The sequence below is a fragment of the Drosophila persimilis genome, unplaced genomic scaffold (genome assembly GCF_003286085.1).
Source record: "Drosophila persimilis strain 14011-0111.01,24,50 unplaced genomic scaffold, DperRS2 tig00000622-arrow-arrow-pilon, whole genome shotgun sequence".
In the NCBI taxonomy this organism is placed as follows: Eukaryota; Metazoa; Arthropoda; class Insecta; order Diptera; family Drosophilidae; genus Drosophila; species Drosophila persimilis.
This window is the reverse complement of record NW_020825326.1, coordinates 2,435,036-2,723,393: the sequence shown is the minus strand read 5'-3', so window position 1 is coordinate 2,723,393 and position 288,358 is coordinate 2,435,036. Positions and strand designations below refer to the sequence as shown.

Sequence of the window (288,358 nt, the reverse complement as noted above, 5' to 3'; positions counted from 1 at the left end):
TCAAAAATGGAATAATTGTTGTTAAAAATACAGGTATGTTGGATACACCTGTAGTCAAATTCCAAGCATACAGTGTAGATGCTAGGAACAAAAATAATTATCGATTATGGCATGAGAGGTTGGGGCATATAAGCAATGCAAAATTGCTTGAAATAAAGAATAATAATTTATTTAATGACAGTAATCTTCTTGTTAATTTAAAAATATCAGATGAAGTTTGTGAGTCATGTTTAAATGGGAAACAGGCTAGGTTGCCATTTAAGTAATCTAAAGATAAAAGTTATATAAAACGACCCTTGTTTGTAATACATTCAGATGTATGTGGCCCCATTAAACCAGTTACACTAGACGATAAAAATTATTTAAAGATTTTATAGCAAAGAGCGAGGCTCATTTTAATTTCAAGATTGTCAATTTGTACATTGACAACGGTAGAGAATACTTGTCGAATGAAATGCGTGAGTTCTGCGTTTATAAAGGAATAAGTTATCATTTGACAGTGCCACATACACCTCAGTTGAATGGTGTTTCGGAGCGAATGATAAGAACCATTACAGAGAAAGCTCGTGCTATGGTAAATGGTGCAAAATTAGACAAAAGTTTTTGGGGTGAAGCTGTGCTAACTGCAACATATCTAATCAACAGAATTCCAAGCAAAGCACTTGGTGATTGTAAAATGACCCCATATGAGCTGTGGCACAATAGAAAGCCCAATTTAAAATTTTTAAGAGTGTTCGGTTCAACCGTGTATGAGCACAACAAAAGTAAAAAAAGTAAATTTGATGAAAAATCATTCAAAGCTATCTTGATAGGGTATGAACAAAATGGACTCAAATTGTGGGATGTCATTAAAGGAAAAGTTATTGTTGCAAGAGATGTTGTCGTAGACGAGACTAATATACTTTATTCTAGAGAAGTAAAATTTGAAACAGATTTCCCGAAAGAGAGTAAGGAAAGAAGTCAACAAGAATTCCTGAATGAGAGTAAGGAATGTGATCAGTTTTATCTCCCGAATGATTGTACGGAATGTGGAATCCTGAATGAGAGTAAGGAATGTGATCAGTTTAATTTCCCGAATGAAAGTACGGAATGTGAAATCCTGAATGAAAGTAAGGAATGCGAAAAGCTGAATTTTCCGAATGAAAGTAGGAAAAGAAAAACTGATTTCCTGAATGATAGTAAGGAATTATATATCCCGAATGAGAGTAAGGATTGTGAAAAAGCTGATCAGCCAGATAATTGTCGTGAAGAAAATAAGGATACTAATATAATTAGTAGAAAAAGTGAGAGGTTAAAGTCTAAGCCGAAGGTGTCTTATAAAGAACATGATAAAAGCTTTATCAAATTTATATTAAATGCCCATATAATGTTTGATGAAGTTCCAAATTCTTTTGATGAAATAAATTTTAGGAATGATAAATCTGATTGGGAGGAGGCAATAAATACAGAGTTAAATGCCCATGAAATTAATAACACCTGGACAATTATAAAGAAGCCAGAAAACAAAAATATTGTAGACAGTAGATGGGTATTTTCCATTAAATATAATGAACTAGGAGTCCCAATAAAATACAAAGCTAGACTGGTTGCAAGAGGATTTACTCAAAAGTACCAAGTAGACTATGAAGAAACATTTGCTCCCGTTGCTAGAATTGCCAGTTTTAGGTTCGTACTATCATTGGCAGTCCAGTTTAATTTGAAAGTCCATCAGATGGAGGAGGAGGGACTGTAAAAAATTAATGAAATAATGTACAAAACTCGTTAAGAATAAATAGTCAACGGCGCGACTTATTTAGATGCTCTTTTCGTCTCCGAAAAGATTAATAGAATAAATAGATTATTACATTTACTGCCTTAAATGGATTCAATTTGTTTTCTTTATTATATTAATTTTTCGTTTGTTCTCCGGATACAGCAGGTCTGCAGTCCCAACTATCGTAAAGCCGATTGGAAGGTGGCTAAAGTGACGGATGTCACAGGCCTGAGGCGCCAAATTATCCTCATCTTAAATAGGGAGTCGCTAGAGTTTCTGTACAAAAAAAGTGACTATAGTTTCTGCCTGATCCTGCCTGAGTGACTATTTTCGTTTACGGATAAAAAAAAAATGATATTTCACTCGTTCCTTTCGAATCTATGCTTGTCATCTAAGGTTGGTAATGCTTTCTTCTGTAAGTTGAATCTACGAATCTGAAACTTGAACTTTAAAAGAATAAGACTTACCAAAGTTTCAAACATTCCAATTAACCTTTGCTTTTGAATTTGCGATTTCGTGTTAAGTGCTTGAATGATAAAGTAAAATTTATTTTCGCTTGATCGAATTTACACACATTAAAACTTACCAGATTCAAGATATGGGGAATTTTGTCGACCGTTTTCCAGTTGTGATGTTACTCGTTGTTGATCACTCACATCCGTATTTCCCGTGACTTGGTTGGCATGACCATAAGGATACTGGTGGGACTGCTGTTGACTTTTATGAAAGTCAAAAAACTTTGACATATTGCCGCCAAATGCATTGTTTGCCGAAAGCCCATTTTCACCGGTATTCTGTTGCAATTGATGCTGCAGGACTTGAATTCTATTCGCATCAATTGAGTTATTGCCACGAAAATGACTAAGGATATCTAAAACAAACAAAAAACATCATATAAGTTGAATATAACAAAACATTCTTTAAACTTGATTTTCGAACTTACCAGCTTTCCTCAATGGTAATTTAAGTGAGGAGATATATATGCGGCCTCCTCAGGGCGTATTATGCGGTGCTGGGCATGTATGCAAACTGAACAAAGCCATTTATGGGCTCAAACAAGCAGCTAGATGCCGGTTTCAAGTATTTGAGCAAGCATTGAAAGAATTCGATTTTGTAAACTCTCCCGTGGATCGTTGCATATATATTCTTGATAGAGGTGACATAAAGAAAAACATATATGTATTATTATATGTTGATGATGTAGTAATAGCGACAAGGGATATGGATAGAATGAATAATTTCAAAAAGTATTTAAGCGAAAGATTTAGATTTGACTGACTTAAACGAGATAAAACATTTTATCGGTATCAGAGTAGAAATGTTTAAAGACAAAATATATTTGAGTCAAGCTGCTATGTAAAAAGAATTTTAAATAAATTTAACATGGATAGTTGCAATTCAGTCAATACTCCATTACTAAATAAACTAAATTATGAGTTACTTAACTCAGATGAAGACTGCAATGCTCCATGTCGTAACCTTATTGGCTGTTTAATGTACATAATGCTGTGTACACGACCAGATTTAGCTACCGCTGTAAATATCTTGACTAGATATAGTAGCAAGAACAATGCTGAGTTATGGCAATGTTTAAAAAGGGTTATTAGATATTTAAAGGGAACTATTGATATGAAGCTTATATTTAAAAAGAATACATCATTTGAAAATACATTAGTTGGCTATGTAGACTCCGATTGGGGTAGTAATGAGATTGATAGAAAAAGTACAACGGGTTATTTGTTTAAAATGTTCGATTCCAATTTAATTTGTTGGAATACAAAAAGACAGAATTCAGTGGCAGCTTCATCAACTGAAGCTGAATATATGGCCCTATTTGAAGCTGTAAGAGAAGCTTTATGGCTAAAGTCTCTTCTAAATAGTATTAATCTTAAACTCGACAAGCCCATTAAAATTTATGAAGACAACCAAGGCTGTATTAGCATTGCAAATAATCCCTCATGTCATAAAAGAGCAAAGCATATTGATATAAAATATCATTTTTCAAGAGAACAGATAGAAACTAATGAGATTTCTCTTGAGTATATTAATACAGACAACCAACTTGCTGACATCTTCACGAAGCCACTACCTGCTGGAAGATTTGCGGAACTGCGGAACAAATTAGGACAACTACAAGAAGAATGATTCCAATTTAATGAAAACATGAACATGAAGCTTTATTAACGAATTTATTACATTAATTCATATTTAATTTTTTTTTTTTTTTGATTTGAACCAAAAGAACCAATGAATTGTTAAAGTAATTTAATTTTATGTTAATCTAATTTTAAAGTGATCTGATCGGGTTTTTCTGGGTTTTCCCCGTATCCTTAGAGCAAATGCTAGATCATATAACACTTCCCAGAATGCACACCAACCACATTAGAATAACAATTGAATTTTACCTTTTTGATTTAATGATGAAAACTTTTTTTATATTTTTTATTTTTATGATTTTGATAATTAATGTTATTTTTGAGGGGGGCGTGTTGGAATACGCCTATTCCCACATTCAAATAATAACATTAAATAATATTATCGATATGTTAGGTATTATTATTATGAGTTAGTCTGGTCACACTTGAAGTGTCGACGCTCTCTCTTCTTTTGTGATCTCAAGTGTGTGGACCGGTGTTGCAGCAAAAAGTAATCAAGAAATACATAAATAATCTTTAAAGAAAAACATAACTTGGTACTGTCTTCCGTTTACTAATTGTCATAGCCAGTCTACCAATAGGAAGGCTATTCACAACATTAAGAATAGTCATTTTCAGAAGACCTCAAGAGAAAAAAAAATACAAAGCAGACAATAATGAATAATAATAAATAAAAATAATTGGAAAAATAAACAATTACAATGTATTACTTTTTATATTAAATGCATGATTTTTCGTGAAAAATCATCACGTATTAAGTGCATGATTTTTCGGGAAAAATCATCACTTATGAAATGCATGGTTTTTCGGCTAAAATCATCACTTATAAAATGCATGATTTTTAGGTAAAAATCATCGCTTATTATGTGCATGATCTTTAGGTAAAAATCATGCATTTAATAAGCGATGATTTAAGCCAAAAAATCGCTTATTAAGTGCATGATTTTTCGGCAATGCTCGATGACAATGTCATCGATTATGCCCTAGGACATCTCCATGTTAATGTCAACAGCTCAGCGTATGGCCGGTCATCGACTATGTCATCGGGGGTAGTGACGCGGTCATCGACGTGTCACCAGCTGAGTCATTAATGACCCGTACTGCAGGGATGACTTAGAAAATCGTGAGTGTGTGTGAATAGCAACTCGGAGGGATACATGAAAGAATACGAAAAAAAAAGAAAAGACAGGGACAACAGTATTGTCGTCGTAGTTGCGTTGTGCATGAGACGATCGACAGTTACAAATTTTGCACTGTGGGACAATAAGTATCAAAAATGAGTGGAAATATGAATTTCAATATTGAGAAACTGGACGAAAACAATTATAGCACATGGGAAGTTTTGATGACAAGTGTTCTCATACAAAATGATTTTTGGCCAATCGTCAGTGGAAAAATTGAGCTTAGTGAAAGCGCAACAAATGAGCAACGTGAAGCTTTTGAACTAAAGGATCAAAAGGCGTTGGCGTCAATTTTACTTTGTGTTAAATCGACCCAACTGAACAATATAAAAAATTGTGAATCGTCGTCGCAGGCATGGCAAAAACTAGATAAAATGCACAGGCCAAGAGGACCAGCAAGGGTAGTGCTTTTAATTAAGCAATTGTTGACGTTAAAAATGTCGGATGGTATAAGTGCACAGGAATATTTTCAGAAATTTCAGGTGGTGCACGAGGCTTTAGCAGAGGTCAACATAAAGGTTGATGAAAAGATTTTATCTGTTGTGTTGCTAAATGGTTTGCCTAAGTCTTATGAAAGTTTTGTTGTTGCGATTGAGACGCGAGATGATTTTCCGAGCTTGAGTAAGCTAAAAATACAAATTTCTGAAGAAGCGAATAGGCAGGAAGATAGCATTAGCAAGGAAATTACAAGCAGCGCGGAACTACACGTCAGTTATGACAACAAAAATTGTAAGAAAAACTTTAAGAAGGGCAAAAAGTGTTTTAAGTGCGGAAAGGAAGGGCATTTTAAATCAGAATGCCGTGCTAAAAGCAAGCAGGAAGGAGCAAACAACAAGGGCGCAAACAGTAAAAGCGGGGAAAGATTGGGTACAATGCTTTGCGTAACCAGAGATGCCAAAGTGGAACCTGAAAAATATGTACCAATCCTAAATTTAGCTAAGCCAAATGACCAGATGTTAAATGCATGGTGCATAGACAGTGGCGCAACGTCGCATCTATTTTGTGACAAGCAACGCTTTGTGTCGTTCACGGAAGATAATCAAAAAGTATTTTTAACCGGCGGTAAATCACTTATTGCTGAAGGGCATGGAACTGTTCAAGTAAAGTTCGGTGATAGATCCGTTACGCTGGAAAATGTTATCTTGGTACCAGATTTGCAGTAAAATTTTATATCGGTCACAAAAGTATTAAAATATGGAAAAAAAGTTGTGTTTGAGAAAAATCAAGCGATGATTTTTGAAAACGGAAAAGTAGCTATAAAGGCACATCTGGAAAATGGATTGTTTATGGTTCAGGACAATCAGGAAAAGTGTATGAACATTGTAAATGTTGAGGCAGATGCATTCAAATGGCACAATAGGTTCGGCCATGTACTTTTTGACGCATTAAAGGAAATGGCTAATAAGGAGATGGTAATAGGTCTCAAGGGCATATACAAGCCAAAACAAGTGTGTGCAACATGCGCAAAAAGTAAAATTTGCGTGCAACCATTTCAATCGAGCACAAACAGGTCAAAGGGCGTACTAGACTTAATAAATACTGATCTATGCGGTCCAATGCAAAAGCAGTCAATGGGAGATAATCGATATTTCGCCACATTTATTGATGATTGTTCAAGATATGTATCAGTAAGTTTCCTAAAAACCAAAGATCAGGTTTTCGAGGCTTTTAAAGAATTTAAAAGTCAAGTTGACTGGGAGAAAAGTCAAGGTTTTACGAAGCGACAATGGCCGAGAATACATATCCAACGTTTTTGACAATTACCTAAACCAAAATGGAATAAAGCGAAACTTAACAGTGCCATATACGCCTCAACAAAACGGAGTTGCAGAAAGGGCCAACAGAACATTGGTAGAAATGGCAAGAAGTATGATATTGCATGCTGGGTTGTGTGAAAGCTATTGGGCAGCAGCGATTCGAACTGCCACGTATTTGCGAAATAGAGTAGCAAACAGCTCCTTGAGTGGGAGGACACCATTTGAAATATGGACAGGTAGAAAGCCAGTGGTATCGCATTTAAGAGTTTTTAGCTCAGTAGCGATTGCTCTAGATAAAACAAAGAAATCAAAGTTCGCACAGAAAGGCTTAGAGTATATAATAGTGGGCTACTCCGATACGACCAAAGCATACCGTCTGGTCAGTAAAGAAACCAGGAAACTCGTAGAGAGTAGGGATATCATTTTTGTAGAACCTGAAGGGGGCAAACTAGATGCATCAGGTTCCAATGACATGGCATCAAGTGAGGTTCAAAAAAACCAGGACTCTGAACCCGAAATGGATAGCGAGCAATTTAAAGATCCAGAAAATGAGCTAGAAAATCAGGAGGAGACTAGGTCTAGTAATGACATTCTTGTAATTCCAGAACCAATAAGAGGACCAGGACGCCCAACCATAGTACGGACGGGCAAACCAGGACGACCAAGGAAGCAGTATCATATGCTCAATGCGATACTGGCAGCAGACGTACAAGTTCCACAAAACTACGCACAAGCTGAACGGTCTACTGAAGGCGAGATATGGAAAGCATCAATGAAGGACGAGTACGAATCTCTCGTGAAGAACGGCACGTGGTCGCTTACTAAATTGCCTAGCGGGAAAAAGTCCATTGGATGCAGATGGGTTTACGCAGTCAAGTCCTATCCGGATGGAAGCGTGAACAGGCTCAAATCACATCTGGTGGCGAAAGGTTGTAGCCAACTCTACGGGATCGACTACAAGGAAACATTTGCACCAGTTGTACGCCACGCAACTATCAGGTTGATAATTGCACTTGCAGTCGAACATGGTCTCCACCTACATCAAATGGATGTTGTCACGGCGTATCTCAACGGCGAATTGGAAGATGAGGTTTTTATGAGACAACCTGAGGGCTTCATCAGCGAAGTTCACCCAAATCACGTTTTGAGGCTTCACAAAAGTATATATGGCCTAAAACAATCAGGAAGAGTGTGGAACTCTACGTTGGATGCAATGCTGAGACGCATTGGTTTTATACCGACTGTCAACGAACCCTGTCTGTATTTTAAGCCAGGTAAAAATATGTGTCTAATAGCTGTCTACGTTGATGACATTATTTTGGCGTGTAAGGACCTAGATGATATATCTGATATTAAGATAAAGATCGGTGCAGAATTTGATGTGGTTGACATCGGGCCTATGCAATACTTTTTAGGTATTGAGGTGAAACGTGAAGGCAGTACGGGTGCGATTTCAATCAGCCAACGGAAGTATATTAGAGAGTTGCTCGAATAGTACAATTTGAAAGATTTTCGACAGACGTCCACGCCTCTTGAAGCTGGTTACCAGGTGGCATGCAACAAAGAGGACTGCCGCAAGGTCGACATCACATCGTTCCAAAAGCTAATTGGAGAGTTATCTTATCTTGCTGTTATGACTCGTCCGAACATTGCGCATTCGGTGAACAAATTAGCACAACGTAACAAAGATCCTCATTCCGAGCATGAAGCGGCAGCCAAGCACATCCTTCGATATTTGGCAAAAACTATCGACTGGGAGATATACTACACAAAGCAAGGAAAGGCAATTGAGTGTTTTGTTGATGCAGATTGGGCAAGTGATATGTCATTCACTGGCTATGTATGCATGTTGGCAGGAGGAGCGGTTTCTTTCAAGAAAGCAATCGACGGTTGCCCTCAGTTCCACGGAGGCAGAGTACATAGCCTTATCATCTGCAGCAAATAAGGCGATATACTTTCGCAGCCTGCTGATTGACTTGAAGTTGATGTCCAAGGAGTCAGCTATTCAGATGTACGGCGACAACATTGGAGCACAGCATCTTGCTAGAAACCCCATGTTTCATGCACGTACAAAGCACATCGACGTCAAGATTCATCATATTCGAGAGGTTCTCAAGAGAGGTGAAGTCAACATTGCGTATCTGCCAACCGATGAGATGATAGCAGATGTCCTCACATAGAACTTAGCCAAGGTTAAGCACCATAAATTTGTATTCGCATTTGGTTTAAAAGATAGTTTATAAGTGCTTGACATGTTATCGAATATTAGTTAAGTATATTTAAAGTTTGTAAACATGCGTTGTGTTGAGGAGGAGTGTTCAAATTGACCGCCACGATAATTAGATATTGATCTCTAACAACACTGCGCATGTGCCCTGCTGCATATCGATGTTCTGCATATCGATGCTCCTCTTTCGGCGTCTGTCTCTTGCGTATGTTACTCGGAAGCACATATAATTCTGTATACTGATCTTCTGCTGTATTACAAATAAAATAACTTTAACATTGGCTGTTCAATATGCGGTGAAAGTTAGCCTCCGTCTAGGGAAAGACGCCATATGATGTCGGACAAACATAAGAATGCAAGAGCAGCTCAACTAGAGGAAAATGAAAACGTCATTTTCATTTCAACGGAGTCGCGTTAAAAACACTGATGATGAAAACTTAACAGAAACAATGAAGCATTTCATTACTCCATACAAACCAATATATGAAAACGAGCTGATTGATGATCATCTAAATGATACCATAGAAAATTTAATAACTCTCAGCAGTGAATTCCAGGAGAAGGATTCAGGTTGGGCAATAAAAAGTTTTAAATATCTTGAACTTACCATGATAAAATCGATCAAATAATATCGCTGCAAACAGGTTTATCCAAGCTCCCAACAAAATTAAGTCACGAAATGCACTCATAAATGTTAAAAATGACGATGATTTTTATTTCAAGTGGTGTGTTTTAGCATCATTAGCCTATGGAAAACACCTTACAACTATATATCAAACAGCAGCATTAAAAAAATTTCCCGACATAAGTTAACAATACCATCATCCTATCCGTGCGGAAACATACGGGATGACATCATTTATTATGAAGGAGTAAGATTAAATTTTTCCGGAATTGAGCTTCCAATAACAAGCAAAGGAATCAAGCGATTCGAATCAACAAGTGAGGATTTTAGCATCAATGTTTATGAAGTTGAAGAGAATGGAAAAAACGTTGTGGGACCCACACTAGGACTAGGAAAATTCGGACTCACCACATAAAGTTTCTTGGAACTAATACTGAAAATATGCAAATGATGCATTATGCATATATGAGGAAATTGCATGAGGAAATTATGTTATTCACAACATAGTAAATCCCATAATACTGCATATTTCTGCGAGAACTGTTTGCAATTTTATAGTACAACAAATACTACTCAGACACTAAAGAGTGTGTAAAAGTTGCTGCTTTGTATCCTGAACCTAATACCAAAACTGTCTTCAAAAGTTTTTCTTAAAAACTATCTCCACCAGTAGTAATTTATGCTGACATCGAAGCAGTTTTGGAAAATTACCATATAAATCTTAATGAACCATCAAAATCATCAACTACTATACAGAGGTACAGAGGCATACAGAATGTGCAGCATTTTATATTTTACATAAATACAATGGTCATCTTAATGAGATGTGGTAAATATTTTCACAATTCAGCAAAGGTAATAAACTCATAAACATTATGATTTTGTTATTTCAGGACCGGATTGTATCCAAAAATGTTGTCAAGCACTTAGGATGAAAGTCGATGGACTTTATGAGATGTACTGGAAGTCCTATAAAAAACCAATCTACCAGTTTAACATTTGGGATGAGGATTACCAGGAACATGGCGTTTGCTATGCCTGCGGGAAACAAATTTCTGATGATGATCGAGAAAAATTCTTTGATCAGTTTACAGGTCAATATGTAGGTCCTATTCATAAGTTGGGTAAACAGAAATTTAGATTAAGCGATCCCTTTTTCCCTGTAGTTTTTCATAACTTGTCTCGTTATGATTTACATTTATTTGTTACATCAATAAAAGGTGAACTAAGATCCATTCCTTGCAATAAAGAGTTATATATTGCGTTAACTTAAATTTGTAAGCTAGATGAATCTTATCTTCATCAATATAAAATCAGATATATAGATTCAAATATATTTTAATATTCAAGCTTAGAAAAACTCGCTGGTTATATGGACATAGGGAATTTTAAAATTTTGAAAACTAAATATAAAGGTGAAAAATTTGATATGCTACGACGAAAGGGAGTATTTTCCTATGACTATTTGGATAGTTTTAAAAAATTTGATAAATCCCTGCTTCCTTCGCGAGAATATTTTTATAATTCACTAAATGATGAGGAATGCAGTGTTGAAGACTACAACTTTGCTCAGAAGGTTTGGGGGCGCATTTAATTGCAAATGTATCAGAGATTATTTAAAATTATATTTGGAAAGCGATGTTTTAATTCTTGCTGATGTATTTGAGAATTTTAGGAGTCTTTGCTTCCCAGTGTACAGGCTAGACCCCATTAATTATGTTACTGCTCCTTCAGTTTCATGGGATGCAATGTTAAAATACACAAAGGCAAAAAGTAAAATTTGCGTGCAACCATTTCAATCGAGCACAAACAGGTCAAAGGGCGGTCTAGACTTAATAAATACTGATCTATGCGGTCCAATGCAAAAGCAGTCAATGGGAGATAATCGATATTTCGCCACATTTATTGATGATTGTTCAAGATATGTATCAGTAAGTTTCCTAAAAACCAAAGATCAGGTTTTCGAGGCTTTTAAAGAATTTAAAAGTCAAGTTGACTGGGAGAAAAGTCAAGGTTTTACGAAGCGACAATGGCCGAGAATACATATCCAACGTTTTTGACAATTACCTAAACCAAAATGGAATAAAGCGAAACTTAACAGTGCCATATACGCCTCAACAAAACGGAGTTGCAGAAAGGGCCAACAGAACATTGGTAGAAATGGCAAGAAGTATGATATTGCATGCTGGGTTGTGTGAAAGCTATTGGGCAGCAGCGATTCGAACTGCCACGTATTTGCGAAATAGAGTAGCAAACAGCTCCTTGAGTGGGAGGACACCATTTGAAATATGGACAGGTAGAAAGCCAGTGGTATCGCATTTAAGAGTTTTTAGCTCAGTAGCGATTGCTCTAGATAAAACAAAGAAATCAAAGTTCGCACAGAAAGGCTTAGAGTATATAATAGTGGGCTACTCCGATACGACCAAAGCATACCGTCTGGTCAGTAAAGAAACCAGGAAACTCGTAGAGAGTAGGGATATCATTTTTGTAGAACCTGAAGGGGGCAAACTAGATGCATCAGGTTCCAATGACATGGCATCAAGTGAGGTTCAAAAAAACCAGGACTCTGAACCCGAAATGGATAGCGAGCAATTTAAAGATCCAGAAAATGACAGAAAATCAGGAGGAGACTAGGTCTAGTAATGACATTCTTGTAATTCCAGAACCAATAAGAGGACCAGGACGCCCAACCATAGTACGGACGGGCAAACCAGGACGACCAAGGAAGCAGTATCATATGCTCAATGCGATACTGGCAGCAGACGTACAAGTTCCACAAAACTACGCACAAGCTGAACGGTCTACTGAAGGCGAGATATGGAAAGCATCAATGAAGGACGAGTACGAATCTCTCGTGAAGAACGGCACGTGGTCGCTTACTAAATTGCCTAGCGGGAAAAAGTCCATTGGATGCAGATGGGTTTACGCAGTCAAGTCCTATCCGGATGGAAGCGTGAACAGGCTCAAATCACATCTGGTGGCGAAAGGTTGTAGCCAACTCTACGGGATCGACTACAAGGAAACATTTGCACCAGTTGTACGCCACGCAACTATCAGGTTGATAATTGCACTTGCAGTCGAACATGGTCTCCACCTACATCAAATGGATGTTGTCACGGCGTATCTCAACGGCGAATTGGAAGATGAGGTTTTTATGAGACAACCTGAGGGCTTCATCAGCGAAGTTCACCCAAATCACGTTTTGAGGCTTCACAAAAGTATATATGGCCTAAAACAATCAGGAAGAGTGTGGAACTCTACGTTGGATGCAATGCTGAGACGCATTGGTTTTATACCGACTGTCAACGAACCCTGTCTGTATTTTAAGCCAGGTAAAAATATGTGTCTAATAGCTGTCTACGTTGATGACATTATTTTGGCGTGTAAGGACCTAGATGATATATCTGATATTAAGATAAAGATCGGTGCAGAATTTGATGTGGTTGACATCGGGCCTATGCAATACTTTTTAGGTATTGAGGTGAAACGTGAAGGCAGTACGGGTGCGATTTCAATCAGCCAACGGAAGTATATTAGAGAGTTGCTCGAATAGTACAATTTGAAAGATTTTCGACAGACGTCCACGCCTCTTGAAGCTGGTTACCAGGTGGCATGCAACAAAGAGGACTGCCGCAAGGTCGACATCACATCGTTCCAAAAGCTAATTGGAGAGTTATCTTATCTTGCTGTTATGACTCGTCCGAACATTGCGCATTCGGTGAACAAATTAGCACAACGTAACAAAGATCCTCATTCCGAGCATGAAGCGGCAGCCAAGCACATCCTTCGATATTTGGCAAAAACTATCGACTGGGAGATATACTACACAAAGCAAGGAAAGGCAATTGAGTGTTTTGTTGATGCAGATTGGGCAAGTGATATGTCATTCACTGGCTATGTATGCATGTTGGCAGGAGGAGCGGTTTTTTTCAAGAAAGCAATCGACGGTTGCCCTCAGTTCCACGGAGGCAGAGTACATAGCCTTATCATCTGCAGCAAATAAGGCGATATACTTTCGCAGCCTGCTGATTGACTTGAAGTTGATGTCCAAGGAGTCAGCTATTCAGATGTACGGCGACAACATTGGAGCACAGCATCTTGCTAGAAACCCCATGTTTCATGCACGTACAAAGCACATCGACGTCAAGATTCATCATATTCGAGAGGTTCTCAAGAGAGGTGAAGTCAACATTGCGTATCTGCCAACCGATGAGATGATAGCAGATGTCCTCACATAGAACTTAGCCAAGGTTAAGCACCATAAATTTGTATTCGCATTTGGTTTAAAAGATAGTTTATAAGTGCTTGACATGTTATCGAATATTAGTTAAGTATATTTAAAGTTTGTAAACATGCGTTGTGTTGAGGAGGAGTGTTCAAATTGACCGCCACGATAATTAGATATTGATCTCTAACAACACTGCGCATGTGCCCTGCTGCATATCGATGTTCTGCATATCGATGCTCCTCTTTCGGCGTCTGTCTCTTGCGTATGTTACTCGGAAGCACATATAATTCTGTATACTGATCTTCTGCTGTATTACAAATAAAATAACTTTAACATTGGCTGTTCAATATGCGGTGAAAGTTAGCCTCCGTCTAGGGAAAGACGCCATATGATGTCGGACAAACATAAGAATGCAAGAGCAGCTCAACTAGAGGAAAATGAAAACGTCATTTTCATTTCAACGGAGTCGCGTTAAAAACACTGATGATGAAAACTTAACAGAAACAATGAAGCATTTCATTACTCCATACAAACCAATATATGAAAACGAGCTGATTGATGATCATCTAAATGATACCATAGAAAATTTAATAACTCTCAGCAGTGAATTCCAGGAGAAGGATTCAGGTTGGGCAATAAAAAGTTTTAAATATCTTGAACTTACCATGATAAAATCGATCAAATAATATCGCTGCAAACAGGTTTATCCAAGCTCCCAACAAAATTAAGTCACGAAATGCACTCATAAATGTTAAAAATGACGATGATTTTTATTTCAAGTGGTGTGTTTTAGCATCATTAGCCTATGGAAAACACCTTACAACTATATATCAAACAGCAGCATTAAAAAAATTTCCCGACATAAGTTAACAATACCATCATCCTATCCGTGCGGAAACATACGGGATGACATCATTTATTATGAAGGAGTAAGATTAAATTTTTCCGGAATTGAGCTTCCAATAACAAGCAAAGGAATCAAGCGATTCGAATCAACAAGTGAGGATTTTAGCATCAATGTTTATGAAGTTGAAGAGAATGGAAAAAACGTTGTGGGACCCACACTAGGACTAGGAAAATTCGGACTCACCACATAAAGTTTCTTGGAACTAATACTGAAAATATGCAAATGATGCATTATGCATATATGAGGAAATTGCATGAGGAAATTATGTTATTCACAACATAGTAAATCCCATAATACTGCATATTTCTGCGAGAACTGTTTGCAATTTTATAGTACAACAAATACTACTCAGACACTAAAGAGTGTGTAAAAGTTGCTGCTTTGTATCCTGAACCTAATACCAAAACTGTCTTCAAAAGTTTTTCTTAAAAACTATCTCCACCAGTAGTAATTTATGCTGACATCGAAGCAGTTTTGGAAAATTACCATATAAATCTTAATGAACCATCAAAATCATCAACTACTATACAGAGGTACAGAGGCATACAGAATGTGCAGCATTTTATATTTTACATAAATACAATGGTCATCTTAATGAGATGTGGTAAATATTTTCACAATTCAGCAAAGGTAATAAACTCATAAACATTATGATTTTGTTATTTCAGGACCGGATTGTATCCAAAAATGTTGTCAAGCACTTAGGATGAAAGTCGATGGACTTTATGAGATGTACTGGAAGTCCTATAAAAAACCAATCTACCAGTTTAACATTTGGGATGAGGATTACCAGGAACATGGCGTTTGCTATGCCTGCGGGAAACAAATTTCTGATGATGATCGAGAAAAATTCTTTGATCAGTTTACAGGTCAATATGTAGGTCCTATTCATAAGTTGGGTAAACAGAAATTTAGATTAAGCGATCCCTTTTTCCCTGTAGTTTTTCATAACTTGTCTCGTTATGATTTACATTTATTTGTTACATCAATAAAAGGTGAACTAAGATCCATTCCTTGCAATAAAGAGTTATATATTGCGTTAACTTAAATTTGTAAGCTAGATGAATCTTATCTTCATCAATATAAAATCAGATATATAGATTCAAATATATTTTAATATTCAAGCTTAGAAAAACTCGCTGGTTATATGGACATAGGGAATTTTAAAATTTTGAAAACTAAATATAAAGGTGAAAAATTTGATATGCTACGACGAAAGGGAGTATTTTCCTATGACTATTTGGATAGTTTTAAAAAATTTGATAAATCCCTGCTTCCTTCGCGAGAATATTTTTATAATTCACTAAATGATGAGGAATGCAGTGTTGAAGACTACAACTTTGCTCAGAAGGTTTGGGGGCGCATTTAATTGCAAATGTATCAGAGATTATTTAAAATTATATTTGGAAAGCGATGTTTTAATTCTTGCTGATGTATTTGAGAATTTTAGGAGTCTTTGCTTCCCAGTGTACAGGCTAGACCCCATTAATTATGTTACTGCTCCTTCAGTTTCATGGGATGCAATGTTAAAATACACAAAGGCAAAAAGTAAAATTTGCGTGCAACCATTTCAATCGAGCACAAACAGGTCAAAGGGCGGTCTAGACTTAATAAATACTGATCTATGCGGTCCAATGCAAAAGCAGTCAATGGGAGATAATCGATATTTCGCCACATTTATTGATGATTGTTCAAGATATGTATCAGTAAGTTTCCTAAAAACCAAAGATCAGGTTTTCGAGGCTTTTAAAGAATTTAAAAGTCAAGTTGACTGGGAGAAAAGTCAAGGTTTTACGAAGCGACAATGGCCGAGAATACATATCCAACGTTTTTGACAATTACCTAAACCAAAATGGAATAAAGCGAAACTTAACAGTGCCATATACGCCTCAACAAAACGGAGTTGCAGAAAGGGCCAACAGAACATTGGTAGAAATGGCAAGAAGTATGATATTGCATGCTGGGTTGTGTGAAAGCTATTGGGCAGCAGCGATTCGAACTGCCACGTATTTGCGAAATAGAGTAGCAAACAGCTCCTTGAGTGGGAGGACACCATTTGAAATATGGACAGGTAGAAAGCCAGTGGTATCGCATTTAAGAGTTTTTAGCTCAGTAGCGATTGCTCTAGATAAAACAAAGAAATCAAAGTTCGCACAGAAAGGCTTAGAGTATATAATAGTGGGCTACTCCGATACGACCAAAGCATACCGTCTGGTCAGTAAAGAAACCAGGAAACTCGTAGAGAGTAGGGATATCATTTTTGTAGAACCTGAAGGGGGCAAACTAGATGCATCAGGTTCCAATGACATGGCATCAAGTGAGGTTCAAAAAAACCAGGACTCTGAACCCGAAATGGATAGCGAGCAATTTAAAGATCCAGAAAATGACAGAAAATCAGGAGGAGACTAGGTCTAGTAATGACATTCTTGTAATTCCAGAACCAATAAGAGGACCAGGACGCCCAACCATAGTACGGACGGGCAAACCAGGACGACCAAGGAAGCAGTATCATATGCTCAATGCGATACTGGCAGCAGACGTACAAGTTCCACAAAACTACGCACAAGCTGAACGGTCTACTGAAGGCGAGATATGGAAAGCATCAATGAAGGACGAGTACGAATCTCTCGTGAAGAACGGCACGTGGTCGCTTACTAAATTGCCTAGCGGGAAAAAGTCCATTGGATGCAGATGGGTTTACGCAGTCAAGTCCTATCCGGATGGAAGCGTGAACAGGCTCAAATCACATCTGGTGGCGAAAGGTTGTAGCCAACTCTACGGGATCGACTACAAGGAAACATTTGCACCAGTTGTACGCCACGCAACTATCAGGTTGATAATTGCACTTGCAGTCGAACATGGTCTCCACCTACATCAAATGGATGTTGTCACGGCGTATCTCAACGGCGAATTGGAAGATGAGGTTTTTATGAGACAACCTGAGGGCTTCATCAGCGAAGTTCACCCAAATCACGTTTTGAGGCTTCACAAAAGTATATATGGCCTAAAACAATCAGGAAGAGTGTGGAACTCTACGTTGGATGCAATGCTGAGACGCATTGGTTTTATACCGACTGTCAACGAACCCTGTCTGTATTTTAAGCCAGGTAAAAATATGTGTCTAATAGCTGTCTACGTTGATGACATTATTTTGGCGTGTAAGGACCTAGATGATATATCTGATATTAAGATAAAGATCGGTGCAGAATTTGATGTGGTTGACATCGGGCCTATGCAATACTTTTTAGGTATTGAGGTGAAACGTGAAGGCAGTACGGGTGCGATTTCAATCAGCCAACGGAAGTATATTAGAGAGTTGCTCGAATAGTACAATTTGAAAGATTTTCGACAGACGTCCACGCCTCTTGAAGCTGGTTACCAGGTGGCATGCAACAAAGAGGACTGCCGCAAGGTCGACATCACATCGTTCCAAAAGCTAATTGGAGAGTTATCTTATCTTGCTGTTATGACTCGTCCGAACATTGCGCATTCGGTGAACAAATTAGCACAACGTAACAAAGATCGTCATTCCGAGCATGAAGCGGCAGCCAAGCACATCCTTCGATATTTGGCAAAAACTATCGACTGGGAGATATACTACACAAAGCAAGGAAAGGCAATTGAGTGTTTTGTTGATGCAGATTGGGCAAGTGATATGTCATTCACTGGCTATGTATGCATGTTGGCAGGAGGAGCGGTTTTTTTCAAGAAAGCAATCGACGGTTGCCCTCAGTTCCACGGAGGCAGAGTACATAGCCTTATCATCTGCAGCAAATAAGGCGATATACTTTCGCAGCCTGCTGATTGACTTGAAGTTGATGTCCAAGGAGTCAGCTATTCAGATGTACGGCGACAACATTGGAGCACAGCATCTTGCTAGAAACCCCATGTTTCATGCACGTACAAAGCACATCGACGTCAAGATTCATCATATTCGAGAGGTTCTCAAGAGAGGTGAAGTCAACATTGCGTATCTGCCAACCGATGAGATGATAGCAGATGTCCTCACATAGAACTTAGCCAAGGTTAAGCACCATAAATTTGTATTCGCATTTGGTTTAAAAGATAGTTTATAAGTGCTTGACATGTTATCGAATATTAGTTAAGTATATTTAAAGTTTGTAAACATGCGTTGTGTTGAGGAGGAGTGTTCAAATTGACCGCCACGATAATTAGATATTGATCTCTAACAACACTGCGCATGTGCCCTGCTGCATATCGATGTTCTGCATATCGATGCTCCTCTTTCGGCGTCTGTCTCTTGCGTATGTTACTCGGAAGCACATATAATTCTGTATACTGATCTTCTGCTGTATTACAAATAAAATAACTTTAACATTGGCTGTTCAATATGCGGTGAAAGTTAGCCTCCGTCTAGGGAAAGACGCCATATGATGTCGGACAAACATAAGAATGCAAGAGCAGCTCAACTAGAGGAAAATGAAAACGTCATTTTCATTTCAACGGAGTCGCGTTAAAAACACTGATGATGAAAACTTAACAGAAACAATGAAGCATTTCATTACTCCATACAAACCAATATATGAAAACGAGCTGATTGATGATCATCTAAATGATACCATAGAAAATTTAATAACTCTCAGCAGTGAATTCCAGGAGAAGGATTCAGGTTGGGCAATAAAAAGTTTTAAATATCTTGAACTTACCATGATAAAATCGATCAAATAATATCGCTGCAAACAGGTTTATCCAAGCTCCCAACAAAATTAAGTCACGAAATGCACTCATAAATGTTAAAAATGACGATGATTTTTATTTCAAGTGGTGTGTTTTAGCATCATTAGCCTATGGAAAACACCTTACAACTATATATCAAACAGCAGCATTAAAAAAATTTCCCGACATAAGTTAACAATACCATCATCCTATCCGTGCGGAAACATACGGGATGACATCATTTATTATGAAGGAGTAAGATTAAATTTTTCCGGAATTGAGCTTCCAATAACAAGCAAAGGAATCAAGCGATTCGAATCAACAAGTGAGGATTTTAGCATCAATGTTTATGAAGTTGAAGAGAATGGAAAAAACGTTGTGGGACCCACACTAGGACTAGGAAAATTCGGACTCACCACATAAAGTTTCTTGGAACTAATACTGAAAATATGCAAATGATGCATTATGCATATATGAGGAAATTGCATGAGGAAATTATGTTATTCACAACATAGTAAATCCCATAATACTGCATATTTCTGCGAGAACTGTTTGCAATTTTATAGTACAACAAATACTACTCAGACACTAAAGAGTGTGTAAAAGTTGCTGCTTTGTATCCTGAACCTAATACCAAAACTGTCTTCAAAAGTTTTTCTTAAAAACTATCTCCACCAGTAGTAATTTATGCTGACATCGAAGCAGTTTTGGAAAATTACCATATAAATCTTAATGAACCATCAAAATCATCAACTACTATACAGAGGTACAGAGGCATACAGAATGTGCAGCATTTTATATTTTACATAAATACAATGGTCATCTTAATGAGATGTGGTAAATATTTTCACAATTCAGCAAAGGTAATAAACTCATAAACATTATGATTTTGTTATTTCAGGACCGGATTGTATCCAAAAATGTTGTCAAGCACTTAGGATGAAAGTCGATGGACTTTATGAGATGTACTGGAAGTCCTATAAAAAACCAATCTACCAGTTTAACATTTGGGATGAGGATTACCAGGAACATGGCGTTTGCTATGCCTGCGGGAAACAAATTTCTGATGATGATCGAGAAAAATTCTTTGATCAGTTTACAGGTCAATATGTAGGTCCTATTCATAAGTTGGGTAAACAGAAATTTAGATTAAGCGATCCCTTTTTCCCTGTAGTTTTTCATAACTTGTCTCGTTATGATTTACATTTATTTGTTACATCAATAAAAGGTGAACTAAGATCCATTCCTTGCAATAAAGAGTTATATATTGCGTTAACTTAAATTTGTAAGCTAGATGAATCTTATCTTCATCAATATAAAATCAGATATATAGATTCAAATATATTTTAATATTCAAGCTTAGAAAAACTCGCTGGTTATATGGACATAGGGAATTTTAAAATTTTGAAAACTAAATATAAAGGTGAAAAATTTGATATGCTACGACGAAAGGGAGTATTTTCCTATGACTATTTGGATAGTTTTAAAAAATTTGATAAATCCCTGCTTCCTTCGCGAGAATATTTTTATAATTCACTAAATGATGAGGAATGCAGTGTTGAAGACTACAACTTTGCTCAGAAGGTTTGGGGGCGCATTTAATTGCAAATGTATCAGAGATTATTTAAAATTATATTTGGAAAGCGATGTTTTAATTCTTGCTGATGTATTTGAGAATTTTAGGAGTCTTTGCTTCCCAGTGTACAGGCTAGACCCCATTAATTATGTTACTGCTCCTTCAGTTTCATGGGATGCAATGTTAAAATACACAAAGGTAGAATTAGAACTTGTTAGTGATCCTGACATTTCTAATTTGTTAAAAACTGCTGTTCGTGGAGGGTTGACCCAATGTACTCAACGGATTGCAACAGCAAATAACAAATATTTAAATAATAAATTTAAGCCTACCGAACCCATAAATTTCCTTTCATATATTGACGCCAACAACTTATATGGATGGGCTATGACTCATAGCCTATGAGTCAACCCCTTCCATTTTCTAATTTTAGATTTCTAAGTAACGATGAAATTTCATCTCTCATCGTTCTTAGCATATCGACATCTAGTGATGTTGGATATATTTTTGAAGTAGATTGCGATATCCTGATGATATTCATAATAAGCATAATAGTTTACCTTTTTGCCCCGAAAATATGATTCCACCAGGAGGAAAGCAGACATAACTAATAGCTGACTTAACTGATAAAAAGAACTATATATATATAGTTTTATCATTTAATCAGTCCTGTTGGCTGAAACCTTATATTGAGCTCAATTCATCTCTTAGAAAATTAGCTAGCAATGACTTTGAGATAAACTTTTACAAATTAATGGTTAATGCCGTTTACGGCAAAACAATGGAGAATGTAGAAAAACGTCGTGAGGTTTCATTAGTTAAACATTATGATTCAAGACAAAACTCAGCAGGGTTTAGACAACGCTCAGCAAGACATAATTTCCATAGTGTTGAAATCTTTGGAGATAATTTGGCTGCCATTGAATCAACTAAGTCCAGAATTTTTTCCCATGATAAGCCCATATACATTGGAGTTAGTGTATTAGAGCTTTCAAAATGGTTAATGTATGACTATTTCTATAATTTTCCCTTGTAAAATGTCCATCATCAAAAATACTCTATATGGATACAGATTCATTTATTATATCATCAGAAGAAGATTTTTATGATTTAATTAAAGATAATCCTAATCGCTTTGATACATCCAATTACCTAGCCTCAATCAGATTCGGTATAAATCTCGCCAATAACAAAGAGCTTGGATTAATGAAAGACGAAAATGCAGGGAAAATAATGACGTCGTTTGACGGAAGGTTAAAGGCGTAAAAAAGTCGATTAACTCAAAATCATTATATTGAATGAATTAGACATAAAAAATCCTATTATGGACAACAGAGAGTTATTAGAATTATTGGTCATAAAATGTATACTGATATTGTAAATAAGATAGATAAATAGATATGTAAATAGATAACATAAATAAATTATAAGGATGACAAAAAAAATATATTACCTGATAATATTTCAACATTAGCTCATAATCACTATGAAATTAAAAATATGTTAGATGCTAGTAATAATACACAAAATATGGTATAAGTAAATTTAACATTCTATTATTATTAGTTTTAATTTATATATAATTAAAACTATATTTCAATGTGAAAAATATACAAAATAAATAAATTGTGTGTTCTTTTTTCCTTCTGAGTATTTTTTCCACTTAGAAAGCATTTCATCTTTAACTTTTTGAGTTCTTGATCATAAAATGAGCCTTTGATAATTTTCTCCTTATAGTCCTCCAGTTCATATGTTACAGGATTAGTAGACTTTACTTTTGAAATTTTAAAAGCTTCGGTTTTACAGTTTGGATCATTTCCCTTCGTAAAAATACCTTTATATTTACTTATTCTAACAGGATCACCAATGGAAAACTTTTGCTTAGGAAATACCTTACAAGGTATAAGCTGTTTTCAAAATAAACTCTTCATTTTGTTTGTTTACATCAATAGGCTTCATTTTTATAGTACGGTGATAAGAATTATTGTAATCATTTAGTAAGTCATGCAAGGTATAAATCAACGTATGATTACCCTGCATACTAAACATTTTCCACATCTGCAACACAGTTGCAGATCGACGTGACTTTCTACAAGCCAAACTAATAAAAAACCATTATTTTCCAAACAACTCACCACTTCACAAAATCTCAAAGTCCCTCCAAAACAGAATCCACTTTAACAACAAAATACCTTCAGCAATAACTTACTCACTACAACATTGCAAAAAACAAAAAATAAGCCTTCTCATAAAACCCGAGATAAAAACCAAGCTAACTTTCTGGAAATTCCAACCAAATACCATAAATACCGAACTTGACAAACTAGACAAAAATAATACACACGACTCTATGTACCAACAACACTTTCTTCCTATCAAAAACCAATTTAATGAGCACACCGTTCTGTTTACGGATGAATCAAAAACCATAAGTACCACAACATGTGCAATCACAACAGAAAAAAACACCTTAAAAGTTTGCTTACTATAAAATTGTTCCTCAATTTACTCTGCCGAAATCATAGCTATATTCGAGGCAATACAAATTGTTAAATCTATGCGCGGGAAATATATGATATGTTCAGACTCTCTATCCTCTCTTCAAGCCATAGGCAACCCCGATAACTTCAACTATTATGAATCTAAAATTAGATATCTTCTAGTGCAACTACATCCAAAAATAAAACTTTTCTAGATCCCAGGTCATAAAAACATAAAAGTGTTAGGTTGTTTTAGTATTATAACTCTACATTTGTATTGTTAGGTTGTTTTAGTATTATAACTCTACATTTGTATTCACCTTGCTGCTAACTTATAATTATTAGTGTTAATCTACAATTGTACGTTGTACGAAATATCGTAAGTATCGATATGAATTATCATCCGATAGTTCTAGTTCTGCGAACTAGAACTATGCGAGAACTAGATCGGAAGAGAACTAGATATCGGAACAGGGTTGAATGAGCACTTTTGCTGCATCGAGAAGACGGAGAGGTTGGAGAGAATTAAGAATAATAACATCCTAAAAAATACTAAACATCCGTGGACTTTCTGCCTCAATAAAAGGAAATGAACTAGCAGACCAAAAAGCGAAATCAGCTTCAATAATGCCCCTTGCACACATACACAATAACAATATAGCAGACATTAATAAACACCTCAAGACAAAAATGCTTAAAAAAAAACTTATAAAACTAGAACAAACATCGAATTAATATAATAGGCATAATGTAACATAATAACAACATAGCCGAAGGTCATAGTAACCAGTGCTATCATTAAATAAGCTAGGTTAATAGTTTGAACTCTAACCTCGTTAGTAGTTATTATACAAGCACATTGCTATGGGACAGTGTTAGGTACACAAAGAAGGAATATAAATTATAGAGAACGTAGAAAGGTTCAAGAGCATCGAAACCGTATGTCCCGTAGCAATGTGCCTATATAATAGTAGCTCACAACTCACAGCTAACAGCTAGTACAGAAACTAGTAATCTTTTAACAACGATGGATGACCTCGAAATCATTTTTATCGGAATCAACCATAATTCTTGACTCTCAGCCGAGCTCCGAAGACCTATCCCTGATTTTTGTGATCAAGACCCAAACCTATCTGGAGAGCAATCTCGATAACTTCAACTGGTTAAGTGAAATTAAATGGGATGATGACGACGATGACCAAAGGAATGCAACGCCTAATAATGATAATCCATCATACATTTCCCGGATGATGACAGCATTTTCGATTTAGTAGATAACCGGGACCACGATAAAAGATCTCTAACTGAGGCTGATAACTGATATACATATGTATGTATATAATAAATATAACACATTTCACATGTGTGATAAGTCCGTTGACTTTATAGAGTTTCAATCTCATTATGAGAGATGCTCTGACTCTCGTAATAATGTGGTGTGTGACCTTTGCTCTAAGTCCATCGACTTAATAGAGTTTGATAGTCATTATGAAGCTTGCTTGGGACCTATGAATGCTTTTGAGATTCTTATGAGCAGAAGATCTAATTCAAGTGATCTCCAAGGTCCTTCAACGTCAGGAGCTTCAAAAAGGCCTTGATTGGATACTCCGATGGAACTAAGGATTATTGGCTTTCTAGGGAAAGACGCCATATGATGTCGGACAAACATAAGAATGCAAGAGCAGCTCAACTAGAGGAAAATGAAAACGTCATTTTCATTTCAACGGAGTCGCGTTAAAAACACTGATGATGAAAACTTAACAGAAACAATGAAGCATTTCATTACTCCATACAAACCAATATATGAAAACGAGCTGATTGATGATCATCTAAATGATACCATAGAAAATTTAATAACTCTCAGCAGTGAATTCCAGGAGAAGGATTCAGGTTGGGCAATAAAAAGTTTTAAATATCTTGAACTTACCATGATAAAATCGATCAAATAATATCGCTGCAAACAGGTTTATCCAAGCTCCCAACAAAATTAAGTCACGAAATGCACTCATAAATGTTAAAAATGACGATGATTTTTATTTCAAGTGGTGTGTTTTAGCATCATTAGCCTATGGAAAACACCTTACAACTATATATCAAACAGCAGCATTACAAAAATTTCCCGACATAAGTTAACAATACCATCATCCTATCCGTGCGGAAACATACGGGATGACATCATTTATTATGAAGGAGTAAGATTAAATTTTTCCGGAATTGAGCTTCCAATAACAAGCAAAGGAATCAAGCGATTCGAATCAACAAGTGAGGATTTTAGCATCAATGTTTATGAAGTTGAAGAGAATGGAAAAAACGTTGTGGGACCCACACTAGGACTAGGAAAATTCGGACTCACCACATAAAGTTTCTTGGAACTAATACTGAAAATATGCAAACGATGCATTATGCATATATGAGGAAATTGCATGAGGAAATTATGTTATTCACAACATAGTAAATCCCATAATACTGCATATTTCTGCGAGAACTGTTTGCAATTTTATAGTACAACAAATACTACTCAGACACTAAAGAGTGTGTAAAAGTTGCTGCTTTGTATCCTGAACCTAATACCAAAACTGTCTTCAAAAGTTTTTCTTAAAAACTATCTCCACCAGTAGTAATTTATGCTGACATCGAAGCAGTTTTGGAAAATTACCATATAAATCTTAATGAACCATCAAAATCATCAACTACTATACAGAGGTACAGAGGCATACAGAATGTGCAGCATTTTATATTTTACATAAATACAATGGTCATCTTAATGAGATGTGGTAAATATTTTCACAATTCAGCAAAGGTAATAAACTCATAAACATTATGATTTTGTTATTTCAGGACCGGATTGTATCCAAAAATGTTGTCAAGCACTTAGGATGAAAGTCGATGGACTTTATGAGATGTACTGGAAGTCCTATAAAAAACCAATCTACCAGTTTAACATTTGGGATGAGGATTACCAGGAACATGGCGTTTGCTATGCCTGCGGGAAACAAATTTCTGATGATGATCGAGAAAAATTCTTTGATCAGTTTACAGGTCAATATGTAGGTCCTATTCATAAGTTGGGTAAACAGAAATTTAGATTAAGCGATCCCTTTTTCCCTGTAGTTTTTCATAACTTGTCTCGTTATGATTTACATTTATTTGTTACATCAATAAAAGGTGAACTAAGATCCATTCCTTGCAATAAAGAGTTATATATTGCGTTAACTTAAATTTGTAAGCTAGATGAATCTTATCTTCATCAATATAAAATCAGATATATAGATTCAAATATATTTTAATATTCAAGCTTAGAAAAACTCGCTGGTTATATGGACATAGGGAATTTTAAAATTTTGAAAACTAAATATAAAGGTGAAAAATTTGATATGCTACGACGAAAGGGAGTATTTTCCTATGACTATTTGGATAGTTTTAAAAAATTTGATAAATCCCTGCTTCCTTCGCGAGAATATTTTTATAATTCACTAAATGATGAGGAATGCAGTGTTGAAGACTACAACTTTGCTCAGAAGGTTTGGGGGCGCATTTAATTGCAAATGTATCAGAGATTATTTAAAATTATATTTGGAAAGCGATGTTTTAATTCTTGCTGATGTATTTGAGAATTTTAGGAGTCTTTGCTTCCCAGTGTACAGGCTAGACCCCATTAATTATGTTACTGCTCCTTCAGTTTCATGGGATGCAATGTTAAAATACACAAAGGTAGAATTAGAACTTGTTAGTGATCCTGACATTTCTAATTTGTTAAAAACTACTGTTCGTGGAGGGTTGACCCAATGTACTCAACGGATTGCAACAGCAAATAACAAATATTTAAATAATAAATTTAAGCCTACCGAACCCATAAATTTCCTTTCATATATTGACGCCAACAACTTATATGGATGGGCTATGACTCATAGCCTATGAGTCAACCCCTTCCATTTTCTAATTTTAGATTTCTAAGTAACGATGAAATTTCATCTCTCATCGTTCTTAGCATATCGACATCTAGTGATGTTGGATATATTTTTGAAGTAGATTGCGATATCCTGATGATATTCATAATAAGCATAATAGTTTACCTTTTTGCCCCGAAAATATGATTCCACCAGGAGGAAAGCAGACATAACTAATAGCTGACTTAACTGATAAAAAGAACTATATATATATAGTTTTATCATTTAATCAGTCCTGTTGGCTGAAACCTTATATTGAGCTCAATTCATCTCTTAGAAAATTAGCTAGCAATGACTTTGAGATAAACTTTTACAAATTAATGGTTAATGCCGTTTACGGCAAAACAATGGAGAATGTAGAAAAACGTCGTGAGGTTTCATTAGTTAAACATTATGATTCAAGACAAAACTCAGCAGGGTTTAGACAACGCTCAGCAAGACATAATTTCCATAGTGTTGAAATCTTTGGAGATAATTTGGCTGCCATTGAATCAACTAAGTCCAGAATTTTTTCCCATGATAAGCCCATATACATTGGAGTTAGTGTATTAGAGCTTTCAAAATGGTTAATGTATGACTATTTCTATAATTTTCCCTTGTAAAATGTCCATCATCAAAAATACTCTATATGGATACAGATTCATTTATTATATCATCAGAAGAAGATTTTTATGATTTAATTAAAGATAATCCTAATCGCTTTGATACATCCAATTACCTAGCCTCAATCAGATTCGGTATAAATCTCGCCAATAACAAAGAGCTTGGATTAATGAAAGACGAAAATGCAGGGAAAATAATGACGTCGTTTGACGGAAGGTTAAAGGCGTAAAAAAGTCGATTAACTCAAAATCATTATATTGAATGAATTAGACATAAAAAATCCTATTATGGACAACAGAGAGTTATTAGAATTATTGGTCATAAAATGTATACTGATATTGTAAATAAGATAGATAAATAGATATGTAAATAGATAACATAAATAAATTATAAGGATGACAAAAAAAATATATTACCTGATAATATTTCAACATTAGCTCATAATCACTATGAAATTAAAAATATGTTAGATGCTAGTAATAATACACAAAATATGGTATAAGTAAATTTAACATTCTATTATTATTAGTTTTAATTTATATATAATTAGAACTATATTTCAATGTGAAAAATATACAAAATAAATAAATTGTGTGTTCTTTTTTCCTTCTGAGTATTTTTTCCACTTAGAAAGCATTTCATCTTTAACTTTTTGAGTTCTTGATCATAAAATGAGCCTTTGATAATTTTCTCCTTATAGTCCTCCAGTTCATATGTTACAGGATTAGTAGACTTTACTTTTGAAATTTTAAAAGCTTCGGTTTTACAGTTTGGATCATTTCCCTTCGTAAAAATACCTTTATATTTACTTATTCTAACAGGATCACCAATGGAAAACTTTTGCTTAGGAAATACCTTACAAGGTATAAGCTGTTTTCAAAATAAACTCTTCATTTTGTTTGTTTACATCAATAGGCTTCATTTTTATAGTACGGTGATAAGAATTATTGTAATCATTTAGTAAGTCATGCAAGGTATAAATCAACGTATGATTACCCTGCATACTAAACATTTTCCACATCTGCAACACAGTTGCAGATCGACGTGACTTTCTACAAGCCAAACTAATAAAAAACCATTATTTTCCAAACAACTCACCACTTCACAAAATCTCAAAGTCCCTCCAAAACAGAATCCACTTTAACAACAAAATACCTTCAGCAATAACTTACTCACTACAACATTGCAAAAAACAAAAAATAAGCCTTCTCATAAAACCCGAGATAAAAACCAAGCTAACTTTCTGGAAATTCCAACCAAATACCATAAATACCGAACTTGACAAACTAGACAAAAATAATACACACGACTCTATGTACCAACAACACTTTCTTCCTATCAAAAACCAATTTAATGAGCACACCGTTCTGTTTACGGATGAATCAAAAACCATAAGTACCACAACATGTGCAATCACAACAGAAAAAAACACCTTAAAAGTTTGCTTACTATAAAATTGTTCCTCAATTTACTCTGCCGAAATCATAGCTATATTCGAGGCAATACAAATTGTTAAATCTATGCGCGGGAAATATATGATATGTTCAGACTCTCTATCCTCTCTTCAAGCCATAGGCAACCCCGATAACTTCAACTATTATGAATCTAAAATTAGATCTCTTCTAATGCAACTACATCCAAAAATAAAACTACTCTAGATCCCAGGTCATAAAAACATAAAAGTGTTAGGTTGTTTTAGTATTATAACTCTACATTTGTATTCACCTTGCTGCTAGCTTGTAATTATTAGTGTTAATCTACAATTGTACGTTGTACGAAATATCGTAAGTATCGATATGAATTATCATCTGATAGTTCTAGTTCGCAGAACTATAACTATGCGAGAACTAGATCGGAAGAGAACTAGAGATCGGAACTGGGTTGAATGAGCACTTTTGCTGCATCGAGAAGACGGAGAGGTTGGAGATTAAGAATAATAAAATCCTGAAAAATACTAAACATCCGTGGACTTTATACCTCAATAAAAGGAAATGAACTAGCAGACCAAAAAGCGAAATCAGCTTCAATAATGCCCCTTGCACACATACACAATAACAATATAGCAGACATTAATAAACACCTCAAGACAAAAATGCTTAAAAAAAAACTTATAAAACTAGAACAAACATCGAATTAATATAATAGGCATAATGTAACATAATAACAACATAGCCGAAGGTCATAGTAACCAGTGCTATCATTAAATAAGCTAGGTTAATAGTTTGAACTCTAACCTCGTTAGTAGTTATTATACAAGCACATTGCTATGGGACAGTGTTAGGTACACAAAGAAGGAATATAAATTATAGAGAACGTAGAAAGGTTCAAGAGCATCGAAACCGTATGTCCCGTAGCAATGTGCCTATATAATAGTAGCTCACAACTCACAGCTAACAGCTAGTACAGAAACTAGTAATCTTTTAACAACGATGGATGACCTCGAAATCATTTTTATCGGAATCAACCATAATTCTTGACTCTCAGCCGAGCTCCGAAGACCTATCCCTGATTTTTGTGATCAAGACCCAAACCTATCTGGAGAGCAATCTCGATAACTTCAACTGGTTAAGTGAAATTAAATGGGATGATGACGACGATGACCAAAGGAATGCAACGCCTAATAATGATAATCCATCATACATTTCCCGGATGATGACAGCATTTTCGATTTAGTAGATAACCGGGACCACGATAAAAGATCTCTAACTGAGGCTGATAACTGATATACATATGTATGTATATAATAAATATAACACATTTCACATGTGTGATAAGTCCGTTGACTTTATAGAGTTTCAATCTCATTATGAGAGATGCTCTGACTCTCGTAATAATGTGGTGTGTGACCTTTGCTCTAAGTCCATCGACTTAATAGAGTTTGATAGTCATTATGAAGCTTGCTTGGGACCTATGAATGCTTTTGAGATTCTTATGAGCAGAAGATCTAATTCAAGTGATCTCCAAGGTCCTTCAACGTCAGGAGCTTCAAAAAGGCCTTGATTGGATACTCCGATGGAACTAAGGATTATTGGCTTTCTAGGGAAAGACGCCATATGATGTCGGACAAACATAAGAATGCAAGAGCAGCTCAACTAGAGGAAAATGAAAACGTCATTTTAATTTCAACGGAGTCGCGATTTCCTTTAAAAACATATCGTGTTCACTCAAATAAAAGTGAACAGATTGATTCAAAAGAGTTTTTTCATGATTGAAAAAATGATATTATCAATTTATTGCGTCACTGTATCAGTGAGTACATAAAATATCCATCCATAAAATACAATTTAGTATATGGATTATACGTTAAAAACACTGATGGTGAAAACTTAACAGAAACAATGAAGCATTTCATTACTCCATACAAACCAATATATGAAAACGAGCTGATTGATGATCATCTAAATGATACCATAGAAAATTTAATAACTCTCAGCAGTGAATTCTAGGAGAAGGATTCAGGTTGGGCAATAAAAAGTTTTAAATATCTTGAACTTACCATGATAAAATCGATAAAATAATATCGCTGCAAACAGGTTTATCCAAGCTCCCAACAAAATTAAGTCACGAAATGCACTCATAAATGTTAAAAATGACGATGATTTTTATTTCAAGTGGTGTGTTTTAGCATCATTAGCCTATGAAAAACACCTTAAAACTATATATCAAACAGCAGCATTAAACAAATTTCCCGACATAAGTTAACAATACCATCATCCTATCCGTGCGGAAAAATACGGCATGACATCATTTATTATGAAGGAGTAAGATTAAATTTTTCCGTAATTGAGCTTCCAATAACAAGCAAAGGAATCAAGCGATTCGAATCAGCAAGTGAGGATTTTAGCATACTACCGGTTCGCATTTAGCGCCTTGTCGACCGCACGCTCAAATCTTGGAATTTTTTCTTGTCACTAACGCTTTAGCGAAATAAAAGCGTGCCGCCACAGCTGTTCTCAGACCGCCCTATCCCCGTGTATGTTGCACGTTGCTCAATTCAAAGGCCATCGTTGAGAAGTACCCACTCACCAATGTCGGGTTCGAGGCGGCATGGAATGCCCTCCGTATCCGACAATGGAACAGTCGGCTCCTGGTGACCAACGAGATCAACATTCTCCTCTCTTTGTCTGGTTCCGAGTCAAGTCGTGCACTGAAGAAGCTTCAAAATACGATACAAGGGGTTCTTACCGCACCTGCTCACTCCAAGGTCTCCTCCGAATATTGGAACAGCTTGCTCGTTACCATTTGCGCCTCTAACTTTCCGAGAGTGACCCGTACTCCGTGGGAAGAATCCGTTACCGACAAGAAGGAAATGTTGTCCAGTAAAGAGAGAGACTCCTTTCTGGGTCCGAGGTACCTGACGCTTGAGACCATAGAGGGCAACCCTTCCACACCACACAATTCGAACGACGATCGATCGTTTCGGTCCCAAAGCAGTCCTTATCCTAGGAGGGTTCACCCGTTCGAGACCACAGTTAATCCAAAGAGAATTATTAAAAGAGAGTGCTAAATTCTTTTTATCTTGCTTTTTGTCTCTCGCTCCCAAAATTTCCGAGCAGTAGAGCTCTTTTATTGGATTTCCGCTCAGTTTTAATAGTTCTTCTTCAAGCGCTTGTCTGGCACATTGGTCTGCGAGTTATTTGTATCGAATTATTTTTTTTTCTTTATGGAATTTGCTGTTGTTTGCGCCTAAAAAAATCTGTAATAAGCAGATCACCGGACTATCCTGTAGTATGCGATGACCGATGGAGAGTTGAGGTGTTGCAATCCATCGTATATGGTGCGCAGGCCTCGGGTAAGGAAATTACTCTTTAGCGCTTGTCTACTTACCTTTTGGAAATTTTTCCTTCACAGAATGACCGCCCCATTCAAGCGAGACCTCCACGGAGACCTCGAAATGGAAGACAAGGTAGGAGACAGCAGTACGCCTTAACACAGCGTAACTGGGACAAGCACAAAGGTCGATGCATAAAAGCCATTTTGGATGGAACTGAGGCGACGGCAACTATGCCAAGCCAAAGTATCATGGGATCTTATTGGAGACAAGTCATGACACAAGCAAGCCCAACATACAGTGGTATGAACACCACGTCCCGGACGGAACACCCACTTGAAGGGGTTTGGTCTCCGATAACACTAGGAGACCTAAGGGTACACAAAGTGTCATTGACGAAGTCTCCGGGGCCTGATGGATTAACTCCAAAAACTTTCAGGAGTATTCCATCAGGAATTATGCTCCGCATAATGAACCAGATTCTGTCGTGCGGAAAGCTGCTTATCTCCATCCGACAGGCATGAACCATCTTCATCCCGAAGATGGCGAATGCTTCTCAGCCGCAAGACTTTCGTCCTATTACGGTGCAGTCTGTTATGGTATGGATTTTAAATGCCATTTTGGCGTCCCGGTTGACCTCATCAGTCGACTGGGATCCGCGTCAGCGAGGTTTCCTGCCAACCGACGGATGTGCTGACAATACGACGATAGTCGACTTAATCTTAAGGGATCACCATAAACGTTGTAAATCACTTTATATCGCACCTTTAGATATAAGCAAAGCATTTGACTCGGTGTCGCATGCTGCGGCTATCGCCACGCTAACTGCATTTGGTGCCCCTAAAGAATTCGTCGACTACGTACAAAATTCGTACGAGGTCTGTAGCACAACGCTCAATGGGGACGGATGGAGATTAGAGGGATTCATACCTGCTCGAGGTGCCAAGCAGGGTGACCCGCTGTCTCCCATAATATTCAACATGATCATTGATCAGTTGCTTAGGTCCTACCCCAATGAGATTGGTGTCACAATCGGAAATCACATAACAAAAGCGGCCGCGCTCGCGGATGATATTGTTTTACTTGCGGAAACCCAGCAGTCCTGGGTATGTCAACCTACGCATGACTTTGTTGACGGCTTGCTTGACCTGTGAACTGTGTGAAAAGACGCCTACCATCATACTTTCGAAGTAGAAAATAGAACCAACCTTAAGCTGAAAGGGTTATCGCTCAAAAACAAGGCACTACGAACTGCGTGAACAGGGCATGAGAGATACGAAAATTTTAAAATTCAGCTTGCAGCGATCATGCAGCAAGTGCTTCCGACGGTGGATCGGTGAGTGAGTTGAGTTTTTATCAAAGATTTTAGCTCAACACCATATAACCCATATTTATTCTTTTTGCTTTTATTTGATTATTGTGTCCAATTACTGGAAATGTCGTGTGTTAAAAGTGGAACGGGAAAGAAAGTGTGCTTTGCAAAATGGAAAAATTAGTTGTCTGCTAGAAGAATAATATAAGCATGAATTACATTATTCTCCTCTGTTTTTTAAACTCATATAATTTATGTTAAAAGCTCTTTTAATAGGTTAAATGATCGGTTCGTGCCTGTCGGATGGAGACATGCAACTTTCCGCACCAAAGAATCAGGTTCATTATGCGGAGCATAATTCCTGATGGAATACTCCTGAAAGTTTTTGGAGTTAATCCATCAGGCCCCGGAGACTTCGTCAATGACACTTTGTGTACCCTTAGGTCTCCTAGTGTTATCGGAGACCAAACCCCTTCAAGTGGGTGTTCCGTCCGGGACGTGGTGTTCATACCACTGTATGTTGGGCTTGCTTGTGTCATGACTTGTCTCCAATAAGATCCCATGATACTTTGGCTTGGCATAGTTGCCGTCGCCTCAGTTCCATCCAAAATTGCTTTTATGCATCGACCTTTGTGCTTGTCCCAGTTACGCTGTGTTAGGGCGTACTGCTGTCTCCTACCTTGTCTTCTATTTCGAGGTCTCCGTGGAGGTCTCGCTTGAATGGGGCGGTCATTCTGTGAAGGAAAAATATCCAAAAGGTAAGTAGACAAGCGTAGACAAGCCAAAGTCTCAAGCGTAGTAGACAATATAAAATCAGATATATAGATTCAAATATATTTTAAAATTCAAGCTTAGAAAAACTCGCTAGTTATATGGACAAGGGGAATTTTTAAATTTTGAAAACTAAATATCAAGGTGAAAAATTTGATATGCTACGACGAAAGGGAGTATTTCCCTATGACTATTTGGATAGTTTTAAAAAATTTGATGAATCCCTGCTTCCTTCGCGAGAATATTTTTAAAATTCACTAAATGATGAGGAACGTAGTGTTGAAGACTACAACTTTGCTCAGAAGGTTTGGAGCGCATTAAATTGCAAATGTATCAGAGATTATTTAAAACTATATTTGGAAAGCGATGTTTTAATTCTTGCTGATGTATTTGAGAATTTTAGAAGTCTTTGCTCCCCAGCGTACAGGTTAGACCCCATTAATTATGTTACTGCTCCTTCAGTTTCATGGGATGCAATGTCAAAATACACAAAGGTAGAATGTAGATGGGCTATGACTCATAGCCTATGAGTCAACCCCTTCCATTTTCTAATTTTAAATTTCTAAGTAACGATGAAATTTCATCTCTCAACGTTCTTAGCATTTTGGCATCTAGTGATGTTGGATATATTTTTGAAGTAGATTGCGATATCCTGATGATATTCATAATAAGCATAATAGTTTACCTTTTTGCCCCGAAAATATGATTCCACCAGGAGGAAAGCAGACATAACTAATAGCTGACTTAACTGATAAAAATAACTATATATATATAGTTTTATCATTTAATCAGTCCTGTTGGCTGAAACCTTTTATTGAGCTCAATACATCTCTTAGAAAATTAGCTAGCAATGACATTGAGATAAACTTTTACAAATTAATGGTTAATGCCGTTTACGGCAAAACAATGGAGAATGTAGAAAAACGTCGTGAGGTTGCATTAGTTAAACATTATGATTCAAGACAAAACTCAGCAGGGTTTAGACAACGCATAGCAAGACATAATTTCCACAGTGTTGAAATCTTTGGAGATTATTTGGCTGACATTGAATCAACTAAGTCCAGAATTTTTTCCCATGATAAGCCCATATACATTGGAGTTAGTGTATTAGAGCTTTCAAAATGGTTAATGTATGACTATTTCTATAATTTTCCCTTGTAAAATGTCCATCATCAAAAATACTCTATATGGATACAGATTCATTTATTATATCATCAGAAGAAGATTTTTATGATTTAATTAAAGACAATCCTAATCGCTTTGATACATCCAATTACCTAGCCTCAATCAGATTCGGTATAAATCTCGCCAATAACAAAAAGCTTGGATTAATGAAAGACGAAAATGCAGGGAAAATAATGACGTCGTTTGACGGAAGGTTAAAGGCGTAAAAAAGTCAGTAGTGAAACGATTAACTCATAGTCATTATATTGAATGAATTAGACATAAAAAATCCTATTATGGACAACAGAGAGTTATTAGAATTATTGGTCATAAAATGTATACTGATATTGTAAATAAGATAGATAAATAGATATGTAAATAGATAAGATAAATAAATTATAAGGATGACAAAAAAAATATATTACCTGATAATATTTCAACATTAGCTCATAATCACTATGAAATTAAAAATATGTTAGATGCTAGTAATAATACACAAAATATGGTATAAGTAAATTTAACATTCTATTATTATTAATTTTAATTTTTATATAATTAAAACTATATTTCAATGTGAAAAATATACAAAATAAATAAATTGTGTGTGTTCATCGAAACCTAACCATTTAACAAAACATTGTTCTTTTTTCCTTCTGAATATTTTTTCCACTTCGAAAGCATTTCATCTTTAACTTTTTGAGTTCTTGATCATAAAATGAGCCTTTGATAATTTCCTCCTATAGTCCTCCAGTTCATATGTTACAGGATTAGTAGACTTTACTTTTGAAATTTTAAAAGCTTCGGTTTTACAGTTTGGATCATTTCCCTTCGTAAAAATACCTTTATATTTACTTATTCTAACAGGATCACCAATGGAAAACTTGTGCTTAGGAAATACCTTACAAATATTATAAGCTGTTTTCAAAATAAACTCTTCATTTTGTTTGTTTACATCTATAGGCTTCATTTTTATAGTACGGTGATATGAATTATTGTAATCATTTAGTAAGTCATGCAAGGTATGAATCCACGTATGATTACCCTGCATACTAAACATTTTCCACATCTGCAACACAGTTGCAGATCGACGTGACTTTCTACAAGCCAAACTACTTCACAAAATCTCAAAGTCCCTCCAAAACAGAATCCACTTTAACAACAAAATACCTTCAGCAATAACTTACTCACTACAACATTGCAAAAAACAAAAAATAAGCCTTCTCATAAAACCCGAGGTAAAAACCAAGCTAACTTTCTGGAAATTCCAACCAAATACCATAAATACCGAACTTGACAAACTAGACAAAAATAATACACACGACTCTATGTACCAACAACACTTTCTTCCTATCAAAAACCAATTTAATGAGCACACCGTTCTGTTTACGGATGAATCAAAAACCATAAGTACCACAACATGTGCAATCACAACAGAAAAAAACACCTTAAAAGTTTGCTTACTATAAAATTGTTCCTCAATTTACTCTGCCGAAATCATAGCTATATTAGAGGCAATACAAATTGTTAAATCTATGCGCGGGAAATATATGATATGTTCAGACTCTCTATCCTCTCTTCAAGCCATAGGCAACCCCGATAACTTCAACTATTATGAATCTAAAATTAGATCTCTTCTAATGCAACTACATCCAAAAATAAAACTACTCTAGATCCCAGGTCATAAAAACATAAAAGTGTTAGGTTGTTTTAGTATTATAACTCTACATTTGTATTCACCTTGCTGCTAGCTTGTAATTATTAGTGTTAATCTACAATTGTACGTTGTACGAAATATCGTAAGTATCGATATGAATTATCATCTGATAGTTCTAGTTCGCAGAACTATAACTATGCGAGAACTAGATCGGAAGAGAACTAGAGATCGGAACTGGGTTGAATGAGCACTTTTGCTGCATCGAGAAGACGGAGAGGTTGGAGATTAAGAATAATAAAATCCTGAAAAATACTAAACATCCGTGGACTTTATACCTCAATAAAAGGAAATGAACTAGCAGACCAAAAAGCGAAATCAGCTTCAATAATGCCCCTTGCACACATACACAATAACAATATAGCAGACATTAATAAACACCTCAAGACAAAAATGCTTAAAAAAAAACTTATAAAACTAGAACAAACATCGAATTAATATAATAGGCATAATGTAACATAATAACAACATAGCCGAAGGTCATAGTAACCAGTGCTATCATTAAATAAGCTAGGTTAATAGTTTGAACTCTAACCTCGTTAGTAGTTATTATACAAGCACATTGCTATGGGACAGTGTTAGGTACACAAAGAAGGAATATAAATTATAGAGAACGTAGAAAGGTTCAAGAGCATCGAAACCGTATGTCCCGTAGCAATGTGCCTATATAATAGTAGCTCACAACTCACAGCTAACAGCTAGTACAGAAACTAGTAATCTTTTAACAACGATGGATGACCTCGAAATCATTTTTATCGGAATCAACCATAATTCTTGACTCTCAGCCGAGCTCCGAAGACCTATCCCTGATTTTTGTGATCAAGACCCAAACCTATCTGGAGAGCAATCTCGATAACTTCAACTGGTTAAGTGAAATTAAATGGGATGATGACGACGATGACCAAAGGAATGCAACGCCTAATAATGATAATCCATCATACATTTCCCGGATGATGACAGCATTTTCGATTTAGTAGATAACCGGGACCACGATAAAAGATCTCTAACTGAGGCTGATAACTGATATACATATGTATGTATATAATAAATATAACACATTTCACATGTGTGATAAGTCCGTTGACTTTATAGAGTTTCAATCTCATTATGAGAGATGCTCTGACTCTCGTAATAATGTGGTGTGTGACCTTTGCTCTAAGTCCATCGACTTAATAGAGTTTGATAGTCATTATGAAGCTTGCTTGGGACCTATGAATGCTTTTGAGATTCTTATGAGCAGAAGATCTAATTCAAGTGATCTCCAAGGTCCTTCAACGTCAGGAGCTTCAAAAAGGCCTTGATTGGATACTCCGATGGAACTAAGGATTATTGGCTTTCTAGGGAAAGACGCCATATGATGTCGGACAAACATAAGAATGCAAGAGCAGCTCAACTAGAGGAAAATGAAAACGTCATTTTAATTTCAACGGAGTCGCGATTTCCTTTAAAATCATATCGTGTTCACTCAAATAAAAGTGAACAGATTGATTCAAAAGAGTTTTTTCATGATTGAAAAAATGATATTATCAATTTATTGCGTCACTGTATCAGTGAGTACATAAAATATCCATCCATAAAATACAATTTAGTATATGGATTATACGTTAAAAACACTGATGGTGAAAACTTAACAGAAACAATGAAGCATTTCATTACTCCATACAAACCAATATATGAAAACGAGCTGATTGATGATCATCTAAATGATACCATAGAAAATTTAATAACTCTCAGCAGTGAATTCTAGGAGAAGGATTCAGGTTGGGCAATAAAAAGTTTTAAATATCTTGAACTTACCATGATAAAATCGATCAAATAATATCGCTGCAAACAGGTTTATCCAAGCTCCCAACAAAATTAAGTCACGAAATGCACTCATAAATGTTAAAAATGACGATGATTTTTATTTCAAGTGGTGTGTTTTAGCATCATTAGCCTATGGAAAACACCTTACAACTATATATCAAACAGCAGCATTACAAAAATTTCCCGACATAAGTTAACAATACCATCATCCTATCCGTGCGGAAACATACGGGATGACATCATTTATTATGAAGGAGTAAGATTAAATTTTTCCGTAATTGAGCTTCCAATAACAAGCAAAGGAATCAAGCGATTCGAATCAGCAAGTGAGGATTTTAGCATACTACCGGTTCGCATTTAGCGCCTTGTCGACCGCACGCTCAAATCTTGGAATTTTTTCTTGTCACTAACGCTTTAGCGAAATAAAAGCGTGCCGCCACAGCTGTTCTCAGACCGCCCTATCCCCGTGTATGTTGCACGTTGCTCAATTCAAAGGCCATCGTTGAGAAGTACCCACTCACCAATGTCGGGTTCGAGGCGGCATGGAATGCCCTCCGTATCCGACAATGGAACAGTCGGCTCCTGGTGACCAACGAGATCAACATTCTCCTCTCTTTGTCTGGTTCCGAGTCAAGTCGTGCACTGAAGAAGCTTCAAAATACGATACAAGGGGTTCTTACCGCACCTGCTCACTCCAAGGTCTCCTCCGAATATTGGAACAGCTTGCTCGTTACCATTTGCGCCTCTAACTTTCCGAGAGTGACCCGTACTCCGTGGGAAGAATCCGTTACCGACAAGAAGGAAATGTTGTCCAGTAAAGAGAGAGACTCCTTTCTGGGTCCGAGGTACCTGACGCTTGAGACCATAGAGGGCAACCCTTCCACACCACACAATTCGAACGACGATCGATCGTTTCGGTCCCAAAGCAGTCCTTATCCTAGGAGGGTTCACCCGTTCGAGACCACAGTTAATCCAAAGAGAATTATTAAAAGAGAGTGCTAAATTCTTTTTATCTTGCTTTTTGTCTCTCGCTCCCAAAATTTCCGAGCAGTAGAGCTCTTTTATTGGATTTCCGCTCAGTTTTAATAGTTCTTCTTCAAGCGCTTGTCTGGCACATTGGTCTGCGAGTTATTTGTATCGAATTATTTTTTTTTCTTTATGGAATTTGCTGTTGTTTGCGCCTAAAAAAATCTGTAATAAGCAGATCACCGGACTATCCTGTAGTATGCGATGACCGATGGAGAGTTGAGGTGTTGCAATCCATCGTATATGGTGCGCAGGCCTCGGGTAAGGAAATTACTCTTTAGCGCTTGTCTACTTACCTTTTGGAAATTTTTCCTTCACAGAATGACCGCCCCATTCAAGCGAGACCTCCACGGAGACCTCGAAATGGAAGACAAGGTAGGAGACAGCAGTACGCCTTAACACAGCGTAACTGGGACAAGCACAAAGGTCGATGCATAAAAGCCATTTTGGATGGAACTGAGGCGACGGCAACTATGCCAAGCCAAAGTATCATGGGATCTTATTGGAGACAAGTCATGACACAAGCAAGCCCAACATACAGTGGTATGAACACCACGTCCCGGACGGAACACCCACTTGAAGGGGTTTGGTCTCCGATAACACTAGGAGACCTAAGGGTACACAAAGTGTCATTGACGAAGTCTCCGGGGCCTGATGGATTAACTCCAAAAACTTTCAGGAGTATTCCATCAGGAATTATGCTCCGCATAATGAACCAGATTCTGTCGTGCGGAAAGCTGCTTATCTCCATCCGACAGGCATGAACCATCTTCATCCCGAAGATGGCGAATGCTTCTCAGCCGCAAGACTTTCGTCCTATTACGGTGCAGTCTGTTATGGTATGGATTTTAAATGCCATTTTGGCGTCCCGGTTGACCTCATCAGTCGACTGGGATCCGCGTCAGCGAGGTTTCCTGCCAACCGACGGATGTGCTGACAATACGACGATAGTCGACTTAATCTTAAGGGATCACCATAAACGTTGTAAATCACTTTATATCGCACCTTTAGATATAAGCAAAGCATTTGACTCGGTGTCGCATGCTGCGGCTATCGCCACGCTAACTGCATTTGGTGCCCCTAAAGAATTCGTCGACTACGTACAAAATTCGTACGAGGTCTGTAGCACAACGCTCAATGGGGACGGATGGAGATTAGAGGGATTCATACCTGCTCGAGGTGCCAAGCAGGGTGACCCGCTGTCTCCCATAATATTCAACATGATCATTGATCAGTTGCTTAGGTCCTACCCCAATGAGATTGGTGTCACAATCGGAAATCACATAACAAAAGCGGCCGCGCTCGCGGATACCCAGCAGTCCTGGGTATGTCAACCTACGCATGACTTTGTTGACGGCTTGCTTGACCTGTGAACTGTGTGAAAAGACGCCTACCATCATACTTTCGAAGTAGAAAATAGAACCAACCTTAAGCTGAAAGGGTTATCGCTCAAAAACAAGGCACTACGAACTGCGTGAACAGGGCATGAGAGATACGAAAATTTTAAAATTCAGCTTGCAGCGATCATGCAGCAAGTGCTTCCGACGGTGGATCGGTGAGTGAGTTGAGTTTTTATCAAAGATTTTAGCTCAACACCATATTACCCATAATTATTCTTTTTGCTTTTATTTGATTATTGTGTCCAATTACTGGAAATGTCGTGTGTTAAAAGTGGAACGGGAAAGAAAGTTAGCTTTGCAAAATGTAAAAATTAGTTGTCTGCTAGAAGAATAATATAAGCATGAATTACATTATTCTCCTCTGTTTTTTAAACTCATATCATTTATGTTAAAAGCTCTTTTAATAGGTTAAATAATCGGTTGAATCGTTACATAAAGATTCGAGAGGTTTTGACTAAATATATGAAAAATTTATTATATGATAGCGAAAGTACGCGGTTGTATGTTGGCTGTATGAGCGTTGTTATGTAGATTGAGCTACGACGATCAGCGCAAGACTGACTAAGGGCAGGCGGACCGACTTGCCCGTGCCCTAATGCAAGCGAGCGAACCAAAGAAAGCGATAGAAGGAGAGCGCTAAAGCTGCAGCTAATCGCGTGATGAAATTGCAGAAGGGACCACCTTTGGATTAACTCTCTTTCGGTTCTTGTTTTACACTCAACGAAGAGAACGAAGTTTGCAGTTGTACTGAGCAAACTAAGAAAATAGAGAACCTTGTATAATTTCATCATGAGCGAGAGCAGATCGGGCATAAGCTAAGCCGAGAACGAAACGGTAGATAGAGCGCGAGAGAGCAGCAGGAACGAAGAAGATGGATAGAGAGGCGAAAGAACGGCCGCTGCCGTGCGTAAGCATTGCGGCAGTCAATTATTTTGTACAGTGGGTAGTCAAAATATCGAACAGTAATAGTGATTTATGTATATGATCATATGTATACTATAGTTTACAGATTTGTCCCTTAAATATCGTGCTGGGAAACCCGACAACGTTTAGCCTAGCTTCAATATATACTTTTATATTGTTTGCTTAAATCGCTTAATCGTTCGTTCCCTTTCGTAGTGACCAGAAGTGTTTTTTTTTTGGGTTCCGAATTTACCTTTTATTCTGTAAGTAAGCTCCCATTGCATTAACCCACTTTCATCTCGTTGCTTTTGCTTTAGTAATCACTCTCTCCCTTAATAGCTGTTCTTTATCTCTCGCTCCCGAAATTTTCTGAGCAGTAGAGCTCTCTTTTATTGGATTTCCCCTCCGTTTTAATAATTCTTCTTCAAGCGCTTGTCTGGCAAATTGGCCTGAGAGCTACATATTTGTATCAAATAAAATTTTTTTTTGTTTATTGAATTGGCTGTTTTCTGCGCCAAAAAATTCTGTAATAAGCAGATCACCCGAGTATCCCTTTCTGGCTCTTTGGAAGGAAGATGTGGGTCTGAACAACAGCGTAGATGGGGATTAATTCCGTAGTTCGTAAAAATCAGATCAAGTTGATTCAAATCCTCCGCGTGGTATCTTCCAGATTTTATTAGTTAAATTTCATTTAGTCTAGTAGTAACTAACTTGAAATAGTCTTTAGAATTTTGCGATCATTTATAAGTTAACTAATTTCCGTTTCTTCTAATTCCGACCTTTCCGAGTTATCTGGATCAAAACTGTCGATCTCGGACTGCAGGGCCATTGCATTAGTAATGTATGAATCTAAGATTTCAAAACGGCATTGGATTTGTAGTGGATCTATCGAAATTGAACCCTCCTGCACCGCTGCGTATATAATTTGGTCAGCTTCGCGCTTACACCCATCCCGCCCGCGGTTGGCTTCTCTTCACCATCTTGAGCCATTTTTCTGATTATTAAATAATAATAAAACTGAAATCAAATGCAGTGCGTTTCAGGCGAACAATATCCGAGCCAAGCGCGCATAAGTTCGGTAAAATACCAACGCATAAACGTTGGGTTCGATTCGAAACGCTTGAACGAAAGCACTTCGAACCGTTCTAAACGCACGCTACAAACAGCCAAACTTTGGCTCGCCGTATCAAGATCGAACCAAGTTCGACACGAAACGAAGCGTGCGATGCGCGAAACGCTAAGAGCGCGCAGAAAAACGTTTGACCCGAAGACGAAGCGACAAACAATGTTTCACTTAATTCCACAAATTTAAGAGAATGACGGTGAAGAAGCCTTCCATACGAACGAACATGGAAAGCAAACAGACGAACGATGCTCCAATGTAATAGTTAACTCCCCAAGTGTAAGAGAAAGAAACGCAAGCTGAGCGAGGCCAGAAAAAGAGCCGATATGACAAACGAAGCTGCGAAAGCAAGCTCCGAAACGAAACGATAAGCTGTGCTCAGGGTACGGACCGAATGCGACAATAAAGAGACGCGTATGTGGTGCATTAAAGAGACGATCTTTTTAAGAGCACGGCAATGCACATTAGCTTACCGCTGCAAGGGTCAATGTTTTCCAGAAACGAAAGACGGACCCAAGAACCCAAGAACCAAAATAAGGTAAACTTTGGCGTTGGCTCGTTCGTATACTATTCCTCGTTTCAAAAGCGACACGATTATTCAACTACTGGTCAATGCCAAGCCGCTATTGCTTTGTCATTGTTACGTGATGGTCGGATGAATCCACTTCCCAGGTCGATGGCAGCTCAGTATTAATCCTTCTTTTGTTTTGGCTCTTCAATACGCTCTTCCATCTCCGATGGTCTTCTGCAAATGGCGTTTCTTCCTTTGTCATGAATTGTTTTTTACGAAGCCACCAACGGTTATTCGCGAACAGAGTTCTAGTCCAAACGAAAATTTGCGATCACGAAAGTCAATTCCAAGGTCCCTGCTCGGGCGCCATGTAGAATTTTGCGATAATTTATTTTAACAGCCTTTACTCAGGCTTCGGACACGGGTGACTAGACGGGTGAATCAGAGCTGTTGCTACGAAGAATTGAATCAAAAAACACGACCGTTTTCCATAAATTCGAGATTGCGACTCTCACTCGTTGCAACCCAAATCCATACGGTTTCTAGCCTAGAGGCCCGATCTGAACATAGTGCGCAGGTAAACCCGCTCAGTGGTTACCAATGCACGATATGTGAAGCGTCATGCCGTAGCAAAAGCGGACTTGGCGTTCATATGTCGCGTCACAATGGAGTGAGGAAGAGTTGAGTATGATGGTAAGAAAAGAGGTCCAACTCGTAGAAAAAGGCGAAAGATATCTAAATAAGAAGCTTCTCATAATGAAAAATCTCCATCCCGCAGGCATGAACCATCTTCATCCCGAAGATGGCGAATGCTTCTCAGCCGCCAGACTTTCGTCCTATTACGGTGCAGTCTGTTATGGTAAGGATTTTAAATGCCATTTTGGCGTCCCGGTTGACCTCATCAGTCGACTGGGATCCGTGGATCGTGGTTTTCTACCAACCGACGGATGTGCCGACAATACGACGATAGGCGACTTAATCTTAAGGGATAACCATAAACGTTGTAAATCACTTTATATCGCAACTTTAGATATAAGAAAAGCATTTGACTCGGTGTCTCATGGAGAGGTTAATGCCGCGCTAACTGCATTTGGTGCCCCTAAAGAATTCGTCGACTACGTACAAAATTCGTACGAGGTCTGTAGCACAACGCTCAATGGGGACGGATGGAGATCAGAGGAATTCATACCTGCTCGAGGTGTCAGGCAGGGTGACTCGATATCTCTTATAATATTCAACATGATCATCGATCGGTTCGTTATGTCCTACCTCAAATGAGATTGGTGCCACAATCGGAAATCACATAACAAAAGCGGCCGCGCTCGCGGATGATATTGTCTTATTTGCGAAAACTAGTTTGGGCCTTTAAACAATGCTAGACTTGACTGTCGACTTTCTGTCTTCAGTCGGGCTTACCCTTAACTCGGATAAAGGTTTTACAGTTGGAATAAAGGGGCAACCTATACAGAAGTATACTGTGGTCGTCTCAGAGACCTTCCGTATAGGTTCGCGCTCGGTTCCTGCATTAAAGCGTTCAGACGAATGGAAGTACTTAGGCTGTAGCATGTTACCTATATGAATAGAGCGGGAGGTGGTGGTATCCGACACGAAGCACGTGCTGGACTCGGCCTCAAAATTCACTAGAGTAGGGATAAGTTTACATTTAAACTGGCTCCGTGGCGTTCCGTGCTCGCAAACTATCCACAACATATAACACCTACAACATATAACAGCGAGAGACAGACAGGACGGAAGCGCACTAGGCCATAGTGGCGCCATTAATCGCGTATTAATGTTGAGCTTGCGCATCGCCAAACGGCAAAAAAACGAATAGTACCTCTAAGAGAGCACTATCATGTCCTCAAAGGGCGCAAAGGTCATCCGCACCATTTGGGAAATACGCATTTAGATCTGTCTCTTTGTCTGCTATTCTCACACCAACATCAGCCATTTTGTTTCGCCAGAGGGTGCACACAGTGCACGACGAATAGTGTGTAAGAGAGAGATAGAGAATGCGTAAGGGCCTGGAAGGCGTTGCGTAGCTACTGCAATTTCATTCGTGCCTTCTGGCTATAATAATGATCTGATCTTATTCAGATTTTAAAGTCTAGTAGCTATGGGCATTCTCTACGATTCCGCGATGTTAGTTTTCGCATGTCTTCAAAATTGTGGATGCCACAGATTTTCTTTCTATAAGTAGTCAGAAGTGTGTGATATTACAAGACTCTGGATACAAAATTCTGTTGCTCTAGCTTTTATAGCCTCTGAGATCTCAACGCTCATCGGGACGGACAGACGGACACACATACATAGATGGATATGTCGACTCGGCTATTACTGTTGATCAATAGACGTCGGATTTTGCATATTTGCATATTTTTAAAGGATTAAGATAGAAAAACTTTGATAATACCAAGGTTCGTTTCATGAAAAGTAGAGTTGAAAAAGATGTGCACATTATAATATTTTTTTCATATTTGCATATGCATAATATATGCGAAAATATGCAAATTATACAACAAAAATGCAAAATATGCAAAAATTTCCTATGTTAATCAAATCAAAAAATAATTTATAAGCGATTTAGAAGGTGGTATAGGAATTGCAATTTTATTAACTATTTTCTGCTTCTAAACTAGAGCAAACAATACTTGGAACATACGATATCAAAAAGGCTTATTCGAAATAATTGGTATTGCAATAAATAACTAAAATGTTCTCTAAATTTTGTAATTAAGAGACTCTGTCGTTTCTCTACAAAAATCATTTTGTACGTGGAAAAGCTTCTTTCAACGTCACAGGAAGTAATCGGAGCAAATTTATATTTATTTATATTAATTATATTTTCATTTGTGACGGGATCAATTCCTAAATCTTCAGCATTGAGATTTAATATATTATTTATTTTTTGAAATGATTCAAAAATCTAGATATCTTTTCAAAATTGATTACATTTTTTTGTTAAATCTATTCCAAAATCACAAATTATGTTATAGACAATTTTTTCAGCTTCCTGGAATAAGTCCATTGACTTTGCTATTCAAGGCTATTATTATTTCGACAACTCTCTTGAAATGGGATTTTATATATATTAAATCTCGATAGAGTGTGGATTTTCTACCAGCTCCTTCGCCAGCTTTATGGAAATAGCATCTTCTGAGTTCAGTGTTTCAGGAACCTAAAATGCAAATTTAGAATCTTTTAGACAAAAATATTTTTGTTAATAATTTGTTGCCCAGTGTATTTTTTCAGAAAATTATTAAATGTAGCATTGCTAACATTCCATTGTATATTTTCCGCAATCAACGCTGTACATAAATTCATTTTAAATTCATCGCTTGAAATTTCTGAAAAGCTGCTGGACGTGTTGCTGGAAATAGGCGAATTTTTGTTGGATGCTTTGGACCTCCTGTGAAGTTCAGTAGCAATATGCTGCTGCAATTGAAATTTTTTCGCAAGGAATCGAAAACATCAAAACCCTGTTTGTCACAAGAATCACAAATTACATCGTTTCCAATAATTTTAAAGGACTTTTTGAAAAGGCTCTTAAACCATTTTCCTAACAAAGTTTTTAAATAACCCTGATACAAATGTACATATCTACTTGCCATGAACACCCTGTGTTATGAAGACCTTTACAATAAAATGAATAATCTGTTCTGTTCTGTTGCAACCTTCTTAGAATGCACACGTGTTATTTTTCACCTATATCATAATTCCCAACAGGTTATGGGCCCAGAGTGATTGGCAGAAGGTTATGTTGAACAGCGGATCGGCTTAGCAGCTAGCTGTTATATTGTTAAGTGTGAAGCCCAGTGAAATCGGACATATTAAGAAAAATAAGACCGCGAGGAGCGCATGGAGAGCTTTGAAAGAAATTCATATATGCGTATGATAGACGACGAAGGCAGGCGACAATACATTCAAAACTTTACGAGTGTCGTGGAAAATTTAAGCCTACAAGAAAAACTGTTCGTGATAATTCTATTGGCAAGCCTGCCAAAATCTTTTGAAAATCTCGTTGAAGCATTAGAATCGCGTGATGAGCTGCCGTCTTTGTCAACATTGAAGATAAAATCTTTAGAAGAGAGTGAACGGCGGAATAACTGTGAACTTAGTGGTTCAAATGGTACTGTACAAGCTTTCGTAATAACCAAGTAATAACTCTCAGCAGAAAAATAACAGTTACGAATACAGGAATGAGCAAAACAAAGGGAATCGCGAAAAACGTTCAAAAGCAAACATAAAATGCTATAAGTGTGGTCGCAAAGGGCATTTTGTAAACGAGTGTCGGTAAAATAAGAACGAATACAAATATAAAGAAGAGAACGCAAAATCGTTATTTTCGGTGTATAGCGTGGCACAAATTGTTCTCCAAAGCATAAAGATTGGTGTTTGGATAGTGGAGCAACAGCTCATATGTGCGCGCAGCGAGAGCTCTTTGAAATTTTTGAACAATATAACACAAAAATAAGTATTGCTGGCGATAAGTTTGTACACGCATTTGGTCGATGTGACGTTAACTTAATACTGCTACATTTAGTATAACCCTCAAAGGTGTACCAAACATGCTGTTGGAATACGCCTAGTCCCACATTCAAATAATAACATTAAATAATATTATCGATATTTTAAGTATTATTATTATGAGTTAGTCTGGTCACACTTGAAGTGTGCACTCTCTCTCTTCTTTCGTGATCTCAAGTGTGTGGACCGGTGATGCAGCAAAAAGTAATCAAGAAATACATAAATAATCTTTAAAGAAAAATATAACTTGGTACTGTCATTCGTTTACTAATTGTCATAGCCAGTTATCCAATAGGCAGCAATCCAGTTTTTATTACTGCTGACTCGTTTGTAATAGAGTAGCTGGTAATGCCCCCGGCTTTGGAGCCGTCTGTGTAAAGGAAGTTGTGTGTGGGGAGAGCTGATTTTGATAGAGTGGAAAAGTTGGTGGAAGACTATTGTAGGGGTAGTGTTTTTGTTGTGATTGGAGAGGTTGATGTTTGTTGATTTGTGGATGGTAAGGATGTTGCATTTTTTGGATGTGGAGGCTCTGATTGGGGAAAAAGGGATGGGGTGTTTTTGGGATACTTGTGTGTTTTCTTTTATGGGGTTTGGTAAGGGTATTTAGGGGGGTGGAATTACCGTGGATGAGGTTTTTGGAGATTTTCCCGGTTATGTAGTCTCGTTTGCTTTCAATGGTGAATATGTTGGTTTCAGCTAGCATATTATTTATGGGGGTGGTACGGTGCTCCAAGGGCGGCTCTTATTGCTGCATTTAGGATGGTTTTTAGGTGGTTAAGTTGGAATTTGGGAGCAAATCCATATATGGGAAGGCAGAAATCTATTTTGGAAATGATTATGGATTTTATGATTTGCACTAATGATGAGGCTTGGCAGCTATATTTAAATGAAGACAGGTGTTTGATAATGCCTAGTGGCTTAGCAAGGTAAATTTTGAGTTTGTTGATGTGAGAGATCCAATTGTATTTGGTGTTGATTGTGAGCCCTAGGATTATGAGTGTGTCGGTAGCTTGGTTGGTTGTGCCACCGGTGAGTATCTGGGGCTTGCAGTTGTGTTTTCGGCATATATGAAGGAGTTGGGATTTTTCCTTGGAGAGGATTGAGCCTGAGTGATTGCACCATTTCGTTAATTTCGTTCGTCTATTTCGTTAAATATTGTTTGGATGTTAGTTGTGGGACTTTTTTGTTGGTTGTGATTGATGAGTAGGTGGAAGTCGTCGGCGTACGCTCAAAATTTGATTTGTTTGTGGAGGGAGATGATATCGGGAAGTGAGTTTAAAGCTATGAGGAATAGGATAACGGAAATTGGGGAGCCTTGGGGAATACCATTAGTGGGAAGATATTTGATAGGCTTCTGCCGGTTTTGACGAGGACTTTCCTGTTGGACATAAAGTTCTTAACATAATTAAGAATTCGTGGCCCTAATTTCCATTTTTTTAGTTGGTTTATTACGGTGTGAATACCAATTCTGTAGAAGGCTTTGGTGAAGTCCAGCGAGATGACTGTGAGGTGTTTTTCCAGGGCGATGGCTCTGGTAGCTAAGTGGTCTACATAAAGTAGACTGTCTAGTACAGATTTGCCTCTTTTGAACCCTAGTTGGTTGTTGTGGATCAGGTTGTTATTTAAAACAAACCACCACAACCTTTTTGCAACAATCTTGTCCAGAGTTTTGGCTAGGCATGAGTTTAGAGAGATGGGTCTGTATGATTTGATATCGGTTTGGGGTTTTTGTGGTTTTAAGATGGAAAGGACTAGGCTGAGTTTGAGGGATTGAGGGATGGAGGAGTCGAGTACCTTGTTGTAGAGGGTTAGGATTCTGGTTTTGAGGGGGTAGGGTGAGTTCTTTAGCATAGAGCAAGACCAGGAGTGTTTCCTTTCAAGGTGGAAAGTGCTGATGTGTATTCGCTTAGTGTTATGTCTTTCTCGATTTCTAGGGCTGCTGGTGTTGGGTTATAGTTAGAGGAGGCATTAATGAGGAGTTTGTTGGACAGCAATGTTGGGGAGAAGTTGGGGTCGTCTGCTTCTTCTGACCATGTCTGGGCAAAGGAGTTGGCTATTTCGGATTGGCAGGTTGTTTGTGATTGGGTCTAGGGTTTATGTATGGCATGGATATTTTTAGGGGGGTAAAGACTGCAGAGACGTTTGATGTTGGACCATGTTGTGGTTGGATCTGAGTTAGGGTGTATATGGGTTGTGAACTCAAGGATCGATTTTCGTTTGGCTTCTCTAATTGCTCTTTTAAAACTCGCTTTTGATTTTTTGTATTCTATGATGTTGTGGTTGCTTATGTTGTGTTTGAGACAGTTCCTTTTTGCGACTTTGTCTCTTCTGAGGAGTGAAAGTTGTTTGTTCCAGGGAACAGTGCGGGTGAGAGAGAAGTTGTGTTTTGTGGAATAGATAGGTGGGCACTTTGGATAGGTATTTTTTTTATTAGGGTGGCTTCTCTATTGATATTGTTATTTGATTGGGTTGTGGAGATGAAGCGGGCTGTATGTTTCCTGAAGAGATCCCAGTCAGCGTTTTTGAGATTAAAAGTCGGTTTAGTGGTGAAGGGGGAGGGGGGATAGGGAGTGTAGTGAAAAATGAAAGTAAGTCATCTATAACTTCCCAGAAGATCTCTGGAGCAATTCTGGATGTTGCAAGTGAGAGGTCGATGTGGGTAAATGTATTGTGTGTTGGGAAGTGGGTTGGAGTATTGTCATTTAGTAGGATGAAGTTCGAGCGGTCTAGGAATGAGGCTATTTTTTTTCCTCTGCAGTTGGCCTTAGGTGAGCCCCAGTAAGGGTGCGAGCTGTTGAAGTCTCCTAGGACAATGGTGTGGTCGTTTGCCGGGGTGAGGACGTTTTGGAGGTTAAGGGTGTTGAAGGATTTGTTAGGGGAGATGTAGGCGTATATGATATTGAGATTTGATTTGGACCTTATGGTGACGGCTACTGCGTCAAAGTCTGAGTTGAGTTGAGAGATGGAGTTGTGAATGAGGAGAGCTGTGCCACCGAAAGCATTTGTGGGGTTGTTGTTGCAGTATAGGCTAAAGTTAATTGGGATTGGCAATGAGATGGGGTTCGTTATGTGGGTTTCATGTAATGCAATAATTTGAGGGTTGTGGGATTTCATGAGTGATTGTAGTTCTGTTCTATATAATTATTCTTGTATCCGTAGATGTTCCATTGGATTATTTTGAGCATTATATGTATGTTAGTGGGAGTAGTGTTTTGTTTTCTTAGTGCTACGGCTTGGTGATAATTACTAGTTTGGGCTGATATTTAGAGATCGTCTTCGCTGTAAATTTGGTTTGCTAATGCATTATTAGATAAAAGGGCTAGGTTTGCGTTTGGGGTATTATTTTTTTCAGTTTTATCTTTGGCTTTGAGCTGTTTGGTAACTAGGTTAAGTTTGTCTTTTTCCTTAGTCTGGCTTCTGAGTTTACGGTCAGAATCTTGGATAGTTTTGGCGTGTTTGGTATTTTTAGCGGTTTCCGTAGTTTCGGCGTCCATATCCATTTCATGTTGTTGACTGGGGGGGTGTAGTTGGGATGAAGTTGTCTTAGGGTTGATTGGATGTGTGTTTGGGGTGATGTCTCCGTAGTCTTTAATTGGTCTTATTTGGTGTGATTGGTTATAGGTGGGCGATGATGAGGTAGATGTTTCAGTGTTATGAGGTTTTGGTTGTTGATGGCGGGCTACTTCAGCGTATGGTGTGGATTGATGGGGGTTCCGTTGGTGGTAAATTTTCTTTGCGGTAGTGAAATCTACTTTTTCGATTGTTTTGATTATTGTGATTTCTTTTTGTTTGATGAACTCTTGGCAATTTTTGTCTATGGGGCTGTGGTTATTCTGAATGTCGGTGTTGAATTTGCAGTTACTGCAAAACTTTGGCTTAGAGCATAATTCATCGACAGCAGGGTGTACTTCTGAGCAGTTAGTACAGATCTTTGGGGATCTGCAGTATTTAGAAGGGTGGCCGTATTTTTGGCAGTTGTGGCATTTAAGGGGGCGAGGCGTTTGAGGAGGTCCGTTCACTCGTTCGTAACCGATCATTAAATGTTGAGGTAGAGTTGGTGTGTCGAATATGACGATGATGAGTCCGGTTTCATGGAGTACGTTGTCTTTCTGTTTAAGTATTTTGTTTGCGTCAATGACTTTTTCAGGTTTGAGTCCTTTTTTTATTTCGTCTATATCAATGTTCCGCAAGTCGTTGGAGAAGTTTAGAGTTTTGTGTTCGGTTGCTATTACTTCGAAGTCATGGTGATGGAATTTGGTGATTTTCATAAGTCTAGTAGCCTGGGCTGTTCCTTTTGTTCTGACTAGAAGTGATCCGTCTCTGATTTTTTTAACCGAGTCTACTTCACCGCAACTCTGGTAGTCAATGACTTTTTTTATTATAAAAGGGGAGGTGTTTTCGAAAGATCTGTTATCTTTTCTGTTTATTGATATGTATTTTGGTTCTAAGAAAGCTGTTTTGTCCCACTGTGTGAGCAATTTTGGGTCTGGTGGTAGCGACATTGCGCTCGAGCTTGGACTGCTGCCCGCTTCACTTGGATTTGTAACTGTTCACTTGGAGTGTTTGTTATAGCCTTTTTTGGAATTTGCTTTGTGCACTTGAATGTTTTTCTGTGGGGATTTTGTTGTTAGATTGGCGTTTGCTGTTGCTTAGCTGCTGGCGCGTCTTTACTTGACGAAGTCTAGACTGGCACTGTAGCACTACTAAATGCTCCCCATTTCAGCTATTGTATGGCTACGAGCCACGAGATATCCTTAAAAACACATTGACGAGCGTGATCCAAGATGAGGATACCAGCAAACCTTCTGCAGGGGTGGCGCTGGGTCAGTCATTGACCTAACGTTCGAAGGTGGCGAATAGGAGACGTGTACACCGGAAGCGACCACGAAGCCATAGTATGCACCATTGGCGAACGCCCCAGACCTAGCAGGTCAAGCATGAGGAGCAAAGCCTGCAACGTGGACACGCTCAACACCAGCGCTCTCGCCAGAAGCCTCGAGACGTGGGAGGCCCTCGGCGACACAAGCGCCAACGAATCGGCCAACCAGCTCGCCTTGCGAATGGAGGAGGCCTGTAACAGGAGCATGAGACAGCGGAAGCCACGAGCCAATCGTCTGGTGGAACGCCGACATCGACAGACTCCGGACAACGTGTCTAAGGGCCAGACGAGCTATGCAGACAGCGCGACGCACGACCCGGTTCGACACATCGCATGAGAAGTATAGGACCGCCAGGATCTGCGACACAGCGGAACAAGACCCCTGGGGCAGGGCTTACAAAATCGTTATGAAGCGGCTAAGTGCCGGGAGAAAGGCGCCAACGGACCCCAGCACCCTCGAGGACATAGTGCACACCCTGTTCCCAAGCGCGCAACAGAGGCGTCCAGGCCCCTTATAAAGCGACGCACCGATCACGGGCACCGAAAGGATCACGGAAGCGGAGATCCTGGAAGCCGGTAGGAGCCTGCCCAGCAAAAAAGCCCCAGGCCCGTATGCAATCCCAAATAGGGCTTTAAAACTGGCATTGGCACTACAGCCATCCGCCTTCGCCGAGGTTTTCAATAAGTGTCTGCTAGAAGGTACCTTCCCCGATAGGTGGAAGATTCAAAAGCTACTGCTGCTCAACAAGTCAGGAAAACCACCAGGTGAGCCTTCCTCGTACAGACCAATTTGTCTCCTAGACAACGCGGGGAAGGTATGCGAAAAGCTCATTGCACGTAGGCTCAGCCGTGCCATTGAAGATGCCGGCGGCTTGTCGCCCAACCAGTATGGCTTCCGGAAAGGCAGATCAACCCTGGATGCCATTGGCATAGTCACCAACATAGCGGAGAATGCAATAAGTGGGACTCGCTGGAGAGCGGGCCAAAAGCAGTACTGCCTGTTGGTTACCCTAGATATAAAAAACGCGTTCAACTCTTCGGACTGGGGTAAAACGATAGAAGCCCTACGGAGGCTGTACGATTTCAACTAAAGTACAAAAACGTATGATTAGACCTAGACAAATAGCTAGCCATAAAAAGGTTAAGATTTCCCAGCCACCTAAAGAAATAAACGATAATATGCTCTAAATATAAATATGTGACATGCACTACTGACCTAAATAAATATACAACGGACAGCTGCATGCATTTGTGTACATACACTGTTAAGATATTTACAGCACTATCATTAAACACATTCTGGATGACCTGCATGTGGTCAAATCTCTCACCATCTGCATGATAACCATTGTGACCGTCATAAATCTGACCCTTGGAATATTCCACTGTTGGATTTGTAGTAATTGCTTAGTCCTAAATATAATTGCTTAGTCCTAATATATATTTCCCTAGCAATATTATACTCAGAACTAATTAAACATACCTAATATCCTAAGTAAACAATTATACTCATAGAAATTGTATATAAACCTTGCTTTTTACCAAATAAAATCAGTACGAAAGAAAACTCTGACGTATTCACATCTCCGAAGCCCAATTTGTTCAAGTACCGATTGCGGCGACCATTTGTTACTGGTACATGAACCGGTAGCATACAAATTTACATTTTCAGCATACGATTGTCATATTGACAATCACCAGAATCAAGTGAATCTACATCAACAGATTCATTTGATTTATTCATTTGGTGACCCCGACTTTTTGGACACTTAACCGTTCATCTGGATTGTTGTTCCCGATTTGGAACTTGGATTTAGTTGGAAAATCCTACATAATTGGTCAACTTGGCGACCAATTTACACACATACAACACTCAGAGTTGTGATTTCAAACCTTCGGTGAAGGAAAACGTAATTGGAGTTATTTGGATCTAACTCAACCATCACAGTCAACTTGGCGACTAAGGTTGAATTGGAAACAAGAATTCCAGTGTCATAAATATTTATTGAGATACTTTGACCATCTTCGTGGTTGTGAGTAGAGGCACAACCAGTCATAGTGACAAACAAATTACCTCCATCGGGTCAAAGTATTAAAATAAATAAAATAAAATGGCATCATCAAGCATTAATGTTATGCTAGACAGGCAGCTTGCCACAGGCGAAGAGATTCAGAGCCTGGTACGAAATTATAAAAAGGATTCTGCTGAAAGGAAGCAGAAACCAGAATATTTTAAATCCCGCATTGAGAACCTATCAAAGCTCTGGGACGCATTTTCAAAGGAGGAATGTAACATCAAAAAAATAACTCAAAACTCAAAAATTGAGCACAGTTATTTCTCTAACGAATATTTCATACACACAAAAGAGTTGGTCGTCAGATATAAAGACGAATTTACAAAGCAGTTAGCTGCACTAGAAATGGATATAGATACAGGATCAAAGGACTTCAAACCAATAATAATCAAATATTGGGATGAGATTAGAGCGATCCACGTTCAAATTTATAAAAAATGCATTGATCCTGTGAAAATGGGATATAACATTAACAGTTACATTGCAGCTGAAGATGCAGTATTAACAGTCCAAACAATGACTGAAGCAGACGCTGTTCAACAAATTATCGCTGCTCCACATATGCATAATGCCTTACCCCTGCCTAAGGTTGCTATCCCTAAATTTGATGGTGACTACTTAAAATGGCAACAATTTCATGACATTTTTAAACAAGTGATTCATGAAGCATCGGTACCCGTCATTCAGAAGATGTGGTATTTAAAAACCAATGTTACGGGAGAAGCGGAAAATTAAATACGCCACCTTTCGCTAACAGAAAATAATTACACAACGGCATGGAACATGCTTCAAGAGCGTTTCAGCAACAAAAGAGTGCTTAGTAACGCATTAATTCAAAAATTATTGGATCAACCAAGCACATCCAATGATGCAAAGTCCATTAAGGCTTTGCACGATAACGTAAAGGAAACATTATCAGCACTCAATAACATAAATATAGAGACAGCTGGATGGGATCCGATTCTTCTATGTGTTTTGACAAAAAAGTTAGATCGTCAGACTCACACTTTGTATGAACAATCCATACAAAGTACAAAGAAATTACAGCCTTTGAGCGAATTAATGAAATTTCTCGAACAAAGGTTCCTTACCTTGGAAGCCATTGGATGGGAAAAAACAAAGAAACCCATCACATGTGCCTCAGCAGGAACTGAAAGTCAGTATGTTTGCTATTTTTGTGAAAAGCCAAATCACGCTATTTACAAATGCACGCAGTTTTTAAAAAAAACTGTCGCAGAGAGGTTAAATTGGGTTCAAAAGAACCAACTTTGCGTCAAATGTTTCAAACGCGATCACACTGCAAAGAATTGCCAAAGAAGAGATTGTGTTAAGTGCAATAAAGGACACAACACTCTACTACATTTGGAAATCAAGTCTGAAGCCAAAACTGCAGCATCAGCAAATAGTAGTCAAAACACTTATGTATTACTAGCTACTGCTCTTGTTACAATAAAAGGCAACAATGGACAAATGGGTGAATTTAGAGCCCTACTTGATTCAGGCTCTCAAGTCAATGTGATTTCTGAAAGAGCATTGAAAATATTAGATCTGAAAGTCACAAAATCAGAACTACAAATAAATGGAATTGGCGGACGAACACAAACGTCAAAAGCAAGAGTCAATGTTATGCTTACTTCACAAGATAACAAGTTTAATACAAGACTAGAAGCAATAGTATTGACACACATAGTGGCAGATCAACCAGCACAGTCAATTGATACGTCTCGTTGGAAGCTTCCGAAAAATATCACTTTGGCGGATCCCAACTTTGACAAGACTGGAAGAATAGACATACTGTTGGGAGCAGAACATTACTTCGAAATCATGCAAGACAAGCATGTATCAATTGGAAAAGGATTGCCCAGGCTACAGGAAACGAAACTAGGCTGGATAGTGGCTGGCAAGTTAAGACAGGAGTCAAAGAGCCAAAGCACGTGTGCAGTTTTGACTGAGGAGGACAAGGTGGATCAGCAAATCTCCAAGTTTTGGGAATTGGATTCATTCCCGAGCAACACACCATGCTTATCTCCTCTAGAGAAGCGATGTGAGCAATATTTTGTTCAAAATATTCAAATGGCATGTGACAAGAAATTCATTGTCAGACTCCCATTTTTGGAAGATGCTTCTTCCCTAGGGGAGAGCCGTGATTTGGCTACACGTCGACTTTTTTGCCTGGAAAAACGACTGTCACGAGATCCGGAAACCAAGGCAAGCTATGTGCAATTCATGAAAGAATATGAGGCACTTGGGCATATGAAGGAAATGCACACTAAGGAAATAGCACGATCACGTTATTTTATTCCACATCACTGTGTGATGAAACCTGACAGCTCTACAACAAAATTGAGAGTTGTCTTTGATGCTTCTGCTGTTACGTCGTCCGGCAAATCACTCAACGATTTGATGCATAAAGGTCCGACTGTGCAAAGTTCGATATTTTCAATATTGCTTCGATTCCGGATGCACAAATATGTATTTACGGCAGACATCGAAAAAATGTATCGTCAGATCTGGGTCAATCCTGAGGACCAGTACTATCAAACAATTGTATGGAACTAAGGCAGCTCCATATTTAGCCAAGAGAGAATACCCGGCTGGAGCTGATGCACTAGAAAAGGATTTCTATGTGGATGATTGCTTAACAGGAGCAGATTCCATACCAGAGGCCCTCCAGAAACAGAAGGAACTTAACCAACTCCTACAAAATTCTGGATTTAAGCTGAGAAAATGGTGCATAAACAACGTGCACATACTACAGAACATTCCGAAGGAAGACATGATTCCAAATGTACAACTGGAGGATACCACTTATGAAGACTGCAGCGTGAAGACCCTGGGAATAACGTGGATGCCTATATCCGAACATTTCTGTGGAAAAACGGAGATTGCCACTAAGGAAACAATATCCAGAAGAGATGTCGTATCCGAAATTTTTAGGATCTTCGATCCGCTTGGATTGTTTTCACCTGTTGTTATGAAAGAAAAAATCTTTATGCAGCATCTCACAAAGGAAGGTTTTGACTACAAAGAAGCGCTTCCAGTTCATCTCCAGGAGGAATGGAAAAGGTACAGGGAGGAGTTAAAATTATTAAACTCCATACAGGTACCACGTCATATATTCCAGGGACAAATTCCGATATCGTCAGAGATACATACCTTTGTTGACGCATCGGAGAAAGCATTTGGAGCTGAAGTATATATCCGAGCAATACATAAGGATAAGCGGACAACGATTCAATTGCTATGTGCCAAATCACATTTAGCGCCCATCAATGCATTAACATTACCCCGTTTGGAACTAAAAGCGGCGGTGTTAGGTGCTCAATTGACAGCAAAACTAAAGGAAGAGTTATCAATGGAAGATGCATCAACCTTCTTTTGGTCTGATTCAAGGATCCTATTGTCATGGATTAACTGCTCGTCATCCATCCGAGACAAATTCGTAGCTACAAGAATAGCTACGATTCAAGAATTGACGATGCAAAGACAGTGGAGGCATGTTTCATCCGAAAATAATGCAGCAGATGTACTCTCCAGAGGAATGACGGCGACGAAGTTCATAAAACATAGCATGTGGTTTTATGGACCACTATTTTTACACGGCCCAACATCTACATGGTCACCATCATTTGTGGCTACAAAAGAGGAATTGATGAGTACAAATCCCCAAAAGATTGGTCAGGCATCAATTATGACTATCACTCAGGAGGATGACTTAATCTACAAAATAAAGCACAACAACTCATACAACAAGCTATTGAGAATAGTAGCGTACATGATGCGTTTTCGAGGAAGGAAATCCCACACAAGCAAGACTGTCCAATTCAATGAGGTGAAAGAAGCTCAGAAAATTGTCATTCGTTACATACAACAGAATGACTTCAAAGAAGACATACGTCACTTAACAAAACATAAGGAAACACAAAAGGGAAGTTCGATTAACTCTCTAACACCATTCATGGATCAGGAGGGAATCTTACGAGTAGGTGGTCGACTGGAAGCGGCAAATATTTCATTTGACGCCAAACACCCAATGCTCCTGCCCTACAACGATCCAATTGTGAAGTTGATCCTTGGTAAGATACACAAGGAAAACATGCATTGCGGCCCCCAGGCATTGCTGACAGCATCACGACAACAGTACTGGATACTCAAAGGAAAAAACATGGCCAGAAGTATTGTGCAGAACTGCGTGAAATGCACTAGAGCCAAGCCCAAACTACTAGAACAAGTAATGGGAAATCTGCCACCTCTTCGAGTCACCCAAGCACGGCCATTCCTCAATTCTGGTGTTGACTACTGTGGACCATTCAAAATCCACCATAAAATTCTAGGAAAGAAGCCTAGTACAGCGTACATAGGTATATTTTGTTGTTTCGCGACTAAAGCAGTACTTCTAGAGCTTGTCAGTGATCTCACCACAGAAGCATTTTTAGCGGCACTTCGGCGGTTCATTTCTCGTCGAGGAAAATGTCAAGTGCTCCATTGCGATAATGTTACGAATTTCGTAGGACCCAGGAACAAACTTCAAGAGTTAGAAGAAGCCATATTCTCGGAAAAGACAAAGGAACACATTGTAAAAGAGTGCAACAACAAAGGGGTTAAATTTAAATTTATACCTCCTCGCGCACCACACTTCGGCGGTTTATGGGAAGCTGCAGTAAAATCTGCCAAACATCTCTTATTAAAAAATGTGACAACGGCAAATTTAACGTATGAGGAGTTAGAAACGGTTATAGTCGAAATAGAGGCCATACTAAACTCTCGACCATTAACACCAATATCTGACAACCCAAACGACGTAACAGTACTAACGCCAGGGCATTTCCTGATAGGAGAGCCGTTAACCGCACAAGCTGACAGTGAGCCATCCCAGCAGCCAAAGACGCTAGGAAATCGATGGCAAGCAGTTTCAAAGTTGAAGCACTCATTCTGGACACAATGGTCTAATGAATATCTTCAGCAATTGCAACAGCGTCAAAAGTGAAGGAAGTCATCGGCTAACATTAAAGAAGGAACATTAGTAATACTAAAGGAAGACAATACACCAGTATTACAATGGCCACTAGGAAGAATCATTCGATTGTTTCATGGCAAGGACAATTTTGTACGATTTTCAAACGAGAGATCCAACATGTAGCTCCACTATTCAACGAAGAATAACCCACACATAAACATCCGATAGATGATCCATCAGAAAACGAAGAATCATCCGAGGACAGACAGCCTAGGAAAAGGACACAGCCGAATTAATTGTCGTTAACCATGACAATGCTTGTAATGTTATTGCTGTTACCGTAAGCAATAGCACAGTCAATCAACATAACCCAGTTTGGATCAAAACCGGGTATTTACTTTGAATGAGCAGGAACCAGCCAACTTGCGACAACTGACTGCACCATCATTGTCTACTACAATTTAAAGCCCTATTGGGAAGACATGAACACATTCACCATGGGGACCACATTATACTCATAGAACTTGTATATAAACCTCGAATTTTACAAAATAAAATCAGTACGAAAGAAAACTCTGACGTATTCACATCTCCGAAGCCCAATTTGTTCAAGTACCGATTGCGGCGACCATTTGTTACTGGTACATGAACCGGTAGCATACAAATTTACATTTTCAGCATACGATTGTCATATTGACAATCACCAGAATCAAGTGAATCTACATCAACAGATTCATTTGATTTATTCAATAGTCTTATTTTGACATTTAAATGATTCAGATGCTTATAAGCAAACATAAGTGAATATAATTTTTATATATAATCTAAGAATTTAATTTCGTTAAAATGGCTATGAAAAATACCAAGCTGTTCGAGATATTTAGAAATTCAAGCACCTCAAACGAATTTGTGGAATCTGTTCTTAATGAATTAAATTTAGTAGCGGACAGCCCAGAGGAGCATAAAAGTATAAGAAAGAAAGTTATGTGTATACATAGTAGTGTACGAAAGGCAGTAACGGGAGTACCATTAACATATAGAGAGGAAATAATCGAATAGAAACGAGGATCGAGTAATCGAAGAAGAGGAGTTTGAGCTACGAGAGAGAGAGGTTGTGTTCTGTGTGCGCGGCTTAAATGAAAGCGAGAGAAGAGAAAAATACTGTGTAAATTAAATATAAGACCAATGAACGAAATAAAGTTATGATTTCTTAATGAATCCGTCGACAACAATTATTGCGAGAAAGTAGACTCAAATTCGATGCAACCGGGAGGATTATACGCGCACATGTATAAGACCCCCCATTAATAGGGGCTCATCCAATAAAAAAAAATAAGCAATAGTGTACATCAATCATTAAATTGTCTATACATTTTTGCCACAAAACATAAAACACCCAGGAGAAGCAGAATGTCGAACGTCTAGAAATTTCTGCAAAGGAGAGAACGAGACAGCACATTGAGCAGCACATACACAGAAATGGCTATGTTTCACGAGAGCAAGGGAGACAGAGTATGACAATAAAGGCAAGCAGAAGAGCAGTTACGGCATTATCCGTTAAGTTCAGGCATGTCTGAGCGACGGTAAAACCACAGAGGACAACGAAAATTCGAGAAGAAGCACATAAATAGTGCACAAGAGACGAGAAAAACTATGATTTGAAACTGTGAGAGAGGCAGTGGAATAGATTGAAAAGAGGCACACAGAGAGTGCATAAAAGAGAGTTGAAAACTTCGATGTCGAACTGTTTGAGAGAGATACAGAGAAGCAAGGAGTAACAACAAAAACAGAATCCAGAGAGCGGCATTCACATACACAGGCGACGACAATATGTATTCATCAGATGTGTGTATGGGTGCAGAAAGAGCAGAGCACACCAGAATCCAGAGAGAGGGCTTCACACACAACGACGACGGCATCAACCAGCAGATGGGTACATAGCGTGACGAGACGATCGAGAGCAGAGGAAAAGAAGAAAATCAAGGTCCCGAGTGCGGCAGCCACATCCACAGACGACGGCGTTATCCATCAGACGCGTGGATGGGTGCAGAGCAAAGAAACGACGTAAGAAATAATTAGCGTAATAGCGAAAGATGTCAAGGAGAGACAGCAGAGTAAGAGTAACAGAGATAAAGTATAAAAATGTTAAAGAGTGAGATAAAACATATTATTTGTAAACATTAATCAAAATCCTTAAACATTATTTTATGTTTATATCATATTAATTACAATACTAATGTTGCACAACGAGATCACACAACTCACCGTACTCGAGCTAAAAGAAAGGTTAAAAGAATTGAAGTTGAAAACTAACGGGAACAAAGCAGAGTTACAAAAGAAACTAATATCATATTTTGAGTCGGAGGTTAATGAAGAGGAGGTTCAGTTGAGGAGGTTTAGTTGAGTTTGATGGCAGCCAGCATAAAGATATTAACGATTGGCTTACAGATTTTGACAGCATAGCAGAGACAGTACAGTGGAACGCGTTGCAAAAGTTCGTATACGGTAGGCAATTGCTAAAAGGTGCTGCGAAGTTGTTTGTAAACAGTCAAGATGGTCTTGCCAATTGGGATACACTTAAAGAAGCTTTAGAGGAGGAGTTTACAGAGAAATTGTCGGCTAAGCAAGTACACAAGCAACTCGAGAATAGGAAGAAGAAGCCGAATGAAAATTTGGTAGAATAATTTTATCAAATGAAGAGTCTAGCCAAAAAGAGTAATTTAGATGAAGATAGCGTCATAGAATACATAATAGAAGGTATACCTGATACAAATCAGAACAAGAGCGTGTTATATCAGGCCTAGGATTTTAAAGAGTTAAGAGACAAAATTAAAATATACGAGAAAACATCGTCGAATCTGGAGTCAAGATCAAAGACGAAGTTCGAGAAGAAGGAACAGAATATCAGGGCTGTTGAACCTAGATGTTTCAAGTGTGGAGGAAAAAATCATCTGGCTAAAGATTGTGTGGAGAAGGGTATAAAATGTTTCAAATGCGAACAGTGGGGACATAAAGCAAATCAATGTGAAGTCCAAAAGAAAGATATAAAGGAGGCATCAAATCCACAACAGCTAGTCCAGAGAAGGTATAATCGGGTTTTTAAGGATATTCGGTTCGGTAATGAAGTGATATCATCGCTTTTTGATTCCGGTAGTGACATATGCACTATAAGTGAGAGCGTACCCGGTTCCATTAAGGGCGCAAGTGAAAGAATTAGTTGGAATCGGAGGGAAAAGAATTAGTACCCTCGGATTTTTGTTTGTTGATACTGAGCTAGATGGCATTCCGATTGAGATGTGTTTTCATGTGGTCAAAGATAGAGACACTTTGTACAGCGCGGTAATCGGTAGTGACGTATTAGAGGGAGTAAGCGTTACTCTTGGGAAAAATGGAGTAGTTTTTCATAAGGTAGAAGAGGTGAGGGAAAACGAAAAGAGATCCGAGATAGAGGATAGCGTTCAAACCAGTATTGCTCATTATAGTGATATTAAGAGCTCTATCAATGTTTGACCGGCGAATCGCGTAGCAGAGTTAAAAGAAGCATTCGAGCAGATAATGACGATAAAAGAGATAGAAGATTTTTCGTCAGAAGTCGACCTTTCGTATTTGATTGTTATGGCGAAAGGGGTAGTGAAGGATATGATTACTCAGTGTTCAAACATGAACATATTATCGTCAATACAATGCCACTTTCGGCCCCTTGCAGAATGTTTAAACATTAATAGATTATTGTACACATTCACTCATGTAACAACACCGATCTCTAAACAAATCACATAAAGTAGACAAGTTATGACTGCACGGGTGTAAACAGAGATCTGTAACCCATTAATACGACAACAAAACACAAGTGGAGAAAACACTTAACAAATGCGGTCCTAAAATAAAACTAATGTAAGTATGTACTCAAATAGACACCCTCAGTAAAGTGTATCCTCTGCGTAGGTCTAACGATAATTATAGACTACCAAATTGTACCTCCACCTCATTGTCAAATCACATATAAGGCTCTGATTTTAAGAATAAAATTTAGTTTGAATTTACAACTCAACTCGCAAATGTCTAGACTTTTCTTTTAAGGTCTTATCATTTTGGTCCTTCAAGACTCTCCGTTGTTTCCCCCCTGTGGTAAGAGCACGGAGTTAAACCAGCTTCCTTGAGACTGAACAAGTGTCTAGTTCACTGACAGCTAAAGGTAGCAAAATAAAAAACTTTGATTTCCCTCCTATAGGAAGGAACAGAGTATAAAATAAATTAATGAAACGAAAGTTTCAATTAATAATTTGGAAAAATACGAGCTAAACAGGCTGTATTTTTAATAGATAACTGGGTATATCTATTGTGATCGAAGAATAAAAAAAAAAATAAATAAAAATTAATGAAACGGAAGTTTCAATTAATAATTTTGAAAAATTCGAGCTGGACAGGCTGTATTTTAATAGATAACGAAATATGTATATCTATTGTAATTGAAAAATAAAAATTTTTCGCGACGGTGGCGTTTTCGAGGCCGGAACATCGAAAGAGAAAAAGTAATAATCCGAAACATCAAAAGTGCTTAATGGCTAGAATTGAAAAAAAAGTGGCAAATAACTGTGACTGTGAAAAATAAATATATAAATGGGTTTGTGTGTGCCCACTGTGCCAGCAACAATAACTGCAGCGACAGGAAGATCAGCGACAGCGACTTAAGCAGAAGCACAATTCATCAGCTAAGTCTCATATTTCAAATTGTTTTTAAGCCTAATTAAGTAAAAAAAAAAAATTAAACTAAGATGTTGTCGGAACAAATAATTAAGCTATTCGAGGCTCAAGCAGCGATAGCAAGGGAGATTAAAAAGATTGAAGCTGGTCATTTGACCAGCGATGTAATCCAAAGGTTAGGAGACCTTAAAAACAAAGTAACAGGCAATAATTCTGCACTGTTAACATACGGAGTAGTCGATCATGACTACTATAAGAGACAGCAGTACGAAAAAATGATTAAAAATATAGAGGACATACATAAAAAGTATGTAGAGTCAAAAAATAATGAAACATTAACGAAAGAGAAGGTAGAAAAAACAAACTTACAGCCAGTGGAGACTGGAACTTTGAAGAAAAATGTTGAGCCCAAAATTGACAATAGCTTAGAAAAAGTATTGGAGGAAATCGACAGAATAGTGGAAAATCTGAAGTCGTATTTAGAGGAAACCATGCAGAGGTTTGATCAGGCTACACTGGGAGAGTGTAGAATGAGAAAAGGAAAAATTTAGTTCCTCAGTAAAAGACAGCTCAAAAATTGAGGAGTATTATCATAGCTATGAGACAAACGACAGCTTCGACAACCAGATCGGAGATTTGGAATTTGATATTCAAAGCATGTTGAGCAACCTAGAAGTTAGGATGCAAACCATAGCTGAAGAAAACAGCATGGATACTAAAGGGGCAACGGTAAAAAAAGAAGATATCGATTGGCCTGATCTTCCGAAAGTGGAAGTACCCACATTCTCGGGCGAAGAAAAAGAGTGGGACGGCTTTTCACAAATATTTTGTGAATTAATTCATAACAGAGATAGTCTGAGTACATCTCTAAAATTCAATTTAATTAAAATTTAACTGGGCCGCTGGAGAATTATAATGCCGCTTGGGAATTGCTGACCAAGCGGTATGAAAATAAGCGAAAAATTTTTTCGGAGCAGCTGAATCGTTCACTAGACTTACCAATGCTAGATCACGATTCAGCGAAACATATTAAATGGTTTTCTGATTCTATAAATGAGTCAATACATTTAATTAAATTAAAGTCACATTTAACAGAAGAAGTTGATGTGATTTTCGCGCACATTGTGTTGAAAAAATTCAACAAAGATACCTTACAATTATATGAAAGTCATATAAAAAGGACAAAAGAGATCCAAGCATTTTTAGAACAACGGTTCACTTCTCTTTACACGTCGCAGGATAAAGAGTGGAAACCGTTGAAGAAAGTAGTGCAATATGGTAAAATAAAAGAAAATTGTCCGTTATGTAAAATGGCAGGACATACCATAATTCACTGCTATAAGTTTAAGGGAATGAGTCCGATAGATAGAGGCCAGTTTATTAAAAAACAGCGCCTTTGCACAAAATGCTGTAGGCATGATATGTATAAGAAATGCTTTTCTGAAATTTTACAGATGTGGGATTTGTAAAAAACCTCATCATACGATGCTCCATATTCCCTACGAAAAGAGGGAAAATGTTAACACTTTCTTGACAAAAGAACAAGCGTTCTTAGCCACAGCACTTATAAAAGTAAGGGCAAGGAATGGTGGCTATCAGAACCTTAGAGCTCTCATTGATTGTGGGTCGCAATGTACCATAATTTCAGAAGAAGCTGCGCAAATATTAAACTTAGTACGAAAAAGAGCGAACACCGAGGTAAGTGGAGTGTCAGCTACAGACTCTTGCACTTCAAAGTACAAAGTTACTTTTTCGTTAAAAACTTAAATATATATATATATAGTGACATATCCATAATTCCCCACATCGCATACACATTATGTTTATGTACAATTCATCCACCCCATCCACACAAGTAACAGGACCCCACTCAAGAATCAATAACTGTTTCTTCCCATACTCCAAGCTAGGGCCCCCCATAATATAAACAATGGACCACATTGTTTCATCCACATTAGAATCACGCCACTCTCGAGAAATCGATTCTTTAGAATCACGCCACTCATGAGGACCAATCAAAGCTAGACATAAAACCAAGGAGTATCACATTCCTAGCTCCGTCATGTAATGCAACACCGATCGCCAGCAGTGGATGCCTTTCATCAAAGCCGACGCATCCCCAAATATCGATCCAGGCACGTACGCCACCGACACGAAGATGCAGCCGAGGAAAGCAACGCCCGAAGCCAGAGTCGGGAGTTCCAAGAGAATGGCTCATGGAAACTAGCCAGCAGCAGAGAGATCAGTTCCGTTTGAGACAAGCAGACCGAAAGTCAAGTCGGGGAATTCATTTAAATCTTGTGACATAAAGATATTTAAGTTGTAAAATAAAAGTCTTTGTTAAAAAACTTAAAATCGAGTTGCGGATATTTAACTGGCGCAGTCGGTAGGATTTCGTTTAAAATTAACACCTATATTTCGGTAATGGTCAGCTTGTGTAATTTATAATTACTGTGATCACGTAATCCCGGAATTGTTAATAAAATTGTGAAATCCGCCAAAGAACCTATGTGCTGCAAGCACATACGATTTGCAAAACTAATTTAAGTGAACTGAAGTAAGCGGAGATAGTGAATCACCAAGGACAGTGAAACACTTAATACAAAATCAAAAAAAACTTACAAGTGAACCAAAATAAAGTTAAAAACTACAACAAAACAAAACCCAATCAACACCAACAACATGGCGTTACCACCACTATCATTGAGCGAAATCCACTTGAACCAGGCACTGCTGTCGATCCGACAAATACCTGCCTATGACGGTTCATCTGGACAGCTAAGCTCAAACGAATCGAATATGTATGCGGATTATATCCAACTGAAGATCTTCGCCAACAAAGGATCCTATTTGGAGCGACCGAGATCCAACTGTCAGGAGAGGCACAACGCATATCGCAAATGATACAACCCAACACGTGGCTCGAACTGAAGACGGCGCTGATCAACGAGTTCAAAAATCACACACCATATGAAGAACTCTTACGACAACTATACACCACCAGATTCAACGGCAGTCTTCGTAAGTTTATAGAAGAATTAGAGATAAAAGCATTATTAATAAACAATAAGCTAAACTTAGAAAACATACCAGAAAATAATGTCATTTATAAACACGCTTTGAACAACACAATTAAAGATGTCATTACTCGAAAACTTCCTGACAGAATGTTCATGACCTTAGCAAGAAAAGATATTACCACATTGTCTAATCTTAAGAAGGCAGCACAAGAAGAAGGATTGTACGAAGCTAGTACAACAGATTCAGGTACAAATAAAGATCAATCGAAATCGTCTCAATCAAATCGAAAGAATGTTGGAAACTATTATCCAAATTATAATACTACTAACTATCACAATCAAACTCAGAGTTCATCTGGAACAGGTCAGACTAATCGAACAAATCAAAATCAAAATTCCCAAAATCCTGGATTATACAATGAGTTCAAAAATTCCTTGAATCAAGGTAGGGCTCAGAATCCATTCAATCAGCAAATATCTCAAAACCAAGCTAGTGGGAGTGGACCAAACCAACCTACTAAAAGAGGGAGGGAGAGCCAGAGTGGCCAAACGAAGATGGACGTAAATTTTCATCAAGCCGCCTCGGAAGAAACCGAGGAGGACCCTATATAAACATTACCATTAATAAAAGAATATTAAGGTGTATCGCTGACTCGGGATCATCGCTCAACATCATGAAAGAAAATTACACAGATTCCGAGATAAAAGACGATAACCTTACGGTCCATACCATCAATGGACCTGTCCGTTTAACTAAGAGTATAATGAGGAATGCGAACAAAACATGTCCGTCCGAACAAAAGTTCTACATACATAACTTTTCCGAAAATTATGATATTTTATTAGGAAGAGAATACTTGATGGCAAGTAAAGCCGTCATCGATTACAGAAATGACACTGTAACACTAGGAGCTAGGTCGTACCCAATCATTCAGAGTGGAGAAGCTATTGAAGCCGGCAAGACCGCACAGAAGTGCACTGATCCCTCTACAAAAGAAGAGAAGATCGCACCTAAGTGCCTTGACCCATCTCCAGAGGGAGATCAATACTTCGCTTCCGCTCTAGACAGTGAATTAAGGGAATGTAATCAATTAAGATTGGAACACTTAAACGACGAAGAGAGGGAAGAGTTAAAGAAGGTCTTATATGAGTTTAAGGATGTGCAGTACAGAGAAGGTGACAATTTGACTTTCACAAGTACAATCAAGCACGAGATCAAAACTCAACATGAAGACGCGGTCTACAGACGACCATACAAATATGCCCAGATACATGATCAGGAGGTAAACCAGCAAATCAAAGATATGATCAGGCAGGGAATAATTCGAAAGTCGAATTCTCCTTACTGCTCGCCCATATCTATGATTTCGAAGAAGATAGATGCTTCAGGAAAGCAAAAATATCGAATGGTAGTAGACTATAGAAGTCTAAATGAAATAACAGTTAAGGACAAATTCCCAACTCCAAGAATGGATGAAATCCTAGACAAACTAGGTAAATGTCAGTATTTTACGACAATCGATTTAGCAAAAGGTTTCCATCAAATACCCATGGAACCTAGCTCAATCCCCAAAACTGCGTTCTCCACTAAGCATGGACATTACGAGTTCACTCGTATGCCCTTTGGGCTAACCACTGCCCCAGCTACCTTCCAAAGATGTATGAACAATCTGCTAGAAGAGTTAATCTTCAAAGATTGCTTTGTATACTTAGATGACATAATTATATTTTCCACTTCATTGGAAGAACACTTGTTGTCACTAAGGAGAGTATTTGGAAAGTTGAGAGACGCCAACTTGAAGCTACAAATGGATAAATGTGAATTCATGAAAAAGGAAACTGAATTCCTAGGTCATGTAGTCACTACTGAAGGAATAGTACCAAATCCAGGCAAAATCTCTGCCATTGTCAAATTTCCAATACCAGAAACGACTAAACAAATAAAGTCATTCTTAGGTCTGTGCGGGTTCTACAGGAAATTCATTCCTAATTTTGCAAACATAGCAAAACCCATGACACTCAAACTAAAGAAAGGAGCTGTCATAGACCCCAAGGAAGAAAAGTACGTCGAGGCATTTGAGAGACTAAAAGTACTCATCACCTCAGACCCTATCTTGCGTTCCCAGACTTTGACAAAATGTTCACGGTAACAACCGACGCTAGTAACATAGCAATGGGAGCGGTTTTGTCACAAGAACACAAACCGATCTGCTACGCTAGCAGAACCCTAAATGAACATGAAATAAACTATTCCCCCTACAACCAGTGGAGACTGGAACTTTGAAGAAAAATGTTGAGCCCAAAATTGACAATTGCTTAGAAAAAGTATTGGAGGAAATCGACAGAATAGTGGAAAATCTGAAGTCGTATTGTGAGGAAACCATGCAGAGGTTTGATCAGGCTACACTGGGAGAGTGTAGAATGAGAAAAGGAAAAATTGAGTTCCTCAGTAAAAGACAGCTCAAAAATTGAGGAGTATTATCATAGCTATGAAACAAACGACAGCTTCGACAACCAGATCGGAGATTTGGAATTTGATATTCAAAGCATGTTGAGCAGCCTAGAAGTTAGGATGCAAACCATAGCTGAAGAAAACAGCATGGATACTAAAGGGGCAACGGTAAAAAAAGAAGATATCGATTGGCCTGATCTTCCGAAAGTGGAAGTACTAGATCACGATTCAGCGAAACATATTAAATGGTTTTCCGATTCTATAAATGAGTCAATACATTTAATTAAATTAAAGTCACATTTAACAGAAGAAGTTGATGTGATTTTCGCGCACATTGTGTTGAAAAAATTCAACAAAGATACCTTACAATTATATGAAAGTCATACAAAAAGGACAAACGAGATCCAAGCATTGCCAGATGTAATGGAATTTTTAGAACAACGGTACACTTCTCTTTACACGTCGCAGGATAAAGAGTGGAAACCGTTGAAAAATTTAGTGCAATATGGTAAAATAAAAGAAAATTGTCCGTTATGTAAAATGGCAGGACATACCATAATTCACTGCTATAAGTTTAAGGAAATGAGTCCGATAGATAGAGGCCAGTTTATTAAAAAACAGCGCCTTTGCACAAAATGCTATAGGCATGATATGTATAAGAAATGCTTTTCTGAAATTTTATGTGGGATTTGTAAAAAACCTCATCATACGATGCTCCATATTCCCTACGAAAAGAGGGAAAATGTTAACACTTTCTTGACAAAAGAACAAGCGTTCTTAGCCACAGCACTTATAAAAGTAAGGGCAAGGAATGGTGGCTATCAAAACCTTAGAGCTCTCATTGATTGTGGGTCGCAGTGTACCACAATTTCAGAAGAAGCTGCGCAAATATTAGACTCAATGCGTAACAGCCTTCTGCTGGTTTCACACGGGCCACTTGACGGTGCAGTAACTGCATCGCCTCTTGAAAGTGGCAGTCATTGCATGTCATACATACCTTTGTTGACGCATCGGAGAAAGCATTTGGAGCTGAAGTATATATCCGAGCAATACATAAGGATAAGCGGACAACGATTCAATTGCTATGTGCCAAATCACATTTAGCGCCCATCAATGCAATAACATTACCCCGTTTGGAATTAAAAGCGGCGGTGCTAGGTGCTCAATTGACAGCAAAACTAAAGGAAGAGTTATCAATGGAAGATGCATCAACCTTCTTTTGGTCTGATTCAAGGATCGTATTGTCATGGATTAACTGCTCGTCATCCATCCGAGACAAATTCGTAGCTACAAGAATAGCTACGATTTAAGAATTGACGATGCAAAGACAGTGGAGGCATGTTTCATCCGAAAATAATGCAGCAGATGTACTCTCCAGAGGAATGACGGCGACGAAGTTCATAAAACATAGCATGTGGTTTTATGGACCACTATTTTTACACGGCCCAACATCTACATGGTCAGCATCATTTGTGGCTACAAAAGAGGATTTGATCAGTGCAAATCCCCAAAAGATTGGTCAGTCATCAATTATGACTATCACTCAGGAGGATGACTTAATCTACAAAATAAAGCACAACAACTCATACAACAAGCTATTGAGAATAGTAGCTTACATGATGCGTTTTCGAGGAAAGAAAACGCACACAAGCAAGACTGTCCAATTCAATGAGATGAAAGAAGCTCAGAAAATTGTCATTCGTTACAAACAACAGAATGACTTCAAAGAAGACATACGTCACTTAACAAAACATAAGGAAACACGTACGTTTGATAAGCCTCCCGTGTTCAATAGGCCTCCCGTGGTTTTGTTCTTCAAATCGGTTTTATTCATTTGGGTGTTTCATTCATTTATTCATTTACAATGTCGGGCGGGTGTTAAACTACGGGAGCTAGAGCTAAAAAACTTGTACCGCTTCAGTGCTTTTTCTGCTGCCTTTCTTTTTTTTCTTCCTTTTCCTTGCCTATAGCTGCCGTTCGCCCTGATTAACCCTTTGCTCGGCGCTGTTAATGTCTGTACTGTTGAGCGCAGTGATATTCAGGGCTGTTAGGCGCAGTGATATTTAGAGCTGCCTCTGAGGTTTCTGCCGTAACAGGGAAGTTCGATTAACTCTCTAACACCATTCATGGATCAGGAGGGAATCTTACGAGTAGGTGGTCGACTGGAAGCGGCAAATATAATCATTTGACGCCAAACACCCAATGCTCCTGCCCTACAACGATCCAATTGTGAAGTTGATCCTTGGTAAGATACACAAGGAAAACATGCATTGCGGCCCCCAGGCATTGCTGACAGCATCACGACAACAGTACTGGATACTCAAAGGAAAAAACATGGCCAGAAGTATTGTGCAGACCTGCGTGAAATGCACTAGAGCCAAGCCCAAACTACTAGAACAAATCATGGGAAATCTGCCACCTCTTCGAGTCACCCAAGCACGGCCATTCCTCAATTCTGGTGTTGACTACTGTGGACCATTCAAAATCCACCATAAAATTCTAGGAAAGAAGCCTAGTACAGCGTACATAGGTATATTTTGTTGTTTCGCGACTAAAGCAGTACTTCTAGAGCTTGTCAGTGATCTCACCACAGAAGCATTTTTAGCGGCACTTCGGCGGTTCATTTCTCGTCGAGGAAAATGTCAAGTGCTCCATTGCGATAATGTTACGAATTTCGTAGGACCCAGGAACAAACTTCAAGAGTTAGAAGAAGCCATATTCTCGGAAAAGACAAAGGAACACATTGTAAAAGAGTGCAACAACAAAGGGGTTAAATTTAAATTTATACCTCCTCGCGCACCACACTTCGGCGGTTTATGGGAAGCTGCAGTAAAATCGGCCAAACATCTCTTATTAAAAAATGTGACGACGGCAAATTTAACGTATGAGGAGTTAGAAACGGTTATAGTCGAAATAGAGGCCATACTAAACTCTCGACCATTGACACCAATAACTGACAACCCAAACGACGTAACAGCATTAAAACCAGGGCATTTCCTGATAGGAGAGCCGTTAACCGCACAAGCTGATAGTGAGCCATCCCAGCAGCCAAAGACGCTAGGAAATCGATGGCAAGCAGTTTCAAAGTTGAAGCACTCATTCTGGACACAATGGTCTAATGAATATCTTCAGCAATTGCAACAGCGTCAAAAGTGAAGGAAGTCATCGGCTAACATTAAAGAAGGAACATTAGTAATACTAAAGGAAGACAATACACCAGTATTAAAATGGCCATTAGGAAGAATCATTCGATTTTTTAATGGCAAGGACAATTTCGTACGAGTAAGTACGAAGTAAAAACTGCAAAAGGAATTTTCAAACGAGAGATCCAACATGTAACTCCACTATTTAACGAAGAGGAACCCACACATAAACATCCGATAGATGATCCATCAGAAAACGAAGAATCATCCGAGGACAGACAACCTAGGAAAAGGACACAGCACAATAAGTTGTCGTTAACCATGACAATGATTGTAATGCTGTTGCTGTTACCGTTAGCAATGGCACAGTCAATCAACATAACCCAGTTTGGATCAAAACCGGGTATATGTATATAGTGACATATCTATAGTCCATGCTCCGCATACCCTTGTCTATGTCTATTACCCTGCACCCACAATACTATAAACAATCCGACACTACTATAAACAATCCGACACTCTCAGCTTCGAAACCCCACAAACAATCTCACGCTCGAAAAGGACCACGCTTAGCCGATTGCAGGCAATGTAAACAAACACCCTAAGCTAGAAGTGGAACATAAAACAACAGATGCCGCACTAGAATCCAGCCGCACTAAAATCCAGCCGCACTAGAATCACGCCACTCTTCAGAGATCAATTACTAATCGATTCTCAAGAACCACGCCATCGTAGCTGACCAATCAGAGGCCCTATTCTCAGCCACCCCCAAGTAATGCAACACCGATCATACGCAGCGGAAGCCTTTCATCAAAAAGCCGCCTTTCCCACATATCGATCGAGTCACGTACTCCATCTCCGAAGCCAACGCCTCCGAATCCAAATCCGAATCCCAAGCCGAGCATCATGATATAAATAGTCTACATTTGGGAAGGCAAATCAGTTCTGTTCAAGACAAACGTCAATCGCGACACCGTCGGAGAATTCAACAAAAGTTAATTCCATTCAAGACATCGGACATCAGTCATCGTCGGGTAAATAACTAATCAATGTGCACTAAGTTTAAGTGAAAGAATAAAATCTTTTTTTAAAACGTAAACTGCAGTGTCGCATATTTAACTATATATACTTTGAATGAGCAGGAACCAGCCAACTTGCGACAACTGACTGGACCATCATTGTCTACTACAATTTAAGGCCCTATTGGGAAGACATAAACACATTCACCATGGGGACCACATTATACTCATAGAACTTGTATATAAACCTCGAATTTTACCAAATAAAATCAGTACGAAAGAAAACTCTGACGTATTCACATCTCCGAAGCCCAATTTGTTCAAGTACCGATTGCGGCGACGATTTGTTACTGGTACATGAACCGGTGGCATACCCATTCTTATTTCAGCATACGATTGTCATATTGACAATCACCAGAATCAAGCGAATCTACATCAACAGATTCATTTGATTTATTCAGCGTTGTTTTTAGACTTGGGATTGTCTAAGGAGAAGTATTAAATACTGCGGTATTCCTTACAGCAGCATCAAGCGTATGTTCTTCCTGAATACAAACATATTACAGAAGCCAAATTGATGGCAAGGCCGGAAGCAAACTTAGTGACGGTTGAATCAGCAGTAGTAAAACTTTAAGACCTGGTGCAACATACTACCAAACGGCTCATTAAAAGCTTACCTCACCATCAAATTGAGAGTCTGCCACAAAATCAGCAAATGGGACTGTGATGGATCTTCTGTGCAAAGTGAATATAAGCAAGCAATATCCACAGACGATAAAACTATTACAGATTCTAACATGTTTATGGCTTCGCTTGTACCACTGCGTTTTAAGTCGGGTACATAGGAATATTGGAAAAATCCTCGACATTCGTCTGCTCATTATTGCCGTCCTATATTATTGAAATACGCCAAGGAATCTTCGGAACTTCAAATAGAAGACCGTTTGTACATAAAGTCAACGAAGAAAGAACCATTACTGTCAATTATGCCTATTTCCTTACTATGATTGATGGAAAAAAACTCAGGATTATAGAATTTTACCTTAAAATGAGCATTTTGCAAAAAATGCTTCCATAATTGAAGAGGAAAACTTAGAGTCTGGCATTTCCACCTTGGAAAAAGAAAAGACTAGGAAAAAAATAATTTAAGAAAATTTCTTAGACAAACTATCACTGAAGGTGGACTGCCCCAATCAAGGCTTTGAGAAAAACTAAATTACAGCAGAAATAAGTGGGGTTGATATTGACATTATGAAATGTTTAGAAACTTATACATTTTTAATTCTCTTCATAAAATTCAAATTTTAATTGATCATCAGAGCCTGCCAATTGGAGAGATGTCAGCGGGGGCCCAGAAAGCGAGAATCAAAGATTACAAAAAGTAGTAAAAGATATCACAATCTACATCTACTTTCAGGATAAACAACAACAAAATGTATATATATACAATATACTCAATACATTGCGGACTCACCGATACCACGCCATGCAATATGCACCAAAATAGTAAGTTAATCGTTATATTCTACTGTATTACTGTACTCTCGTGGAATGCAAGACACTTTTCAAGTAAATGATGAGCAAAAAGCCTTTGCCTAGAATTCGAAAGAGTGAATGGAAAGAATCGTTCGTTCTCTTTCGTAGATCAGACGCGTTTTTGTTTGCGCTCCGCATATTTTCCCTTTGTTTCACATAAACAACCGGTGTTTTCTTAAATAAACATTAAATACCTTCCTAATCCACCTACTATCTGGAAACTATTCCGCGAGTGCATGCCTTTTTTATTTGTGGTGAACTATTATTTATTGAACTTAAAATTGTTCGGCGTCGGGTTGTTGTGTTTGTGTTGTTGACGTGAGTAAATTGCATTGCATTACAGCTCTCGTTTCTCGTCTTGTGGCTTTTGTTGTTTTATCACTCTCTCGCTATCACTTCAACTTCAATAACTGTTCTTTCTCTTTCGCTTTAAACTTTCTGAGCAATAGCGCTCTCTACTCAGTACCGCTCGCTATAACCGCTCTCCACTCTGCTCTCATTTTTTACCAATTCCGCTTTGAGCGTTGTCTGGCACATTGGTCTGATACCAATTTGTTTTGGAAATTTTCTTTTTTTTCGTAAATTTTCTTAAGAAAATATTTAAATAATAAAAATGGAATTCGCTGTGGTCTGCGCCAAAAAAACCTGTAAGAAGCGGATTACTCACGATCAGCCGAATGTCCCCTGCTGGCTCTGCGACAGCGTAGAGCACGCAAAATGCGCTGGATTTTCTGGCCTCGTGAGTGATGCTATAACCAAACGTAATGGCTTGCATTACAGTTGCGAGGCATGCCGTGCGGTGGAGAAAGACATGGTAGCTTTTATGAGGCAGACGCGGATTGGCTTTAAGGAGCTGACCGTTGGTTTCAAAAACCAATACGATCGGCTCCTAGCCATGGAGGCTCAGTTTAGCGGTTTAAAACTGCTGAATGAGTCTCCGAGGCGCAAAAAGGTCACTCCGCGGGATCTGCAAGTGCCAACCGTCACTCAGCCGTGCGCCGCCGAAAAATTGACTCCGACCACTCCAAGTGTGCAGCAGTTGATCTCGTTTGCCACTCCAAAGGCAACGACAGCTGCTGGCGATGCAGATTCGGTAGCCGAATTCATCGCCTCGGAGAATGTGCAGCCAAGTACGTCTGCAGCGTCCGTGTCCGTGGTGTCCGCAAGTTCGCTGGTTGTCCCGTCTATCCCGATCCCACCAGTAAATAGACGTTCCGGACCTCCGGATATTGACACCACAGGTACTAGGCCTGTGGTGACTAAGCCACTGGTGGGAGTCCCACCAAAACGACAAGTTTTTGTTTCACGGCTGCCCCCTGACCTCATCTAATGATGTAATTGCTTTTATTCAAAGCAAAATAAAGGCCGTGGGTTTAAAGCTGGAGAAATTTAACTTCTCTTATGCCAGGGAGATAGCCTCGTTTAAGATAAGCATCTCCCCAACTCAATTTGACACCATTTGCTCCGCCAAATTTTGGCCGGAGCATTTGGTGGTGAAGGAGTTTAAGGCTAAGAAGAAGAATAGGCCCCCCATATCCCTTCCAAATCTTTCCAGTGTGCCACCCTCAACCTCAACCTCAACTTCCTCTTCTTCAACTTCCCGTCTTGCTTCCACCTTTCCAAAAAACTAACTTCTCTTTTAGTAACCTATCAGAATGTAAGAGGCTTGCGTAGTAAGCTCAGCATTCTTTTCCGGGATAGTGTTGCATTTGTCTCCCACGTTATTGTGTTTACTGAAACCTGGTTAAAGCCGGACATTCTTAGTTCCGAGGTTTTGGCAGGTCGGTACACAACTTTTAGGAAAGACCGTTCGTCTCGACGTGCAGGAGGGGTTCTGATTGCAGTGAACTCTAATTTCGCGTCGGGACGTTTCACAGTCCAAGTCCAATGGGAACTGGAATTCCTGTGTGTAAAACTGATTCTTCCCGCTTTCGCTATATTCATTACTTGCTCATATATTCCACCTTCTTCGGAAGATCATATGATAGTTCTTGGTGACTTAAACTTGCCAAGAACTGTTTGGTCTTCGGTAAACGAGTCTAGTATCCTAGTGCCCATGTCACGACATGACTTTGTTGACGGCTTGCTTGACCTGTCCCTGTCTCAAGTCAATCATGTGAAAAATTCCTTGGGTCGATTGCTTGATCTATGCTTTGTATCGGATCCGACCATAGTGTTGTTAACCCGAGCCCTTCCGCTCACTATACCTGAAGACGCCTCCCACCCTACTTTCGAGGTGTCGCTAGATATAGGACCAACTGTATTGGATCGGTCGAGTAGACTACCTGAACGTGTCCGCTGCTTTCGTAAAGCCGAGTTTGCGAAGCTTAATAACCTCATTAGGGATTTTGATTGGTCCGCTTTGTACTTGTGCACTGATGTCACAAAAGGCACAAACATTTTTTACAATCCTCTTGGCACATTTTTTGATTCTTGTGTCCCGCTTTCTTGTCCGATTAGATCTGGAAAACCCCACTTGGTTTACCAAAGAGTTATCCAGTCTAAAAAACTTAAAATCAAGACTTTATAAAAAATTTCAAGAAGTGGGCTCTCCTACTTCTCACCCTCGTTATGTAATAGCTCGGTCAAACTTTTCAGTTCTTAATGCTCAATGCTATAAGAATTACCTATCTCGTTGCAGGATACGTTTTTCTCAGGACCCTAAACAGTTTTACTGCTTCGTAAACACCCATCCTCGCTATCATTTTGTAATAAGTCGGCAAATAATGATCAGGCAATTGCCGATCTTTTTGCCCAATTTTTCCAAACCACATATTCTGAGGAAAGCTACTCTGGTCATCCGTACCCATACGGTATACCGAGGTCGAACGGCATTTTCAGTCCCTTGTTTAATGAATATTCCCTACTTCATGATCTTCGACTAGTTAAGCCGGTGTTTTCACCGGGTCCAGACGGGGTTCCAGGTTGTGTACTCAGGTACTGCGACGAGGCTCTCTGTGGACGTTTGCTTAAACTATTCACCCTGTCGATTGATTCTTCTTGCTTCCCCCGATCTGGACGGAATCGTTTATAATTCCTCTCCATAAAAAAGGTAGCAAGTCTGATGCAAAAAATTATAGAGGTATAGCAAAGTTATCCGCTATTATGAAAGTTAACTTACAGACGGATGTTATTTACACCGACTTTAGCAAAGCATTCGACTCTGTAAACCATTCCCTTTTAGCACATAAACTTGACCTTTTAGGGTTTCCGCCCAACCTCCTGAGATGGATTTCTAGCTATCTTTGTTCTAGGTCTCAAAGAGTCCTCTTCAAAAACTCCCTCTCTTTACCAGTAAAGGTTTCTTCGGGAGTACCACAGGGCAGCCATCTAGGCCCCTTACTCTTCACACTCTTTATTAATGACTTGCCTTCAGTATTAACATACTCTCGAGTACTTATGTATGCGGATGATGTTATTCTCTGTGTCCAGTACAAGGACATTTCATTTCATTCTCGCTTGCAATCCGATCTCAATAGCTTTCAGTCATGGTGTTGTGCAAAATTGTTACACCTTAATGCCTCGAAATGCAAAGTAATGACATTTCATCGTTCTAGCCCATTGTTGGCTACATATACCCTATGTTGCGGTTCTCTTGAGAGAATTACCCTAGTGAATGATCTTGGGGTCTTATAAGACGCAAGTTAAAGTTTTCCGAACACAGTTCTACTATGGTAAATAAGGCCATGGGCGTGCTTGGGTTTATAAAGAGGTGGTCAAAGGAATTTGACGACCCCTATATAACAAAGACTCTATACTACGCTAGTTTGTCCGATTTTAGAATACGGCTCCTGTGTATGGTGCCCTCAGTACAAAGTACACCAGGACGGTATAGAATCAGTACAGAACAACTTTTTACTCTTTGCTCTTCGGGGCCTTAACTGGGATGCGGGTGTAAGACTCCTCTTACTCTAGTAGACTACTATTAGTAAACATTCCATCCTTAGTTAACCGTAGAAAAATGCTTGGTGTGATATTTTTGCACAACTTGATCAGGGGTGACATGGACAGCCCTGATCTGTTGAGCCACATAAACTTCACGATTCCTATTAGACTGACTAGAAATTTGATACCGTTGTTCCTTCCACTTTGTATATCGAATTATTCCTTGCATGAACCATTTAGGGTCTTATGCTCGGACTATAATTCCCCCTACCATATTATATCCAACACTAATTCTCTTCCTCTTAATTAATTACTAATCCTCACACACCTTTCTAGTAATTAGTAGTTGCAGTGGTATTTGTATTTTGATTGCATGCTTAGTTTCTTAGTAAGTTTAGTGCTAATTTTCCTCGCATTTTAGTCTTTTTTCAAGGCAAGTGCAAGTGCACGCCTACGTTGCGCACACTCGCCCGCCAGTTTTACTACTGGCGGAATTTTATTTTCAGCTTTTCTTATTACCTAGGACATGGCAATTTACATTTAAGCTTGACTTACAACAATAATGTGATTTTAAAATTGGCGGGCTGTTAACATTAACATTAACATCTAGAAACATGTTTACATTCTATCAGTCAGGCAGCCCTATTTTGACATTCGCAACAATTGGCGTACATTTATGCAAACAGGTGGTAAGTACAAAGAAACTTGGTTACACAAAGATAAGTATTAGACAAAAATGGTCAATTATTAATAGTTTAATCTAATTTAATTATATTTTCAGGTACTGGTGCAGCATAATTCGTCATCTTCGTCGGGAGCAGCGTATTAGGCATTTTGCGCAGCTAATTGACGCTGGATGTGCGCGTGTGAAGGTATGTTGCAGCAGACACGTGGATAGGGCACATAGCCGTGTGGAGTAGATGAGGCCGCCGTCGTGGGACCCCAGACGGCCCAGGATTTGGCCGGGAGTGTGCGAGGACGATAGCTGGTGGCCATGAAGTGCTGCAAAAACATTTTTGCCCGGATTTGGATGCGCTTTGTGTGCAGCGCAAACATTTCCGAATTTGTACTCATGGCCAACCAGGAGCCGTGATGACTCTCGTCCGCGGATGCCGTGGTGACGCCCATGAGGAAGGATCGGAGGAGCAACTAGGGGTGTCGCCCGGTGTCGCAATCGTGTTTGCCGACGCTTCAGGTGAGTTTTGTGCCGTTTTATATTGCTCTGTGGAGGGGATAATTTTGCAAATTTTAATGTCATTTTTACATTTACCAGGTACAACGACAATGTCCACCACAGCAACATTGGACTTGCTGCGGCCGGATTGCGGCGTCCCAATAATCGGCGCCTTGCTGCACCAAAGTGCGGAGTGACTGCAGTGGTGCGTGTATTGCGCTGGCCGGCATCTTCGTCATCGTCGTCGTCCACAATTTGGATGTCGTCGTCGCTGTCCGCCACGCGTTCGAGGCGCCGTCGGACTAGGTCCAGTCCGTGGTCGAGCAGTGCCTCCTGCGGATTGGGTTGATGGATGGCGTCTGGGATGCGTGGGCTGCTGTTTGCAGCCCGTGTCTGGCAGCTCTGGTGTGAAGTCGGCCGGTCGCAAATTTGACGCACATGTTGAGGCTGCTGCGCGGATGCTGGCTGCGGTTGCGTTGGTGTCCCTGGACCCCCCTCGTAATCCGGCAGGATTATCTTCTGTATGGATAGTGGCTGGCCGAATATGAGGGCCACTACCCTTTCCCGCGGAGTTTGTCCAGTGAGGTAACGTTTGCGTAGGCAATTTATCATCAATTCGTTGAACCTTTCGGGGTTCGGATTGATGATATTTTGCAGCTGTATGTTCCTCAACTGCCTGGCGTCTGATTCCTCCTGTCTCTTTCTTTTCAGCTCCTCCTCTTCGAGACGGACCAGCGTTGGAAGCGATTCCTCGGAGATGGCCGGATCTGGATGTTGTTGTTGATGGCTGCTCCGATCCTGATTTTGAGGCTGCAGCGGGCGGAAGTGTTGGAGCAGCTGTTGCAGATATCGTGGCCTCTGCAATCGCTGTGGCTCATACGGCTGCAGTAATAGTTTCCGAGCCTCCGGATTGACATGGCAGGCCAAGGAGTTGGCGAAGCGCCCACTTGCCGCATGGAACACTTCTTCATTTGTGTCTAGATTGTGAGTCAGCCTTATGGCATCGTTCCTGGTGAACCTTGTCGCCTTCATTGCCCGTCTAATGATTTTATTTTGTAGGCTTTGCACCCGCCGCAGCTGGGAATCGGATGTAAGTGCGCCCCAAACCGGAAGACCATATTGCCAAATGGGCATGATGAGCTGCTTGATGACGATAGCCTTGATTGCGTTAGGCAGCCGGCTTCTGGGTCCAGCAAGCCACTCCAGTTTTTTCGCTCTTGCTCTCAATTTGTTGCATAGTCCAGTTATGTGAGAGTTAAAGGTAAGTTTTCTGTCCAGTTTTATGCCTAAATAGTCATGCTTGTTGACAGATGGAATTACTTGACCATTTATAGCCGGCGGTTGCCTTATGTCCATAGCTCGTAATGTCCTTAGTGTATACATAACGTGTCCGGTTTTTTTTGCGTTGACACTGATGCACCACTTCTTGGCCCAGGTAGAGAAGTGTTGTAGGTATCGCTGGCTATTTTTGACTGCCACAATTGGGATTGCAGATGCGCTCATTATCACCGTGTCGTCGGCATACGTGGACAGCAGCATTGATTCCCGTTCTGGATGGAAGCCAGTGCTGTCAGGGATGAGGTGGGGCATGGGCATGTCCGAGGCATAGATCGTGTATAGTACCAAGTACACTACCCTGCGGGACTCCAGCTGATATTTTTCCGATTCTTGACAAATCGTCGTCTCCGCAGCTCACACAAAAAGTGCGTTCAGCCAGGTAGCTCTCCAGAATGCAGTACAAATTTAGAGGCAGCAGCTTCATCAACTTGTACAGCAGCCCTTCATGCCATACTCGGTCAAAAGCCTCGGATATGTCCAGAAAAATTGCCGAGCAACTTGTTTTTTCCAGCCAGCTGCTGCTCAGTGCCATGCTCCCGCCGAAATCCAAATTGGTAATTGGGTACGGCCTTGGCAAAATTCTCCACCTCAAACAATCTCGCCATCAGCAATTTTTCAAAGATTTTTGAAAGGCCAGATAATAAACTGATTGGCCGGTAGGAACACATGTCTGCTGTGTTTTTGCCGGCTTTAAAATCATTTTTATCTGGGCATGTTTCCACTGACTTGGAAAGTGGCCCAGTCTGAAAATGGAGTTATATATTAATATTAAATATAGTAGCGCTTTTTTTGGCAAATTTTTAATCAGTTTATTATTGATTTTATCGCCCCCAGGTGGTTTAGATAGCTCCAATGCATCAACAATCTGCATCAGCTCAGGCAGTGTGACTGGCCTGAAGGGAATCCTGATTTCCTGGTCCGGTTGTAGCTGCTTCTGCCGTTTTGACTGCTCCCGCTCTCTGTTGATTGAGGCCCGCTCTTCATCTGAATTGGATAGTATCGGGCTGAATCTCTCCTCCAGGCGAGTAGCAAAGGCATCGGCTGTCTCGGCTGTTGTCTTTGTCCACGAGACACTTGCCTTGCCTCCAGTCATAGTTGGCAGCCTCAGTGGCCAGTTTGGCTGCGGCTGTCTTTTGATTGTGCTGGTCAGTTTCCAAAGTTTCTGCATTTGATAGCGGTCTTTGTTGTCAATCCCTATGAACAGTTTGTTGATATTATTGTTTTTCAGGATTGTGAGCCCCTTATTAAGACGATTTTGCGGCGCCCTGTAGTTTCGTCTGGCTTCGATGGTGCGGGTCGCCAGCCAGATCCTCTTGCACTGCTGTTTGTTGGAAAGCAGCTCGCTAGTAGCCTCGTCCAGCTTAAGGTGATGGTGCCGGTGTTGTTGCTGTGACCGCTGCTGATGTTGATGCTGTCGCTGCTGTGGCCATCTTCGATGTGAGTTTGGATGCTGCTGTTGTTTCTGTGTTGTTGCTGCTGCTGCTGCTACCCGTATATTGTCCAAAAACAAGTCAACGACGTCATCAATGTCCTGCGCTATTCTAATCTCGGTGTTGAGATTGATCAACCGTTCCAGCGACTTTTGGAACAGGCTGATATTGGCACGTGCTGGGAGCAGATGTTTCCTGACTGTGGGCGTAGGAGGTCTACGTCCACCGCTGCCGATCGTCAACTCCACTCTGAGCAGCAAGTGATCAGAGTCCAAATCCGAGCTTGAACGGATAGTCAGGTGAGTGTCGTGAATTCCTTTGTAGATTCCAAAATCAATCGCTGATGGTCTCTTTTTTTTGTCGTAGGGATAGTGTGTGGCACCACCGGTGGCCAGCAAATTGCAGCCGTTGTTGGTGTGTACAGCCTCCATCAGCGCTTTCCCTCTGGCGCATCCACGGACATTTCCCCACCACATATGCTTCGCGTTCCAGTCACCGCATACAAGGAAGCCGGATGCAGTTTCTTCGAAGCAGAGTTAAAAGAGTTGCCGTTCTGGCTGACACTGTGGGTGGAAATATTCTGGACTGGATTGACGTTTGGGTTTAAAAGGCTATTCGGGACTGGACTAGACATAGAAAGCGTCATTGGCGGAAGACAGGACCATATCCAAGAGTTTGGTGACGTACTATTTGTTGTTTTGCTTGTTTTATTTGAATTGATATTTATTAATTTGACAATTGCAGAAAATAGATTATCAATTTTGGCCTCAAGTCTTGAGAAAAACTCTGCATTTTCCTTTTGGGCATGGGACTGAAAATTGACGGGGAGAGTTGTTTGCTGTTCTTGTTGCTGGTGGTGGTGCTGCTGCTGCTGCTCATCCCTCAACTTCTGCTGGACCTTGGCCAAATGGTTTTCGGCCGGATTGGCTTGAGCACCTCGGCTATACAAGGGCCTGCGTGTGTTGGGCGTTGCTGCTGCTATTGTTGTTGGTACTGGCGCTGCTTTGGCCCCTTGAGCAACGCTTGCGCGCTGCTGCCGCTGATGCTGCTGCTGCTGCTGTGGCCGCTTCCTTTGCGATGGCTGTTGCTGCTCAACAGTGCGGCCATATGGCTGCTGCTGTTGCTGTTGCTGTTTCTGTGGTCGACGATGCTGCTGTTGATGATTGTCCGCTCGTGGCTGTTGCTGCTGCTGCTGCTCCTGCTCAGCAGTTCCGCTGCGTACTACCCGGCTGTACGACGGCCTGCCGCTGCCGCTGTTTGTTGCTAGCTGCTGTTGTTGTTGTTGGTAACCTTGTCGTTGCGTCTGCTGTGGCTGCTGCTAATGCTGCTGCTGCTGCGTACGCTGATGTTTGTAGCGTTGCTGTTGTGGGCGTTGCTGCTCGGTTTGCTGCTGTTGGTGATGAAGCCGTTGGTGTTGATTCTGCTGCCTCTGCTGCTCACCGATGAGCCTATTTGCCCTTAGCAGACTGCGAGCCTTTTTGTAGGCGGCACATCCCTTATAGCAGCTCACGTGCTTGCCGCTACAATTGGCGCATTTAGGGTCTTCCTGCCTGGGTTTCCTGCAGGCTGTTGAGGGGTGCTCTCCTGCGCATTTCATGCACTTAAATGGCCGTCTACAATAGTTTTTTGTATGGCCAAATTCCTGGCACCGAAGACACTGAGCTGGGTCGCGTGGCTTGGCTTGTCTCTCGACCGAGACGCATTGGTTGGCCAGTTGTTTTATGGCAAGTATTGCCTCATGGCCGCCATCCGCCTTGGGCTGTATTTCCACCTCAAATATGTTCAGTGGCCTCCCATTGAAACGATGCTTTAGTCCTCGGATAAACTGGGCAGTATATCCGAGCCGTTCCAGCTCATCAGTTATCCAGCTGCTTGGCGTAGTATGGTGTAGATGTCGAGCTATGACACGGTAGCCCTTGGCGCTGCGCGGCTGGTGTGTGTGAAGTTGGATGTTATCTTCGGCAAGGGCATTCTGAATGGCGTTATATGTAGCCATGTCATCACACTGGACTCTGAGTCCACTGTCGGCCATGGACTTGGTTGTAAATTTTCCTATGTTCGGATTGCTGGTTAGTTTATTAATAAGGGGTACAATTGCAGGCAACAGGGGCAGGAAGAGTGTAGGGACCTTGGTACTACGTATTGGCGGTTGGACGGGCGTTAAATTTATATTAATGGCTGGCTGATGTTGACGTTTTGACTCCATCATTTGTGGCTCCCTATGTTGTTGAACCTCACTCGGTTTATTTGGCGGTGTGCATATTTGACCAACAGTCGGCGACTCTTGCTCTGACTCCATCTGTCGGGTCTCCTGGTGTAGTCTTTTGGCAAATTGACTCTTAAACAAAGGCGTATTTAATGGCAGGCAGGTAAAATCGTCATCATCCGAATCCGTCTCGATCGCCGCGCATCTTCGTTTGAGCGGCGAGCGAAACGAATTTGTAGTCCAGTTGGCCTTTGCTATAGGGGTAAGGGGCAGGGGCGTGGGCATCTCATTATCCAATAGCGGGGGCACACTATTTAGCCATTCTTTTACCAATTTTATTTTGGTATTAAAGGTTCGGCATAAGTCAATGTGTTTGTTTTGGTGTTGGCGTAGGTCAGGGTAGCTTCGTTTGGTTTACTGTTCGTGTTTGTGTTTCGTTTTGTGTTTTGTTTCGGTGTTGTCGGCTTTGTCGGTGGGAGAGAGCAAGCATCTCTCTTTTTGTCATATGTGCTTGTGTGCAAGTTAACGTACCCAATTCCATTGAGCTCTTATACGAGTTGTAAACAATCTTTGGCTTTCCAAAACGAAAACAATTTCAATCTTGGGCCTCCGCCTAATTGATTTCTAAGATGTACAATCTCAAGCGCCCCCGCCGCAATCCCAATCTTTGACACTCGCCTAAATGGAAAACCAATGTTTGCCCACACCCGGCTTCTCATAAACAATCTCACTCCCGGCTTTCTGCAGATCCTGCACTTTAGGCCTTTTACAGTTCTCTCTTTGGATGACGAAATCTAATACTCGGGATGGCGAAATCAATTGAAATGTTTATAGAAAAACGATTCCCGAAAGGGATCAACGATGCAAAGATCAGAAAGTTCAAATCAGTCTTGATCCAGCAGCGACACCGCAAAGTCTAGCTAAATATTAAGATCGCGCAATCCCTTGCCCGGAATTCCTTTGTGACCCTCTACTTAAATCTATATCAGTGAAGTTCGAAGTAAAATAAAAACTTTTTAAAAACACAATCCGCTACCGCAGTTATTTAATTGGCGCCCAACGTGGGGCGACGTTGTATAAAAAGCACCGAATGATAAAAGTGTTGCGTCGTGCCGAAACCCGAAGGACAATTAATTAATGGAATAAATCCTTCAAATTTAAAAACGCGGAGTGACTGTGTGATATAAGATAAAAAAAAGTGAGATAAAAAGGAAACAAACCGGAGCTTAGGGTGTGCAAAAATAAATACAAATACAAATACAAATACAATGCAAAATACAAATAAATAAAAAGCTAATCAAGTCAATTCATAAATACAAAAAAACCAAAAAAACCCAAAGTTTTTAAACAAAACCAACAAAACCAAAACACAAAGAAAGTGAAACGAACAGCGAAGCCAAAGAAGGAAGACCCCCAGAAGACCCAGTTAAACAAAGAAATTTAAGAAGGAAGACCCGTTCAAAGACCTGTCAGCCAAATCAAGAAGGAAGACCCGTGCGAAGATCAGTCAGCCAAACTAAGAAGGACGACCCCTACCGGATAGCTCGTGAGCAAAAGTTGTATTAATAAATATTTAAGTTCAATTAGGTTATATAAGATTATAAAAACTAACATATAAGAAAAATTAAAGGTGGATCAACTAACTTTAGATTTTGAAAAACTAAAAATGATTAACTCACAGACAAGGACCGATCTCACTGCAGATCTGGTCAAACAATTGATAGCACTTCAAATTTCACAAGTACAAGAGCAAATTGTAAATTTAAAACAACAAATAGAAACTAAATCCGATCAGGTATCAGATTATCAGGCAGAAACAATAGACGAGACAATAAGAGATGACACCACATTAAAGGTAATAGAATCCCTACCAATTTTCAATGGTGGATTAAACCAATATGTAGGATGGAGGGAAGCTGCAGAAACTGCAGTGAAGTTATATAAGAAAGGAAGTAAGCAATATTATATTGCATTAACAATTTTGAGAAACAAAATAACAGGACCAGCACATGACGCACTGACCAATCACGGGACAGTTTTAAATTTTGATGCCATACTTTCACGACTTGACTTTGTTTACAGTGACAAGAGACCAATTTACATAATAGAACAGGAGTTAAGCGTTCTCCGACAAGGGAACCTTTCAATTATAGATTTCTATAACGAGGTTAACAAGAAAATGACCTTGTTAATAAATAAGACAATAATGACTCACGGAAAGGACAGTGAAATCACCAAAGAATCAAATAAAAAAATTAGAGACAATGCCTTACGCATTTTTGTCACTGGCCTAAACGGCGGCATTGCTGAAATCCTATTTTCATTGAATCCCCCAGATTTACCGAATGCCTAGGCAAAGGTACAGGAATTGCAATCTAATAACATTCGGGCCCAATTTGCCTACCAATTCAGCGGTCCCAGAAATTCAGGGAATAATAATTTCAATACCTTAAGATTCAACCAACGACAACCTAGGACTAACAGTTCACCATTCGACCAAAAAAGGGATTTGCAGAGGAATAACATGTCTTGGGGACAACCCTATTTCTTGGGTAATAGACAACAAAATCAGGCCCCAGAACCAATGGAGGTAGACGAATCGATACAAATCCGGAACCGACAGAAAAGCAATAAATTCAGGGGAAATAATAACAATAGAAATTATCGGGAGAATACTAACGGTTACTATAGGAGAAATAATAACAATTATAGCCAAGCCCAGCATTTCAGGGCAAACGTAGTACCGAATAATCAGTCTCACGACAATCAAGCGCAGAAAAGAAAGCTAAACGAAATGTCGGAACAACCGGCTAATAAAGCAATGAGGATAAATAACATTGAGGAGAATCATTTTTTAGATCAGCCCCCGAAGTAGGTCTGCCCTACCTAAAAAGAGTAGACAGAAAAATAAACAGAGAATTAAAAGTTTTGATAGATACGGGAGCAACTTCCTGTTATATAAAAAAAGGAATTTACGAAAATAAAAAAGAATTACCAATTTATAAGAAAGTTGCTACAGTGAATGGGTTTTCAATAATTAAATATTTCCATAATATAACTATTTTCAACACAAAGCAAGTGTTTTATGAAATAGATGGAATGGAGGCAGATTTACTAATAGGATTTAACCTATTAAAGAAAATCGGAGCGGTTATTGATACAGGAAAGGGGACTTTAAGTTATAAAGACAATGAGGAGAAACTAATATATGACGAGGTCCTTTCTTTAAACAAATTAACCTTTATAGAAGGAAAAACCATCCTTCCGTTGAAGGAATATATAATTAAAAAATATTTTGAAGAAGAAAAAGTAAAGGTAGAAGGAAGTTTATATAGCTTGGGATCAAAAAATCCTGAGCACGCCGACGAAGAATTATCCGTCAATAGTTTGGGATTAAAATATCCTGAACCCGCCGTCGTTGAATTATCCGACATTAAAAGTTCGAATAGTTTGGGATTAAAGAATCCTGAACACGCCGTCGTTGAATTATCCGACATTCAAAATTATGCAAATTCTGAATTGAAAAAAATGAAATTGTATAACACAATAACCTACAAAGAGGACAATTTAGAAAATCTCAGAGAGAAAATGGTATCTATCATCGAAGAAGACCATGCCAATATAAATTTACAGTTACCGTTCAGAACGGATATAAAAGGAGAGATTAACACTAAACACGATAGACCGGTATATGGCAAGCAGTATCCATACGCTTATTCGGTTAACGATTTCGTTAATAACGAAATAAGTAAAATGTTAGATGAAGGTATAATCAGACCTAGTAAAAGCCCATATAATTCACCGGTAATAGTAGTGCCAAAGAAGGGAGTAAATGAGGACGGAACTCCTAAGCATAGATTAGTAATAGACTTTAAGAAACTTAATGAAAACACCATACCGGATAGATACCCTATGCAAGATCCTTCAGTAATCCTTGCCAATTTAGGTAAAGCGAAATATTTCTCGGCCATTGATTTTGAGTCAGGTTTCTATCAGATTTTAATGAGGGAATCAGATATTGAAAAAACATCTTTTTCCATAAATAACGGCAAATATGAATTTCTAAGAATGCCTATGGGATTGACGAACGCTCCCAGAATTTTCCAAAGGGCAATGGACGATATACTTAGAGAACAAGTTGGGAAAACTTGTCACGTTTATATGGACGATATAATAATATTTTCAAAAACTATAGAACAACATTATAAAGATCTAATTCATATAATACAGATATTGCAAAACGCTAACATGAAAATTTCACTAGAAAAGTCTAAATTCTTTCAATTGGAAACCAAATTTCTGGGATACATTGTTTCCCAAAATATCATTAAAACAGATCCAGACAAAATCTCCACAATACAAAACTATCCAATTCCTAAAAATATCAGAGAGCTACGTAGCTTCTTAGGACTAACAGGGTATTACAGAAAATTTGTCCGAAATTATGCCACAATTGCCAAACCTTTAACAAAATATCTGAGCGGAGTAAATGGGAAAGTTTCACGAAGGGCATCCAAGAAAGCATTAATACAGCTGGATGAACCAGCAATTGGAGCATTTAATAATTTAAAGGACAGTTTAATAGCACATATTGAATTAGTACAACCAGATTACAATAAAAAATTCACATTAACCACAGATGCATCGGACATAGCAATAGGTGCAGTTTTGTCGCAAGATGGGAATCCCATAACATTTATTTCTAAAACTTTAAGTAAAACCGAGCAATTATATGCTACTAATATAAAGGAAATATTAGCTATTGTATGGGCATTAAAAAATTTGCGAAATTATTTATACGGAGTGAGTGGAATTGAAATACATACAGATCACCAACCTTTGTCCTTTGCAATGTCGCAAAAAAATCCAAATGTTGAAATGAAACGTTGGTATTACTTCATAGAAAGTTTCACACCAAAAATCATTTATAAGCCAGCCTCAACTAACGTAGTAGCGGACGCTTTATCTCGGATTAAAATAAATCACATGACAGATAGTGATGTCGACCAGACAGAATCAGAATCAGACATAAATACTCAGCATTCAGCAGAGAGTAGTTTTGACAACGTCATTCAAGAGACTAGCAAGCCTCTAAACCAATTTAAACAACAGATACTATTAGCGCAAGGGAGATTCACAGTTCATGAGTTAGTAAGAGTTTATGAAAATACCCGACATATTATTGAATTTGATACGGTTGACAATCTGCTAATCATTTTAAAAGAATTTATTCAGCCTCACTTAACCACAGGAATACACTGCACTTTAGAAGATTTATACCTTATCCAAAATAAGATAAAGGAAAACTTCATAAATAAATTTCTCTTCACGAGAAAGTTCCTCCAAGATGTAGTAAATTCAGAAGATAAAGCTATAATTATAGAAGAAACACATTGCAGAGCCCATAGAGGACTAGATGAAAATTACAAACAAATAACTAAGCTGTATTATTGGCCAAACCTGCACAAAAAATTAAAAGAATATATAAAAAATTGTGAGATCTGTAACAAAAACAAATATCACAGACACCCGGTAAAAATTCCAATTGGGGAAGCTCCCATTCCAGCAAAACAAGGAGATCAATTACACTTAGACATATACTATGCCCAAAACCTAACATTCGTAACTTGTATAGATTCTTATTCCAAATACTTGGTGGTCAAGGAAATTAAAAGTAAATTAAACATTGAAAATAAGGTAATGGAAATTTTGCAACACTTTCCGTTAGCAACATCATTAATGACTGACAACGAACCAAGCTTTACTTCAGCACAATTTAGATCATTCATACAAAGAAGTAACTTAACTATTTATTATGCTGATCCCAGACACAGCACCTCAAATGGTCAGGTAGAAAGGGTACATTCCACACTAACAGAAATAGCGCGGTGCATCAAGGATGAACTAAATCTAACAGATTATTCAGAAATAATAATAAGGGCGGCACTGAAATATAACCTGACGATACATTTAACAGCCAATCAAATGCCATATGACATATTGTATAACAAAATAGAACACAAACATAATCCAATATTACTTAAGGAAGCTCAGACCAAAATGCTTAAGCTACATAACAAAGATAGAAGAGAAAAAGATTATAAAATAGGAGAAGTAGTTTATGAAAAGAAATTCGGGGAAAGAAATAAACTTCAATCCCGATACAAAAAGCAGGTAGTTAAGGAAAATCGACCGAATAAAATTATAATCAACAGTAGAAACAGAATTATACATAAAGATAACATCAAATATTATATATTTTTTCCAAAAAATGTATGCGAATATACTTATACTGACTTTTGTTATATTGACGACTTCGGAAGTAATTGACTATACGCATAGTGACTATCTATTGCTCAAAGACGACAGAGACGTTTACACTTATGAAACATACGCTGAACTTTTCCATATTACTAATTTGAGTTTTTATAGAGAGATAATTGATAAAGAATCCAAATATGTCAACAAATCAATTAATTCAGACGATGAGTGGGAAATATCAATGGACTTAAGTCTATTAAAATTAATGATTTCAGAATTAGTTCCAAAACGGAATGAAAGGGGAATAAATGAATTAGGTACCATTTGGAAATGGATAGCAGGCAGCCCTGATCATGACGACTTTTTGAAAATACAAAATAAAGTAAATGAATTAACTGAAAATAATGATAAACAATTTGTAATAAATTCCAAATTTTTCAAAGAAATTGAATTGCTATCAAATTCATTAAAAAATGTCATCTTCAATGAAGAAACGATACTGAGAAAGCATCGTTTAAAATTAATAACTTTTGACCTACTAAATTTAGTTGATACCATAACCCTCTTAAAAGTAAACATTTTCAATACAAAAATTTTAAATAAAAACGAAATAGAGGACATTTATAAGCATGAAAAACATAATGTTGAACTGTCTGATCTGCTGGACATTGCAACGGTTAAAATAATTCGAAATGCAGATTTAATAATCATTTACATAAAATATCCTCAAATTAAAGATATTTGCAAGTTTTACCATGCAAGAGCCATCTCACAAAATGATGGAATGTTAGTTATAAGTGAAAAAGTTTGTGAATGTAAGGAGAAATACTATTTAATGATTAATTTTAAAAGTGAAACTTTTAACAATTACGCACAAATAAATTTAAAGAAGACCTGTTTTACCAATTTACTTAATGGCTTCAAAGCCAACTGCACTAAAAAAAGGGAAAAAAATAAAGAAATAGACATCATTCAGGATGGTGCCATATTAGTTTCAGGCAAAAATATCGTAGACAATACTACTTTGTTAGGATCGTATCTCCTTATATTCAACAACACAATTGTAATAAATAATATAACCCACATAAATGATAAGGGTAAAATTCTAAGATATATATCGCATCATAGATATAGCGATTTTGAATTAGTTGATTATATACAATCGAATGATAAGCAATTTTCTTTTGATAATGTTAATATTTTAAATCCCCTTATAACATTAGGTAATACGGCCTTACCATTAACAACATTATTTTTAATCATTTGGATATTGTTAATGTTATTCTACTTGGGCTATAAATTAACCAAATTTGTACTTATTAAATCAATAAGAATACCGTCAGAAGAAATAGTGGAAAGCAACATTCAAATACTGTCAGAAGAAATTAGAGCTCTATCAGAACTTCAAAATGTATCGGGACGAAACATTTAAGAATGGGGGGAGTTAACGTACCCAATTCCATTGAGCTCTTATACGAGTTGTAAACAATCTTTGGCTTTCCAAAACGAAAACAATTTCAATCTTGGGCCTCCGCCTAATTGATTTCTAAGATGTACAATCTCAAGCGCCCCCGCCGCAATCCCAATCTTTGACACTCGCCTAAATGGAAAACCAATGTTTGCCCACACCCGGCTTCTCATAAACAATCTCGCTCCCGGCTTTCTGCAGATCCTGCACTTTAGGCCTTTTACAGTTCTCTCTTTGGATGACGAAATCTAATACTCGGGATGGCGAAATCAATTGAAATATTTATAGAAAAACGATTCCCGAAAGGGATCAACGATGCAAAGATCAGAAAGTTCAAATCAGTCTTGATCCAGCAGCGACACCGCAAAGTCTAGCTAAATATTAAGATCGCGCAATCCCTTGCCCGGAATTCCTTTGTGACCCTCTACTTAAATCTATATCAGTGAAGTTCGAAGTAAAATAAATACTTTTTAAAAACACAATCCGCTACCGCAGTTATTTAATTTGCATGTTTGGCGGCAAACGTTTTGGGGCTTGAAGAGACGCGCTTTCGTTTTGTTTTTGCGCCGACTGTTCGGATGCTGAGAGAGCGCAAGCTTCGCTCTCTATGATGCTTGAGTGAATAGTTTGGATTTCGTTTTCGCTGTTGGTTTGGCGCGAAAACATATGGGCATAGTTTTTGTTTTTGTTTTGGTTGTGTGCAGTTAGATGCTCTTTAGTTAGAGCGAATGCGCCGCTATCTTTGACACCCGTTGCGCTTTCGCTTCTGTGAGCAATTTTTGTCGGCGTCTTTGTCGGTGTCTTTGATGACGGTTGTTGTTTTTGTATGCTAGCGTCAGTTTTTAGTGGGATTGGCGGGAATTTTTTTAAGTACTAACTCCTGTCCAGGAAACGACGCTCAAACTTCAGAGCCGTCGCTCCCAAGGAACTCTGAGAACTCTCTGGCGAGTCCATCTCCAACTCTGCCAAATCCGCATCCCCTCTGAGTCAAACATTGGCTCAAAAAGGGAAACATTTGCGGAAGCGTTCCCTCCAAGGGGCCTGGTCGATATGCCTGGTCAATATACTCAATACATTGCGGACTCACCGATACCACGCCATGCAATATGCACCAAAATAGTAAGTTAATCGTTATATTCTACTGTACTACTGTACTCTCGTGGAATGCAAGACACTTTTCAAGTAAATGATGAGCAAAAAGCCTTTGCCTAGAAATCGAAAGAGTGAATGGAAAGAATCGTTCGTTCTCTTTCGTAGATCAGACGCGTTTTTGTTTGCGCTCCGCATATTTTCCCTTTGTTTCACATAAACAACCGGTGTTTTCTTAAATAAACATTAAATACCTTCCTAATCCACCTACTATCTGGAAACCTATTCTATTCCGCGAGTGCATGCCTTTTTTATTTGTGGTTAATTATTATTTATTGAACTTAAAATTGTTCGGCGTCGGGTTGTTGTGTTTGTTTGACGTGAGTAAATTGCATTGCATTACAGCTCTCGTCTCTCGTCTTGTGGCTTTTATTGTTTTATCACTCTCTCGCTATCACTTCAACTTCAATAACTGTTCTTTCTCTTTCTCTTTAAACTTTCTGAGCAATAGCGCTCTCTGTTTAGTAGCCCTCGCTTTAACCGCTCTCCACTCTGCTCTCTTTTTTTACCAATTCCGCTTTGAGCGTTGTCTGGCACATTGGACTGCTACCAATTTGTTTTGCAAATAATAGTAAATAAATAAATAATAAAATGGAATACGCTGTGGTCTGTGCCAAAAAAACCTGTAAGAAGCGGATTACTCACGATCAGCCGAATGTCCCTTGCTGGCTCTGCGACAGCGTAGAGCACGCAAAATGCGCAGGATTTTCTGGCCTCGTGAGTGATGCTATAGCCAAACGTAATGGCTTGCATTACAGTGGCGAGGCATGCCGTGCGGTGGAGAAAGACATGGTAGCTTTTATGAGGCAGACGCGGATTGGCTTTAAGGAGCTGACCGTTGGTTTCAAAAACCAATACGATCGGCTCCTAGCCATGGAGGCTCAGTTTAGCGGTTTAAAACTGCTGAATGAGTCTCCGAGGCGCAAAAAGGTCACTCCGCGGGATCTGCAAGTGCCAACCGTCACACAGCCGTGCGCCGCCGAAAAATTGACTCCGACCACTCCAAGTGTGCAGCAGTTGATCTCGTTTGCCACTCCAAAGGCAACGACAGCTGCTGGCGATGCAGATTCGGTAGCCGAATTCATCGCCTCGGAGAATGTGCAGCCGAGTACGTCTGCAGCGTCCGTGTCCGTGGTGTCCGCAAGTTCGCTGGTTGTCCCGTCTATCCCGATCCCACCAGTAAATAGACGTTCCGGACCTCCGGATATTGCCACCAAAGGTACTAGGCCTGTGGTGACTAAACCACTGGTGGGAGTCCCACCAAAACGACAAGTTTTTTTTTCACGGCTGGCCCCTGACCTCATCTAATGATGTAATTGCTTTTATTCAAAGCAAAATAAAAGCCGTGGGTTTAAAGCTGGAGAAATTTAACTTCTCTTATGCCAGGGAGATAGCCTCGTTTAAGATAAGCATCTCCCCAACACAATTTGACACCATTTGCTCCGCCAAATTTTGGCCGGAGCATTTGGTGGTGAAGGAGTTTAAGGCTAAGAAGAAGAATAGGCCCCCCATATCCCTTCCAAATCTTTCCATTGTGCCACCCTCAACCTCAACCTCAACTTCCTCTTCCAAAAAACTAACATCTCTTTTAGTAACCTATCAGAATGTAAGAGGCTTGCGTAGTAAGCTCAGCATTCTTTTCCGGGATAGTGTTGCATTTGCTTCCCACGTTATTGTGTTTACTGAAACCTGGTTAAAGCCGGACATTCTTAGTTCCGAGGTTTTGGCAGGTCGGTACACAACTTTTAGGAAAGACCGTTCGTCTCGACGTGCAGGAGGGGTTCTGATTGCAGTGAACTCTAATTTCGCGTCGGGACGTTTCACAGTCCAAGTCCAATGGGAACTGGAATTCCTGTGTGTAAAACTGATTCTTCCCGCTTTCGCTATATTCATTACTTGCTCATATATTCCACCTTATTCGGAAGATCATATGATAGTTCTTGGTGACTTCAACTTGCCAAGAACTGTTTGGTCTTCGGTAAACGAGTCTAGTATCCTAGTGCCCATGTCACGACATGACTTTGTTGACGGCTTGCTTGACCTGTCCCTGTCTCAAGTCAATCATGTGAAAAATTCCTTGGGTCGATTGCTTGATCTATGCTTTGTATCGGATCCGACCATAGTGTTGTTAACCCGAGCCCTTCCGCTCACTATACCTGAAGACGCCTACCACCCTACTTTCGAGGTGTCGCTAGATATAGGACCAACTGTATTGGATCGGTCGAGTAGACTACCTGAACGTGTCCGCTGCTTTCGTAAAGCCGAGTTTGCGAAGCTTAATAACCTCATTAGGGATTTTGATTGGTCCGCTTTGTACTTGTGCACTGATGTCACAAAAGGCACAAACATTTTTTACAATCCTCTTGGCACATTTTTTGATTCTTGTGTCCCGCTTTCTTGTCCGATTAGATCTGGAAAACCCCACTTGGTTTACCAAAGAGTTATCCAGTCTAAAAAACTTAAAATCAAGACTTTATAAAAAATTTCAAGAAGTGGGCTCTCCTACTTCTCACTCTCGTTATGTAATAGCTCGGTCAAACTTTTCAGTTCTTAATGCTCAATGCTATAAGAACTACCTATCTCGTTGCAGGATACGTTTTTCTCAGGACCCTAAACAGTTTTACTGCTTCGTAAACAGTAAGCGTAGAACGTCCGCACACCCATCCTCGCTATCATTTTGTAATACGTCGGCAAATAATGATCAGGTAATTGCCGATCTTTTTGCCCAGTTTTTCCAAACCACATATTCTGAGGAAAGCTACTCTGGTCATCCGTACCCATACGGTATACCGAGGTCGAACGGCATATTCAGTCCCTTGTTAAATGAATGTTCCCTACTTCATGATCTTCGACTAGTTAAGCCGGTGTTTTCACCGGGTCCAGACGGGGTTCCAGGTTGTGTACTCAGGTACTACGCCGAGGCTCTGTGTGGACGTTTGCTTAAACTATTCCTCTTGTTTCCCCCCAATCTGGAAGGAATCGTTTATAATTCCTCTCCATAAAAAAGGTAGCAAGTCTGATGCAAAAAATTATAGAGGTATAGCAAAGTTATCCGCTATTCCAAAAATGTTTGAGAAGGTTTTAACTCCGCACTTGCAACATCTCTGCAAGTCACTTATATCTCCAACTCAGCATGGATTTATAAGGCGGCGATCAACCACCATGAACTTGTTAGAGTTTACCTCTTTCATTATTAAAGGCTTTCAAGGTAACTTACAGACGGATGTTATTTACATCGACTTTAGCAAAGCATTCGACTCTGTAAACCATTCCCTTCTAGCACATAAACTTGACCTTTTAGGGTTTCCGCCCAACCTCCTGAGATGGATTTCTAGCTATCTTTGTTCTAGGTCTCAAAGAGTCCTCTTCAAAAACTCCCTCTCTTTACCAGTAAAGGTTTCTTCGGGAGTACCACAGGGCAGCCATCTAGGCCCCTTACTCTTCACACTCTTTATTAATGACTTGCCTTCAGTATTAACATACTCTCGAGTACTTATGAATGCGGATGATGTTAAACACTGTGTCCCGTACAAGGACATTTCATTTCGTTCTCGCTTGCAATCCGATCTCAATAGCTTTCAGTCATGGTGTTGTGCACACTTGTTACACCTTAATGCCTCGAAATGCAAAGTAATGACATTTCATCGTTCTAGCCCCTTGTTGGCTACCTACACCCTATTTGGTGGTTCTCTTGAGAGAATTACCCTGGTGGATGATCTGGGTGTTATGTTAGACCCCAAGTTAAAGTTTTCCGAACACAGTTCTACTATGGTAAATAAGGCCATGGGCGCGTTTGGGTTTATAAAGAGGTGGTCAAAGAAATTTGACGACCCCTATATAACAAAGACTCTCTATACTACGCTAGTTTGTCCGATTTTAGAATACGGCTCCTGTGTATGGTGCCCTCAGTACAAAGTACACCAGGACCGTATAGAATCAGTACAGAACAACTTTTTACTCTTTGCTCTGCGGGGCCTTAACTGAGATGCGGGTGTAAGACTCCCATCTTACTCTAGTAGACTACTATTAGTAAACCTCCCATCCTTAGTTAACCGTAGAAAAATGCTTGGTGTGATATTTGTGCACAACTTGATCAGGGGTGACATAGACAGCCCTGATCTGTTGAGCCGCATAAACTTCACGATTCCTATTAGACTTGCTAGAAATTTTATACCGTTGTTCCTTCCACTTTGTAGATCGAATTATTCCTTGCATGAACCATTTAGGGTCTTATGCTCGGACTATAATTCCCTCTACCATATTATATCCACCACTTATTCTCTCCCTCTTATTAAATTACTAATCCTTACACACCTTTCTAGTAATTAGTAATTGTAGTGGTATTTGTATTTTGATTGCATGCTTAGTTTCTTAGTAAGTTTAGTACTAATTTTCCTCGAATCTTAGTCTAATAGCTATCTTTCTTGCATGCTCGTGTTCGGTTCGGCTACGCACCGCGCGTCATGCGGCAGCGCCCCTCGGTCGGTTGGGCGGGAGGAGGGCTGCGTTTTGCCTGGGATCCGCGCGTAACAGCCTTCTGCTGGTGTCACACGGGCCACTTGACGGTGCAGTAACTGCATCGCCCCTTTTAAGATGCAGTCAACGTCCAAGTAATGGGAAAAACGTTGTAGGACCCACAGTGAGGACTAGGAAAATTCGGACTCAACACATAAATTTGCTTATAATTAATAGTGATAATATGCAAATGATGCATTATGCATATATAACGTGCATGAGGAAATTATGTTATTGGCAACATAGTAGATCCCATAGTGCTGCATAATTTTACGAGAACTGTTTGCAATTTTATAGTACAACAAATACGTTTCATGACACTGAAGAGTGTGTAAAAGTATCCTGAACCTAATACCAAAACTGTCTTCAAAAGTTTTTCTTAAAAACTATCTCCACCAGTAGTAATTTATGCTGACATCGAAGCAGTTTTGGAAAATTACCATATAAATCTTAATGAACCATCAAAATCATCAACTACTATACAGAGGTACAGAGGCATACAGAATGTGCAGCATTTTATATTTTACATAAATACAATGCTCACCTTAATGAGATGTGGTAAATATTTTCACAATCCAGCAAAGGTAATAAACTCATAAACATTATGATTTTGTTATTTCAGGACCGGATTGTTTCCAAAAATTTTGTCAAGCACTTAGGATGAAAGTCGATGGACTTTATGAGATGTACTGGAAGTCCTATAAAAAACCAATCTACCAGTTTAACATTTGGGATGAGGATTACCAGGAACATGGCGTTTGCTATGCCTGCGGGAAACAAATTTCTGATGATGATCGAGAAAAATTCTTTGATCAGTTTACAGGTCAATATGTAGGTCCTATTCATAAGTTGGGTAAACAGAAATTTAGATTAAGCGATCCCTTTTTCCCTGTAGTTTTTCATAACTTGTCTCGTTATGATATACATTTATTTGTTACATCAATAAAAGGTGAACTAAGATCCATTCCTTGCAATAAAGAGTTATATATTGCGTTAACTCAAATTTGTAAGCTAGATGAATCTTATCTTCATCAATATAAAATCAGATATATAGATTCAAATATATTTTAAAATTCAAGCTTAGAAAAACTCGCTGGTTATATGGACATAGGGAATTTTATTTTCATTTTGAAAACTAAATATCAAGGTGAAAAATTTGATATGCTACGACGAAAGGGAGTATTTCCCTATGATTATTTGGATAGTTTTAAAAAATTTGATGAATCCCTGCTTCCTTCGCGAGAATATTTTTATAATTCCCTAAATGATGAGGAATTCAGTGTTGAAGACTACAACTTTGCTCAGAAGGTTTGGGGGCGCATTTAATTGCAAATGTATCAGAGATTATTTAAAATTATATTTGGAAAGCGATGTTTTAATTCTTGCTGATGTATTTGAGAATTTTAGGAGTCTTTGCTCCCCAGTGTACAGGTTAGACCCCATTAATTAAGCTACTGCTCCTTCAGTTTCATGGGATGCAATGTTAAAATACACAAAGGTAGAATTAGAACTTGTTAGTGATCCTGACATTTCTAATTTGTTAAAAACTGCTGTTCGTGGAGGGTTGACCCACTGTACTCAACGGATTGCAACAGCAAATAACAAATATTTAAATAATAAATTTAAGCCTACTGAACCCATAAATTTCCTTTCATATATTGACGCCAACAACTTATATGGATGGGCTATGACTCATAGCCTATGAGTCAACCCCTTCCATTTTCTAATTTTAAATTTCTAAGTATCGATGAAATTTCATCTCTCATCGTTCTTAGCATATTAGCATCTAGTGATGTTGGATATATTTTTGAAGTAGATTGCGATATCCTGATGATATTCATAATAAGCATAATAGTTTACCTTTTTGCCCCGAAAATACGATTCCACCAGGAGGAAAGCAGACATAACTAATAGCTGACTTAACTGATATAAAGAACTATATAATCCATTTGAAGCAGCTACAGTTATGTTTAGAGCAGGGTATGACTTTAGAAAAAATATCTCGAGTTTTATCATTTAATCAGTCCTGTTGGCTGAAACCTTATATTGAGCTCAATACATCACTTAGAAAATTAGCTAGCAATGACTTTGAGATAAACTTTTACAAATTAATGGTTAATGCCGTTCACGGCAAAACAATGAGGAATGTAGAAAAACGTCGTGAGGTTGCATTAGTTAAACATTATGATTCAAGACAAAACTCTGCAGGGTTTAGACAACGCATAGCAAGACATAATTTCCACAGTGTTGAAATCTTTGGAGATAATTTGGCTGCCATTAAATCAACTAAGTCCAGAATTTTTTATGATAAGGCCATATACATTGAAGTTAGTGTATTAGAGCTTTCAAAATTGTTAATGTATGACTATGTCTATAATTTTCCTTCTGTAAAATGTCCATCATCAAAAATACTCTATATGGATACAGATTCATTTATTATATCATCAGAAGAAGATTTTTATGATTTAATTAAGACAATCCTAATCGCTTTGATACATCCAATTACCTAGCCTCAATCAGATTCGGTATAAATCTCGCCAATAACAAAGAGCTTGGATTAATGAAAGACGAAAATGCAGGGAAAATAATGACGTCGTTTGACGGAAGGTTAAAGGCGTAAAAAAGTCAGTAGTGAAACGATTAACTCATACTCAATATATTGAATGAATTGGACATAAAAAAAACCTATTATGGACAACAGAGAGTTATTAGAAGTATTGGTCATAAAATTTATACTGAAATTGTAAATAAGATAAGTCTAAATTATAAGGATGACAAACGATCATAATCACTATGAAATTAAAAATATTTTAGATGCTAGTAATAATACACAAAATATGGTATAAGTATAGTTCGTTCTCTTTCGTAGTGACCAGACGCGTTTTTGTTTTGCGCTCCGCATTGTTTCCTTTTGTTTTGAATAAACAGCCGGTGTTTTCCTAAATAAACTTTAATTAACTTCCTAGCCAGCCAACAATCTGGAAACCTATTCTATTCCGCGAGTGCATGCCTTTTGATTTGTGTTAAAACATTATTTAACTTTTTATTTTTCGGCGTCGGCTTGTCGTGTTTGTGTTGTTGTGTTGCATTACAGTCCGCTCTCGTCTTGTAGCTTTTGTTGTTTTATCACTCTCTCGCTATCACCTTAACTTCAATAACTGTTCTTTCTCTTTCGCTCTTTAATCTTTCTGAGCAATAGCGCTCTCTGCTTAGTAGCTCTCGCTATAACCGCTCTCCACTCTGCTCTCTTTTTTTACCAATTCCGCTTTGAGCGTTGTCTGGCACATTGGACTGCTACCAATTTGTTTTGCAAATAATAGTAAATAAATAAATAATAAAATGTAATACGCTGTGGTCTGTGCCAAAAAAACCTGTAAGAAGCGGATTACTCACGATCAGCCGAATGTCCCCTGCTGGCTCTGCGACAGCGTAGAGCACGCAAAATGCGCTGGATTTTCTGGCCTCGTGAGTGATGCTATAACCAAACGTAATGGCTTGCATTACAGTTGCGAGGCATGCCGTGCGGTGGAGAAGGAAATGGTATCTTTCATGAGGCAGACGCGGATTGGCGTTAAGGAGCTGACCGTTGGTTTTAAAAACCAATACGATCGGCTCCTAGCCATGGAGGCTTAGTTTAGCGGTTTAAAACTGCTGAATGAGTCTCCGAGGCGCAAAAAGGTCACTCCGCGGGATCTGCAAGTGCCAATAGTCGCTCAGCCGCTCATTGCCGAAAATCGGACTCCGACCACTCAAAGTGTACAGCAGCTGATTTTGTTTGCCACCCCAAGGGCAACGACAGCTGCTGGCGATGCAGATTCGGTTGCCGAATTCATCGCCTCGGAGAATGTGCAGCCAAGTACGTCTGCAGCGTCCGTGTCCGTGGTGTCCGCAAGTTCGCTGGTTGTCCCGTCTATCCCGATCCCACCAGTAAATAGACGTTCCGGACCTCCGGATATTGCCACCAAAGGTACTAGGCCTGTGGTGACTAAACCACTGGTGGGAGTCCCACCAAAACGACAAGTTTTTGTTTCACGGCTGGCCCCTGACCTCATCTAATGATGTAATTGCTTTTATTCAAAGCAAAATAAAAGCCGTGGGTTTAAAGGTGGAGAAATTTAACTTCTCTTATGCCAGGGAGATAGCCTCGTTTAAGATAAGCATCTCCCCAACACAATTTGACACCATTTGCTCCGCCAAATTTTGGCCGGAGCATTTGGTGGTGAAGGAGTTTAAGGCTAAGAAGAAGAATAGGCCCCCCATATCCCTTCCAAATCTTTCCATTGTGCCACCCTCAACCTCAACCTCAACTTCCTCTTCCAAAAAACTAACATCTCTTTTAGTAACCTATCAGAATGTAAGAGGCTTGCGTAGTAAGCTCAGCATTCTTTTCCGGGATAGTGTTGCATTTGCTTCCCACGTTATTGTGTTTACTGAAACCTGGTTAAAGCCGGACATTCTTAGTTCCGAGGTTTTGGCAGGTCGGTACACAACTTTTAGGAAAGACCGTTCGTCTCGAAGTGCAGGAGGGGTTCTGATTGCAGTGAACTCTAATTTCGCGTCGGGACGTTTCACAGTCCAAGTCCAATGGGAACTGGAATTCCTGTGTGTAAAACTGATTCTTCCCGCTTTCGCTATATTCATTACTTGCTCATATATTCCACCTTATTCGGAAGATCATATGATAGTTCTTGGTGACTTCAACTTGCCAAGAACTGTTTGGTCTTCGGTAAACGAGTCTAGTATCCTAGTGCCCATGTCACGACATGACTTTGTTGACGGCTTGCTTGACCTGTCCCTGTCTCAAGTCAATCATGTGAAAAATTCCTTGGGTCGATTGCTTGATCTATGCTTTGTATCGGATCCGACCATAGTGTTGTTAACCCGAGCCCTTCCGCTCACTATACCTGAAGACGCCTACCACCCTACTTTCGAGGTGTCGCTAGATATAGGACCAACTGTATTGGATCGGTCGAGTAGACTACCTGAACGTGTCCGCTGCTTTCGTAAAGCCGAGTTTGCGAAGCTTAATAACCTCATTAGGGATTTTGATTGGTCCGCTTTGTACTTGTGCACTGATGTCACAAAAGGCACAAACATTTTTTACAATCCTCTTGGCACATTTTTTGATTCTTGTGTCCCGCTTTCTTGTCCGATTAGATCTGGAAAACCCCACTTGGTTTACCAAAGAGTTATCCAGTCTAAAAAACTTAAAATCAAGACTTTATAAAAAATTTCAAGAAGTGGGCTCTCCTACTTCTCACTCTCGTTATGTAATAGCTCGGTCAAACTTTTCAGTTCTTAATGCTCAATGCTATAAGAACTACCTATCTCGTTGCAGGATACGTTTTTCTCAGGACCCTAAACAGTTTTACTGCTTCGTAAACAGTAAGCGTAGAACGTCCGCACACCCATCCTCGCTATCATTTTGTAATACGTCGGCAAATAATGATCAGGTAATTGCCGATCTTTTTGCCCAGTTTTTCCAAACCACATATTCTGAGGAAAGCTACTCTGGTCATCCGTACCCATACGGTATACCGAGGTCGAACGGCATATTCAGTCCCTTGTTAAATGAATGTTCCCTACTTCATGATCTTCGACTAGTTAAGCCGGTGTTTTCACCGGGTCCAGACGGGGTTCCAGGTTGTGTACTCAGGTACTACGCCGAGGCTCTGTGTGGACGTTTGCTTAAACTATTCCTCTTGTTTCCCCCCAATCTGGAAGGAATCGTTTATAATTCCTCTCCATAAAAAAGGTAGCAAGTCTGATGCAAAAAATTATAGAGGTATAGCAAAGTTATCCGCTATTCCAAAAATGTTTGAGAAGGTTTTAACTCCGCACTTGCAACATCTCTGCAAGTCACTTATATCTCCAACTCAGCATGGATTTATAAGGCGGCGATCAACCACCATGAACTTGTTAGAGTTTACCTCTTTCATTATTAAAGGCTTTCAAGGTAACTTACAGACGGATGTTATTTACATCGACTTTAGCAAAGCATTCGACTCTGTAAACCATTCCCTTCTAGCACATAAACTTGACCTTTTAGGGTTTCCGCCCAACCTCCTGAGATGGATTTCTAGCTATCTTTGTTCTAGGTCTCAAAGAGTCCTCTTCAAAAACTCCCTCTCTTTACCAGTAAAGGTTTCTTCGGGAGTACCACAGGGCAGCCATCTAGGCCCCTTACTCTTCACACTCTTTATTAATGACTTGCCTTCAGTATTAACATACTCTCGAGTACTTATGAATGCGGATGATGTTAAACACTGTGTCCAGTACAAGGACATTTCATTTCGTTCTCGCTTGCAATCCGATCTCAATAGCTTTCAGTCATGGTGTTGTGCACACTTGTTACACCTTAATGCCTCGAAATGCAAAGTAATGACATTTCATCGTTCTAGCCCCTTGTTGGCTACCTACACCCTATTTGGTGGTTCTCTTGAGAGAATTACCCTGGTGGATGATCTGGGTGTTATGTTAGACCCCAAGTTAAAGTTTTCCGAACACAGTTCTACTATGGTAAATAAGGCCATGGGCGCGTTTGGGTTTATAAAGAGGTGGTCAAAGAAATTTGACGACCCCTATATAACAAAGACTCTCTATACTACGCTAGTTTGTCCGATTTTAGAATACGGCTCCTGTGTATGGTGCCCTCAGTACAAAGTACACCAGGACCGTATAGAATCAGTACAGAACAACTTTTTACTCTTTGCTCTGCGGGGCCTTAACTGAGATGCGGGTGTAAGACTCCCATCTTACTCTAGTAGACTACTATTAGTAAACCTCCCATCCTTAGTTAACCGTAGAAAAATGCTTGGTGTGATATTTGTGCACAACTTGATCAGGGGTGACATAGACAGCCCTGATCTGTTGAGCCGCATAAACTTCACGATTCCTATTAGACTTGCTAGAAATTTTATACCGTTGTTCCTTCCACTTTGTAGATCGAATTATTCCTTGCATGAACCATTTAGGGTCTTATGCTCGGACTATAATTCCCTCTACCATATTATATCCACCACTTATTCTCTCCCTCTTATTAAATTACTAATCCTTACACACCTTTCTAGTAATTAGTAATTGTAGTGGTATTTGTATTTTGATTGCATGCTTAGTTTCTTAGTAAGTTTAGTACTAATTTTCCTCGAATCTTAGTCTAATAGCTATCTTTCTTGCATGCTCGTGTTCGGTTCGGCTACGCACCGCGCGTCATGCGGCAGCGCCCCTCGGTCGGTTGGGCGGGAGGAGGGCTGCGTTTTGCCTGGGATCCGCGCGTAACAGCCTTCTGCTGGTGTCACACGGGCCACTTGACGGTGCAGTAACTGCATCGCCCCTTTTAAGATGCAGTCAACGTCCAAGTAATGGGAAAAACGTTGTAGGACCCACAGTGAGGACTAGGAAAATTCGGACTCAACACATAAATTTGCTTATAATTAATAGTGATAATATGCAAATGATGCATTATGCATATATAACGTGCATGAGGAAATTATGTTATTGGCAACATAGTAGATCCCATAGTGCTGCATAATTTTACGAGAACTGTTTGCAATTTTATAGTACAACAAATACGTTTCATGACACTGAAGAGTGTGTAAAAGTATCCTGAACCTAATACCAAAACTGTCTTCAAAAGTTTTTCTTAAAAACTATCTCCACCAGTAGTAATTTATGCTGACATCGAAGCAGTTTTGGAAAATTACCATATAAATCTTAATGAACCATCAAAATCATCAACTACTATACAGAGGTACAGAGGCATACAGAATGTGCAGCATTTTATATTTTACATAAATACAATGCTCACCTTAATGAGATGTGGTAAATATTTTCACAATCCAGCAAAGGTAATAAACTCATAAACATTATGATTTTGTTATTTCAGGACCGGATTGTTTCCAAAAATTTTGTCAAGCACTTAGGATGAAAGTCGATGGACTTTATGAGATGTACTGGAAGTCCTATAAAAAACCAATCTACCAGTTTAACATTTGGGATGAGGATTACCAGGAACATGGCGTTTGCTATGCCTGCGGGAAACAAATTTCTGATGATGATCGAGAAAAATTCTTTGATCAGTTTACAGGTCAATATGTAGGTCCTATTCATAAGTTGGGTAAACAGAAATTTAGATTAAGCGATCCCTTTTTCCCTGTAGTTTTTCATAACTTGTCTCGTTATGATATACATTTATTTGTTACATCAATAAAAGGTGAACTAAGATCCATTCCTTGCAATAAAGAGTTATATATTGCGTTAACTCAAATTTGTAAGCTAGATGAATCTTATCTTCATCAATATAAAATCAGATATATAGATTCAAATATATTTTAAAATTCAAGCTTAGAAAAACTCGCTGGTTATATGGACATAGGGAATTTTATTTTCATTTTGAAAACTAAATATCAAGGTGAAAAATTTGATATGCTACGACGAAAGGGAGTATTTCCCTATGATTATTTGGATAGTTTTAAAAAATTTGATGAATCCCTGCTTCCTTCGCGAGAATATTTTTATAATTCCCTAAATGATGAGGAATTCAGTGTTGAAGACTACAACTTTGCTCAGAAGGTTTGGGGGCGCATTTAATTGCAAATGTATCAGAGATTATTTAAAATTATATTTGGAAAGCGATGTTTTAATTCTTGCTGATGTATTTGAGAATTTTAGGAGTCTTTGCTCCCCAGTGTACAGGTTAGACCCCATTAATTAAGCTACTGCTCCTTCAGTTTCATGGGATGCAATGTTAAAATACACAAAGGTAGAATTAGAACTTGTTAGTGATCCTGACATTTCTAATTTGTTAAAAACTGCTGTTCGTGGAGGGTTGACCCACTGTACTCAACGGATTGCAACAGCAAATAACAAATATTTAAATAATAAATTTAAGCCTACTGAACCCATAAATTTCCTTTCATATATTGACGCCAACAACTTATATGGATGGGCTATGACTCATAGCCTATGAGTCAACCCCTTCCATTTTCTAATTTTAAATTTCTAAGTATCGATGAAATTTCATCTCTCATCGTTCTTAGCATATTAGCATCTAGTGATGTTGGATATATTTTTGAAGTAGATTGCGATATCCTGATGATATTCATAATAAGCATAATAGTTTACCTTTTTGCCCCGAAAATACGATTCCACCAGGAGGAAAGCAGACATAACTAATAGCTGACTTAACTGATATAAAGAACTATATAATCCATTTGAAGCAGCTACAGTTATGTTTAGAGCAGGGTATGACTTTAGAAAAAATATCTCGAGTTTTATCATTTAATCAGTCCTGTTGGCTGAAACCTTATATTGAGCTCAATACATCACTTAGAAAATTAGCTAGCAATGACTTTGAGATAAACTTTTACAAATTAATGGTTAATGCCGTTCACGGCAAAACAATGAGGAATGTAGAAAAACGTCGTGAGGTTGCATTAGTTAAACATTATGATTCAAGACAAAACTCTGCAGGGTTTAGACAACGCATAGCAAGACATAATTTCCACAGTGTTGAAATCTTTGGAGATAATTTGGCTGCCATTAAATCAACTAAGTCCAGAATTTTTTATGATAAGGCCATATACATTGAAGTTAGTGTATTAGAGCTTTCAAAATTGTTAATGTATGACTATGTCTATAATTTTCCTTCTGTAAAATGTCCATCATCAAAAATACTCTATATGGATACAGATTCATTTATTATATCATCAGAAGAAGATTTTTATGATTTAATTAAAGACAATCCTAATCGCTTTGATACATCCAATTACCTAGCCTCAATCAGATTCGGTATAAATCTCGCCAATAACAAAGAGCTTGGATTAATGAAAGACGAAAATGTAGGGAAAATAATGACGTCGTTTGACGGAAGGTTAAAGGCGTAAAAAAGTCAGTAGTGAAACGATTAACTCATACTCAATATATTGAATGAATTGGACATAAAAAAAACCTATTATGGACAACAGAGAGTTATTAGAATTATTGGTCATAAAATTTATACTGAAATTGTAAATAAGATAAGTCTAAATTATAAGGATGACAAACGATCATAATCACTATGAAATTAAAAATATTTTAGATGCTAGTAATAATACACAAAATATGGTATAAGTATAGTTCGTTCTCTTTCGTAGTGACCAGACGCGTTTTTGTTTTGCGCTCCGCATTGTTTCCTTTTGTTTTGAATAAACAGCCGGTGTTTTCCTAAATAAACTTTAATTAACTTCCTAGCCAGCCAACAATCTGGAAACCTATTCTATTCCGCGAGTGCATGCCTTTTGATTTGTGTTAAAACATTATTTAACTTTTTATTTTTCGGCGTCGGCTTGTCGTGTTTGTGTTGTTGTGTTGCATTACAGTCCGCTCTCGTCTTGTAGCTTTTGTTGTTTTATCACTCTCTCGCTATCACCTTAACTTCAATAACTGTTCTTTCTCTTTCGCTCTTTAATCTTTCTGAGCAATAGCGCTCTCTGCTTAGTAGCTCTCGCTATAACCGCTCTCCACTCTGCTCTCTTTTTTTACCAATTCCGCTTTGAGCGTTGTCTGGCACATTGGACTGCTACCAATTTGTTTTGCAAATAATAGTAAATAAATAAATAATAAAATGTAATACGCTGTGGTCTGTGCCAAAAAAACCTGTAAGAAGCGGATTACTCACGATCAGCCGAATGTCCCCTGCTGGCTCTGCGACAGCGTAGAGCACGCAAAATGCGCTGGATTTTCTGGCCTCGTGAGTGATGCTATAACCAAACGTAATGGCTTGCATTACAGTTGCGAGGCATGCCGTGCGGTGGAGAAGGAAATGGTATCTTTCATGAGGCAGACGCGGATTGGCGTTAAGGAGCTGACCGTTGGTTTTAAAAACCAATACGATCGGCTCCTAGCCATGGAGGCTTAGTTTAGCGGTTTAAAACTGCTGAATGAGTCTCCGAGGCGCAAAAAGGTCACTCCGCGGGATCTGCAAGTGCCAATAGTCGCTCAGCCGCTCATTGCCGAAAATCGGACTCCGACCACTCAAAGTGTACAGCAGCTGATTTTGTTTGCCACCCCAAGGGCAACGACAGCTGCTGGCGATGCAGATTCGGTTGCCGAATTCATCGCCTCGGAGAATGTGCAGCCAAGTACGTCTGCAGCGTCCGTGTCCGTGGTGTCCGCAAGTTCGCTGGTTGTCCCGTCTATCCCGATCCCACCAGTAAATAGACGTTCCGGACCTCCGGATATTGCCACCAAAGGTACTAGGCCTGTGGTGACTAAACCACTGGTGGGAGTCCCACCAAAACGACAAGTTTTTGTTTCACGGCTGGCCCCTGACCTCATCTAATGATGTAATTGCTTTTATTCAAAGCAAAATAAAAGCCGTGGGTTTAAAGGTGGAGAAATTTAACTTCTCTTATGCCAGGCAGATAGCCTCGTTTAAGATAATCATCTCCCCAACTCAATTTGACACCATTTGCTCCGCCAAATTTTGGCCGGAGCATTTGGTGGTGAAGGAGTTTAAGGCTAAGAAGAAGAATAGGCCCCCCATATCCCTTCCAAATCTTTCCAGTGTGCCACCCTCAACCTCAACCTCAACTTCCTCTTCTTCAACTTCCCGTCTTGCTTCCACCTTTCCAAAAAACTAACTTTTCTTTTAGTAACCTATCAGATTGTGAGAGGCTTGCGTAGTAAGCTCAGCATTCTTTTCCGGGATAGTGTTGCATTTTCTTCCCACGTTATTGTGTTTACTGAAACCTGGTTAAAGCCGGACATTCTTAGTTCCGAGGTTTTGGCAGGTCGGTACACAACTTTTAGGAAAGACCGTTCGTCTCGAAGTGCAGGAGGGGTTCTGATTGCAGTGAACTCTAATTTCGCGTCGGGACGTTTCACAGTCCAAGTCCAATGGGAACTGGAATTCCTGTGTGTAAAACTGATTCTTCCCGCTTTCGCTATATTCATTACTTGCTCATATATTCCACCTTATTCGGAAGATCATATGATAGTTCTTGGTGACTTCAACTTGCCAAGAACTGTTTGGTCTTCGGTAAACGAGTCTAGTATCCTAGTGCCCATGTCACGACATGACTTTGTTGACGGCTTGCTTGACCTGTCCCTGTCTCAAGTCAATCATGTGAAAAATTCCTTGGGTCGATTGCTTGATCTATGCTTTGTATCGGATCCGACCATAGTGTTGTTAACCCGAGCCCTTCCGCTCACTATACCTGAAGACGCCTACCACCCTACTTTCGAGGTGTCGCTAGATATAGGACCAACTGTATTGGATCGGTCGAGTAGACTACCTGAACGTGTCCGCTGCTTTCGTAAAGCCGAGTTTGCGAAGCTTAATAACCTCATTAGGGATTTTGATTGGTCCGCTTTGTACTTGTGCACTGATGTCACAAAAGGCACAAACATTTTTTACAATCCTCTTGGCACATTTTTTGATTCTTGTGTCCCGCTTTCTTGTCCGATTAGATCTGGAAAACCCCACTTGGTTTACCAAAGAGTTATCCAGTCTAAAAAACTTAAAATCAAGACTTTATAAAAAATTTCAAGAAGTGGGCTCTCCTACTTCTCACTCTCGTTATGTAATAGCTCGGTCAAACTTTTCAGTTCTTAATGCTCAATGCTATAAGAACTACCAATCTCGTTGCAGGATACGTTTTTCTCAGGACCCTAAACAGTTTTACTGCTTCGTAAACAGTAAGCGTAGAACGTCCGCACACCCATCCTCGCTATCATTTTGTAATACGTCGGAAAATAATGATCAGGTAATTGCCGATCTTTTTGCCCAGTTTTTCCAAACCACATATTCTGAGGAAAGCTACTCTGGTCATCCGTACCCATACGGTATACCGAGGTCGAACGGCATATTCAGTCCCTTGTTAAATGAATGTTCCCTACTTCATGATCTTCGACTAGTTAAGCCGGTGTTTTCACCGGGTCCAGACGGGGTTCCAGGTTGTGTACTCAGGTACTACGCCGAGGCTCTGTGTGGACGTTTGCTTAAACTATTCACCCTGTCCATTGATTCCTCTTGTTTCCCCCCAATCTGGAAGGAATCGTTTATAATTCCTCTCCATAAAAAAGGTAGCAAGTCTGATGCAAAAAATTATAGAGGTATAGCAAAGTTATCCGCTATTCCAAAAATGTTTGAGAAGGTTTTAACTCCGCACTTGCAACATCTCTGCAAGTCACTTATATCTCCAACTCAGCATGGATTTATAAGGCGGCGATCAACCACCATGAACTTGTTAGAGTTTACCTCTTTCATTATTAAAGGCTTTCAAGGTAACTTACAGACGGATGTTATTTACATCGACTTTAGCAAAGCATTCGACTCTGTAAACCATTCCCTTCTAGCACATAAACTTGACCTTTTAGGGTTTCCGCCCAACCTCCTGAGATGGATTTCTAGCTATCTTTGTCCTAGGTCTCAAAGAGTCCTCTTCAAAAACTCCCTCTCTTTACCAGTAAAGGTTTCTTCGGGAGTACCACAGGGCAGCCATCTAGGCCCCTTACTCTTCACACTCTTTATTAATGACTTGCCTTCAGTATTAACATACTCTCGAGTACTTATGAATGCGGATGATGTTAAACTCTGTGTCCAGTACAAGGACATTTCATTTCGTTCTCGCTTGCAATCCGATCTCAATAGCTTTCAGTCATGGTGTTGTGCACACTTGTTACACCTTAATGCCTCGAAATGCAAAGTAATGACATTTCATCGTTCTAGCCCCTTGTTGGCTACCTACACCCTATTTGGTGGTTCTCTTGAGAGAATTACCCTGGTGGATGATCTGGGTGTTATGTTAGACCCCAAGTTAAAGTTTTCCGAACACATTTCTACCATGGTAAATAAGGCCATGGGCGTGCTTGGGTTTATAAAGAGGTGGTCAAAGAAATTTGACGACCCCTATATAACAAAAACTCTCTATACTACGCTAGTTTGTCCGATTTTAGAATACGGCTCCTGTGTATGGTGCCCTCAGTACAAAGTACACCAGGACCGTATAGAATCAGTACAGAACATCTTTTTACTCTTTGCTCTGCGGGGCCTTAACTGGGATGCGGGTGTAAGACTCCCATCTTACTCTAGTAGACTACTATTAGTAAACCTCCCATCCTTAGTTAACCGTAGAAAAATGCTTGGTGTGATATTTGTGCACAACTTGATCAGGGGTGACATAGACAGCCCTGATCTGTTGAGCCGCATAAACTTCACGATTCCTATTAGACTTGCTAGATATTTTATACCGTTGTTCCTTCCACTTTGTAGATCGAATTATTCCTTGCATGAACCATTTAGGGTCTTATGCTCGGATTATAATTCCCTCTACCATATTATATCCACCACTTATTCTCTCCCTCTTATTAAATTACTAATCCTTACACACCTTTCTAGTAATTAGTAATTGTAGTGGTATTTGTATTTTGATTGCATGCTTAGTTTCTTAGTAAGTTTAGTACTAATTTTCCTCGAATCTTAGTCTAATAGCTATCTTTCTTGCATGCTCGTGTTCGGTTCGGCTACGCACCGCGCGTCATGCGGCAGCGCCCCTCGGTCGGTTGGGCGAGAGGAGGGCTGCGTTTTGCCTGGGATCCGCGCGTAACAGCCTTCTGCTGGTGTCACACGGGCCACTTGACGGTGCAGTAACTGCATCGCCCCTTTTAAGATGCAGTCAACGTCCAAGTAATGGGAAAAACGTTGTAGGACCCACAGTGAGGACTAGGAAAATTCGGACTCAACACATAAATTTGCTTATAATTAATAGTGATAATATGCAAATGATGCATTATGCATATATAACGTGCATGAGGAAATTATGTTATTGGCAACATAGTAGATCCCATAGTGCTGCATAATTTTACGAGAACTGTTTGCAATTTTATAGTACAACAAATACGTTTCATGACACTGAAGAGTGTGTAAAAGTATCCTGAACCTAATACCAAAACTGTCTTCAAAAGTTTTTCTTAAAAACTATCTACACCAGTAGTAATTTATGCTGACATCGAAGCAGTTTTGGAAAATTACCATATAAATCTTAATGAACCATCAAAATCATCAACTACTATACAGAGGTACAGAGGCATACAGAATGTGCAGCATTTTATATTTTACATAAATACAATGCTCACCTTAATGAGATGTGGTAAATATTTTCACAATCCAGCAAAGGTAATAAACTCATAAACATTATGATTTTGTTATTTCAGGACCGGATTGTTTCCAAAAATTTTGTCAAGCACTTAGGATGAAAGTCGATGGACTTTATGAGATGTACTGGAAGTCCTATAAAAAACCAATCTACCAGTTTAACATTTGGGATGAGGATTACCAGGAACATGGCGTTTGCTATGCCTGCGGGAAACAAATTTCTGATGATGATCGAGAAAAATTCTTTGATCAGTTTACAGGTCAATATGTAGGTCCTATTCATAAGTTGGGTAAACAGAAATTTAGATTAAGCGATCCCTTTTTCCCTGTAGTTTTTCATAACTTGTCTCGTTATGATATACATTTATTTGTTACATCAATAAAAGGTGAACTAAGATCCATTCCTTGCAAATAACGCAATATATGTTAACTCAAATTTGTAAGCTAGATGAATCTTATCTTCATCAATATAAAATCAGATATATAGATTCAAATATATTTTAAAATTCAAGCTTAGAAAAACTCGCTGGTTATATGGACATAGGGAATTTTATTTTAATTTTGAAAACTAAATATCAAGGTGAAAAATTTGATATGCTACGACGAAAGGGAGTATTTCCCTATGATTATTTGGATAGTTTTAAAAAATTTGATGAATCCCTGCTTCCTTCGCGAGAATATTTTTATAATTCCCAAAATGATGAGGAATGCAGTGTTGAAGACTACAACTTTGCTCAGAAGGTTTGGGGGCGCATTTAATTGCAAATGTATCAGAGATTATTTAAAATTATATTTGGAAAGCGATGTTTTAATTCTTGCTGATGTATTTGAGAATTTTAGGAGTCTTTGCTCCCCAGTGTACAGGTTAGACCCCATTAATTATGCTACTGCTCCTTCAGTTTCATGGGATGCAATGTTAAAATACACAAAGGTAGAATTAGAACTTGTTAGTGATCCTGACATTTCTAATTTGTTAAAAACTGCTGTTCGTGAAGGGTTGACCCACTGTACTCAACGGATTGCAACAGCAAATAACAAATATTTAAATAATAAATTTAAGCCTACTGAACCCATAAATTTCCTTTCATATATTGACGCCAACAACTTATATGGATGGGCTATGACTCATAGCCTATGAGTCAACCCCTTCCATTTTCTAATTTTAAATTTCTAAGTAACGATGAAATTTCATCTCTCATCGTTCTTAGCATATTAGCATCTAGTGATGTTGGATATATTTTTGAAGTAGATTGCGATATCCTGATGATATTCATAATAAGCATAATAGTTTACCTTTTTGCCCCGAAAATACGATTCCACCAGGAGGAAAGCAGACATAACTAATAGCTGACTTAACTGATATAAAGAACTATATAATCCATTTGAAGCAGCTACAGTTATGTTTAGAGCAGGGTATGATTTTAGAAAAAATATCTCGATTTTTATCATTTAATCAGTCCTGTTGGCTGAAACCTTATATTGAGCTCAATACATCTCTTAGAAAATTAGCTAGCAATGACTTTGAAATAAACTTTTAAAAATTAATGGTTAATGCCGTTCACGGCAAAACAATGAGGAATGTAGAAAAACGTCGTGAGGTTGCATTAGTTAAACATTATGATTCAAGACAAAACTCTGCAGGGTTTAGACAACGCATAGCAAGACATAATTTCCACAGTGTTGAAATCTTTGGAGATAATTTGGCTGCCATTGAATCAACTAAGTCCAGAATTTTTTATGATAAGGCCATATACATTGAAGTTAGTGTATTAGAGCTTTCAAAATTGTTAATGTATGACTATGTCTATAATTTTCCTTCTGTAAAATGTCCATCATCAAAAATACTCTATATGGATACAGATTCATTTATTATATCATCAGAAGAAGATTTTTATGATTTAATTAAAGACAATCCTAATCGCTTTGATACATCCAATTACCTAGCCTCAATCAGATTCGGTATAAATCTCGCCAATAACAAAGAGCTTGGATTAATGAAAGACGAAAATGTAGGGAAAATAATGACGTCGTTTGACGGAAGGTTAAAGGCGTAAAAAAGTCAGTAGTGAAACGATTAACTCATACTCAATATATTGAATGAATTGGACATAAAAAAAACCTATTATGGACAACAGAGAGTTATTAGAATTATTGGTCATAAAATTTATACTGAAATTGTAAATAAGATAAGTCTAAATTATAAGGATGACAAACGATCATAATCACTATGAAATTAAAAATATTTTAGATGCTAGTAATAATACACAAAATATGGTATAAGTATAGTTCGTTCTCTTTCGTAGTGACCAGACGCGTTTTTGTTTTGCGCTCCGCATTGTTTCCTTTTGTTTTGAATAAACAGCCGGTGTTTTCCTAAATAAACTTTAATTAACTTCCTAGCCAGCCAACAATCTGGAAACCTATTCTATTCCGCGAGTGCATGCCTTTTGATTTGTGTTAAAACATTATTTAACTTTTTATTTTTCGGCGTCGGCTTGTCGTGTTTGTGTTGTTGTGTTGCATTACAGTCCGCTCTCGTCTTGTAGCTTTTGTTGTTTTATCACTCTCTCGCTATCACCTTAACTTCAATAACTGTTCTTTCTCTTTCGCTCTTTAATCTTTCTGAGCAATAGCGCTCTCTGCTTAGTAGCTCTCGCTATAACCGCTCTCCACTCTGCTCTCTTTTTTTACCAATTCCGCTTTGAGCGTTGTCTGGCACATTGGACTGCTACCAATTTGTTTTGCAAATAATAGTAAATAAATAAATAATAAAATGTAATACGCTGTGGTCTGTGCCAAAAAAACCTGTAAGAAGCGGATTACTCACGATCAGCCGAATGTCCCCTGCTGGCTCTGCGACAGCGTAGAGCACGCAAAATGCGCTGGATTTTCTGGCCTCGTGAGTGATGCTATAACCAAACGTTATGGCTTGCATTACAGTTGCGAGGCATGCCGTGCGGTGGAGAAGGAAATGGTATCTTTCATGAGGCAGACGCGGATTGGCGTTAAGGAGCTGACCGTTGGTTTTAAAAACCAATACGATCGGCTCCTAGCCATGGAGGCTCAGTTTAGCGGTTTAAAACTGCTGAATGAGTCTCCGAGGCGCAAAAAGGTCACTCCGCGGGATCTGCAAGTGCCAATAGTCGCTCAGCCGCTCATTGCCGAAAATCGGACTCCGACCACTCAAAGTGTACAGCAGCTGATTTTGTTTGCCACCCCAAGGGCAACGACAGCTGCTGGCGATGCAGATTCGGTTGCCGAATTCATCGCCTCGGAGAATGTGCAGCCAAGTACGTCTGCAGCGTCCGTGTCCGTGGTGTCCGCAAGTTCGCTGGTTGTCCCGTCTATCCCGATCCCACCAGTAAATAGACGTTCCGGACCTCCGGATATTGCCACCAAAGGTACTAGGCCTGTGGTGACTAAACCACTGGTGGGAGTCCCACCAAAACGACAAGTTTTTGTTTCACGGCTGGCCCCTGTCCTCATCTAATGATGTAATTGCTTTTATTCAAAGCAAAATAAAAGCCGTGGGTTTAAAGGTGGAGAAATTTAACTTCTCTTATGCCAGGCAGATAGCCTCGTTTAAGATAATCATCTTTCCAACTCAATTTGACACCATTTGCTCCGCCAAATTTTGGCCGGAGCATTTGGTGGTGAAGGAGTTTAAGGCTAAGAAGAAGAATAGGCCCCCCATATCCCTTCCAAATCTTTCCAGTGTGCCACCCTCAACCTCAACCTCAACTTCCTCTTCTTCAACTTCCCGTCTTGCTTCCACCTTTCCAAAAAACTAACTTTTCTTTTAGTAACCTATCAGATTGTGAGAGGCTTGCGTAGTAAGCTCAGCATTCTTTTCCGGGATAGTGTTGCATTTGCTTCCCACGTTATTGTGTTTACTGAAACCTGGTTAAAGCCGGACATTCTTAGTTCCGAGGTTTTGGCAGGTCGGTACACAACTTTTAGGAAAGACCGTTCGTCTCGAAGTGCAGGAGGGGTTCTGATTGCAGTGAACTCTAATTTCGCGTCGGGACGTTTCACAGTCCAAGTCCAATGGGAACTGGAATTCCTGTGTGTAAAACTGATTCTTCCCGCTTTCGCTATATTCATTACTTGCTCATATATTCCACCTTATTCGGAAGATCATATGATAGTTCTTGGTGACTTCAACTTGCCAAGAACTGTTTGGTCTTCGGTAAACGAGTCTAGTATCCTAGTGCCCATGTCACGACATGACTTTGTTGACGGCTTGCTTGACCTGTCCCTGTCTCAAGTCAATCATGTGAAAAATTCCTTGGGTCGATTGCTTGATCTATGCTTTGTATCGGATCCGACCATAGTGTTGTTAACCCGAGCCCTTCCGCTCACTATACCTGAAGACGCCTACCACCCTACTTTCGAGGTGTCGCTAGATATAGGACCAACTGTATTGGATCGGTCGAGTAGACTACCTGAACGTGTCCGCTGCTTTCGTAAAGCCGAGTTTGCGAAGCTTAATAACCTCATTAGGGATTTTGATTGGTCCGCTTTGTACTTGTGCACTGATGTCACAAAAGGCACAAACATTTTTTACAATCCTCTTGGCACATTTTTTGATTCTTGTGTCCCGCTTTCTTGTCCGATTAGATCTGGAAAACCCCACTTGGTTTACCAAAGAGTTATCCAGTCTAAAAAACTTAAAATCAAGACTTTATAAAAAATTTCAAGAAGTGGGCTCTCCTACTTCTCACTCTCGTTATGTAATAGCTCGGTCAAACTTTTCAGTTCTTAATGCTCAATGCTATAAGAACTACCTATCTCGTTGCAGGATACGTTTTTCTCAGGACCCTAAACAGTTTTACTGCTTCGTAAACAGTAAGCGTAGAACGTCCGCACACCCATCCTCGCTATCATTTTGTAATACGTCGGCAAATAATGATCAGGTAATTGCCGATCTTTTTGCCCAGTTTTTCCAAACCACATATTCTGAGGAAAGCTACTCTGGTCATCCGTACCCATACGGTATACCGAGGTCGAACGGCATATTCAGTCCCTTGTTAAATGAATGTTCCCTACTTCATGATCTTCGACTAGTTAAGCCGGTGTTTTCACCGGGTCCAGACGGGGTTCCAGGTTGTGTACTCAGGTACTACGCCGAGGCTCTGTGTGGACGTTTGCTTAAACTATTCACCCTGTCCATTGATTCCTCTTGTTTCCCCCCAATCTGGAAGGAATCGTTTATAATTCCTCTCCATAAAAAAGGTAGCAAGTCTGATGCAAAAAATTATAGAGGTATAGCAAAGTTATCCGCTATTCCAAAAATGTTTGAGAAGGTTTTAACTCCGCACTTGCAACATCTCTGCAAGTCACTTATATCTCCAACTCAGCATGGATTTATAAGGCGGCGATCAACCACCATGAACTTGTTAGAGTTTACCTCTTTCATTATTAAAGGCTTTCAAGGTAACTTACAGACGGATGTTATTTACATCGACTTTAGCAAAGCATTCGACTCTGTAAACCATTCCCTTCTAGCACATAAACTTGACCTTTTAGGGTTTCCGCCCAACCTCCTGAGATGGATTTCTAGCTATCTTTGTTCTAGGTCTCAAAGAGTCCTCTTCAAAAACTCCCTCTCTTTACCAGTAAAGGTTTCTTCGGGAGTACCACAGGGCAGCCATCTAGGCCCCTTACTCTTCACACTCTTTATTAATGACTTGCCTTCAGTATTAACATACTCTCGAGTACTTATGTATGCGGATGATGTTAAACTCTGTGTCCAGTACAAGGACATTTCATTTCATTCTCGCTTGCAATCCGATCTCAATAGCTTTCAGTCATGGTGTTGTGCAAAATTGTTACACGTCCACAATTTGGATGTCGTCGTCGCTGTCCGCCACGCGTTCGAGGCGCCGTCGGACTAGGTCCAGTCCGTGGTCGAGCAGTGCCTCCTGCGGATTGGGTTGATGGATGGCGTCTGGGATGCGTGGGCTGCTGTTTGCAGCCCGTGTCTGGCAGCTCTGGTGTGAAGTCGGCCGGTCGCAAATTTGACGCACATGTTGAGGCTGCTGCGCGGATGCTGGCTGCGGTTGCGTTGGTGTCCCTGGACCCCCCTCGTAATCCGGCAGGATTATCTTCTGTATGGATAGTGGCTGGCCGAATATGAGGGCCACTACCCTTTCCCGCGGAGTTTGTCCAGTGAGGTAACGTTTGCGTAGGCAATTTATCATCAATTCGTTGAACCTTTCGGGGTTCGGATTGATGATATTTTGCAGCTGTATGTTCTCAACTGCCTGGCGTCTGATTCCTCCTGTCTCTTTCTTTTCAGCTCCTCCTCTTCGAGACGGACCAGCGTTGGAAGCGATTCCTCGGAGATGGCCGGATCTGGATGTTGTTGTTGATGGCTGCTCCGATCCTGATTTTGAGGCTGCAGCGGGCGGAAGTGTTGGAGCAGCTGTTGCAGATATCGTGGCCTCTGCAATCGCTGTGGCTCATACGGCTGCAGTAATAGTTTCCGAGCCTCCGGATTGACATGGCAGGCCAAGGAGTTGGCGAAGCGCCCACTTGCCGCATGGAACACTTCTTCATTTGTGTCTAGATTGTGAGTCAGCCTTATGGCATCGTTCCTGGTGAACCTTGTCGCCTTCATTGCCCGTCTAATGATTTTATTTTGTAGGCTTTGCACCCGCCGCAGCTGGGAATCGGATGTAAGTGCGCCCCAAACCGGAAGACCATATTGCCAAATGGGCATGATGAGCTGCTTGATGACGATAGCCTTGATTGCGTTAGGCAGCCGGCTTCTGGGTCCAGCAAGCCACTCCAGTTTTTTCGCTCTTGCTCTCAATTTGTTGCATAGTCCAGTTATGTGAGAGTTAAAGGTAAGTTTTCTGTCCAGTTTTATGCCTAAATAGTCATGCTTGTTGACAGATGGAATTACTTGACCATTTATAGCCGGCGGTTGCCTTATGTCCATAGCTCGTAATGTCCTTAGTGTATACATAACGTGTCCGGTTTTTTTTGCGTTGACACTGATGCACCACTTCTTGGCCCAGGTAGAGAAGTGTTGTAGGTATCGCTGGCTATTTTTGACTGCCACAATTGGGATTGCAGATGCGCTCATTATCACCGTGTCGTCGGCATACGTGGACAGCAGCATTGATTCCCGTTCTGGATGGAAGCCAGTGCTGTCAGGGATGAGGTGGGGCATGGGCATGTCCGAGGCATAGATCGTGTATAGTATTGGCCCAAGTACACTACCCTGCGGGACTCCAGCTGATATTTTTCCGATTCTTGACAAATCCTCGTCTCCGCAGCTCACACAAAAAGTGCGTTCAGCCAGGTATCTCTCCAGAATGCAGTACAAATTTAGAGGCAGCAGCTTCATCAACTTGTACAGCAGCCCTTCATGCCATACTCGGTCAAAAGCCTCGGATATGTCCAGAAAAATTGCCGAGCAACTTGTTTTTTCCAGCCAGCTGCTGCTCAGTGCCATGCTCCCGCCGAAATCCAAATTGGTAATTGGGTACGGCCTTGGCAAAATTCTCCACCTCAAACAATCTCGCCATCAGCAATTTTTCAAAGATTTTTGAAAGGCCAGATAATAAACTGATTGGCCGGTAGGAACACATGTCTGCTGTGTTTTTGCCGGCTTTAAAATCATTTTTATCTGGGCATGTTTCCACTGACTTGGAAAGTGGCCCAGTCTGAAAATGGAGTTATATATTAATATTAAATATAGTAGCGCTTTTTTTGGCAAATTTTTAATCAGTTTATTATTGATTTTATCGCCCCCAGGTGGTTTAGATAGCTCCAATGCATCAACAATCTGCATCAGCTCAGGCAGTGTGACTGGCCTGAAGGGAATCCTGATTTCCTGGTCCGGTTGTAGCTGCTTCTGCCGTTTTGACTGCTCCCGCTCTCTGTTGATTGAGGCCCGCTCTTCATCTGAATTGGATAGTATCGGGCTGAATCTCTCCTCCAGGCGAGTAGCAAAGGCATCGGCTGTCTCGGCTGTTGTCTTTGTCCACGAGACACTTGCCTTGCCTCCAGTCATAGTTGGCAGCCTCAGTGGCCAGTTTGGCTGCGGCTGTCTTTTGATTGTGCTGGTCAGTTTCCAAAGTTTCTGCATTCGATAGCGGTCTTTTTTGTCAATCCCTATGAAAAGTTTGTTGATATTATTGTTTTTCAGGATTGTGAGCCCCTTATTAAGACGATTTCGCGCCGCCCTGTAGTTTCGTCTGGCTTCGATGGTGCGGGTCGCCAGCCAGATCCTCTTGCACTGCTGTTTGTTGGAAAGCAGCTCGCTAGTAGCCTCGTCCAGCTTAAGGTGATGGTGCCGGTGTTGTTGCTGTGACCGCTGCTGATGTTGATGCTGTCGCTGCTGTGGCCATCTTCGATGTGAGTTTGGATGCTGCTGTTGTTGCTGTGTTGTTGCTGCTGCTGCTGCTACCCGTATATTGTCCAAAAACAGGTCAACGACGTCATCAATGTCCTGCGCTATTCTAATCTCGGTGTTGAGATTGATCAACCGTTCCAGCGACTTTTGGAACAGGCTGATATTGGCACGTGCTGGGAGCAGATGTTTCCTGACTGTGGGCGTAGGAGGTCTACGTCCACCGCTGCCGATCGTCAACTCCACTCTGAGCAGCAAGTGATCAGAGTCCAAATCCGAGCTTGAACGGATAGTCAGGTGAGTGTCGTGAATTCCTTTGTAGATTCCAAAATCAATCGCTGATGGTCTCTTTTTTTTGTCGTAGGGATAGTGTGTGGCACCACCGGTGGCCAGCAAATTGCAGCCGTTGTTGGTGTGTACAGCCTCCATCAGCGCTTTCCCTCTGGCGCATCCACGGACATTTCCCCACCACATATGCTTCGCGTTCCAGTCACCGCAAACAAGGAAGCCGGATGCAGTTTCTTCGAAGCAGAGTTAGAAGAGTTGCCGTTCTGGCTGACACTGTGGGTGGAAATATTCTGGACTGGATTGACGTTTGGGTTTAAAAGGCTATTCGGGACTGGACTAGACATAGAAAGCGTCATTGGCGGAAGACAGGACCATATCCAAGAGTTTGGTGACGAACTATTTGTTGTTTTGCTTGTTTTATTTGAATTGATATTTATTAATTTGACAATTGCAGAAAATAGATTATCAATTTTGGCCTCAAGTCTTGAGAAAAACTCTGCATTTTCCTTTTGGGCATGGGACTGAAAATTGACGGGGAGAGTTGTTTGCTGTTCTTGTTGCTGGTGGTGGTGCTGCTGCTGCTGCTCATCCCTCAACTTCTGCTGGACCTTGGCCAAATGGTTTTCGGCCGGATTGGCTTGAGCACCTCGGCTATACAAGGGCCTGCGTGTGTTGGGCGTTGCTGCTGCTATTGGTGTTGGTACTGGCGCTGCTTTGGCCCCTTGAGCAACGCTTGCGCGCTGCTGCCGCTGATGCTGCTGCTGCTGCTGTGGCCGCTTCCTTTGCGATGGCTGTTGCTGCTCAACAGTGCGGACATATGGCTGCTGCTCTTGTTGTTCTAGCTATCTTTGTTCTAGGTCTCAAAGAGTCCTCTTCAAAAACTCCCTCTCTTTACCAGTAAAGGTTTCTTCGGGAGTACCACAGGGCAGCCATCTAGGCCCCTTACTCTTCACACTCTTTATTAATGACTTGCCTTCAGTATTAACATACTCTCGAGTACTTATGTATGCGGATGATGTTAAACTCTGTGTCCAGTACAAGGACATTTCATTTCATTCTCGCTTGCAATCCGATCTCAATAGCTTTCAGTCATGGTGTTGTGCAAAATTGTTACACCTTAATGCCTCGAAATGCAAAGTAATGACATTTCATCGTTCTAGCCCCTTGTTGGCTACCTACACCCTATTTGGTGGTTCTCTTGAGAGAATTACCCTGGTGGATGATCTGGGTGTTATGTTAGACCCCAAGTTAAAGTTTTCCGAACACATTTCTACCATGGTAAATAAGGCCATGGGCGTGCTTGGGTTTATAAAGAGGTGGTCAAAGAAATTTGACGACCCCTATATAACAAAGACTCTCTATACTACGCTAGTTTGTCCGATTTTAGAATACGGCTCCTGTGTATGGTGCCCTCAGTACAAAGTACACCAGGACCGTATAGAATCAGTACAGAACAACTTTTTACTCTTTGCTCTGCGGGGCCTTAACTGGGATGCGGGTGTAAGACTCCCATCTTACTCTAGTAGACTACTATTAGTAAACCTCCCATCCTTAGTTAACCGTAGAAAAATGCTTGGTGTGATATTTGTGCACAACTTGATCAGGGGTGACATAGACAGCCCTGATCTGTTGAGCCGCATAAACTTCACGATTCCTATTAGACTTGCTAGAAATTTTATACCGTTGTTCCTTCCACTTTGTAGATCGAATTATTCTTTGCATGAACCATTTAGGGTCTTATGCTCGGATTATAATTCCCTCTACCATATTATATCCACCACTTATTCTCTCCCTCTTATTAAATTACTAATCCTTACACACCTTTCTAGTAATTAGTAATTGTAGTGGTATTTGTATTTTGATTGCATGCTTAGTTTCTTAGTAAGTTTAGTACTAATTTTCCTCGAATCTTAGTCTAATAGCTATCTTTCTTGCATGCTCGTGTTCGGTTCGGCTACGCACCGCGCGTCATGCGGCAGCGCCCCTCGGTCGGTTGGGCGGGAGGAGGGCTGCGTTTTGCCTGGGATCCGCGCGTAACAGCCTTCTGCTGGTGTCACACGGGCCACTTGACGGTGCAGTAACTGCATCGCCCCTTTTAAGATGCAGTCAACGTCCAAGTAATGGGAAAAACGTTGTAGGACCCACAGTGAGGACTAGGAAAATTCGGACTCAACACATAAATTTGCTTATAATTAATAGTGATAATATGCAAATGATGCATTATGCATATATAACGTGCATGAGGAAATTATGTTATTGGCAACATAGTAGATCCCATAGTGCTGCATAATTTTACGAGAACTGTTTGCAATTTTATAGTACAACAAATACGTTTCATGACACTGAAGAGTGTGTAAAAGTATCCTGAACCTAATACCAAAACTGTCTTCAAAAGTTTTTCTTAAAAACTATCTCCACCAGTAGTAATTTATGCTGACATCGAAGCAGTTTTGGAAAATTACCATATAAATCTTAATGAACCATCAAAATCATCAACTACTATACAGGTACAGAGGCATACAGAATGTGCAGCATTTTATATTTTACATAAATACAATGCTCACCTTAATGAGATGTGGTAAATATTTTCACAATCCAGCAAAGGTAATAAACTCATAAACATTATGATTTTGTTATTTCAGGACCGGATTGTTTCCAAAAATTTTGTCGATGGACTTTATGAGATGTACTGGAAGTCCTATAAAAAACCAATCTACCAGTTTAACATTTGGGATGAGGATTACCAGGAACATGGCGTTTGCTATGCCTGCGGGAAACAAATTTCTGATGATGATCGAGAAAAATTCTTTGATCAGTTTACAGGTCAATATGTAGGTCCTATTCATAAGTTGGGTAAACAGAAATTTAGATTAAGCGATCCCTTTTTCCCTGTAGTTTTTCATAACTTGTCTCGTTATGATATACATTTATTTGTTACATCAATAAAAGGTGAACTAAGATCCATTCCTTGCAATAAAGAGTTATATATTGCGTTAACTCAAATTTGTAAGCTAGATGAATCTTATCTTCATCAATATAAAATCAGATATATAGATTCAAATATATTTTAAAATTCAAGCTTAGAAAAACTCGCTGGTTATATGGACATAGGGAATTTTATTTTAATTTTGAAAACTAAATATCAAGGTGAAAAATTTGATATGCTACGACGAAAGGGAGTATTTCCCTATGATTATTTGGATAGTTTTAAAAAATTTGATGAATCCCTGCTTCCTTCGCGAGAATATTTTTATAATTCCCTAAATGATGAGGAATGCAGTGTTGAAGACTACAACTTTGCTCAGAAGGTTTGGGGGCGCATTTAATTGCAAATGTATCAGAGATTATTTAAAATTATATTTGGAAAGCGATGTTTTAATTCTTGCTGATGGAGAATTCTTGAGAATTTTAGGAGTCTTTGCTCCCCAGTGTACAGGTTAGACCCCATTAATTATGCTACTGCTCCTTCAGTTTCATGGGATGCAATGTTAAAATACACAAAGGTAGAATTAGAACTTGTTAGTGATCCTGACATTTCTAATTTGTTAAAAACTGCTGTTCGTGGAGGGTTGACCCACTGTACTCAACGGATTGCAACAGCAAATAACAAATATTTAAATAATAAATTTAAGCCTACTGAACCCATAAATTTCCTTTCATATATTGGCGCCAACAACTTATATGGATGGGCTATGACTCATAGCCTATGAGTCAACCCCTTCCATTTTCTAATTTTAAATTTCTAAGTAACGATGAAATTTCATCTCTCATCGTTCTTAGCATATTAGCATCTAGTGATGTTGGATATATTTTTGAAGTAGATTGCGATATCCTGATGATATTCATAATAAGCATAATAGTTTACCTTTTTGCCCCGAAAATACGATTCCACCAGGAGGAAAGCAGACATAACTAATAGCTGACTTAACTGATATAAAGAGCTATATAATCCATTTGAAGCAGCTACAGTTATGTTTAGAGCAGGGTATGACTTTAGAAAAAATATCTCGAGTTTTATCATTTAATCAGTCCTGTTGGCTGAAACCTTATATTGAGCTCAATACATCACTTAGAAAATTAGCTAGCAATGACTTTGAGATAAACTTTTACAAATTAATGGTTAATGCCGTTCACGGCAAAACAATGAGGAATGTAGAAAAACGTCGTGAGGTTGCATTAGTTAAACATTATGATTCAAGACAAAACTCTGCAGGGTTTAGACAACGCATAGCAAGACATAATTTCCACAGTGTTGAAATCTTTGGAGATAATTTGGCTGCCATTGAATCAACTAAGTCCAGAATTATGATAAGCCCATATACATTGGAGTTAGTGTATTAGAGCTTTCAAAATGGTTAATGTATGACTATTTCTATAATTTTCCTTCTGTAAAATGTCCATCATCAAAAATACTCTATATGGATACAGATTCATTTATTATATAATCAGAAGAAGATTTTTATGATTTAATTAAGACAATCCTAATCGCTTTGATACATCCAATTACCTAGCCTCAATCAGATTCGGTATAAATCTCGCCAATAACAAAGAGCTTGGATTAATGAAAGACGAAAATGCAGGGAAAATAATGACGTCGTTTGACGGAAGGTTAAAGGCGTAAAAAAGTCAGTAGTGAAACGATTAACTCATACTCAATATATTGAATGAATTGGACATAAAAAAAACCTATTATGGACAACAGAGAGTTATTAGAAGTATTGGTCATAAAATTTATACTGAAATTGTAAATAAGATAAGTCTAAATTATAAGGATGACAAACGATCATAATCACTATGAAATTAAAAATATTTTAGATGCTAGTAATAATACACAAAATATGGTATAAGTATAGTTCGTTCTCTTTCGTAGTGACCAGACGCGTTTTTGTTTTGCGCTCCGCATTGTTTCCTTTTGTTTTGAATAAACAGCCGGTGTTTTCCTAAATAAACTTTAATTAACTTCCTAGCCAGCCAACAATCTGGAAACCTATTCTATTCCGCGAGTGCATGCCTTTTGATTTGTGTTAAAACATTATTTAACTTTTTATTTTTCGGCGTCGGCTTGTCGTGTTTGTGTTGTTGTGTTGCATTACAGTCCGCTCTCGTCTTGTAGCTTTTGTTGTTTTATCACTCTCTCGCTATCACCTTAACTTCAATAACTGTTCTTTCTCTTTCGCTCTTTAATCTTTCTGAGCAATAGCGCTCTCTGCTTAGTAGCTCTCGCTATAACCGCTCTCCACTCTGCTCTCTTTTTTTTTTTTACCAATTCCGCTTTGAGCGTTGTCTGGCACATTGGACTGCTACCAATTTGTTTTGCAAATAATAGTAAATAAATAAATAATAAAATGTAATACGCTGTGGTCTGTGCCAAAAAAACCTGTAAGAAGCGGATTACTCACGATCAGCCGAATGTCCCCTGCTGGCTCTGCGACAGCGTAGAGCACGCAAAATGCGCTGGATTTTCTGGCCTCGTGAGTGATGCTATAACCAAACGTAATGGCTTGCATTACAGTTGCGAGGCATGCCGTGCGGTGGAGAAGGAAATGGTATCTTTCATGAGGCAGACGCGGATTGGCGTTAAGGAGCTGACCGTTGGTTTTAAAAACCAATACGATCGGCTCCTAGCCATGGAGGCTCAGTTTAGCGGTTTAAAACTGCTGAATGAGTCTCCGAGGCGCAAAAAGGTCACTCCGCGGGATCTGCAAGTGCCAACCGTCACTCAGCCGTGTGCCGCCGAAAAACTGACTCCGACCACTCCATGTGTGCAGCAGTTGATCTCGTTTGCCACTCCAAAGGCAACGACAGCTGCTGGCGATGCAGATTCGGTAGCCGAATTCATCGCCTCGGAGAATGTGCAGCCAAGTACGTCTGCAGCGTCCGTGTCCGTGGTGTCCGCAAGTTCGCTGGTTGTCCCGTCTATCCCGATCCCACCAGTAAATAGACGTTCCGGACCTCCGGATATTGCCACCAAAGGTACTAGGCCTGTGGTGACTAAACCACTGGTGCGAGTCCCACCAAAACGACAAGTTTTTGTTTCACGGCTGGCCCCTGACCTCATCTAATGATGTAATTGCTTTTATTCAAAGCAAAATAAAAGCCGTGGGTTTAAAGGTGGAGAAATTTAACTTCTCTTATGCCAGGCAGATAGCCTCGTTTAAGATAATCATCTCCCCAACTCAATTTGACACCATTTGCTCCGCCAAATTTTGGCCGGAGCATTTGGTGGTGAAGGAGTTTAAGGCTAAGAAGAAGAATAGGCCCCCCATATCCCTTCCAAATCTTTCCAGTGTGCCACCCTCAACCTCAACCTCAACTTCATCTTCTTCAACTTCCCGTCTTGCTTCCACCTTTCCAAAAAACTAACTTCTCTTTTAGTAACCTATCAGAATGTGAGAGGCTTGCGTAGTAAGCTCAGCATTCTTTTCCGGGATAGTGTTGCATTTGCTTCCCACGTTATTGTGTTTACTGAAACCTGGTTAAAGCCGGACATTCTTAGTTCCGAGGTTTTGGCAGGTCGGTACACAACTTTTAGGAAAGACCGTTCGTCTCGACGTGCAGGAGGGGTTCTGATTGCAGTGAACTCTAATTTCGCGTCGGGACGTTTCACAGTCCAAGTCCAATGGGAACTGGAATTCCTGTGTGTAAAACTGATTCTTCCCGCTTTCGCTATATTCATTACTTGCTCATATATTCCACCTTATTCGGAAGATCATATGATAGTTCTTGGTGACTTCAACTTGCCAAGAACTGTTTGGTCTTCGGTAAACGAGTCTAGTATCCTAGTGCCCATGTCACGACATGACTTTGTTGACGGCTTGTCACTGTCTCAAGTCAATCATGTGAAAAATTCCTTGGGTCGATTGCGTGATCTATGCTTTGTATCGGATCCGACCATAGTGTTGTTAACCCGAGCACTTCCGCTCACTATACCTGAAGACGCCTACCACCCTACTTTCGAGGTGTCGCTAGATATAGGACCAACTGTATTGGATCGGTCGAGTAGACTACCTGAACGTGTCCGCTGCTTTCGTAAAGCCGAGTTTGCGAAGCTTAATAACCTCATTAGGGATTTTGATTGGTCCGCTTTGTACTTGTGCACTGATGTTACAAAAGGCACAAACATTTTTTACAATGCTCTTGGCACATTTTTTGATTCTTGTGTCCCGCTTTCTTGTCCGATTAGATCTGGAAAACCCCACTTGGTTTACCAAAGAGTTATCCAGTCTAAAAAACTTAAAATCAAGACTTTATAAAAAATTTCAAGAAGTGGGCTCTCCTACTTCTCACTCTCGTTATGTAATAGCTCGGTCAAACTTTTCAGTTCTTAATGCTCAATGCTATAAGAACTACCTATCTCGTTGCAGGATACGTTTTTCTCAGGACCCTAAACAGTTTTACTGCTTCGTAAGCAGTAAGCGTAGAACGTCCGCACACCCATCCTCGCTATCATTTTGTAATACGTCGGCAAATAATGATCAGGTAATTGCCGATCTTTTTGCCCAGTTTTTCCAAACCACATATTCTGAGGAAAGCTACTCTGGTCATCCGTACCCATACGGTATACCGAGGTCGAACGGCATATTCAGTCCCTTGTTAAATGAATGTTCCCTACTTCATGATCTTCGACTAGTTAAGCCGGTGTTTTCACCGGGTCCAGACGGGGTTCCAGGTTGTGTACTCAGGTACTACGCCGAGGCTCTGTGTGGACGTTTGCTTAAACTATTCACCCTGTCCATTGATTCCTCTTGTTTCCCCCCAATCTGGAAGGAATCGTTTATAATTCCTCTCCATAAAAAAGGTAGCAAGTCTGATGCAAAAAATTATAGAGGTATAGCAAAGTTATCCGCTATTCCAAAAATGTTTGAGAAGGTTTTAACTCCGCACTTGCAACATCTCTGCAAGTCACTTATACCTCCAACTCAGCATGGATTTATAAGGCGGCGATCAACCACCATGAACTTGTTAGAGTTTACCTCTTTCATTATTAAAGGCTTTCAAGGTAACTTACAGACGGATGTTATTTACATCAACTTTAGCAAAGCTTTCGACTCTGTAAACCATTCCCTTCTAGCACATAAACTTGACCTTTTAGGGTTTCCGCCCAACCTCCTGAGATGGATTTCTAGCTATCTTTGTTCTAGGTCTCAAAGAGTCCTCTTCAAAAACTCCCTCTCTTTACCAGTAAAGGTTTCTTCGGGAGTACCACAGGGCAGCCATCTAGGCCCCTTACTCTTCACACTCTTTATTAATGACTTGCCTTCAGTATTAACATACTCTCGAGTACTTATGTATGCGGATGATGTTAAACTCTGTGTCCAGTACAAGGACATTTCATTTCATTCTCGCTTGCAATCCGATCTCAATAGCTTTCAGTCATGGTGTTGTGCAAAATTGTTACACCTTAATGCCTCGAAATGCAAAGTAATGACATTTCATCGTTCTAGCCCCTTGTTGGCTACCTACACCCTATTTGGTGGTTCTCTTGAGAGAATTACCCTGGTGGATGATCTGGGTGTTATGTTAGACCCCAAGTTAAAGTTTTCCGAACACATTTCTACCATGGTAAATAAGGCCATGGGCGTGCTTGGGTTTATAAAGAGGTGGTCAAAGAAATTTGACGACCCCTATATAACAAAGACTCTCTATACTACGCTAGTTTGTCCGATTTTAGAATACGGCTCCTGTGTATGGTGCCCTCAGTACAAAGTACACCAGGACCGTATAGAATCAGTACAGAACAACTTTTTACTCTTTGCTCTGCGGGGCCTTAACTGGGATGCGGGTGTAAGACTCCCATCTTACTCTAGTAGACTACTATTAGTAAACCTCCCATCCTTAGTTAACCGTAGAAAAATGCTTGGTGTGATATTTGTGCACAACTTGATCAGGGGTGACATAGACAGCCCTGATCTGTTGAGCCGCATAAACTTCACGATTCCTATTAGACTTGCTAGAAATTTTATACCGTTGTTCCTTCCACTTTGTAGATCGAATTATTCCTTGCATGAACCATTTAGGGTCTTATGCTCGGATTATAATTCCCTTTACCATATTATATCCACCACTTATTCTCTCCCTCTTATTAAATTACTAATCCTTACACACCTTTCTAGTAATTAGTAATTGTAGTGGTATTTGTATTTTGATTGCATGCTTAGTTTCTTAGTAAGTTTAGTACTAATTTTCCTCGAATCTTAGTCTAATAGCTATCTTTCTTGCATGCTCGTGTTCGGTTCGGCTACGCACCGCGCGTCATGCGGCAGCGCCCCTCGGTCGGTTGGGCGGGAGGAGGGCTGCGTTTTGCCTGGGATCCGCGCGTAACAGCCTTCTGCTGGTGTCACACGGGCCACTTGACGGTGCAGTAACTGCATCGCCCCTTTTAAGATGCAGTCAACGTCCAAGTAATGGGAAAAACGTTGTAGGACCCACAGTGAGGACTAGGAAAATTCGGACTCAACACATAAATTTGCTTATAATTAATAGTGATAATATGCAAATGATGCATTATGCATATATAACGTGCATGAGGAAATTATGTTATTGGCAACATAGTAGATCCCATAGTGCTGCATAATTTTACGAGAACTGTTTGCAATTTTATAGTACAACAAATACGTTTCATGACACTGAAGAGTGTGTAAAAGTATCCTGAACCTAATACCAAAACTGTCTTCAAAAGTTTTTCTTAAAAACTATCTCCACCAGTAGTAATTTATGCTGACATCGAAGCAGTTTTGGAAAATTACCATATAAATCTTAATGAACCATCAAAATCATCAACTACTATACAGAGGTACAGAGGCATACAGAATGTGCAGCATTTTATATTTTACATAAATACAATGCTCACCTTAATGAGATGTGGTAAATATTTTCACAATCCAGCAAAGGTAATAAACTCATAAACATTATGATTTTGTTATTTCAGGACCGGATTGTTTCCAAAAATTTTGTCGATGGACTTTATGAGATGTACTGGAAGTCCTATAAAAAACCAATCTACCAGTTTAACATTTGGGATGAGGATTACCAGGAACATGGCGTTTGCTATGCCTGCGGGAAACAAATTTCTGATGATGATCGAGAAAAATTATTTGATCAGTTTACAGGTCAATATGTAGGTCCTATTCATAAGTTGGGTAAACAGAAATTTAGATTAAGCGATCCCTTTTTCCCTGTAGTTTTTCATAACTTGTCTCGTTATGATATACATTTATTTGTTACATCAATAAAAGGTGAACTAAGATCCATTCCTTGCAAATAACGCAATATATGTTAACTCAAATTTGTAAGCTAGATGAATCTTATCTTCATCAATATAAAATCAGATATATAGATTCAAATATATTTTAAAATTCAAGCTTAGAAAAACTCGCTGGTTATATGGACATAGGGAATTTTATTTTAATTTTGAAAACTAAATATCAAGGTGAAAAATTTGATATGCTACGACGAAAGGGAGTATTTCCCTATGATTATTTGGATAGTTTTAAAAAATTTGATGAATCCCTGCTTCCTTCGCGAGAATATTTTTATAATTCCCTAAATGATGAGGAATGCAGTGTTGAAGACTACAACTTTGCTCAGAAGGTTTGGGGGCGCATTTAATTGCAAATGTATCAGAGATTATTTAAAATTATATTTGGAAAGCGATGTTTTAATTCTTGCTGATGTATTTGAGAATTTTAGGAGTCTTTGCTCCCCAGTGTACAGGTTAGACCCCATTTATTATGCTACTGCTCCTTCAGTTTCATGGGATGCAATGTTAAAATACACAAAGGTAGAATTAGAACTTGTTAGTGATCCTGACATTTCTAATTTGTTAAAAACTGCTGTTCGTGGAGGGTTGACCCACTGTACTCAACGGATTGCAACAGCAAATAACAAATATTTAAATAATAAATTTAAGCCTACTGAACCCATAAATTTCCTTTCATATATTGACGCCAACAACTTATATGGATGGGCTATGACTCATAGCCTATGAGTCAACCCCTTCCATTTTCTAATTTTAAATTTCTAAGTAACGATGAAATTTCATCTCTCATCGTTCTTAGCATATTAGCATCTAGTGATGTTGGATATATTTTTGAAGTAGATTGCGATATCCTGATGATATTCATAATAAGCATAATAGTTTACCTTTTTGCCCCGAAAATACGATTCCACCAGGAGGAAAGCAGACATAACTAATAGCTGACTTAACTGATATAAAGAACTATATAATCCATTTGAAGCAGCTACAGTTATGTTTAGAGCAGGGTATGATTTTAGAAAAAATATCTCGAGTTTTATCATTTAATCAGTCCTGTTGGCTGAAACCTTATATTGAGCTCAATACATCACTTAGAAAATTAGCTAGCAATGACTTTGAGATAAACTTTTACAAATTAATGGTTAATGCCGTTCACGGCAAAACAATGAGGAATGTAGAAAAACATCGTGAGGTTGCATTAGTTAAACATTATGATTCAAGACAAAACTCTGCAGGGTTTAGACAACGCATAGCAAGACATAATTTCCACAGTGTTGAAATCTTTGGAGATAATTTGGCTGCCATTAAATCAACTAAGTCCAGAATTTTTTATGATAAGGCCATATACATTGAAGTTAGTGTATTAGAGCTTTCAGAATGGTTAATGTATGACTATTTCTATAATTTTCCTTCTGTAAAATGTCCATCATCAAAAATACTCTATATGGATACAGATTCATTTATTATATCATCAGAAGAAGTTTTTTATGATTTAATTAAGACAATCCTAATCGCTTTGATACATCCAATTACCTAGCCTCAATCAGATTCGGTATAAATCTCGCCAATAACAAAGAGCTTGGATTAATGAAAGACGAAAATGCAGGGAAAATAATGACGTCGTTTGACGGAAGGTTAAAGGCGTAAAAAAGTCAGTAGTGAAACGATTAACTCATACTCAATATATTGAATGAATTGGACATAAAAAAAACCTATTATGGACAACAGAGAGTTATTAGAAGTATTGGTCATAAAATTTATACTGAAATTGTAAATAAGATAAGTCTAAATTATAAGGATGACAAACGATCATAATCACTATGAAATTAAAAATATTTTAGATGCTAGTAATAATACACAAAATATGGTATAAGTATAGTTCGTTCTCTTTCGTAGTGACCAGACGCGTTTTTGTTTTGCGCTCCGCATTGTTTCCTTTTGTTTTGAATAAACAGCCGGTGTTTTCCTAAATAAACTTTAATTAACTTCCTAGCCAGCCAACAATCTGGAAACCTATTCTATTCCGCGAGTGCATGCCTTTTGATTTGTGTTAAAACATTATTTAACTTTTTATTTTTCGGCGTCGGCTTGTCGTGTTTGTGTTGTTGTGTTGCATTACAGTCCGCTCTCGTCTTGTAGCTTTTGTTGTTTTATCACTCTCTCGCTATCACCTTAACTTCAATAACTGTTCTTTCTCTTTCGCTCTTTAATCTTTCTGAGCAATAGCGCTCTCTGCTTAGTAGCTCTCGCTATAACCGCTCTCCACTCTGCTCTCTTTTTTTACCAATTCCGCTTTGAGCGTTGTCTGGCACATTGGACTGCTACCAATTTGTTTTGCAAATAATAGTAAATAAATAAATAATAAAATGTAATACGCTGTGGTCTGTGCCAAAAAAACCTGTAAGAAGCGGATTACTCACGATCAGCCGAATGTCCCCTGCTGGCTCTGCGACAGCGTAGAGCACGCAAAATGCGCTGGATTTTCTGGCCTCGTGAGTGATGCTATAACCAAACGTAATGGCTTGCATTACAGTTGCGAGGCATGCCGTGCGGTGGAGAAGGAAATGGTATCTTTCATGAGGCAGACGCGGATTGGCGTTAAGGAGCTGACCGTTGGTTTTAAAAACCAATACGATCGGCTCCTAGCCATGGAGGCTCAGTTTAGCGGTTTAAAACTGCTGAATGAGTCTCCGAGGCGCAAAAAGGTCACTCCGCGGGATCTGCAAGTGCCAACCGTCACTCAGCCGTGTGCCGCCGAAAAACTGACTCCGACCACTCCATGTGTGCAGCAGTTGATCTCGTTTGCCACTCCAAAGGCAACGACAGCTGCTGGCGATGCAGATTCGGTAGCCGAATTCATCGCCTCGGAGAATGTGCAGCCAAGTACGTCTGCAGCGTCCGTGTCCGTGGTGTCCGCAAGTTCGCTGGTTGTCCCGTCTATCCCGATCCCACCAGTAAATAGACGTTCCGGACCTCCGGATATTGCCACCAAAGGTACTAGGCCTGTGGTGACTAAACCACTGGTGGGAGTCCCACCAAAATGACAAGTTTTTGTTTCACGGCTGGCCCCTGACCTCATCTAATGATGTAATTGCTTTTATTCAAAGCAAAATAAAAGCCGTGGGTTTAAAGGTGGAGAAATTTAACTTCTCTTATGCCAGGCAGATAGCCTCGTTTAAGATAATCATCTCCCCAACTCAATTTGACACCATTTGCTCCGCCAAATTTTGGCCGGAGCATTTGGTGGTGAAGGAGTTTAAGGCTAAGAAGAAGAATAGGCCCCCCATATCCCTTCCAAATCTTTCCAGTGTGCCACCCTCAACCTCAACTTCCTCTTCCAAAAAACTAACTTCTCTTTTAGTAACCTATCAGAATGTAAGAGGCTTGCGTAGTAAGCGCAGCATTCTTTTCCGGGATAGTGTTGCATTTGCTTCCCACGTTATTGTGTTTACTGAAACCTGGTTAAAGCCGGACATTCTTAGTTCCGAGGTTTTGGCAGGTCGGTACACAACTTTTGGAAAGGACCGTTCGTCTCGACGTGCAGGAGGGGTTATAATTGCAGTGGACTCTTACTTCACGTCAGAACACTTCACAGTCCAAGTTCAACAGGAACTGGAATTCCTGTGTGTAAAACTGATTCTTCCCGCTTTCGCTATATTCATTACTTGCTCATATATTCCACCTTATTCGGAAGATCATATGATAGTTCTTGGTGACTTCAACTTGCCAAGAAATGTTTGGTCTTCGGTAAACGAGTCTAGTATCCTAGTGCCCATGTCACGACATGACTTTGTTGACGGCTTGTCACTGTCTCAAGTCAATCATGTGAAAAATTCCTTGGGTCGATTGCTTGATCTATGCTTTGTATCGGATCCGACCATAGTGTTGTTAACCCGAGCACTTCCGCTCACTATACCTGAAGACGCCTACCACCCTACTTTCGAGGTGTCGCTAGATATAGGACCAACTGTATTGGATCGGTCGAGTAGACTACCTGAACGTGTCCGCTGCTTTCGTAAAGCCGAGTTTGCGAAGCTTAATAACCTCATTAGGGATTTTGATTGGTCCGCTTTGTACTTGTGCACTGATGTCACAAAAGGCACAAACATTTTTTACAATGCTCTTGGCACATTTTTTGATTCTTGTGTCCCGCTTTCTTGTCCGATTAGATCTGGAAAACCCCACTTGGTTTACCAAAGAGTTATCCAGTCTAAAAAACTTAAAATCAAGACTTTATAAAAAATTTCAAGAAGTGGGCTCTCCTACTTCTCACCCTCGTTATGTAATAGCTCGGTCAAACTTTTCAGTGCTTAATGCTCAATGCTATAAGAACTACCAATCTCGATGCAGGATACGTTTTCTCAGGAGCCTAAACAGTTTTACTGCTTCGTAAACAGTAAGTGTAGAACGTCCGCACACCCATCGTCGCTATCATTTCGTGACACGTCGGCAAATAATGATCAGGCAATTGCCGATCTTTTTGCCCAATTTTTCCAAACGACCTGTTCTGAGGAAAGCTACTCTGGTCATCCGTACCAATACGGTTTACCGAGGTCGAACGGCTTTTTCAGTCCCGTGTTAAATGAATGTTCTTTACTTCATGATCTTCGCCTAGTTAAGCCGGTGTTTTCATCGAGGCCTGTGTGGACCTTTGCTTAAACTATTCACCCTGTCATTGATTCTTCTTGCTTCCCCCGATCTGGAAGGAATCGTTTATAATTCCTCTCCATAAAAAGGGTAGCAAGTCTGACGCAAATAATTATAGAGCGAAATTATATATAACTCCGCTCTTGCGACATCTCTGCAAGTCACTTATATTTCCAACTCAGAACGGATTTATAAGGCGGCGATCAAACACCAGGAATTTGGTAGAGGCGGCAGGAAAAACTCCAGAAAATCTGTTCGGAAATCTGTCCACTTCTGGCCCCGCATGTGAGCAGTCCTCAACCATATTTCTGCCTTGTCCGTCAATACTACGGAGGGTCCGTGTGACCATTGAAAGTGAGTCCCTACTTCTCGAGCTTGTCTGCCAGCAATAAATGGAATGAATCCAGCTCGTGGATACCATGCTGGTCCGAGGACAGTATCACTCTGCTAGTTTCCCCCAATTAGGAAGGTACTTCAGAAGAGGGACGCGAATTAGTTTTGGGAAAGGTCTATAAACTCGCCGCGTTTCTGTTAAAATATCCCGAGAAAGTTGTGCAAACAAATAAGTGCTTTTCTGTCTATCAAGTTTTATTCTGTTATTTCACTAACTGTGGCCGTTTTCCGTGCACACGTCTGGCCCGGTGAGCGCTAAATTTTCAATGAGCCCGGCTCGAGCTGGCACGCTTCAACCATTTCTCGGGCTCCTAGCCTCTGCTCGGGCTCTGCCGGGCGATCGGCTCGCTCTCTTGTCGTTGCTTGCCTTGGTTGCGTGGGTGTGGGAGAGATCTTACTCATATTTCCGTCATCTTTGGCTCTCTTTCGTCGGCTTCTGGACGTTGCTGCTTTAGTGTAGCGGCGACGCATCCCGTTATTTCCCGCTTGCTATGTTCGTTTTCGGCGCTCTCTCTCTCGGCTGCAGGTACTCTTGGATGCTTCCCCTTGTACTGGCGCTGGGATCTCTCTATATGCTAGTGCTGAAATTCTCTTAAATGCTGTAAGTGATGCCCGCTGCCGTCACGGTGACCCCCTTTTGGTCATGGTATACTAATTACTCAACCAAGCCTAATGTATTTTTTTCTTAATATGGGTCTTTAAAATTGATTAATAATAAATTTTCATTTAAAAGTTCGTTTTTCTTAAATACCTTTTTTTAAATTTGGTATTTATTTATCTGGTTTTTTTCAGATGCAGTGCTTCAATTTCTCCGAATTGGACCGGGTCCGAAGGTTTAAGGTTTAAAAAGGTCAGAAGCGCTCGCACGTTATTAAAAAGTAAAAATCAACGCGCAGTCTACGTCCGCCCATCTTCAGCAGCTGGATGCAGGCCATGGCAGCGCTGGCCCCATCAGCGCTTGTCTAAGCAGCCTCAGCGCTAGCTTTAGCAACTCAGCCCTACTATGGCCCCAACAACAGCGATAGCCTTAGCAGCGCAGCCCAACTAAAGCAGCAACAGGGCTACAACTACTGAACGACCGTTTACATGTAGTGTAGGCGCACTCAGCGAAAATATTAAAATTTATCTTAAGAGAGGAGAACGAAAACCGGGAAAGGGGATAGGAAGAAACCATAAGCACTGCAGGCGAGAACGTTTCATGGCTGTATACCCCCTCATTCCCACTTTTATCTCTCTCCTTCATTCCTTCTTCCCTTTACTGCCGCAAACCCCTACCTACAAGCTCAATCGTCGTTCCAGCGATCTGGGAAGGAAAGCGCTAGAACGAGAGAGGTAATAGCCGGCTTAGACGAGCGTAGTGGCTTCGAGAGCATGTTAGTGTTCTCTTAGAGCTATTCGTTTTTTGTCCCGTTTCAACGAGAGGAACGAAGAGCGCATGTTACTGCCACTTACAGCTTCGTTAAATTAACTCTCTCGCGCACTCTTTATCCGGCCTATGCCATGTATCGTCTCAAAACTCCCTCACTCCCCCTTCTTCCAATAACCGGGCATAGCTCTTCAGCAGCTTGTACTTGCTTAGGAGAGCGATTAACATTCTAGCTTGTAATATCGTAACGTAAAATTAACATTACCCTGTTAAATTTATTGAATATGACTAACTAGACAGTGACGATACCCGCTCTAGCACATATGTAATAAAAATTACAAATTTATATAACATAAAAGACCTAACATACATACATCGATCATCGAAACTGGGAGGTGGGTAGAATGTTGTCAAGTTGCTGTGTTATTAGGGCTGCCTTGTACCGACCACATTTAATTTCTTTTGCTATCGTCTATTATATCTGCATGCATCTTATAGATTTAAAATTTATAAGACAATTTCTACTAAGATTAGTAAATAATAAAATAATTTTTTGTTAAAGTTATTTTATTTGATAATTCAACAGAATTATACATACACATGTGCTTTCGAGTAATGTACGAAAGAGACTTAGACTGAGACAGAAAGAAGAACCTTCGATATGCAGCAGGGCACATGCGCAGTGTTGCAAGGGATCGATAACTAATTATCGTAGCGGTCAATTTAAACATTTTTAAATTTAACGAGGGGGAACGTTGTGAGTTGCTGCGGACACCGCAACTCTACATCTATACCCGATACTAAGTCAGTATGGCTCTCCTCCGGCAGACGCCGCTAATATTTAACGACACGACAAAGAGTGCGTGCGAGAGAGACAGAACATCAGTCTGAGCGTGACGTCGGGCGCTGCGTAGCCACTGAAAATTGTTTTTTTTCTTTTCGGCTATAAAAATTATCCGATCTGATCCAAATTCAGCAACTGGATAGATATGGTTATTCTCTGTGATTCTGCGTTTTTAGTTTTCTGGAATCTGCAATATTGTGGATGCAACAGATTTTCGTTCTTTGTGGGGGCGGAAGGAGGTGGGTCAAAATTCTGAAATATACGTTTTATAGTGAGATCTAACAGAAGTTCGGATACTAAATTTGGTTACTCTAGCGTTAATAGTCTCTGAGATTTGTGGATGCCCCAGATTTTCGTTCTTTGCGGGGGCGGAAGGGGGTGTGGCGAAATTTTGACACAAAACGGTCAAGGTCCGATATCACAGGAGTGTGGATACCAAATTTGGTTGCTCTAGCTCTTATGGGTTCTGAGATCCTTGAACTCATATTTTGCAATTGGCAAAACCAACCATGAAACCTGTGTGTTAGAGAGAGACAAAGCGAGAAAGAATGAAATTGTTTTCTTGATTCTGGCTATGATAATTATACGATCTGGTTCAGATTTTGCACTTTACGATTCTGCGTTTTTAGTTTTCTCGTATCGTCGAAATTGTGGATGCCACAGATTTTCGTCCTTTGTGGGGGAGGAAGTGGGCAAGGCGAAGTTTTGAAGTATTTTTGTAGCAGTAACATATCACAGAAGTCTGGATCCGAAACATCGTTGCTCTAGCTGTTATGGTCTTTGAGCACTAGGCGCTGCAGGGGACGGACAGACGGACGGACGGACAGGGCTCAATCGACTCGGCTATTGATGCTGATCAAGAATATATGTACTTTATACGGTCGGAAACGATCCCTTCTGGACGTTACACACATCCACTTTTACCACAAACCTGATATACCCCAATACTCATTTTGAGTATCGGGTATAAAAAAGAGTACGTTCAATCTGGAACTGGTTGCGAATAAACTGCGAGCAAACACTCGAAGGTATCTACAAATAATCCCGTGCCAATAGGTTTGGGGTTTCTAGGTTTTATTTCTTACTAAATTGACGATCAAACTAAGAGAACTAAACTGTTCCCTCAAGCGCACGTTCCCTCCACGATACCGATAGATGTCGACAATCGATTTGGAATGGAAATCCAAAGATTTGACATCTTTTGCATATAAATTAATGACTGATTTAATATCGAAAACCGGATGGAGTATAGACAGGAAATAGGAAATAGTCCAATATTATAGCGAAGGCTGTGCAATACCAGAACTATACCATAACTATCCGTAACTGTCCGTAACTGTTCGTAACTCTCTCACTTCCAACACCTGTTGGAACAGCGAAAACAGATTTGAGTTCTTATCCCCTCGAAAGTTATAGCCGTAGAACGGGAAATGGCGAAGCACTTGGGTTATTCTGCGCGTTGATAGATTACAGATAGATACAGCTCTTACAGACCCTCTGGGGTGGCTTCATAGCTGCCTCCCGGCACTCCTGCTTGTTGTACACCTGTAGGCACGAAGGATCATGTATGTCGGGGATCATACCTGCCTGGCCCCATGCCGATTGGGTTGACAATTTGGAGCTGGCAGATGGCAGATGGCAGGTTATCCTCTTCTCGGCCCGTGATCGTTGGAGGACCCGCTTTGGGTGCCAGCCAGTCGGGTGCCGGCAGGACAACCCCAAAGTCTTCAGAGATTGCACATGCAAAAGATACACAGGTATTCCGCAAGGGATTCATTCCTTATCTTGAACGTGGAGAGAAGGATCTTCTACGCGCATGTTTCCTGGATAGGCTACACAGTACCAGGTACCAGGTACCAGGTACCAGGTACCAGGATGTTCCATAAAGCGTGGTCAGCCCCGCCCAGGACTGGGTCCCAGAATCCTGCGAGGCCGAGGCCGAGTCCTACGCCTGCGGGGCATATACACTTGGTTTTAGTGCCAGTCTCTAATTGTAGCAAAGCCCAACCTGAGCTTCAACCTGCAGGACCCCACAGTGCGCTCCTCGGTGCGTTCGGCAGGAGCCCCCACAGAGGATACAGTGGATAACTCTTCATCCGGTGGCACGATCGCCCTGCCCCAGAGCGGCGCCACGGCAACGGCAACGGCCACGAGTGCTCCCTCAACCCTCGCCAAACACAGTCCCGAGGCCAAGACAGGAGAGGTCTATGTCTGAGCGGAGGAACAGGACACCTATTCCGACCCATCCACTGGATTATAGCTTTCGTCGTAGGTTTAAGCACCCCCTTCCAAAACCACTGATACGATATTATCATCTAGGAAAGAGAACAGAACAAGAGTAATCCTCTTTTCGGATTGTACATACATATGCACACATCAATATACATACATATATAGACCACAGACGGATCGTATCGTAATGGATCGTAATATCGTACGGCACACGCGAGTCTTTCTCGATAGTTGGGCGAATAAATTACGAATAAAATCTTTACCAAGAGAATCTCCATTATATTACCCGTGCAAACATTGCACCGTGTAAATACTTTGGAAAGAGTGCGTGCGAGAGAGACTGAAAATCAGTCTGAGCGTGACGTCGGGCGCTGCGTAGCCACTGCAAATTGATTTGTTCCTTTTGGCTATAAAAATTATCTGATCTGATCCAGATTCCTCAGCAAGATAGATATGGTCATTCTCTATGATTCTGCGTTTTTAGTTTTCTGGAATCTGCAATATTGTGGATGCAACAGATTTTCGTTTGTGGGGGCTGAAGGGGGTGGGTCAAAATTCTGAGATATACGTTTTATAGTGAGATCTAACAGAAGTGCGGATACTAAATTTGGTTACTCTAGCCTTAATAGTCTCTGAGATTTGTGAATATCCCCAAATTTGCATCCTTTGCGGGGGCGGAAGGGGGTGTGGCGAAATTTTGAAATAAACTCGTCTCGGTCCGATATATTAGGAGTGTGGATACCAAATTTGGTTGCTCTAGCTTTTATAGTCTCTGAGATCTAGGCGCTAATGTTTTACTCTAAGCAAAGCCGCCTATTCTACGTGTATGTTAGAGAGAGACAGGGCGAGAAAAAATGAAATTGTTTTCTTGATGCTGGCTATAATAATAATACGATCCAATTCAAAATCTGCAGTCTAAAAGATATGGTCATTCTCTACGATTCTGCGTTTTGGGTTTTCTCATATCTTTAAAATTGTGGATGCCACAGATTTTCGTCCTTTGTGGCGGCGGAAGTGGGCAGGGCGAAGTTTTGAAATATTTTTGTAGCAGTGACATATCACAGAAGTCTGGATCCAAAACATCGTTGCTCTAGCTGTTATAGTCTTTGAGCACAAGGCGCTAATAGGGACGGACAGACTGACGGACGGACAGACGGACAGACAGACAGGGCTCAATCGACTCGGCTATTGATACTGATCAAGAAAATATATACTTTATGGGGTCGGAAACATTCCTTCTGGACGTTACACACATCCATTTTCACCACAAATCGAATATACCCCAATACTCATTTTGAGTATCGGGTATAAAAAGTCTTACAAAATCGTATAGCTTAGATATATGGAATAGGAACAGTCTGCCCCAGTTTGCATAGTCATGAAACAGTCTTAATAGTCGAATCATGGACCAGTCCGTATAGACTTTTCATGGACTAGTAAAAGTGGATGCAGAGTGGAATCGTCCACGGCAATGACATGCCCTAGTAAAATGGAATAGCGAAACTACCTTAAAGTGGGTGGCTCATGGGCTAGGGGGTCCATATGAACTATTCAGATAGCTAGGCCTGGACTGATTTTTAGTACCACCGGGTAAAGTATTATGTACCTATGTATATGTGTGGACACAGACGGGTGGCAGCCCTCTCTCGTGTTGTTCGACCTGGAACCAGTCTCTGCGCAGAGCTTAAACAACACGCATAGTTCTGGACAGCTCACGCTTTACAGATACACAAGCTCAATCCATATAATCATAATAAAGGACAGTAATTAATAGCTCGTGCGTACCAAAAAAAATAATTAAAGAAGAGAGACACCGGCGGCATAGCCTTCTGATGTGCAGGAGCATATGTATATGTACATATATATACATATATAGATATATATACATACAGATAACAATGTGGTCCCACTGTGTGGCCACTGTGGGCAGTGCAAACAACAAACAATACTAGGGTTTTACTCTACTGCTGCACCACTGATTATGCTTATAACTTATAAGTTATAAGTATCGGGCTGAGTACCCCAGCATACTCCCCCCGTTGAAGTCCTAACTTTCAACAGCATGCAACAGCACACAGGATTCAGCGGACATATATAAGTAATGGCACGGCTGGCTAAGTATTGTTGGCAAGGCAACATCGGTAGGAAAAGGCATCGGGTTTAGAGCACTATACTGCGCTCTGGGCTCAGCTCGCCGGATGGGGTCGGGGTCTTTCCTATCCCTATACTTCCTTGCGCTCGCCATATTATAAAAATTAAGTGCACTCACAACACAATATAGCTAGGCTGATCTTGCTTTTAGTCGATTGTTCGCCGACTTGCAGTTATGTACTCGGGTATGTATTATGTAAGACAGGGACACGTGGACTCTTCACTAGAATTTGGCACTATTTGCACAGGCACAACCGAAATGTTTCGGGAGAAAAATGGAATTGATCCGCGAGGCCACCGCATTCACGGGACCCTTCCATGGAATTCGGTCTCGAGAGACGAAAGAGTACGTTTGAGCAATTAAAGCTCCATATTCGAAGTAGCTGTTTCTAAAGCCATGGTGTTCGAACTAATCAAGTTGGCGCGTATTTTGAATCTGCTTTATATCTGGGCAATTATTAGGGAATTTAATCGGGCTTTGCTTCACTGGCCACTACACTCTCTACCACCAGATTATGTCCCGGAGTAATCGAAAGGGATCGTAATCGAAGTTTGGTTCGAATTGGTTTTCCCAATGATGGTCGTAACACTATATTTGGACTTTTCCTTTGTTTACAAATGACACAATTATTCACATACTCTAGGATTTGAAACCACATCTTAGGCCAGAACAGGTGTCTCTTAAGTTTTTCCACGGTTTTGCCCATTCCGCCATGTGATGCGCTAGGACAATCATGGGCTTGCCCAGAGGGAACCCATAGTTTCAATCACTGGTGGTCAGATTCAGGATCTCCAAAAGAAGCTTCGGTGCGTTTGTAAATTTAAACTCGGTTATTTTCAAATCTGGGAGTTTATCTTGGTTCTGCTGAATGCGTTCAATTAAATCAAGATATTCCAACGAACTGAAATGCTCGGACTCTAAATCGATGATCGGACCTAGGTCTACAAACTCATCGACTGACGCCTCATTTTGCCTTGACAGAGTGTCAGCAATAACATTTTGCGAACCCTTCCGGTGCTCTATGCGAAAATCAAAGCCCCGTAACTGTATAGCCCATCGCGCTAGCCTTCCTGACAAATCCTTTTGTCGCATCAACCACTGCAATGCTGCATGGTCGGTTATTACTAAGAATTTCTGGCCTTCTATGTAAGCTCGAAATTTCTTAATTCCCTTAATAACTGCTACACATTCTAGTTCCGTAACGGAATAATTCCGTTGAGCTTTGGATAACTCAACCGACATGTATCCGATTGGCATTTCGAAGCCTTCTTCATTATCTTGAGCTAAGACGCACCCAAGTGTACCGCTTGGATCAGCCGAGAGATCTAGCTCGCAGCGCCATCTAGTGGTCGGCACCATAATGGCCGTGGCAGAGCAAACACCCTCTATGGGCTAGGTCTGGGTGGTCACGAAAAGGGGGCATGGGAAAGGGTGATAGAGTTAACAGCTTAGATTGTCAACTTCCTCTGGCATTTCACCTTGTTCTTTGAGACGGCCCGAGGGTTCCAGCTTGTTGAGGGGCTTGGCTTCGGTCTTTTCCCGTTTTGGCGCTCGACCCGAGCATTCGTTTTCTTCATCAGCAGAAAAAACAAATTTTTTTTTTCTAAGTGCTTCAAAAACGAGTAATCGCGGCGGGAGGAGAAAAGCTTGAGTCATTCCGGCATTAGTTTTTCCAAGCTAGGTAAGATTGAGAAGGGGAAAGAGTAATTTGACAAACTAGTTAGATAATTTCATCCGTATAGGACCGGATATTGGAGCAGTGGATACTGCAAAAGAGGAACGCCGCGTCGCCGTATTTTCGTTTCAAAACCGGCCCGGATCAGCTTCCCAGAGGAACAGCCGAAGCAGCAGTGAAAAGTTTACAGGCCCAAGTACACGGGCACCAACGACACACTAGCGGGAGTTGAGTGGTTTTTGGGGAAAAAAAAACTCAATCATCTAGTTGGAGAGCGAGCCTAGGAAGGGCTATGTAGCGTAGCCAGAGCACAATCAAGAACAGTCCGAGATTGGGCGGGTTCTTCCGAGTGGCATCGCGAGTGATTTCATCGTCGGAAACAGTCCGATTGCGGAAGGGAAAGACCATAGAGATCGGGAAGGCAGAAATCTGCAAAAATAATATGTGGTGTTGTTAAGTGTTCAATGTTAATTTAAATAACCTTTTTTTTTGTTAGAATAACGGGAATAACTGCGTGCCCCCTTCTCCCACTCCCCAAGACCTGCCTAGCTCGTTACAGCTATAAGTAATTATTAATTTCATTATTATAAAGTTAGTGGCGCCCAACAATGGGACCCAAAATAATTGGTCGAACCGCATCTCGATGTGGTCAACAATATCGCAGAAACACACACATTAAAAACACATTTGATTTTTCCGGCAAACTAGATAGAAAATATTGAATTTACTTTCATCGGAAAATAGCACCTGTTGCCAGAAATCGTTGGGCTTAGTTATAAACTCCTTGGCGTAGTTCAGACGTTTTTTTTTATTAGTCTCCGAGATCAAAGGATTTCGTCGAGCCACACGCGCATGGTAGTTGGCCTACTCGTAGTACTGTAGTACTCGGCGTACCGTAATCGGGTGAACATCCGTCCCAATGTCTTTTTTTAGATCAGCAGCGATCTGTGTGGAGGATATGGTGGGGTTCAATTTCACTTTGCGAATGATTTGGCTGCATTCGCGGTTGCTTAAAACTTTTGGGCGACCTGTGTGTTTAGAGCTCTCCAAGTTTGAGCTCCCTTAAAGCGTTGAACGATGCTCCTAATTGTGAAGCGGCTTCTTTCCATAATTTCGCCTATTTCCGCATACGATTTGCCTTGATTATGCAAGTGCAGGATTATTTTCCTCTGCGCTACGGTGGTTTCCTTTTGTTCCGGAGGCATATTGACAGCAAAAATCAAAACAAGCCCAATTTAAGCGCAACTTTAAATTTCCAAATGCTAATTTGCAAAATTTTAAATAACGGGATAACCAGGCTGACATATTTCCAAAAAAAAGAGCTGCCCAATCGGACATAATACTGAAAAATTAATGTATAAAGCCTAGTCTGCCAATAATTTTGTTCAACGAAATATACACTTTTTAAAGTTTTTTATTTAATACTAATGCTTAGTTTGAATTTTTGTAAACAAATTTAATATATATATATACTAAATACTATGATCTGGTTGGCTAAATTTATTTTTACCATATATCGTTATCGAAAGGGTCACACGGTGGCCAGAAAGTTTAAAAAGCTTACTGTGCCAAAAATTTAGTTCGTCACTGTGTGTACTATGCAGTGAGCTTGAGAAGAGAAGCATATGTGTACATATTCTCTCTCTATTTATTCTCAAACTACGTTTGCTGCAGCATCTGGGCCAGAATAACGATCTTCACAGTCAGCTAAATTTTGCAAATCAGTCGCATAGGATTTATTGTTGAGAAGTTGCTAGCAGCGATCGACAAGCCACGGCTGAGGACGTAGAGCTTAGTGGGCGATTAAATACCCTACAGTAATGGAGTCCGTAGCCCAACTAGTTAGACGTTTGGAAAAGCAGGGAAGAAGTCTTTAGATAAGTCTACCCTGACCACGCATAACAAGTTTTGGCAAAGACCCATCCATATTTACCAATAGTTATGCGGCAGAGCTAGCCATCAAAGGCTTGGAAACACAGAACAATCTCTTTATAAAGAGTTTGCCTGGCCACGGGTGATGGAAAACCAGCATACCTGTCCGCAGAAGCAAGAGTGCGAAGGGAAGTAAAAAAGACAAAACTGATCGCACTTAAGCTTGCGGATCGGCGTGCCAAAGCAATAAAACGTTGGGTTTTTGCGAGGGCTGATTAGCACGGCACAAGCAGCGGTAAATTATGTTTGTTCTTTCTTCTAACACCAGTTCCAAAAGGATTTTTTTCAGGGGAACTGAGCTCTGATTGAAGGCAAATAAATGTTTTTGCAATTCTTTATTTATTGCGGTTTTCACAAAATATTATTATTTTTTATTTATAAATTGTTTTATGTTTTTTTATTTTTAACTATAACCGCGTCTCAATCCCTCAAGCTGCAAGCAAAAAAGCTTTTAATTTTGAGTGTCACAAACGAAGGTATCAGCAGAGAACAAGAGTGATAAAACGCGAAACAGCTGGTTCAGTTGAGATAGGTCATCGACCGGCAGAGAGTTGTGAGCGCTGAAGAAGAAAAGGCTAGTTGAAATACCGAAGGGAATTGAGCGGGTCAGCTGTTTTGAATCTCGAAGTTTAAGACGAATACTTTGGTGCTCGCGGATAGTGAGTGAAATTATCAGTTGAAAAGTAAATAAAGGGAGCGTATTAATAATGGAGGGAGAACCTGTAGATCCGTCCGTCTGCAATCTGTGTGGAGAAAAGTTTGGATCCCTGCAGTTATACAAGACCAGGTGTGGCCACGAATTTCATAAAGCTTGCATTGTGCCATATTCGAGGGAAAATGCCAAATGTCCTAGGTGCGGAAGAGTCAGTATTGACTTGCAGGGCGGCGCATCGGGTTCGGGCACGCAAACCGCCAAACAGTAGGCAGGATGCAAAGAAAAAGCTTCAGGCACCCCAGCGGCGGGAGCAGCCGTTAATAACCCAGGGTCGGCTCCAGTTGATAGCGGGAATTTGGGGATCATGATTACCCAAGCAGTGCGGGCCATGCAAAACGACCTTTTAACCCAGTTGTCGGAGCAGATGGCGCAAATAATACAAACCAATGTCGCTGCTCATCTTCAACTGACTGGCCGAGATCATCATACTCGAAACTTAGCTCAGGACCATAGTTCGCAGGGTCAGGAAGCAGGCGGAGGCCGAGAATCGGCAGGATTTTACAATGAGGGCAGAGACACTCCTAGAAGTTTAGCTTCCGACCTGTCCCAAAGGCCGGACAAGGTCGTACACATTATGAATGGTTGGAAGCTACGATTTAGCGGGAATGCGGAAGGAATTGATAAGCGTTGATAATTTTATCTATGGAAAGCAACTTTGCGGTGCTATATAGCAACGCTAGCATCCTCTTTGACGGAAAGGCTCTTGAATTCTTTTGGAGGTTTCATAAGTCAGTGATAGTTGTACGATGGGATTTGCTGTGTCAGGCATTAAGGAGACAGTTCTGAGACACGCGCACGGATGTGGACATTCGAGAGGCGATCAGGGACCGGAAGAAAAAAGAAAAGGAAGGGTTCGATGCCTTTTATGACGCCATAGTTCACCTAATGGATAGTTTAGAGTCTCCCTTGTCAGAAAAGTCTGTGGTAGACATACTGCGAAGTAATTTGAGGCCCGAAGTAAGGCACGAGTTGCTCCATATAAACATAACTTCGGGTGGGGGAGCTCGGGGAAATATGCAGACGAAGAGAGTTTCCTGGATTCGAGCCAGTAGAAAAGCAACACCAGGCAGTTATAGATACTAACATTCCAGTCCAGCCCGTTAGTAGTGTAAAAAAAAATTTATGGCATTATTTCATTAATTCTAATTCAGATGCAGAGGCTGCAGAAACACTGTTCCGTCGTAGATCCAATTTAAGACACTCCAAACGGATGAGATCATTTTGGAAGGCAGCTAAATCAATAAATGCGATTAGGTACAAAGAGCTCGATAAACGTCCGTACGCAGAGGTAAACATTTTTGAGCGGCCAGTGCTTAGGTTGTTAGATACGGGGGCAGCGATGAGTGTAGTTGGTGGGAATTTGGCCAAACAAATAATCACCAGCAGGATTCCTTTTAAACGGGGCATCTCAGTTGCTCATACTGCAGATGGCAAGCGGCAGGAGGTTCTGGGTCAATTGAGAACTCCAGTCACCTATTATAAGGTTGTGAAGGACTTGGAACTACATATCATTCCGTCGCTTAGCCAGGACTTATATCTAGGAATCGATTTTTGGTCCACGTTCAATTTATTACCTCCGGAGATGCAGGTAGCAGAAATTTGTCAGGAATCGCACGAAATAATTCCAAGCCAGAAAGAGGAGTTGCAGAAGGTTTTGTCGGGATTTCCATCCTTTGCAGTCTCTGGTTTGGGTAGAACATCGGTTTTGTCGCACTCGATCGATGCAGGAGATGCCAAGCCTGTAAAACAACGGCATTTTCCCGTGTCACCAGCAGTGGAGAAACTGCTGTATGCAGAAGTGGATAGGATGCTCAAATTAGGAGTTATTGAGGAATCTGATAGCGCCTAGTCCTCTCCAGTTGTGCTAGTCCAGAAACCGAGAAAGGTTTGAAACTTTGCCTAGATAGCCGCAAAGTCAATGTTACACGAAAAGATGCCTATCCGTTGCCGCAAATAGACGGTATACTATACTCACACGTTGTGTGAGGATTGAGAGGCGGACTCGAGCATACAGCCAAGAGCCAAAGGTCCCGATCCCATGAACCAACGGTGCCACGCTTGGAGTGCATCCCACAGGGAGTGAGACACCTTCGGGCCGAAAAGCCAAGTGAGTCGAGTGAGAGCGAACGCGTCAGGCGCCGACTGAGAGGCGGATTTGGGCTTCGTGCCAAGAATCGCTGGGGCGTTAGAGCGGCGGTGCCACGCTTGGAGACGCCTTGGAGGTCCAAAGTGGGTCACGCTCACCAAAAGCGCAGAGGAGAACTAACGGTAGAACCAGCACCGGAGTCGGAATAGCGTAAGATAGCTCTAAGATACCAATAAAGCGTAATTGTCATATCAGTACAAAACCCAACCCGTGCCTTCTTACTTGTCGTCGGGGCAACATATAAATATTGTTGCAGCGAGCCTACCGACCGCTGAGCCAGCCCAGCTGAATCAGACGGAATAGAACGGTTCGTTATACAATACTAAGTCGCCTCCCATGTTCATCTCGAGTCTGGATCTCAAGGATGCCTATTGGCAGATACCCTTGGATCCGGAGTCGCGGGACAAAACTGCTTTCACAATTCCGGGTAAACCTCTATAACAGTTCAAGGTCATGCCGTTCGGTCTCACCAACGCGTCGCAAACCATGACCAGATTAATGGACAAGGTGATCCCGGCGTCGATAGCTTCCCCACTCGCTGACTTGCTGAAACCTAAGTGCAGATTTGACATGACACCAGAAGGAAGTACAGCGTTCGAGGAACTTCGCAGTCCGGATTTTAACCAGCCGTTCTTTGTGCATTGCGATTCCAGCAAATCAGGAGTTGGAGGCGTGTTGGTTCAAAAGACTCCAGAGGGAGACGAATTTCCAATAGCTTTTGTGTCGAAAAAACTTAATAAGGCGCAAAGAAATTATTCTGTGACCGATCAACACTGTCTGGCGGAAATCGTTTGCATCAACCGTTTCAGAGCGTACATTGAAGGACATGATTTTACGGTTATTACCGATCATGCATCTCTGAAATGGCTCATGACTCAGACGGATCTACATTCGCGGCTAGCTCGATGGGCATTGAAAATACAGAGCTTTAACTTCAAAATTGAACATCGGAGTGGTCGTTTAAATGTTGTGCCCGATGGCTTGTCCAGAGTTAATGAAGAAAATTTGGCGGCCGTGGATGTTGGTTATGGTCAAGCATTTGATCTCGAGTCCCCAGCTTTTAAGTCCGCCGAGTATGTGGAAGTGGCAAGCAGAATACTAGCCAATGCTCACGACCGTCCATTAGCGTCGCATGGAGGAGCTCATAAGACGTTAGAGCGAGTGCGACAGTTTCTATATTGGCCAAGTTTAGTTAAAGATTTAAAAGCATATGTACTCGCATGCGTCGACTTTCTAGTTCTTTATCCACGTTCAAAAAGCAGGAATATTGCTATATGTATTTATAGTTCTAGACTATTCGTCTTTCTGAAGGCTGTAAAAAACCGAACGGCTGATCTCGTGATCAAGTATCTACAGCAAGATCTGTTTCACACTTTTGGCTTTCCTGAGACCATCAATTTACCACTCTCAATTTAAGTCGGAAGTCTTCCAGAAGTTTCTCAAGGCGCACAAGATTCACACACGGCCACAGCAGTATAGTCTCCGCAGTCGAATGCGTCAGAGCGAGTAAACCGGTCTGTAATTGCCGCCATTCGATCCTACATGAGGTCAGATCAGAAAAATTGGGACGAGGAGCTGAGCAGTATTTGTTGCGCCTTGCGAACCGCGGTCCATTCTAGCCTCGGAACTTCGCCCTATTATATGGTATTTCTCCCAGGCTGGCTATAGTGCCAAACTGGGTCCAACCTATGTGAAAGCCAGAATATGCAAGAAGATAGGTAATGCTTATTATGACTTGGAGGATCTACAAGGACGGTCTATTGGGCGATGCCACGCGAAAGACTTAAAACAATAGCTGATCCGCGCAGTTTGGATCTGACTTGTGGGATACCACTAAGTCAGATCTTCGGCGGGGGGTATTTGTAACTCTTGGATCAGCCGAGAGATCTAACTCTCAACAGCTTCACTAGATCGCATTCTTGTAGGATCTATCCCTAAATGCCAGACAAAAGTATCTTCATGTTTACGATGGAATTGCCAGAACAAATCGCCTGCTTTTGCGGATAACAATAAGTGAAAATGATCGCAAACTAGCTGGAAATTGCTGGAAATTCCCAGGGTCTGTGCCGTCATGGAAAGTACCCGGTAAATAAATTCTGTGGCCAATAGACCGTCCTTACTACCGTCAAACTTTACCTTCCAGTTCTGAATAACATGTAATACATTCTCTTGTGAAATTGAAACTGAAAAACGATTGTTAGTATTCCTTAAGACTCCGGGGCCGACACCGAAGCGCTCCAGAGTGCTGCCTAACACATCATTCGCGCAGATTGCCAGAGAAAGGACGCTGATTGGCGTCCTGGACAAAGGCAGCGCGGACTCCCGGATACCTAGAAACCAGTGGAAGTGGGTGGAAGCGGCACTGGCCGACCGCTGCTTCGAGCTGCTGGAAAAGCAGCCTGGACCCCAGCCAAAGACTCGCTGGCCCCGATTGAGGCTGCCAAAGGCGAGCTCAATTTTGGGTTCAGCTCTGTGACCGTAAAGGTCTACAAGTCGGATGCGGCGGCCGGGGCACGTCCTGTCGACAAGCCAGTCGAGCACGACGCTGCCTCGGAGATCGAAGCACCCGACGATCACACAGAGATAGACCCAGAGGGCTACTCCACCGATGGCACGCTGAGATGCGACTTCGAGGCGATGTGTTGCCACGAGGAAGTCGAGGACGATCCGGATGCCGACATTACAGTGGTGGAGAGCACTAAGGATGTCCTTGAGGTTCCTTCAGATCAATCTCCACCACTGTAAAGCAGCATCCGCTGCTCTTATACTCCGCCTCGAAGAGAGCGGAGCAGAAGTAGCCCTGATCCAGGAACCTTGGATAGTGGGAGACAAGGTTTGTGGACTAGGGTCGAAGGAGTACAAGATAATTGTAGCTCAACATGAAGGTAAAACCCTCACCTGCATTCTCGCCAGAAAGCACCTTAATATCTTTCTGCTCCATAATTATAGCGATAGCGACAACACGGCGGCAAGCCTAGAGCTGAAAGGGACACATCTAAGGCTGATGTCGTCCTACATTTCCCATGAGGGAAACGATCCCCCCAACGACCTTGTTCGCAAACTAGCCAGCGACAGCGAGAGGTCGGACATAGACCTATTAATAGGTTGCGATGCCAACGCTCACCACACTCAATGGGGGAGCTCGAACACAAATGTAAGGGGGGAGTCACTTTTCAGCTTCATCGTTAACTCAAATCTATTTATTGATAATCGGGGCAACGACCCCACCCTGTTAGACCACCTGTTAGACATAGTCAAGTGTTGGCAAGTCCTTGATGACCACTCTTTCTCTGACCACAGATACATCGAGACCATACTATCCCTCGAGTGTCCGAAACCTAAGGACTATATTAATCCCAGGAAAGCCAACTGGGAAAAATATAGCTCAGCCCTGGAGGACTTACTCCCCTCCATGCCCACCGTCATGCCCGGACACAAAAGACGACCTAGATCGCCTAGTGAACAGGTTCACAGAAGCATGCAACAAAGCCTTCGCGGCAGCATGCCCCTCTAGCAAACCTAGGGGGAAAAAGAAACCCCCCTGGTGGTCAAAACAAATAGACATCCTACGTAAAAGCTGCAGGACCCTCTTCAACAGGGCCAAAAGCGCGAACGAGGAGAGCCACTGGGCAGACTACAAAATCAGTCTGTCACTATATAAAAAGGAAACAAGAAAAGCAAAAAGGGCAAGAAAAGGTCAGAGGCCGCAAGGCTTCGCAAGATTCTCTCAAAAACTAACCCCTCGGTAGGGTAGCTTAAAAGGAATGACGGCACGTGGACTAACTCCAGTGAGGAGTCCCTGCACATTCTACTAGACACGCATTTTCCAGGGTTCACAACCATCGAGACGGTACATCTTCCAGGAGAGGGACCGGTAACCTCGATGGATCACATCCTCACAAAACGTAACATCAGCTGGGCAATAAACAGCTTCAACCCGTTCAAATCGCCAGGCCCAGACCAGGTAATCCCGGCCCAACTTCAGAAGGCCGGGGATACGGCCATCAACTGGCTACAAGGTATTTTCAGGAAGATACTGGCTGTGGGTACAATCCCGCGAACATGGCTTATGGCAAAGATAGTCCTCATTCCCAAAGCTGGGAAAGCCTCGCACTCTGCTGCAAAAGACATTAGACCAATCAGCCTATCGTCCTTCCTCCTCAAAACCTTTGAGAGACTCGCCGGGCTGCAACTGAGGACAACTATACACCCTCAGTTGCTGTCAGGCGCACAGCATGCCTACCGAAAAGGAAAATCCACGGAAACGGCTCTTCATGAAGTGATCTCAGCGGTAGAGAAATCTCTGCATCACAAAGAGTACTCACTCATAGCCTTTCTCGATATTGAGGGAGCTTTCAACAACGTTGTACCGGTCGCCATTACAGAAGCCCTGACTGACCTGGGGGTGGACCGTCACTTGGTGATGCTCATTGATCAATTGCTCACAGGCAGGACGGTGACATCATCGATGGGATCGTCCGCCCAGTCAAGGTATGTCAACAGAGGCACCCCGCAAGGTGGTGTCCTGTCTCCTCTTCTGTGGAACATAGCAGTCAACAAGATTCTATGTGACCTAGAAAGGGGGGGCTGCAAAGTCGTGGCCTATGCGGACGACGTTGCGATTATCCAATGTCCAATGGATATATCAAGCTATAGTTAGACCAATACTACTTTACGGAGTTACGGTGTAGTGGCCGGCCCTATCAAAAAGGGCGATCACCAAGCAACTGGGCAAAGTCCAGTGGACTGCCGCCCTATGTATCAGCGGAGCTCTTCGCACCACCCCAAATGATGCGCTAAATGCCATCCTATGCCCACAGAGCCTTGACCTCGCAGGAAAGGAACGGGCAGAAGCAGCAGCAATACGTCTAAGAGACTCAGATCAATGGGTGACACAGTGCATAGGTCACTCAGCCATATTAAATAATAGCAGTACCGTCCCCTCAAAAACAGACTACCAAGTTCCAAGAGAGTACACAGTCACTCCCTTCGACACAATCATCCCTCACAGAGACGAATGGCTCGAGGGACTCCCAGGCCCAGATGGGGCCATAAACATCTTCACAGATGGATCAAAGCTGGAAGACAGATTCGGAAGGGGAATCTACTCTGAACAGCTAAACATAAGGCATTCCTTCAGACTCCAAGATCATTGCAGTGTCTTTCAAGCGGAAGTCATAGCAATCAGGGAGGCTCTAGACTGCCTACAAGCGGCTGCCGTTACGGCAACCAAGCTAAACATTTATAGCGACAGCCAGGCTGCGATCAAATCGCTAAGTACGATTTCCTCGAACTCGGCCACCGTGGCAGATTGCCGCAAATCTCTGCACGAGATGGCTCAGCAATTTGCTATTAGCCTGATTTGGGTCCCGGGCCACCGGGACATCGAGGGCAACTGTATAGCGGACGAGCTGGCCAGATCTGGCACTACAATCCCCCTTCTCCAAGACAAGGAGGATATCTGTATGCCAATGGCCACCTGTAAGCTCATTATAAGGGAGCAATACAAGCGACTAACAAACGATATGTGGCAAACAGTGCCACGATGTCGCACAACTCGGCAAACATGGCTGACCATGGACACGAATCGCACCTCCGAGCTCCTCAAGTTAAGCAGGAAAAGGTGCAGCGTAGTCACACGTTCCCTCACGGGACACTGGCTAATAGGCACCCACGCTAACAGGCTGGGGGCCCCACATAACGATTTTTGTCGCAGCTGTAGAGACGAGGAAGAGGAGGAGACAGTGGAACATCTGTTCTGCTCCTGCCCAGCTCTCAGCAGAAGAAGGCTACAGCACCTGGGCTCAGCCTTTCTACACGACATCTCAGAGATGTCCAAACTATGTCCCAGGAGGATAGCGAACTTTGTGAGAGCATCTGGATGGGATAATTGCTGACAGGAAGTCTCACAACGCAGGAAGGAAATGATCCTATGCGGTATCACAACGGGCCGAAACCGGCCTAAGTGTGACGGGTTCCGAGCGAGCCCGGCAGCCGCCTGAACCTAACCTAACCTAACCATTCCTTAAGTCTGCGTCTTGGCTTGCTCTACTCCTAACGTCTGCTGGTATATGCTGATAAGCCTGCTCCGCATTTCCCGATCTCATTTGAAACGATCTCAGCTGAAGGCTCAATGCTGTCTGTATATGGACTGTAAGCTTCTCCAACAACGTCTTGTGTTGACAAACAATTGTTAACAGTTTCACTTTTATCGTTAGATGAATTCAGTGATTGGGTAGTTAGGTCTGTAGGGCTTGGATTTCCCTCCCTTTGCTTAGATCTCGTTAATATATTTGACTTTGGAATAGCGTCTCTGCCTCTACCTCGAAATCTACTTCCACTTGGCCCTGGCACATCGAGGGGAATTCTTTCAGTCGCCAAATCAACATTTCCCCGAACTAACAATTCTGCATAGTCCGCGACAGGTTTTACAACTCGGCGAACTCTTAAGCCAATCAGTCAAACAGGAATGGTGAAATTTTCTACAATTTTCACGATTATAGCACGTCCTTTCGTCGTCGGGCGCCACGCTGGGCGCCATTTCATAATAAAATGGCACGGCTGGCTAAGTATTGTTGGCATTGCAGCCTCGGCAGGAAAGGGAATCGGGCTTAGTGCAATATACTGCGCTCTGAGCTCAGCTCGCCGGATGGGGTCGGGGTCTTTCCTATCCCTATACTTCCTTGTGCTCGCCATATTATAAAAATTAAGTGCACTCACCACACAATATATTAACCTAACCTAACCACACAATATAGCTTGGTTGATCTTGTTTTTAGTCGATTCTTCGCCGACTTGCAGTTATGTACTCGGGCCACCGCTTTAACGGGACTCTTCCATGGAATTCGGTCTCGAGAGACGAAAGAGAACATTCGAGCAATTAAAGGTCCATATTCGAAGTAGCTGTTTCCAAAGGCATGTACGGTGAGGCTTGTAGCTGCTGTGAGGAGGCCTAGGGTTTTTGGGGTCCGCCGAAAACTAGGCACGGTCTAACGAGCAGCAAGAGAAATTCTCTTTAACAGTCGGCAAAGAGGGCCTGGGATCAGAGAGTGGGTCAGAGCCAGGTCAGTCTTCCTCGTCGAAAGGAGAGCGGGTTCGAAGTCGAAGTTCGACAAGATGAAAGGCTACAAATAGATGTCATTGGACGCCATTGCAGCATTCCAAGCCTGGTCGATAGTATTAAATGGTGTCCACCAAGTACCCTCTAAAGTGGCAGCCGGATTATAATATTCAAAAAGAGAGAGAAACCCATTCAAATCAATAACAACAAGTGAAATGTATCCCAGTCAGTGAGGCAGTGGATAGTGATACCCTTTCGATACACCCTTTCGACGGGGCACCCGTCTGGGTAAGTTGAGAAAAAAACAGCCGAGCGAAAGTGTATAAAGGAGGAGGCTCGTTTTCCACGACAACCAGCTGAAGTTAATAGAAGTTCGCCGGAGCTTTGGGACGTCGCTTTGGAGCACTTCGGCGAGCAAGAGAGGAGAGGCCAACTAGTGCCCGGCAGACGGCAGCCGCGTCGGCTTGACACATCGCTCCTCGTATGCGTCCATACCCCGTGCGTAGGGGAGGAGGCAGAGGGAAAAAGTGTTCTGCAAATAGTGGCAATAAGTGGCAGATCGAAAGAGAAATTTGCTACCGAAATCCAGCCTATTCCAAAAGAAAAGATGAAAAAATAACGTAACACAGTTACGTTCTGGTCTGAGCATTTTTACCGGTGTATTTTATGTCCCTCTTCATTTAGGCTTCTCTATCTCTCTATCTCTTTCTTTCTTTCTCCACCTAACTTTTGCCGCTGAGGCACCCACATACCGGTGCTCGATAAGCGCCGGTGATCCGCAAAGAGGAATGCGAAACTGAGCGCAGACGAATGTGAAGGGGTCGTGAGGGACGGGAAGAAAAGAGATAGAAAATCACAGTTAAACTTAGCTCGACCTGCCTGAGCCACTCGGTTGTCGTTCAATGCAATTTCGTCACGGGCGCACACCCAATTAGTGGGATGAAAAGAGAGGGCATCAAAAAGTCATAGATGATTGCTCTGGTCAGGATTCTTTTCCCGCCGTGTCTCGTTCATCACACCTCTTTTGGTGGATCGCTATGCCCAGCGGAAGTTCATATTAAATTTTCTTACATTTTTTTTTGTTTTCATTCTTATTGAAATCATCTGTTCTTACACACATCTAACCTAAGCCTCTTACCTATTTACATTACTTTACTCTACTTATTTAAAATTAAGCGTGGTCAACACTCGGGGAAGGTTGAAACTCATGAATATTCTAAATTACAGGGGACCTAAAATTTTAGTCGTAAGCAATGAGTAAACGTTTCTAATGTGTGAATAGAAGCTGTAGTGTTTGATCTCCTGCAGCAAGCCCCTGTAGGTCCCTCATAATATAAGGGGTCTTGTAGCAAATCATGTGTTATCGGGCAGAACAAGACCAAGGTAGGGTGGACGAACATCATTCCTCATGAACAGCTGAGGAATTCTTTTCGTTGTCCGTTCACCAGTGCAGTTATTGTCTTTCGTTTTAGGTGTTGTGCTTTCCGTCCGGAAACGCATTAAATGTAAGATAATAATAGTGTAGGCCTCAGCTTAGGAGCAAAAATATAAGAACACCACACTCGTGGCCGAAGAGCCAGTAGACGAAAAATTGACAGACTGCCGCTCCAAGCTGAGAGGACCATCTCGCCTACATCGTGGTTGAACGTTACAGCCATGGTGTCCAAACTAATCAAGTTGGCGCATGTTTTGAATCTGCTTTATGTCTGGGGAACTATTAGGGAATTTAATCGGGTTCTGCTTCACTGGCCACTACACATATGTTGCTTGTTGGGGACATTCATCTGTAGACCTGTAGATTCGTTGCAAGTAAGTAACGCGTTGTGCGACACCGAATCGGTTGCCGTTGAGCCATGTCATAAGAGGCTCAGCGAAAGAAGAAGAAGAGGCGGAGAAGAATAGCGCACTCAAACCATGCGTTGGAATTGATATGTCCAAATCAGCAGGGCTTTCTGAAATTGAGATAAAGTGAAATGATCCGACGTAATTCCTAGTTTTTTGATGCCATCGAAGTCACTTTCCAAAGTCGAATAGGATTCCTTGTCCTCAGCTTCATTAGGCACAGCCGGTACTACATTCGAACAACTAATAAAGACATAGACTTCTGATGTAGGAATCATCCTGAGAGCTGACAGGTGTGATTCCCGCAACAAACGTAGAATGCGGAGTCAGAAACGGGGAAAGCGTAGTTAAGTCACACAGAACTATCACTTCCAGTGTCACAAAAAAAACTGTTCAAGGTCATCGCACAGTTCACTGACAATCTCGTTGTATTATAGCTTTAGGAGCTCGCTGTGCACGCTTTTAGTAATGCCGTGCAGCTCCTCGATCTGCTTGAGCATTCCAACGAGAATCCTTGCCAATAGTGCCAGCACTTTCCGATACAAGACACCCTGTTTCCAGCAGCGGCCACCGCACAGTCGTTTTTCGCACCAAAAACGCAGCACTAACGGTGGGCAGAACGCAAGGCAGACGACGCGAGAACCGCTTTTGAAACGAGAATGTTTTTGTTTTTTGTGATTTAACTGTTTATGTTTAAATGTTGAGCTACTGAGCTTTTTCATCAGCATAATTCGATGAGTATTATTATATTTATCGCAAGCTACGCTGCTGAACAACGGCAATCTTAAAGTTATTAATACAATTTAGCTAAAAACAACATCAGTAGTAACGGAAGACTCGAATAGGTTATCTTCAATGGGGACTGGAGGAGGCATTAAAGCAGCACCGGCAGCATTCGCTATCGCTCTATGAAAGAGGTACACACCGATTGAGAGAAGCAACCGGATTTTTTAAATGCTGTATATCTTACATTTTCATTGTCGCTCTCCGGATGACGCTGCTCGTGGGCTATGCCCAGAAGCTAGAGAAGCTGAATGGGGACTGGAAGAGGCATTAAGGCAGCACCGGCAGCATTCGCTATCGCTCTATGGAGGAGGTACACCTCGAATTGAGTGAAGCACCTTATTTTCGACCTGCTCTATGTCCTATATTTTCACTGTCGCTCTCTGAATGACGCTGCTTAAGGGTTTTGCCCAGAAGCTGGGTTTCCAGTGAAAGGCTGTTCGTGTCCCAAATGTTCCGGTGATAGGCATTCGGTAGGAGCTTTATGATTGCGCAAAAGTCTTTCCGCAGCTTTCGGTTTTCGTCTAGCGTCTGCTGTTGCTCCCCACTGACCGACTGAACGCAGGCCATGATCTTTCCGTACGCCTCGTTTTCAATTGCCGACAAGTTGGCGAACATGACGTTGTTGTCGTTCAGTCAACGACGAAAACCGAAGGCTGCGCAAGGACCTTTGCGCAATTATAAAGTTCATCCAGAATGCGTTCCACCGGAATATTTGGGATACGGACAGCCTTTCGTTAGAAACCCAGCTTCTGGGCATAACCCATAGGCAGCGTCATCTGAAGAACGACAGCGAAAATGTAAGATATGGAGCAGGTCGAAAATCAGGTTGTTTCACTCTTGGAAAGTGATGAGACGCAGCTGGAGTGGGAGGCAATGCAAGGAAGATTGCGGTTAGGCATTGAGTGGTAGCCTGTGGGGTGGATTGTGTAGGCACTCACCTTCGAATCTCCGCTCGGAAAATTTAGGCCGTCGATCTCGTCATCTGAGCGGCCATGTCGTGTGCCTCAGGCAGTTGGTCCACCAAGCAGTGAAAGTACTCCGTGGCTATGGGCTCAGTGCTAGCATTGCACCTGGAGTGGTCTTGCTGAGACGCCTGCTGTCCCGAGTTCGTGGGCGTCTCCGGATTGGACAGCCCCATAGAGGCCAAGACGAATCCTTATCTGTCGCTCATGTTTTTGACGATTATTGTTCCGATTATCCCGTCCGTTTCGAGTAGCATTCAATATTACGTGTGCTAGGTTTTACAGTTTCGAGATCAGACGCTCACTTCGTAAAGCCAATCTCAAGGCACTGCTGATGGGCGAGATTCAGTAGCAGTTTTCAGGTCTACGAGCAGTCGACTCAACGCGAAACAAAACAAAAGCTCTGCTCTGAAACAAATACTATTCACATGTTTGTAACGTGCAACGAGTCTTTTTTTCGAAAGCGGTGTTGTGATTTGAGAGAGCTGGGCACGTTAATATTTTCCGGCTCTAGCTCGTCGGCTTTGCGGGTGGAGTTGTTGCCCTCCCAGATCAACCCTGACTCGATGCTGCAATTACCAATAATATTATCAGAATTTAGCGTACTGCGACTTTGCTAGAAGGTAGATTTGATGAAAAGAAGGAAGAAAGCGAAAGAGAAGGAGGAGATGGAGAACTAGAAGAGAGATGGTAGCGAAAGGACAGAAGGATAAAGAGGAAAGAGAAATAGAAACCAAGGAAAATGGAGAGAGACATCGGTGTATATGTCCGCGGCTGTTACGCGGAGTCTGAACCCCCCTACCTTTGGTCATCATCACGGTATCGCCCGTTTCGATGACCCCTTTTTGACCTTCTACGTAAATGTGCGAGCTGGCATTGAGTTCATTATTTTCTTTATCTAAACTTCAACATTATTCCTTAAAACAAACTTAAGTCATATATGGCAACATAGAAAATGATCTTAACAACTAATAGTGATAGGTGATTTATAATGGTGGTATATATATAGTGATATTTGATTACGTAACGAGGGTATATACTAAGACGGTAATTCAAGTTAAATTCGAATTAAATTCATAAATTTTGCTTTTCGCACAAGTGTTGAAATAAAATCATTAAATACTTTATATTCATTACTTTCGCTTGCAGCTTGATTATGAAAAAATCGTTAAATCCGTTTAATTCGTTAAGAATCAAAATCAACAAGTCGATCTGGCTGACAAAACGCAATCTACTATGCGGAGCTCAGCCGATGACCGAAGCAGGTGGCATTTCTGGCTAGCTACTGAGCAGATCGCTTATGGCAACGCACACACGCGCAGCCTCGACAGGCAGGGGTCAGAGGTCTCAAATTTGCGAGGTTGGCAAGGATTGGTTAGCTTTCAACTTTACGTACATTTCAAATTTCGGTGTGTTTGTTTACTCTCTCACTGTACAAAGATCGATCTTCCGGTGTAGGCTGAATAATAGTGAAAATAAGAGTTAATTCAGGAAGGTGGTTCCCAGTATGGAGACCCTATCTCTTGCTGCACTCAGAATTCCCACCCCGACCTTTACTCTCGGTATCGAGCCACAGAACATTTGGGGACTTTTCTCCCGAACAATTCAATCTGAATTTCACTGACAAAGATGGCTTATGAATACTTATAAAGATTGATTAAGCATGATAAGACTTTAACGAATAAAAGTTAAATTAAACTAGCGATTTTGTTAATAATACTTATAACTGTGAATACTAAACAACATTCCCCTGAAATCCCAGTGGGAACTGGTACCTCTCTGGACGATTCTTTAATCTTTAGGGTGGCAAAAGGCGAGGCCAGCATCCGCTGCACCTACGATTCGGTACGGTGTTCCCTGAAGCAGCCGTACTCGGAATTCTAGACGGAGTCTGGGCGAATGGGATAGCCGAAGGTGGTTATGACAACCATGAAGACGATGGCCGCAGGTGGCTTTGGCGCGGCAGCATGGTTGGCGTTTGAACAACCAGTAACGATGGCCGCAGGTGGCTTTAGCCCTGTAGCATGGTCTGTGATCCTCTTAAGCTTTTTATTCCCGCGCCTTGGCGCGCGCTAGAGGTCGACCCTGAAGGGTGTTCCTTGCAGGCGACGGCTTTAAGCGGAAGGCGGTTGTCTACTCCAGCTTTCGGCTTGCTGCGCTCTGCGGCTTTAGCCGCGACTGGAAGATGGGGTGCGTTTATACAGCGTAGCTCGCTGCCCCGCGCGAATAGCGAAAGACCGTCCGGTCTTTGAAGCTATTTCGCCTTTCCTCCGAGCGGGATCTCTTGCGGGACTCCCGTGGCCCGCCACTCCACTTGTACAAGCAAGGGAATCAACGAGTGCGTAAGCTGCACAAAATTTGATGAAAACCCGTTCTGCGGACTTTTTTTTCTTCGCACTCACCCAAAATACAGCGATCGAGCACAAGGTAAGGCTTTTCCTGGTGGTGTTTAGTTGTTTTACGACAGAATTTTCTGCGGATGGCACTTTTCTTAAAAAAATCGTTCACGCGCACAACTGGTCTCATCAAGATTTTCACAGGAAAAGATATTTGACAAGGCCTGTCAGCCAGACATTGCCCCTACCTGTTGGAAACCCAAAGCATCCCTGCCTGTTAACAGTCAAAGTAACCCTGCGCATGTTAAAGGTCAAAGTAACCCTGCGCCTGTCAAAAGGTGGTAGTTTGTATCCCTGGATCTGGAATCTTAACCGATTAATTCTTCCCGCCAAACTTTCAAACTACGTTCTCCGTCGCTTCAGGCCCGTTACATGTTTTGAGTGCGTTTGTGTGCTTAGACATAATATAAAAGCTTGGTTCATATCGTCAATTCGACACTAGTGCTGTTCCATTGTGAGTGTGCTTGCATTTAGAACGAGAGTGAGGTTACAGCTTCGAAGTGACGCCTTAAAACGTAAAAACCAATTAAAATCTTTTTCCATCATGTGGCTTGCTAGGATGTTCGGCAGTCTGTTCTCTTCGTACTCATATAGAAATCGCGATACATATTTTAGAAGATAAAAGCTGTATATGTGTCCCTTATCCAGCCCTGCATCGATCGACAAAATGTTGTTGTAATGTTAATTTCAGGAAATATAAGTATTGTTTTTGTGAAACATCTTCAACTCCCCACACTTATGCACCGTAACAAAGAATAGCTCGGTGGGCGTACAGAGAACTCCAAGGTATATGAATCCCGTGGTGACCCTCACAGCCTCTCTTTCGAGGAAGAAATATTTTTCACATGCTGCCAATCGTCCTACACCCCGGACTTGGCACTTACGATTGTACCACTTGTTCTGGCCCTGAGTTGCTGGCCTGCCTTTCGATTCGTATGGAGAAGATTTTATTATTTCAGTGGCATCTTCAATAGCAATCCTATTTTTTTGCTTAGCAAATCACTTATGCTTCTCTTTACACTTTGTTGGTATTCCTCATTGTTTTGGGCCTTCCACTAAAGTGGAAGTGGAAGAACCTGCTGCCGTTTAGTATTTTTGGGAGCTTCCATCTACTTTTAAACTTTAAGGAATTGGCAAATGATCTGACCATACTTGTGCTTCGACCTCAAACGAAGCAGTATTTCGTTGTCGATTGCACATTTGTCAACGACTGAGCTACCATTTTTTTCACAAGCGGGAAATTTCCAGTTGGATAACCTTGGGGATGTGTGGGCTTTGCATGGTATAAAATACCAGGTGGACGTCAGGATGGTAATTACTATTATGATGACAGCAATCCTGGGACCACTTCCAAACAATTCGAAACGGGATGAGCATACTTTTTTTATTGTGAGATGTAAAAAGTACAGAAACTAAACCCGTCCTTGATACCTTGCATGTAGCCAGCTATTTGGGAAAAGTATTGTAAATGGAATAATGTAAAGCATATACTTAATGCTTTAAGGACATCAAGAGCTAACGGTCATGCAAAACGAAGGAAGCGGATTATTTTGTCAATGCTTTTGCCTTCAAATGAAAATGAAAAACGATGGGACGACCAAAAACGACCAATCCAGTGGAGCATCAACACCATGGTAAATAGTACCACTAAATGCTCCCCATTTCAGCTTTTGTATGGTTATGAGCCAGGAGATATCCGGAAATATCAGGATCCGAAAATCGTGACAGAGGCCGATTTAGAGAAGCTACGAGCAGATGTTGCGAATACAGTCAACGATCATAGGGCTGCTGATAAGAAACGTTACGATGCCAGACTTCCTAAGCTAACCACATATAGCCTGGGTGATGTCTTATTCAAGAATGAGCCGTATATCACGGGCACATCACGCAAATTAGAGCCTCGCTAGGTTAGGTTGAGGCGGCTGTCGGGCGGTTTCGGCCCGTTGTGATACCGCATAGGATCATTCCTTCCTTTGTTGTGAGACTTCCTGTCAGCAATTATCCCATCCAGATGCTCTCACAAAGTTCGCTATCTTCCTGGAACATAGTTTGGACACCTCCAAAATGTCGTGTAGAAAGGCTGAGCCCAAGTGCTGTAGCCTTCTTCTGCTGAGAGCTGGGCAGGAGCAGAACACTGTCTCCTCCTCTTCCTCTTCCTGCAGCTGCGGCAGAAATCATTATGTGGGGTCTCCAGCCTGTTAGCGTGGGTGCCTATTAGGCAGTGTCCCGTGAAGGTTCGTATGACTACGCTGCACCTTTTCCTGCCTAGCTTGCAGAGCTCGGAGGTGCGCGTCTTGTCCGTGGTCGGCCATGTTTGCCGAGTTATGCGACATTGTGGCACTTTTATTGCTCTTTTATAATAAGCTTACAAGTAGCCATTGTCATACAGATATCCTCCTTGTCTTGGAGACGGGGGATTGTAGTGCCAGATCTGGCCAGCTCGTCCGCTATACAGTTGCCCTCGATATCCCGGTGGCCCGGGAAATTGGGCTGTCGCTATAAATGTTTAGCTTGGTTGCCGTAACAGCAACCGCTTGTAGTCAGTCTAGAGCCTCCCTGAAAGCTATGACTTCCGCTTGAAAGACGCTGCAGTGATCTGGGAGCCTGAAAGAATTTAGGTTAGCTGTTCAGAGTAGATTCCCCCTCCGACTCTGTCTTCCAGCTTTGATCCATCCGTGAAGATGTTTATGGCCCCATCTGGGCCTAAGAGTGCCTCGAGCCATTCGTCTCTGTGAGGGATGATTGTGTTGAAGGGAGTGACTGTGTACTCTCTTGGAACTTGGTAGTCTGTTTTTGAGGGGACGGTACTGCTTTTATTTAATATGGCTGAGTTACCTATGCACTGTGTCACCCATTGATCTGAGTCTCTTAGACGTATTTCTGCTGCTTCTGCCCATTCCTTTCCTGCGAGGTCAAGGCTCGGGAGTTCGCTGAACTTTGCCCAGTTGCTTGGTGATCGCCCTTTTTGATAGGGCCGGCCACCACACCGTAACTCCGTAGAGTAGTATTGGTCTAACTATAGCTAGATATATCCATTGGACTATGCTTGGGTTCATACCCCATCTTAGCCCAATAGCTTTTTTGCATGTGTAGAGTGCAGTCGTTGCCTTCTTCACTCTGTCTTTGACTTTCAGGTTCCAGTTAAGTTTCTTGTCAATTACCAACCCTAAGTAACTGGCACTGTCGCTAAAGGAAAGTCGCAACGTCGTCCGCATAGGCGATTCGGGGAGTGCCAGACTCATTTTGGTTTTTGGTTTTATTGTTATATTTGTAACGAACCTTGTTTTTGGGCCGCTTGAGTTAGCTGGGCTCGCTCGGCGGTTAGCAGGCTCGGTGCAACGAATTTGTATTGTTGCCCCAACGACAAATAACAACAAATCCCTTTTTCGGTATTATAATTGCCCTTTATTTATAAGGCGTTATATTAAGGCTTAGGTCTAGATATAACAATTGATCTTAACTATGTGTTTCCAACACACACGGGGCTCTCGTCGAGTGTGACAGCGCTGATGCTATTGTTAGGGGCAAATCTACCTCAGCGTCCGCTTTGGCCTGCCACTCTAATCCGCACTCTACGCCTCGCAATTCCCTCCTAGATTGTGCCGGTGGATGTGGATCACCATTTAATTTAGACTCACTCTGATGGGCAGGCCTGTTTCTCTGCTTTCCGTTATGCGCTTCACTTCACTCGCTGAACCGTACCGAGTTAATACTTCTGCGTTAAGCGGGTTTTAATATGCGCCCGCGACAACTCATCTACGAAAGATCACGCTCCGTCGCCGCAGCCTCCTTTTATAATCCCGCCTTAACGGGACCTCGACTCGGCGTAGGTAATTTTCCATTGTCGTCTCCTGGCTTCCCCAGCATTCGCAACGGGACCAGGCCAGTGGCGTGATCCCATGACCTTATTTGGTCAAGCGTCGGGCCACTGCCGGCCCGATCCCACCGTCTCCTCTGCCTCTCGCACGTCCTCCTATCCGAAAGCGGGGCACTTCTCCTCTCTGGCAGCCCTTGGCCCCTTCGCCGCATCCGTTGCGCTCTTTATCGTTCCTACGATCGGGGCACTAACCATACAGTATACTGTATAGCGTAGGGACGTCTGCGCGATCCACTCGATATTCCGGGCCGTTTTGTGCGTATTTTACTTCCGCATCACGTTTCCATGAATGGCCGCTGTTGAGTATCTTTTTATTAATCTTATTATTATATTATATTATTATCTTATTATTAATCGGTTAATCTTCCCCTAGGCGATCCTCTTTGCCCCCCTCCTCGAGCGCCGGCCTCTGACTTGTCCTCGACAAGTATCGATATGCCAACACACATTAATTCGCGCCGCAGCGTCGCCTTGTCCGTGCGCGGTACGTACCTAAGCAGATAGTACACGCACAGACACGTTGTGTGAAAAAAGAACAAAGAAAAGACACGCACACAGCCACCAGTCGAGAAGCGTACAAAACGGAAATTCTACATTTTTAATATTTTGTGGGATATCCTTTTCGTGTTAAAACATCTGCCAGACGTCTGGGCATTGAGTCAACCAGATTCCTGGTGTCTTCGGCAGGTATTTTGCCCCATTCCTCCAGGATAGTGTGCTTACGAATCCTGCGCTCGTGTAAATCCCATAGATGTTCTATGGGATTCTGGTCTGGGGACTGAGGAGGCGATCGAAGCTGATTTTTGTACATTTTAAAGCAGCCAGAGCTTAACATTTTGGGCAGTATGCTTTTGGAAGCAAAAGTCGTCTTCAAGCTGTAATTTTCGGGCACTCTGCTGAGGGTTTTTATTCAGAATTCGAATATTGACTTCTCCGAACAGCCGTAGATAAGGAAAATTTACTACCGACTGTCAAACATGGAGGTTGTGGTGTAATGGTGTGGGGTTGAATGGCGGCCAATGGTGTTGGAAATCTTATTTTAATAGTATCCACAATGGACCATAAAGCCTATATTCGAATACTGAATGAAAACCTGTACTTTCTTTACTAGACACTCAGAAATTTATATGCGCGCATTCACTTCAAGCTTCTCTTTTATTCTATGTCATTCGAGGTGTGACCGTATATACATATTAATATAATACTTACAACTTTTTATCATTTCCATTTTTACCTGCAATGTCCTAGGACGAAATCACATCGTTTACCCCCGAACTAGTGATATGGGTCCCCGTCTATTAGCTAGAGAAATGGGTACCCATCTAGTAGGTTATCAATCTGCAGTTCATTTCATATGTACATACATATATACAATTTTTTTTTATGTAGATTTTATTTACATTTGATTTTAATTTTTAAGTGTACTTAATTTAGTTTTGCTGTTCGCGTTGGTACTATTTTTTTCAAAACATTTTTTGTAGCTGAATGGCCTTCCCAAGCTGGGCTTCCGCTGATTCAGTAAGTGTATTTACAGTTATGACATCTATAAATATAAAATACAGATATAATAGGTATACAAAAAACCCAAAAAACAAAAAAGCCAATTAATCAAAACTCCATAAAAGTTATTTCAAAATTTCAATGTTATTTTCCATTTCTTCATTTTCTTCGATTGTCTCTCCTATTTCGCCGCACTCAACTTTTTCTATTTCACTGTACGACACTGTTTCTCCGCTAGCACGATTAAGTTTGGCTGCATATTTGTCTTTTATATTTTTTATTGAGCCTACGCAAATGCCGTTTACTATACATTTTTAATTTAATTGCTTTGCTTTGCTTTACTGTTTAATTTTGAATAGTTTTAATCACTTGGTCAGCCGCACTGATTTGCAGAAACGCCAAACGTAAAAGAGCATTCCAGCAATGCAATAACCGAAATCAGAAAAGGGAAAGGAAAAGGAAAAGAGCAGGACAGCATAATTTTTAGCTACCTGATCTCTTCATTTTCCTCTCATGCTTTTTCGTTTCTTCGTCTACTGGAGAGACGTTGCATCCCAACCGAACTATGTAGTTCGGTGGCTGGTGCGCGTTGGGTTGTAAAGTATACAGAGCAACATTTTTTGTGTCTTCTTTGAGTGGTTCGGCGTTCTTTCACCATAGGGTTAGTTCGGGAAGTACCCATGTAGGAACCAGTCAAATCAGTAGCTCGGGCATGGTCAATCGCCACCGCCAGTACTAGAGGGTTGGGACCAATGGATGCGATAGCCAAGCAATAAAAATAAATTTTTGCTGTGGTAGATGCGCTCTCCAAGATTGTATGATTGTTAAGAGGCTGAGCGATTGGTCATTTGTGTTTGGGTTTCCCAAGCGCATAGTCAGTGACAGAGGAGCAGCGTTTACATCCAACGCATTCAGCGAGTTTCTCAACGAGAACAAAGTCGAACATATGTATGTGTACAACGACAGGTATAGAGAAACCAGTCAGATTGAGCGGGGGAACCGTTCCATTTTGGATATCATGGCAAAGCTCTCAGCTCAGGATTAAGCGAAGGGTAGACGCATGTGCCACACGTCCAGATGCAGATTAATTCGCATTCTACGTTGCAGTCGTCGCCATTCGAGGTTATATTTGGGAGAAAGATGCACAGACAAGCCGAAAGTCAACTATTGGAGGTGCTCAACGAGGAGTGGATTACGCAGTTTAACAACGAGCTCCAAAAACTGCGTGACCAAGCGAAACCTAACATTGAGAAGCCGCAAGAGGTATATAAGCGCAATTATGATAAAAAAAAGGACGAGCTAAGCACGGCTACAGACTAGGAGTCATGGTAGCAGTTCGCCGCAGGACGCCAGTTGGCCTAGACCAGTAGACCTAGACGAGTATCTAGACCCATATGAAGTCACCAAGGTTAAGCGGAACGGTCGCTATGACGTCAGAAAGGTGGCTCTAGTCGAGGGGCCAAGCATCACCGCAACGAGCATATGAAGATATGCCATTTTGTCTCAGAGAACGATGATATATTATCATCTAAGAAAGACGATGATGAGCAGGAGGGCCGAATGTAAAGGAGAGGGTATCAAGTAGTTAATACTATTCAACCTAAATTAACATTAGCCGATATAACTAAACTTAACCAATATTTAAAAGGACTAACCGATATGTGCTAGCTTAGTGTAAATTACTCTGTTTACATTCTACAAGCTACAATAGATCAATTGGTTATAATTTTGATGGGTTTAGCATTAACAAGTCTACCATTCAACGAATTCGCACAAAAACGTATTCGAAAGAAACGGGCGATAGCGATAAAAGAGGATTTAAACAATAATATCCCAGAACTTGTCAGTCTGTAAAGCTTTTACCAGCTCTAGATGGTCAACCGTTTTCCATCGGAAAAATTTTCCTCTACAAAAAATAGATGGTATCATGCGAAAAAAGGACTACTTAAACATTTTGCAAACCCATCTTCCCAATTTTCTGGAGAAATGTGCTTATCCCGAACCACAAATAACATTTCAACAAGATGGGGATCCGAAGCACACTGCGAAAATTGTTAGAGATAGAATGGCTGGGAAATCAAAATTTTAAACTGATGGAGCTGCCAGCTCAAAGTCCCGACCTCAATCCGATTGAAAACTTATGGTCAATCGTGAAACGACGGCTCGGTCAGTACAAATCAGCCCCATCCAACCTAGGCGATCTCTGGAGCCGCGTAGAAGTGGAATGGAATCGTATTCCAAGAGCTAATGTTGAGAATTTGGTAGAGAGTATGCCAAACCGTGTTAATAAAGTAATAGCTAATAAGGGTCTATGGACAAAATATTATGTGAGCAAAGGTAGGACCCTAGCGCTCCCATGCCCACGTTCGATGGAGCGGGATGGCTGAACGGGGTCAAAATCCTCAAGTGTAATGACGACCCAACGCGGCAGTGGCTGGTGCAGAAGGTGCCCCTACTGGAAGCTCTGTGGGAGGGGGCCAAGTTGGAGGTGGTAGACAGGGAGCTGATCCCGTCCATACCAAAGGCGAAGGTTCCCCGAAGGTTTCGAAGGTTCTTCCCCATTGCTGTCCAGGGGGAGCGAGCACTGAAGCTGCGGAAGAGGCAACGGCTGACTGGAAGGTTCTGCCTGCCGGTAGCCCACTACGTAACGAGGGGGGCCAGCACGTGATCCTCCAGATCAGCAGGGAGGCGGAGGATATTTTGTATCCCAAGTTTGGGAAGATGGCGTGGGGCGTAGGTAGCGTATACCTACGGCTGAAAAAGCGCCACCCCGAGGACAAAGATGCGCACACCCTCCAGGCAGGCGAGGTCGAGAAGGACCTAGGTCTGGAGACCATAGTGGAGGCAGCCCAGGGTCTTGCGCTGGACGACTCGGAGGAGGAGGAGGACGGTGACCTGACAATCATAGTCAACCCGTCGTGCGAGGTTGAGTTAGCCACCCATGACACTAAGGGTGCTGCAACTCAATCTTCATAAAAGCAAGGTAGCGTCGGCGGAGCTCCTCATTGCAATGGAGCAAGGGCCCGCCAACATAGCTTTAGTCCAGGAGCCGTGGATTGCGTCAGGCAACTCTGTGGCCGGACTAAAGTCCTCAAATTACAGCCTTCTCTACTCAACATCGGTAAGCAGGAACAGAACATTAGGAAAAGCGCCTAATGGCAGCTTCCTGCTACATGGCACACGACAGGCCCGCCCCACCAGAAGAACTTAGGAGTCTGGTGACAGAAGCCGGCTCCAAAAATCTCCAACTCCTCATCGGTGCAGACGCCAACGCCCATCACAATGTGTGGGGAAGCCCTGACATCAAGGATAGAGGTGAGTCACTCCTAGACTTTATCTTATCCACTAACTTCGATGTAGCAAACGTGGGGGAGGAACACACCTTCGTGGGTCCCACCTCGTCAAACGTGCCAGACCTAACTCTTGTCACGGGAAAGAGTACCTTTGTATCTGACTGGAGAGTCCTCGAAAGACCATCCTTCTCAGACCATAAGTACATTCAGTTCAAGTGCGAATTCAAACACTCTTCGAAGATAACAGTCTATAGAAACCCCCGGAACACAAACTGGGTAAAGTTTAAAAAGACAGTTACTTCGAAGCTCGCGAAGCCGTGCTCAGTGAAATCCGCGGAGGATATAGAGAAGTCCCTAAAGACCCTATCCAACGAGTTACTGAACGCCTACCATGCATCGTGCAAACCCTCGAGAACGAAGAGGAGGTCCAAGCCACTCTGGTGGAACCGAGATCTCTCTCTCCAAAGGAACAACCTCAAGGAATTCTTCAAGATCGCCAAACAAGCGAACGAAGAGATTGTCAATGAGGAATATAAAATCCTACTTAGGAGCTACAAGAAGGAAATACGTAAGGCACAAAGGAACTCGTGGAGAAACTTCTGCTCCAACATCGAGAAAGTGCCCGAAACCGCTAGGCTCCGGAAGCTGCTTTCAAAGCAGCCCACAGTACAGAGCCAACAAAAACTAGACAACGGACAGTGGACAGAGGGCAGTAAAAAAGCCCTAACAGCACTAAAGGAGGCGCACTTCCCTGGATGCACCGAGGTCACTGACGCCAAGGAGCATCAGGACCTAGCCACTGAGGAACAGCACTCCCCAATAGGTCTGTTAACCACTAAGAGAATCCACTGGGCCATAGACTCCTTTGCGGGCATAAAAGCACCAGGACTGGACGGGATATTCCCAGTCATGATGCAGTTGACCAAAGAGGTTATTACCCCATGGCTCTTCGCAATATACTCAGCATGCGTACGGGCTATATCCCCATCCAATGGAGAACCTCGAGAGTTGTCTTCCTCCCTAAGGCAGGAAAGTGCAGCCACATGAGTCCCAAGGCTTACAGACCGATAAGCCTTACCTCCTTTTTACTAAAAACACTAGAAAAGCTGTTGGATTTACACATCAGGAATGAGGTAGGGGGACTGATGTCAACAAACCAACACGCCTACACCAAGGGGAAATCAGTGGAGACGGCACTACACTCGCTAGTAGCCACCATCGAGAGCGCCCTTCACAACAAAAAGTATGCTTTGGGAGCATTTGTGGACATCTCAGGAGCATTCAGCATCGTGGCCACAACCGCAATAACAAGTCGCCTAGAAGCGAATAACATACACCCTGAAATCAACGTCTGGATCAAAAGTTGTAGACGGGTGCAATCGGAGTGGGGCACTGCTTCCATGGTAAAGGGGGCACACAGAGGCACACCTCAAGGTGGAGTCCTGTCGCCACTACTGTGAAATTTGGTGGTCGACGACCTCATTAAGAGATTTGAAAGGAAGGCCCCAAAAATAACAGCTTATGCAGACGACATAAGCATACTTATTACGGGTGTATGTCCATCGACCCTCAGCTCCATAATGGAACGTACACTCAGGGAGATACGTGAGTGGGCGGAAGAGGTAGGACTCAGTATCAACGCGGACAAGACGGACCTCATCCTCTTTACCAAGAGGTACAAGGTACCGATATGGACCCCCCCGAAAATTGACCAAACTATGCTGACTCCAAAATCACAGGTGAAATACCTAGGCACAGTACTGGACAGAAAGCTGGCATGGAGGCCCAATGTAGTTGAAAGGGTGAAGAAGGCTACTTTATGCATCCAAGAAGATGCTCAGCAGTACATGGGGCCTGTCACCTGCTCTAATGCATTGGATCTACATCTCGGTGGTGCGACCAACTCTGCTGTATGGAGCCTTAGTGTGGTGGCAGGCTACTGAAAAGAAGACATACCATAAGCTTATGGAAAAGACTCAGCGACTGGCGCTGCTCTGTATTAGAGGGGCGCTGAGGTCAACCCCAACAAAAGCCCTCGAAACTGTACTCGGAATCGACCGCCTGGACATTCACGCTCGCCTGAGTGCGGAAGAAAGCAACACAACGCCTTGTAGCATCAAGAAATCTATCGATACAAGGATAGGGGCACAGTTCAATTGGCAGGGACATGACCAGATCAACTGATTACATGACCCCCCAAACTTGCCTTGACGTCAAAACAACCACATCTTTGGGACCTAAAGACTGGAAAATTGGAAGGGACCAAACTGAGCAATTCAATATATACACAGACGGCTCCAAGATGGACGGAGGAGTAGGAGCGGTCCTATACTGTACAGACCCTGAGATAAGGCTGTCGTATAAGCTACCGGACCAATGCAGCATATTCCATACAGAAGTTTTCTCCTCACAGAACGAGCACACGATGCGGTCAACCTATTCGTCGACAGCCAAGCGGCGATAAGATCCATGCAGTCGTCCGCGGTCAGTTCCAGAAGTGTCTTGGCGAGCAGGGAGGCATTAGACATCCTAAGCAGTGAGGGAGACAGTGAGGATCTATTGGGTTCCCAGCCACCAGGGCATCGAAGGAAACGAAGCGGCGGACGTACTAGCTAAGGAAGGCGTCGGCCTGGAGAATAGCAGAATCGAGAACGTGCCTGTCTCCCTTAGAACGCTGCAATGCGATCTAGTGAAGCAGGCTTGAGCACAGACTGATAGCAGGTGGAACAGTACCACCACCTGCAAAACCTCGAAGATAATGTGCAAGGAACGCAACGAGAAACTTAGCCACTACCTACTGCACCTACCACGAAAGGACTGTAGATTGCTAGTGGGAATACTTACAGGTAACTGTCTGGCTGCTGCACATGCAGCTAAGCTAGGCATCACCAACAGAGACAGTTGTAGGAAATGTGATGAGCCTGGGGCTATCGAAACCGTGGAATATCTCATCTAATACTGTCCGGCTCTCTCAAGGGCAAGGAGGAGATACCTGGGCGCCCCAGTGCTGGCATCACTGGAAGATGCCTCCAAAAGGACGCCACAGGAACTGCTGGCCTATGCTAAAAACACCTCGATTCTCGGGGACTTTAAAACCACATAAACACTCCCGCGACGGTTCATACACCCCCCCTATCCGGATAACTAAGGGCCAGAATGGCCTATGCGTGGCCCCGCTGAGGGCCGTCCGGGTAAACCTAACCTAACCTAAAGGTATTACCACACGCAGGGGGCGCTACAGGGTTAAGGGCTAACGACCGTTATCCGGGTATATCCGGATGCGGCGAATTCCCGAGGGGAGCTCTCCTCGAGATCCAATATGAGAGGAGAGGACCCCCAGAGAGAAAGCAGCAGGATGACGGGATCGGGCCGGCAGTGGCCCAGGGCATGACCAAATATGGTCATGAGATCACGCCACCAGCCAGGTCCCGCTGTAAAGCGAGCGGAGAATGAAGGAAACACCGATGGAAAAGTACGGGCACCGCATGGCGAAAAGTGCCGTTAGCGCTAGGCGGCGTCGGCGACGCCGACGCAGAAGCGAGCCTATAAGAGGAATGCCGCGGCCAGAAAAAGGGACAGTCAGCGAGCGGAGCTATCGTGTGTCAAGTGAATAGTGAGCAACATGAGTGAGACCCAGCAAGAGGCGACGAACTTTGGAAAGCGAACACGTTGTGTGAGGATTGAGAGGCGGACTCGAGCATACAGCCAAGAGCCAAAGGTCCCGATCCCATTAACCAACGGTGCCACGCTTGGAGTGCATCCCACAGGGTGCGAGACACCTTCGGGCCGAAAAGCCAAGTGAGTCGAGTGAGAGCGAACGCGTCAGGCGCCGACTGAGAGGCGGATTTGGGCTTCGTGCCAAGAATCGCTGGGGCGTTAGAGCGGCGGTGCCACGCTTGGAGACGCCTTGGGGGTCCAAAGTGGGTCACGCTCACCAAAAGCGCAGAGGAGAACCAACGGTAGAACCAGCACCGGAGTCGAAATAGCGTAAGATAGCTCTAAGATACCAATAAAGCGTAATTGTCATATCAGTACAAAACCCAACCCGTGCCTTCTTACTTGTCGTCGGGGCAACATATAAATATTGTTGCAGCGAATCCACCAGCCGCTGAGCCAGCCCAGCTGAATCAGACGGAACAGAACGGTTCGTTACAACTGGCGCCTAATGTGGGGCCTCACGACACGTAAAAGACAGGGCTGTAGGGCGGGAAGGGCGGTACTGAGTTTGGTATTTAGAGGGCGAAAAAATGAGGAGCCGACGATGGGTTCATTCGTTGAGGAAAGAGGATTTGGTCCAGTGTGCGCAGGCGTGCGGTCTTCAATTGGAGTTGCCCGTGTTGCCCGGAGTGATTGATGCGCTTGTCCTGGGATGGGATTTCATAGCCGCGGTCGGAGCAGAGGTGACCTGTGCGGGGCATAGGGTTGTGATCCCTGCGAGAGGCCACCGCAATGGGCGGTTGGAGGAGAAGTTGTCAGTGGCTGCCCAGTCTGTCAAACAACGGTACTACCCCAGAATCCCAAGATGCAAGCCGAAATCAACCAACAGGTGGACAAGCTGCTGGAAAGAAGGTGCATTGACCCATCGAGGAGCCCGTACAGTTCACCCATCGTGATGGTCAAGAAGAAGACAGGAAAGTGGAGGTTATGCGTGGACTTCAGGCAGATAAACGCGAAGTCCATCAAGGATGCCAAGAATTGGACCAGCTCAGGGAGGCACGGTTCATCATTAGCTTAGACTTGAAGGACGGGTATTGGCAGATACTGTGAGGAACCAGGGTTCCCACAGGCCGAGTGCGACCAAGAGCACAGTCGGATAAAAGCTGACGGCTGGCCGGATAAGGCGAAGGTCAAGCCAGACGCCCACGGTTATCCGGATGCGGCGAAGAGGCCAAGGGCCTCGAGAGGGGAAGTGCCCTGCTCTCGGAGAGAGAGAGGCACGAGAGGCAAAGGAAACGGCGGGATCGGGCCGGCAATAATCTGGCGCATGACCAAATAAGGGCATGGGATCACGCCACCGGCCAGGCCCCGTTACGAAGGCCATGGAAACCAGGAGACGGCGATGGAAAACTACCGACGCCGAGCCGGGGCCTGGCAAGGGGCTATAAAAGGAGGTAGCGGCGTCGAAGCGGGTCTCTTTTCCCGCGGATAAGTAAGCGCGCGCGCACGTTGAGACCCGGTCGAAACGCAAGAGTGATACTCGGTACGAAACAAAGAAGTGTAGTGAAGTGTAGCAGCAGGCAGACAGGCCCCGCCTGCCCCCCCAGAGTAAGTCTAAATTAAGTGAAGATCCCCGTACGCCGGCGGAAGCTAGGAGGGGAGTGCGAGACGTGGAGTGCGGATTCGAGTGGCGGACCAAAGCAATAGCGGAGGTCAACTTGCCCCAATCAATAGCCTCGACGCTGCCACACCCGACGAGAGCCCCCGCGTGGTGGAGATCGGTAGTTAAGAGAAACTGTAACACCTAGCCCTAAGTCCTAATAGAATTGCGAATAAAGCGAAATTCAAATAAAAAGAAAAGGAAAGTCTTATCATTTGTCGTTGGGGGCAACAATAAAAATACGTTGCTGCGAATCTGCCGACCGCTGAGCAAGCCCAGCAAACTCAAGCGAGCCCAAAAAGCAGGTTCGTTACAACTGGCGCCCAACGTGGGGCCTACAACGACAAATAATAGGACAAAGGGAGGGAGAGTATAGACGAGAGAATGGGGAAGGGACAATGGATCCATCGGTTGAGAAAGGAGGAACTTGTCCAATGCGGCCACGCCTTCGGCGTGCGGCTGGAGGGCACCGTGGACGAAATGAGAAGAACCTTTAAGGAATGGATGAGAGAACACGAGGATGAGGCAGAGTGGGCCGATCTGATAGAGGTATGGGAGTGTCGGGCGAACAGGTCCTCGCCGACACCCCGGGCGGACGATAAACAAGCCGCGTACGAGCACCTGGCGCCCCCACCCGGCGCAGCCGCGGCTGCGCTGTGGAGGTCCCCAGTCGATATACAAAGAGAGTTGATAGCGAGTTTCTCAGTGCCAATACCGGAACGCTCACACACAGGAACGCCTAGCAGGCCCCGTCACCCAGGAAGGGATCGAAGCCGAGAAACCGAAAGGGAGAGAGTCGAACCAGCCACCACACGGCCAGCACACCTGGACTACGCTAGAGTGGCGAAACAGGTGAGAGAATGGTCGTTCCGGTTCGACGGTACGACGAAGCCTCTCGAGTTCTTGGAGCAGGTCGAGTGGTCCGCCGAGACGTACGGTCTGGATCCGGATCTGATCCCTAGGGCGATGCCGGAGCTGCTAAAAGGACGGGCGCTGATGTGGTTCGTGGCGAACAATCGGCAGTGGAGAACGTGGAAAGAGTTCTCTTCCAGCTTCCAGGCTTACTTTCTGCCTCGGGGATATTTTGAGAAGTTGCTGCAGGAAGTGAGGATGCGGAAACAGAAGTGGGGCGAGCCGTTCAAAGAATACATGGTAGAGATGCAGACACTTATGCGACCCCTGAAATGTCCCCAAGAGGAGCAAACGGAGTTGATTCGGGAGAATAGCATGCCCGACTTGAGAGCGTATATGAGACCACACCGGTGCAAGGATCTCGACACCATGATGGAACTGGCAGACGAGTTCGAGGCGCTGGAAAGGGACCGCCTAGAGTTCCAACGGGAGAATCCAACCGTGAAAGCCCGGGCAGCGAATCCCTTCCACAAGCCGGCCGATACGACGGCATGTCGGCGATGCAAAGACGGCCCGCTGGAGGAGGCAGCACGGGAGGAAAGGGGAGCGCATGGCCGCTTGCCGACACCGACCAACGGCAATATCGAGGATGGATATGTCAAGAATCCGGCCCAGGCGTGCCGAATGTGTGGGAGCGCGGATCATTGGAGCCGGGAGTGCAACGGTCGGCCGCTCACCTACTGCTGGAGATGCGGAAAAGTGGGCATCTCGGCATGGCAGTGCTGCAGGAAGACGGGAAACGCCCCGTGACCCACGCCGCGGAGGGCCGTGCCAGGGTCGCAAGAAACGGTCCCTCAAGCCTAGTCGGCAGGCTGATCAGCGAGGAGGAGCAGTTATCCGCAGTAGTGGAGGTCGCGGGCATGGAGCTGCAAGCCACGGTGGATACAGGAGCCACCAGCAGTTTCGTGAGCCGCGAGCTGGCGGACCGACTGAAGGGTGAAGGCCGGGAGGTGGCGGCAAGGAAAAGGGTGAGGTTGGCAGATGGCCATAGCCAGGAGATCACACACCAGATCGAAACGAAGGTAGGCTTTGGGAACAAGGAGATCCCAATGGTGCTACTCGTATTGCCGGGTGTGATCGATGAGTTAGTGTTGGGATGGGATTTCCTCCGCGCGGTCGGGGCAGTGGTGACCTGTGCAGGACACAGGGTGGTGATCCCTGCCCAAGATCGGGAACGAGGAGGCCAGGAGGAAAGACTGTCAGTGGCGAAGGCCGAAGCTGGAGAGACAGGACCGGAATACGACAACAAAACGGACACGACCCTAAGAACGGCCGCCCGAGAGGTGGCGGAAAGCACAAACGGGAATGAGGGGGCGAGGGAAGAGCCAGTGGAGGACTTCTTGGCCCGAGAGTTGGAGGCGTTTGATGTGAAGAAGAATGGCAAGTGGAGATTGTGCGTGGACTTTCGTCAAGTGAACGCGAGATCAGTAAAGGACGCATACCCAATGCCCAGGATCGATTACATACTCGATCAGCTGCGGGAAGCAAAGTTCATAAGTAGCCTGGATCTGAAGGATGGATATTGGCAGATCCCCCTGGCCGAGAGCAGCCGGCCGATCACGGCGTTCACGGTGCCCGGCAAGGGGCTATACCAATGGAAGGTGATGCCGTTTGGGTTACACTCCGCGTCGGCCACCTTTCAACGGGCATTAGACCAAGTGATAGGGCCCGAGATGATGCCGCACGCATTCGCGTACCAGGATGACATAGTGGTCATCGGGCGAACAGAAGAAGAACACCGAAGAAACCTGAAAGAGGTGTTTCGACGGCTCCGCTTGGCCAACTTGCGGCTGAATGCGGACAAGTGCGAATTCTTCAGGAAAGAGCTGCGGTATCTGGGCCACAAGGTAACCGGCGAAGGGATATGTACGGACCCCGAGAAAGTCGCAGCCATCGCCGAACTGAAACCGCCGACCAATGTCAAGGAGCTAAGACAGTACTTGGGAGTGGCCTCATGGTACCGGAGGTTCGTGCCCGACTTCGCCACCCTAGTGCAGCCTCTCACCGGGCTCCTCAAGAAGAAGACAGAATGGGTCTGGACCCGGGAACGGCAGGAAGCGTTCGAGGAGGTGAAGAGAAGACTAGTGGCGGACCCCGTGCTGGCGTGCCCTGACTTCTCGAAGAAATTCATCCTGCAGACAGACGCCAGTGATTATGGGCTGGGCGCGATTCTCACGCAGGAGACGGAAAGGGGAGAGCGGGTAATATCGTATGCTAGCAGGACGCTAAACGGACCCGAAAGGAACTATTCGGCGACGGAGAAAGAATGTCTGGCCATTGTGTGGGCCATACGCCGGTTGAGGCCATACTTGGAAGGGTATCGCTTCAAGGTGGTCACGGACCACATGGCTCTGAAATGGTTAAATAGCATAGAGAGTCCGTCGGGAAGAGTGGCGAGATGGGCATTAGAGTTGCAGCAGTACGACTTTGAAATCGCATACAGGAAAGGACAGCTCAACGTGGTAGCCGACGCACTCTCCCGACAGCCGGTGGAGGAGCGAGGCCGTCGAATAAGAAATGTGGAGGGAACACCGCCAGTGGGCGAGCCGCCCTGCAAGTGGTTAGAAGGCATGGCCGAGAAGATCAGGAAAGAAGCCCCAAAGTACCCCGACTATGTGGAGAAGGGGGGGAACTTGTACCGGCACATTCCGCACCGGGCCGGGAGCGAAGAAGTCGCCTCGTGAAAGTTATGTGTGCCGAAATATGCCCGAGAAAGGGTTTTAAAGGAGAGCCACGATAACCCGGAGGCAGGCCACGCCGGCGGAAGGAGAACCGCGGCACGGGTGGCGGCAAGGTATTACTGGCCGGGGATGTACAGAGACGTGAGGGCCTACGTGCGAAAGTGCGAACTATGTCTGCGTTTTAAGCCAAGTCAGCTACAAGCGGCAGGGGAGATGTTGACACAGGTACCGGAAGAGCCATGGGCAACGGTATGCGCGGACTTCGTGGGTCCTCTGCCGAGATCGAAGCATGGGAACTCGATGCTGCTGGTGCTAGTGGATCGATTCTCAAAATGGACCGAGTTGGTGCCGCTGAGGAAGGCCACAGCCGAGGCACTAATAAAGGCCTGTCGAGAACGCATAATAGCCCGGTTTGGGGCACCCAAAGTCTTCATTACGGACAATGGGGTGCAGTTTGCGGGCAGGGCATTTAAACGATTTCTGGAGCAGCTAGGAGTCCGCCACCAGTTCACGGCGCCATACACGCCGCAAGAAAACCCGACAGAGCGAACAAACAGAACAATAAAGACCATGATCGCTCAGTTCACCGAGGGCGATCAAAGGTGTTGGGACGAAAAGTGGCCGGAGCTAATGCTGGCCATGAATTCGGGAGTGTCGGATGCAACTGGATATTCACCGGCGTTCGTGGTGCAAGGAAGGGAACCCCGGCTGCCAAAGGCCCTATATGACGAGGAGACGGTAGGCACGGGGCAGGGCACAGAGACGCCGGATGAAAATGCGAAGAAGTTAAAAGAGCTGTTTCAGTTGGTACGACGAAACTTGGAAAGGGCAGCCCAGGATCAGGCCAGGCACTACAACCTGAGAAGAAGACCGTGGAGACCCAAAGTGGGAGAAATCGTATGGGCCAAACAGCACCACCTGTCCAATGCGGCGGAGGGATTCGCCGCGAAGCTGGCACCAAGGTACGATGGGCCATACCAGATAGAGGACTTTATATCATCCGTTATCTGCCACCTAAGAAAGGAGGGCGACAGGAAGAAGACAACGGCCCACATACGGGACCTGAAACCCCAGCCCGAGGAGCGAGAGACGCAGGGGTGAGGGGGAATGGATAGAAGGGGTCACCCTAAAAGGGTCACGCAGGACCAGGAACGGTAGGGTGCCACGCAGGACACGGGGAAGGGTGCCGCGCAGGACACGCACGAGACTCGTCAGCACGCAGGGTGACGGACTGGTGCACTTAGAGACGGGGGAAGGGTGCCGCGCAGGGCACGCACGAGACTCGTCAGCACGCAGGGTGACGGACTGATGCACTTAGATCTAAATAAAAAAAAAAGGAAGAGCAGGAAAGCCGTAGTTGGAAAGATCTGGAAAAAAAAAGGGTGAGAGTTAGTAGGAATAAAGAAAAATAAAGCGAGAAGAGGAAAAACTCAGCAAACCTGAACAGGAAACGCGTCCCCAAAGCTGGGAGGCGAATCCGGGGTCGGGGAGGGTAATCTCAGGCAGCGGATGACCAAAGGAAACCCAGGGGCCAGGCTCACGCCTCAACGCGGCCTCACAGGGCAACTACGAGCGTCGGGCCGGAACGACGGGTGCCGCTCATGCGTGGTCTACCGGGCGAGGAGTCGGATGACCCTCGGGTCCGAGCCACTGTGTGAGGGAGACGCCGGTCAAAAGAGTCCGGCTGGGGGCGCGCAGGAGTTGCCCTGGGATGTGAGCCAAAGATTCCAGCCCGGGCGGAGGGCCGGAGGACCCGTTGGTCACGAGCGGAATCGCGGCAAGCGACCCGCGGTGAGGGCAGAGGGCGAGCTGGAAAGGGAGAAAGGGTTAAGTAAAAGTCATCCGGGTCGGGAGAACTCACCCAGGCTCAGGAGGGTCCAATCAGCACGGGATGAAGAACAGGTCGACGGTAGCAGGAAAGTAAATTATAATCAAAATAAAAGGAGAAATACATGTAAGCACAAATGGGAAGGGGGTGGGTCCATCAAAGATGGAAAAATATTATCCGTCAGCCAACACAGAACGCGGCGAGAACACAACAGTATCCAAAAAAAAAGACAAGGCGAAGTCGGATAGAGAGCGGAGAGCGCGTCGGTACTCACCCAACCAGGGGAAAGATGCCGTTAGAGAGCGCGGCCTGTAGAGAGAGGCCATGAGCACACACGTAACAACCGTTAGAACCAGGCAAGAGGGACCGAAACCCGACGCACCGGCACCGTTAGAGGGAACGACTGGTAATGCAACGCGGGTATATAGGCGGGTGGAAGACGGAACAGCGGGCACTTGAAGGTAATTATCACCAAGGAGAAACCGCAGCAAAAAAAAAAAAGAAGAAAAAAAATGGAGACGAAACGGCTCACCCACGAGGACAGGAAGAAGAAGATGGAGGATCTGAGGGCGTTCTTGGAGGAGCATCAGGCGATAGTGGGGGAGGGGGGCTACCGCGCCAAGGCTTCTCGTCAGCGACGGGCGTCCGTGCTCTCGCGTGGCGACGAGGAGGATTGGTGCGATGGCTCCCAGTTCCTCCAGCTGTTGGCCTCGCCGTTAGTATCGCCGGCGCCGTCGGGCCACGACTCCGTGTCACCGACGGTATCCTCGGACGAGGGGGCCGGGGAGAGCGAAGACGACGTTATTTGCATCGACGGTCCACGCGCCCCAACCGCCCAAGAAAAGGCCAGAGTGAGAAGGCCGCTGACCCCGCGCGACCGGGGCGAAGCATTGAAACGGAAATTCCAGGAGGCGACGGCGGAGGAGAAGCGCCGGATCCGCCGGGTGCTGGAGGCGGCACGAATGATCCGACGGCGGAGGGACGAGCGGCTGGAGGCGCGGCGGCGACAGGAGGGAAGGGCCACCAGGAAGGAGGAGCCCGGCCACGAGAGCGACGAGGCGCCGCCACCCCCACCATTCCGAGTGGTACTGCCGCCGATGCAGTCCCGGGCCGACGAGGCGGGGGCCGAGGGGGCGCAGCCCCCGGCCAGGGGCGAGCGGGCCACGAATCCCGAGGCCGAATGGCAGCGGCGACTGCAACAGGCCGAGGAGGAGGAAGGCGAATTGTGGCAGCCTACGCCACCAGCCGAGGACGAAGAGGGCCCCGAGAGGCGGCCACCGCAAATCGAGGAGGAGCAGCAGCAGCAGCACCAGCAGCAGCAGCAGCCGCAGCAGCAGCAGCAGCACCAGCATCAGCAGCACCAGCAGCAGCAGCCGCAGCAGCAGCACCAGCAGCAGCAGCAGCAGCAGCAGCAGCAGCAGCATCAGCAGCGCCAGCAGCAGCAGCAGGAGAAGGGGCAGTGGCAGCAGCAGCCACAGTGGAGGGGACCGGAGGCGGCCGTAATAGGGCCATACGTGTCGCAGGAGGTGCGGACCGCCGTGCGCCAGGGGATGGTTTGGCACCATCAGACCCTGCACATCACGTGGGCCTCGGGGCCCGCCCCGTGCGAGACCCAGCCAGAGACCGGCGCCCGGGTATGGGAAGAGAGCCCCCTCGGTAGCAACGACAGGGACCCGCGGAGGAGAAACCCCAAACCGGATCCCGCGACGACGGAGGCAGAGGAGGCGGCGACGGACGAGGCAGCGGCTGGCCCGGCAACGGCGACCACAGCGGCAGGAGTGAGCCGCGCACAGGCCCAGATACGCCTCGTGGGTAGACGGGTAAAAAAATTGGTAAGCGAGCGAGGTACGCGGTACCGCATCGCCATGTCGGCCACGCGGCGACGGACGACGCAGCGGAGGGCCCGGCAACGGCGACCACAGCGGCGAAGAAGAAGGGGGGGGGGGGGGGGGGGGGGGGGCAGAAGAAACACAAAAAGAAAAAAAAAAAGGGCAGAACACGCGGGAGAATATGAATAAAGAGAAAACAGAAAAAAAAAACGGAATATCGACTGGGGGGGGAAGTATCGAGTGGATCGCAGAAGCGCCCCTACACCTTATCGATAGGCGGGAGTCGGCGCCAGCCAGAAAAGTGCAAGGGCTGGCAGCGCCGCCCGAGCTAAGGCGCCAGAGGGCGCCAGACCGCCGGCGATCCCAGGTACAACAAAGGGCGCGCGCAACTTCGGGCCGTTTGAATGAGGAAAGCCCACCCCATCCCGAGATCGCGGAAAACGGAAGTATTCCGCTACGGGAAGAAAGAGGGGGGTGTGAGGAACCAGGGTTCCCACAGGCCGAGTGCGACCAAGAGCACAGTCGGATAAAAGCTGACGGCTGGCCGGATAAGGCGAAGGTCAAGCCAGACGCCCACGGTTATCCGGATGCGGCGAAGAGGCCAAGGGCCTCGAGAGGGGAAGTGCCCTGCTCTCGGAGAGAGAGAGGCACGAGAGGCAAAGGAAACGGCGGGATCGGGCCGGCAATAATCTGGCGCATGACCAAATAAGGGCATGGGATCACGCCACCGGCCAGGCCCCGTTACGAAGGCCATGGAAACCAGGAGACGGCGATGGAAAACTACCGACGCCGAGCCGGGGCCTGGCAAGGGGCTATAAAAGGAGGTAGCGGCGTCGAAGCGGGTCTCTTTTCCCGCGGATAAGTAAGCGCGCGCGCACGTTGAGACCCGGTCGAAACGCAAGAGTGATACTCGGTACGAAACAAAGAAGTGTAGTGAAGTGTAGCAGCAGGCAGACAGGCCCCGCCTGCCCCCCCAGAGTAAGTCTAAATTAAGTGAAGATCCCCGTACGCCGGCGGAAGCTAGGAGGGGAGTGCGAGACGTGGAGTGCGGATTCGAGTGGCGGACCAAAGCAATAGCGGAGGTCAACTTGCCCCAATCAATAGCCTCGACGCTGCCACACCCGACGAGAGCCCCCGCGTGGTGGAGATCGGTAGTTAAGAGAAACTGTAACACCTAGCCCTAAGTCCTAATAGAATTGCGAATAAAGCGAAATTCAAATAAAAAGAAAAGGAAAGTCTTATCATTTGTCGTTGGGGGCAACAATAAAAATACGTTGCTGCGAATCTGCCGACCGCTGAGCAAGCCCAGCAAACTCAAGCGAGCCCAAAAAGCAGGTTCGTTACAATACCACTGGAGAAAGGCAGTAGGAAGTTCACCGCGTTCACGGTGCCTGGCAAAGGGCTGTCCTAATGGAAGGTGATGCCATTCGGACTCCACTCAGCGTCGGCTACGTTCCAGAGGGCATTGGACCAGGTGATAGACCCCGAGATGATGCCACACGCATTCGCGTACCAAGATGACATCATTGTTATCGGCCATACAAAGGAGGAGCACAAGCGAAACCTCGAAGAAGTTTCTCGACGGTTGAAAAACGCAAACTTGCGCCTAAACGTGGACAAGTGTCAATTTTTTCGGAAGGAACTGCGATACCTGGGGCACTTGGTGACGGGAGACGGAATCTGCACCGACCCCGAGAAAGTGGCAGCCATTAAAGAGTTGCAGCCGCCGGCGAGTTTCAGAGAGCTACGACAATACTTGGGCGTGGCCTCCTGGTACAGACGTTTCGTAAATGTATTAGCCACGTTGGTGCAGCCCCTCAGCACCTTGCTGAAGAAGAAGGCGAAGGAAGGAATGGACAACAGAACAGCAACAAGCGTTCGAGGACGTAAGGAGTTGGCTGACAGCAGACCCGGTGTTGGCATGCACGGGTTTCTCAAAGTTCGTGCTCCAGACGGACGCCAGCGACTATGGACTGGGGGCGATCCCGACACAAGAGACGGAGAAGGGCGAGAGGGTCATCTCATACGCCAGTAGGACTGGCCATTGTATGGCCCATAAGAAAGCTAAAGCCCTATCTGGAACGATACCGGTTCAAGGTAGTCACAGATCACATGGCGTTGAAATGGTTGAACAGCATCGAAAGCCCAACGGGCAACGCATGAGCATGAGGACGGAACCGAGGAAATATCCTGACTACGTGAAGGAAGCAGGCCGGATATACCGGCACATCCCGCACCGAGCCGGAGAAGAGGACGTAGCATCGAGGAAGTTATGCGTCCCAAAGGATCTAAAGGAAAGAATCATAAGAGAGAACCACGACTCGCCGGAGGCGGGGCACGCGGGCGGTAGAAGACGATGGCAACAGTAGCCGCCCGGTACTACTGGCTGGGGATGCACCGAGATGTGCGCGGCAAGAAGCGCGGATAGTTTTCAAACGGGAGCGAGCAAGAGAGCCAACTGGAAGGCAAAAGAGAGCCGCCCAAAGGGCCCATGTAAAGCACCGTTACAGGGAACGGTGAGCCCCGGCACGAGCCCTTAAAAAGGCGGGAGCAGCGCACGATCAGGTTTTTTAAAAACACACTGTTTTTTGTGTGTGTCCGGTTTCCCTTTTCGCCTTCCGCTGTTGCGCGGGCCTTCCGGTGGCCCTCTCCCGCGCTTCCGTGCCCGGCCGCCTGGCCCTGGATGCTTCAGGTAAGTTTTATTCTCTCTTTCTCGTCTTCCGCCGCATTCATTCATACTTTACCGATTATTTTTAGCGATGGCCCTCTGCTCTACTGTTGAAAGGTAAACACCCTGTTCTTCTTCTTTTATGCATTCGTTTTTATTTATAATTCTTTCTTTTTTATTATTCTCTTTTTTAATTTCTCTCTTCTGTTCAGTGTGTTGCACGGAACACCTCCTGCCGGTCGGTGGACACCGATAGACGGTATCGGACGCCCCCGTCGTTGACCAGGGCTTCACCCTCTCCCCTGGGCACGACGTCCGTCGGCCCAGCTTTGGCCGGGTTCCTGCCATTGCCAGGGATCTCGCTCCCAGGGCTCAGGTGTTTGTTGTTCCGCGTGTGTGTGTCCTCGTCGCCTCGGGTCCCGCTCGTTGCTGGCGCGTGGACCCTCCTGCCACAGTCGAGCATCCTCCGTCTCTGGCTCGGGCTGCCGCGGCGCTGGCCCGGAGGCCCACGATATATGCAGCGTTGGCACCTGCCACAGCCATCTCGCACCGCGGAGCGCACCTCCTGTGTCACGAACGGGCCGAGGGCGGCTCCCTGCGGCCCATGCCAGTGCTGCTGCTGCTGTTGCTCACCTTGGCCTGGCGCGCTGCCTGCAGGTTCCTCTTCCGGCCGGCGCCTATGATCAGCCGGCGGCCGACGGTGGAACAGCTTCTCCACCTCTGCCCTCGGTGGCTGTGGGGACTGCGGCCGTGGCTCCTCCTCGGTCTCGGCGTGCTCTGGGGGTGGTTTCCAGATCTCTTCTTCTTCCTCGGCGCGTCGCAGCCTCTGCTGCCAGTCCTCCTCGGGCGACTGGACTCGAGCCGCCTTCGGCGCTGATGGGCACTCCGCCTCCTCTTCATCGCTGGAGATCACCGCTAGCTCGTCCGCCGCGCTCTCCGTCCGCTTCGCCATCGCCTCCTCTGTCTCCTTACGCCGACGCGCCATCTCCCTATGCTCCACAGCGCTGCATCGGAGAGCTCACTGCTACTGGTGCGCGACGTCCCGCTTGTGGCGCTCCGCCTCTGCTTCTTGAGCCGCTTTTTCGGCCTCCTGCCCGGCCTTCAGGCTCTTGGCCAGGGCCAGGGCGTCCTCCCATACGCGCCGTTGCCTCAGCTCCTCCTTTGCTGCTGCCAGCGCGATCCGACGGCGCCATTCCGCGAGGCGTCGTGCCTCTGCAGCCGTGTCGTTTGCCGCGACTTCGGCCTGTGTTGGCTGCGGTTCCTCGACCGCGCTTGCGGCCTGCGTCGGCTGCGGCTCCTCGACCGCGTTTTCGGCCAGCGTCGGCAGCGGCTCGTCGGCTGCGCCCTCGGCCTGCGTCGGCAGCGGCTGTGCCTCGTGGGGGTTTGTTGGCCGCTGGTCCCCTTGCCGCGTTGTCGACCTTGCCCTTGCGTGTGCCGGCGACTCCTCCTTCTTGGCCTGGCGCGTCGACGATCGTCTCGCCTTCTCGGCCGGTCCCTTCGGGCGCGTGGCCGACCGCTTCGATGGCCGCCCCTCTCTGGGCTCCTCCCTCCGCTTCTCAGTGTGCCTCCTGCTTCTTCCATCCGACCGCTCTTCGCGCTTGCTGATGCGGGGCTCCTCGCGCTTGCTGGCCTCCGCCCCTCGACCCGCTGGCCGGCTCTCGCCCTTCGCCTCGCGTGCGCGTTTCCTCGTGGGTGCCGGCTCCCAGCTCACCAACTCCAGGTCGCTCTCCGTTTCGGTGCACCCCGGCGATACCACCGGGCGCACCGTCGGTCCCATGGATCCCGCGGGGGACACCAGCGGTGAGGCCAACAGCTGCAGCTCCGGGGACCCATTCCTACGCGCCCTTCTTTCCACTCGCTCGATCCGGAATGCCTGCCGCCGACTTTGCGTATCGGCGGCATAATACCCGCGGCGCATCAACCGCTGTTCCGTTATGTACCGAATCAAGTGCTGCTGTATCTTACCCTTTGCACGTTTTTTTTTTTTAAGACCTGATCGTGCGCTGCTTCCGCCTTTATAAGGGATCTCTTTTGCTGTCCAGTTGGCTCTCTTGCTCGCTCCCGTTTGAAAACTATCCGCGCCTCTCGGCGCGTTAACCAGAGGGTGCCCCGGGGTTTTGTAAGTGTAGCGCCATTTGGATAATAATAATTGTTATTAGGATAGTATTTCATGAATTCTAGTGTAAGTTAGGCTAGGGCAAAGCGGGAGCGCAATAAAAGCTCGCTCTCTCGCTCTTGGCGAATTCGCCCCGCTTTGCCACCGTAGGTAAGGTAGGCACAGAAGAAATTGTTTTAATATATGAAGGAAGTCGAGAAAAATCCATGAAATCGAACGCACGCACTCCTTTTTTCTCGTCGTATTAAAATACAAAATTGCAGTTACCCAAGTTGTTTCGGTATCGTTATTTAGAAAAACTATTCTAAAATTTCATGGCGCCCCCGGGTGGACTTGCAATTTAAACGTATTAATTCAAGTGGAAGGCAAAAGTGACAGTGACACAGTGGAGAAAATATCAATAGCCAAAATCTATTATAACTACATGTACATACATGTGCATGTGCTGCAGCTAAATTGCCAAATTGACCGCGACGTGTGTGCAAATAATTCAACAAACAAAACTAAAAATCACCTCGTCGGTCGTGCAATACCCTGTCTGCAGCTATATACAAAAGGAGATACACATATACCATCTACCCAAGAAGATCCAAGTGGAGCATCCAGTATAAGAAGAGGAGAGTACAGCACCTGGAATTTCCAATCTTATCAAGAGGTATTTGTGCAAAAATTGAAAGCTCGAGTGAAGACGAAAAAATTAAAAAACTCGCAATTATTGTCTTGTGCTGAAACAATTGCACCTCGCTTTCAATTCTTGGCACATACGTATGACATAGTAGAGCTAGATTTGCATGCTGTAGTTAGAGTTGAGCATATATATTAATACATATATACATATGTACATCTAATCCTCTTGGACGCAATAACTAAACATATAACTCATTTTAACTGCAATCGCTGTCACCCCTTTCCCCTTTCTCGTTTTCGTTGTGTCAAATATATGTATAGTTGGGTCGTTGGCCAAGCACGCATACCAATACGCAGCTGCAGCGGTGAATTTTTTCGTCTCGCTTTCGCTCTTCACCGTTGCTTATCGTTGTTCTTTTGTTTGGCGCGCTTGATCCAAACCAAACACCAAGTGACGCGCTACCCTGTTTTCGTCGGGTATATTCGTTTGGTGTCAGTAGGATCCAACTATCAATTAAGACAAAGTCGTGCCTCGTAAATCAATTTAGCGTCGATCGTTGTCGGTGCATACGTATACACAACATCCATTCTTCAGAACTACAGCGGTGAAATTTTTCGTTTTCGCTTGTCACCATTGCTGTTCGTTGCTATTCTTGTGTGGTTTTCGTGTACGCGCCAGCCAAGCGACGCTCTACCCTAAATTTTTCGGGTATATTGGTTTTTCACCTCGTTTGGGTACAATTACCCATTATTTCATTGAGTGCCTCGGCATTAAATACGATTATTAGAAACGATCTTTCGCCTTCAGTTGCTTGCATTGAGAATCAATATGACCTCAAAAGCCAACAATATCGTCCTTGAAGAGCTGAAGAAAAAGCGCAGTTGCCGTGTCAAAGGCATTCGTTTATTAGCGGACCGTTTAGAAGCGGGGGATATTCCGCTGGTATTGACGGAGCTCGAGTGCAGACTCGAAACGCTGATGCGTAGCATTGACACGGCACGCGAACTTCAAGAGAAGATTGAAGATATAGACATTGACGATGAATTTGGAGTCGAGTTGGAAGAACTCTCAATTGTCACAAAGGCAAAATTAATTAAACTAGCTTAAAACGGGTCTACGATAATGATTGTCTGATCTTTAAAAATCACATTGATGCCCTATTTAGTCTTCCCAAAATGACCCAGCAATCAGCATCGTCCTTAAGGAACCTTATCGATACCGCCTCATCCATATATGGTTCGTTGTTGTCGATAGGCGATGATAAAAAGATCTAGAATGCGATGATTATTCATCTCGTCTTGAGCAGAGTCGATCCGGTGACCAAAGAGAAATGGGAAGAACAGCTCGATTATGACAAACTGCCACTTTGGACGGACTGTGAAAAGTTGCTTAATCGCAGACATCAGCATCTTTCGGCCGAAAATTCGGACAAACCAAAGCAGGAGCAGAAAGCTGTGCCAAGCAAGCCGCATAATCGGAGCTCATTCGCGTGTTCCACCGCGAATACCAAAAACCAACAATTCAGCTACTGCAATGCGAAAGGCCATTTGTTGACAGATTGCAGTCCATTTGGTCGGCTAGCAGTAATGCAAAGGTTCGAATTCGCAAAAACTGCATCCTTGTGCATCAATTGTCTGCAGCCAGGCCACTCTGTAGTACGATGCAAAGTTAAGAAGTGTCGAGTGTGTGGCTGCTCACACCACACCTTATTGCATAGGTACACAGTGGCGAATAAAAGTCTGGCGTTATCATCACCCCCAGAGAATTCTTCTCCTCCTCCCAATCAGAATCAGACAGCTATGGATAGAGTTATTCTGGCTACGTCGATCGTAAACGTCCGAACAAATAATGGTGAACATGTTTTGGCCCGAGCTCTGCTTGACTCGGGGTCTCAAACCAATTTTATAACTGAGGACTTAGCACAACGCTTACAGATCCGTAGGGAGGAGTCGTGTATCAACTTGCTTGGTATTGGTGAATCCAATTCATAAGTCAAGAAAAAGATACACACGGTGGTGAAGTCGCGAATTACTGGTAGTGAGTTTTCGGTTGATTTCTGGATTTTAAGGTCCATTTCGGGGTATCACCCTGATCAAACACTTAACGTGAGTGTCTGGAAAATCCCGAAGAACTTACCACTTGCAGACCCATATTTCTTCAAGCCACAGAAGATAGATATGTTGATAGGTGCAGAAACATTTTTCGAACTTTTATCTGTTGGTCAGATTCGACAGGGTCCTGACTATCCAACTCTGCAGAAAACGCTTCTCGGCTGGATTGTGTCGGGCAGATACACTCCAAAGGTGACTGCCACCCAAGAAGCGAGGAATTGTTTGAGTTGTCGAGAAGAGTGAGTGATACACATCGACAACACATTGCAAAAGTTTTGGTCACTGGAAGAATTGCCGTCTTCTAAAAAGTCTTTATCTCCTGAACACAAGTTATGTGAAAAGAATTATAAAAGGACTACTCAGGTCGTGCCTTCAGGTCGGTTTGAAGTAAGACTGCCGTTCAAATCAGATCCCAGTATCTTAGGCAACTCCTTTGAAGTGGCTAAACGGCGGTTTTTATCGCTTGAAAAAAGATTGTCTCGTGACCCCGAGTTACAGAAAATGTACTTGGAGTTCATGGATGAGTACCTCTCCTTGAGTCACATGTCTACCACAGACAACACAATCCCCAAAACTCCACATTATTTCATTCCACATCAGTGTGTGTTGAGGCCGCAAAGCACGTCGACCAAGCTCCGCGTCGTTTTCGATGCGTCTTGTAAAACATCCTCTCAGGTGGCCTTGAACGACATATTGATGGTCGTCAGACTACGCCTTGACAGCCGATGTCAAGAAGATGAATCGCCAAGTCTGGGTCGCTGATGCGGATAGACAATTCCAGCTCATAGTGTGGAGAAGAGACCCGTCTGAGTCCTTGAGAAAATACCAGCTCAACACCGTAACATAAGGGACTGGACCAGCCCCATTTTTGGCTATTCGGTGTTTGAAGAGGTTGAGTGAGTCTGCAAAACTCTCATTCCCTAAAGCTGCTTAAGTTATTGACTCCGACTTCTATGTCGATGACATGTTGACTGGTGCTGGTTGCGTAGAGGAGTTAAAGACAATTAAGTCTGATGTGGCTCAGGTTCTTCAAACCGCTGGGTTTGAATTGACTAAATGGTTTTCGAACTCACCTGAGGTCACCGCATCCGAGAGCACAGTTAAACCGATAACGATCTCGGACTCAGAGTCAACTAAGGCGTTAGGAATATCGTGGCTGCCACACGAAGACGTCTTTAAGTTCCAAATTGACACGTCAGTTATGGGTCTCCGAGCGACAAAACGGAACATATTAGCGGTGACATCAAAGCTGTTTGACCCCCTTGGCTTGTTAAGTCCTTTAGTAATTAAGGGAAAGATCCTACTGCAGGAGCTTTGGCTCAACAAGCTAGATTGGGATGAGTCAATTCCAATGAACTTGGAAACAGCATGGAACTTATTAAAAGAATCCTTGGGTCAGTTGGAGAAGATTACCATACCTCGATTTGTGCATAGTGATCCCATGTCACCGATTCAAGTACATGCCTTTGCCGACGCATCCATGAGGGCTTATGGAGCCTGCGTCTTTATCCGTAGAAAGACTGCAGAAGGTTTCAAGGTCTCCTTGTTGACTGCAAAGTCGAAAGTAGCGCCACTCAAGACGAAAACGCTCCCAAGGCTTGAGTTATGTGCCGCTCACCTTCTAGCAGACCTTTGTCACCGAATCAAATCACTGCTCAAGGTTCCAATTAAGAAAATAATATATTGGTCAGATTCAGAAGCTACTCTTCATTGGATCCGATCCCACCCTTCGTCGTTGTCAACATTCGTTGCGAACCGAGTAGCGGAGATTCAAGAGTGGTCAAGTGACGCTACGTGGCGGCATGTGCCAACAAAACAGAACCCAGTAGACATACATAGTTTCGAGAGGTTGTGACGTAGAGGAAATCGTGCAGTCGAGCTGGTTTGGTGCACCAGCGTTCTTAAAGTGTGAAGAAGAGAGCTGGCCCAGAAATCCACACTTCGAGCATTCCGAAGAAGAGCTACAGATGGAAAGTCGGAAGAAATCGGTCGGACTGACCGTCGCGGCCAAGCCAAATTATTTAGTGGATGTAATCGAGGGATACTCGTCACACCTCAAACTGCTAAGAGTGTTGGTTTTGTGTTCCGCTTCATCCGAAAATGCAAAGACAAAAGTCTCAACTTTGGAAAAATTCCGTCATCCGTAGAATACGACGAGGCGTTTCTAAAAATAGTCGAAATAACACAGAAAAATGAGTCTCAAGAAGATATTGAAAGGGTTCGTAAAGGCACCAAGTTAGGCCCCAGTCTTCAGCGTTTGAATCCCATCATCCATGAAGAGGCTGGGACTTGGTGCTCTTTTTCGTTGTTGCGAGTTGGGGGGCGACTAGTTAACGCTCCTATGTCATATAATGCCAAGTTTCCCTTTTTATTGACAAAACGCTCGCAGTTTGTGCAGACATACGTTCGCTATCTGCATCAAACGAATTTTCATGCCGGCCCACGAGCACTCGTGAGTATCCTTAGACAGCGCATTTGGATAGTGAATGCTCAGGCGGTCTGCAGGGCGACAGTTAGGTCGTGTATTCGTTGCTTTAAATGCAAGCCGCTACTCCAGACCCAAATGATGGGCAACTTACCCGCAGACCGGCTCCGTGCTCTCCGCCCATTTTCAGTATGTGGCGTTGATTTTTGTGGCCCAGTCTATACGACTCTGAAAATTCGTGGAAGGCCCCCTTATAAGTCCTACATAGCGTTATTTGTCTGTTTTGCGTCCAAGGTGGTTCCTTTAGAAATTGTCTCCGATTTGACGACTAATTCCTTCTTGTTGGCATTCCAAAGGTTCGTCGGTCGTCGAGGATGTCCGCAACGCGTGAACTGCGACAACACGACAAATTTCGTCGGAGCATGTCTCCACTTCAGCGAACTGCGGAGGAAGATAGAGGCGGAAGCGGACGCGATACGCGAATTTGCGTCAAGAAGCGGGTGCGGGTTTGCCTTCATACCGCCTCGAGCACCGCATATGGGCGGACTTTGGGAGGTCGGTGGGAAGTCTGCCAAGGGCCTACTCCTACGTGCAGTCGGAAGCGCTCTCCGCACCGCAGAGGAGCTGGAGACCGTGCTGGTCGGGATCGAGGCGGTACTCAACTCGCGCCCCCTAGGACCCCTAAGCCCAGACCCAAGCGACGGAGACGCGCTGACTCCCGGGCACCTGCTGACAGGCGGGCCGCTCATCGCACCCCCAGCACCCAGGACCCCGGACCAGGAGGGTCTGAGCTGCTTAAAGCGATGGCGGCTTGTCTCGTCAGCCAGGCAAATGTTCTGGCAGCGATGGTCCCGGGAGTATGTGCTGGGATTACAAATCAGATGCAAGTGGCACCAGGAGGAGCCAAACATAAAGGAAGGCGACCTAGTAATCGTCGCCGAGGACAACCTGCCCCCTCAACAGTGGCTCCTAGGAAGGGTGGTCGGAACAACCGCCGGGCAGGACGGAAGGGTAAGAGTGGTCGAGCTAAGGACGAGCAGCGGAGCCACGTTCAGGAGGCCGATACACAAATTGGCGCTTCTGCCAATGGTTTGAAGCCTTCCAGGCCTTCAACGGGGCCGGTGTAGCGCCATTTGGATAATAATAATTGTTTTTAGGATAGTATTTCATGAAGTCTAGTGTAAGTTAGGCAAGGGCAAAGCGGGAGCGCAATAAAAGCTCGCTCTCTCGCTCTTGGCGAATTCGCCCCGCTTTGCCACCGTAGGTAAGGTAGGCACAGAAGAAATTGTTTTAATATATGTATGAAGGAAGTCGAGAAAAATCCATGAAATCGAACGCACGCACTCCTTTTTTCTCGTCGTATTAAAATACAAAATTGCAGTTACCCAAGTTGTTTCGGTATCGTTATTTAGAAAAACTATTCTAAAATTTCAGTAAGCTTTCCTCTTGTTCCCCTTTTTTTCCGAACCGATGGTGTTTTCTTTGGTTTTTGTAAAAGTGCAATACTGAGTACATGCGAGTATTTTGCTTTTTATACCCGATACTCAAAATGAGTATTGGGGTATTTTAGATTTGTGGTAAAAGTGGATGTGTGTAACGTCCAGAAGGAATCGTTTCCGACCCCATAAAGTATATATATTCTTGATCAGCATCAATAGCCGAGTCGATTGAGCCATGTCTGTCTGTCCGTCTGTCCGTCCCCTTCAGCGCCTAATGCTCAAAGACTATAAGAGCTAGAGCAACGATGTTTTGGATCCAGACTTCTGTGATATGTCACTGCTACAAAAATATTTCAAAACTTTGCCCCGCCCACTTCCGCCCCCACAAAGGGCGAAAATCTGTGGCATCCACAATTTTAAAGATACGAGAAAACCAAAAACGCAGAATCGTAGAGAATGACCATATCTTTTAGACTGCGGAATCTGAATTGGATCGTATTATTATTATAGCCAGCATCAAGAAAACAATTTCATTTTTTCTCGCCCTGTCTCTCTCTAACACACACGTAGCATAGGCGGCTTTGCTTAGAGTAAAACATTAGCGCCTAGATCTCAGAGACTATAAAAGCTAGTGCAACCAAATTTGGTATCCACACTCCTAATATATCGGACCGAGACGAGTTTGTTTCAAAATTTCGCCACACCCCCTTCCGCCCCCGCAAAGGATGCAAATCTGGGGATATTCACAAATCTCAGAGACTATTAAAGCTAGAGTAACCAAATTTAGTATCCGCACTCCTGTTAGATCTCACTATAAAACGTATATCTCAAAATTTCGCCCCACCCCCTTCCGCCCCCACAAAGGACGAAAATCTGTTGCATCCACAATATTGCAGATTTGAGAAAACTAGAAACGCAGAATCATAGATAATGACCATATCTATCAGATTACTGAATCTGGATCAGATCAGATCATTTTTATAGCCAAAAGGAACAAATCAATTTGCAGTGGCTACGCAGCGCGTGACGTCACGCTCAGACTGATTTTCTGTCTCTCTCGCACGCACTCTTTGTCGTGTCTTTTAATATTAGCGGCGTCTGCCGGAGGAGAGCCATACTGACTTAGTATCGGGTATAACCGTAGAGTTGCGGTCTCCGAAGCAACTCACAACGTTCCCCCTCGTTTCTTTTTCACTCTTTGACAACTTCTACTTTCGTTTTGTTATTATGACCTATTTGCTAAGAATAAAGTGTATTGATATGGGAAAAAGGTTATTTTGCTTTGCTTTATTCGTTTGGCTGTTAAGGGCGGCGAAGGTCAGTGATTATGATTATGTACTCACTTTTGCACCCCACTGTACATGATGAAATATCAATTCTCGCACTTTTTGACTACGTTACCTTTGATGTAAAGGAAAGAATGGTCACGAATTTGACTAAAAACAATAGATCCAGTTTAGAAACCCGATATGTAACTGGTTATGAATTAGTGGAATGTATAATCTTTTAATATATTGAGCTTATTTATTTTCATATATTGGTTATTAATATGGGTGGTTATGTTACACATTGTAACGGTTGCGGTTGGACAGTACCGATTCAGGGTAGGTCATCGCTATGGTGCTCGGGTATATCGCATGCAATAACCTTGGGCCAATTATCGCTGCATGGCATAGCATAGTTGGGGTGGGTGCAGGCAAGCTCGAGGTAGTGAACAGCTGAGCTAAGCTTCCGTTAGTGCTGTTCAGCGCATCGCAACGGAGCTTTCGAAGCCGAGCATTAAGATCGGTAAGCTCTTATTTAAGCAGTGCGCCGAGAAAACTGGCAAGACACCTACCCTGGCGTAAAGTGCATATTTGCCTCGCCTCGCCACCAAGTTTATTTTTTTTGTTGCACACCCGTGCGTCACACAGCTCTGCCAGGAGCGAACAGCACTCGTGTCTCCGTGGAAAAGTCGGAAAAACGGTATGTTAAAGTGCCCTGTAGGGAAAAATTTGATTTTTTCTTAGCCCTCGTGGTTTTGTTCTGTTTCGCCCATAGGGCCCTGGCCACGAGCGGTAGCCCACCCAGCTCTCCCAAAGTTCTGCCCCCCCACACCAAACTCCCACCCTTGACGGGAGTACTCTTCGGGAGTCGACCTTGGTGTAGGGCCGAGATTTTTCTTTCGTTTGGAAATCGTTGGAGAGTCCACCTGCCCGGCTACGTAACCTCCACCGGCCATAACCCTTGCGCCATCCCATCTTGTCATTTTTTTGTTGGTTCCTTTCATTAACTCTGCGTCACAGTCCTACCTCGATAGCCGTGAAAGTGAAAGTTCCCAAAACTGAATTTATTTTGCTGGTTGGAGAAAGAAAAACTTAATCATAGTGTAACGAGCTCCACAAACACAAAAAAAAGCTGCCAGCTGCTGCTGTTAAGAGAGCGCAACGCTTGCGTTCCACACGCTCGAAGCTTTTCGTTCTTGTCGTTGCCAATTCTGCTTGTTTGTAGTGGGGCGGATCGAAGCTCAACGCTCCCACAACGCAATTGATGTAGCCGTCATAAGGAATGAAACCGTTGTGTTTCGTGGTATATATATAATTATGTGTGTGTATTTGGTTGGGGGGTCGCGCGGTAGATCGGCCGTCTGAAGCGGGGGTGAAATCGTAACTAAGCTAGGCCTTATGATCTATGCTCTATGATGGCTTGAGCGCCGGGTGGATCGTGGATCGTAAAATCTCCCGAGCGCCCCTCCGAGCGCGCGAGAGCGATTTGGGACCGGAGCGCACGAAGTTGGCACAGTGCGCGGCAATCATCTCCTGCTGGCCTGAACACTGCTTTAAGCATGCATTTCTCGCGTTCCATGCATTTTTGTAATGCATTGAAACGTAGCCGACAAATACACTAACTAAAAAAAAAATATCTCCTCAAACCACTAAAAAAAAACAACAAAAAATGTTCTAATTTTTAATTAAATTACGTTTTGGCTCACCATTGCGGATCGCTGGTCCGACCCCCCTGCTTTGGATTTTTCTTTTTTTCTTGTACATATTTAATTTCCTTATTTCTAATATCATATATTATATTCATATACTCTATCGTTTATACATATATACATATATCTATAACTTTCCTTTTTCTCCTTTAGTGATTAAGCCTCATTTTTTTTCCATTCGATTAATTTTTTATCCCTGATTTGGCTACTGATTGTAATTAAAGATTTGTGTTATTTTCGGTAGTGAAACTTGTGTTCGCTCGTTTTTGAATATGTAGCAACATGTCTAAGTACAGAGAAATATATCGAATTTTGTCAGCCATGAATATGGAGTAGACTTCTAATTCCAGCAGGAGGAAAATCCACAGCAGATTCAGATAAAGATGCATAGGCAACATCCAATGTTGATAAAACCACTAACCATACAGTATATGGAGTGGGCAACGCCAAGCTCACCGCGGACGAGCTGTGCACCCACCTGGCAGAGGTAGGCTCTTCTCAACTCCCGGCCAATCGCGTCCCCAGGCAACGATCCCAGCGATGGAGAAGCGCTAACGCCAGGGCACCTGCTGATCGGGCAGCCGCTTCTTTCGCTGCCGCCCGATCAAGACGACAGATGCAGCAGGAGAAGCTTCGCGTACTTGAAGCGGTGGCGAATGCTGTCAGCGTTCAAGCAGCAGTTTTGGCAGGGCTGGTCCAATGACTACCTGGTCAGCCTGCAGAAGCGTCACCAGTGGGCTACCAAAGGGCCAGACTTGGATATTGGCTGTCTAGTGCTCGTCCACGAGGACAACACACCGCCATAGAAGTGGACCACAGGACGAGTGGTTGCCGCAATCAAGGGAGAAGATGGGAGAGTGCGCGTCGCCGAGGTGCGAACACCCATGGGCGTAATTAAACGCCCCATACACAAACTGGCAAAACTGCCAATAGACGGTTGAAGCACCGGAGGTCTTCAACGGGGCCGGAATGTTGCAGCAGACGACCTTAATTACCCTATCTTAGCGTGTGCGATGTTGTGCGCAGAGCTTTTGCTCTCACACGCCGCACTCTTGTACTGCTCTCTGCGCATGCAAGATCGGCTCGGCGGTGGAGTCGGGGAGTTACTGCCATCTCTGGCTGCGACCAGTCCAATAAGTGCTTTGAAGTCGAGCACTTGTTTTATTTGTTCATAAATTACCTGATAATTTAAAGTAAAAAATCGCAACTAGAGCCCGCTGGACCGGAGTCATCATAACGTGTTCAGGCCAGCAGGAGATGGTTGCCGCGCACTGTGCCAACTTCGTGCGCTCCGTTTCCAACTCGCTCTCGCGCGCTCGGGAGATGTTACGAGCCACGATCCACACGATCAAGCCAGCATAGATCATGATGCAATTATACAAGGTGGTCTCGTCGGCAAAAGTCAGTCCCTTAACGTATGCTAGCATTAAGTGCGAGTTAAAGGCACATAGTATAGTGAGTGTGAGTGAGACGGCATATGTCGATGTTGATTAACCCTTAACAGGCCCGTGGTGTTTAAAATTATAAAATAAAATGATTTTACTGATATATTAATATTTAAATTTTATGCAGCCATTAATAATTTTTCTTCAACATTTTTAGTTATTTTAAAATGTTATTTTACATAATCAGCCAGGCTCCGTTTTTCACTTTCACAAAAGTTTTCCGATTTACTTTTGAAATCACATAAATTGGGGCTCTCTTTTTCCCATTCCGCAAGATTTCTTCGTTTTCAAAACGAAAATGTTTTCGTTGACGAAATGAAAAGTAAACGGCTTTTTATACAACAAAACGAACCTTAATTGCAAAAGAAAAAAAAATAGATGACTTATTGATGCATTAACATAAACATGATACCAAAGACTATACAATACCAAGATGTTGCATGAGCGACCAAAAAGCTGTTCTATGGCGGGTCCTAACATTAGAACCCAAAAGGCACGAGGGAGCGCGCGGGGTTTCAATTCCCTTTTCGCCTGTACTTCGTCTCTACCGCGACCCCGCTAACCATTGGTTTCGTCTGTTCGGCAATTCTGGACTCTCGAGCCTCAGCACCGTCGAAGCGGTGGTCGCGGATCGCCGATGTCTTTGGAGCGGCACAGTGGGACCTTTGGCCGTCTCAGCTTGCTAAATTAGTTAGTGAATATGAGTTCAATAAATATTTGCATTGAGTACTTACATATATATACACTTTGAGTGCTTCTATCTCCTAAACTAAAACTATCTTGAAAATTCGATTGGAAAATTCTCTATTAAATGCGTACATTAAATTTATCTAAAGCACTCATAAAATTTTTTTACTATTTCGGCCCCACTGTGCCGCGCCAAAGACATCAGCGACCACGCTGCCCTACGGTTTCGGCAAGCAGACGATTCATATTTTGTTTTTGTATTCTTTCTCTCGAGACACACCGACTCGACGCTGACCGAGGCATTGACGAAGCCGAGTAGCGTTTCGGAGGCGAAGCTAGCGTAAAAGAGAATTGAAGTAATAGCCCCGCGCGCCTGTACCATGAAGCGTCAAACGAAAATTGAAAAAGAATTTGTTCCTTATGCAACATCTTGGTATTGTATAGTCTTTGATGATACCTATATCAGGGTTATTTAACTTGTGCTTTCTTTATAAATAATTTTATTTTAACCCAACCTCAAATTTGGTTCGGACAAAATTGGCCACAGCAACAACAAATTTCGTTTTGGTGTAAGCAGCTGACGCATTCCGATTTGGTTATCGGAACGTTGGCAAGTAAAAATTGTTTGCGTATAACAGCACAAATGTGCATGTAACAGCTCAGACTGTGCTTGTAACATGCGCTTAACAGAACATCTGGGTGAGCCCAGCTGTTTCCCGCCCAATTTAATTCGGACTTCAAAATGTAAGTGCAGCAAATTAATTTTTTATTTCAAAATTACCGCTTTGTTCTTTATATCCAGGGGAAAGCATAAATCATCTCTTCAAGATGAAATCCTGGTGGATTTTATGAAAGACAACCCGGACTTGGCAAAAGGATTTGTGAAGGGCGACCGAGTTGTTGTCGATGCCAAGTGGGCAGAGCTTTGCGGCGCTCTCAATGCCAATCAAGGACGCATTGGGTTGGAAAAAGGTATGTGTTGCACAACAAAAGGTAGCACACTACTATATTCAATTCTACAATTTCAGGTTTTGGCGGTTTGGGCGGATTGGAAAACAAACATCCGCAAGAAGAACTCGAGCTACAGGTGGAGGGCCCTCCGCTCAGCAATCGCTTGGGGAATTGGAGGAGGAAGTGGCCAAGCTATGTGGCTTCTACGAAATGGTGGAAGGAGTAGGTGGGCCAGCGTATGGACTTCCCCCCCGTACGACCAAGGAGGCCGACACTGGGGTTAAGTGCGTGATAGAAGACCCCATTGAGGAGGAAACCTCAGAGAAGGACGAACCCTCAGAGAAGGAGGAGCCCGTGGCGAAGCGCCGTCAAACTAGACCAGCGCAGACCATGGACCTCAACGATCTCTGCGCTGCTCAGCTGGATGAAATGTCGGCAATTTCCAAGAAAATGTCGGAACATTTCGAACGAATGGAATCGTTAGAGAAGGAGAAGCTCGAGGTCCAAAAGGCGCTTGTAGACAAATTTAGCCAAATTTTGGACAAATTTGCGAAATAATTAGTTTCCTATTAGTTTTTTTGTGAAACTTAGCTTTATTAGTTATAAAGAATATCGAATGACATAAAGAAGAAAACATGAAAAATTTTGCATTTTAATAAGGAATGGCCTGAGCTATTTCATCGCATATAGATGATCCATTATTTTCAGTGTCGTCGAATTCCTTTTCAGTGTCTAGAGGGTAGCAGCCAGTGGCGAGATATCGCATTACTGAAGCCAATTGCGTAGAGGGAGATAACTTCCTGGTAACACCTAAATGGGGTTGAACTTTCTCCAAAATCATTTTGAAAGTTTCCAAATAAATGCTCTGAACTTGAATGACCAGGAAGGGGTTCAAGATAGGAGTATTCGCTATGTCAGCGACAGCCACCTGATGGTCATCTGCGAGGACATAAGTTCCCAAGTAAATGTTTTGAACTTGAATGACCAGGAAGTGGTGCAAGATTGGAGTATTCGCTTTGTCAGCGACAGCCACCTGATGGTCATCTGCGTGGACAAGTCCGAAAATGACGAGGCAGAAGAGGAGAAAAAGTAGCTTCCACTGGATGCCCCTTAATATTTTAGGTAATTTAAATAGATCGCTTGATATTCACCGAGGAAACTCCACCGAGCAAGTTCGCTGACAATTTCGAAGCTTCCGACGCGGAAGAGGACAACGAAATTGTGCCTGCAGAAGCCAGCATGAATGACAATACACCTCTTCTTTATCCAGCTATGACCGAGGAAAAGGGAATTATTAATTTTTATCCGCTTTATTCTATTAAGTTAATCCTTTTTTTAATTTTTGGAGAATATGGAGCATTAATTGTTCCCCCTCGTTTTATTATATTGATATATGCGATAATACACTTGCTCGCATATCTCTGCGTACACATAGAAAAAGAACTACATTTGTATATTCAGTTGCGGATAACCTTTAATATAAGGCACTTTGGGCAACGATTTTTTTTTTTTTATAATATTCTTTGCTTATTTCTAAACTTATCTACATTTGTTTTTTATTCTATAAAAAAAACTTAAAAGGAAAAAAAACATAAGGCAAATTTGACGCCTCAAAAGTCTGCGTACACTCTAACAATTCTGCATACAATGCCGTAATTCGCGATTACCGTTAGTTTTTTCACTTTGCTTTATCGTTTTTCGTTGATGTGCGTTCTTTCCCATTGCATTGAAAAAATATTTGGACGCGGTTGATAATGGAGCAAAAAGGAAAGGAAATTTCTGTCGAAGTCCGAAAACTTATTTTAAAATATAAGTTGGAGGGCAAATCCTACCGGGAAATTGGTCAATTAGTTGGCAGAACGCATTCCTCGTGCCAAAGAGTTTACGAAAATGATGTGTTTTCGGGCTCCATACTGTCAAAGCACCGGTCTGGCCGACCACCGTTGTTGACAGAACGGGAGAAAAAGCGTATTGAGCAACTGGTACCACTTAATCCAAGGATTACTGCTCACCAAGGACAACTGGAAGTTGCAGAACGTTTCTCCAAAGTGGTTTCTGAATAAACTGTCCGACGCACTTGGAGAAAGGCGGGGTTTCATGGCCGAGTTGCTCGTAGGAAACCGCATGAGGTCAATAGAAAAAAGCGTATGGATTTCGCCAATGAGTACATTTCCAAGGATTCCAGCTTCTGGAAAAGGGTCATTTTTTCAGATGAGAGCAAATTCTGCATATTTGGCATAAAGGGGGAAAAAATTGTTTGGAGAAAAAGCGGAACAGCCATGGACAAAGAAAATTTACTGCCGACTATAAAACATGGAGGTGGTGGTGTAATGGTGTGGGGTTGTATAGCGGCCAATGGTGTTGGAAATCTCGTCTTTATAGAATTCACAATGGACCACAAAGCATACATTACAGTTTTGAAAGAAAACCTTCAGCAGAGTGCCCGAAAATTGGACCTTGAAGACGATTTTTGCTTCCAACAAGACAATGATCCGAAGCATACTGCCCACAATGCGAAGCTCTGGCTGCTTTATAATGTGAAAAATCAGCTTCGATCGCCTCCCCAGTCCCCAGTCCCCAGACCTGAATCCCATAGAACATCTATGGGATTTACTCGAGCGCAGGATTCGTGAGCACACCATAACTTCCAAAAACATGTTGAAGGATGTCATCATGGAGAAATGGGGCAAAATAACTACCGAGGACACCAGGAATCTGGTTGACTCAATGCCTAGACGTCTGGCAGATGTTTTAAAACAAAAGGGATATCCCACCAAATATTAACAATTTCGAATTTTAGTGTTGTACGCAGAATTGTTACAGTGTATGCATACTTTTGAGGCGTCAAATTTGCCTTATGTTTTTTTTAATGATTTTTTTTTTTTTCCTTTTAAGTTTGTTTTATAGAATAAAAAACAAATGTAGATAAGTTTAGAAATAAGCAAAGAATATTATAAAAAAAAAATCGTTGCCCAAAGTGCCTTATTTTAAAGGTTATCCGCAACTGAATATACAAATGTAGTTCTTTTTCTATGTGTACGCAGAGATATGCGAGCAAGTGTATATTGCGCTATATGTCGAATTTTTGCAAGAAGCGGGGAAGACAGCATGTGGCCTCCATTTTATAGTCCGTGGGCCACTTGAAATTGAAGCAGCGTAGCGCTGTTCCAGTCGGCTGAGGTGATACTGAGCCGCTTCTATCTCTTCCCTCTCGCTTTGGCACATGCAGATCCGCATGGTTCTTTTGCTGCTCCTATATGTTTCGCTGTCGGCGCTCTCTGCCCGCTTTCGGATTTCGTCGCTTTGGTTCTGCACGAAGTTCGGGCCTCTGCTTGCCGTTACTTTGCATATGTGTGTGTATGTGTATGCCTTCTTTTGTCTGTGCTGTGGAAATCTAGGGATGGCAGCTGCGCCTAGTGATGGAATGTTGTGTGAATATTTTTGAGCAGATTTTTTAAGCTGTTGATAGTCACCAAAGAAGTGGAATAAAATTAGTAAAAACTAATGTAGACAAGTAGTTAGAAATTTACTAAGGAATAGTTTTATTGCTGGATACAAATGTATTACAGTTTTGGAAAAATGTTGTGTCCAGATAACGGCCAAAGTCCGTCCCAGACACATGGATGCCTCCACCCGAATAAGCGTTGGCTTTCAGGGCAGCCACGTTGTAGGCAGAGACGTTGGGTTTAATTCTAATATCAAAAATAAAGAATAAAATAAAACGTTTAGTTCCAAATTTAAGTTCGATGTGTATTTATTATTATTCATTATATATTCATTAATTTTTATTAGCGCATAATATTTTGAAGATTGCTTATTACAGGCCAATTATATTAAAAATTAGATTCTCAATAAAAAAAAAACAGCTCCTATTTTCCATTATTAATCCATACGATAATATTGCGATCAATTGCGGGACAGACAGCATTGGCCTCCATTTTATAGTCCGCGGGCTGTTTGAAATTGAAGCAGCGCAGCGTTGCTCCAGTCGGCTGAGGCAGAGGTTTTTCTGAGCCGCTTCTATCTCGCTCTGGCACATGCAGGCCCGCATGGTGCTTTCGCTGCTTCTATATATTGCGCTGCCGTCGCTCTTTCTGCCCGCTTTCGACATCCATCGCTTTGGTTCTGCCAAAGTTCGGGGCTCTGCTCGCCGTTACTTTGTATATGGGCGTGTACGTGTATACTGTACTGCCTAGTGATGGAATATTTTGTGCATATTTGTGCAGATTTAGGAAGTTTTTGAAGGTCGCCAAAGAAAAAGAATAAAATTAGAAAAAAGCATGTTTATTTTTATTTTATTTTCACATCAACGCGTTTATTTTATAACAAAAATATTTTTGTTGAATCCTAGTAGTAGCTAGCGGCTGTTAGGCTGTGCGAATATACACCATATACATATTTGGTCTTATCCGCTTTATCAGCGATAAAACAAGATAATTACACCACTAATAACAACAAAATATTACATAAAAAATCAAGTTTTGGCGACGCTGCAGGATAAGTGGGAGGAGAACATTGAAGGTTTTCATGGTGTGAGGAAGAACTCCAACAAACGACTTGGTAGAAAATAATAAATAAATATGATTAGCCAGTCTCTTTCTTCCATTTTTTCTGTCGATTTCCATTATTTTTTTGAATTTAAATATTTGGTTGCTTTCCAATGCGCCTGTTCCGATGCCGATAGCAAGCGTGCGGCAGTGTAAAAAGGCTATTACACTAAGGGCTCGCGCACACTGTAGCTGAAAGCGGAGCTGAAAGCCGAGCTGAAATCAAAGCTGAAAGCTCAGCTGATCTGAGAGCTTTTCTCAGGCAGAATCAGCTTGCAGGTGCGTACATTGTCGGCTGATCTGATTGCTGAAAGCTGAAAGCCATAGACTCTCTCTTTAAACGTTACCAAAATGTTGTCGTCGCGCGTGCGTAAATTGTTGCTGTGCGAAAATGTGCAAATGAAAAAACTATTAAATGAAAGGAAAATACGCAGAGAGATTTGGGTGCACGAAATTTTTCGGAATCGCCCGGTACTTGGGGAATTTCACCATACGTATGAGCAGCTTCGAAGGTTCCCAATAAAATTTGCCGAATACGCAAGAATGCAGGTGGAGACCTTTGACTATATTTTAAATAAAATTGAATCGCGAATTCAAAAGCAGCAGACATTCCTTCGAGAACCAATTGGACCCAAAGAAAGACTTTTTGTTACATTGCGGTTCGTAAAGGAAGCTTTTTTATTTTTATTGTTTATTTTTCGTTATGTGTATGTATATATATATGTATATGTGTATGTATGCAATTAGATGTATGTATGTGTAATTAGACTATGTATGAAGGTATAATGTATGAAAAGTGTGTAAGGTGTGTAACATAAAAATAATAACAAAAATAAATAATAAAAAATAGTAAGAAATAAAGAAAGAAAGAAATGACTAACAAAATGTATATGTAAATTATGAAAATAAATAATATTAATTTTCCTCCAAATATTTGAGGACGACATTTTGAATGTCTGTCCTCATCCGTATTTTTTGGCTTGCTGACAGGGAGCTCGGCAGCAAAGGTATTAAACTTTTGAAAAATAATAAATCGTCCGAGTCTTTGTTATTTGTATTATTTTCAATGTCCATTTCCAAGAGTTTTAATTTTTTATGTTCGATTTCTATTAGTTCGCTGTCCATGTCTTTTTGTCGTTTGTTATATCGTTTGGACGGTCCTGGCTTTTCGATGTCATCTTTTGTCAAGGCAATTTCAGTGTCGTACAGTTCAGCACTATATGGCATTGATGCGTCGTCCATTAGTTCGATGTATGTGCCTTCTATATTTGGTTCGGACAAAATTGGCCACAGCAACAACAAATTTCGTTTTGGTGTAAGCAGCTGACGCATTCCGATTTGGTTATCGGAACGTTGGCAAGTAAAAATTGTTTGCGTATAACAGCACAAATGTGCATGTAACAGCTCAGACTGTGCTTGTAACATGCGCTTAACAGAACATCTGGGTGAGCCCAGCTGTTTCCCGCCCAATTTAATTCGGACTTCAAAATGTAAGTGCAGCAAATTAATTTTTTATTTCAAAATTACCGCTTTGTTCTTTATATCCAGGGGAAAGCATAAATCATCTCTTCAAGATGAAATCCTGGTGGATTTTATGAAAGACAACCCGGACTTGGCAAAAGGATTTGTGAAGGGCGACCGAGTTGTTGTCGATGCCAAGTGGGCAGAGCTTTGCGGCGCTCTCAATGCCAATCAAGGACGCATTGGGTTGGAAAAAGGTATGTGTTGCACAACAAAAGGTAGCACACTACTATATTCAATTCTACAATTTCAGGTTTTGGCGGTTTGGGCGGATTGGAAAACAAACATCCGCAAGAAGAACTCGAGCTACAGGTGGAGGGCCCTCCGCTCAGCAATCGCTTGGGGAATTGGAGGAGGAAGTGGCCAAGCTATGTGGCTTCTACGAAATGGTGGAAGGAGTAGGTGGGCCAGCGTATGGACTTCCCCCCCGTACGACCAAGGAGGCCGACACTGGGGTTAAGTGCGTGATAGAAGACCCCATTGAGGAGGAAACCTCAGAGAAGGACGAACCCTCAGAGAAGGAGGAGCCCGTGGCGAAGCGCCGTCAAACTAGACCAGCGCAGACCATGGACCTCAACGATCTCTGCGCTGCTCAGCTGGATGAAATGTCGGCAATTTCCAAGAAAATGTCGGAACATTTCGAACGAATGGAATCGTTAGAGAAGGAGAAGCTCGAGGTCCAAAAGGCGCTTGTAGACAAATTTAGCCAAATTTTGGACAAATTTGCGAAATAATTAGTTTCCTATTAGTTTTTTTGTGAAACTTAGCTTTATTAGTTATAAAGAATATCGAATGACATAAAGAAGAAAACATGAAAAATTTTGCATTTTAATAAGGAATGGCCTGAGCTATTTCATCGCATATAGATGATCCATTATTTTCAGTGTCGTCGAATTCCTTTTCAGTGTCTAGAGGGTAGCAGCCAGTGGCGAGATATCGCATTACTGAAGCCAATTGCGTAGAGGGAGATAACTTCCTGGTAACACCTAAATGGGGTTGAACTTTCTCCAAAATCATTTTGAAAGTTTTGAAAGTTTCCAAATAAATGCTCTGAACTTGAATGACCAGGAAGTGGTGCAAGATTGGAGTATTCGCTTTGTCAGCGACAGCCACCTGATGGTCATCTGCGTGGACAAGTCCGAAAATGACGAGGCAGAAGAGGAGAACAAGTAGCTTCCACTGGATGCCCCTTAATATTTTAGCTAATTTAAATAGATCGCTTGATATTCACCGAGGAAACTCCACCGAGCAAGTTCGCTGCCAATTTCGAAGCTTCCGACGCGGAAGAAGACAACGAAATTGTGCCTGCAGAAGCCAGCATGAATGACAATACACCTCTTCTTTATCCAGCTATGACCGAGGAAAAGGGAATTATTAATTTTTATCCGCTTTATTCTATTAAGTTAATCCTTTTTTTAATTTTTGGAGAATATGGAGCATTAATTGTTCCCCCTCGTTTTATTATATTGATATATGCGATAATACACTTGCTCGCATATCTCTGCGTACACATAGAAAAAGAACTACATTTGTATATTCAGTTGCGGATAACCTTTAATATAAGGCACTTTGGGCAACGATTTTTTTTTTTTATAATATTCTTTGCTTATTTCTAAACTTATCTACATTTGTTTTTTATTCTATAAAAAAAACTTAAAAGGAAAAAAAACAAGGCAAATTTGACGCCTCAAAAGTCTGCGTACACTCTAACAATTCTGCATACAATGCCGTAATTCGCGATTACCGTTAGTTTTTTCACTTTGCTTTATCGTTTTTCGTTGATGTGCGTTCTTTCCCATTGCATTGAAAAAATATTTGGACGCGGTTGATAATGGAGCAAAAAGGAAAGGAAATTTCTGTCGAAGTCCGAAAACTTATTTTAAAATATAAGTTGGAGGGCAAATCCTACCGGGAAATTGGTCAATTAGTTGGCAGAACGCATTCCTCGTGCCAAAGAGTTTACGAAAATGATGTGTTTTCGGGCTCCATACTGTCAAAGCCCCGGTCTGGCCGACCACCGTTGTTGACAGAACGGGAGAAAAAGCGTATTGAGCAACTGGTACCACTTAATCCAAGGATTACTGCTCACCAAGGACAACTGGAAGTTGCAGAACGTTTCTCCAAAGTGGTTTCTGAATAAACTGTCCGACGCACTTGGAGAAAGGCGGGGTTTCATGGCCGAGTTGCTCGTAGGAAACCGCATGAGGTCAATAGAAAAAAGCGTATGGATTTCGCCAATGAGTACATTTCCAAGGATTCCAGCTTCTGGAAAAGGGTCATTTTTTCAGATGAGAGCAAATTCTGCATATTTGGCATAAAGGGGGAAAAAATTGTTTGGAGAAAAAGCGGAACAGCCATGGACAAAGAAAATTTACTGCCGACTATAAAACATGGAGGTGGTGGTGTAATGGTGTGGGGTTGTATAGCGGCCAATGGTGTTGGAAATCTCGTCTTTATAGAATTCACAATGGACCACAAAGCATACATTACAGTTTTGAAAGAAAACCTTCAGCAGAGTGCCCGAAAATTGGACCTTGAAGACGATTTTTGCTTCCAACAAGACAATGATCCGAAGCATACTGCCCACAATGCGAAGCTCTGGCTGCTTTATAATGTGAAAAATCAGCTTCGATCGCCTCCCCAGTCCCCAGTCCCCAGACCTGAATCCCATAGAACATCTATGGGATTTACTCGAGCGCAGGATTCGTGAGCACACCATAACTTCCAAAAACATGTTGAAGGATGTCATCATGGAGAAATGGGGCAAAATAACTACCGAGGACACCAGGAATCTGGTTGACTCAATGCCTAGACGTCTGGCAGATGTTTTAAAACAAAAGGGATATCCCACCAAATATTAACAATTTCGAATTTTAGTGTTGTACGCAGAATTGTTACAGTGTATGCATACTTTTGAGGCGTCAAATTTGCCTTATGTTTTTTTTAATGATTTTTTTTTTTCCTTTTAAGTTTGTTTTATAGAATAAAAAACAAATGTAGATAAGTTTAGAAATAAGCAAAGAATATTATAAAAAAAAATCGTTGCCCAAAGTGCCTTATTTTAAAGGTTATCCGCAACTGAATATACAAATGTAGTTCTTTTTCTATGTGTACGCAGAGATATGCGAGCAAGTGTATATTGCGCTATATGTCGAATTTTTGCAAGAAGCGGGGAAGACAGCATGTGGCCTCCATTTTATAGTCCGTGGGCCACTTGAAATTGAAGCAGCGTAGCGCTGTTCCAGTCGGCTGAGGTGATACTGAGCCGCTTCTATCTCTTCCCTCTCGCTTTGGCACATGCAGATCCGCATGGTTCTTTTGCTGCTCCTATATGTTTCGCTGTCGGCGCTCTCTGCCCGCTTTCGGACTTCGTCGCTTTGGTTCTGCACGAAGTTCGGGCCTCTGCTTGCCGTTACTTTGCATATGTGTGTGTATGTGTATGCCTTCTTTTGTCTGTGCTGTGGAAATCTAGGGATGGCAGCTGCGCCTAGTGATGGAATGTTGTGTGAATATTTTTGAGCAGATTTTTTAAGCTGTTGATAGTCACCAAAGAAGTGGAATAAAATTAGTAAAAACTAATGTAGACAAGTAGTTAGAAATTTACTAAGGAATAGTTTTATTGCTGGAAACAAATGTATTACAGTTTTGGAAAAATGTTGTGTCCAGATAACGGCCAAAGTCCGTCCCAGACATATGGATGCCTCCACCCGAATAAGCGTTGGCTTTCAGGGCAGCCACGTTGTAGGCAGAGACGTTGGGTTTAATTCTAATATCAAAAATAAAGAATAAAATAAAACGTTTAGTTCCAAATTTAAGTTCGATGTGTATTTATTATTATTCATTATATATTCATTAATTTTTATTAGCGCATAATATTTTGAAGATTGCTTATTACAGGCCAATTATATTAAAAATTAGATTCTCAATAAAAAAAAAACAGCTCCTATTTTCCATTATTAATCCATACGATAATATTGCGATCAATTGCGGGACAGACAGCATTGGCCTCCATTTTATAGTCCGCGGGCTGTTTGAAATTGAAGCAGCGCAGCGTTGCTCCAGTCGGCTGAGGCAGAGGTTTTTCTGAGCCGCTTCTATCTCGCTCTGGCACATGCAGGCCCGCATGGTGCTTTCGCTGCTTCTATATATTGCGCTGCCGTCGCTCTTTCTGCCCGCTTTCGACATCCATCGCTTTGGTTCTGCCAAAGTTCGGGGCTCTGCTCGCCGTTACTTTGTATATGGGCGTGTACGTGTATACTGTACTGCCTAGTGATGGAATATTTTGTGCATATTTGTGCAGATTTAGGAAGTTTTTGAAGGTCGCCAAAGAAAAAGAATAAAATTAGAAAAAAGCATGTTTATTTTTATTTTATTTTCACATCAACGCGTTTATTTTATAACAAAAATATTTTTGTTGAATCCTAGTAGTAGCTAGCGGCTGTTAGGCTGTGCGAATATACACCATATACATATTTGGTCTTATCCGCTTTATCAGCGATAAAACAAGATAATTACACCACTAATAACAACAAAATATTACATAAAAAATCAAGTTTTGGCGACGCTGCAGGATAAGTGGGAGGAGAACATTGAAGGTTTTCATGGTGTGAGGAAGAACTCCAACAAACGACTTGGTAGAAAATAATAAATAAATATGATTAGCCAGTCTCTTTCTTCCATTTTTTCTGTCGATTTCCATTATTTTTTTGAATTTAAATATTTGGTTGCTTTCCAATGCGCCTGTTCCGATGCCGATAGCAAGCGTGCGGCAGTGTAAAAAGGCTATTACACTAAGGGCTCGCGCACACTGTAGCTGAAAGCGGAGCTGAAAGCCGAGCTGAAATCAAAGCTGAAAGCTCAGCTGATCTGAGAGCTTTTCTCAGGCAGAATCAGCTTGCAGGTGCGTACATTGTCGGCTGATCTGATTGCTGAAAGCTGAAAGCCATAGACTCTCTCTCTCTTTAAACGTTACCAAAATGTTGTCGTCGCGCGTGCGTAAATTGTTGCTGTGCGAAAATGTGCAAATGAAAAAACTATTAAATGAAAGGAAAATACGCAGAGAGATTTGGGTGCACGAAATTTTTCGGAATCGCCCGGTACTTGGGGAATTTCACCATACGTATGAGCAGCTTCGAAGGTTCCCAATAAAATTTGCCGAATACGCAAGAATGCAGGTGGAGACCTTTGACTATATTTTAAATAAAATTGAATCGCGAATTCAAAAGCAGCAGACATTCCTTCGAGAACCAATTGGACCCAAAGAAAGACTTTTTGTTACATTGCGGTTCGTAAAGGAAGCTTTTTTATTTTTATTGTTTATTTTTCGTTATGTGTATGTATATATATATGTATATGTGTATGTATGCAATTAGATGTATGTATGTGTAATTAGACTATGTATGAAGGTATAATGTATGAAAAGTGTGTAAGGTGTGTAACATAAAAATAATAACAAAAATAAATAATAAAAAATAGTAAGAAATAAAGAAAGAAAGAAATGACTAACAAAATGTATATGTAAATTATGAAAATAAATAAAATTAATTTTCCTCCAAATATTTGAGGACGACATTTTGAATGTCTGTCCTCATCCGTATTTTTTGGCTTGCTGACAGGGAGCTCGGCAGCAAAGGTATTAAACTTTTGAAAAATAATAAATCGTCCGAGTCTTTGTTATTTGTATTATTTTCAATGTCCATTTCCAAGAGTTTTAATTTTTTATGTTCGATTTCTATTAGTTCGCTGTCCATGTCTTTTTGTCGTTTGTTATATCGTTTGGACGGTCCTGGCTTTTCGATGTCATCTTTTGTCAAGGCAATTTCAGTGTCGTACAGTTCAGCACTATATGGCATTGATGCGTCGTCCATTAGTTCGATGTATGTGCCTTCTATATTTCCGTCGGTTTCTCCACCGAAATCATCCCTCAAAAAGTGCATTAAATTAAAATATTTAAATTTGGAAACGTGAGGCTCTGCTGCTGCTGCTTCTGATGCGAGTTTTGGCACATTTCGCTGGGCCTTGCGGTATTCGTCTTTTAAATACTTAAACTTTTTTTTGCACTGCTCCGCTGAAAATAAAAATATGAAATGTTTCAGATATTTGTCGACTGGTATTTCGATGAGAGCACTTGCATTCAGCTTTCGAATAGCGGAAAGCACTTTGCGGAAAATAATTCCAGAAACATGCTCAGCGGTTTGGGAAGAATTAAATTCGACTCACATGATCCCACCAGACTGTACAGAGTACAAAAAAATCGCGCATGACTTTTACGAAAAGTCAAGTTTTCCCAATTGCATTGGGGCTATTGATGGCAAACATTGACGAATAAAATGCCCAAAAAATTCTGGCTCGGATTATTTTAATTATAAAAAATTTTTCTCAATGGTTCTTCAAGGCGTTGCCGATTCTAACTGTAAATTTATTTTTATTGAGTTGGGGTTTAAAGGTAGCCAAAGTGATGGAGAAATATTTGCTGCATCAAGATTACAGCAGGCCATCATTCGAAATGAATTGGACATTCCTTCTGAAGAAGTATTGCCAAATTCAGATATAAAAGCTCCCTTTGTTTTTATTGGAGATGAAGCATATCCGTTAACTAAATATCTAATGAGGCCCTACCCAAGACGTTCATTAACTGAACCACGATCTGTTTTTAATGAAAGACTTTCCTCTGCCCGGCGTTGTGTCGAATGCGCATTTGGCATTTTAACAGAAAAGTGGCGCTTGATGAAAAGAGAAATAGATGCCACTCCAAAAACGGCCATTATTTTAATAAAAGCAATGTGCCTTCTACACAATATAATAATTGATGTTGAAAACATTTGCGATTATTTTTATACTTTTGAGGGCGAGAATTCAACTTACAACTCAAACAAAGATCTTTCCAAAAACAATAATAGGTCAAAAAATGAAGCTAAAGAGATTAGGGAATCATTATTGTCATTTTTCCTAAATAAAACATAAATCTCATGTTATTATTATTATTTTGTATCATTTTTATTATTATTATTAATCACACTTCTATTTCACACTATTATTGTAAGCGTTACTTTACAAAAATGTATCATATATATCATATATAATACTGTCTATTCTTCTTTTCTTCTTGCTCATCTTTTTCTCTCCTCAATTAGACGTTTGCATGCATATGTACATACATATACATACATACATATGTATATACATACATATGTATGTATGTACATGCAGATAAATGCACATAAAAAAGGTCAATAATAAAACTTACCTGGTTTTCCCAATTTATTTGCGATCGCCTGCCAGGTTTTTTCGAAAATCAAACGATTCGAATAATTTTTATCACGCTTGTTCCACAATACCGGGTTCACCGCAATTTCACTCAATAACATTTCACAGTCCATTTTCGTTCAGTACTGAAATCAGCAATCAGCTTGCTGAAAAAACAAACATGCTTGATCGATCAAACTAAGCTGAGCTGATTTCAGCGAGCTTTTTCCGCTTTCAGCTCAGCTCAGTCGGCAATGTGCGCACTTGCACCGGTGCAGTGTGTTTGTTTTTTCAGAGCTGAAAAATAAGCTTTCAGCTCCGCTTTCAGCTACAGTGTGCGCGAGCCCTAATGGGAGTTTGCAGCATAGAATGAGCGTTTACATTCTCACAAAAGTATTATTGCATTATTGAAATAGCTGATTGGTACATAACAACCAAAGTTAACGCCCCACAAAGAACGCAAATATGGCATCCACACTTTTGAAGATAAAAAAAGCCAAAAAAACATAATCATAGAAAAGAACAAAATCTACCAGATTGCAGAATCTGGATGAGATCGGATTATTACTATAGTCAGAGGAAACAAATAAAACAGAAGTGACTACGCAACGCCCTTCACGCGCTGACTCAGTCTATCTCTTTCTCTCTCACACACTCTACGTCGTACAATGTGTGCGCCCTCTTGCAGAGGAGAGTCATTCTGACTGAGTATCGACTATAAATGTAGAGCCGCGGTCTTAGCTGCGACTCACAACTTTCCCGCTCGTTTTCTCTTTGTTTCTTCCTTTTTTGCGCGAGCTACGATCTACACTCTCCCCGAGCTGTCACCAAATTACATTTACCAGTGTCCAATGCACGGCACACTATAAGTAGGCCTCACTGTAGAACAGAGGGCTTGAGCTGTCTCGGCAATCGAGAGCCGATGTCAAAACGAACAGACCTTTAACATAGACAGAAAATAAGGAGAAAACATGTACACGATGAAATTTTTGCGTGGTCCGCGTAAATCTTTAATTTTCTCCTGCCATACTTCAATCAGCAGGTTCTCTAGCGCGCCTCTCCATTTCAGCCTGCAGCCTGCTGTTTGCTCTTGTTTGCTGCATTGTGTATTAATATTATATATTATAATCAAATTAATAACAAACAAATATATCTATTTAACGTACCACTGGAGGAGTTTTCTGGTACTAAATCCATTTTATTAATACATTTTTCGATATTTTGTTCTGCAGTCGTTCTTATGCTGTTCTGTTGTTGTTGTTGTTTTTCGTTTATTTTGTCACAATCATTGTTTACGTTTTCGCAGTGACTACCATTGTTGAGGAACGCATAACAAGTCCATCGCTAAGCGAAGAACCATCGCCAAAAGAGAACAAGAAGAGAATGGAAGAGACGAAAATTTGTATACACACATATTCTTATCGCCGCTGCGACGGCATTTTTCAGTACCAAATAGACATCGAACTGGACAAGAACAAAATAAATACAGTCCACTAAAATCAAATCCGTCGAGCATATTATTCGCGAACAACCATGTTTTCGTTGTGAATGGCAATTATTCGGAGTTTCCTTTGAAAACCATCGACTAACTATCGCATAGAAACGTGTGATTTTCGGAACGGCAAAACGACCGAACGTTTACATTTTCTTCCTTAAGCCTTGTCCGTCTATCAGAGACAATTTTCCCTGCCTTGCTAAAAACTCTTTCCGACTCCACAGAAGTTGCTGGGATGCATAAATATTTAAATATCAATGATTTTAGTAATGGAATGTCTGTTTGGTTGACCTGCAATTAAAATAAAATAATTATTATAAAATCTTAATTTTAAGTGTCGCTTATTGTATATATTATTTTTACTTTAATCCATAATAGAGGATCTATTAGGTCTCTCTCCAGATACTGCCTTTTCATTATGATCGCATCCGATCGCACATTTCTTTTCTTACTAATGGATTGATGGTCCAAAAAATCAAAAAATGGGTCCTCTGTTGTAGTGTTTGCTTTAACATCCAAGTTAACAGGGTTTTCATTATTAGACAAATTGACCAATTCATTTTCAAGAAAGGCTGAAGCTTGTTCAGAATTTGTGTTGACCCTCTAGGACTATTTCATAAAATAATAGAAGAAAATAATTCAAATAATTTGAGCAAAAGTGAATAAGTGCCTATAGGCACTCTTGGGGCTCTGAGTATAAAAATACTCAGAAAAACAATTTTTGTTGGCTGAGCAACATAAATGCAGATTGCATTTAGTGCAAACGCACTGCGCTTGTGAAGTTTTACAGTACTTGCACCATCTTCTTTCACTTTCTCGACCCAACCAATCCGGAAAATAGTTTAGCTTGTCAAACCGCAAGTCCCATATTGGATGATTCCATTTTTCACCTAGAGTAGAGACTGCGTTCTCCGCTCTGTCAGACAGGATGGAGACTGGATTGTTCGTGAAGATCGATTGTTGAAACCACTGATTGGACGACATGGATAGTTTTTGGTTTGAAATGCCACCATACCAGGAGCAATCGATCGCACGCATTGTTCCTCGACGATCATATTCAAGATTTCTGAATCGAAAAAAATAGAAAAATAGCTGTAATGGAGTCTTGAGCTCCATTATTTCAACTGGCAGCGAAGAGTCTCCTCGAAAGGCTGTGTCGTTGACATTCAACTGCATACATTGCTTTCGCCATATAATTTTAGTCGGCTCCTTTGTTATTGATTCAATAAATTAATTACTCACTTGTTTAACATATCGCAATTATGTTTGCTTACCAAAACCATTGAAGCCACCAGAATCTTCAATAGTTGTCAATGGCGATCTAGGCCTTTTTACGGTTTCCCGGGTAAATTTAGATTGTACTATATTTTGCACATTTTCAACATTAGTGTCCATAAATGAAACGTTATCAACATCCTCTAAAGCAGTGGTCAGAGCTCCTCGGCGTCATTTGATACATTTGACACTTCCTCATCCGACGGTAGTGACTCAAGCAAATCCAACAACTGTTCATCAGTCAAGTCGGACAACTTGTAACGAACCCGAATAAAAATAATAATTCTGGGGTTTTCCCCTTTGGGGGACACTACTACACTACTCCATCCTCATCCCACTTACTGTTTTTTCACGCACTCGCGTGAGCTTCCATTGCAGATTTTTTTGGACTGATCTGATTCTGAGCTGCTCTGTGTATTTCTTCCGGGCGGCTACAATGAGTTCCTGCTGTGCTGAACGCTATGACGTTAACCGTTCGGTCGCTACCAGGCAGACGATTATCTTCTGCTGTTTATGTGACAACAGAGCCCACACTGGTTGTGCCTTGGTCATATTGGTGGTCGCCAGTGCTGTGCCACGGTGGAGATACAGTATGTCTACTAATTGTTTGCGAAATGAAAAAAGGCACACAAGTGCAACTTAAACATAATTATTTATTAGACGCCCTTGTTTTCATGTTCAGTCCAATACAATGTTTTTCTTTTTAAATAATAATTTTAAATTATATATATCTTTGGAAGACTCAGATCTATTTGGATAATATTTTGCATGCCCTCCATTAGCATCTATTACTCCTCTGAGGCATCGCGACATCGACGATATAAGGAAATTTATATCGTAATATTCTTGAATTTTCAGGCACTCCTAGCTTATGCAACGAATCAAATCATTGTTTGAGGTAGTGCTTCGTTTGGCCACCCTTTTCTTTAGCAAGTACCAGAAATTCTCGGTACGATTAAGATCTGGACTCTGGCGCGGCGTGTCAATCACTTTGTTGCAATTATAAAGCAGCCAAGTGCGGCAAAGGAAAGATTTTTGTTTTAGATCATTGTCCTGGCTCTTTAACACCATTGGAAGAAATACAGCCCCAAGCCATCACTGAAAGCTTGCCAAATTTAACAGTAGGCACAATGTTCTTTGAGTGGAGGGCTGTTTTCGGCCTATGCCAAGCTTTTCCAGGACTATCATTATAATATAGCATGATCTTGGTCTCGTCACAAAAAATTACGTCGTTCCAGTACTCGAGAGGCTTGTCAGCATTAAATTTCGCAAAATTTAAGCGTTTCTCAATATTAACAGCGGACAGCAACGGCTTCTTCCTTGCCACGTGTGAGGAGTATCTGTGGACATTTAGAACTTTTCGCACAGTCTCAGGGCAAACGGTCTTGTTAAGATTAATTAGTATGTCATTCACCAACTCTCTGAGCTTGTTTGTGGTTTATTTTCCACGGTTTTTAAGATTTGCGAACAATCCCGCCGAGAAAGATTCTTTGCTGGTAGAGGTCTGTAGTTCTAGCCTATTTTCTTTATCCGCATGTTTAATAATATTATAAACTGTTCTCAGCTTAATATTGAACATCTTGGCCAACTCTCTTGCTGTCTTCCCTTTACCATAATTTAAATACACCAATTGTATCAAATTATCGCCTGTTCATTTATCGGGCATTGCAAAAACTTCAAATTACACAATTAACAGTGTGAAGGTTTATACCTTCACAACGTAGGATCAACACCCTCCCCTGAAGGAACAACCCAGAGGTCTTATTATTACATTTCGAACCGGAACCAGTACGAGAGAACCAACAAGAGCATCACCAGCAATGGGCCTGCCTCAACGCCGCACGGCGCACGGGCGAAACAGCAAGCGACGACACAAAAGGAAACAGCAAGAAGAGAGCCGACGGCCATACCCAGCGAGCAAGTGACAAACACCCAAAGCAACAGCGCTACAGAGAGGGAGACGAAGAGAGCCCGACGATCGCTCTGACGCCCACCCCGCAGCAGCTGAATATGAAGAAAGGCACCAAAGACTATACAATACCAAGAAGTTACATGAGGAACAAATGCTTTTTCAATTTTCATTTGACGCTTCATGGTACGGGCGCGCGGGGCTAGTACTTCAATTCTCTTTTACGCTACCTTCGCCTCCGAAATGCTACTCGGCTTCGTCAATGCCTCGGTCAGCGTCGAGTCGGTGTGTCTCGAGAGAAAGAATACAAAAACAAAATATGAATCGTCTGCGTGCCGAAACCGTAAGGTAGCGTGGTCGCTGATGTCTTTGGCGCGGCACAGTGGGGACTCAGCCGAAATAGTCAAAAAATTGTATGAGTGCTTTAGATAATGTAGATAATTTAATGTACGCATCTAATAGAGAATTTTCCAATCGAATTTTCAAGATAGTTTCAGTTTAGGAGATATGTATAAGCACTCAAAGTTTAACATTTTTTCAGTGTGCAAATATTTATTGAAGTCATATTCACCAACTAATTTAGCAAGCTGAGACGGCCAAAGGTCCCACTATGCCGCTCCAAAGACATCGGCGATCGGCGACCACCGCTTCGTCGGTGCTGAGGCTCGAGCATGATGCAATTATACAAGGTGGTCGTCGGCAAAAGTCAGTCCCTTAACGAATGCTAGCAATAAGTGCGAATGAAAGGCACATAGTATAGTGAGTGTGAGTGAGACGGCATATGTCGATGTTGATTAACCCTTAACAGGCCCGTGGGGCTTAAAATTTCCTACTATAATACAAAGACTTGAAGTTTTTTTTATAGTTTTATTTTTAACAATTTTGAATTTGCAAGCAAACGTTGCTTCTGACTTTGCATGCATATTTTTTTGTAAAGGTTCTTAACTCTAAAATAAATTCTAATTTTAAAATAAAATGATTTAACCACTGTCAATATTTACATTTTGTGCAGCCATTAATAAATGTGGTTAAATTAAAATGTTCTTTTACGTAATGTATAAATATTAATTCTAATTCTAATTCTTTGATCTTATGTTTAAATTCTTCTGACGGTTTTATTAGTCCGCCATGCGAAACCTCATCCACGTATGTAGGTGAATGTCGAACTTTTTGAAATCTCAGTGGAAAGTACCAACTTTTTAATCACATAACCTGCTAGGTATTCGATGGCATCCTCCGTCAACTCATCCATCTGGTTATCTGTGGGTATGTTGTTGGCGATTTCGAATTCAAAATTTTCAGGCCTATTTTCTTTATTTTGCGTGCTTTGAGAATTAAGATCTGAGTTCAACCAACTATCGGAATTGTCATTTTCGACAATTCCCATATTTGGTAGCATTTCTGTATTCTTGGCTGAATAAAAAAGGATTAAGGACTATTAATAAATGATAATAATTAAAGAAAAACATTAAGCACAGAACACAGAACATAACTACCAACAATCACGATCAAAACTTTTCTGAAACATAAAGCTAAACATTTGACAATTATTGTTATTAAAATTAATTATTTTTTGATTGTTTGAATTTTTTCATACCTTTTATATATTTTCTTAATCTATACTTAAATTGAAGTGGCGTCGGATGGTCAAACTGTCCACCCCTCGATCGCATGGCACCAAACGAATTTTCCACAATGTCTTGGTTAAGACGACTTGTTAATATATATTCCATTTTATATTTTTCATGGATATACCAATATAGTCCATCAAGGGATGCGTTATTTACAAGTATACCTTTTTGGAAAGGGAGCATATGGGACTTGCCACATATCTCAGCGCGCATTATCTCAGAAATTTTTTTCAAAATGTCCTGTTGGAATTCAAGGGTTTTTCCATAAGCCTGAGTTGATTCAATGGAACTTGAAGTGGACAGTTTTGAATTAAAAACGTCGAACCAATCATTAAGAATTTTAAAAAGTTTCGCATGCATTCTCGACATCATACCCCAACGAATAGCAGCGTCTGATAGAGCTGGCGGTTGTATTCGAAAACAACTGCGTTGCCAATTTTACCTTTTGTTTAGCAAGCGATCGAACATTGATGTGATTTTCGGTAATCTTCAACAATATTGACACATCTGTCTTAGCACAGTGCCTGATTGTCTGTTGGATTGTCGTCTTAGTCAATTTTTTCCCGTTAATGACTAATCCGGAATCCACATAGTGGTGTATCAGATGTGGTGTATCCGAAAAAACAAATATTTTTAGTTCCTCGTCCGATGGGTGGCTAAACCAGGTTTTTGCTAAAACCAAAAAGAATGAAACTAAAATCACTTTTTTCTATATTTCTTGTAACACACTTACTTTCTGATGTACCAAGCTCTCTCCATAGTCTTTGGTTTCCAGGACCCAAATCCCGACGAGACCACCTTGTATAATTACATCATGGGCTCGAGAGTCCAGAATTATTTCGTTGCTGGTGAAGGCATTGCCGAACAGACGAAACCGATGGGCAGCGGGGTCGCGGTAGAGACGAAGTACAGGCGAAAAGGGAATTGAAACACCGCGCGCTCCCTCGTGCCTTTTGGGTCCTAATGTTAGTACCCGCCATAAAACAGCTTTTTGGTCGCTCATGCAACATCTTGGTATTGTATAGTCTTTGGTTGCACGCATCCAGTTTTTTTTTCATATCTTGCATGTTTTTGGAAAGACTACCATCCTTCTTTAAATTTCTTTTAACTAAAGGCCAATATCGCTCAATTGGCCGGAGCTCTGGGCAATTTGGTGGGTTCTCCTCTTTTGACACGAAATTTATGCATTTTGAATCAAGTAGCGCTAAAGTTGAGCGCTGGACACATTGTATTTTTCATAAAAAGACGCTTTTTCAAACACTCCTCATGTACATATCGGCGTTGATTGTCCCTTTTGTGAAAAAAGCACTGGTTAATAGGCCACAGGTGTAAATGGCCTGCCATATTAGCACTTTCTCCCCAAATTTATCGACTTCAATGCTTGACACCGACCTGGCAGGCGCCTATATACATGTATATATATATATATATATATATATATATATATATATATATATATATATATATATATCTATAATTATACCTAAGAGACATGTATGGAATCACGCTCTTGAATTGTAATGTCGTGCGCTCTTATACCATGTTGCTAACGGAGCCTATGCAAGCAGCAGCCGCTCATGAAGAGGGCACCGCTTTAGAATAAACGGACTTATAATTGAAAGTCGATTGAGTGCACAAGTTTGATCTGTCGGTCTGTCTGATTCCAGTGTCTTATTGAACCCTCAGAAATCGTGCCTAACGGCAGGCTATTTAGCACATCCATTTTGGGCGCCCCCGGGTGGACACTGATTTTAGGATTGGACAGAAGTTGGATTGGATTAATCTTGGCGCTTCGTTGGATATCCCCATTGGATATCATCCCTCGCTCGTTGCTGTTGCTGTTCCTGCAGTTGTCATTGGTGGCCCACTGGACTTCAAACTTCGCTACTCTTGAGAGCTGCTCGTGGGTATTCCTGGTTGGTATGAACTTGTGGGAGGGAATGCATCGGTGTCCAAACAGCCCCCAACAAGTGCCACAGGTCAATCAAAGTGCCCAATTATTTCATAAAAAATATATAAATAACTACGTATGCAAACGGCCTGTGAATAAGTACGTACACACATTCAAAGGTATTTGATTATACAGTGAGTGATCACTGTACTTGAGGTCAACGACATTTCCAAAAAGAGCCGACAAGCAAAGGAGAAACGGCAATAGTTTCGCGCGCAAGCTCTAACCGCTGCGCATCGTTCCCCCCTCGCCCGTCTTCGTCATAAATTTTCGTTTCTGCTTTGCGCGAACGGTTCTTGCTGGACGCTCTTCGTTTACAGCGCAGCTGCACTTTTTGTGCTCTCTCATTCAGCGCTCACTTGCTCTTTATCGTTTCGTGTTCTCTCCTTGTCTCCAACGATACTCGCTAACACTCACATACATTACCCATACCCATTACCCAGCAAACCAACTAACGTGCCTTTTGCGAGAGTTCCGCAAAATGCTCGCAAACGAGCTCGCAAGCGAGCTTGTGTACGAGCGATATGGTTTTGTGTCGCAAAACGCTCGCAAACGAGCTCGCGAGCGGGAGTTTTACAATAGGAAAGTGCGCTGCGACTGTGCTGCCGGTCGAAAGCAAAAAAAAAGCAAGCCTTCGTGTGCCTTCGGTCAGGCAATTCTCCTTCGGCTTTGTATTCACGTCTCGACAGATGGCGTGTCGACAGATTAGTGGTCGAAAAGTCATTCGTGTTTTTATACCCGATACTCAAAATGAGTATTGGGGTATATTAGATTTGTGGTAAAAGTGTATGTGTGTAACGTCCAGAAGGAATCGTTTCCGACCCCATAAAGTATATATATTCTTGATCAGCATCAATAGCCGAGTCGATTGAGCCATGTCTGTCTGTCCGTCTGTCCGTCTGTCCGTCCGTCCGTCTGTCCGTCTGTCCGTCCCCTTCAGCGCCTAATGCTCAAAGACTATAAGAGCTAGAGCAACGATGTTTTGGATCCAGACTTCTGTGATATGTCACTGCTACAAAAATATTTCAAAACTTTGCCCCGCCCACTTCCGCCCCCACAAAGGGCGAAAATCTGTGGCATCCACAATTTTAAAGATACGAGAAAACCAAAAACGCAGAATCGTAGAGAATGACGATATCTTTTAGACTGCGGAATCTGAATTGGATCGTATTATTATTATAGCCAGCATCAAGAAAACAATTTCATTTTTTCTCGCCCTGTCTCTCTCTAACACACACGTAGCATAGGCGGCTTTGCTTAGAGTAAAACATTAGCGCCTAGATTTCAGAGACTATAAAAGCTAGAGCAACCAAATTTGGTATCCACACTCCTAATATATCGGACCGAGACGAGTTTGTTTCAAAATTTCGCCACACCCCCTTCCGCCCCCGCAAAGGATGCAGATCTGGGGATATTCATAGATCTCAGAGACTATTAAGGCTAGAGTAACCAAATTTGGTATCCGCACTCCTGTTAGATCTCACTATAAAACGTATATCTCAAAATTTCGCCCCACCCCCTTCCGCCCACACAAAGGACGAAAATCTGTTGCATCCACAATATTGCAAAATCGAGTAAACTAAAAACGCAGAATCATAGACAATGACCATATCTATCCGGTTGCCGAATCTGGATCAGATCGGATCATTTTTGTAGCCAAAAGCAAGAAATCAATTTTTAGTGGCTACGCAGCGCCCGACGTCACGCTCAGACTGATTTTCTGTCTCTCTCGCACGCACTCTTTGTCGTGTCGTTTAATATTAGCGGCGTCTGCCGGAGGAGAGCCATACTGACTTAGTATCGGGTATAACTGTAGAGTTGCGGTGTCCGCAGCAACTCACAACGTTCCCCCTCGTTCTTTTTGTACATGTGTCGAGCATTAGAAACAAGTGCAAATAAAGCGTGCGTTCCTTGCGCCGTCATTTCAATTATTTTCGTCGAACTGTGCAGTGCTAAGTTAAAAATCTATACCATCTCTTACGCATTTAAAAGAAATTTCTGCCAATCGGTAATTACATTATTAATAAAAGAAATAAAATGTCTTACAAAAGAAAAAGCCGAACATATATCGGAGAGGCTCGACACGTGCAAAGAGCTACTGGAGATTTTGAGATTAAATTGAACAATTTTAATTTTGAGGAAATGGGAGCAGAAAATACTCAAATAACAGGTAACATTTTGATTGACTTTCCTTCGGCTTTACTTTACGCTTTCGTTTTAATATATTTTCAGACATTTCTAATACGGCTCCAAATAATCGGTCCAATAATTATGGTAATACAATGAAACATTTTCATGCTCAATATTCTTATTTAAAATATTTTCTGATATATTAAACCACCTAAAAAAAATAATCGAAAACCAGCAGGACATCAACAAAAAAATTGAAACCATTATTGGTAAAGTTGATCGACAGGGGGCGGAACTTATTTCGTTGCGTAATGAAGTCGCGTCAATTAAGGCTCGAGTGTGCGGAGAGCCTAACATCGTAAAATTGACAGTACCACGTTCACCACTGGCCAGTCTAGAAGGCTTTGAAGCATTTGAAGATTCTCTTAAAGAAGAGCGTAAGAATTTTTACATGTTCTGAGTAAATCTTTTGATTAATCTCATTTTTTTCTCAAGATCAAGGACTTAATCGCTATCAATGAAAAAACGTTTGATAAGTTTATAAGGAGCTCCTGGCGACAGATTATAAGCGATGATGTGGCGAAGTTTTTCTCCTGGCGTGGGACAGACTCCAAAAAGTGTGTAAGAGGACTTCGAACCACTTTAGCACTACGAAGTAAGTTTTACTATTTTAGCTTGTGTAATTCCCCAATTTTTAATATATTTTATATTTTCGACGATCAGGATTTCGACCATACAACTCAAAAATATTTCCAGTATGCTCAGGAACGGAAGGCCAGATTGGAAAAAAGTGATGCAAAAAAACTTAAATTTTAGTACATAGTTTATACATATTACATATATACATTAAATTCATTTCATATTATAAATTAAAAATATTTTTTATTACGGAACAAAATGGGAACGGGTCCAAAAAAAACTCTCGCAAAAACTATTTCTTGCGAGCCTTTTGCGACAGCGTTTGCGAGCCTTTTGCGATATCATTTATGATAGCTCGCAAAGGAATCATTTGTGAGACTTTTGCGATATCAAAATATCAAAAAAAAAAAATATTTCTTTTGATATTATTTTATATCAAAAACGACTCATAAATGATATCGAATGAATGAAACGAGAGCTAAGCGAAACTCAGCCGTGTAAAACTATCGAATTGAGATCCGAAAACGATAAGAAAATGAATCACTAGTCGCCCAGTTTGTGGCAGTGAAAGTTTCATTTTCGGTAGCTCAAAAACGGATCTTTCGCGAGCCTTTTATGATATCTTTTGCGACACTTTTGCGAGCCGCTTATGATATTTTTTGCGAGACTTTTGCGAGCCGTTTATGATATCTTTTGCGAGCCTTTTGCAATATCGTTTGCGAGCCCTTTATGATATCTTTTGCGAGCCGAAAGTAATATGAAAAGGGACGCACAATTTTTTTTTTGTTTTTTATAATTTTTAATTTTATTTTAATTAATTTTAATTTTTAATTTTGGTGGTACATAAATAGATTAAAAAATTATATTAGTGAATTAAATTAAATTTGTTTTTTCTCCTTCGACACTCTGTCCTGGGCGTACTGGAAAATTTTTTGCGTGATTCGGTCGAAATCGGCGTCTTCTAACGAAAATCTTTCCTTAAATCCCGCTGTAAACAAATAATCATGTTTATTATATTACAATATACATATTAATTTGAAAATAATACTTACTACGGATGGCTAGAGTAACCCGCAAGCCCCTAATGCACTTTTTCTCCTCTGTGCCCCGCCAAGAGCACTGTCGTGCGACCTCGTCGGACACAATTGAACGCCAAGAACTCCGAATCCATTTGTCGAATGCTTTTTCGCCCGACATCATTAACTCTGCGATCTGTACAGAATTATTTTTGAATATATTTTTAGCTCGTGAGTTTCACGCAAAACACTTACCACATTTTTGAAGAAACTTTCTTCCTGCAAGTTATGCTCGAAATGATCCAATTCATCTATGGTTGTGAGCGGTTGGCAAGGCAGAACTACTTTGGGTTTGCGGATCTCACCACAAACCTTCGCCTTAATGGAGCCAATTTCGGAACAAAGAGCCACCATTTCCGCTGTGTTTCGGTCCAGTTTATTAATCATGATGTCCATTTTTTTGTCCAGGTTATTTATTCCGTCGAGTTTATTAAGCATAAGGTCCATTTTTTTGTCCAGGTTATTCATTTTTTCTATGATAGCTGTAATTAGAAATAATTTTTGAACATTTATTTGGTCAATATGAAGAAATTTGGTTGATTCGAAATGCTGAACTAAAACATTTGAAAAATTATTACATGGCTCTGGAAAACTAAAGTCTGCTGCATTTTCTTCAATAATATTAATGTTCGATGTACTTTTATTGATATGCTTCGATTCGCATATATATTTCCTGCTTTTACGCTTAAATGGCATTTTTATTAATATTAGTACTCCCCTGTGTATAAAAAAAAATGGTGCGCAAAGTCAGTTCCAGCGAAAATTGTTATATTCGTTGACGCAGGTGGCCTGATGCACAAGAAGATGGCTAGAAAAAAATATATACACAGAATGTGTAGATTGTTGTCTTTTTGGGGTCTTATACTGCTCCCAAACTCAAATTTTGTGCACTATACTACACTATTAAATAAATAATAATTTACTTACCGATTTTTCCTTTTTTTCACTATTTTTATGATTTAACTCCCCGTTTACGTCCTTCTGCTGCGGTTTTTAATCACAAAATAACACAAAACGAAAAAATGGCGGCGTTGTGCCGGGCCGCAGTTTGACATGTTCGTTCATGTTCTATTACGTGATCCGGCGTTTCTTGCGTATTGTGCCCGTTTTTAAGTCCGTTTGTGATAGTTTTGCGAGACTTTGGTCGTCGCACGGTTTTCGTCCGGTAAATGCTCTTTTCTGAGTCCGTCTGCGAGCATTTTGTGAGACTTCACCCGTACCTAGCTATTTTTTCCGTTATGTTTCACTTTTCTGTCCATTTTTCACCCGTTTTTAAGTCCGTTTGTGATAGTTTTGCGAGACTTTGTCGTCACTCGGTTTTTGTCCGGTAAATGCTCTTAACTAAGTCCGTCTGCGAGCATTTTGCGAGACTTCACTCATCGCTCCCGGATTTTTATCATTTCTAAGTCCGTTTCCGGACATTTTATGATAGTTCCGTTTTACTATCGCTTTTTGGTCCACTGGGTAAAGCAGCATACGCATATACGCGCATGGAAGCTGCGTTTCGGTGAACTGTAATTGCTGAGTGTGACAGTGGGACAAGTGCCATTTTTGAGAAACTAAAATTTTATAGAACTAAAATGCCTGGAAAACGGCGAGGAATGTCTAGACAATCTACAGAGGTTGACGATGTGGAGTCGTTAGACATTCTTCGCAAGCTGAGTGCAGTTAAGAAAGATATCAATCGACAATGGAGCGTTCTTAAAGATAAACAGTCTTCCTTTTCAAAGGAACAATTGGAGTGCCGCATGGAAATATTAGAGTCATATGTATATTGAACGGGCTTTCCAATTACAAGTAGAAATTGAGGATGTCAACCCAGATTTAGCTTCTCGAGCCGAGCTTGAGGATTTATGTATTGAGGCTAAATCCACGCTCAAGTCCATATCTGCTAAACTTGAGCATCGGACAGCAAATGAGTCGGTATTAAATACGACAATTGCTACAAGTAGACATTTGCCGCCAGTAAAATTGCCCAAATTCAGTGGCGATTATACCGAGTATAAAAATTGTATCGGCCTATTTAGTAGCGTCGTGGATAGCGATCCCACATTAAGCAATGAGGAGAAATTTAATCATTTATTGACTTGCTTAGAGAAAGAAGCGCTAGGAGTAGTAAAAGCTTATCCAGTGACCGAACAAAACTATCCGAAGGCCCTTAGTGCCTTAATGAAGGTATACGATAATGATTGTTTAATATTCTTAAATAGTATAGCCCGTCTGTTGGCCGTCAGCCATCGGGTGCTACAGGGGGACAAACGGATGACGGGTCGGCTCGCACAACTGTGAACTCGGAACTGAGGCGCAGCCGCTCCGGTTAGTAATACCCGGTGCGGTCTGCGTCTCACTCCCCCCCTAGGACCACTAGGAAGTGCGACTATACTCTCCCCGTGAGGGCGGCTGGAAACAGGTCCTAGCACGGTCATGTCTCTGCTAGGATGCTGGCGAATGGTAGTCGGGCGGAGAGAAGAAAACTCTCAGTGAAATTACCCCAATCCAAGGTGACACTGTTATATGCCGAGGGATGCATGGCCGGGGGGGTGCCCGGTCGCTAATATGCGGACTCTGGATACCTGCCGACCTCCAGTTTAAATCAGGCTTCCCGGGGCAAGCGGGCTATGCCTCGGGTGACCATCCCCTTCCCGCCTACTCGTGGGAATAACTATGCCAAATTATAATAAACATATAAAAACAAACAAAGCCGCAAAGGAGCTCGGTACTCCTCTTAAAGTACCGGAGGGACAAGCCAATCCCTCTGCACCAGCGCCTGGGAAACCGGGTCCAAAGAAGACGGGGAAGGAGACTGAGTCGGTCCACCGTCTTCAGGCAGCAGCCGCAGCGAGGGGGGGCCCGAAAAGCCTATCGGGTCCTTCCAAGTCGGGTGGCTCCAAGGGCGAAGCGGATACCGGGGTGGCTGCCAAGCAGAGCGTAATCGCGGCTGGTAAGCGCACCGGGACCGAAGAACCCTTGGGAGCCCCGGCGGGCAGCGTCTCTGCACCACGGGGAGGAAAGCCGTCGTACCAGGACAGGAGACGAGCGGCTTTCATCCTGTCCAACGAAGACCCGAACTTCAAGGCGTCAGCCGAAGGAAAGGAGCAGAGGCTGTGGGCCTGCTCAATCCTTCCTCTGTTCCAGCCAGCCAAAGCCGGAAAGGGCGCAGCCAAGGCCCCCAACAAGCGGCAACGCTCAGCGGAGGACCCCGCAAATCAGCCAGGCCAAGCCCAGCAAGCCAAGCGGGTGAAGACCCAGCTCACGAACCGGTCGTTCGCTGAGGTGGCGAGGGGCAAGACCCTGATCGGTGTCCTGGACAGGGGCGCCGAGGACGGCCATGTCCCTCGCGATAAGTGGCACCTGGTGGAGAACGAACTCCAGGACCGGTTCCTACTGGAACTGGAGGAGAACGGCGGACCACCGCCAAAGTGTGAGGACGCAGGGTGGCATCAAGGCAAGGTGAAAGCCATCGCCTGCCAAGACGCTCGCTCTGCGGCCCTCTACATGAAGGCGGTGGCGGCCCTAAAAGAGGTCTATCCAGGGACGAAACTGGAGGCCGTGAAGTGGGAAGATGTCCCTAGTCGCCCGACAGCCAGAGCGTGGGTCTCGGCTAAGCCTGCAGAGCCTGAGAAGATCGTCAGGTTACTGCAGGTCTGCAACCCCCACCTTCCTACAGCCGATTGGAAGGTGGCAAAGGTGGAGGATATCTAAGGGCAGAGGCGCCAGATTATCCTCGCAAAGTCGGACGGTGTAGTGGATTATGGCTACAAGAAGGTCACCATATCCACTTACAAGTCCGATCGCAAGGGCAGGCAAGCGGAGGTCGGGCCAGACCCGGAGCTGCCGGAGATCCCGAAAGAGGGGGCCTCGTGCGAGGAAGACAACCCGGCGTCGGATGCGGCGTCCATGATGTCGGACGACATCTTGGACGACTACGCGTTCGACGAGAGCGACCTAGCCAGAGGTCTCAGCCACATCGTTGTCGGGGAGGAGCCGGAGTCCCCTGACAGCGATCTAGAAGCAACAATGGTGGAGGCGAGCCTCAGGAATGTCGTTGACGCTCCTGCAGATAAACCTCCACCATTGTAAGGCAGCATGCGCTGCTCTACTGCTCCACCTGGCCAAGGGTGGAGCCGACATAGTCCTCATTCAGGAGCCCTGGATCCTCGGAAACAGGGTCTCCGGTCTGAGGACTTCTGAATACAAGCTATTTGTAGCTGAAACCGCAGGTAAAATTCGTACCTGCATTCTTGCAAAAAGAGAGTTGCACTTATGTTTGCTCCCAAATTTCAGCAATGAAGACCACACAGCAGTGAGCCTCGAAGGCCAGGAGCGCTCACTGAGGATCTGCTCCGCATACATGGGGCATGAACAACCAGACCCCCCTCCACACGCTCCTCTCCGGGCTCTAATCGCAGACTGCTCGGCCAAGGACATCGGCCTAATTGTGGGGTGTGATGCCAATGCACATCACTGTCAGTGGGGAAGCACTGACACAAACGAAAGGGGTGAGTACCTTTTCAGTTACTTACTGACCACACAGATGGTCTTATTAAACCGGGGTAGTGATCCCACCTTTATCATTAAAAACCGCAAGGAGGTCCTGGACCTCACGCTTGCCTCTCATGAGATACAGCGTAACATTGTATCCTGGAGGGTCCTGGAAGAGCACTCCTTCTCGGACCACAGGTACGTGGAAACTGTCTTCTCCTTCTCAGTGCCGAAGCCAGTCCGATTCCGGAACATCAGGCGGACAAACTGGACTCGGTATTCTGACTACCTCTGTCGTGTTCTCCCTGAGCCCCCATCTGAGAAGGAGTTCTCCACGGAGGCCACGACTCGTCTTCTTAAGATCTTTACCGACGCCTGCAATAAGGCGCTCGACAAAGCATGCCCCTCTGGCAAGAACAGAGGCCGGAAGAAACCTGAATGGTGGAATCCGAAACTGGGTGAACTCCGGAAAGCCTCCCGGAGACTCTTCAATAAAGCTAAGGCTGAAAACGTTGAGCAAAACTGGGCCGAGTACAAAGCCAGTCTGTCAACCTACAACAAAGAACTTAGAAAAGCCAAACGCGCCTCCTGTCGTAAGTTCTGCAGCGAAATCGAGAGTAACTCAGAAGCCTCACGCTTGCGCAGAGTTCTCTCGAAGACAACACCCACCCTGGGCTACTTGAAGAACACCGACCAGTCGTGGACTACGTCCAGCGAGGAGTCGCTAAATCTTCTCCTAAATACCCACTTCCCTGGCTGCGATGAAAACAGACCCAACTACCTCGCGCCTCCTTCCGTCGCCTCAAATGCCATCCTGAGACTGCTAAGCCAGGAGAACATTTCCTGGGCGATCAGAAGTTTTAAACCCTACAAGTCCGCGGGGCCAGACGGCATTTTCCCTGCTCAACTGATTCACGCGGGACACAAAGCCATTAACTGGCTCAAAATAATTTACGAGGGAATCTTCTCCCACGGGTGCATTCCTGACACCTGGCTTCAGACCAAAGTCGTATTCATACCCAAGGCAGGCAAGCCCTCGCACACTGCCCCAAAAGATTTCGGACCCATAAGTCTATCGTCTTTTCTTCTAAAGGCGATGGAGCGGCTCCTGGGGCTGCATCTAACGGCGTGCATTCCGTCCAGTCTGATCTCAGACTCCCAGCATGCCTATCGGAAGGGAAGATCCACCGAAACGGCCCTACACTCGATCACATCGATCATCGAAGCGTCCCTTCATTTTAAGGAGTACACCCTAGTAGCCTTCCTCGATCCTCAACATCCTTCCGACCGCCATCACGGGCGCACTGACGGATCTGGGCGTTGACTCCAGGACGGTGAGCTTGATCGATCAGATGCTACAATGCAGGACGGTTGAGGCATCACTGGGGACGTCAACGTGTACCAGATTTGTCAGCAGAGGCACACCGCAGGGCGGAGTCCTCTCGCCCCTCCTATGGAACGTGGCAGTGAACACACTGCTGCGGGAGATAGAAGGGGGTGGCTGCCGCGTGGTGGCGTACGCGGACGACGTTGCCATAGCATTCTCCGGAAAATTTCCGCAGACGTTGTGTGAGTGCATGACAAGTACTCTCACGAAAATGTCGAAATGGGCAGACAAATGCGGGTTAGGCGTGAACCCGTCTAAAACGGAACTGGTGCTTTTCACTAGGAAGTACAAAGTTCGGGCACTGATTCCCCCAAGACTATGTGGGGAAACGCTAGTCTTCAGCAACAACGCCAAGTATCTTGGCCTAATCCTCGATAGAAAGCTCGATTGGAAATTGAGCATAGAGGATAGAGTAAAGAAGGCCACAGTGGCCTTCTATACTTGCAGGAAAGCCATCGGACTAAAATGGGGAATGACCCCCTATATAGTTCGGTGGCTCTACACCGCCATCATACGACCAATCATGCTCTATGGAGTGGTGGTATGGTGGCCAGCTTTGGACAGAAGGACATGCCTCAATAAACTCAGCAGAGTTCAACGCATGGCAGAGCTATGCATAACTGGCGGGCTACGCACTACTCCAGGGGAAGCCCTGGATACTGTGCTGGACCTCCTCCCCATAGATCTCATGGGAAAGAAAGTGGCAACACTTTCCGCACTCAGAATGAGAGAAGCCAGACTTTGGAAAGCGTCCGCGGTTGGGCACTCGGGAATCCTGACGAGACTCCCGCAATTACCAGAGAGGACAGATTACTGTATCCCCAGTGATCACCTCTCGACGCCCTTCCAGGTATCAATCCCACTTAGGGAGGACTGGGAGATGGGCGAACCAGGACCCGCAAATGCGGTTCACTTCTACACTGATGGCTCAAAGTTAGACGGCCGCGTGGGGGGCGGAGTCTACTGCAGCGAGCTGAACATCAGTCATTGCTTCAGGCTCCCGGACCACAGCAGTGTGTTCCAAGCGGAGGTTGTAGCCATCAAGGAGGCCATTTCCATCGTCTCCAAACTACTTCTAGACACGCACTTAGTGTGCGTTTTCTCGGACAGCCAAGCAGCTATTAAAGCTCTAGGCTCAATATCGTCGAACTCAGCGACTGTGAATGACTGCCGCAGGTCTCTGCACGAGATCGCAGAGCAGTTAGATCACTTCCTTATATGGGTCCCCGGCCACAGGGACATCGAGGGGAACGACGCCGCCGACGAGCTAGCCAGGCAGGGTACTACGATTCCTCTCCTATCGGGAAGGGAGCAAGTAGCGATGCCCTTGGCTACGTGCAGGCTCCTAACGCACGAATTGTTCGAGCAAAATGCCAATAGGAGATGGCAGCAAACCGTTTCCTGTAAAGTCTCAAGATTGATATGGCCATATCGATCGAAGAAGCGCTCAGCAGAGCTGTATAAACTCAGCAGAGCACAGTGCTCTGCAGTTACTAGAGCCATTACGGGACACTGGCAGATCGGCACTCACGCCTCTAGACTGTCAATCCGTCATAACGACTTCTGCAGGAGTTGTCGCGACGAGGAGGAGGAGGAATCGGTCCCCCACTTCTTCTGCCACTGCCCAGCCCTTGGAAATCGTCGTCTTCATATTCTCGGGGCCGCTTTCCTCACGGACATTTCGGACCTATCCGTAATCAAACCAGGGACCTTGTCCAAATACATCCAAGCCACCGGATGGGACTGCCCTTAACCTGCAGTAGTATGCTCTCACGGTTCGGGCAACGCGAAGGGGCACATGCCCATGCGGCAACACAACGGACCTGTTTATAGGTCCAAGTGAGCTTGGGGGCGGGAGGCTCTTATAACCCCCCCCCCCCCCCCCCCCCCCCCCCCCCTCCCCGCCTACCGCCTTAACCTAACCTAACCATAGCCCGTCTGTTCGAGTTGCAAAGCATGCAAGGTCCGTCTGCATCTGGGCTGAGATCCATTTTTGACACAGCCTCCGCTATTTACGAGTCGCTATTGTCTGTAAGAAATTATAAACAAATTTCGGATGCTTTTCTGATACACATTGTCATGTCCAAGGTAGATCAAAAAACCCGCTTTCGATGGGAAGAGAATCTGGACTATCAAACCATTCTATATTGGACAGACTGTGTATCTTCGCATAACAAACGCTACCAACATTTATCTGCAGAAGAGACGAATTCAAGGCAATCTAGAGGAAAAAAGACAAGTCAGGATTCACAGAGCAAGCAATCTGGAAAGACTTCGAGGGAGTTCCGCAATGCATTAATTGCCTACGCCAAGGACACATTAAGTCAAAGTGTAAATCGTCACATTGCAGAGTCTGTTCCAAGCCGCATCATACTTTACATCGTTACACAACTGACTAATCCACAAGTCAAGCTGCGTTGGACAATCCGCCTGCAAGAATTCTAAACGCACGTCCACTAGTTTCGAATCATGCAATGGCACGCGACAATGACCAAGTAATTTTAGCCACAGCAGTTGTTGACATTAAAGGCAGCTCAAGCCAGCGTCAGCCAGCCAGAGTATTGTTGGACTCTGGTTCTCAAGTTGGACTCTGGTTAGGTATTGGAAAATCCAGCTTATCGGCACACCAAGTGGTGCAAACCACAATCTGCTCTCGCATACACCCATTCGAAATGGTGGCAGATTTCGTGATTTTAAAATTAATTTCCTCGTACCATCCAGAAAAGGCGGTTCCGCCTGATTCCTTAATGGATGCTACTGAGAGCTATCCACTGGCTGATCCAGTCTTTTACAAGCCACAAAAAGTTTATCTGCTATTAGGTGCAGACGCCTTTTTCGATATCTTAAGTAATGGTCAAGTAAAACAGGGCAGAGAGGCACTAACCTTACAAAACACTGTTTTTCGGTGGGTGGTGTCTGGACGTTGCAAGTCCAAAGGCCCTCAAGCCATATCAACTTGCTCTATGGTGAGCACAGTTCAAGCAGCCTGCCCGCTCGACAGCTTGGTCAAACGTTTCTGGGAGTTGGAAAATGTTCCAAATGCATAGAAGGACTGTATACCCCCGAAGAAACTATGTGTGAAAAATCCTTTATCGACACTATCACACGTCTACCCTCCGTTCGATTGAAAGTTTCTTTGCCATTTAAGTCTAGCCCGACATCTCTCGGTTCGTCGTTTGAGACAGCCAGAAGACGATTTTTGTCTTTAGAAAGGCGATTATGCCAAAAACCTGCCATAAAATCGATGTTTATGGACTTTATGGAGGAATACCTGTCGTTAGGCCATATGACTGCAATGGAAAACTAATTGCAGAGCCGCATTGTTTCATCCCGTATCAATTTGTGGAACGACCACAAAGTACATCCACTAAGCTTAGAGGAGTGTTCGATGCGTCGTGCAAAACAACGAGTCAAGTCTCGCTCAACGATTTACTCATGGTTGGAGCAACCATCCAGCCGTGCCTATACGCAACGTTGTTAAGATTTCGGTGTCGCAAATTAGCTCTCACAGCAGACATTACAAAAATGTACCGTCAAGTCGAACTTGATGAGGCGCATGGCAAATTCAAATTAATTATTTGGAGACGTGCAAGTTCGGATCCCTTGCAAGTGTTTCGTCTCAATACGGTAACTTATGGCACGGCCAGCGCACCATTTCTTGCTGTCAGGTGCTTGAAGTATCTAAGCGAAACTCATTTAAATTCGCATTTACTTGGCTCAAAGTCTCTTGCTTCAGATTTCTATGTTGAAGATCTTCTTACAGACACGAAATCCGAGCTACGGATATTGCGTCAACAGCTAGTTGAAATCGTAGAGCCAGCCGGATTTGTGCTGACGAAGTGGACTGCTAATTGACAACTAGGTGACAGTCAGAAAGAGAATCTGGTTATTTCGAGTGGAGATCAGCAAGATTGCAAAACTCTTGGACTGATTTGGAACCCACAGGCAGACATTTTCAAGTACTGTCTGAAACCAATAGTCTCGTCCGAAACCACAACCAAGAGTGTAATGTTATCCGTCATAGCCAGTCTTTTCGATCTCTTGGGTCTGCTATGTCCGGTGATTACTAATGCAAAAATCTTCTTGCAGGAAATTTGGCTTTTGAGCCTTGGTTGGGACGATCCCATTCCCATAAAGTTGCAACAAAGATGGGAGTCGATGGTTTCGGACATTCAAAGGCTGCATGAAGTCACCATTCCACGTTTTGTAGAAGCAAGCAAAAGCACTCGATGTCAAATACATGGGTTTGCAGATGCGTCCACGCGAGCATACGGCTGCTGCATCTACGTTCGTGTGTCCCATTCAAATGGAGTGTCCGTTAACTTATTATCGTTAACTTATTAAAAACAATCCCAAGATTAGAGCTATGTGCCACTCATCTGTTGGCAAAGTTGTGGGAGGAAGTTCGATCTATTATTGATTGCCCCGTAGAGAAGGTTATATTGTGGTCAGATTCGGAAGTGGTTCTACCTTGGCTGCAAACTCATCCCTCCCAGTTAACCACATTTGTTTCAAATCGAGTTGCAGAGATACAGGAAATCACTTCGACTGCCCCATGGAGACATGTACCCACCAAAGAAAACCCTGCAGATCCAGTATCTCGGGGATCATCAGTAGCAGACTTAGATTCACTATTTTGGTTTAACGGCCTGTCATTCCTGCAACAAAATGCCATGGATTGGCCTCAAAATCTTCATTTACGTTTGACAGAAGCGGACGCGTCAGTAGAGAAGAAGAAGGTAGCCACTTCGCTTGTCGCGGCCGATGGCGAACGCAATCCCATCCTCACCATAATAGAAATCTCATCATCATATATGAAAGTGGTAGGCACAATTGCATATATCCGCCGGTTCATAAATAAAAGGAAAGGAGTAACTTGGAGTAGTACTTGTCCGTCATCAGAAGAGCTCGGCGCAGCGTTTCTAGCAGCAGTTCGAAGAGATGCATTCTCGCAGGAGATTGAAAAAATAAAAAATTCATCAAAGTAGCAGGCATCACTTCAAAAACTAACTCCCTTCATTTCGGAAGAACAAGTGGGCTCAAGCTCGTTTTCGTTGGTTCGAGTAGGTGGTCGCCTATTAAACGCTCCTCTAGCCCATAATGCAAAATTTCCACTGTTAATGCCAAAAAATCGTAGATTTGTTACCCTCTATCTTAGATATTTGCATCGAGCCAATTGTCACGCTGGACCCCGTGGACTAGTGGGATTCCTAAGACAGTCCATGGGAAAGAGATCCGCTTCGACGCCGCAGCCTCCTTTTATAGCCCCTTGAGTTTTCCATCGCCGTCTCCTGGTTTCCACGGCCTTCGTAACGGGGCCTGGCCGGTGGCGTGATCCCATGCCCTTATTTGGTCATGCGTCAGATCACTGCCGGCCCGATCCCGCCGTCTCCTTTGCCTCTCGCGTGTCTCTCTCTCCGAGAGCAGGGCACTTCTCCTCTCGGGGCCCTTGGCCTCTTCGCCGCATCCGAATAACCGTGGGTATCTGGACTGACCTTCGCCTTATCCGGCCAGCCATCAGCCTTTATCCGACCGTCCCCCCGCCTTTATCCGGCTGTGCTTTTGGTCGCACTCGGCCTGTGGGAACCGTGGTTCCTCACACCCCCCTCTTTCATCACGCAGCGGAATACTTTCGTTTTCCGCGATCTCGCGACGGGGTGTGCTTTCAAACGGCCTCATTCAAACGGCCCGATTTTACGCGCGCCCTTTGTTGCACCTGGGATCACAGGCGTTCTGGCGCCCTCTGGCGCCTTTGCGCGGGCGGCGCTGCCAGCCCTTGCAATTTTCTGGCTGGCGCCGAATTCCGCCTATCGATAAGATGTAGGGGCGCTTCTGCGATCCACTCGATATTTCCTCCCAGTCAGTATTCCGTTTCTTTCTTTTCCGTCTTCTCTTTATTCATTTTCTTCCCGCGTGTTTTGCTTTTTCTTTTCTCCCCCCTTTTTTCTTTCTTCTGCCCCCCTTTTTCTTCTCTTCTTTTCATTTTTCCTTTATTTTTGCTCCCGGAACACCTCAGTGCGCGTGGCCGACATTGCGATGCGGTACCGCGTACCCCGCTCGCTCACCAGTTTCTTCACCCACCTACCCACGAGGCGAATCTGGGTCTGCGCGCGGATCACCGCCGCCGGCCACTCCTCCCGCGGGATCGCCGTCCAGTGGACCGTGGCTGCCGGTGCCGACCTCTGCCGTTGCAGGGCCGGCCGCTTCGGTCCTGCATGGGGCTCCGGGCAGGAGGCCTGCCTCTTCAGAGCTGGGCGCTCGACCGCCGTCGACCTCTCCGGCGCGGGCCACACCCACGGCCCGCGCTCCCACGCCTCGACCTCCGCGTGTTCCATCGCTGCCTCGTCCGTCGCCGGGTCTGCCGCTGCCTCGTCCGTTGCCGGGTCAGCCGCTGCCTCGTCCGTTGCCGGGTCAGCCGCTGCCTCGGCCTTCGCCGTGTCTGCCGCCGCCTCGTCCGCCGCTGCCTCGGCCTTCGCCGCCTGGGCCGCCGTCGCTGCCTCCGTCGTCGCCATTCCTGCCGCTGAGGTCGTGGGGGCAGGTCTGGGGTTTCTCCTCCGCGGGTCCCTGTCATTACTGCCGAGTGGACTTTCTTCCCACACCCGGGCGCCGGTCTCTGGCTGGGTCTCGCACGGGGCGGGCCCCGAGGCCCACGTGATGTGCAGGGTCTGGTGGTGCCAAACCATCCCCTGGCGCACGGCGGTCCGCACCTCCTGCGACACATATGGTCCCATTACAGCCGCCTCCGGTCCCCTCCATTGTGGCTGCTGCTGCCACTGCCCCTGCCCCTGCTGCTGGTGCTGCTGCTGGTGCTGCTGGTGCTGTTGCTGCTGGTGCTGGTGCCGCGGCTGCGGGTGCTGCTGGTGCTGCTGCTGCTGCTCCTCCTCGGCCTGCGGTTGCCGCCTCTCGGGGCCCTCGTCGTCCTCGGCTGGTGGCGTAGGCTGCCACAACTCGCCTTCCTCCTCCTCGGCCTGCTGCAGCCGCCGCTGCCATTCGGCCTCGGGGTTCGTGGCCCGCTCGCCCATAGCCTGGGGCTGCGCCCCCTCGGTCTCCGCCTCGTCGGTCCGGGACTGCATCGGCGGCAGCACCACTCGGAATGGCGGGGGTGGCGGCGCCTCGTCGCTCTCGTGGCCGGGCTCCTCCTTACTGGCGGCTCTTCCCGCCTGTCGCCGCCGCGCCTCCAGCCGCTCGTCCCTCCGCCGTCTGATCGTTCGCGCCGCCTCCAGCACCCGGTGGATCCGGCGCTTCTCCTCCGGCGTCGCCTCCTGGAACCTCCGTTTCACCGCTTCGATCCTGTTGCGCAAGGTCAGCGGCCTTCTCCGGCTCCGTCCTTTGTTGCCGTCTCAATCTGGCCTTCTCTTGAGCGGTTGGGGCGCGCGGGCCGTCGGTGCATATGACCTCGTCCTCGCTCTCCCCGGCGCCCTCATCCGATGACACCGTCGGCGACACAGAGTCGTGTCCCGACGGCGCCGGCGACACCAACGGCGAGGCCAGCAGCTGGAGGAACTGGGAGCCATCGCACCAATCCTCCTCGTCGCCACGCGAGAGCAAGGACGCCCGTCGCTGACGAGAAGCATCGGCGCGATAGCCCCCTTCTCCTACTATCGCCTGCTGCTCCTCCAGGAAGGCCCTCAAGTCCTCCATCTTCTTCTTGCTATCCTCGTGGGTGAGCCGTTTTGTCTCCATCTTTTTTTTTTTTGCTTCGATTTTTCCTGCGTTCTCTTTGGTGATAATTACCTTCAAGTGTCCGTTGTTCCGATTTCCACCCGCCTATATACCCGCGTTGCATTACCAATCGTTCCCTCTAACGGTGCCGGTGCTCCGGGTTTCGGTCTCTCTTGCCTGGTTCTAACGGTTGTTACGTGTGTACTCATGGCCCTCAGCCTCGTCTCTCTACAGGCCGCGCTCTCTAAGGGCATCTTTCCCCTGGTTGGGTGAGTACCGACGCGCTCTCCGCTCTCTATCCGATTTCGCCTTGTCCCTCTTTTTTTTTTTTGGATACTGTTGTGTTCTCGCCGCGTTTCTTTGTTGGATGATGGATAACATTTTTCCATCTTTGATGGACCCACCCCCTTCCCGTTTGTGCTTATATATATTTCCTTTTTTTTTTTTTTATTCAGCCCTTTATTTCTTTTTATTTTAATTGCTGTTTAATTCCATGCTACCGTCGACCTGTCTTCTTCATCCCGTGCTGATTGGACCCTCCTTGGCCTGGGTGAGTTCTCCCGACCCGGATGACTTTTACTCAACCCTTTCTCCCTTTCCAGCTCGCCCTCTGCCCTCAATGCGGGCCGCTTGCCGCGATTCCGCTCGTGAACAATGGGTCCTCCGACCCTCCGCCCGGGCTGGAATCTTTGGCTCACATCCCAGGGCAACTCCTACGCGCCACCGGCCGGACTCTTTTGACAGGCGTCAACCTCACACAGGGGCTCGGACCCGAGGATCATCCGACTCCTCGCCCGGTAGACCACGCATGAGCGGCACCCGTCGTTCCGGCCCGACGCTCGTAGTTGCGCTGCGAGACCGCGTTGAGGCGTGAGCCTGGCCCCTGGGTTTTCTCTGGTCATCCGCTGCCTGAGATTACCCTCCCCGACCCCGGATTCGCCTCCCAGCTTTGGGGACGCGTTTCCTGTTCAGGTTTGCTGAGCTTTTCCTCTTCTCGTTTTTTTTTTTATTTATTCCTACTAACTTTCACCTTTTTTTTTCAGATCTTTCCAACCACGGCTTTCCTGTTCCCCTTTTTTTTTTTAAATCTAAGTGCACAAGTCCGTCACCCTGCGTGCTGACGAGTCTCGTGCGTGTCCTGCGCGGCACCCTTCCCCAGTGTCCTGCGTGGCACTCTACCGTTCCTGGTCCTGCGTGACCCTTTAGGGCGACCCATTACATCCATTCCCCCTCACCCCTGCGTCTCTCGCTCCTCGGGTTGGGGTTTCAGATCTGGTATGTGAGCCGTTCTCTTCTTCCTGTCGCCCTCCTTTCTTAGGTTGCAGATAACGGGGGATATAAAGTCCTCTATCTGGTATGGCCCATCGTACCTTGGTGCCAGCTTCGCGGAGAATCCCTCCGCCGCATTGGACAGGTTGGGCTGTTTGGCCCATACGACCTCTCCCACTTTGGGTCTCCACGGTCTTCTTCTCAGGTTGTAGTGCCTGGCCTGATCATGGGGTGCCCTTTCCTTGTTTCGTCGAACCAACTGAAACAGCTCTTTTAACTTCTTCGCATTTTCATCCGGCGTCTCTGTGCCTTGTCCCGTGCCTACCGTCTCCTCGTCATATAGGGCCTTTGGCAGCCGGGGTTCCCTTCCTTGCACCACGAACGCCGGTGAATATCCAGTTCTATCCGACACTCCCGAATTCATGGCCAGCATTAGCTCCGGCCATTTTTCGTCCCAACACCTTTGATCACCCTCGGTGAACTGAGCGATCATGGTCTTTATCGTTCTGTTCGTTCGCTCTGTCGGATTCTCTTGCGGCGTGTATGGCGCCGTAAACTGGTGGCGGACTCCTAGCTGCTCCAGAAATCTTTTAAATGCCCTGCCTGCAAACTGCACCCCATTGTTCGTAATGAAGACTTTGGGCGCCCCAAAACGGGCTATTATGCGCTCTCGACAGGCCTTTATTAGTGCCTCGGCTGTGGCCTTCCTCAGCGGCACCAACTCGGTCCACTTTGAGAATCGATCCACTAGCACCAACAGCATCGAGTTCCCATGCTTCGACCTCGGCAGAGGACCCACAAAGTCCGCGCATACCGTTGCCCATGGTTCTTCCGGTACCTGTGTCAACATTTCCCCTGCCGCTTGTAGCTGACTTGGCTTAAAACGAAGACATAGTTCGCACTTCCGCACGTAGGCCCTCACGTCCCTGTACATCCCCGGCCAGTAATATCTTGCCGCCACCCGTGCCGCGGTTCTCCTTCCGCCGGCGTGGCCTGCTTCCGGGTTATCGTGGCTCTCCTTTAAAACCCTTTCTCGGGCATATTTCGGCACACATAACTTCCACGAGGCGACTTCTTCGCTCCCGGCCCGGTGAGGAATGTGCCGGTACAAGTTTCCCCCCTTCTCCACATAGTCGGGGTACTTTGGGGATTCTTTTCTGATCTTTTCGGTCATGCCCTCTAACCACTTGCAGGGCGGCTCGCCTACTGGCTGTGTTCCCTCCTCATTTCTTATCCGACGGCCTCGCTCCTCCACCGGTTGTCGGGAGAGTGCGTCGGCTACCACGTTGAGCTGTCCTTTCCTGTACGCGACTTCAAAGTCGTACTGCTGTAACTCTAATGCCCATCTCGCCACTCTTCCCGACGGACTTTCTATGCTATTTAACCATTTCAGAGCCATGTGGTCCGTGACCACCTTGAAGTGATAACCTTCCAAGTATGGCCTCAACCGGCGGATGGCCCATACAATGGCCAGACATTCTTTCTCCGTCGCCGAATAGTTCCTTTGGGGTCCGTTTAGCGTCCTGCTAGCATATGATATTACCCGCTCTCCCCTTTCCGTCTCCTGCGTGAGAATCGCGCCCAGTCCGTAATCACTGGCGTCTGTCTGCAGGATGAATTTCTTCGAGAAGTCGGGGCACGCCAGCACCGGGTCCGCCACTAGTCGTTTCTTCACCTCCTCGAACGCTTCCTGCCGTTCCCGGGTCCAGACCCATTCCGTCTTCTTCTTGAGGAGCCCGGTGAGTGGCTGCACGAGGGTGGCGAAGTCGGGCACGAACCTCCGGTACCATGAGGGCACTCCCAGCTCCTGTCTCAGCTCCTTGACATTTGTCGGCGGTTTCAGTTCGGCTATGGTTGCGACTTTCTCGGGGTCTGTACATATCCCCTCGCCGGTCATCTTGTGGCCCAGATACCGCAGCTCTTTCCTAAAGAACTCGCACTTGTCTGCATTCAGCCGCAAGTTAGCCAAGCGCAGCCGTCGAAACACCTCTTTCAGGTTTCTTCGGTGTTCTTCCTCTGTTCGCCCGATGACCACTATGTCATCCTGGTACGCGAATGCGTGCGGCATCATTTCTGTCCCTATCACTTGGTCTAATGCCCGTTGAAAGGTGGCCGACGCGGAGTGTAACCCAAACGGCATCACCTTCCATTGGTATAGCCCCTTTCCGGGCACCGTGAACGCCGTGATCGGCCGGCTGCTCTCGGCCAGGGGAATCTGCCAATATCCATCCTTCAGATCCAGGCTACTTATGAATTTCGCTTCCCGCAGTTGATCGAGTATGTAATCGATCCTGGGCATTGGGTATTCGTCCTTTACTGATCTCGCGTTTACTTGACGAAAGTCTACGCACAATGTCCACTTGCTATTTTTCTTCTTCACCATCACTATAGGCGAACTGTAGGGGCTCTTTGACGGCTCTATGCATCCCATTTCTAATAGTTCGTCCACTTTCTGGTTAATTTCGGCCTGCATTTTGGGGTTCTTTGGGTAATATCTTTGCTTAATCGGTTGCGGATCACTCATGGTGATTGTGTGCACCGCCACATTTCTTGGAAAATGCCTCCAACTCTCGGGCCAAGAAGTCCTCCACTGGCTCTTCCCTCGCCCCCTCATTCCGCCTCCTGCTCTCTGACACCTCTCTGGCGGCCATTCTTAGGGTCGTGTCCGTTTTGTTGTCGTACTCCGGAACTGTGTCTCTAGCTTCGGCCTTCGCCACGGACAGTCTTTCCTCCTGGCCTCCTCGTTTCCGATCTTGGGCAGGGATCACCACCCTGTGTCCTGCACAGGTCACCACTGCCCCGACCGCGCGGAGGAAATCCCATCCCAACACTAACTCATCAATCACACCCGGCAATACGAGTGGCACCATTGGGATCTCCTTGTTCCCAAGGCCTACCTTCGTTTCAATCTGGCACGTGACCTCCTGGCTATGGCCATCCGCCAACCTCACCCTTTTCCTTGCCGCCGCCTCCCGGCCGCCACGCCTCCCCTTCAGTCGGTCCGCCAGTTCGCGGCTCACGAAACTGCTGGTGGCTCCTGTATCCACCGTGGCTTGCAGCTCCATGCCCGCGACCTCCACTACTGCGGATAACTGCTCCTCCTCGCTGATCAGCCTGCCGACTAGGCTTGAGGGACCGTTTCTTGCGACCCTGGCACGGCCCTCCGCGGCGTGGGTCGCGGGGCGTCTTCCTGCAGCACTGCCATGCCGAGATGCCCACTTTTCCGCATCTCCAGCAGTAGGTGAGCGGTCGGCCGTTGCACTCCCGGCTCCAATGATCCGCGCTCCCACATCTTCGGCACGCCTGGGCCGGATTCTTGACATATCCATTCTCGATATTGCCGTTGGTCGGTGTCGGCAAGAGGCCACGCGCTCCCCTTTCCTCCCGTGCTGCCTCCTCCAGCGGGCCGTCTTTGTATCGCCGACATGCCGTCGTCTCGGCCGGCTTGTGGAAGGGATTCGCTGCCCGGGCTTTCACGGTTGGATTCTCCCGTTGGAACTCTAGGCGGTCCCTTTCCAGCGCCTCGAACTCGTCTGCCAGTTCCATCATGGTGTCGAGATCCTTGCACCGGTGTGGTCTCATATACGCTCTCAGATCGGGCATGCTATTCTCCCGAATCAACTCCGTTTGCTCTTCTTGGGGACATTTCAGGGGTCGCATAAGTGTCTGCATCTCTACCATATACTCTTTGAATGGCTCGCCCCACTTCTGTTTCCGCATCCTCACTTCCTGCAGCAACTTCTCAAAATATCCCCGAGGCAGAAAGTAAGCCTGGAAGCTGGTTCGCCACGAACCACATCAGCGCCCGCCCTTTTAGCAGCTCCGGCATCGCCCTTGGGATCAGATCCGGATCCAGACCGTACGTCTCGGCGGACCACTCGACCTGCTCCAAGAACTCGAGAGGCTTCGTCGTACCGTCGAACCGGAACGACCACTCTCTCACCTGTTTCGCCACTCTAGCGTAGTCCAGGTGTGCTGGCCGTATGGTGGCTGGTTCGGTTCTCCCTCTTTCGGTTTCTCGGCTTCGATCCCTTCCTGGGTGGTGGGACCTGCTAGGCGTCCCTGTGTGTGAGCGTTCCGGTATTGGCACTGAGAGACTCGCGATCAATTCTCTTTGTATGTCGACTGGGGACCTCCACAGCGCCGGCGCGGCTGCGCCGGGTGGGGGTGCTAGGTGCTCGTACGCGGCTTGTTTGTCGTCCGCCCGGGGTGTCGGCGAGGACCTGTCCGCCCGACACTCCCATACCTCAATCAGATCGGCCCACTCTGCCTCATCCTCGTGTTCCCTCATCCATTCCTTAAATGTTCTTCTCATTTCGTCCACGGTGCCCTCCAGCCGCACGCCGAAGGCGTGGCCGCATTTGACAAGCTCCTCCTTTCTCAACCGGTGGATCCATTGTCCCTTCCCCATTCTCTCGTATATATTTTCCCTCCCTTTGTCCTACTATTTGTCGTTGTAGGCCCCACGTTGGGCGCCAGTTGTAACGAACCTGCTTTTTGGGCTCACTTGAGTTTGCTGGGCTCGCTCAGCGGTCGGCAGATTCGCCGCAGCGTATTTTTATTGTTGCCCCCAACGACAAATGATAAGACCTTCCTTTTCTTTACTTGAATTTCGCTTTATTCGCAATTCTATTAGGACTTAGGGCTAGATGTTACAATTTCACTTATCTACGGATCTCCAGCACACGTGGGCTCTCGTCGGGTGTGGCAGCGTTGAGGCTACTGATTGGGGCAAATTGACCTCCGCTATTGCTTTGGCCCGCCACTCAAATCCGCACTCCACGTCTCGCACTCCCCTCTTAGCTTCCGCTGGCGAACGGGGATCTCCTCTTAATTTAGACTTACTCTGGGGGCAGGCGGGGCCTGTCTGCCTGTTGCTACACTTCACTGCACTTCTTTGAACCGTACCGGGTATCACTCTTACGTTTCGACCGGGCTTCAACGTGCGCGCGCAATCACTTATCCACGGGAAAGAGACCCGCTTCGACGCCGCAGCCTCCTTTTATAGCCCCTTGCCATGCCCCGGCTCGGCGTCGGTAGTTTTCCATCGCCGTCTCCTGGTTTCCACGGCCTTCGTAACGAGGCCTGGCCGGTGGCGTGATCCCATGCCCTTATTTGGTCATGCGTCAGATCACTGCCGGCCCGATCCCGCCGTCTCCTTTGCCTCTCGCGTGTCTCTCTCTCCGAGAGCAGGACACTTCTCCTCTCGGGGCCCTTGGCCTCTTCGCCGCATCCGGATAACCGTGGGTATCTGGACTGACCTTCGCCTTATCCGGCCAGCCATCAGCTTTTATCCGACCGTCCCCCCGCCTTTATCCGGCTGTGCTTTTGGTCGCACTCGGCCTGTGGGAACCGTGGTGGTGAGGATGCAAAAGTCCGCGCTTCACAGCTTCGACGCAAAGTCTCAGAGGAAGGAGAGGGTGGAGCGGCGTGATCAGGAGACGCAGTGCTCCCCTCAACACGATGCGCCGAAAAGGAAGCTGGACAAGCCGACGATGAGCTCGCCGAAGCGGAGAAACAGAATGAGTGGCCACCCCACGTCACAGTCCCACGAACACCCGGCAAGGAAGACCGAAACAGCTGCACCTACCGAAGGTGAATGGGAGAAGCACGCTCGGAAGGCAAGGCCCCGTCCGGATGTCATTATAATCGAGCCAAAAGAGGAAATGACTTATTCGGAGATCCTAAACCTCGTCACCCGCAACCAGAGCGAGAAGACGAAGAAGGTAGGTGAGAGTTTGATCAGAGTGAAGCGCACAGCCAAAGGCTCTCTTCTATTGGAGCTTAAAGACGCAACGGAAGAGACCGCACAGCTGCTTCGCGAGGACATAGGCACTGTCCTAGGTAGCAAGGTGGAGGCGCGAGCACTCACCCCGCAGACGAGGCTAGAGATGGTCGACTTGGGCAAGATGGCTACCACGACGGACGTGAGGAAGGCCTTCAGCGAGCAAATGGGCATTACTCTCGATGCGGACGCTATTAAGAGTTTGCGCCCAGGCTTTGGTGGCACCCAGCGGGCTATTATTTGCTTGCCGGCGACCCTTGCGACGAAGGTGCTCTCCGTCGGAATTGTTAAAGTGGCATGGCAAGCCAAAAAAAAGACAAGTCACTACGCTGGACATGGTTAGGTTTTACCAAATAAACCTAAATCATTCCGAGGCTGCCACAGACCTGCTCTCTCAGTCGGTGCGCGAAATGAGATCGGACGTTGCCATAATTAGTAAACCCTACATATCCCTCGAGGATGGATTCTGGGTCCAAAGCTCCTCAGGCAAAGCAGCAATATGGGCCTGCGGTAAGCCTCCTCTACGGCCTTCAGTGTGCGCTGAGTTCCGACATTTCGTCAGGGCGAAACTGGGGAACTTATGGATTTACAGTTGCTATCTCCCGCCAAGCCTGAGTCGTCATCTCCAGAAGCAGCAGCTCGGATGCCATATCCAAGGGACATTCGCTGCTGGACGTTCATTCGCTGCGTTGGACGTAGTACTATTGAACCAGGGGACCGCGAATACCTTCAACAGGGGTGGCGCTGGGTCAGTCATCGACCTTACATTCACCTCTAGTAGCCTTTCCCCTCTGTCCACCTGGTGCCTGGGGAACCACTACACGGCCAGCAACCACGAGGCAGTGGTGTTCTCGATAGGCGGAGAAGGTGGATGCAGACCGACCAGGGCCCCGCAAAAAAGCCGGAGAGCAGCCTTCAACCCCGAATCAATGCGGATTCCAAGGTTCTTGGAGGCGTTGAGGCATATGGAGGTCGGAGGCTCAGCTCAACAGATGGTCAACCAGCTTTTGGAATCCCTACTGCTCGCATGCGATGCCAGTATGAGTCGCAAGAGGCCATTCAAGGGTAAGCAGTCGCCGACCTATTGGTGGAATGACGAGATCCGGGAGGCCAGACGCACCTGCCTGTCAGCTAGAAGGGGCTATCAACGGGCCCGCAGAAGCAGCGGCACTAGCTGTCCAAGGCTACAGGCAGAGTACTGCGGAGCTAGAAAAGCCCTAAAGAACGCTATCAAGGAGAACAAGCGGGAGTGCTTCCTGCAGTTTTGCGACTCAGCCGAGAAGGATCCGTGGGGACGTGCCTACAAGACGGTGATGAATCGAATTCATGGCAGCAACGCGGGGTCGCCGTCTGACCCAGTCCAACTGCGGTCTATTGTTGAGGTATTGTTCCCATCTGGGGCTCACGGCCTCGCCATCAGTGCCGTCGCCTTCACATACGGTCGAACCAGTCACGGAGGACGAAATCGTCGCCCTGGCCCGAAGCTTAAAGGCCAAGAAGGCTCCAGGCCCTGATGGAATCCCCAACCGTGCGGTAAAACTGGCGATGGCATACAACCCGCACGAGTTCGCTAAGGCATTCACGCAGTGCCTGCGGGAAGGACTATTTCCATCGTAGTGGAAGTCGCAACACAACGGACGCAGAAGACTGGACAACGCTGTCGAGGTTGCGGGAGGACTATCACCAAACCAATACGGTTTCAGGAGAGGGAAGTCAACGGACGCCCTAGGCAGGATAGTTGAGATAGCCTCCAAGGAAGTGGAGGGAACTCGATGGAAGGGCGGCAAGAAGGAATACTGCCTGATTGTCACCCTAGACATCAGGAACGCCTTCAACTCGGTAAAGTGGGAGTGCATCTTGGACTCACTGAACCGGCGCGGTGTACCCCAATACCTACAGGCAATCGTTCGTAGCTACTTCGAGGGGAGACTGCTGGAGTACAATACGGCGGCCGGCGGGCAGTCTCACGGCATAACGGTAGGCATTCCCCAAGGATCAGTGATGGGTCCTCTCCTATGGAACATTGCCTACGATGGTGTCATGAGATTAGCACTCCCAGGCGGATGTCAGCTAACCTGCTACGCAGATGATGTCACCCTGACGGTGGTAGCCAAGCACCTGGACGTCGTCGAAACAAATTGCGACACCGCAATCCAGCTGATTGCAGACTGGCTCCGTTCTGCGGGACTAGAGCTAGCCGCTCATAAAACTGAGGCAGTGCTGGTGAGCACCCGTTCGACTGTGGAGACCGCTCACATCAGGGTTGGCGACCAGAGATTATCGTCGAAACGAGCCATTCGGTATCTGGGCGTGATGATCGACACCAGGCTCAGTTTCCGAGAACACATAAGCTACGTCCAGGAGAAAGCAGCAAACACGAGTCGGGCGCTGTTCCGATACTGCTAAACACTCGTGGCCCGAAGCAGGAGAGGAGGATTCTGCTGACTAGCGTAGTCCGCTCAGCCATGACCTACGCAGCAGACATATGGGCGGATAGCATTAAAGTACCCAGTTACGCTAGGGACGTAAAAGCCACTCATCGCCTCTGCGTGCTCCGAATCTGCTGCGGCTTTCGGACTTGGCGGCTGTTCCGCAGAGACCCGGAACTTCCTGCCGTTCTCTCCAACTTAACACAGCTCCCTGTCTAGCTATAGTTAAGTCCTAGGCTTATAAAATTAAGGAGTTAATACAGAATAAAAAAAAAACATATGGCATGAGAAAGTGCCGTCCAGTCAGCACACCGCTCGCCCGCGCTATCAAGTTGGCTGCATTGATGATAATTGTGTTAAGGTAAATATAACACAATCGGCCAGGCTCCGTTTTGCACATTCACAAAAGTTTTCCGAATTACTTTTGAATACACATAATTTGGGGCTCCCGTTTTCACATTCCGCAAGATTTATTCGTTTTCAAACCGAAAACATTTTCGTTGACGAAATTAAAAGTAAACGGCTTTTTATACAACGAAACGAACCTTAATTGCAAAAGGAAAAAAAAAAGTCATCTGACTTTTTGGTGCATTCACATAACCTTGACACCTATATCAGGGTAACTTAACTTTACTTTTCTTTATAAATAATTTTCTTTTAACCCAACCTCAAATTTGGCTCGAAAAAAATTGGCCAGGGCAACAACAATTTTCGTTTTGGTGCAAACAGCAAAAATATGTGAAAACTGTAGAACCTTAAAACGAAAACGATACGTTTTGGCTGAAAACGTAATCCGCAAAAGTAAATGAAAAACGGAGCCTGCATGGATTCATTCGAACCAATTGTGGAGATAATGTTTTTTATCCCCAATCGGCCGACTAGTTATTCGAATTAAATAAAACTCGGCGCAGAAATAAAATTGCGATATGTTCTTTAATGCGTGACATCCAAATTGCAAGTGTGGCTTGCCTGCCCTTTACATTGCCGCTCCGATCGCTGAGCGCAGCTTCGCTCGGCCGACCTCGGTAGGCAGACGCAAAGCGGAGATAGCGAAGAGCGAGCTGGCAGAGAGCGTTTCGCAGGGCAAGCACGCGCAAAGCTTTAACAAACAAATGAGTCACATAGACATAAGTAACAAACAAAATATGCGGCTGAGGGCCAAGAATTTGGTGCTATTTGGTAAGCAACTAATCGGCTGGGTTCTGCTCCGAACATTCACCCCCCGTTTGAAGGCAAAGGCTTTCAACAGAGCCATCCTGAAGGGGCAGAACCGCTATTTTTCCAACGGCCCTCTTGAAAAGGCCTCTATGAGTGCGGATGACGGCTACTTTGATGGTTCCATCTTTTCCTGGGATGACGCTCTCAATGCGGCCAAGCGGCCACCTTAATGGTGGCAGCGTTTCCTCCTTCATCATGACTAGCGCTCCTAGCTTGATGTTGGGAGACGATGACCGCCACTTGCTCCGCTCCTGAAGAATCGAAAGATACGCCATGCTCCATTTTCTCCAAAACGCCTGCTTCATTTGACACAGCCGCTGCCATCGACTAAGTAGGTTGACCCGGAGATGCGTCACATCTGGCTCGTCGAATGCAGCTTTCGGGGCTCCATTGAGAAAGTGGTTTGGCGTGAGCACATCTAGGTCATCGGGACTTTCTGTAATTGCATAAAGCGGACGGGAATTTAACAAAGCAGAGATTTCACAAGCCAAGGTCTGAATTTCATCAAGAGTAAAAATGTAAGTCCCGCTGATGCGATGAAAATGATATTTAGCTGCTTTAACAGCCGCCTCCCACAAACCCCCAAAATGTGGTGAGCGAGGGGGGATGAATTTCCAATCGATTCCACTAGAAACGCAGAGATGTGACACAGCCGACGTATGAGGATCGCTGAGGAACATTTGACGAAGCTCCAAAAGCTCATTTTTTGCTCCTACAAAATTTGTTGCGTTGTCTGACCAAATGATTCGAGGTTTGGGACGTAGACTTATAAAACGCCTTAATGCTGCCAGAAAGGATTCTGTAGATAGATCCCGAACGACTTCCAAATGAGTTGCTTTGGTGCTAAAGCATACGAAAACAGCGATGTAACATTTGATAGGAGGCCTGCTTCTGACTTCCGACTTGTGATAAAAGGGTCCGCAAAAATCAACGCCCGTTGTGTGGAATGCTGGATTAGTCCTTACGCGATCCGCAGGCAAGTTTCCCATGATATGTTCCCTCAGCACTGGCTTCAAACGAAAACATCTAACACATTTGCGAATGATTCCCGCAACATATTTGCGTCCACCAATAGGCCAGAATTTTTGCCGAGGCAGTCCGAGCAATCCTTGAGCTCCTGCATGGAGAAACCTTCCCTTAGGAAGCAGGATCGGCTGCTCGCGTCGTAGTCCAATTCGGCATTTTGGAGGCGGCCTCCAACCCGCAGCAATCCAAAGCTATCCAGAAATGGATTCAGTGAGGCCATCGTGCTTTTTGGCGGTAGGGCCTGTTTGCTGGCGAGGGCCCTTATCTCTTCCGAAAATTGTTGCTGCTGTATTGCCCTTATGAGTTTTGAAATTTGCAATCGTACGATACATCCCTTTCGTTTGAAACAACCAATGCTGCATGACGACGTTCTGGTACATCGGTCGGCAATTGCAAGCCTGCAGGCCACTCTGAGCTCTCAAGACGTAAGAATGGTGGTCCAGAGATCCAAAGGCTGCTATCCATTAGTTCAGCGGGCGTGGATCCACGTGATATGATGTCGGCAGGATTCAACTTTGTGGGCACGTGATCCACGCCCGTGGTGGTGACCCCGACGTGATCTCTGAGTTGCAGTGTCAATTAATAATCATTCGCGATCGACACTCGTTAGCCTTAAAAAATTTTCGGCGGTTAAGCACAATTCGGTGCTAAAACATACTTACATACACCTACATACACGCATTGCTGGCTATTAATTTCTCTGTCGCGACAATTCGGTCAGTGCAGTGCAGCGAACTCACTAATACACACAAGCGGAGTACAAAGCGGAATCGGACAGCTCGCACAGCCGCACAGCTAAAGGCATTAGCTGTAATCCCTTTGCTTTCGGTTCCCACGTTTATACGTATACAGGGTGTCTTTTTCGGTCGTGCTGAGTGACTCTTTTAAAACCTCAACATGGCAGCACCTGAGCCTACCAATGTCGCGAACGCAGCAATGCCGAGTGATGTAGATTTCTACAAGCACAAGGCCGAGTCCATCGCGCGCCAACTAAAGGCCATGGATCGCTTTCTCACCAAGGAAGAGCTTGCCGAGTTAGATGAGGCAGAACTTCAAGCTCGCTTAGAGCAAATCGAGCGAATGAATGCGGATTTCGATGCCGCTCAAACGAGCCTTGAAAGGCTGGATTTCCTGCAGTTAGCCCATGATGCCCGGCTGGACTTTTCGAATGTTTATGTCAAGGTTAGGTCCAGGCTGTCGCGGGAGTTGATGGCTGCTCGCACGGTAAATGTTGCCAATTCAACAGCTCGGCATACTCTCGAGGGGAATTCGTCGTTGTTCGCCTATAATAGTATAGGCCGTTCTCGAATGCCCGAGTTGCAGCTTCCGCGATTCGGTGGGAACTACATGGATTGGCCAGAATTCCACTCGATGTTCTCGACAATGGTGCACAAAGACCATCGTATCCCAGTCATCGAAAATTCCAATATCTTCGTGGATGTCTAGATGGTGCTGCGCTGGATACGATTCGTTCCTTGGAACTTTCTGAGGAGAATTAGGACAAGGCGTTGAATTTACTAATGTTGCGATTCGATAATAAACTGTTACATTTTCAGGCACACGTCAAGGCTATTTTCGGGCTGCAAGGGGTGGAGAAGGGCTCGGCTATCGGCTTGCGCGCGCTCAGCGATAAAATCAATTCGCACTTGCGTGCACTTCAGACCTTGGCGACCCCGCAGGAGATTTCCGATGGGTTGCTGATCTTCATCATAGGCACGAAATTGGACCACAAGACCAAGGAGAAATGGGAAGAGAACTTGCCGACGTCAGGATTGCCTCGGTGGTCAAGCATGGCCTCATTCTTGGAAGCAAGATGTCGGATGCTGGAAAATTTGGGATCGGCTATGGTAACAATTCCTAGCCAGCAGGTGGGAGAAAGTAAACCTAGCACCCTAATCACCTCCATTAACGATCATAATAGCTCAACATGCAAGTATTGCAAATCTTCCGATCACTACATATCCCGATGTCAGGCATTTCTAGATCTCCCTGTTTTTTCTCGATACAAGGAGGTGAAGCAGCGCCATTTGTGTCTAAGCTGCCTCAACAAAGGATATTCATTGCAACGCTGCAAGTCAGGGGCATGTAGAAATTGCCAAGCAAAGCATCACACTCTGCTCCACATGCAGTCGGGCGCTGACACTGAGTTGCCGTCGCCGAGCACGGAACCGACCCAGCATGATCCTGCAAGTGCCCTAGTAGTGTAACGAACCTGCTTTTTGGGCTCGCTTGAGTTTGCTGGGCTCGCTCAGCGGTCGGCAGATTCGCCGCAACGTATTTTTATTGTTGCCCCCAACGACAAATGATAAGACTTTCCTTTTCTTTACTTGAATTTCGTTTTATTCGCAATTCTATTAGGACTTAGGGCTAGGTGTTACAATTTCTCTTAACTACGGATCTCCACCACGCGTGGGCTCTCGTCGGGTGTGGCAGCGTTGAGGCCACTGATTGGGGCAAATTGACCTCCGCTATTGCTTTGGTCCGCCACTCAAATCCGCACTCCACGTCTCGCACTCCCCTCCTAGCTTCCGCCGGCGTACGGGGATCTCCACTTAATTTAGACTTACTCTGGGGGCAGGCGGGGCCTGTCTGCCTGTTGCTACACTTCACTACACTTCTTTGTTTCGTACCGGGTATCACTCTCGCGTTTCGACCGGGTCTCAACGTGCGCGCGCAATCACTTATCCACGGGAAAAGAGCCCCGCTTCGACGCCGCAGCCTCCTTTTATAGCCCCTTGCCAGGCCCCGGCTCGGCGTCGGTAGTTTTCCATCGCCGTCTCCTGGTTTCCACGGCCTTCGTAACGGGGCCTGGCCGGTGGCGTGATCCCATGCCCTTATTTGGTCATGCGCCAGATTACTGCCGGCCCGATCCCGCCGTTTCCTTTGCCTCTCGCGTGTCTCTCTCTCTCCGAGAGCAGGGCACTTCTCCTCTCGAGGCCCTTGGCCTCTTCGCCGCATCCGGATAACCGTGGGCATCTGGACTGACCTTCGCCTTATCCGGCCAGCCGTCAGCTTTTATCCGACTGTGCTTTTGGTCGCACTCGGCCTGTGGGAACCATGGTTAATCACACCCACCTCTTTCTTCCCGCAGCGGAATACTTCCGTTTTCCGCGATCTCGCGACGGGGTGGGCTTTCCTCATTCAAACGGCCCGAAGTTGCGCGCGCCCTTTGTTGCACCTGGGATCACAGGCGTTCTGGCACCGTCTGGCGCCTTTGCTCGGGCGGCGCTGCCAGCCCTTGCAATTTTCTGGCTGGCGCCGAATTCCGCCTATCGATAAGGTGTAGGGGCGCTTCTGCGATCCACTCGATATTTCCTCCCAGTCAGTATTCCGTTTCTTTCTTCTCCGTCTTCTCTTTATTCATGTTTTCCCGCGTGATTTTGCCCTTTTTTTTTCCTCCCCCTTTTTTTTTGTTTCTTCTGCCCCCCTTTTCTTCTCCTCTTCTCCGTTTTCCTTTATTTTTGTTCCCTGAACACCTCCGTGCGCGTGGCCGACATGGCGATGCGGTACCGCGTACCCCGCTCGCTCACCAGTTTTTTCACTCGCCTACCCACGAGGCGAATCTGGGTCTGTGCGCGGATCACCGCCGCCGGCCACTCCTCCCGCGGGATCGCCTTCCAGTGGCCCGTGGCTGCCGGTGCTGAGCTCTGCCGTTGCAGGGCCGGCCGCTTGGGTTTTGCATGGGGCTCCGGGCAGGAGGCCTGCCTCTTCAGGGCTGGGCGCTCGACCGCCGTCGACCTCTCCGGCGCGGGCCACACCCACGGCCCGCGTTCCCACGCCTCGACCTCCGCGTGTTCCGTCGCCGCCTCGTCCGTCGCCGGGTCTGCCGCTGCTTCGTCCATTGCCGGGTCAACCGCTGCTTCGTCCGTCGCCGGGTCAGCCGCTGCTTCGTCCGTTGCCGGGCCAGCCGCTGCTTCGTCCGTCGCCGCTTGGGCCGCCTTCGCTGCCTCCGCCGTCGCCATTCCTGCCGCTGCGGTCGCGGGATCAGGTTTGGGGTTTCTCCTCCGCGGGTCCCTGTCATTGCTACCGAGTGGGCTTTCTTCCCACACCCGGGCGCCGGTCTCTGGCTGGGTCTCGCGCGGGGCGGGCCCCGAGGCCCACGTGATGTGCAGGGTCTGGTGTTGCCAAACCATCCCCTGGCGCACGGCGGTCCGCACCTCCTGCGACACATATGGCCCTATTAGGCTGGCGTAGGCTGCCACAACTCGCCTTCCTCCTCCTCGGCCTGCTGCAGTCGCCGCTGCCATTCGGCCTCAGTGTTCGTGGCCCGCTCGCCCATGGCCTGGGGCTGCGCCCCCTCGGTCTCCGCCTCGTCGGTCCGGGACTGCATCGGCGGCAGCACCACTCGGAATGGCGGGGGTGGCGGCGCCTCGTCGCTCTCGTGGCCGGGCTCCTCCTTACTGGTGGCTCTTCCCGCCTGTCGCCGCCGCGCCTCCAGCCGCTCGTCCCTCCGCCGCCGTATCGTTCGTGCCGCCTCCAGCACCCGGTGGATCCGGCGCTTCTCCTCCGGCGTCGCCTCCTGGAATTTTCGTTTCAAGGCTTCGATCCGGCCGCGCAGGGTCAGCGGCCTTCTCAATCTGGCCTTCTCTTGAGCGGCTGGGGCGCGTGGACCGTCTATGCAAATGACATCGTCTTCGCTCTCCCCGGCACCCTCGTCCGATGATACCGTCGGTGACACGGAGTCGTGGCCCGACGGCGCCGGCGATACCAACGGCGAGGCCAGCAGCTGGAGGAACTGGGAGCCATCGCACCAATCATGCCAGCCCTTGCAATTTTCTGGCTGGCGCCGAATTCCGCCTATCGATAAGGTGTAGGGGCGCTTCTGCGATCCACTCGATATTTCCTCCCAGTCAGTATTCCGTTTCTTTCTTCTCCGTCTTCTCTTTATTCATGTTTTCCCGCGTGATTTTGCCCTTTTTTTTTCCTCCCCCTTTTTTTTTGTTTCTTCTGCCCCCCTTTTCTTCTCCTCTTCTCCGTTTTCCTTTATTTTTGTTCCCTGAACACCTCCGTGCGCGTGGCCGACATGGCGATGCGGTACCGCGTACCCCGCTCGCTCACCAGTTTTTTCACTCGCCTACCCACGAGGCGAATCTGGGTCTGTGCGCGGATCACCGCCGCCGGCCACTCCTCCCGCGGGATCGCCTTCCAGTGGCCCGTGGCTGCCGGTGCTGAGCTCTGCCGTTGCAGGGCCGGCCGCTTGGGTTTTGCATGGGGCTCCGGGCAGGAGGCCTGCCTCTTCAGGGCTGGGCGCTCGACCGCCGTCGACCTCTCCGGCGCGGGCCACACCCACGGCCCGCGTTCCCACGCCTCGACCTCCGCGTGTTCCGTCGCCGCCTCGTCCGTCGCCGGGTCTGCCGCTGCTTCGTCCATTGCCGGGTCAACCGCTGCTTCGTCCGTCGCCGGGTCAGCCGCTGCTTCGTCCGTTGCCGGGCCAGCCGCTGCTTCGTCCGTCGCCGCCTGGGCCGCCTTCGCTGCCTCCGCCGTCGCCATCTGGGCCGCCTTCGCTGCCTCCGCCGTCGCCATTCCTGCCGCTGCGGTCGCGGGATCAGGTTTGGGGTTTCTCCTCCGCGGGTCCCTGTCATTGCTACCGAGTGGGCTTTCTTCCCACACCCGGGCGCCGGTCTCTGGCTGGGTCTCGCGCGGGGCGGGCCCCGAGGCCCACGTGATGTGCAGGGTCTGGTGGTGCCAAACCATCCCCTGGCGCACGGCGGTCCGCACCTCCTGCGACACATATGGCCCTATTACGGCCGCCTCCGGTCCCCTCCATTGTGGCTGCTGCTGCCACTGCCCCTGCCCCTGCTGCTGTTGCTGCTGCTGCTGGTGCTGCTGCTGCTGCTGCTGGCGCTGCTGATGCTGGTGCTGCTGCTGCTGCTCCTCCTCGGCCTGCGATGGCCGCCTCTCGGGGCCCTCGTCGTCCTCGGCTGGTGGCGTAGGCTGCCACAACTCGCCTTCCTCCTCCTCGGCCTGCTGCAGTCGCCGCTGCCATTCGGCCTCAGGGTTCGTGGCCCGCTCGCCCATGGCCTGGGGCTGCGCCCCCTCGGTCTCCGCCTCGTCGGTCCGGGACTGCATCGGCGGCAGCACCACTCGGAATGGCGGGGGTGGCGGCGCCTCGTCGCTCTCGTGGCCGGGCTCCTCCTTACTGGTGGCTCTTCCCGCCTGTCGCCGCCGCGCCTCCAGCCGCTCGTCCCTCCGCCGCCGTATCGTTCGTGCCGCCTCCAGCACCCGGTGGATCCGGCGCTTCTCCTCCGGCGTCGCCTCCTGGAATTTTCGTTTCAAGGCTTCGATCCGGCCGCGCAGGGTCAGCGGCCTTCTCAATCTGGCCTTCTCTTGAGCGGCTGGGGCGCGTGGACCGTCTATGCAAATGACATCGTCTTCGCTCTCCCCGGCACCCTCGTCCGATGATACCGTCGGTGACACGGAGTCGTGGCCCGACGGCGCCGGCGATACCAACGGCGAGGCCAGCAGCTGGAGGAACTGGGAGCCATCGCACCAATCCTCCTCGTCGCCACGCGAGAGCACGGACGCCCGTCGCTGACGAGAAGCATCGGCGCGATAGCCCCCTTCTCCTACTATCGCCTGCTGCTCCTCCAAGAAAGCCCTCAAGTCCTCCATCTTCTTCTTTCCATCCTCGTGTGTGAGCCGTTTTGTCTCCATTTTTTCCTTCTTTTTTTTTTTCTTTGCTTCGATTTCTCCTTGGTGATAATTACCTTCAAGTGTCCGTTGTTCCGTTTTCCACCCGCCTATATACCCGCGTTGCATTACCAGTCGTTCCCTCTAACGGTGCCGGTGCGTCGGGTTTCGGTTTCTCTTGCCTGGTTCTAACGGTTGTTACGCGTGTACTCAAGGCCTCGTCTCTCTACAGGCCGCGCTCTCTAACGGCATCTTTCCCCAGGTTGGGTAAGTACCGACGCGCTCTCCGCTCTCTATCCGATTTCGCCTTGTCTTTCTTTTTTTTTTTTGGATACTGTTGTGTTCTCGCCGCGTTTCTTTGTTGGCTGATGGATAATATTTTTCCATCTTTGATGGACCCACCCCCTTCCCGTTTGTGCTTACGTATATTTCTCCTTTTATTTTATTTGCTATTTAATTCCATGCTACCGTCGACCTGTCTTCTTCATCCCGTGCTGATTGGACCCTCCTTGGCCTGGGTGAGTTCTCCCGACCCGGATGACTTTTGCTTAACCCTTTCTCCCTTTCCAGCTCGCCCTCTGCCCTCAATGCGGGCCGCTTGCCGCGATTCCGCTCGCGAACAACGGGTCCTCCGACCCTCCGCCCGGACTGGAATCTTTGGCTCACATCCCAGGGCAACTCCTACGCGCCCCCGGCCGGACTCTTTTGACCGGCGTCTCCCTCACACAGTGGCTCGGACCCGAGGGTCATCCGACTCCTCGCCCGGTAGACCACGCATGAGCGGCACCCGTCGTTCCGGCCCGACGCTCGTAGTTGCCCTGTGAGACCGCGCTGAGGCGTGAGCCTGGCCCCTGGGTTTTCTCTGGTCATCCGCTGCCTGAGATTACCCTCCCCGACCCCGGATTCGCCTCCCAGCTTTGGGGACGCGTTTCCTGTTCAGGTTTGCTGAGCTTTTCCTCTTCTCGCTTTATTTTCTTTATTCCCACTAACTTTCACCCTTTTTTTTTTAGATCTTTCCAACCACGGCTTTCCTGTTCTTCCTTTTTTTTTTTCATTTAGATCTAAGTGCACCAGAACGTCACCCTGCGTGCTGACGAGTCTCGTGCGTGTCCTGCGCGGCACCCTTCCCCAGTGTCCTGCGTGGCACTCTACCGTTCCTGGTCCTGCGTGACCCTTCAGGGCGACCCATTCTATCCATTCCCCCTCACCCCTGCGTCTCTCGCTCATCGGGCTGGGGTTTCAGGTCTCGTATGTGGGCTGTTCTCTTCTTCCTGTCGCCCTCCTTTCTTAGGTTGCAGATAACGGGGGATATAAAGTCCTCTATCTGGTATGGCCCATCGTACCTTGGTGCCAGCTTCGCGGCGAATCCCTCCGCCGCATTGGACAGGTGGTGCTGTTTGGCCCATACGATTTCTCCTACTTTGGGTCTCCACGGTCTTCTTCTCAGGTTGTAGTGCCTGGCCTGATCCTGGGCTGCCCTTTCCAAGTTTCGTCGAACCAACTGAAACAGCTCTTTTAACTTTTCCGCATTTTCATCCGGCGTCTCTGTGCCCTGTCCCGTGCCTACCGTCTCCTCGTCATATAGGGGCTTTGGCAGCCGGGGTTCCCTTCCTTGCACCACGAACGCCGGTGAATATCCAGTTGCATCCGACACCCCCGAATTCATGGCCAGCATTAGCTCCGGCCATTTTTCGTCCCAACACCTTTGATCACCCTCGGTGAACTGAGCGATCATGGTCTTTATCGTTCTGTTTGTTCGCTCTGTCGGATTCTCTTGCGGCGTGTATGGCGCCGTAAACTGGTGGCGGACTCCTAGCTGCTCCAGAAATCTCCAGAAATCGAGTTCCCATGCTTCGATCTCGGCAGAGGACCCACAAAGTCCGCGCATACCGTTGCCCATGGTTCTTCCGGTACCTGTGTCAACATTTCCCCTGCCGCCTGTAGCTGACTTGGCTTAAAACGCAGACATAGTTCGCACTTCCGCACGTAGGCCCTCACGTCTCTGTACATCCCCGGCCAGTAATATCTTGCCGCCACCCGTGCCGCGGTTCTCCTTCCGCCGGCGTGGCCTGCTTCCGGGTTATCGTGGCTCTCCTTTAAAACCCTTTCTCGGGCATATTTCGGCACACATAACTTCCACGAGGCGGCTTCTTCGCTCCCGGCCCGGTGAGGAATGTGCCGGTACAAGTTCCCCCCCTTCTCCACATAGTCGGGGTACTTTGGGGCTTCTTTTCTGATCTTCTCGGCCATGCCCTCTAACCACTTGCAGGGCGGCTCGCCGACTGGCGGTGTTTCCTCCTCATTTCTTATTCGACGGCCTCGCTCCTCCACCGGTTGTCGGGAGAGTGCGTCGGCTACCACGTTGAGCTGTCCTTTCCTGTATGCGACTTCAAAGTCGTACTGCTGTAACTCTAATGCCCATCTCGCCACTCTTCCCGACGGACTTTCTATGCTATTCAACCATTTCAGAGCCATGTGGTCCGTGACCACCTTGAAGCGATAACCTTCCAAGTATGGCCTCAACCGGCGTATGGCCCATACAATGGCCAGACATTCTTTCTGCGTTGCCGAATAGTTCCTTTCGGGTCCGTTTAGCGTCATGCTAGCATATGATATTACCCGCTCTCCCCTTTCCGTCTCCTGCGTGAGAATCGCGCCCAGCCCGTAATCACTGGCGTCTGTCTGCAGGATGAATTTCTTCGAGAAGTCAGGGCACGCCAGCACGGGGTCCGCCACTAGTCTTCTCTTCACCTCCTCGAACGCTTCCTGCCGTTCCCGGGTCCAGACCCATTCCGTCTTCTTCTTGAGGAGCCCGGTGAGTGGCTGCACGAGGGTGGCGAAGTCGGGCACGAACCTCCGGTACCATGAGGCCACTCCCAAGTACTGTCTTAGGTCCTTGACATTTGTCTGCGGTTTCAGTTCGGCAATGGCTGCGACTTTCTCGGGGTCTGTACATATCCCCTCGCCGGTCACCTTGTGGCCCAGATACCGCAGCTCTTTCCTAAAGAACTCGCACTTGTCTGCATTCAGCCGCAAGTTGGCCAAGCGCAGCCGTCGAAACACCTCTTTCAGGTTTCTTCGGTGTTCTTCTTCTGTTCGCCCGATAACCACTATGTCATCCTGGTACGCGAATGCGTGCGGCATCATCTCGGGCCCTATCACTTGGTCTAATGCCCGTTGAAAGGTGGCCGACGCGGAGTGTAACCCAAACGGCATCACCTTCCATTGGTATAGCCCCTTGCCGGGCACCGTGAACGCCGTGATCGGCCGGCTGCTCTCGGCCAGGGGGATCTGCCAATATCCATCCTTCAGATCCAGGCTACTTATGAACTTTGCTTCCCGCAGCTGATCGAGTATGTAATCGATCCTGGGCATTGGGTATGCGTCCTTTACTGATCTCGCGTTCACTTGACGAAAGTCCACGCACAATCTCCACTTGCCATTCTTCTTCTTCACCATCACTATAGGCGAACTGTAGGGGCTCTTTGACGGCTCTATGCATCCCTTTTCTAACAGTTCGTCCACTTTCTGGTTAATCTCGGCCTGCATTTTGGGGTTCTTTGGGTAATATCTTTGTTTAATCGGTTGCGGGTCACTCATGGTGATTGTGTGCACCGCCACATTAGACACCCCCTCGATCTTGGAAAATGCCTCCAACTCTCGGGCCAAGAAGTCCTCCACTGGCTCTTCCCTCGCCCCCTCATTCCCGTTTGTGCTTTCCGCCACCTCTCGGGCGGCCGTTCTTAGGGTCGTGTCCGTTTTGTTGTCGTACTCCGGACCTGTGTCTCTAGCTTCGGCCTTCGCCACGGACAGTCTTTCCTCCTGGCCTCCTCGTTTCCGATCTTGGGCAGGGATCACCACCCTGTGTCCTGCACAGGTCACCACTGCCCCGACCGCGCGGAGGAAATCCCATCCCAACACTAACTCATCGATCACACCCGGCAATACGAGTAGCACCATTGGGATCTCCTTGTTCCCAAAGCCTACCTTCGTTTCGATCTGGTGTGTGATCTCCTGGCTATGGCCATCTGCCAACCTCACCCTTTTCCTTGCCGCCGCCTCCCGGCCGCCACGCCTCCCCTTCAGTCGGTCCGCCAGCTCACGGCTCACGAAACTGCTGGTGGCTCCTGTATCCACCGTGGCTTGCAGCTCCATGCCCGCGACCTCCACTACTGCGGATAACTGCTCCTCCTCGCTGATCAGCCTGCCGACTAGGCTTGAGGGACCGTTTCTTGCGACCCTGGCACGGCCCTCCGCGGCGTGGGTCGCGGGGCGTTTCCCGTCTTCCTGCAGCACTGCCATGCCGAGATGCCCACTTTTCCGCACCTCCAGCAGTAGGTGAGCGGTCGGCCGTTGCACTCCCGGCTCCAATGATCCGCGCTCCCACACCTTCGCCAGTTCCATCATGGTGTCGAGATCCTTGCACCGGTGTGGTCTCATATACGCTTTCAAGTCGGGCATGCTATTCTCCCGAATCAACTCCGTTTGCTCCTCTTGGGGACATTTCAGGGGTCGCATAAGTGTCTGCATCTCTACCATGTATTCTTTGAACGGCTCGCCCCACTTCTGTTTCCGCATCCTCACTTCCTGCAGCAACTTCTCAAAATATCCCCGAGGCAGAAAGTAAGCCTGGAAGCTGGAAGAGAACTCTTTCCACGTTCTCCACTGCCGATTGTTCGCCACGAACCACATCAGCGCCCGCCCTTTTAGCAGCTCCGGCATCGCCCTTGGGATCAGATCCGGATCCAGACCGTACGTCTCGCCGGACCACTCGACCTGCTCCAAGAACTCGAGAGGCTTCGTCGTACCGTCGAACCGGAACGACCACTCTCTCACCTGTTTCGCCACTCTAGCGTAGTCCAGGTGTGCTGGCCGTATGGTGGCTGGTTCGGTTCTCCCCCTTTCGGTTTCTCGGCTTCGATCCCTTCCTGGGTGGCGGGACCTGCTAGGCGTCCCTGTGTGTGAGCGTTCCGGTATTGGCACTGAGAGACTCGCGATCAATTCTCGTTGTATGTCGACTGGGGACCTCTACAGCGCCGCCGCGGCTGCGCCGGGTGGGGGTGCCAGGTGCTCGTACGCGGCTTGTTTGTCGTCCGCCCGGGGTGTCGGCGAGGACCTGTCCGCCCGACACTCCCATACCTCAATTAGATCGGCCCACTCTGACTCATCCTCGTGTTCCCTCATCCATTCCTTAAATGTTCTTCTCATTTCGTCCACGGTGCCCTCCAGCCGCACGCCGAAGGCGTGGCCGCATTTGACAAGCTCCTCCTTTCTCAACCGGTGGATCCATTGTCCCTTCCCCATTCTCTCGTATATATTTTCCCTCCCTTTGTCCTACTATTTGTCGTTGTAGGCCCCACGTTGGGCGCCAGTTGTAACGAACCTGCTTTTTGGGCTCGCTTGAGTTTGCTGGGCTCGCTCAGAGGTTGGCAGATTCGCCGCAACGTATTTTTATTGTTGCCCCCAACGACAAATGATAAGACTTTCCTTTTCTTTACTTGAATATCGTTTTATTCGCAATTCTATTAGGACTTAGGGCTAGGTGTTACAATTTCTCTTAACTACGGATCTCCACCACGCGTGGGCTCTCGTCGGGTGTGGCAGCGTTGAGGCCACTGATTGGGGCAAATTGACCTCCGCTATTGCTTTGGTCCGCCACTCAAATCCGCACTCCACGTCTCGCACTCCCCTCCTAGCTTCCGCCGGCGTTCGGGGATCTCCACTTAATTTAGACTTACTCTGGGGGCAGGCGGGGCCTGTCTGCCTGTTGCTACACTTCACTACACTTCTTTGTTTCGTACCGGGTATCACTCTTGCGTTTCGACCGGGTCTCAACGTGCGCGCGCAATCACTTATCCACGGGAAAAGAGCCCCGCTTCGACGCCGCAGCCTCCTTTTATAGCCCCTTGCCAGGCCCCGGCTCGGCGTCGGTAGTTTTCCATCGCCGTCTCCTGGTTTCCACGGCCTTCGTAACGAGGCCTGGCCGGTGGCGTGATCCCATGCCCTTATTTGGTCATGCGCCAGATTACTGCCGGCCCGATCCCGCCGTTTCGACCCGACCTTCGCCTTATCCGGCCAGCCATCAGCCTTTATCCGACCGTCCCACCGCCTTTATCCGGCTGTGCTTTGGTCGCGCTCGGCCTGTGGGAACCGCGGTTCCTCACACCCCCTCTTTCTTCCCGCAGCGGAATACTCCCGTTTTCCGCGATCTTGCGACGGAGTGTGCCTTCCTCATTCAAACGGCCCTATTTTACGCGCGCTCTTTGTTGCACCTGGGATCACGGGCGCCCTGGCGCCTTTGCTGGGGCGGCGCTGCCAGCCCTTGCAATTTTCTGGCTGGAGCCGAACCCCGCCTATCGATAAGATGTAGGGGCGCTTCTGCGATCCACTCGATATTTCCTCCCAGTCAGTATTCCGTTTCTTTCTTTTCCGTCTTCTCTTTATTCACTTTCTACCCGCGTGCCCTTTTTTTTCTTTTTTTTTTTTTTTTTTTTTTTGCCCCCTTTTTTTCTCTTTTCCTTTTTCCTTTCTACTTTTGCTCACGGAACACCTCCGTGCGCGTGGCCGACATCGCGATGCGGTAACGGGTACCCCGCTCGCTCACCAGTTTTTGTACCCTCCTACCCACGAGGCGAATCTGGGTCTGCGCGCGGATCACCGCCGCCGGCCACTCCTCCCGCGGGATGTCCAGTGGACCGTGGCTGCCGGTGCCGAGCTCTGCCGTTGCAGGGCCGGCCGCTTCGGTCCTGCACGGGGCTCCGGGCAGGAGGCCTGCCGCTTCAGAGCCGGGCGCTCGGCCGCCGTCGACCTCTCCGGTGCGGGCCACACCCACGGTCCGCGCTCCCACGCCTCGACTTCCGCGAGTTCCACCTCCGTCGGTGCTGTCGCCGCCGTCGCTGCTGCCTCGGCCGTCGCTGTCTGGACCGCCGTCGCCGTTTCCGCGGTCTGCGTCTCTGCTGTCGCCGCCTCTGCCGTCGCCGTGTCTGCCGCTGCCTCGGCCGTCGCCGTCTGGACTGCCGTCGCCGTTTCCGCGGTCTGCGTCTCTGCTGTCGCCGCCGTCGCCGCCTCTGCCGTCGCCATTGCTGCCGCTGAGGTCGTGGGGGCGGGTCCGGGGTTCCTCCTCCGCGGGTCCCTGTCGTTACTGCCGCGTGGGGCCGCGGGGCGGGCCCCGAGGCCCACGTGATGTGCAGGGTCTGGTGGTGCCAAACCATCCCCTGGCGCACGGCGGTCCGCACCTCCTGCGACACGTACGGTCCCATTACAGCCGCCTCCGGTCCCCTCCATTGTGGTTGCTGCTGCCACTGCCCCTGCCCCTGCTGCTGGTGATGCGGCTGCTGGTGCTGCTGCTGCTGGTGCTACTGCTGCCGGTGCTGCTGGTGCTGCTCGTGTACTTCCTCCTCGGCCTGCGGTTGCCGCCTCTCGGGGCCCTCGTCGTCCTCGGCCGGTGGCGTAGGCTGCCACAGCTCGCCTTCCTCCTCCTCGGCCTGCTGCAGCCGCCGCTGCCACTCGGCCTCGGGGTTCGTAGCCCGCTCGCCTGTGGCCTGGGGCTGCGCCCCCTCGGTCTCCGCCTCGTCGGTCCGGGGCTGCATCGGCGGCAGCACCACCCGGAATGGTGGGGGTGGCGGCGCCTCGTCGCTCTCTTGGCCGGGCTCCTCCGTACTGGCGGCTCTTTCCGCCTGTCGCCGCCGCACCCGGTGGATCCGGCGCTTCTCCTCCGGCATCGCCTCCTGGAATATCCGCTTCACCGCCTCGATCTTGTCGCGCAGGGTCAGCGGCCTTCTACTCCTCGTCTCCGGCTCCGCCCTTTGCTGCCGTCTCCGCCTGGCTTTCTCTTGAGCGGTTGGGGAACGCGGGCCGTCGGTGCATAGGACCTCGTCGTCGCTCTCCTCGGCGCCCTCATCCGATGACACCGTCGGCGACACCGAGTCGTGCCCCGATGGTGCCGGCGACACCAACGGCGAGGCCAGTAGCTGGAGGAACTGGGAGCCATCGCACCAATCCTCCTCGTCGCAACCAGAGAGCAAAGACGCCCGTCGCTGACGAGAAGCATCGGCGCAATAGCCCCCTTCTCCTACGATCGCCTGTTGCTCCTCCAGGAAGGCCCTAAGATCCTCCATCTTCTGCCTGCCATCCTCGTGGTTGAGCCCGCGTTTCATCTCCATCTTTTTTTTTCTCTTGCTAGGTTTTTTTGCGTTCTCTCTGGTGATAATTACCTTCAAGAGTTCGTTGTTCCGTTTTCCACCGGCCTATATACACGCGTTGCATTGCCAATCGTTCCCTCTAACGGTGCCGGTGCGTCGGGTTTCGGTCTCTCTTGCCTGGTTCTAACGGTTGTTGCGTTTGTACTCATGGCCCTCAGCCTCGTCTCTCTGCCGGCCGCGCTCTCTAACGGCATCTTTCCCCTGGTTGTGTGAGTGCCATCGCGCTCTCCGCTCTCTATCCGATTTCGCCTTATCCCTTCTTTTTTTTTTGATACTGTTGTGTTCTCGCCGCGTTTCTCTGTTGGCTAATGGATAACACTTTTCCATCTTTGATGGACGGGAAGGGGGTGGCTTCCCGTTTATGATTATTTTGCTTTTTATTCCCCCATTTTATTTTTGCTTATTCACAATTTTTATTTAGCCCTTTATTTCTGTTTATTTTAATTGCTATTTAATTCTTACATGCTACCGTCCAAATATCTTCTTCATCCCGTGCTGATTGGACCCGCCTTGGCCTGGGTGAGTTCTCCCGACCCGGATGACTTTTACTCAACCTTTTCTCCCTTTCCAGCTCGCCCTCTGCCCTCAATGCGGGCCGCTTGCCGCGATTCCGCTCGTGAACAATGGGTCCTCCGACCCTCCGCCCGGGCTGGAATCTTTGGCTCACATCCCAGGGCAACTCCTATGCGCCGCCGGCCGGACTCTTTTGACAGGCGTCTCCCTCACACAGTGGCTCGGACCCGAGGATCATCCGACTCCTCTCCCGGTAGACCACGCATGAGCGGCACCCGTCGTTCCGGCCCGACGCTCGTAGTTGCCCTGTGAGACCGCGTTGAGGCGTGAGCCTGGCCCCTGGGTTTTCTCTGGTCATCCGCTGTCTGAGATTACCCTCCCCGACCCCGGATTCGCCTCCCAGCTTTGGGGACGCGTTTCCTGTTCAGGTTTGCTGAGCTTTTCCTCTTCTCGTTTTATTTTTCTTTGTTCCTACTAATTTTCACTTTTTTTTCCAGATCTTTCCAACCACGGTTTTCCTGTTCCACCTTTTTTTTTTAAATCTAAGTGCACAAGTCCGTCACCCTGCGTGCTGACGAGTCTCGTGCGTGTCCTGCGTGGCACCCTTCCCCAGTGTCCTGCGTGGCACTCTACCGTTCCTGGTCCTGCGTGACCCTTTAGGGCGACCCAATACAGCCATTCCCCTTCACCACTGTGTCTCTCGCTCCACGGGTTGGGGTTTCAGATCTCGTATGTGTGCCGTTCTCTTCTTCCTGTCGCCCTCCTTTCTTAGGTTGCAGATAACTGGGGATATAAAGTCCTCTATCTGGTATGGCCCATCGTACCTTGGTGCCAGCTTTGCGGCGAATCCCTCCGCTGCATTGGAAAGGTGGTGCTGTTTGGCCCATGCGACCTCTCCCACTTTGGGTCTCCACGGTCTTCTTCTCAGGTTGTAGTGCCTGGCCTGATCCTGGGCTGCCCTTTCCAAGTTTCGTCGAACCAACTGAAACAGCTCCTTTAACTTCTTCGCATTTTCATCTGCACCCCATTGTCCGTAATGAAGACTTTGGGCGCCCCAAAACGGGCTATTATGCGCTCTCGACAGGCCTTTATTAGTGCCTCGGCTGTGGCCTTCCTCAGCGGCACCAACTCGGTCCATTTTGAGAATCGATCCACTAGCACCAGCAGCATCGAGTTCCCATGCTTCGATCTCGGCAGAGGACCCACAAAGTCCGCGCATACCGTTGCCCATGGTTCTTCCGGTACCTGTGTCAACACTTCCCCTGCCGCTTGTAGCTGACTTGGCTTAAAACGAAGACATAGTTCGCACTTCCGCAAGTAGGCCCTCACGTCCCTGTACATCCCTGGCCAGTAATATCTTGCCGCCACCCGTGCCGCGGTTCTCCTTCCGCCGGCGTGGCCTGCTTCCGGGTTATCGTGGCTCTCCTTTAAAACCCTTTCTTGGGCATATTTCGGCACTTCCACAACTTCCACGAGGCGACTTCTTCGCTCCCTGCCCGGTGAGGAATGTGCCGGGACAAGTTTTCCCCCTTCTCCACATAGTCGGGGTACTTTGGGGATTCTTTTCTGATCTTTTCTGCCAAGCCCTCTAACCGCTTGCAGGGCGGCTCGCCTACTGGCTGTGTTCCTTCCTCATTTCTTATCCGACGGCCTCGCTCCTCCACCGGTTGTCGGGAGAGTGCGTCGGCTACCACGTTGAGCTGTCCTTTCCTGTACGCGACTTCAAAGTCGTACTGCTGTAGCTCTAATGCCCATCTCGCCACTCTCCCCGACGGACTTTCTATGCTATTTAGCCATTTCAGAGCCATGTGGTCCGTGACCACCTTGAAGAGATAACCTTCCAAGTATGGCCTCAACTGGCGGATGGCCCATACAATGGCCAGACATTCTTTCTCGGTCGCCGAATAGTTCCTTTCGGGTCCGTTTAGCGTCCTGCTAGCATATGATATTACCCGTTCGCCCCTTTCCGTCTCCTGCGTGAGAATCGCACCCAGCCCGTAATCACTGGCGTCTGTCTGCAGGATGAACTTCTTCGAGAAGTCGGGGCACGCCAGCACGGGGTCCGCCACTAGTCGTTTCTTCACCTCCTCAAACGCTTCCTGCCGTTCTTGTGTCCAGACCCATTCCGTCTTCTTCTTGAGGAGCCCGGTGAGTGGCTGCACGAGGGTGGCGAAGTCGGGCACGAACCTCCGGTACCATGAGGCCACTCCCAAGTACTGTCTCAGCTCCTTGACATTTGTCGGCGGTTTCAGTTCGGCTATGGCTGCGACTTTTTGGGGTCTGTACATATCCCCTCGCCGGTCACCTTGTGGCCCAGATACCGCAGCTCTTTCCTAAAGAACTCGCACTTGTCTGCGTTCAGCCGCAGGTTAGCCAAGCGCAGCCGTCGAAGGAAGGGCTTGTGGAAGAGATTCGCTGCCCGGGCTTTCACGGTTGGATTCTCCCGTTGGAACTCTAGGCGGTCCCTTTCCAGCGCCTCGAACTCGTCTGCCAGTTCCATCATGGTGTCGAGATCCTTGCACCGGTGTGGTCTCATATACGCTCTCAGATCGGGCATGCTATTCTCACGAATCAACTCCGTTTGCTCCTCTTGGGGACATTTCAGGGGTCGCATAAGTGTCTGCATCTCTACCATATACTCTTTGAATGGCTCGCCCCATTTCTGTTTCCGCATCCTCACTTCCTGCAGCAACTTCTCAAAATATCCCCGAGGCAGAAAGTAAGCCTGGAAGCTGGACGAGAACTCTTTCCACGTTCTCCACTGCCGATTGTTCGCCACGAACCACATCAGTGCCCGCCCTTTTAGCAGCTCCGGCATCGCCCTTGGGATCAGATCCGGATCCAGACCGTACGTCTCGCCGGACCACTCGACCTGCTCCAAGAACTCGAGAGGCTTCGTCGTCCCGTCGAACCGGAACGACCACTCTCTCACCTGTTTCGCCACTCTAGCGTAGTCCAGGTGTGCTGGCCGTATGGTGGCTGGTTCGGTTCTCCCCCTTTCGGTTTCTCGGCTTCGATCCCTTCCTGGGTGGCGGGACCTGCTAGGCGTCCCTGTGTGTGAGCGTTCCGGTATTGGCACTGAGAGACTCGCGATCAATTCTCGTTGTATGTCGACTGGGGACCTCTACAGCGCCGCCGCGGCTGCGCCGGGTGGGGGTGCCAGGTGCTCGTACGCGGCTTGTTTGTCGTCCGCCCGGGGTGTCGGCGAGGACCTGTCCGCCCGACACTCCCATACCTCAATTAGATCGGCCCACTCTGACTCATCCTCGTGTTCCCTCATCCATTCCTTAAATGTTCTTCTCATTTCGTCCACGGTGCCCTCCAGCCGCACGCCGAAGGCGTGGCCGCATTGGACAAGCTCCTCCTTTCTCAACCGATGGATCCATTGTCCCTTCCCCATTCTCTAGTCTCTATTTCTCCTCCCTTTGTCCTACTATTTGTCGTTGTAGGCCCCACGTTGGACGCCAGTTGTAACGAACCTACTTTTTGGTTCGCTTGAGTTTGCTGGGCTCGCTCAGCGCTCGGCAGATTCGCCGCAACGTATTTTTATTGTTGCCCCCAACGACAAATGATAAGACCTTCCTTTTCCTTACTCGAATTTCGCTTTATTCGCAATTCTATTAGGACTTAGGGCTAGATGTTACAATTTCACTTATCTACGGATCTCCACCACGCGTGGGCTCTCGTCGGGTGTGGCAGCGTTGAGGCTAATGATTGGGGCAATTTGACCTCCGCTATTGCTTTGGACCGCCACTCAAATCCGCACTCTACGTTTCGCACTCCCCTCTTAGCTTCCGCCGGCAAATGTGGATCACCTCTTAACTTAGACTCACTCTGGGGGCAGGCGGGGCCTGTCTTCCTGTTCCTGTATTCACTTCACTGCACTTCTTCGAACCGTATCGGATATCACTCTTAGGTTTCGGCGGGGTTTCAAGGTGCGCGCGCAATCACTTATCCACCGAAAAAAGGATACCGCTTCGTCGCCGCAGCCTCCTTTTATAGCCCCTTGACAGGCCCCGGCTCGGCGTCGGTAGTTTTCCATCGCCGTCTCCGGGTTTCCACGGCCTTCGTAACGGGGCCTGGCCGGTGGCGTGATCCCATGCCCTTATTTGGTCATGCGTCAGATCACTGCCGGCCCGATCCCGCCGTCTCCTTTGCCTCTCGCGTGTCTCTCTCTCCGAGAGCGGGACACTTCTCCTCTCGGGGCCCTTGGCCTTTTCGCCGCATCCGGATATCCGTGGGTATCTGGACTGACCTTCGCCTTATCCGGCCAGCCATCAGCCTTTATCCGACCGTCCCACCGCCTTTATCCGGCTGTGCTTTGGTCGCACTCGGCCTGTGGGAACCGCGGTTCCTCACAATGAATAACTTAAAATTTATTCAACTTACACGTAAGTTCTTCTTTTGTGTGTCTGATTTCCTATACCACCATTTTGAAAGAGAAAATCAAACTCGCGACTTTTTCCATATTCTGCATCAATAAGACAAATTTAAACGAGGGGGATCGTTGTGAGTTGCTGCGTCGACTGCAACTCTACATTTATACCCGATACTTAGTCAGTATGGCTCTCCTCCTACGATTCTGATATTTCTGTTTTCTCGTATCTTTGAAATTGTGGATGCCACAGAATTTCGCCCTTTGTGGAGGCGGAAGTGGGAGGTGCGAAGTTTTGCAATATATTTATAAGAGTGACATATCACAGAAGTTAGGATATAAAATGTCGTTGCTCTAGCTCTTATAATCTTTGAGCACTAGGCGCTTATAGGGACGGACGGAGAGATATGGCTTAATCGGCTTAATCTTGGATCTAGTTGACAGCTTAAACACGGATATGCTTTTTGGTCCCTCCTGTAATATTGGGGCTAGCGCCATTTGGCGTATAATAATTGTTATTAGGATCGAATTTTATGAAGTCTAGGCTAGGGCAAAGCGGGAGCGCAATAAAAGCTCGCTCTCTCGCTCTTGGCGAATTCGCCCCGCTTTGCCACCGTAGGTAAGATAGGCGAAGAAGAAATTGTTTTGAATATATGAGGAAAGTCGAGAAAAATCTATTGAAACGAACACACGCACTCCTTTTTTTCGTCGTCGTAAAATACAATAATTTGCAGTCACCCAAGTTTTTCGGTCTCTTTTATTTAGAAAAACTATTCTAAATTTTCAATTAATAAATAAAATGTTACTCAATTATTTAACAATAAATTATTATTATTATTATATAAAGCTAATAAATAGTTAAAGCTAGGTATTAACAAGGTATGGGGATATAGCTACTGAGGCCTTAAGCTCGCTATGGTATAATTATACACTTGAGTATGTATGAACTTATATACATATGTACAGGGTTGGTTTTATACAGGGACCGTAAATAAGAGTTATGAGTTTAAAAAAATTGAGGCACAAAAAACCAACAAGAAGAGTGGGGAAAATAGATATATGTTATTTTTTTACGGCAAATTTCAAAACAGGATAAACTTTTATTTGAAATTTTTTATTTTAAATAAATTTTAAAATATTAAAATTAATTATTGAATAAAGGAAAAAAAATTGTTTGTTTTGCTTTGATCGTTTTCATTCTGTGGGCATTTATGTGCAAAGTCTGCGAACATGTACTCAGTTTTGCTCCCCACTGTATGTATATTTAATTATCTGCTTAGGCACTTGCCCAGACCTCCTAATCAGCGGCTAATGTGTAAGCGAAAAAGAGTACAAGAGATAAAGAGAACTAAAGAATAATGACACAATATGCACAAAATGCAAAAATACATTCATTGGCGACGCACGACGCACAGTGGGTGTGAAACGGCCAATGTAATTTATAGAAACTAATACCAAACTGAAAAATTGTTTGATACTGGTAGTGAAAAGATCCGAAAGTTCTGAATTCTGGGAAAAAATAAGTGTTTTAAGGCAAAAAACGAAACTGAATTGGCCGTTTGACCCACTGTGCAACGGAGAGACTCGAGATCCGTTAAACATCTATTTTTAGAATTCGATATGCGATAAGAAGTGGTTAACGCAGCATCGTTAAACTTTTTGTATGCATTAGTTCTTTTCTAATTTGGTAATTGATTGCGATGGGTCGTAAATGTGATGCTATTGTCCGCGAGTTTTTTGAGTGCAAATTAGAGCAAAATGTAGAGGATTGTAAAATTTGTAAGCGTTCCTTTAAGGGGAACTACTTTACAAATTTGAAAAGACATTTACAGGAGTGCCATGCCGATGACTACAATTCTGAGTTGCAGCAGGAAATAAGTGAGCCTAGTTGTGTATATGTATATGTACAGGTATGGTAGTTTATGAGGTTATATGTAGTGAATGATTTTGGATTGAACTAGGTAGTTGAGGATTATTTTTGCGTTATTGTTGTTAGGGTTGGAGATGTATTGCATGGGGTCGGTGTTATGGAATATTGAGGATCTTTGTCGAGAGAGGGCGGGGAATGTGTATAGTATGTGTCTTATGTCTATGGTTGGGTTGTGGCACAGTGGGCATGTGTTGGAGGATGTTTTATCAATGTAGTGGGTGTGGAGATAATGTTTTTTAACCCCAATCGGCCGACTAATTATTTCGAATTAAATAAAACTCGGCGCAGAAATAAAATTACGATAAGTTCTTTAATGCGTGACATCCAAATTGCAAGTGTGGCTTGCCTGCCCTTTACATTGCCGCTCCGATCGCTGAGCGCAGCTTCGCTCGGCCGACCTCGGTAGGCAGACGCAAAGCGGAGATAGCGAAGAGCGAGCTGGCAGAGAGCGTTTCGCAGGGCAAGCACGCGCAAAGCTTTAACAAACAAATGAGTGACATAGACATAAGTAACAAACAAAATAAGCGGCTGAGGGCCAAGAATTTGGTGCTATTTGGCAAGCAGCTAATCGGCTGGGTTCTGCTCCGAACAGTGGGCATTGGTGAATCTTGTGTACCCTAGTCTCAGTCTGTTTAGGATGACTTGGTGTCTTCTGTTAAGGATGTTTATGTTTTTGGGGATAGGATGAGTGGAAGGTAGATTGATAACTTGTTGGTACCAGGGGGAAGTCTTAGCGAGGAGGTCTGTTTGTTTCGATAGGAGGATTTTCTTAAGCAATAGTGAGATGGCGTTAGAATTATGAATTTATTGGTGTTCTCCCCGATTAAAACCTCCAACACCAATAAATTCAACATGACAACCATCCTTAAATCAACCAATATCACCGTATCCAAACACGATAAAAACACCACCCCCCCAATAGTCTTCCACCAACTCTTCCACACCATCAAATCCAACATCCACCAACACACCTTCCTATACACAGCCCCTTCCTATAGCATCTGCAGTGAGACATCAACCATAAAATCCGGACTACTTCCACAGTACTCCTCAGTCCTTTCCAGCGAAATTATAGCTATCCATGAAGCCATTTTATTAAGCCGCAACACCAGCCGCTATTCTGGGAAATTTGTTTGGCTCTGTCAATCGTGCTTAGCAGGCTGTGTTTTTTTAGGTTTTTTGGGAGTGAGTTTAGTGGGGTGTCTTTAGCGTGGATGAGGTTTTTGAATATTTTGCCTGTTAGAAAATCTCGCTTGTTTTCCAAGGTGTGTAAGTTGGCTTCGGATAGAAGGTTGTTAGTGGGTGTGGTGCGGAATGCACAAAGGGCGGCTCTTGTTGCTGCATTAATCGTAGTTTTCAGGCGGTTAAGCTGGCTTTTTGGCGCGTAACCGTATATGGGGAGGCAGAAGTCTACTCTGGATATGATTAGAAATTTCATAATTTGTACAAGTGTTGAGGTGTGGCAGTTGTATTTTAAGGACGAGAGGTGTTTGATGATGCCCAGTGGCTTGGCAAGGTCCATTTTGAGTTTATTGATGTGCGAATTCCAGTGTATCTGGAGTTGAGTGTGTGGCCTAGCAGTCTGATGGGTGAGCTGTTTTGGTTGATGGATGTGTTGCCAGTAAGGAATTTTGGTTTGCAGTTATGTTTGCGACATATGTATAGGAGTTGGCTTTTGTCTTTGGAGAGGTCTGCTCCTGACTGGGTGCACCAGTTGTTTATTTGGTTGAGGATTGTTTGAATGTCGGCTGTGGGGCTTTTCCTTTTGCTGTGTTGGATGATAAGGAGGAAGTCGTCGGCGTATGCACTGAATTTGATCTGCTTGTGAAAGAATAAGATTTCGGAGAGTGGGTTATACGCTATAAGAAAAAGGATAGCTGAGATGGGGGAGCCTTGGGGTATGCCGTTGGGGAGTGGGACGGTGTTCGAGAGGTTCGAGCCACTTTTCACGAGGATTTTCCTGTTTGACATGAAGTTTATGACATATTGTAACATTCGTGGACCTACTTTCCATTTTTTTAGTTGTTGAATGATGGAGTGGATTCCTATTTTGTCGAAAGCTTTTGTGAAGTCAAGGGATATTAAGGTTAGATGTTTTTTTTGGGCAATGGCTTTGGTAGCTAGGTGGTCTACGTAGAGTAGACTATCTATTACCTATCTATTTGCCTCTTTTAAAACCTAGTTGGCTGTTGTGAATTAATTTGTTGTTCAAAACAAACCACCACAACCTTTTTGCCACTATCTTATCAAGCGTTTTGGCTAGGCATGAATTAAGTGATATGGGTCTGTAGGATTTTATGTCTGTTAGTGGTTTTTGTGGTTTTAGAATCGGGAGGACTAGGCTGAGTTTGAGCGATTGTGGGATGTATGAATCGAGTATTTTGTTAAAGTGGTTTATTATTCTGATTTTGAGGGTGGGGGGTGCGTTTTTTATCATGGAGTATGAGATTCGGTCGAGGCCGGGTGTGTTTCCTTTCAGGGAGTACAGAGCTGATGAGAATTCTATTAGTGTAATGTCCTTTTCGATTTATAGTGCTGATGGAGTTGGGGTATAGTTAATAAAAGAGTCTGTTTGGGATTTATTCGAACGGAATGTTGGGGAGAAATTACGATCGTGAGCTTCTTCTGACCACGTGTGGGCGAAGGAGTTGGCTATTTCGGTTTGGTTGGTTGTGTCTGTTTGGGTGTGGGGGTTAAAGATATTGTGAATGTTTTTGACAGGGTAAAGTCTGCATAGTCGTCTGATGTTAGACCATGTTGAGGATGTGTCTGATTTAGGGTGTATTTGGGCTGTGAAGTCAAGAATCGATATCTGTTTAGCTTTCCTGATTGCTCTTTTGAATTTAGCATTTGCTTTTTTATATTCTATGTAGGTGGTGTTGTTTATGTCTCGTTTGAGTTTATTCCATTTAGTAGTTTTTGAACTTTTAAGGATTGCTAGTTCTTTGTTCCACCAGGGAACGGTACGGGGGAGGGAGAAAGTGGTATTTTGTGGGATGGAAAGATGGGCGCATTGAATTATTATTTTTTAATAAGAGCGTTTTCCCTGTTGACGTTGTCGCTTGTTTGGGTAGTGGAGTTGAGTTTATGGATGTGTTTTTGTTAGAGGTCCCAGTTGACTCTTTTCAGTTTGAAGGACGGTTTGGAGGTAAATTTTGGGAGGGATGGGTTGTTGAAAAGGGAGATTAGTATGGGGCAGTGGTCGCTACCGTGGAGGTCGTCTATTACTTCCCAGAGGAGTTCTTCAGCAATAGTTGCTGATTCTAGGGAGAGGTCAATGTGGGTGAATGTCTTGTGCGTTGAGAAGTGGGTGGGGGATTTGTCGTTTAGGAGGATGTAGTTGGAATGGTCTAGGAAGCAGGCTAAAGTTTTCCCTCTTAGGTTGGCTTTAGGTGAGCCCCAGTAGGGGTGCCAGCTGTTAAAGTCTCCTAGGACTAGAGTGGGGTCGTTTGTGGTTAGGGTAAGGACGTTATGTAGATTGCGGGAGTTGAAGGGTTTGTTAGGGGAGATGTATGAGGATATGATATTGACTTTGGATTTTGATTTGATGTTAACACCCACAGCGTCAAAGTCGGAGTTGAGAGGGATTTGGGTGTGGGATATGGAGTTGTGTATGAGGATGGCTGTGCCACCAAAAGCATTAAGCTGGTTATAGCTGCAGTATATTGATAGTTGGTTGGGATAGGGAGATAGTTGGGGTTGGATATGTGGGTTTCTTGTAGGGCAACAATTCAATGTAGTTGTTTTTGTAGCCGTGTATGTTCCATTGTATTATTTTAAGTTGCATACTAGTGATTATATTTACTTCTAAGGGGCTTGAAATGAATGTTAATACTATTGTTATTGTTTAAAGATCTTCTTCGTTGTAGATTTGGTTAGAAAGGGTGTTGTTTGATAGTGACGCTAGGTTTGTAGTTTTTGTTTTTTCGGATTTATCTTTTGCCTTGAGTGGCTTGGTGACTAGGTTGAGTTTGTCCTTTTCTTTAGTCCAGCTTCGGAGTTTGCGGTCAGTATCTGGGATAATTTTGGTGTTTTTGGTTTTCGTAATTTCCTCGAAGTCTGTGTCCATAGCCATTTCTTCTTGGGTGGGTTGCTGGATTGATTTGGATGGGTGTGTGTTGGAGTCTGAGTCCTTTTGTGTTGTGTGGTCTGAGTGTTGTGTGATGATGAAGGATGGTTGGGGGTCGGTACTACTGTTTGTGTTTTTGCAGCTATCTCGGCGTATGGTGTGGATTGGTGCGTGTTGCGTTGAAAAAATATATATTTTTTTTGCGGCTAAGAAGTCTACTTTCTCGGAGGATTTGATAAGTGCAATCCCATTTTACTTGAGGAATTCCGGGCATTTGGGCTGTGGTTGTTTTGGATGTTGGTGTTATGTTTGCAGTTGCTGCAGAATTTGGGCTTGGAGCATAGCTCGTCGTCGGCGGGGTGTACTTCGGAGCAGTTTTTGCAGATTTTGGGGGTTGTGCAGTATTTGGTTGGGTGACCGAATTTCTGGCAATTATTGCATTTGGGGCGTTTGGGGGCGAACGTTTACTCGTTTGTATCCTATCATGATGTGTTGGGGGAGTGTTGGTGTATCGAATGTAAGGATGATCAGACCGGTTTCTTGGAGTAAGCCGTCTTTGTGTTTGTAAATTTTGGTTGCGTCAATGACCTTTTGTGTTTTGAGTTCGCTTTTGATGATTTCTATTTCTATGTTGCGTAAATTGTTGGAGCAGATGACACCTTTGGAGGAGTTAAGGGTTTTGTGATCGGATGCTTTCACTGGAAAATCGTGGAATTTTTCGATTTTCAGGAGCTTTGATGCCTGTGTTGTTCCTTTTGTTTTAATGAGCAGTGAACCGTCCGCGATTTTTTGACTGAGTCTACTTCACCTCCACATTGAAAGTCTATGACTTTTTTAATAATGAAGGGGGACACGTTTTCGAAGGTTTTATTGTCTGTTCTGATTATTGTAATATATGTATTTGGGTTCGAGAAACGATGATTTGTCCAACGGTGCGTGGAATTTGGGGTCTGGTGGTCGCGACATTTCAGGTAGGCTAGGGCTGACGCCCGATGCACTTAATGTTCTAACTGTTCGTTAGGTATGTTTGTTTTTGGTTTTTTTGGGAGTTTGCTTTGTGCACTTGAATGTTTTTGTGTTAGGTTTTGTGTGTTGGATTTCGGTGTGCTCGCTGCTGGTTAGATTTCGCGCGTCTTTGCTTGACGGAGTATAGATTGAGACTGATATAACAATAAATAAAATATATGTACCTTTATGGAGAAAACAGCTTCTTGTTTAAGTTTATTGCTTTTCATTCTAGAAGGTTAAATCCTTCGACAATTTTGCTTTCTGGTAAAAGCGGCAATGCAGAAATTTCATAAATAAAATGTAAGCGTTCATATTGCATTTCAGCGTATTCTGAAAACGCTCGATGCGTACACTTTTTTAACTGATGTGCAGTATTTTCCTTGGTTATTCCAAATCAGTTCATAATATTTTCTACTTGAAAAGCTTCCAGAACATTCTCTGCAGAAGATTTAGACTTAGGCAAGAAAGGCTGTCTTTTTCTTTGCAATGTGCGTTTGAAAGAGTCATAATTTATTTCAATCTACGCTTTAACTTTGGTATTCTTAATTAATTTAATAGAAAAATAGTATATTAGTCTGTGTGCATTTCTTGTCTGCGATGAGTGAAGTCTCGCTAAATACTCGCAAACGGAGTTAGAAACGAGCATTTACCGGAAAAAAGCCCACCGACGACCAAAGTCTCGCCAACGGACTTAAAAGCGGGCATGATTCGAAAGAAACACCCGATCACGTAATAGAACATGAACGATCATGTCAAACTGCGACCCGGCACAACGCTTTTAACAGTGATCGGCAGCAACACAATAATACTTTTTGTTTTGTTTTAGTTTTAGTTTGACTTCCCTGCAGTGTCTCTATGTACATATGTACATATGTATTGTAACGGACCTACTTTTTGGTTCGCTTGAGTTTAATGGGCTCGCTCAGCGGTCGGCAGATTCGTCGCAACGTATTTTTATTGTTGCCCCCAACGACAGGCGGGGCCTGTCTTCCTGTTGCTATTCACTTCACTGCACTTCTTCGAACCGTACCGGGTATCACTCTTACGTTTCCGCGGGGTTTCAACGTTGACGGCAACTTGACGGGCCCCAGCTCGGCGTCGGTAGTTTTCCATCGCCGTCTCCTGGTTTCCACGGCCTTCGTAACGGGGCCTGGCCGGTGGCGTCATGCCCTTATTTGGTCATGCGTCGGATCACTGCCGGCCCGATCCCGCCGTCTCCTCTGCCTCTCGCGTGTCTCTCTCTCCGAGAGCGGGACACTTCTCCTCTCGGGGCCCTTGGCCTCTTCGCCGCATCCGGATATCCGTAGGTATCTGGACTGACCTTCGCCTTATCCGGCCAGCCATCAGCCTTTATCCGACCGTCCCACCGCCTTTATCCGGCTGTGCTGTGGTCGAATTCGGCCTGTGGGAACCTCGGTTCCTCACAGTATGTATATATAGTGACATATCCACAACTCCCCACTTCCCATAGGCATTATGTTTACGTCTGTTTACACCGCCCAGAATTAAAAAATGATTCTTATCACACTCCAAGCTAGAGTCACCAATTAAAAGCAATAGACCCCATTGATTCATCCACTCCAGAATCACGCCACTCTTAAGAAATCGACTCCCTTAGTATAAAACCATTGATTCTCACACTACTAGGTTAGGTTAGGTAGAGGCGTTTGCCAGACTGGCCCGGAGCCACTTAGGCCGGTTTCGGACCATTGTGATACCGCTTGGGATCATTCCTTTCCTGCAAAGTGAGACTTCATATCAGCAGTTATTCCATCCAGATGCTCTTCTTCTTCTGCTGAGAGCTGGACAAGAGCAGAACATGTGTTCCACTGTCTCCTCCTCATCGTCGCCTCTGCAGCTACGGCTGAAATCAGTATGTGGGGTACCCAGCCTGTTAGCGTGGGAGCCTATTAGCCAATGTCCTGTAAGGGAACGTATGACTGCGCTGCACCTTTTCCTGCCTGGCTTGCAGAGCTCAGAGGTGCGCTTCTTATCTATGGTCAGCCATGTTAACCGAGTTGTGTGACAGCGTGGTCCCATTCGCCACTTAACGTCTGCCATTCGCTTGTATTGCTCCTTTATGATAAGCTTACAGGTGGTCATAGGCATGCAAATATCCTCAATATCTTGTAAAAGGGTGGGTTGTAGTAACAGATCTGGCCAGCTCGTCCGTTATACAGTTGCCCTCAATGTCCCGGTGGCCCGGTGGCGGTGACCGTCTGAAGGCAGTACAGAGCCTCCCTAATTGCTGTAACTTCCGCTTGGAAGACGTTACAGTGATCTGGATGCCTGAAAGAGTGCCCTATGTTTAGCTGTTCCGAGTAGATTCCTCCGCCGACCCTACCGTCCAGCTTCGAGCCATCCGTGAGGATGCTTATGGCCCCATCTGGGCCTGGGAGTCCCTCGAGCCATTCGTCTCTGTGGGGGAGGATAGTGTTGAAGGGAGTCTCTGTGTACTCCCCTGGAACTCGATAGTCCGTTCTTACTGGTACAATGTTGTTGTTATTTTTTATGGATGAGTGACCTATTTGCTGAGGTACCCATTGATCAGAGTCTCTAAGACCTATTTCTGGCATTTCTGCCCGCTCTTTTCCTGCAAGGCTCTGGAGGCATAACATGTCGTTTAGCGCATCATTTGGAGTGGTGCGAAGAGCACTGATGTAAAGGACGGAAGTTCGCTGAAGTTTGCCCAGCTGATTGGTGATTGTCCTTTTTGATAGGGCAGGCCAGCACACGGTAACTCCGTAGAGTAGTATAGGTCTGACTATTGCTATATATATCCATTGGAATATGCTTGGGTTCATGCCCCATTTAAAGCCAATAGCTTTTTTGCAAGTGTAGAGTGCTGTCATTGCCTTCTTCACTTTATCCTTGACATTCAGGTTCCAATTAAGCTTTTTGTCAATTACCAACCCTAAGTAAGTGGAACTATCGATGAAGGAGAGCCTGTATCCATTTAGTATTCGGTGGTTTAGGGGCGGGACCTTGTATTTATTTGTGAATAACCCAAGTTCCGTGTTCGAGGGATTTAATCCCAATCCGCCCGATTCTGTCCATTCGGATAATCGAGCAAGCTTTGCGGTCATTAAGTCGCAGAGTGTTTGGGGGTATTTCCCCGCGAAAATAATTGCAACGTCGGCCGCGTATGCCAATCCTTTACAACGGCTAAGTTTCTCATTGCGTTCCTTGCACATTATATTCGAGGTTCTGCAGGTGGTGGTACTCCTCCACCTGCTTCCGGTTTTTGATCTGGCCTGCTTCTCTAGATCGCTTTGCAGCGTTCTAAGGGAGACAGGCACGTTCTCGGTTCTCCTATTCTCCAGACCGACGCCTTCCTTAGCTAGTACGTCCGCCGTCTCGTTTCCTTCGATGCCTTGATGACTGGGAACCCACTAGATCCGCACTGACTTTATCGCGCTTAGGGTATCTAGTTGCTCCCTGCTCGCCAAGACACTTCTGGAACTAACCGCGGACGACTGCATGGATCTTATCGCCGCTTGGCTGTCGACGAACCTATTCGTCCGCATCCTGTGCTCTATCGGTGCGTAGAGCGACCTCTGCTGCTTTCCTGATGGCAAAAACCTCTGCCTGGAATATGCTGCATTGGTCCGGTAGCTTATATGACAGCCTTATCTTAGGGTCTGTACAATATAGGCCCGCTCCTACTCCTTCGTCCACTTCCCCCTCGTTGGGTAGTGGGCTACCAATGTGTAAGATCCTCCAATCGGTCGTTAGCACGTCCGCGTTCTGCCGCTGAAGGAGCTTCATCGCTCGGTCCTCCTGGATTGTGATGGGGAAGAGTACCTTTGCCTTAGGTTTGGACGGGATAAGCTCCCGGTCCACAACCTCCAGCTTGGCCCCCTCCCACATCGCCTCCAGTTGGCAGACCGTGCGCGTCAGCCACCTTAGGGTTGGATCGTCGTTGCACTTTAGGTTTTAACCCCATTTAGCCACCCAGCACCACCGAAAGTGGGCAATGCGGCCGCGGGGTCTTCCTCCATATGTGCAAACAGTGCGTCGACGAGACGTGCATGCACCAGCTTCCACTGTGCCGCGGTCATCTTGCCGTTCTCCTCGCTACTGTCGATGAGTGTCCAGATCAGATGTCGTTTGGTCACATCGCTGACCTTCGCTTTCGGCTTTGTTGGCTTCTTGGCCGCTTTCGATGGAGGGGCTGCCGCGTTGCCGCTTGCTGCAGGAGTGTCCTTGATGGCACTCTCAGTCGAGCGTTGCCTCTTGGTGGCCATCATCTCCTCCACCTTATCGGCAAATTCGGCATTCGACGCCCTCATTTGTGGCAGGCTTTTGATGTTGAGGGCCGTTTTGTACTTTTTTTTTATTTTTTTTTTTTTATTATATATGGACGTTGACATGCAATGACTGCATCTATCAAGAGGCGATGCAATTACTGCACCGTCAAGTGGCCCGTGTGACACCAGCAGAAGGCTGTTACGCGCGGATCCCAGGCAAAACGCAGCCCTCCTCCGAACCAAACGCGAGCATGCAAGAAAGATAGATATTAGACTGACATTCGAGGAAAATTAGCACTAAACTTATTAAGAAATTAAGCATGCAATAAAATACAAAATACAAATACCACTACAATTACTAATTACTAGAAAGGTGTGTAAGGATTAGTAATTTAATAAGAGGAAGAGAATTAGTGGAGGATATAATATGGTAGAGGGAATTATAATCCGAGCATAAGACCCTAAACGGTTCATGCAAGGAATAATTCGATCTACAAAGTGGAAGGAACAACGGTATAAAGTTTCTAGTCAGTCTAATAGGAATCGTGAAGTTTATGCGGCTCAACAGATCAGGGCTGTCTATGTCACCCCTGATCAAGTTGTGCATAAATATCACACCAAGCATTTTTCTACGGTTAACTAAGGATGGGAGGTTTACTAATAATAGTCTACTAGAGTAAGATGGGAGTCTTACACCCGCATCCCAGTTAAGGCCCCGCAGAGCAAAGAGTAAAAAGTTTTTCTGTACTGATTCTATACGGTCCTGGTGTACTTTGTACTGAGGGCACCATACACAGGAGCCGTATTTGCTTTGGCCTTCATCCCCTCTTTGGAACGTTTCGGCTCTTCTCTACGCAGGAAGCTGGTGCCTGGTTCCGGCGAGCGGAGAAGGCTCTCTTCCTCCGTCCTGTTTAAGGAGAGCACGCTCTCCAGATCCGTGTCTGTTTCAACTACGGCATCTGTGCGGTTTAATTTACAGGCTGCGGAGTGAGTTGTCGTTGTGGCAGTAGCTATACAACTGACCTGGCCTGCTCCCGCCAAGTCATAGGTGTGACCACTGGCGACACGCAGAGAGGATTGATCCTCCCCGTGCCCGCCGGTGGTAGCAGTCACGCTTCCCACCGACGTTTGGGTTGACATCCCAACCCGTGCTTGATCCTTCTTCGCCTCCATAGGTGGCCCGAGGGTCCATACCGGTTAATATTTTTGGGGGAACCACCCCCTAGCGTTTTAGGCCGGACCGCCAGCAACCTCTAGCCATGGCCCTGGTTCGGTTCCCCCGACTTTAAATCGGGAAGACGCCGGACCATTGCCTTACCCCATACCCCTTAACCCCTTACCCTTTGCATTACCCCGGACAGAGCAAGCGACAGTGCATTACCCTTGCCTGGGGTAATGCAGTGTCCATTGCCCAGCCGTCACCCTCGTGGAGGGTTCTGCTAGAGGAGCGATAAAATGATTGGTCTAAAATCTTTCGGGGTTGCGTGAGCGATGAAAACATTCCTAGCCTCAAGCCAAGCTTGTGGTATTGTACATACCGCCAGTATCTTCCTGAAGATACTTTTTAGCCAGTTGATGGCCGTGTCCCCGGCGTTCTGAAGTTGGGGCGGGATCCATCGGGGGGTCCATCGATTTTACCTGTCCCTCCCTTGGGGGGTGTGTCGGCGCGGTGAACGTGCAACTGGGAAAATAAGTGTCGAGTAGTATGTGTGGGGACTCCTCACTGGAGTTGGTGCACGTACCATCATTCTTTTTAATGTAACCTACCGAAGGGGCAGTTTTTGACAGAACCTACCGGAGTCTTGCGGCCTCCGACAATTCCTCGATTTCGAAGCAAAATTTTTTGCCAGGAGGCTCTTTTTGCCTTCCTGGTTTCTTTTTTATATAGTGCTAGACTGGTTTTATAGTCTGCCCCGTCAGTATCCTCGTTAGCTTTTGTGGCTCTATTGAAGAGAGTCCTGCAGTTTCTGCGAAGGATGTCTAATTGTTTTGACCACGAAGTGGGCTTCTTCTTCAATTATCTTAACATTGCCTTTTAACCACCCCATATCCATGCAGACTGGCGGTGGTCCTGGGTCTTTGTCAAGGAGGTCGAAGCAGCGGTCGGCCAGTGCCGCTTCCACCCACTTACACTGCCTCCTTGGAATTCTTCCCTCTGCGCTGCCTTTGTCGAGGAAGCCAATTAGCGTCTTCTCCTTGGCAATCTGCGCAAAAAAAACATTTGGCAGCACTCTGGATCGCTTTGCTACCGGTCACGGTGTCTCCTGCGAGCGCAGCCTCTTGGCTTGGGGAGCCACCTTTTTCTGTTCTAAGGTGAACTCCTGGAGCACAGCCGAAGCCCATTCCACCTTCTTCAGCCAGTCGGTTGATGGGCTGGCTTCGTTGCTGGCGTGTTGCCGACGGAGTATGTGCCCAGCACTCCTCTTTTCTACGTAGGTGTATCGTTTGGCTTGGGCGCTTGTCGACGACAGGTCATCCC

At 44.2% G+C, this 288,358-nt stretch overlaps 2 long non-coding RNA genes across 2 annotated transcripts; both read left to right on the top strand.

Moving 5' to 3' along the window:
- The first annotated feature begins 82,485 nt into the window (after positions 1-82,485).
- LOC113566219 lies at positions 82,486-83,340 on the top strand. The gene is made up of 3 exons (XR_003408997.1): positions 82,486-82,571; positions 82,698-82,970; positions 83,046-83,340. It is a non-coding gene; the product is annotated as an uncharacterized LOC113566219 (long non-coding RNA).
- A 38,239-nt stretch (positions 83,341-121,579) lies between these two features.
- On the top strand, positions 121,580-122,433 carry LOC113566218. Its single transcript, XR_003408996.1, has 3 exons — positions 121,580-121,665; positions 121,791-122,063; positions 122,139-122,433. It is a non-coding gene; the product is annotated as an uncharacterized LOC113566218 (long non-coding RNA).
- Positions 122,434-288,358: the final 165,925 nt, after the last annotated feature.